The sequence below is a fragment of the Miniopterus natalensis genome, chromosome 11, assembly GCF_054644295.1.
Source record: "Miniopterus natalensis isolate mMinNat1 chromosome 11, mMinNat1.hap1, whole genome shotgun sequence".
NCBI lineage: Eukaryota > Metazoa > Chordata > Mammalia > Chiroptera > Miniopteridae > Miniopterus > Miniopterus natalensis.
The window spans coordinates 58053848-58342205 of record NC_142091.1 but is presented as its reverse complement, the minus strand read 5'-3'; the positions used below and the strand labels follow the sequence as shown (position 1 = coordinate 58342205).

General features: G+C 42.0%; 1 protein-coding gene and 2 long non-coding RNA genes across 4 annotated transcripts; 1 reads left to right on the top strand and 2 right to left on the bottom strand.

The window, feature by feature from the left end:
• Positions 1 to 629: 629 nt before the first annotated feature.
• Positions 630 to 2353, bottom strand: LOC107531950 (uncharacterized). The gene is made up of 3 exons (XR_001602670.2): positions 2297 to 2353; positions 1244 to 1280; positions 630 to 757 (listed from the first exon to the last, which is right to left on the bottom strand). It is a non-coding gene; the product is annotated as an uncharacterized LOC107531950 (long non-coding RNA).
• Positions 2354 to 82861: 80508 nt separating this feature from the next.
• LOC107531947 (uncharacterized) lies at positions 82862 to 93717 on the bottom strand. Its single transcript, XR_001602666.2, has 5 exons — positions 92988 to 93717; positions 92754 to 92879; positions 85148 to 85413; positions 84104 to 84205; positions 82862 to 83744 (listed from the first exon to the last, which is right to left on the bottom strand). It is a non-coding gene; the product is annotated as an uncharacterized LOC107531947 (long non-coding RNA).
• Positions 93718 to 95112: 1395 nt separating this feature from the next.
• On the top strand, positions 95113 to 258998 carry MPPED2 (metallophosphoesterase domain containing 2). Of its 2 annotated transcripts, none has more exons than XM_087821796.1 (7): positions 95113 to 95199; positions 100665 to 100913; positions 147732 to 147913; positions 183584 to 183809; positions 251419 to 251534; positions 254879 to 254992; positions 257593 to 258998. In XM_087821796.1, exons 2-7 carry the CDS (start codon positions 100786 to 100788, stop codon positions 257709 to 257711), a joined length of 885 nt encoding a protein of 294 aa, XP_087677922.1. In that variant the 5' UTR covers positions 95113 to 95199; positions 100665 to 100785; the 3' UTR covers positions 257712 to 258998. The 2 variants fall into 2 exon arrangements, with proteins under 2 accessions (XP_087677922.1, XP_016061654.1); XM_016206168.2 differs by lacking the exon at positions 95113 to 95199 and adding an exon at positions 96976 to 97053.
• The last annotated feature ends 29360 nt before the right edge of the window (positions 258999 to 288358 follow it).

The following is a 288358-nucleotide window of genomic DNA, read 5'->3' as shown; positions in this document are numbered from 1 at the left end:
CAGTCTATATTCTCTGATAAAAATTTCATGGGATTCTGCCCACCAATTCATTACAGTCATGATTCCCAAACAGCCATCGTGTTTAATGGCTTGTAGTCACTGTCAGGGTGGCACTGAGTCAGAGCAGAGTTTGGGAGATGAAAGAGGTGTCTTTGCTTACCTAGGGTCCCCGGTGTGCCCCAGCTCTGCTTCCGCGATAGTTCAGTATTTCATTAACCCGTACCGAATATGCAGCATGATTACCTGTGCAAATTAAACTAATATTTGAAATCAGGAGAAAAGAATCATGGGAGGGAGAGCCACTTACCACAAGGACTCCACAGAGAAGTTACGAGGTAAAGGAGACTGTATTTTGTGCCTTTGCCGTCCAATGAAGCAGTCCGTCCTTGTGAAGTACTATAATTATAAAGCAATTTGCTACCTCTAATGGGAGGACTTTTCTTTCATAAAATATTAACTAAATATAATATCAGTGCAATAGGTTAGAAACAGTCTTAGTTTCTCCATAAAAAGTCAATTTGTAACCGCCGTAAATGCCTTCTTCCAGATGATGGGATCCAAAAACACGCCCGTAGCCACTTGGCCTTGAATTAAGCCCAACACATTGCCCCACCCTCGCTTGCCTGGCTGCTGAGTGCTTTCCCTGTAAACGCGCGTCTGCGGCGCTGTTCTGTCTCCTTGCTGAGCAGTTCTCAACGGAACGCGCTGCTGTTGCCCAGGCGGGTTTGTTGTCATGGTTGTGACCCAAAAACCTAAACTGCCACCAAATGAAAAACCTGAAGTTTAGGATGAGGACTTGGTTTGCAAAATCCCAACCTCTTCGTACAAATCGTGGAAAGGGCTGGTTCTTTCTGCGAGACATGCTCTGCGGGCAGGGTTGCTATCAGACTGCAAGCGCAGGCAGGCTGGAGCTGGCAGCTCAGTGCTGCAGGCAGGGCAGACAAAGGCTCTCGTTGCTAGCAGGGAAGTCAAAGAATAGTTTGGTGGGGGTTTTTTCTACTTATATTTTTCCTTCTACCTAATATCTTTACATAAAATTTAGCGCTTTGTTGTTTTGTTTTTGTGTTTTGTGTTTTATGCTCTGAAACTTGCATGATGAAGTCAGGGACTGTTTCCCCAGTGCTGCTCAGTTATTACCATTTCTCATCCATCCAGGGGCAGCGATTGCTCTCTGACTATCCTAGATGATTTGTTTTTTTCTAGGGAAAAGAGGCAATCTAAAGTGAAAAGTGAAGATGTTTACCTCCCAGTATGATTTCCAGCCACTGTGCCATTTTTCACTGAGAAGAGAAAACAAAAAAACAAAAATCACCCAAATAGCAAAAACCCAACAGATCCCCAATCACTTTTGTTTTAAAATCTTCTTTGTTAGAGGTAATGTAGAGAAAATCCATACTTGCTCATTTGGAAATTGCCTAAGGGCCGCATCCACTCACACGCATTCCTTTGTTGATTTACACTTCTTAAATGGATCGTCAAACTCTATTGATCTTAATCAGCAAAATCCTTTTTGTTTTTCAGTTCTTAGGAGTCTCCAAATTAGCCAGGAAGTTTTGCAAGGAGAATGTATGTTATATTAAGACCAGGAGCAGAGGCATTTTTTAGATGAATGCTGAATGCAAACTGGAAGTAGACCTCTGGCCTTATATAGGGTAACATTCTATATATTTTCTGAACGAATGAATTCATGAGTTTAATCAAATAGTCACATTTAAATATTAGAATGTTGTTAAAGCAAGTTGTGAATAAGAATTATAACATGAATTAATATTTAAATATATATTTTGTATGTATATTCAATTATATTGAATATATTACTTTACCTTATATATGTATATATATTCATATCTATGGCAAAGTTAAATGTACATATGTCTATACATACATAAATATGGTAAGGAAAAATAAACGAGGGATTTATGCAAACTGATAAAACTGATTCTCTCTGGGAGACAGGATTTGTGGGAAGGGGGCTTCATTTTAGTTGTGAAAATGGAAAAAATTTAGTTGTGACTCAAGCAAACAGGGATAGAATGCAGACAAACATAAGAAACACGCATGGGACTGCCTCTCAGCTTTATCAGATCCTAACATCATGCCATATATTGCTTGAGATCATTTTTTGAAAGAAAAAAATTCCAATAAAATAGAGCAGCTTTTCATTTTTCTACACTGTTTCCATGCTATTTGAATTTCATATAATAAACATTTTCATCAGTAAAAAAAAATCAGTTACAATTTAAAAGTAAATAGCAGACATAGCCGAACTGAAGGCAAGTGAATTTCAATGGCTTACCTAGAGTTCTGTTTCCAAAAAGGTTTTTTGCATCTGCCATTAACAAGAGGCCATCTCGCCTTACTGTCTGTCCGCTCACAGCTGTCTGGCAACTGGAAGTGGCAAGTTGGGACTGAAAAACACAATGTCAATTTAGGTGCCAGTGGGTTGGCGGGCCACATGTTCCTATTTATCCCTGTCAGCCACAGGCCCTATTAACTATTTTTAATGAATCACCACTCCTTTTACTTTTGCCATCAGCCATGACCTTCACCATTTAGAAACACATGGTCTCTCATAAACGATAGCCCACGACATATAAACTTGAGAAGGATTCTATCACAGCTCAAACTACAATATCTATCACTAAAACAAACAGCTCATTCTAGCCGAAGAGACACTCAGATATATCACAAAACCAACCTTCCATATTTTGAAATTTACTGCCCCGTGTTGGCTGCTTTTTTTTTAAGGAGGCCAGGCAACCTTGCTCACTTAATACTTTTGATAAACTTCTGCTGACAAGGAGTGTGATTAATGATGCTTAAAAGAATTGAATCAAGAGTAGGAAAGACAGAGCCAAAAAAGCAGACTGCTAGGCTGATGGAAACGAACGTCTCTACAGAAATATATGATGGACCCTCCTTTTTTACCATGCCAAGTAATTACTTGCACAGGCCTGTTGTAATAATTCCTATTACAGCCAAAACGGAAAAGTCAGTAACTCACCGCCCTGGGACAAGGTGAAGGCAAGGCCAGAGTAGCATGGATCAATATTTCATTTACTCACTGAGGTTAGCTCCTATCCCTGTATCAAATTCTTTTACAGAAAGCCATGAAAGAAATGAGGTTTGCTGCAAAACACCAATACAGGGGCCTTGTTTCCTTGGGGTGCTTATGAGGGAAGCCGAGCAACAAACCCTTTCAGGAAAACAATATGCACTCAAGGTCACTCATTACTTGCTACTGTTGGAAAATAAGTGCCATTAGCCTGATATGAGTAATGGACATCAATCAACTGCAGACGAGAAAAAGTATGTTTTCAACTTGGTGGTGCTGCTGGTAATGAATGAGCCATTTGAACACTGTCTACACAACTTGACAATTGTGAAGAAATTTTCTCTTGACAGTGCATCTATTTTTTTTTTTAGTTGTTTTTTTTTTTAAAAAAACACACCATTAACATTTATCTCTGATTACCTCCTGCCTTAAAAAAAGGAGGGGGGATGGGGAGGCTATAATGGTTTTCTCTGCCATCAAGAAGTTTCTAGTTTGGTGCTTTTTCTAAAGAGAAATCACAGTTAAACTAAGAAATGCCCTAGGAAACCAAAAATGAAGACGGTTGTTTCTCAACAGGTTTCCTTTTAAAGAGTTTAAAATGTAAGATTCCCAGTCTAAGTTTTCTGTGACACTTTCTGAAAAAAGGACTTGGCACTAATCAATTGTAGGTTCCATGTGGATGTTATGAAACTAGTTTATTATTGTTGATACTGTTTTCTTACAACTTCACGTAAAATCGGATTAAAATAGTCCCCACATATATGGACCTTACCTGAAATGCACAATCTGAATGTCATTGACTCATTCCATTTATTGTCTAGCATCTGGTGTTAGAACAAACTTTAATGCTACATTATTTTCTTTCTTAAGATTCTATAAGAACCTCTATTTATAAAGCATATTTCCCCTGCGCCTCACACTTCCATGTGGAATGGTCTTAGGAAAATTCTCCTGCACTTGCTTTTCTCCCCCACATCTATATTAATTCCCAGTTGCCTTTCTTAGGATTCCAGGAAGGAAGAAGGAATGAAAGGATTGATTTACTTGCTTAGTAACATAGGCTACTGGCAGTAACGACTGGTAACCTTGAATGTTTCTTACAGTTCATTTTTTTTCTCTGAAATAAATCTACTTCCCTTCCCTGGAACTTCAAAGCCACCCTCTACCAGATCTCCCTATCTCCGTGCCATGGAATGAAGTTTAAATCAAGGCAGGGAAGTCCCGGGCTGTCATATGGGCTGTCAGATGTGTGCTCATCCCCAGAAGCTAAGGTCAGCTGGCCTCAACATTCACTCAGGCCAGCAGGACTTGCAGCCTGGCCAGTCGACATCTTAGAAGTATTTTCAAGTGTTTGGGGTCTGCAGAAAAGTATGTTAGAATTTCCTAAGAATTCTCACCCCTCCTCCACTCCACCCCTTCAACTTGGACCCCAGGAGTATTTCGAGGGAAATTCAATCCATATGTGCCTGATTCGTGTTCACTTGACTCATTGACATGTTGTTTTCCAGGAGCTGATTGATGTACAAGGAGTCTTCTGACCTTTTTTCCTGAACCTTGCAGAACTGCCTTTCTTTGAGCTGGAAAATTGCCTTTCACTTGGGTAAGTAGCACTTTTGAGAGTTGAAAGTTTTGAGCTCAGCTTGAAACATAGTTCCCAAATCCGCGTGGGATTCTGGGTTTGACAAATGTGGCCTCAATACCTTTGTATAAAGCCCTTTCTTGCCTCATTTTTTTTCATGTGTGACACTCATAGCTAGAGGGGAAAAAATACAAAGATGATAATAACTTTCAGAGCATCCAAGCAGGTATCGTTGGAAGTCACAGCATCACTCTGATGGTGTAAGATGTCTAAGTCCATCTGTTCTCTTCAACCATCCTTCACTTGCCTTGATTTCTTTTATGTGGTCCCAACCCAAAGAACTTCCTCTGCCAAGTTTCGAGTGTGTGATAAAGGCAGCAGCTGACTTTAAACCATGCTTTGATTCTGTTAGGCAACATCTCAGCTTGGGTTAGGTTCCCTAGCAAAGTATTTCAGTCGACTTTCATATTGCTACCCCTTGGAACTCATCCTAAATTATGCCACTAAAGCATAAAAGTTATAAAGACAAACTACTCTCTCCATTGTTTTGACTAGATTCACAGGGAACTGTGACTGGGGCGTGCCTCTGCCCGGGGACAGCTGGTTAATTGATCTAGAATAGCTGGAATAACACCATGAAAGGATAGTCTCTTAGCTCTTCTAAAACTCCAGACAGAGAAGCTAAATTCGATCCTGTCATAGGAGTCTACAAACCCAAATGCCTACAGGGGACAAACAAGAAATGTAAACAAGTGGAGCAGAGGGAGGGTGACTGGTTCAACAGGGAGCTCACGTCTAAAGCTCATCCAAGCCAATGTCCAGAGACAGCAACTAGAAATGGTTGCAGGCTCGGTGTTGCCAGGTCTCTTGGGATTTCGAAAGAATCCAGAAATCTTCTAATTTTTAAATATTTGCATCTGATTCACATACGGCGAAGTCCTGTTTAGGAGCCAATTTTAGCCAACCAACCGGGGATATTTGCTATACAAAGTGACAGAGGGAAAGGGGAATGACAGCAGTTGGCAATTTACTGGGTCATTGTCATGTGCCAGAGACTATGCTAAGTGCTTTCCAGACATTATTTCATTTGTTCTTCACCATTATCCTACCATATGGATGTTGTTGTTTTTCTCTGTTGTAACAAGAGAAAACGAAGGTTTGGAGTCCTTGTTAAAATGCAGATTCTTGGGCCCCTCCCAGGCCTACTGAATTGGAATGGTCCCATTTACGGAGGACCTGCCACGCACCAGGCCCTAGACACCTAATGGGGTCGCCCCCAATTTAAGCCTCATAGGCACCCTAAAGCAGATATGCCCTGTTTTATAGACGGGCTCGGAGGAATAAAGTGGCTTTCAAACGTCATTCAGAGAAAAATTAAGGGCAGAGTCCGTTTTTAAATCCAACTATGCCTGTTTCCAAATCCAGAGCTCTTGTCATCATATAACAAGGTCCAAAGTGCCAGGTCCTTGCCGCGGAGTGCTGGTGGAATGGTATCTGTGAAGCTGAAGGTACAAGAGCACATTCAGAGGCACCCATGGCCATGAGGGTGGTGACAGTTATGAGGAGGACAGGGACAAGAAGGAGGAGGGGTCAGGAACTGTCACATCGCCCAAAGGGAAATGAGCCGATGGAAACCCCAAGCTGCTGCATGAACAGCCTCAGAGGCCACTGATCCACTTAGGGGCTTGCTGCCCTCGTCCTGCAAGTGAAATAGATTTTCATAGATATTCTTTATGCTCCTGGATGGTTTGAAAATTCAGTAACTCCAAGTGGAGTCCTAAGTATTTATGCACTTGCAAAAATGCATAAATTACTTAGGAATGAGTATGCGGCCCTGGACCCCGCCGAGGCGGTCAGGAGGGCTCCCCGGCCACAGGACCCCGCCCCAACGGGTCTCACAACGCCACTGCGGGAAGACTTGCCTGCAGCCTTAGAATCTTCTACAGCACATCTTGAAAAACACAGAATACTGCAGCTGGGGCAGGCTAGCATGCTCCTTCTTAGGAGGCAGCCTCGCTGGGTCCTTGGATGTGGCCTTTGACCTTCTGGCCTAGGGATGGGCTTCTATTGCTCTTCTCCAGCCTGCTCTCCCTCCCGGCCTCCACGTCACCATTTCTTCATATACAGAAAGCCAGCTCCTTCTGTGATGGAGTTAACATGCTATTGGAGGTCAAGGTACTTGGACCTCTGCTGTACTTAGTTCAAGATCCAGCCAAAGGCCACAATCAATACCGCAAATCACAGCCAAGCGACAACAAGGAGGCTCTTGTCTGTTCTCTCCCCTTTCAGAGATGCCGTTTCTAACGCTTAGCAATTTCATTAGCTCAGTTTCATTAGTCCGTGTCTCCGGCACTAAAAGCTGTCTTTGGCACCAGAAAGAACTGGCCTCTGTACCATTACCTGAGCAATACAGAGCTCCTTGGGGGCGCCTCTGTGTTTACACGTGGCTGTGCCTTGGACCAGCAGCCCTCAATATTCAGAAGTACTCTGTACAGAAAGGCGTTATGGGCAAAGAAACATCCATTCTGCTGAATGCATCAAGCTCTATGAATCTGTAAGAGCATAATTCAAAGCAGTGCAATAGAAATGCGACTTGTCACAAAGTTATCTTTTGTAGAAAAGAAATGCTGCCATTCAAAAACACATAAAACCCCAGCTTGCTTCCAACAGTGCATCCATATCACATCCTCAGAGCCCCACAACTAAATCAAATCAAGGGCGAGGCAACAGGACGGACTGGGAAAAGCTTAATTTCTGTGCCCACTGCGGGGTGAAATAAAAGGAGGCGGCTTTCATCTTTCAATGTTTCTGTAAACGCGTAAAGAGTAAAAGAGGGTTGTTTGCCCCTCTCGATTTCTCAGAAAGCTTATTTTGTTTTTAATATGTCTGCTGTTCAGTGTACTCACAACACACAAGAATTCAGAAAGGAATTTCTGATGCCAGGTCTAGGATTTGAAATAGGATAAATGATCTCATTAGACTCATCTGGACACTCCAGCAATTATGGGTTGTATAAAAATAGCCATTAAGGCATTGTTGGTAATGCTGATAAACTGGAAACAACCTGTGAGTCCATCAGTAGAAGAACAACTAAATGAGCTATGGCACAGTCGTGTTATGCAAGCAGCGCAGAGAGCACAGCTTTCCTTGATTTTGTGTCCATTTTCTTCCTTTGTCCCTTCTTTCCTCCTTTTCTTTTTAATACATTTCTCTACATTTATATTTTAAATTCAAAAACAGTCTAGTAGGTTTTCTTTTGGATTATATTCTTTCACTGTAAAATGGATTGCTAAAAATACCTGTTCCTTAACACATCTGTCTTACAACATTCCTGCAAAGTTCTACTTAATTATATTAATAATTTCTCACAACAGTATTGCCCTTTGCATTTTACCAAATGTTTTCTGTATACTTTCTATATATTTTTACATGATCCTAAATATACTTTTCATTTGCTTCTAATAGAAATACCGTGAAGTAGGCTCGGCAGTATTTATTTAATGGACACGTGGATCAAGGCTCAGAGGAGTTCAGCAACTTGCCCAAGGTTTACACAGCTAAGAACTGGTAGCACCAGGACAGGGACCAGATCTTTTGAGTACAAAGCCAAGGTCTAGCCTATTCACTATGCCTACACACAAGAGCTCTGGGACAAAAAATACTTAGAAAGTATGTTTATTTAAAAGCTGAGACAAATACAACTCAAGAGAAAGCAAATGAAGCTGTAAATTTGCATGCTCTCTCCAAGCCAAGGTGTGTTACACATCTAAGCTGGAGTTGTGCACGCTTGGTTAATATCTACGGCTTCTTTATGCTTACCATTGAGATTTCAATTCATGAAGGCAGTAATGACAACAGTGAAGACAGTTTCTTAAGGCTTTTCCTGCACTCCTGTGCCCTCTATTTTGATCTTCTGCCAAGGTTTGTGAGTAGTGCCAAATCAAACAGCTCAGCATCTCTGTGAGGCTCCTCCTGGGAGTTGAGGAATTCTGCAGTTGGAGCACGGGGTAAGATATAAAAGGCACAATTACGGTCTTCTTTGAAGAGTTTAGAGGCAGACAATGTTAATCTATTCCTTAAGAATTTCTAGTCTAAGCTGCCTTCATGCAGCAGCCTCCCCACATCCCTGTGCTTCTCTGGCCGGCTTATCCTATATTAGTATAAACATCCGAAAATGAGAAGGGATATAGCGATCTGATGCTTTTGAGCTTTCTCAGTGAGAAGGCCATACATAAGCATCAAAGAAACAAGCACACGATTTCCACTGGCAATTTCATTTATCTAAGAAGAAAAAAATGTAAAGGTTTCTCATTCTGATCTTGTACGTAAATCTCTCGTGATCTCCTCTTCCGTGCTTTTATTTTCCCAACTTCATTGTTAGGAAGATTGTATTAGCATGTCAAGTGTGATGTTATTGTTTTTTATTTAATGGTGATTAATTGCAGAAATTGTTTTGACATACTGTATTCAAATTTTCTCTTCAAAGAACCTCCTCTTTTTGCTGTTTAACCATCTGATTTTCTGTTTGGCTGCACTCAGTGAGGTAAGCCAATGGTTAAATCTTCTTTGTCTTGAGAAAAATTTGTGCAAATTTTGCATACTGTTATAATAGCATGGGACCAGTTAAAAATGCAAAGATACGCTTTAATATTTTTAGTGTAAGAAATGAAAAACCAAAGTATTTATAGTTTTATCACTGGTTCTCTGTTGTTTTTTCTTATAGAAATATACATTTTATATTTCTGTTCATTAGCCAACAGATTCTGTAAGAGTACTAGTCTTCCCCGTAAACATTAAAAGGACTAAAAATGTCCTGAAATCTGAAGTTTCGATTTTAATTATGTGTTGAGATTGGCTAGATGCTCCCCAAACCCATTTCCTCCTCCCGGGTGTAGGGCCAACCTGCATTTCTGCTTCCCTCCTGGGTGAGGCCATGTGATGTTATTACCGGTGGGACATGAGCAGAGGTACTATGTCACTTTCAGGCTCAAACAGTTAAGAGAAGGTCCATCTTCTTCACACTGTGGCTTCCCAACTGCAAGTGGAATTTTAATGTGCAGGGAAACGAGCAGTCACCAAAGACTTGCACCGGATTGTGTCACGAATGAGAAACTAACTTTTATTGTATTAAACTACTGAATCAAAGCTTGATTGTTACAATAGTAACTTATCCAGATTAATATTACTCATTTATGTTCAACTTTTGGATGTGTCTCCCTTAAATTTGGTGTTATAGTGAATTTTTATTTATTTTTTTAGTTTTTGTTCCCTGGCTAGAAATTAAACCAGCAGCCTGTGGGTGCATGGGAAAATGCTCAACCAACTGAGCCACACCAGCCAGGGCAATAGTGAATTTTTAACATTCAATTTTAAGAAAAAAACTACATGGCATGCAATAAAAGCCTCTTACATGGCTCAAAACATTTTGAGCACAAAAACATAGATATAAATATCCAATAACTACTTAGGTACATTTTGAAGATAGTAATTAAAATAATAAATCAAAAAAGTGAGATCACTAAGTTTGTATCCATCAAATTTTTTTAATGATTATAGTCTATGTTGGTGAATGCAAAGAGAAGTTGGGACTTTTATTCTCACTTAACTGAAGTATAATTTTTGCAGTGTTTTGGGAGGGAAATTAAATAATATATATCAAGATCAGTTAAAATGTTCATCCCTTTTTACCCACAATTATGTTTATAAGAATTATTCTATAGAAATAATTATTGATGTCATATGCAAGGATGATTAATCTCAGCATCATCTATTTCAAAGTTGGACAAATTAGTGCCCACAGGCCAAATCTCACCTGCCACCTGTTTTTGTAAATAAAGTTTTATTGAAACACGCCACTATTCTTCATTGCATATTGTCTATGGCTGTCTTTGCCATAGCAGCTCTGAGTAGTTGTCACAGAGAACTCAGGGTCCTAAAAGCTCAAAGTATTTTCCATTTGGCCTCTCTAAAAAACTTTTGCCAACCCCAGATCTATAAAAATTAGAAATATGAAATTTACTGAACATATAATAATAGAGGGATTGTTATATAAATTATGGTACATTTTTATGATGAAATTATCATATAAACATTAAAAATGTTTTTAAATGGTTAAAGGGGGTCAAAAGGTAAAAAGAAATAAAAGAAAGAAAAAAATAAAATATTTTTTCAAGAACTATTTAGTGATGTTGAAACATGTTCTTTATATAACATTAAGTGCAAAAAAGCAGCATTCAAAATGATTTATACACTATGATCCCAATATAATTAAGAACCATGCACACAGATACACCAAATGAAAAAAAGATGAGGGAAACTGAACACCAAATGTTAGGGTGGTTATTTATGAGGGCTAGAATTTCCAGTTGTTCTTTATCTGTATTTTTTAAACGTTGCACACTGAAGAAGTCCTAATTTTTTCATGGAATAAATATTAAATTTATTTTATTACTATAAAGAAAGAATTAAGTGGTTGAATTGTTTTAACATCTGAAGCTAGAACATGGTAGAAGTCTTTCTCATAATCCCACCTAAAAGACAAATGTGAGGGATGAGACACACTTGAGTAGGCCCCACATATGACTGGGAATCAAACTATCAGACAAAAGAGTAATCAACAATTCAGTATGTTTAGACCTAAAGCCGAGTCCCTAGAGAAATGAAAGTTAGACTGGTAACCTATTCATTTCCTACCCCCTTTAAGAAGCAGATGTCTGAAGAATTTCAAAAATTTGATGGAAAAGACGGTAGATTTATAACTGTTCTGTCTTTGAAAGGGAGTTGCAGGTAGAAGGTTATCTACTTAAGTAGCTCATCAGAATGATTTGAATTTGCATAATCACATCTAGACAGAAGCTTCCATATCAGCCACTAGCTCTGGTCGGCAAGCCCACTGCCCGGACATGCTTTGGAGAGCCAGGCTTGCTCTAGAGTAACTTTGTTTTCTCCTTGGATTCCTTTGTCTAGATCCATTCAAATCTTTCTACTTAGCTGTGTTGCATTTACAAATATGCCTTTCTGATTCATTTGCCCACATCTCCTATAAATTTTACCTGTCAATGGTAAGATTTTATTAGTCTAGATGTGTTACTCCAGGTCAACAAGTAGGTTATGTAACCTCCATGTAATTGCTGAGGAGGGAAAATGTATGTTCACTGTCGTAGATACAGATAGAGGAAGGAGACTGTTTTCATGTGAACTTCTTACAGCTGCCTAACAGAAGGGGAGCAATTGTGAATCTCAGGTGTGGAGCCAAAAATTCAAAATCCTAGAAATGGGGTTGATGGAGGAAAGACTGAGGATGATAATGAATGCATTAAAATGAGATCTATAGCCAAAAGAGAAAAGAAATAGTATATAATGCTGATCTTTAATGAGAAATATTTGGTGATGTTCAGCTCTCCTTACACATATATATTTAATTTCATTGCTTTCAAAGTGCCAGGCGCTGAGCTAAGTCTCTCACTTGCATAATTAAATTTAATTTTCACAATCCTGTGTTATAAGGGCTGCAATTATCGCCCACATTTTACACACGAAAACAGAGGCAGCGAAAGGTTAGCATTCTCCTGTGGTCACACAGTTGGCTGACAGTGGTGGAACCAGGAATCATCCGCAGGTCTTGCTCACACCATTGCCCACAATCTGTGCCACAGGCAACCTCAGACTGCAAGCCTGATGATGAAACCATTCCTCCTCTGCCTTGGACGGTCCAAATGACCCCCTATTCTCTCTCTGAAGCAGGCACACTTAAACCGAAGAGAAGCAGCTTCAGTGTTTTATTTCAGAAGGTCAGCTTTTAACTTGGAGTAGCCAGATCAGATAAGGTAATAAATGCCAAAGTGCTTTGCACACCATAAAGTGCTGAAGGAAATATGTAAAGGATTAAGAATCATGGTGCTGGATATTAATAATAGCCACGAGTGCATTTTCTAACAGTCCCATTATATTTTATATGATAGATTAAATGATAAGAATTAAGAGAAAAACTGAAGCACAAATCATTGCATAAACCCATTGCTGGCTTCAACTTTTCTGAGAATGACTTTCCTCTTCTGTGAACTGGGGACACTATTTACAGTATCACAGGAGTGCTGCATGAGTAAGTGAAATTGTAGATGTAAAGCTCAGTGCCCAGGTTCAGAGTTCATGTTCAATCAAGGACAGCTATTTGCTTAATAAACAAATAATTGTGAAAGGTGGTAACTGACTCATTAACCTCTTCAAAAGTACATTTTGCCTTGTTTTCTGCCTCCACGTTTTACATTGTTTTCTCTGTTTCTCTGTTTTTAGGAGGACAGGACACCCTTAGAATAAATTCTCTGTGCTCTCCTTTTGCATCCTTGCTCAGGAAAGAGATGACATGCTACAAAAACACTCTAAAGTGGGTTCTCTACTGAGCAGTGGAATTGAATGACCCCTGGGAAAAGCTTCATGTCAACTCCTCCTTGGAAATAGTTTAAAACTTTAAAGCCTAGATAGGCAAAGGGTGTTCTGCAGACCAGCCCATAATGACACTACCTGGAGCTTGTTAGAAATGCAAAATCGCAAGCCCTACCCCAGACTCACTGGACCAGAATCGGCATTTTAACAAGATCCCCAGGTGAGTCACGATTCACTGGCACTTTTGAGTTCAAAGCACCTTACAATGAGCCTGTTGAAAAGCTACTGGGATAACAGACCAAGCAGCAGCTTAGTTATGTTGTTGCTATAATGGCTATGGGATGGGAAGTGTATAGTGTGATTTCTGGCATGGATTCATTCGCTGGACAAGCACCTATGAGCACCTGTTCTGTGCCAGCCATTGTGCTGCTTACTGGGAATAGAAAGTTCAAGAAGAGTTGGTCATGCTCTCACATTTCACATCCTTGTTTAAGTTTTTGTCACCCAAATTCTCCCCTGGGGTTCTCTGCCTAAGGTCACCATCTATTTTCTTCTCCAGGGAACTGATGACATTAATAACAGCAAACATTCATGGATGCCTTGCTCAGTGCCACACTGTGCTGAATGCCTCAAACACTGTAGTGGACATCTGTAGTTTTTCCTTCTCCCCAAATTTTTCATGTAGTAATGCAAAGCCCCCTTTTTTTCTATGAGAAGAGGTATCCCTCACCCACTTCTCTGTCCATGTTGTTTTGGGGCTGGTATAACCAACAGGCTCCAGGGTTAGGCCAATTTGAAAATACTTTCCCCTGGCCTCAGTCTGGAACACGTGACTCAGAACCGAGAAATGAGATTCAGCCCTAGAAATTTTGCTAGAACCATGGAAAAAAAGGATATGCTTTGTTCACTGTAGTTGCTAAGCTGTAAGATGTAAGTTTGGAGTTTGCTGTTGGTGATCATCTTTGCCAACACATGAAGAGAGTACTTGAGAATAAGTCCAAACCAAAGAAAAGCAGAGCCAACAGTTGGAGAAGAGTCAGGTTTTGAATATGCTCATTGGATGTCTCCATCCAACCATGCCTAAAGCCAGCTTTGCACTTTCAATTTCTTACTGTGTGAACCAATAAATTTCCCTTTAAGTTTGAGTTGGTTTGAATTGGATTTCTGTGACTTACAACTGATGATATCCTAACAGAATACAAAAATATTTTCATTTAATCCTTACAAATGCCCTGGGATAGATACTATTAATGAATCCATTTTCCAAATGAAGAAACTGAGGTTTAGAAAGGTTAAGTATCTTGTTCAACTATACATAGCTGACAAATGGACAGACTAAAGATTTAATCTCAGATTATTTTATTACAAAGATTTAGAATTTATTAGTGTCATTGTAAATATTGTTTATGGTCTGGAATCATTAAACTCTGCATGTGAGAAAGATTGAAAATCTTAATTCCATCTGTGCAATAACAGGTTGCAGGTGTATAGCTACAGCAGTGGGTAATTTAATCTAAGGTCAAAGCCATCGCAAGGTAAACTTGCAAAATAAGAAAGTTTGTCTTCATGAAACTTTCAGCTTTATAGTTCTACTCCTCCCATGCTTTTCCTTGTCCCGTTTCCCAACAATGTCACCCCACTCTAGCACTTTATCCTCGAACCCAATTAAAACTTCTTCCAGGAAAAAATCAAAATAATTTTCATAGTAAGATAGTTATGACTGAAATCAACCTTTATATCTTAGGTCATCTAGTTCAATGCCACAGAAATAAACTATTAATAATGGAAATCTATGATCAGAGAAGGCAAAGTTTACCCAAGGTTTCTGCAATCATAGTACCAATTCCATCTATATATAAGTCTAAATCTGAGTGTATCTGTGAATACTTTGGGCCTACAAACAGTCATTGCTAAACAAACAACCTATATAGGGTCATGTCCATCGAAAGAAACTAGAACATAATTTAGCTCATTTTCCGGGGACCTAAGATGAAACAGGGGAATGAGATGAAACTTTCACAGATATTATGGAGAGGCAAGATGAACAGGGTACTTTGCAGAGAAGTACCATTTATTAAAATGAGCTACCAAAGGTGCTTTTACCAGTGGAAGAAATTAAAAAGTACTTGAAATATCGAAATACCAATGCACTGGTGCTGCTTGTTTCCTCTCCTCCAGCCCTTCAGATCTCCCATCCTGCCTCTGTTCACTTCCAAGACAAATTGCTAATTTGTCTGTTCTGCAGACCTGCACTGCATTTGCCAAACTAAGTCCTCAAACATTTTATTCATAAGTGAGGTCAGCCGGAACTACATGAGAAAAATTAAATCTCATCTACCTTATCTAAGCACACTTGGAGAAAAATTCAATGCATAAAAATGTCCTTAATAGGAAGATTCTTTTTGCTTAATTATAGTCATAACCATAAAAAAGTGTGTATATATATATATATTTTTTTATTCTAAATTTTATTATAAATATGCACCCATTTAATTATTTAAAAACATTTATCAGTGCCTACTATTAGTGAGACTTTGTATATGATAAATTATATAAAGGTATGGAAATGAAGGAACTCCAGGCTATGCCTTCCTTTTACCCAACAAATACTTATGAGTACATAACCGAAGGCCAGGAACTGTCAGACAGAGCTATGATCAATTTATACAAGTTTTCTGCTCCATAGAATTACATTCTAGTGGGACAGACCAATAATAACAACAAACCTTATCAAAGTAAGATAATTTCAGAAAGTAATAAGAAAATAATAGAACAGAATAAAATATTAAGTGACCAGGGGAAAGAGGTGAGTCCAGGTGCAGGGATTACAAGAAGTTTTCTTGAAGAGAGATTAAAGATGGTGGGAGACTGAGTGGAAGCTACACTGACACCCTCCCGGGACCAAACTGGAATTACAACTAAAATATAGAAAAACCACGAGGAATAATCAACTGCAACTGAAGACGACTTGGAGAGCACCCTCATAACCAAGGAGGAAAAGTGGAGACCACACAGAGACTGGTAGGAAGTACAGACATGAGAGGGCTGGCTGGGCTCCCACAGGCAGCAGCTGAAAATCCAGAGGGAGATCTCAGCTGTGGGGGTTCCACTGAGGACTCCGGGGCCTAAACCCCAGGCTGGGCTTCCCAACCAAGAACACCAGAACTGAGGATGGTGCCCACATAACATCTGGCTGTGAAAAGCAGCTGGGTTTCTGTCCTCCAGGGAGAGAGGGCTAGAAATGCAGGCACCCTCTTAAAGGGCCAACACAAAGTTTCGTATGCAGCCACTCACCTTGGGCTCCACCAGAGGGGAGGCAGAGTGGACTGGAGCTCTGTGAGGAGAATATAGAGTTGTGGGCTCTGGAGATAGAGCTCAGAGGACACCCGTCTGGATTCCTGTGCCGAGTCATTCCCCAATACTGCAGAGGACATCTTTCGCAGGCAGACATTTAACTTCCAAACAACTTTTGCCTGAGGGAGAAGCAATTGCTCCACCCTGCTGGAAAACTTCTTGGCCTACCCTTTGGAGTTTATACAACCTGAGGCTCATTAGAGAATCAGATTAATCAGTCTGCAGGCTGAGGCAGAACTCAGAGTGCTTTGAGTCTTTGCTTGAACTGCTTCTGGACCTGGGCCTTGGAAAAGCAGACTTTGGTGGGCATCTTGGTGCTGTCCAAATGTATCCAGCCCCAATGGATGGGACCTCAAGCTGTGGGTTGTTGATAGCTCCAAAGATAGTACTCAAGGCCAGTCACAAACAGCGTCTGATGTTGGCCTGCACCAGAGACTGTCCAAAAAGACTGAGAGTCCTGGTATATCTACCCAATACATAGAAATAAACTCAAATAGGCAGCTAAAATGGGGAGACAAAAAGCAAGCTCCAAATGAAAGAACAAGAGAAGTCTCCAGAAAAAGAGCTAAATGAAATGGAAATAAGCAATCTATCAGACATAGAGTTCAGAATACTGGTTGTAAGGATGCTCAACAGCATAAAAAAAGATATGGAAACTATGAAGGAAATGAAGTATAACATAGCAGAAATAAAGAATACATTGGAAGGAATAAACAGATTAGAGGAAGCTAAGAATCAGATCAGTGAATTAGAAACAGAGTAGAAAAAAATCACTCAGTCAGAGACCCAAATGAAAAAACAATTAAAAAACAGGAGGACAGTTTAAGGGAGCTGTGGAACAACATGAAATGGAACAATATTCGTGTCACTGGAGTGCCAGAGGAGGTCAAAAGTAAGCAAGGGTTAGAGAACCTGTTTGATGAAGTAATGGTAGAAAACATCCCTAACCTGGCCAAGGAAAAAGTCACACAAGTTCAGGAGGCACAGAGAGTCCCAAGCAAGAAGAATCCAAAGAGGTCCATGCCCAGACACATCATAATTAAAATGCCAAAGAATTCAAGACAAAGAAATAATCTTAAAGGAACCTAGAGAAAAGCAATCTGTTACCTACAAAGGAGCCTCCATAAGGCTGTCAGCTGACTTCTCATCAGAGACTCTACAGGCCAAAAGGGAATGGCATGAAGTATTCAAGGTAATGCAAAACAAGGATCTGAAACCAAGACTACTCTATCCAGCAAGGCTATCATTCCAAATAGATAAAATAAAGAGCTTCCCAGACAAAAAAAGGCTAAAGGAATTTATCACCACCAAACCAGTATTGCAAGAAATGTTAAAGGGACTGCTGTAATAAGAAGAAGAAATAGAGAGAGAAACATACGCATAAATAATTAAAATGGCAATAAATAAAAACCTATCAATGATAACCTTAAGGACTTTAAGGGAAAGATCAATAGTCATAGTTGTGGACTTTAACACCCCACTGACTTCACTGGATAGATCTTCCAGACAAAAAGTCAACACAGAAACAGTGACTAAATGGCACACTAGATGAGATGGATTTAATTGATATTTATAGAACATTTCACCCCAAAGCTGCAGAATATACATTCCTCTCAAGTGCACATGGGTCATGCTCAAAGATAGACCACATGTTAGGACACAAAACAAGTCTCTACAAGTTCCAGAAGACTGAAATCATATCAAGCATCTCAGATCACAATGGCATAAAATTAGAAATAAACTACAGTAAAAAACACTCAAAAACATTCAAACATCTGGAGGCTAAATAGCATGTTATTAAACAATGAATGGGTTACCAATAAGTTCAAGAAAGAAATAAAAAACTTCCTGGAAACAAATGAAAATGAACATATAACAACCCAAAAGCTACAGGAGATAGCGAAAGCAGTCCTAAGAGGGAAGTTCATAGCATACAGGCCTACCTCAAAAGCAAAAAACATTTTTCATAAACTGTCTCACCCTACAACTTAAAGAATTAGAAAGCTCCCCTGTGAAGCTGTCCTGACCAGGGGTTTTGTTTGCTGGGGGTTTTTTTTATTGCTGCTTCAATTTCATCAGCTGTTATTAGCCTATTCAGGTTTTCTGATTCTTCCTGATTCAGTTTTACATGATCTCACTCATATGTGGAATTTAATAAACAAAATAGACTGAGGAACAAAATAGATCCAGAGACATAGAAGCAAGGAACAGACTGATGAGTCTCAGTGGGGTGGGGGAGTGGGTGGGGAGACATTAATCAAAGAACTTTTATGCATATATGCATAACCCATGGACACAGACAATAGTGTGGTGAAGGCCTGGGGGGCGGGGTGGATGCAGGGTAGAGGGGGTCAGTGGGAAAAAAAGGGGAGATATCTGTAATACTTTCAACAATAAAGATAAATTTTTTTTAAAAAAAGGTTTTTTGGAGATGACTTCATGTGAACTGATTGTTGTGATAGATTGTATTATTGTTTACGAATGTCCTCCCTCTTCCTTGTAAGAAGATTATCTACCCCCATCATGTGACTTGCACTGTCTCCTGTAGGAGGAGTTTCCTTCCCTACCTTGTTAATCAAGTTCGGTCATCTGATATGCTTTGATTAATGAAATGTTAGCACAAGCAACAGTGTGCCAGCTCTGCGGAGGAGCTCTGAGAACTGGTGTTTGATTTCATCAGCTTGCTTGTTGTCTTCCCTCTGCCATGAGATTGGTGTATTTCAAACACGTTTGCTCTTTGCTTCTGGTCCTAGGATGAAGAAAATGTGGAGAGCAGATCCACAGCTAATTCACAGGTTATGGATCAGCCATGCAACATAAGCAAGATGTAGGACTTTGTTTTTGTGGTACAGTATAACCTGATGAAAGCTGATGAATACATAGAGCTAAACAATGAGAAGAAGCCACTTTTGAGAGGCTCAGAGAAATTGTGTGTGTGTGTGTGTGTGTGTGTGTGTAAATTTGGCGCGCTCAAAGAACAGAGAGAAAACCAGTGTGGGTGGCACAGAATTAGAGATGACATAAGAAGGTAAGAATGGACCAGATGGTGTAATCCTTTGCAGACCATGGTAAAAAGTCTAGATTAATAAGGTCTTCAAGAAAAAAGAGTAAAGGACACATCTAAAAGTTGTCTTTAAAACAATTTTCACTTATCACATTATGTTTTATTTTTTAATCATTTATTTTATTTTATACTTACCTAAGAATTGCATCAATAAGACAGAAAGTTTCCATGGAGTCCTCACTCAGTTTTTGTCAACCTCTGACATAACCATAGTACAATGCTCAAAAGAAAGAAATTAGCATTGGTATCACTGTTAACTGACTACAGACCTTATGTGAATTTCACCCATTTTTCCATTAATGTTGTTTTTAAGTTCCAGAGTTTCATCTAGGATCTTACTCGAGATACCCCATTGCATTTACTTCTTATTTCTCCTTAGTCACCTGCATTCTGTAACAGTTCAGTCTTTTCTTGTCTTCCAGGACCTGGAAATTTTGTAGAGTATTGAGCAGATATTTTTCTATAATATTTTGTTAAAAACTTGAATTTGTCTAATATTTTCTTGTAACTGGAGTGAGGTTATGTATTTTGGGGAAGAATACTACAGAAATGATGTTATGTATTTCTCAATGTTTCATATCAAAGAATTCATGATATTGATGTATCCTTAGTGCTATGATGTTGATTTTGATCACTGGGTTATGTTAGTGTCTGCTGCATTTCACCACTGTAAACTCACTATCTTTCCTGTTGTAGTTAGTAAATATCTCAGGGAACCAATTTTGGTGGCTTTTCTATAGCCTTCCTTCCTTGTACTTTTATTAATTTTAATTCTATAGTAAGAAAGGGTTCTTCTCCCCTCATTTATTTTTTTATTTTTATTTTTTATATTTATCTGTGCTGTTGAAAGTATTACAGGTGTCCCATTTTTCCCCCCAATTGGCCCCCTCCACCTCACTCCCACTCCCTCCCCAGGCCTTCACCCCATCATTGTCTGTGTCCATGGGTTATGCATATATGCATATAACTTCTTTGGTTAATCCCTTCCCACCCTCCACCCACCTTCCCTCTTCCCTATAAAATATGATCATCTGTTACATGCATCAATGTCTCTGGATCTATTTAGTTCATCAGATTCTTTTGTTCATTGCTTCTTCTTAAAGAAGACCCTTTAACATTTCCTATAGTGCTGGTTTGGTGGTGATGAACTCCTTTAGCTTTTCCTTGTCTGAGAAGCTCTTTATCTGACCTTCAGTTCTAAATGATATTTTGCTGGGTAGAGTAATCTTGATTGTAGTTCCATGTTTTCCATCACTTTGAATATTTCTTGCCACTCCCTTCTGGCCTGCAAAGTTTCTGTTGAGAAATCAGCTGACAGTCTCATGGGTGCTCCCTTGTATATAATTAACTGCTTTTCTCTTGCTGCTTTTAAGATTCTCTCTTTGTTTTTAACCTTTGGCATTTTAATTGTGATGTGTCTTGGTGTGAGCCTCTTTGGGTTCCTGTTGCTTGGGACCCTCTGTGCTTCCTGTACTTGTAAGTCTATTTCTTTCTCCAGGTAGGGGAAGTTTTCTGTAATTATTTTTTCAAATAGGTTTTCAATTTCTTGCTCACTTTCCTCTCCTTCTGTTACCCCAATAATACAAAAGTTGAGCCTCTTGAAGTTGTCCCAGAAGCTCCTTATGCTATCTTCATATTTCTGGATTCTTTTTTCTTTTTGCTTTTCTGGTTGGGTGTTTTTTGTTTCTTCATGTTCCAAATTGCTGATTTGATTCTCAGTGTCCTCTACTCTGCTGTTGATTCTGTATAAATTATTCTTCATTTCAGTTTATGTAGCCTTCATTTCAAATTGGTACTTTATTATGTCATCGATTTTGTCAATTATTTTCATCATACTCTTACTAATATCCTAATAACCATTATTCTGAACTCTGTATCTGTTAGCTTGCTTGGATCTATTTCATTTAGTTCCTCTTCTAGAGATTTCTTCTGTTCTTTCTTTTGTGACATGTTTCTTTGCCTCCACATTTTGGCTGCTTCCAGGTGTTTGTTTCTATGTATTAGGTAGAGCTGCTGTGTCTCCTGGAATTTGTAGAGTGGCTTTGTGGAGTAGGTGTCCTATAGGGTCCAGTGGCTCAGCTTCCCCAGTCACCTGAGCTGGGCCTTCTAGGTGCTCCCCTGTGTGGGCTGTGTGCACTGTCCTGTTGTAGTTGAGCCTTGGTTGCTGTTGGCATCACTGGGAGGAATTGACCCCCTGGCCAATCAGCTGTGAGGACCAGCTGCAGCTACAGGCAAGAGCTGCTGTGCTGGAGACACCCCTATGGAGCAGGATTTACTTCAGTGGGGCTTTGGTGTTCACCAAGTGTGCCCCTTGAGTGTCACTCGTGGCTGTGGTAGGGTTGTAATCCAGCGTGGTCGAGTCTGACCACCGGGTGCACTGTCTCTGGGGCCTCCCCGGAGGTGCAAAGTCAGCCTCTGCCAGTGCCTTGCCCAGGGCCACCCAGCATGAGCTACTCAGCAAACCGTAGTTGGCTGCTACTTGTGCTGGGCTTGGAGGTGTCCAGGAGAGGCCAAGCTATGAGCCAGTGCAGGCTGCCGCTAGTGCCAGGCCTGGGGCCACTTATCAAGCCGGATGGGGGATGCTGAGGCCAGCTGCTGCGTGTTTGAGAGATTTTAGGAAAGTCCTGAGCATGAGGCTTGAGAGGCCACTTGCACAGAAAAGCCCCTGGAAATGGCCTGGATGAGCTGCAGGTGGGGAGGGGCGGGGCCTCCGGGAATCACGGGGCGGGGCCAAAGGTGCGGGTCAGGTGCTGGCAACTCAAACATGGCGCCTGCCTGCCGGCTGTGTGCGGGGAGGACTCGCCACAGGAGCCATGGCCTCCGCCAGCCCTTCTGCCCGGGAGGAAGCCGCCCTCCGCCTCTCGCCCGGATCTCAGGCAGGTTAGTTCCTCCCCAAGTGTCCCAGGTCCTTTCAGGCTGCTCCCGGCGCTGGGCTCAGAGGGAGCGTCCGAGTGAGTCCGTGCCGGGCCCTTTAGAGGAGCTGCTGGGGCTCCCGTAGCCTCCGCGACCCTCAGGGACAGTCCCCACTGGTTTCACAGCCCAGAGTTGTGGGGACGTCTCTTCCCGGCCCTGGAGCCTGGGCTGGGGGCTGCTGTGGGGCTGGGACCCCTCCCTCCTCCGGGAAACCCCCGCCGCCGAGATTCCCTCCCGTGGGTTTCAACCGCAGCACCGGGTGTGGGCCCGAGTCCAAGTCTCCGGGATCCAGCCCCGACCCGCCCGCGTCTCCGCCCCTCCTCCCGGTCTCGGTGCTTCTTCAGCTCCCTGGTTGTGGGGCTTCTGTTCAGCCAGGTTTCAGGAGGCTCTGAGTGCTGGTGGGTCTGTGTTTTAGTTGTAATTTTGATGTGGTTGCGGGAGGCGGCGGGTGCAGCTGTTCCCTACGCCACCATCTTATTTCCTACAGCTCCCCTTATTTATTTACTTAACTAAACATTCCTTTATATCAGTGTATAGTCATGAATATTTATTTTATTCTATAGGATAAAATTCAGTACTGCCATTTATTTCATTGCTCCAATTTTTCAAGCTTTGACCATCAGGAGCTTCTTCAGGTTGGCTCTTGAACAAAAAACCATCTCAACAGGCCCCCTCTTTTATTGAGCATTTCCTTATATTCTGGTACCATACAAAGCCCAGGATCATCTTGTGTTTTTCTTAGCTCAGCCCTAGGATCAAATGCTTCTCTTAGGAGCCCTGGTTCCTTTCATTGCAGCGATGCTTAGAAACTAAGATCTGGACATTACATGTATATTACTGCTGTGATGTCATTGCTTCTAAAACCTCTTAGACAAAACTAGGAAAGATATTTATGTGTTTTAAGCTACACATTTACATACATCTATGATTTTGTGTCTATCTTTATATATTAAAAACCATGAGTTTATCCTGACACCTCAGAATCCAATCAACACTTCAGAGTTCACTTTAGCCTTTCCTTTCCCTTTCCTTATCTTTATATTCTTTCTCCAACGGTGAGAAACCCAATTCTTATTGTCTACAATATATTTACCTATTTGTTCAATTTGAGTATGCCCATAAAATTGTTTCTGAATTGCCCTGGTCACTGTGGTTCAGTGGTTAGAGTGTTGGCCTATGCACTGGAGGATCGAGGATTTGATTCCTGGTCAAGGGTACATACCTGGGTTGCAGGACGGATCCCCACCCCCTGCCGGGACACGTGTGGGAAGCAACTAATCCATGTGTCTCTGTCACATTGATGTTTGTTTCTCTCTCTCTCCTCTCTCTCCCTCTCTCCTCCATTCCACTCTCTGAAAAGTAATGGAAAAAAATATCCTCATGTGAGGATTAAAAAAAAATTGTTTCTGAGTCACCAAACCATATATCATCTTTGACAAAAACACATACTGACACTATTACAAAATTCATGCCTACATACTTCTGTGGGTCTTGAGCCTTACACTACCAATCAAATGCTGTTTTCCAAAGTTACTTAGGTTAGTTCTCTCCCCCGTCCCACCGGTGTGATTATGATATCCATTTGCACTGCAGTTCAATCATGTGTCAGTATCTGTTCCATTTCTAGCTTCCCCACACCGCCTGGTTGGTTTCAATTATTTCTTATTTTTAAATATTAATAAAAATAATGTTTAAAAGTAATGTTTTGTATATCCTCCACATTATTTGGGTATGTAAAGGTTATGTGAAACATGGCTGTGGTTCTAAGAGTTAGAGCTCGTAAATAGATCCTCAGAGAATTTCCATGCCCTCTTCACCGCCGCTCACCTGTTCCAGTTTCCGCATTCTTTCCATCCTTTCCAACTTACCCCATTAGGTAACCAGTCTCTTTAGTTTCTGCTTTCTCTTTCCTGTATTTCTTTTGAGAAACTGAAGAGACACATGTATATATTCTCAAATGCCTTTTTTCTTATTATATTATAGATTCTCTTTGGTACTTTGGTGTTTTTTTAATGTAATAATATGCCCTGGAAATGAACAGTGTGTTTTAAAATATTGTGAAAATGCCATATCATCTCAATTGGCTTAATACTCTGCGCCTATGGCCTAAATACATGGTAGCTCCGAATTAAAGAAAAAATAAGTTGTAGTATAATGTGTCCTTTGAAGCGCACTGTTTAAATGTATACTTTTAAAATGTTCCTATTTTACATCCGTCTGTATTTCTGGCAGAGAAGCAAATGTTTTAGACCAGACCACAGACTTGCGTTCTCTGGCCAGTGTTCATTATTGTCAAGCTCAGATTTCCTTGAAGGTCAGCAGGCCTGACATCTGACATGAAGTCAAGCAAATTGTCTTTCTGTTTCCGTAGTTGGAAACCATCCTCACTGATGGAAAAAACTGGAAACCACTGGCTGTGTTTGGTTTGGACAACTCACCCAAATGAGAGGGAGCCCAGCACAAGTTCTGCCTGAATGATGTCTGAAAATCTGGCTCTTGGGTCTACCTTAACAGCCTACCTATTGGAATTTGACTGGAGTTCAGATACATGAACCAAACATCTTTGCTTTGGCTTCTCTTGAGTCATATCAATCTACACCTCATCAAGAATATGAAGTTGGAAGAACAAAGAAGCGATTGAGCATCCTAAAACCAGCTGTTAATTTTGGCCTTTGGGAATGTCAACGAAAGGACTAAAAGTTTTTTGTTTAATCACATTTCATTGGTACTTTCTGTGATTAGTAGGAATTTGAGTAAAATTTTAAGTATGAAGAATTCTTTAAAATGATGAATTTTATTTATATTTAATATTTTAAAATGCTAACTCTTAAATTTAGGATTTCAAAAATTACACTTTTTAAAAGAAAACACTTATCCAGAAAAGTAGATGCCAGTTAGCATTTAAGGAGATTAATTTGTTTGAATATTGAGAAAGCCAATGATATTTTCTCCAGTCAGTTAGATAATTTTTTCTGCATTTGTCAAATAATATTTCAAAACCCAGTTTAGTAGTGTTTCTGCAAATGGAAAGATTAACAGCCTGAAAATTACATTTTCATGAAGAAAGAAAAAAAATAGAGTTTATTCTTTTTGAGTTAAAGATTTTCAACCAACTCTGGAAATACTATATCCTTGTCTACCTCCATCAGGGATGAAGGAAATTCTTTGGAGAGAAATGTCTTGTGTAAAACATGTGTATCTCAAATGTAAGATTGTTAGAAAATAGAGAATCAAATTATATAAATGATCACCTCCACTCTCTACTTGCATGGAAATGCCCTGATGTGGTCAAAGCTCCTACTTGTAAACATGTTTAAGATACTCGTATGTCTCTAGAACAAATTTTCTGTACATAAGAATCATCTGTGAACAGGGCAAATGCCTAAGCTCCATCCCCAAAGACTTTAACTCAGTTGGGTCCTGAAATCTGTCTTTTTAACAAGGGCTAGTAGTTAAGAAACTGTCCTAAGAGGGAACAAGGAGACATCTAGTCCCCCACACTCATGGTACAAATGAAGATGCTGAGGCCAAGACAGAAGTCGTAGCCAAAAGCAAGTTTCAAAAAATATTTTTATTCATTCAAAACATATTTAAAGGACAGTTATACTCAATGCAAACCAGGCATTGGGAACACAATGGCAATTAGCCAGGTTTGGGCGTTGCCTAGCAGGAAGATGGAGCAATGGCAGAAGTAAGGTTACGAGAGCTGGGTTACGTCCCAACTCAGTGTTCTTGACATTATGATACACAGCTTTTGCTTTAATTTTGGTAATCATTTCAATCTCAATAACTTGAGAAAGACATAACATCACTGGAATAAAAGACATCTTTCAAATGTCTCCTGTGTTCTTGAAAGATCTGTTACACTTCTAATACTTATATCTCCTGCTCTCATCCCCAGAAAGTTTCAGAGTTGCATTGAAAGGGTAGGCTCTAGGGAGCATCTGCCTCTCACCCGCCTCTAGTGTCTCAGACCTACATTGGGGCTCACCTAACGTGAACCCTAAGCCCTGATATCAAGCTCAACCTTCTGCTTATGCTGAGGAAGGCAAGCCCATGTGTGGTCAAACTTTTACTTATAAAGAAGTTATTGTTTTTGTTTTATTTTGCATTCAATGGGGCAAGTAATGCAGGCACCTAATTAACAGTTTCTTCTTATTTTCCCTTGAAAGGGGGCTTGGTTGATGTATTCTTCATGGACTTGAAAGGTCTGAGAAGAAAACAAACCTCAAAGTGAAAACTGTGGCGTATTAAACCTCTGTAAGAAATCAAAAGAACTCATAACTAAAAGCTGATAGTTGGAAGATTAGTTTAAATTCCAGGGCTAATATATGAACTCACTATTGCTAACTCTAAAGTTGGGACTAAACAAACACCACTTTCAGGATCTTTACTAAAACTCTATTATTCTTAACACATATCCCCGTATTAGAGGCACTAGGTACCCAATCAGATTCTCTTGAATGAATGAAGAGTGAATTACAGTGACAGTTTTCAGGAAATTCTAAACAAAAATTTAAAGAATTTTGTTAAATGATTAGTTTACATCCACTGTTTCAATTGTAGATTTCATTGCAGGCTTATAGTGGAGATTCCTCAAACATACTAATAATGGTATTAACTTTTAATTCCAGATTAACTTAATAGACGATTCAATATATTAAAATAAATTTTAAACTTCACATTGTTTTACTCTTGCCAATTAAATGGTCACTTATATTTGGATAAAATTTGGATGGAATTTCATACAAAATTTTTAAAAAGTCAAAGGCATGAGAAATTATTCCATTCAATATCATGAAGTTGCACATATTGATTCAGAGGTTCTTAACCTTGCAAGTCTGTTAAAAGTGGTATGGAAATTGTCCATGAGCAGGCTTTCTCATTAGATTTTTGGCATCTCTGCATCGGTCTCAGCCAAAACCCTGAAGAGCAAAGGCAAAACTGGAACACATTTATCTAAATATTTCAGAACCTCTGATGAGGTTACTTCCAAAATCTAAGGAAGGGTTGTGGTAATTCTTTTTCCCTGGTTCTGCTTCTATGCAAATCTTTCATCATCCAGATACATTAAAAGAGAAAATTGCTCTCTCCTAATGTGCTTTATTTGTAGAATGTGTATATGCAAAAACTTTGGGGTTGAGTTTCAATTCCAGAAAACAATCTTACTAAACACAGTGGCCATTCAAGTGCAATTTAAAGATCCCATGGCAATTTTCAAAAAGAGCAAGGATTAATCCCAAATCCTGGCCAATGTCACTAAAACCGCTTATAATTTCCATAGTCCCATTTGAGCTACTGTCAAGAGAATAATGGCTTTCTCCATTAGCTTACATAGTTTCTCACCACCCGTGTTTTCCTCATTACTTTGTAAAGCACTTTAAAGTACCCCAAGTATGAAAACCACTATTTAAAAACAATCCTGTGCTGTTTTGCACCATATCAGAATAACCTAGCTAACCCACCTGCAATAACACTAATGATTCCTAACCTTGGGGTTTTACAAAAGCCTTTGTAAATCCACCAATTCCAAATAAAGTAGATGGCACCATGTAGATTACTTTCAACCCGTATTTAATTAACACACTGTAGCTTATACTTGAAAATGACCATTAGCGGTAGATGTTCATATTGAGAACAGGATCCACTTTTAATTTGTCTCTCCCAGAGCCAGTCACAGTACCTTAAAAAGTAGATAATAAATATTTGGTATGAACTTTGTCATTCATTCATTAATCATTTCAAACAGCCGCCCATCCATCTTTCATAGTCACGAATCAGTTACTTACTATGACCAGAGCAATATTCTAAATAGGGACAAGACTGCCCCATAGGGAATGCTTTAAATAAAGTAAGGGGGATATTTTATTTGACCCCAATGATTGGTGGGCACTACTGACCTATAAATGATAAAGGGCTAGAGATGCTAGATATTCTATAATGGGAAAGACAATCCTACATAATAGAAAATTGTCCCAAGAGCTATACATGTTGGGAATGTCCCTTCAGACATTCATGTCAATGATAAGCTTAGTTATAACTCTACTGGCATAGAGTTTAGCCTTACATTTCACATAACACAAAATATTTTTGCATAAGTTTTAATGTACTTGAATTTTTCAAGAATGCAATTATCAGGTAAATCAAAGTAAAAATGTTCTTTGCTTTGCTTGAACTTTATCAAGAGTCATGCATCATTTCAAAAAAATAACCAATGATGCAATACAGTTTTTGGTATCTGAGTTGCCAATTCAGCCACCTATATCAATCTGTATTTGCAGTTATCACAGTCAAAGTGATTCTATTTATGAACACAAGCATCTGACAACTTCATGAAATCCTCTGGTGTCATTGTGTCAAAGCATTTTACATTTTTTATTATATATTGCTTTCTATTTTTCTTTATATTATAATTAGGGTACTTAAACTCTATGCATAGGTAAGTTATTTTATCCACGAGTTTTGTTTCAAGGTATTAAAAGTGTGATACAAAATGCTTGTTGTAACAAAGGGGGCTTTAGTTCCAGAGGAGAGAATGGGCTGGTGGTTGATAGCATCTCTTTCCCCAAAGATCTCAGCCGTTACATGTAAACCTCTGATTGCCATGAGATGTTCCCAGTTCTAAGGGTTTGATTATGGTTTAATGCTTGCTGAAAAAATAAATGAGCAAAATCAAATTAGGGGACCACTTATTTTTCCGGCATGAAACATTTTAATGTGATTTTATACTTGTATTTCCCTGGCCATTTTGACGATGTGAAAAGCCCATCCCATCTCAGGGCCCAAATGAATCAGTTGAAGAGCTGTTTTTATCTTAATAGATGTGATTGAACCTGACTGACATTCCCCAACATTGGCTGAAATATGGAATGTGATTATGACATATTGAAGGAAGAATTAGTGCCTGAGCATATTGTCCCTGGAAAGAAATGACTTCTCTTCTGATTTACAAGGAAGACATGACATTGAAATCTTCACTATGTGAAGTGAGGGATTCCTTTGCACCAGGGGTAGGTTACCAATCCCATTGTTTCCACTTTGATAAATAGGTATACCTCTTCTTGTTAAAAAATGCTTAGAAGAAAGATTTCAACTGAGCTAAGAAAGAGATCCAAGCAGAATTTGCCTTAAATTTGCTCTACTATGCAGAATTTAAATGCCTGCTGAACTTTTCTTTAATGTCATTTTCTTTCCCCTTTTTCCCATTCTCCTGATTCATCTTTCTCATGATCTCCACCACCATCCACATGTGGAGACAGTGTAACTGAGTAGAAAGATGACTGGCTTTATAATCAGAGAAACTTAGATTGGAATTTTGAGTCTGGCTGGAAGGGCTGGAGCAAGTTGCTTTTCTTTCGTGTGATTCATTTGTCTTATCTAGAAAGTGAGGATGATACCACATATATAACAGACCATGCCTGACACATAGCTGATGCTCAACAAATGGTAGCTATCACTGAACAGGGTAAGTGCCAAGGAGAAGAAGAGGCATAAAGCATGGTCCCTGCACTTTGAGCAACCTAAAATCTAGTTAAAATAAAAGGATTCATACATAAAAGATTAATGATAAAGAATATGAAACACAATAATTGCAAAATGAGTAAGGTAGACAATAACTACTAAAGGAGTTCCTACAAGTAGAAGCAGTCAAGGAGGGCTTCATGAAAAAGGAAGGCCTGTGATGGGACTTAGAGCATGGTTGGGAAAAGCAAGGAGCTGTTTGTAACAATAGGGCTGGCATCCAGTGGGCACAGTAGGCACAGTGCCTAGGGCCCATGATACTTTTAGGGGTTCACGAAATCTTTTAATTTCTTTTAAAATAAGAAGAAAAAATGAATATAATAGTAATAAATGTATATAATAACCAACCCAAACTTGGTTGGATTATATTTCTATTTCTATGAATACAGCCTTAAAATATAATTTTTGACTTTTTTGTGTGGAAGAAGGAGCCCATGAAGACAGATATTCTAGGGACCTCATAAGTCATAATGCATCCCTGCCAGAGTGGAAACTGAGAACCTTTTCCCAGAAATTTCTGCTACTGTGGTGTTAATTTACTTTTTGCTATAAACATATAGAATATGTCCCCCCCCCCCCCAAAATTCATATGCTAAAACCTAACACCCAATGTGGTTGTACTAGGAGGTGGGGCTTTTGAGAGGAGCTTAGGTCATAAGGGTAGAGCCCTCTTGAATGGAATTGGTGTCCTTATTTAAAAACAAAACAGAGAGCCTCCAACTCCTTTCAACATGGGAGGTTACAGCTTTCCAGGAAACAGGCCCCCACCACACACTGAATCTGCCAGGGCCATGGTATTGGACTTCCCAGCCTCCCGAACTGAAAAATAAACATGTGTTGCTCATAAGTCACCAAGTTTATGGTATTTTTGTTATAGCAGCCAGAATGGACTAAGACTGCCTTCAAGGAGTTTGTGAATCAAACCCCAAATTAATGGTATGTTATATAACAAAACCAATAATTATTTTAAAGAAAGGTTTTATGCCTTTCTTTCTTTTAATTCATCCAAACTTGCCTGTGTTTTACCTCATAAAAGTCTTCCAAGTTTATTCTGCATTCCCAAGGGCTCCAGAGGCGGAGTCTTCAATCCGTGGTGATCCAGAAAGATGCAGCCTTTCCCTTTGCCTGTGTTCTCAGGCTTTCACCAGGTGCTCACTAAGACAGATGTCACTAATTCCCTTCCTACAGAAACATAAAAAGGATAATCAGAGCTGCTGACTGTAGTGCCTGATCCCTATCTAGATTATTTACTGCTAAAAAAGAGAAAGCCATAGAAAAACTAAATTTGAGATTTGCTTTGTTTTCAGTAAAAACCTCCAAGTTACCTACCTTGTTTCATACTTGGCTTCAGAAAGAAGTATTATGTTTCTACACTTGCTGTCCCTCAATGCAAATGATATAAAAAAATTGATAAGTGGATTGCACGAATTTGGATCTTTTGTCTGAATTCTTTCTAGGTTAAGAGTCGTAGAATTTCAGGACCAGATGAGATCATGGACACTATGAGATCCAACCATTGTATTCTGTTGCCGTCTCTAAGCTCACAACTAACTAAATATCATCACCAGATTGTCACCTCTTACTCTTCCACTCAAACTTTCTTCTTAGGCTGTGACTGATCTTTCTTAGGATATTTTGTAGTTTCCCTTCTTTTGTCTACCCTGTAACTGTGGAGTTCACCATGTGTTTTTTTTTCTGTTTTTTAATCCTTTCCACTTTGGAGGAGTACCTTCCAAGTTATCCTTGCCTCAGCAGGGTCAGGGGATGTCTGCAGATGACCAGTGTTCAGAACTTGTGTTAGAATAAAATTAATTTTTTAAAATTTTGAAACTAAAAAATGTTATTTTTTATGTCATGAAACTACAGGTCAACCTTAAGCAAATGTTTTTAAGGATAAATTATATTTTCTACTAAAATGTTTCTTTCCTCAATATAATCAATGAAGGCTGAAATTAGGAAACACTTGATTTTAAGAATGGATGCTGGTAGTCTCAGTCTCACCAGCAGATTCTGCATTTTCTTTTTATGATAGATATGGAATTTGCTCTGATAAAAGATAATCCACACTTCTACACAATGGAAGACTTTACATCAGGAGACTTTGAAAATGTCCTTTCACAGAATGAAAAATAGCATCTGTTATTGATTAAATGTGAAAAGAACTACTCTGGAATAAAACTAATTCTAATACTCCAATCTCTATAAAGACTGCTACCTAACACATAATGGCTACTGAATGAACTGCATAGCTTTAACAGCTTATAAAATAAAATATAAAATGCAATATGTAATAAAATTTGCATTTATTTAGTAATCGGTTATATGGTACAGTAAGAGGGTATGGTAAAATAATGATGGGATTTGGAGTTAACTGACCTGGGTTTGGTCCTCAGCTTCAAATGACTTGGGTTCAAACACTTAACTTCTTTGGGATTTTTGCAAAACTGAAAGGTTGATAATAATACATCATCTGTTTGGTAAAAGAGAGCATTTTAGATATAAAATATAACATGTTATGCAAATATTTCCCTTATAGCTCATACTGCATAAATACCTTATCATTTCCTTTATTTTTAACTGTTAAATTGTATATTTATTAATCCGCTTAAAAATAATATTACATGTTAACATAACATATTCATGAAAAATAACTATAGTTTCTAAAACAAAAATATTTAGTGAGAAGAACAGCAGTTTTACATTTTTACAAATCTTTTTTTCTTATTTTTCCCTTTTAAAATTTTTTCTGTCACCTTTAGTTCTCATTTCTCTCTTTCCTCCTGCCTCTTACCTTCTTTTGCCTGCCTTCCTCTTATCCATCCTTTCTCTCTTTCCTTCATTGTCTATGACTGTGTGTGTGGTGTATCTCTGTACACTGTATAGGGACAAACACATAGACACTCACACTCACACACATAACACACTCCTACTCAAACTGTATTGAAAATGAAAATCTGAATTCAACCAAAACTTCATTTTAAAGAAGAGCCAACTTATATTTTAATAAGATAATTTTTTTATCTATTAACAGGTGTTCCTTTGTTTTGCTTTGTTTTGATTTTAAATTTCCGGATACTTCTTCCATTCAAGCAGCTGCTAAGGTATTCTAGACTCCCTGCCTTGGTGGAGGGAAAATACAGCCAACTAATTAGATTCTTGCAGGGGTTTTGGCATAGCTAGTAGATTTGGAAGAATAAGTGGACAGTTGGGTTTTTCCCCCAGTACAGAGCTGAAAAAGGGTTAGGGAGAAAAAGAAGGAAAATACAAAGCATAAGTTTTGGCAGGGTCTCAACATGATACCCTCAAGGGGACAAAACAACAGACTCCCCTGGTAAGTGTTGTGATCTGAGAGCAGGGGAGACCTGTGCACCCCTTTTCAGCACAGAGGTCAGCATGGAAATATGGATAGAAAAGCTCCCCATCAGTATCGGCAGGGGCAATAGAGTGGAAATGGCTGGGAACACTAGTTTCCTATTGCTGCCTTAATATAAACTACCACAAACTTAGTGACTTAAAGCATTTATTTATTCTCTTACAGTTATGGAGGCCAGAAGTCCAAAATGGGTTTCAACAGGCTAAAATCAAGGTGTTTGCAGGGCTGCACTCCTTTCTGAAGGCTCTCGTGGGCTTTCCAGCTTCTCAAGGCCGCCCACATTCCTTTGTTTGTGGCCCCTTTCCTTCATCTACAAAGCCAGCAATGGCTGGTCAAGTCTTTCTCAGGGCTCATGTGAAAGAACTTCTTTAGAGGGCCTTATTTTACCATCCACATGGATGTTGCCTTAAGAAATGTCAATGGAGAGGGTGATAATGGCTATCAAAGGTTTCTTCCAGGCACTTTATACATTCTCTCTAATTCCCACAACCCTTAGAAATAGATATTATTATCCTATGAGAAAACTGAGATTCATAAAGACACCTCACTTTCCTAAGGTACCTTACCTACTACCTACATCCTTCCCATCTCCAATCCCTGCCAAAGCAGAGCTTGACACAAAGGCAGGTAGTTTATCTGGGAAGAGGGACAAGAAGCAGGACTTAGGGATGTAGGGAACAAATAAAAATACATTATAGCTCGGCTGGGCGTGGCTCAGTGGTTGAGCATCCGCCTAGGATCTAGGAGATCGCTGTCGGATTCCTAGTCAGGGCACAGCCCGGGTTGCTGGCTCCATCCCCAGTGGGAGGCTTGCAGGAGGCAGCTAATCAATGACTCTCTCAGCATTGATGTTTCAACTTTCCCTCTCTCCTCCTGCTTTCCTCTCTCAGAAATCAATAAAGATATATTTTTTAAAAAAAGAAAAAAGGAAAATTCCTTATAAAGGATGCATTATTATGTTGGCCCCTTCTGAAGGTGACAGCTTGACACTGCCATGTCCTTCCAAGGAGCCTTGTGACGTGTGTCATAGAATATGCATCCGGGTTAGAAAAGGGAGAATAATTTATCTTTGGGCCCCACAGGTGCTAACTCTGTGGCCCTTCCTGTTTTGCATGCAGCAGGCCAACAGTGTTTCCACAGGTGCCCCACAGCTAAGCACTGGGACAGGGAGCTAGAGATCTGGGCAGAGTGTGGCAAGGCACTGTCCTATTTCACCTGTGCAAAGCTGGTTGAAGCCTGTGCAGAAGTGGCTGAGACAGCAGGGACTGCACATGACACGGGGCTGGAAGGAAGTGAAATGATACCAGAGGTGGCTAATACCCAAGGTCATGTGGTTATTCAATATTTAAAATCAGGCTGGCATGACTGCAAGGCCTGGGTGCCTTCCATAATTCAGACGTGTTCCCTGGAAGACATTTGGCTTTGTGGAACTTAAGCACGAGTTTATTACCCTTGGCAATTAGATGAGGATCTCGTATTGATTTTACACTATATCAGAAGTGGACCATTATACACTCCCTCTTTGTGTATCTGAGGGCATGAATTCTTCCCCCATTAACCTCCAAAATGGGTCTGGAAATAAATATGTTAAATACAGGACTCTAGAACAGTGCTATCAAGCAGAAAATAATGAGTTACATGTGCAATTTTAAATTTCTTAGTAGCCACATACAAAAATGAAATAAAAAAGTGAAATTAATTTTCATCATTTATTTTATTTAACCCACTATTTTCCAAGTATTATTTCAAAATGTAATCAACAAAAAATGACAGTTGAGACATGTGGCTCTTTTTCTTTGGTCATACTGTGTATGTTTCACACTTACAAGCACGTGTCCATTCAAACTCGCCGCGCTGCAAGTGTTCAGTAGCCACAAGCACCAGTGTTACCACTTTGACAGTGCAGCTCTAGAGTTAATTGAAAGAGTTCATCTGTGAAAGGCAATTCCATTGTACTTTTCCTTGGGATGGGATGGAGTAGGGAGGATTTCTATTCACTCTTCTGACATTTTGACTTTGACCTCCATTATTTCTCTTTGAAATAAACAAAATGTCAAATTGACAAGGTTCATGGCCGGAAGTGATTAGAAGAGTAATTTGAAGACAAAACCAAGCCATACATGAATCTAATATTTCAGGGTTTATTTTCCTTGTTCACTTGTCTTCAAACCTCAGGACAGGTCATTTTTAACTTAAAAAAAGAATAAGTTTTACATATTCAAGCACACAGCGCATGATGAACAATATAAGATAGTGATTCTAAATGATAATACATACATTTGTTTGTCTTTAGTTAAACAAATGTACAAATATGTACAAATATATACAAATATAAAAATATGTACAAATGTACAAATATAAAAACTGTATTTTTGTCTTCATGGGGTTTTTTTCCTCATAAAGCAATATGTCATTTATATAAAGTCCAATACAAAATTTGGCAGGCATCGGTATTAGTTAAAAGCTCAAGATTTAAAGATGCATCTGGGTTCAAATTCCGCTTCGCCATTTACTGTGTAACTTTGAGCCAGTCACTTGGCCTCTTTCTGCCTCATTTTATCTTCTCTGAACTGGAGATAGCAATAACTAACTTAAAAGGGTGTAGTAAGAATTAAGTAAGATAGGGGATGTTAGCAACAGTGCCTGGCACATGGTTAATACTCAATAAATGGCAGCTTTTACTATTAGTGAATAAGTCGGGCTGCCTAATGTTCACCTTCCCTCTAACACTTCTCACCGTCTTTCAGTTAAGAAACATTCGTAACCCCCATATGGAACCATGGATTACTGTGCATGCTGCTAAACTTTACGGTGTTCAGAAATTCACCAATAAAAGGTGCATTTTCCACTCAATGCCTGGCAAATTGTTCATAAAAATCCATAGGCTTAGAGCAACCTGACTGGGAAGGGTTTTTTTCTTTGTTTTTTTTCTGTTCTTTTGTCTCTTAATCCCCTCACTGTGGCCTGATTCCCATAACAGCTGAAATTAGCACTTTAATTTCCACATTATTTCCTTTATATTACAGATGAATAATGTGCTAGAATAAAAAGGGGGCATTACCAAAGATGAAAAAAAACTATTATGCTTCTTCCCGAACAGTCTTTTATATCCTGTACTGAATTATCAGTGGCCAAGGAGAATACACCTCCAGCCATTCTGTCTAGAGCCAGCTCAGAGGCAAGTCCTCTGGGAGACACAAGTCTCCTGAGATAAACTTCTTGCATTATTTGCCTCACATCTTTTTTTCCGCTACCCACTTCAAGTCAAGTAGCTTTAGTACACTTGCCTTTGAATAAAATATTTTAGGTTGCATGTTCTACCAATAACAATAATAGCCAAAATTTATTGAAGTGTTTACTGCCTGTGAGTCAAGTATCGTGCTAAGCATATCACATACATTAGCTCATTTATTCAGTCCTATGAGGTATCTGATAGATGCAGGAATCTAACTACAGAAGGTCAGTAACTTTCCTAAAATCATACAGTTGGTAAGTGGTGGAACCAGAATTCTAAGAGAGACATTTTAACACCAGTGCCCAAGCCCAGAACACTGCACAAAGTGCAAAGGAGACCCAACACATGTACAATCTCCTAACAAGCTCTGCTGGCTCTACCTCTGAAACATGTTCCTGGTCCACTCACTTTTCCCCATCTTCACCAACACCACCATCGTCTTAGCCACCACCACTCCTTGTCTAGAGAACTCCAAGTTCCCAACTAGTCTCTCTGCTCCCATTCTTGCTCTCCTACAAGCACTATTCCATACAGCAGCCACATGAATGTTTTAGAATATAAATCAGACTTTGCTCTGGTTTTGCTCCAATGCATGAAGTCCTCTACTGCTTTTTTCATCCCTCTCAGAATCAATCCAATGTCCTTACCATAGTCTTTAAAACTGTACATAGTCTGAGCTCTGTTGCCCTCCTCACCTCATCTCTTCCTACTCTCCTTCCCACTCATCACATCATCCTTCTTTCCCTCAAAGTATGTCAAGCTCACTCTTTCCTTAGGGCCTTTGCACCCGGTTCCCTCTGCTTGGCACACCCATACCTCACATCTTTACATAGCTGAATACTTCTTGTCATCCCAGCCATCAGCTCAAATGTCACCTCCTGAGAGAGCCCTTCTTCATTACCTAAGCTACCGCCATCCACTCCTTTCTCCACTTCCCCACTGCCTCTCTACATGACCCTATTTTACTTTCTTCATAACACCTCTCTATACCATCATGTCTCCATTTATTTGTTAACTTCTTTGCTTTCTGCCTAACATCTTCAATGAAGGAAAGAGGGAAGGGAGGTAAGAATAGCAGAGCTGTCTCTTTATCAGCAAAGTAAATGTTTCCCCAGAACCACTCCTGCCCACTTTCACTTGTATCCTATTGACCAGAAATGAGTCACATGATCACTTCCAGATACAATGAGAACTGAGAAAGCAGGGACCAGCATTGTGATCTTTCCTGGGGTTGAGCATATTACTGTGTTAAAGTCTGGGTTATGTTAGCAAAGAGGAGTTAGGGACAAGTTATCAGCTATGTGTTTACTACAGAAGCCAAAAAAGGGTACAATGCATGCTGACAAGTGAAGTAGGTGGGTGTTTTAGCTAGATCTGGAAAGAGTGAGATTTTGCCCCATAGAATAGATGAGTGGTATTTCATAGAAGAGGTGCAACAGGAGCCCCAGCAGGAAGGTACTTTGGAAACGCCACCTAGTTAGTCTGATATACTAGAGTATACAGTGTCAGGAAAGAGTAGAAGCTGGGGGAAAAGGATAGAGCCAGATGGTGGGTGATAATAGTTTACATTTACTGGAGGCTTACTAGAGATCAGGTACTTTTACTCCCATCATTTCATTTAATTTTTACACTCCATGAGTACTACTATTTCTTCCTATTAGACATATGAAGTTAAGTAAGCTGCTCAAGGTCACAGAGCTAATAAGGGGCAGAGCTAGGATTGAACCTGGTCTACCCTGTAGTGCTTCAAAGCATGTGCTCTGGAGTCAGACTACCTGGAGCCTGCATCCCCACTGTCACCTCATGTACACCCTTATCCCTACCCCACTCCCTCCTACAGTGATTCCCCAAGGAAATGATTTGTAACCACAAACACACAAATTACACATCTGCGTAATTGGAGCACAAATTAAAAGCCAGAGTGGTAGAGAACTCCTGGGTGTAGAGAAGGAAATAAAGTAGGAAAGGACTGGCAATGGGAAGATTAATACAGAGATGGAGTCATCCAAGAAGATGCTTCTCCTTGTCTGCACCTCTCAAATCAGAGCAAGGGGAGACTATACGTTCAAAACTCTCACTCCTCCCCTCAGCCAATTTACATTATCTGACATTAACAAGAAAGACTATGAGCCCATGGCTGGGCTATAACTCATCCACTATCAGAGAGGAGATGAGCTTAACAATAAGGCTTCCCAGAAACATCTTTCAAGCACCAGTTCAGCTGCTTAAAAAATACTGCCTGAATCGCTAATAAATACTGGCAACCCATACGCTATATCTTTACCAGCTTTAACCGTGATGTATATGAGGCTTCCAGAAGTCAGCAGACCTTGCAATCACTTGCTTTTCTACTTGTTTTAGTGTATGACAGTTCCTTTCGTTTCCACTTCTCATTCAGATCTGTAAGATTCCTTTATAAAGATCTACCTTCTTCCTCCATCACATTTTTTTAAAGCAAAGACATAGTCACAAATTTATAAAATAATAAATGTGTGAACATTCTAATCGTCACTTCTAGAACATAAACAGTTTCAGTGTTCTACCTTATTTTAGGGTGGTATAGGTCAGTGTTTCCTTAATTGGGCACTATTGTGTTGACACCTTTGGCCACCAATAGCACTCCCCAACCATTGTGACAATCAAAATAAACAAATTCCCACATTCATTTCAAAACATGCCCTGGGGGAATATTTCTCCTCTCTCTAGTCTCTTGAGAAACACTGGTTGAAATGTGACAAAATTAGGATAGAATTTTAGTTATATCTATCTATACATAGGAAATAAATTGATTTCCGTATCTGTAAAATGGGCATAATATTAGCACCTACTTTATAGTATGGACCAAATAAAACATATAAAACATATGGTTGATATATAGTCAAGCACATAGATCCATCCAGGTGAATATGCTAAGTTGAACCAAGCATAGCGTCTAAACTGTTTTTTTACTCTTCCTAGCAAATGTGTAGCTAGGTAAATAGAGTTTTAATTCACTCTTCCATTCTGCATTGCCATTCTGGCTTCTGTTCATTTAAGAAATTAGATAACTTGGAGCAATATTTTTAAAAATTGAATATAGCTATATGACTGAATAAAGTAGAATACTATAGAAATAATAATGAAAGAAAGGAAAATGTCCCTTTTGGAAAAGGTGAGAATTACAGATCAGGAATGGCATAAGATCCTAGAAAGTTCTTGTTTTCTTGATTTATGGGTTTATAAATTGGAAAATTGTCTTTTAGGATTTCTTATAGAGAGCATTCCTTCAAAGAGGGGGAAGTTAAACTAAATAATCCCAAAAGTTCATTTAATTTCTAAAGGTCTGCTAAAACTTCCATGATTGGATCAACCTGATCTCTGGCATTAAAGATGTGAATGGCTTTAAATTATGCTGGCCTGTCACATTCCTTTATGAACTGTGATGACTGTACGAAGTAGCCTAAGGGTGAATCATTATTCCTGAGTTGATAACTCTTTGGGAAGAAAATATGGCTTCTCTCTACTGACTTATATCTATATACTCAAAGACAAATAAACATTTTTGTTACAAAGATTTAACTAAGCAAATCATATGTGAAAGCAATTACCAAATCTCAGCTCCTTTCCAAAAGCAACAGAATTTTTAAAAAAGGAAAAAAGGATCTTAACATGTTGAATATTCTAACTTTTCTTTAAATTTCAGTTTTGTATAAAATTACTCTAGCAGCAAAATGTTTCCTTAATAGAGATATTCACTCTGTTGGGTATTTCCTCTAATCCCTCAAGAAGCAGCATTCAACCACCATTCACAAGGTAACTATTACATGAGAGAGAAATCAACTCTGTCTCATTAGTTTATGATTTTAAAAATGCATTTGCAGCAAACTAGAAATAGAAGAAAACTTTCTTAACATGATAAAGGAATATCTAACAAAGCCTATAGCACATTTCCAACTTAATAGTAAAAGTTTAAAAGCATTCTCATTAATGTCAAAATTGAGATAAGGACACCCGCTAGCTTCACTATGATTTAACATTGTACTAGAGACTCTGACACTACAATAAGGCAAGAAAAAGAAATATGATATATGGCTTAAAAAGAAATACAGAAAATAGTCATTATTTGCAATATTATCAATTGTTTATATAGAAAATTGAATAAAAGCTTTGATCATTAAAATGTATGAGAATGCAGCAAGTTTTCTGGAGACAAAAATCTATAGCATTCCAGTAACCAATCATTAAGTAGTTGCAAACAATTAGATTTCAATATAGAAGAAAATTAAATCTTTAAATTACCCATGTCAAAAAAATTAATTCCAGATTGATTAGAGACCTACAAGAAAAAATATAACATGTATTACAAGAAAATATATGAAAACAATAAAGTTTATTAAAGCAGGACACCAAAAAAACTTCAGGCACAAGGGAAAAGCTTGATTAGTCAACTTCAGTCTACTGTTTCTGTCACTTATAGTCTGTCAAAAGATGTCAAAAACAAAAGGCAATGATAAACCGCAAACAGGAAGAAGACACAATGCACATAACTAACCAAGGATTGATATCAGAATATACAAATCACTTCCAAGAAATGTGGAAAAGATAAACAACTCAATGTAAAAAACAGGAGGCAATTATGAATAAACCATTCATAGAAGAAAAAATAAAATGGCAAATAGACTTATGAAAGATGGTCAATGTAGAAAATAGGGAGAGTAATGTAACCCACCATCAGAATTTTTTAAATGTTAACCTTTTGTCAAAGTAGCTTCATTTTTTAAAAAAAAATATAAAAACCCTAAGCTATTACTGATAAACCTAAAATTCCCTTTGTTCCCTCACTCTAGTACTACCTGGTCCCCAGATTCACCTTGGAGGAATAACAATCCTGAATTGTGTAAGTGTACTCCAGTCCATGTTTTCACACATGTATTGTAGGTACAAACATTGTTGTGTTGTGTTTAAAATGTACTTGATAGAATTTTTTTAAGTAAAAATAAAAGTGGTCAGAGCCCAACATTTAATCCCTGGTGGGCTTGACTTCAAAACCCACATTTCTCCCATTATGAATGATCATGCGCAACTTCCTAAACTGTGAATATCTCCTGGATTTCAGAACCAGACTGTTGTCCTGGGTGCCAGAGCTCTAAGACCTTCCTGACTGGGATGGGTGGAGCGTGAGCAGAGCAGACCCGTGATGAATTGAAGCCTCTGAGAACCAGATGTGCAAAAAAATCCTTCAGAAAAATCCTAGTTTTAAGACCTGGAAAGACTAATGATAAACCTGCAACTAATCAGAGGCAGAACATAAATCTGGGTAGCAGAACCAAGACTCCAACATGAGTGGAGTAGGTGGTGGAAGGAGGAGAAGCTTTCAGCAAAGGAGAGTTTTGGCCTCGTTAAGCAATCTCAGGGCCTCTGGCCTTTATGATTTTTATATATATATACATACATATACATATATATGTATATATACATATATACACATACATATACATATGTATATATACATATATATGTATATGTATATGTATATGTATATGTATATGTATATGTATATATATCGTATCACTAAGTCCAGCTGGCTTAAAGGGCCAGGGAAGGGAACCCACATTTTCACTCCTGAAATTAATGATTTATGACTATGGAAGACTTTTGTTTCTTCCTTCATGTCAAGATTGAAAGAAAATATATCTGTCCATTCCTACCCATTGCCCATTTTCCCTCCTTTTCCCTACCAAGTTAGCGACAGCCCACATGCTATCCCCAGCCCTTAGCTTAGAAGAAGCATTTAATAGCCTCACCTCCGAAAGCAGAGTGCTGGACAGGAAGTAATCCCACCCAATTTTCCCCTCTCCAAGAAAAAGTCACTATCCATCGGCAGGAGAACAAGACATTAACTTTTTCATGGAAAAAAAAAAGGATCCTAGAAAGCCGAACTCACTGTGGACCTGATAGATGGAAGCTTGACTGAGGAAGAGAGACGAGCAGGTGAAAATGGCTTGCAAAGAGGTCAAAAAAGTCGATATAAAAAATGAGACAAAAGTCCTAGGAGCACAGTAAAACTCCACAGCTTTCATAAGCCACCAGAACAGTGTTCGCTTCGCTGGGTCAATTAGCTACCTACTCTATCTTCCTCTGTTGTTAATAATGGCCAATGTCCTCTCCCTTTAAAGAATGAAAATGAGGTATCTGTGGTTATAGTAAGCTATCATTAAAAGCACATGAATTCCTAAAAGCCTCTGAAAATAAATTAGTCTTCACATTACCATCTGCAACCATTTCACCCCAGCTAGTGATTCCATTAGGCCTTGTGCACTCTAAATAGGAGAGAGCTTGGATATTACTTAAGGAAAAACCTCCAAGGGAAATCAAGTGACTGCAGAGATCAAGGAGAGAAATGCCAAAGGTGGCATCTGTACACTCACATCGCTCCAGAGCCAGGACCTCTGTGCCACACGAGGGACCAACTGGGCCATCTCCGAAAGATAAAGATGAACTCTCCAGTACAAGCCATTAATAAACCTCCAGGATGACTGGTAAGAAGGGGATCGGATTGGCACATTCAGATTTAAGTCTAATCTACTTAAATTCTATCTTTGGGTCTGTTGATGTAAGAAACACCCAAACCTGTAGAGAATTTTTATGAGTTTATTTGAGCCATACTGACAACAATTGCCTGGGAAGCAAAATCTCAACGATTGAGAAAATGCTCCAGAGAATGGCAGTTTTACACTTTATTTGATACATTAGAGTCCAAGGAGGAGGCATAAGGGGGTTACTTGAAATCCACTGGTGATAGATTAGGGAGGCGGGAGAAAGGAAAGTGGGGGAAGTCTCTGGGATTGTATAAAAAGTAAAAGGATTAGGCACTTACTCCTTTTACATTGGTGGGTATAGGATAGTTAACAGTTAACAATTAACGTGATAACGATAACAATGAGGGGTTCTGTGGTCTCCTGCTGTGGGGGGAGGTTTTTCCCTGAGGGGTCTGGAAAAAAGGGGTCTTACTCTCACATTCCAAGGGTTTGTTATCCTAGATGCAAAAAGACAATAGACAGGCTCAGTTAAGGTAAAGACTGACTGTTAGGGAAGATAACTGGCCTAAGACATGACTACCGGCCATGACTCGCCTTTAGTTGGGAAGTTTTAATTTCAGACCATCCTATATGGTAACTTTCAGAGTCTGAGTTTGTATGGCCCACCATGCAGGCCTCCCCTGAGCTTGTCAGGTTTAGTATGTGGCCCTTGTTTCGTCCACAGGTCTCTACTTTCCAATAAACAAGGACACATTTGAAACTATTCTCTGGACCTCCCTGCAGCACCAGCTGCTTTGACACTGTCTCCTCTTGGAACTTACCTTTCCCCTGGTATGCTAGGTGGGGTAGAGTGCCCTAAAATTCATGTGTACCCCAGACCTCAAAATATGACCTTATTTGGAAATAGGGTCATTGCAGATGTAATCAGTTAAGATTAAGTTGCGCTGGAGTAGGGTGGGCCCTTAATCCAGTATGACTGGTGTCCTTATAAGAAGAAGAAAAGAGACACACAAATAAAGACAGAGGGAGAACTCCATGGCACAATAGAAGTAGAGAAAGCAATGATGCGTCTATAAGCCAAAGGACACTAAGGATTGCTGGCAACACTCAGGCTAAGAAATAGGTAAGAACAGATTTTCTCATGGAACCTCTAAGAAGGAACCAATCAATGCTGCTGACACCTTGATTGCAGACTTCTGGCCTCCTAAACTGAGAGAAAAAAATTCTGTTTTTTTAACCCACCCACTTGTATTTTGTTGCAGCAGCCCTGGGAAACCAATAGACCCAACTTCTGCAATGCCACAGTCTTTAGCGTCACAGTCTCTAACCACTCTTCTACCTGGCCCTCAGGTGATGCAGCTTCTCAGGCTCTATCCAAGGCGTCTTCTTTTTCTCACTCTGACCTTCCCCGGGCTTACCTCACTCCTACCCATGGCTTCCATTAGAGCTTCATACGGTGGCTCATACACTCGTACCATCTCTGAAGCCCCGGATGTAACTTCCTGCTTAACTTCATATCTTGACTTTCTCAAAGCACTTCAAATACACATGACTCAAGTCAGATTCATTCTCTTTCTCCCAAACTCACATTTCTCCTCCCCAGTATCCCTTCTAATGCCAGGATCAGCAAACGTTTTCTGCTAAGGCTTAGAGAATAAATGTTTTAGACTTTGTGAGCCAGTCTCTGTCACAATTACCCAAGTCTGCATTTATAGCACAAAAGCAGCCGTGCACGACACATAAACAAGTCAGTGTGACTGTGTTCCCGTAAAACTTTACTTTCAGAAATAGGCAGCCGGCAAGGTTTGGCACACGGGCCATAGTTGCCGACCTCTACTCTAAAGGAATGAATCCCACCCCCATCAGTTGTATTACCTATTACACCAGCCAGAAACCTGCTCTTATATCTAACTCCCCCTCACAACTCTCAGTCTTGTGAACTTTACTTCCTCAGTGACTCTAATCCAGCCACTCCTCCGCATTTCCTCCACTCTTCCTCTTGTCTCTTCTGCTGGGATCACAGCACAAGGCTACTAACTTGTCTGCTCACGTTCACTTCCAGTCTGCTCCCCAACATGCTCTATAAACCACAACACGGTGATCTTCTCACAGTGCAAATGGAGTCGGGCCGTGTATACTCGATGGCATCCCATCGTTCTTATGACAGTGACAAAATTCCTTAACACAGTCAGCCATCCCTTACATGATTTGGCCTTCACATCCTGTTCTAGCTTCATCTCATTCTATATCTCTTCCTCTTGTCCCTGGTCTACCACTTGATCTTTCAGTTCCTTTTTCCCCTAGGCACAGGCCTTTGTACATACTTTTCCCTCTTCCTAGAAGACTCTTAATTTCCCTCTTTTTCTATTCATCTTTCAGATCCAAGCTCAAGCATCACTTCCTTAGAGAAGACTTCCCTGACTTCTTCAACCCAACCATTTCCCCCATTAACATTTCCCAGTCAACATTGTAGCTTTACACCTGATACCATGGTTATCTGATTAATATCTGTCTCCTCTACTAGACTGTATATTGAGCAAAATAAACCAAATCCAAAGGATTACATACTGTAAAATTCCATTTGAATAAGTTCAAGCCAGGCAAAACTAGACGTTAGTTATATTAGGGTTAGTGTTGGGAATTATGTGAGGGTAGGGAATCGACTGAAAGGTGGATTGTGGTGTTGGTTACACTGTTATACACATTTGTAAAATTCATAAAATTTTATAGTGTATTTCACTGTAAGATTTACCTCAATATAAATTACTGGGGGAAAATATGTATTTATATTGAAGCATTTTCATAGAATGTTGTTAAAGGTGACAATAAACACTTCATGATGCCAGAGAAAAAAGGAAAAGCAAGAGGGGGGGGGGGAGAAGGAAGGACTAAAAGACATAAAAGTATGATAAGCATGTCAGCTTTGGGGTGGAAGAAATCTGAGTCATTTTTCCCTTTGTGTTTTCTGAATTTACCAAGGCTTCCACATTGAGCCTTGATTATACTTGTGAAGACAACAAAACATATTTTTAAAAGTGTAAAATGACCCAAAAAAGTATGAGCTTAGGAAGACAGGCTTTTCATATAATTCATCCATATATTCAATATATATTCAATATTGCCTTTTCTCAAGGTTGTTTGGTAGGATCAAATTTGAAATAAGACAGCCTACATTTCTGCAACCTTCGGTGTCATAGACAGAGGATAAGATTATTCAAGATGTTAATAAGCTTGTACGAAAAACTGAGTGTCACTCCTGCTCTACAATTTTCCAACATGCGTAATTTGGGAAGTGCCACTTTCCCTCAGAACAAAGAGGACAAATGCAGATGCTATTTGAGAGAAGGGTTGGTTTTGTATTTAGAGGAGACTTTTGTTCTGTTTTCAAGGCTAGACTTGGGTTCTGCTTTAAGAAAAATCCAATGAAACAACAACAGCATAAAAACTTGTATCTTCAAAATGAATTTACAATATGATATATATGAGAAAGGAAAAAAGCTCACAAAATTGAATGTTGGGTCCTTGAAATCTATATATCTGATAATATGGTGGTTAGGCATGTCAAAAATCAATTTTCCCCTTCATCTTGATAAAATTAAATTTAAATGTCTCTTTTGGTTTCTATGTTTAGAATTTTGAAAAATAGATTGAAGAGAACAAATATCTATACCGACTTTTTTTCTGGAAACCCAAGTAATTTGATGTGAGTGGCCAGGTTACAATAGCCCACAGTTTGTAGCATCTCCTAAAGGAGAAATAAAAGGAAGCCTTGAGATTTTTCTATAGGAAAATAATTTTATGCTACAAAAGTTGTTTGAGATCATCTAGCCTAGGATGAAGGAATAGGTTTTCATCTGGCCTGTCGCCTCTAATGTATTAATTGATTTACCTGGATTGCTGGACTGAAAGAGATTCAGGAGCCACATCCATGCCTAACAAGACAGTGGGATGTAATTGATTATAAAAGTCTGGCTGGTCAAGGAAAGGGGAAGTGGCGGTAAGCATGTCAACAATGTGCTGTCCCAATGTTAGTCCACCGATTTTACAATGGAGAAAGGGGAGACCAGAGAGTTGAAGTTGCTATTCCATGAGATCAACCAAGTACCCAGCAGTGCCCATTCCCCTTCAGCATCTTCCTCCTCTGTTCATGTCTATTCTTCATTGATCACTAGCTTGCAAAATTTACCTCCATGTTTCCATCATCATCATCACATTTCCTACTTTTTATATCTATTGCTGTGCAAGGATCATCACTCCCATCTAATCCCTGGAAGTCATTGAAATATATCTGTTGGCACTTTATCTCTTCAGACCTCAAGGTGTCTATTAAATGAAAAGGAAAAAGTCATTGTTATCACTCAATTGTTAGATTATTTGGGACCCCATAATTATGGACTCTCTTTAATTACAGCCTATTTGCACCAAACCTTAACCACAAGTATCCAATCTTTCTGCTCAGTTTTTATTTGGGGAAGTATGGGCCATGCAGATTTGGGAGAAGATATTTTTTAGACAGAAAGGTTGATTAAATTGTCTAGACTTGTCTTTCCTTTAACAGAAGGTTTCCCACTTGCCTGTCATTAGCTCGGCTATCAATCCAGAAAGGATTTCTCCTCTGTAGATCACAGCCTAGAGACTTGGTCCTACTCCCCTTTACCTTTTTCTGCCCTTTTCTCCTGAACTTATTTAAAGATGAAGAAGCCATATCATATAAGGGAAAGATGTCAGTAAAATTTCTATGTGGCAGATGGAATTTCTCAAGGATGGTAGAATGCACGCATACGATGGAAAAGGTGAGCTGGATGCCAAAGTGTTCATCTAAATTTTCCTGCTTAATCACCCCATAACTTAGAGGCAGAAACTACAAATACTTATTATTTAGCTCATGTCCTATGAGTTGGCTGGGATGACTGAGACAGTTAAAAAGTCTGGGACAGCTCTTCTGGTCTAAGTGGGAACAGTTGATCCTTATAGTCTGTTTGCAGTTCTTCTGGGGCTGGATGGTCTAAAATGGCCTCATTCATTTGCCTGGCAGTTGGATTTTAGTGAGTCCGCTTGTCTCTGCTCCACGTGGTTTCTATTTTCCATCAGCTATACTCAGCCTATTTATAAGGTGGAAGTGTTCTGATGAAGAGCGAGACAGAGACAGAGAGACAGACAGAGACAAGGGGAGAAAGAGAGGGAGAAAGAGAGAGAGGGAGAAAGAGAGAGAGAGAGAGGAGGCTGAAGGCTGTAAGGCTTCTTAAAATCCTGGTTCAGAAATAACTCAGTGTTCTTTCTGCCACATTCAATTGGACAGAAAAGCCACAAGGCCTAGAACAGATTTAAAGGATGGGGAAGAGACTCTACCTCTTGATGTAAGCAAAGGGGTATCAGTAGACTTTGAATGTGGATGTTGAAATTCTCATGGATAATGATGGAAGTTCCATATATATAATATGGAAGGAGGTGAGACGGTTGGCAATTTATGACCTGACCGTTTATCACCCATGGAGAATGACCAGATGAGGCTGCCAGCAAAGAGGGGAAGGGGGTGGTATAGACACATGGAACGGACTCTCAAATGACAAGGGGTTTTTGCATGGAATTTGGAACTAACAATGAGAGCGCCCCCCTCCCCTCGCTTCCTTGCTCCATGGTTTTTGGGTATCTCCTAAACGGTGGCCTCCACTCAGGTTACAAAGGAAGTAATATCCTCAAGGAAGAACAGGGTTTCTGTTAAGAGAGAAAGACTCGATCTTCTTTAGATAAAGAGGACATTTTCAGCAATGGTTTGTGGCCTCCAGGGGAGAAGGAAATGAAGGGACTGATGAACTGGGCCAGCAGATGGACAAAGGAGTTTAGGTATTAGAACATGAGAGAGAAAATATTTGCAATGTTATATAAAGATGACAAAGGTAAGAAGCAAAAAATTAGCTTCTAAGTTCTTAGTAGAATTTTTATCAAGGGACAATTTTCATATCGACACTGATATTGGCTGCCATGGGTCATCCACTTACACTAGGCTCCAGGTGTCACTGCAGGCCAGGTGGTAGAGCTGTCAGGTTTAGCAAAGAAAATACCGATACAATTTGAATGTCACATAAAAATGGAGTAATTGTTTGGTCAACCTCACACTCGCTCTAAAGTGACCATTTCTACCATCCACATTTTCAGACTTTTGTCTCCAGAAGAAGGGGGTAAAATTGGCATCTACTATAAATAGAAAGGGGGACCCTCCTCAATCACACCCTCAGTCCACAACCCTGATGTGGCCCCTGAAAGACTATGTCCCTAATTTTGCAAATCAGGAATGAAGGCGGCAGCCCTTAAGAAACATCAAATAAAATATTTAAATGTATTTAGATTTCACATCCTCAGGTTGAGGAAAGCCATAATAAAACTGATTGTGGAAACCCTCGGGGTTTGTAGGAAAGGCTGCTTCTTTCAGTAAGCAGCGAATAAATACCGAAATGAAGTACTTAAAATTGGTTTACAATACACCTTAGCACAGAGCCAATAAATTAATAAAATCTGATAAGTTTTCAGATCCCTGGAGGGGTGAATGTGCAGCTTGCAACACAGCAAATTCACAGCAGCATCACAGAACAGTGAAAGTTAATTTTTTCATCCTTTATGTGGTAAGGCCCAGCTAATTTTTCACTGCCAACACCTTTTTTAAAAATATATATATAGTTCTAGTACATATTGCTTAATAGTGATTTTCATGTCATGTCTTTTTTTTTTTTTTAATTGCTTTTGAGGAATTTCAATTTATAAATAAGGAACTGCAGATGGCTTTTATCTTATTTACTCAAGTATTTTCAGTGCACTCAGTAATCAGTGGGGTACACTTATCCGGTGTTGGGAGGGGAATTGCATACCCAGCTCTTATTACTGTTTGTAAATTATCGTTCCCTTATTTACCATCCTAAAAATGTACCCCAATGGGCTTTGTATGGGCTGGTGGTACTAGGAACCTCACCAGAAGTCTGGAAAAGACCAGTTAAAAGGCGAATCCCCTTCCCATTCCAATAACACTGAACAAGGCAACCAAACATAAGGAGATAAATGTGACTTATTTTCTATGTTTTGCATAAACATCATCAATTTTAAATAAATTTTAATATTGAATACAACATACTGTTTCCTGGAGAGTTCTGCTTGCAAACCTTTTAAAGACACATCATGCAGACAGCCCACCTTTATAATTCTAAAGACCTCATATTTTGTATGAAGGCAATTCTAATGGCCGGTGCTTAATTGGTCACAGAATTAAGCAGCAGCATAAAGAAGCTGCCATCTTTATTTACCTGTGCACCAATTAAACACAGGTAACAGCCATCATATCAGGGTCCACTCCACAACAGGACATTTTAGTTAGCCCCCTTCTCTGATTAAATAATTTTAATTATTAACTAAATATATAGTTACTGATCATTGCCAGGATTTCAACTGGGGAGCCCATCTCACGGAGGCCCATCTGTTTGTCCTAGAAAGGCCTATGGATTGCCAAAGTCTTCTACTTATTGACCTTCTGGGTATATCAGATGGAGTGGGACACCATCCCTGCCCTCAAGTAGCTCCCACTCTGGTGAGGGAGCTTGTAAGATGTGTGTGGGGCAAAGGAGATAATGAAGCCTTGAGTAGCGAGGACTCTTCAGTAAGATAAGCACATGTGATCCAGTCTTTTTCTTTTCTTTTCTCATTTCTAAGCACTGATCTTAATTAAGGGAAAATATTTGAAGATTTTTAAAATTTTACTTACAAAAGCTGTTTCTTTTCTTCACAGATAAAGATTTCTTTCAGAAAAGGTGTCTTCATTAAAACAGCTACCCCTTCCATACAAAACCAAACTAGACCAAATGGTCTAACCCCACAATAACATACAATGGTTGGTCAAAGAAAAATAACACCCCAGCTCAAAAATGAAACAGAGAGTTGTCACTCCGATGGAGGAAAAGAAAAATGGTTCTCAAGCAGTGGTGAACCTTGGTTCCAACATGGTCTAAAATGTGCCGCCAGTCCAGTGAGCTGTGTGCTTGTATCTGCTTATCTATTTTATCTTTATCAGGGGAGTCAGTGAAGCCTTCGCGCTCCCAAAGCACAATATGGGATGAATTACACATCATTTTCACAGTCATGTGTGCAGATTTGGACTTGAATTTTTTTTTTTTTAAATCCAGCCAACAAGTGTCCAAAGCAGTTTTTTTATTATTAACATCTTCTCTCCCCAATTTCTTTCCCAGCCTGATACTTCATCCTGATTAATGGACTAGTAGCAGGGACTACTTTTTTAAAATGATGTTTTGCTTAAAGCATGTGTTTCTGTTTCAACAAAACAAATAAAGTCAGACATATTAAGGAATATGGTATTTTAGAGACAAAGAAAGCAACCAAGATTAGAGGAAAGTTAACTGTTCCCTCGGGAGAAACCGTAGTGGTTAAACTGTTTCATCAGCAACAATGCAGAAATTGTTTTAATGGTGTTTTGAACAACTTAGTTCTTGAAAAAATAATAATAATACCCATGCTTACAAAACACAAAGGGTGGAATCAAGGCTCTTCATTTGGAAAGTGGACATTTATTGAGTGCAATATTTCAGAAAGTCTCTTAAAGCCAAGAGAGTGAGATTATAGCAACTTTAGAGATGCACCGTCATACATGCTAAACTGATTGATACAATTTAGAACAATTAATAACCTCTGGAGAGAGGTTTACATTCTAGTGCTGGGTTCTTGGACAAAAACCACGTCGCAAAGCATGCTTTATGCCTGTTTAAGAGAAATCGCACAGGAAACGAAACTGAAGTCTTCTGTCTGTATTTGAGCAAAAGCGCACCTACGGCACTTCTCTTTGCTTTCCCTTTCCAATTAAAAACACTGCACTTCTTCCCTTCTGTTTTCATTTTCCAGGTGTCCCGTTTAAAATTTTAACTCTCCTAAGTATTTGGGGAGTGGGAGGAGGGGAAGGCATTATTTTCACATACTGAAATCTTCTGCGGCCTTCTCCTGTCCTTTAAAAACTGTGGCCACAAAACTCACGCTGCCACCACCAGACTACCTTGGAGAAATTTCTAGGTTTGTCACAGGGGCAAACCCCAGCATGCCTTATGGTAAGGTGCCAACAAACGGGGGGGGGGGGTCCACCGCAGGCAGGACATCCATGGTAGAGGCTTTAAATGTGTCCTCCCCTTGCTCTAAGCTACAGATTGGCGTCCTTCCGCCAGATGCTTTGGTTTGCCTTGGTAAAGGCTGCTTGTTCCAGCCCTTGGGGGGGGGGGGGAGGAGCAGAAGTTCTTTGGTAAAACTTGTCATTATTTATGCACAAGAAAGGAAAACCTTGTCTATTAAATTAATGAGAATGTGACCTGAAAAGGCCTATTTTTTGATCATGGAAACAGCAGTCCTCGGGTAAAGGGGAGAGCGGCGCAAGGGTCGGAAACACAGAGGGCATTGTTCGCAGGCAGCCTGCGCCGCCTCCGCGCCGGGCCGCGCGGGGCCGGCCCCGGAGTTTCTCCGAGAACAGCTTCAGATCATCTGCATTCAGGGCCAGAGTCACGGCCCCGCAGCCCATAATTGCCTCTGACAGGATTTAATTACCTTCTCCAGGACCTTTTCTCTGTTTGATTGGAGACCACCCCCTGCCTCCGATCAAATCAGACAGTAATAACACGCTGAGGCGCAGCAGCCAATCACGAGTCAGGTCTGAGCGGTGACCTTGCTGAGTGGCAGCTGATTGGCGGTGTCAGGCCTGTCAGCGATGCTCGGGGACCCGCGCACCCGCGACAGCCGGGGGGCGCGGAGCGGAGCGAGGGGCCCGCGGGGCAGCGTTCATGCTAATGGGGCCTGGCGGCGTCGCGGGCTCCGGCGGCCTCGCGCGGGCACAAAACTGTCGGGCGCTCGCGCGGGGCTGGAAGAGGCAGGGCGGGGGCACTGTCGCTTCCCCACCTTGGGGACTCTGTTCAAGGCAGGATGCCCGTGCAGTTCAGATCCAGCGACAGATCCACGCGCATATGGGACAGACGAATTTCCATGAAAAGAAAGAGCCCCCTAAAACTTAGCCGGATGAATTGGGGGGCTGGCGGGCTGGAGGGTGAGCTAAACTGCTGCTCCATCACTTGTTGTGTTTTAACTGGGGGACTAAGAGCCTGGTGTTGAAGACGCGCCACGACACTCTGCTTTTCATGTGAGCCTCACTTAGCAGTCATCATGTTGTGTGTGGTCGCTGTAGCGCGGATGTGAGCCCACCTATGATCTTAACAAAGAAGCAGCATTCATTAAACGGCCAGTACTTATGTGCACGTAATTTCACGAAAGTTTATAGGAATGGCATAATTCTGGATCGGCAAAAAAGTATTTAACTAAGCTATAAAATTTGGTTAACCTCTATTCCATTAAAAAAAAAAAAAAAAAAGGTACCTTTCCCTTGAAAAACAACATCAGCGAGTTATAATATGCGGAGAGTCTGTTGCAAAATAGTAGTAAATTGAGATTTGGAAGAGAAGTAGAATGCATTCTTAGGACTGCACTAATGTGGAGTTCAATTTATACATTACATTTGTCCATAAATAACCTTTCCCATAGCATTTATTTTATTTATGACTCTCCAACCTCTCTTACAAATGCAGGAACTAATAAGAAAAAATATATTTGCAGAGGTGTATTGTAATTGTCTTAATTTAGACACCAAAAGCCTGTTATATTTAGTAGAAATAGAATGTTTAGTGTGATTCACAGTATTTTTCATAAATCTTTCAATTTTTAAAGAAAACTATGGTCTAATTTGACTCCTATCCCAAAGAAAGGGACACTTTGTTGCATGATTCCTAAACTTTACTGAAAGTAATATTGCTTTAAAAAATAATATCAGCTGACTTAAATTTAAGGCAAACTTCTGGCACGTATCTACAAATACACATTTCTTTCAGTGGTTTCCAGCTCCACCACGGACTCTACCTAAACAGCCATTGCACAAGCAGATTTACTCTTTTTGCCTTCTAGTTTGTTCTTACGTACCTCTCTCCCAATATGATTTTAAATAAAGAATGGAATTTTATCCTATATGTCTACAGTTTTTTTCCTTTATAGTCATAGAATTTAAAAGATAGTACCATTAACATGCAAATAAATCACATTTTTCTATGCTGGATTAAAATTTATAATGCACTTGTTAAGATGATATAGTTATTTCTACTTCTAAAGGGCTCTTTGAAACAACATATAGTATGGGGTGCTACTTTGAAAAGGTTGCTTATTTTCATAGTCCCATGATTAAAACAACTTGTTTAGGGAAAAATGTATCTGACACAGGAAATCAGAGACATAGAGCCTAGAACCTAGTTCCAGCTTTGCTATTGGCAACCTGTCCAATGTGGGCCAAGTCACTTTGTCTTCATGGGTATTGGTTGGCTCAGCTATAGAAGGCAGTTAACATTCAGTTACCAAAAGAATTAAAAATGTGCAGGGTATGAGTATAGTTAGAATGTAGACATGATAATAGTCATTTCCTTCTTAGAAACACTATTCAGGTTTGGTGACTTTCTTTCTGCCTTTACTCCCCTCAGCCCCATCCTGGCACACACTTCACTATCACCCAACATACACATACACACTGACAAATAATTTGACCAGTATTGAGAGTGACTACTGGCTACCTATCGCTGTCTAGACTAGGAACCAAATTTGCTAAATCTCATACCGAGATTCTTTCAAACTCCACTTTTTGCCACTTGAAACTAACACCACTTTGGTACTCAGATAAATGCTGATAATTTACTGTACTGGTTTTAAGTATATTTCATTTGTAGGGTCTAGATGCAAATTTTACCTGGGTAAGGGAGCAGATGCTTAACAAATGCTTTTTTTTTTTTAATTTATCTTTATTGTTGAAAGTATTACAGGTATCCTATTTTTTCCCCCCGGTTGCCCCTTCCACTTATCTCCCACCCCCTCCCCAGGCCTTCACCCCATTGACTGTGTCCATGGGCTATGCATATATGCATATAACTTCTTTGGTTAATCTCTTCCCACCCTCCACCCTCCTTCCCCCTTTCCCCTGAAATATGATCGTCTGTTGCCTGCGTCAATATCTCTGAATCTATTTAGTTCATCAGATTCTTTTGTTCATTAGCTGCTTCTTAAAGAAGACCCTTCAACGTTTCCTGTAGTGCTGGTCTGGTGGTGATGAACTCCTTTAGCTTTTTCTTATCTGTGAAGCTCTTTATCTGACCCTCAATTCTAAATGATAGCTTTGCTGGGAAGAGCAATCTTGGTTGTAGTTCCATGTTTTTCATCACTTTGAATATTTCTTGTCACTCCCTTCTGGCCTGCAAGGTTTCTGTTGAGAAATCAGCTGACAGTCATATGGGTACTCCCTTATAGGTAACTAATTGCTTTTCTCTTGCTGCTTTTAAGATTCTCTGTCTTTAACCTTTGGCATTTTAATTATGATGTGTCTTGCTGTGAGCCTCTTTGTGTTCCTCTTGTTTGGAACTCTCTGTGCTTCCTGGACTTGTAAGTCTATTTCTTTCCCCAGGTAGGGGAAGTTTTCTGTAATTATTTTTTCAAATAGGTTTTCAACTTCTTGCTCTCTTTCTTCCCCTTCTGTTACCCTAATAATACGAATGTTGAGCCTCTTGAAGTTGTCCCAGAAGCTCCTTATACTATCTTCATATTTCTGGATTCTTTTTTCTTTTTGCTTTTCTGGTTGGGTGTTTTTTGTTTCCTCATGTTCCAAATTGCTGATTTGATTCTCAGCGTCTTCTACTCTACTGTTGATTCCCTGTAAATTATTCTTCATTTCAGTTCCTGTAGCCTTCATTTCAAATTGGTACTTTATTATGTTATCGACTTTCTCAGTTATTTCTCTAATAGTCTGCTTAAACATCCTTATAAACAAAATTCTGAACTCTGTATCTGTTAGCTTGCTTGGATCTATTTCATTTAGTTCCTCTTCTAGAGATTTCTTCTGTTCTTTCTTTTGTGACATGTTTCTTTGCCTCCCCATTTTGGCTGCTTCCTGGTGTTTGTTTCTGTGTATTAGGTAGAGCTGCTATGTCTCCTGGAATTTGTAGAGTGGCTTTGTGTAGCAGGTGTCCTGTAGGGTCCAGTGGCTCAGCCTCCTCAGTCACCTGAGCTGGACCTTCTAGGTCCTCCCCTGTGTGGGCTGTGTGCACTGTCCTGTTGTAGTTGAGCCTTGGTTGCTGTTGGCATCACTGGGAGAAATTGACCCCCTGGCCAATCGGCTGTGAGGACCAGCTGCAACTACAGCCAGAGAGCTGCTGTGCTGGAGACCCCCCTATGGAGCAGGATTTACTTCAGTGGGGCTTTGGTGTTCACCATGTACACCCCTTGAGTGTGTCACTTGTGGCTGTGGTAGGGTTGTAATCCAGCGTGGTAGAGTCCGACCACTGGGTGCAGTGTCTCTGGGGCCTCCTGGGAGGTGCAAAGTCAGCCTGTGCCAGTGCCTAACCCAGGGCCACCCAGTATGAGCTGCCAAGCAAACCGTCGTTGGCTGCTCCTTGTGCTGGGCTTGGAGGTGTCCAGGAGAGGCCAAGCTATGAGCCAGTGCAGCTGCCGCTAGTGCCAGGCCTGGGGCCACTTATCAAGCCGTATGGGGCCCGCAGCTGCTTGTTTGAGAGATTTTAGGAAAGTCCTAAGCATGAGGCTGGAGAGGCCACTTGCACAGAAAAGCCCCTGGAAATGGCCTGGATGAGCTGCAGGTGGGAGGGGCGGGGCCTCCGGGAATCACGGGGCGGGGCCAAAGGTGGGAGTCAGGTGCTGGAGATTCAAACATGGTGCCTGCCTGCGGGCTGTGTGCGGGAGGACTCGCCACAGGAGCCATGGCCTCCGCCAGCCCTTCTGCCTGGGAGGAAGCCGCCCCTCCGCCTCTCGCCCGGATCTCAGGCAGGTTAGTTCCCCCCCGAGTGTCCCAGGTCCTTTCCTGCTGCTGCCCGGCTCTGGGCTCAGAGGGAGCGTCCGGGTGAGTCCGCGCCGGGCCCTTTAGAGGAGCTGCTGGGGCTCCTGCAGCCTCGGTGTCCCTCAGGGACAGTGCCCGCTGGTTTCACAGCCCGAAGCTGTGGGGTCGTCTCTTCTTGGCCCTGGAGCCCTGGGCTGGGGCTTGCTGTGGAGCTGGGACCCCTCCCTCCTCCGGGACCCCACTCTGCTGCAATGTCCTCCCGGCTTTACCCGCGGCACCGGGTGTGGGCCCAGGTGGAGTCTCTGGGATTCAGCCCCGACCCGCTCGCGTCTCCGCCCCTCCTCCCGGCCTCGGTGCCTCTTCAGCCCCCTGGCTGTGGGGCTTCTGTGCAGCCAGGCTTCGGAGGCCCTGAGTGCTGGTGGGTCTGTATTTTAGCTGTGATTGTGATGTGGTTGCGGAGGCGTCGGGCGCAGCTGTTCCCTACGCGCCACCTTGTTTCTCCTCTCGACAAACGCTTTTAAAGAGACTGCTCATAGTAAACAGGCTTAATCCTTGTGTGATTATCATCAATTTGAATTATTGGCCTCTTTGGCTAGTATCTCCCAATCTAGAATATATGGAAATGAGCACAAGTTTTATTTAGCTATTTTTGACATATTAAAGAGAATGTAACAGATGAGTTGTGGATACTCCAAACATAAGGTTTATTATGTCTCAAAGCAGAGAGTCAGTAACATTTTATTTAAATGGAGGATACTACGTTTTCCAAAAGCAATCCACCACAGTCATGAAGGGAAAGGCAGGCTTTCTTTCTGCCCCCTGCTATCACATCTTCCACCAGTTCAGAGCAGAGCAGCAGCAACAGAAAGGAAGGGAAAGAAGCCAACAGCATGCCTTATTTCATTTCTTTGGCAACAATGCCATTCTCGCCCTGGAAAGGTGAATAATTAATAGCCATCTGACTCCACCTAATTAAGTCCACATTTGCTTGTACTGTTCATTTGAAAATGATTTCCTTTAGAGAAAATCGCCTTTGCTTATCTTCGCAGTTTATATTTCTTAAATGGATACTTTTGGAATTAAAGAGATTCTATCTTGGTTTTGAAAAGCCTTCCCCTTTTTGTGCTAATCATTAGGAATCAATGACAAAGCTTATTCTTTTTCTAAATGAAAGACAGAATATTAACCAATTGCTAGGTTTAGATTCTTATAAAATAGGTAGGCAAGCCTCCTGTAATGCTATGTTATGCCTTTTTTTTTTTTCTTTTTTCTAGAGAGATAGAAAAGAAAGTCTCTTGGGGCTTTAAACACTAAATATACACACTCACACAAAAAAAGAGAAACTATGCACCAACTCCTGGGTTGTATAGCTCAGTTGCTGTTGCAGAATGATCTTTGCATAATCTGAGTTACACAGCAGAGTGACTCTATTAGTAAATTCAATCACTCCTTGACTGAGGCTCAGAAATCAATTCGCAGTAAAATATGACACTTGGTCATTCAAAACAATAGAATAGTCGATATTTCATTATCAACAGTCTAGTTAGGACCTATTTCAATACAATATAAATTTGGTTCTTTTACTATGCCAGGCAAGTCTCTTCTATTCCTTGTAACCTTGCCTAACACTTCCAATAATCAAAACCACGATGGAAGTTAAATAAAATCATGAGATTTCCAAGACTGGTAGAGAATTTCCCTGAAAGATTTCTGATCTCAGACTTTTGATCTTGTCCTGCCTTCCTATTGATCGTCAACTTTGCTTATGTCCTGGTGGCTTGGCAATTTAAATTTAGACAGGGATCATAGAGTGAGGGGGAGAGTAATGTGGACTGGGGCCCACAAGGAGGGTAGAGAAGATGCAGGTTCAACTAAATGGTCCAGAATCTGATCTGAGATTGTAGAGTCCTAGTGTTTACGTATTCAAAGCAACTGAGTGGAAATTGCGATACAATTTTCCAATAGACCTCACTTTGGCATCATTTTCTCTAGCTCTAAAAGACTGGGGTGAAAACATGGAATTCAGATATATAACAAGAAACCAAATCTACATAGAAAGCAGGTAAATAGACAATTTTGAGTCTGCAAGTGTTTCCAAGACTGAAATTCCCAAGTTTTGACTTCTAGCACTGATTTTACTTTTTATTTGGTGACTTTATCAAGTTACCTGATGCCAAAATATTAGTTTCTATTTCTCAACCCTGGATCCTCAGATATTAAGGCATAATTCTCATTTTTAACTTAAACTTTTACTATCCCTAAATAAAATACCCAAGGTTTATACTGTTTTGTCACATTATTGTTGCTACTATTATAACAATATTGGAGTTTGCTGGTATGTTTGTAAAAGGGGTGTTTTTAAAAAGAATACATGTGAGTAAGTGCATTGTTTATTTACCTTAGAATCCACATTTTAAAAGACAGGCACACAAAAGACTTAGAAATGCACCCAAAATGAAAAACTCCTGTCAACGGATTACTCAGCTGGCAAAATGGAAATTTCAAGTTGCATAGACAGCTAATTGTGGCCTGCCTCTGGAATGACAGGTCTATAATTTTTAGTTTTGTGTGCATTGAAAGCCAGTCACCTTGACACTCAGAGCTCCATTATCCACCGGCCACCAACCATATGATGATGTTTAAGGAGTGACGGGTGCTTTCCATTATGGGCGATGAAACACACCGTGTTTTATTTGGATAAAGCTGGCCTGAGGAAAAAAGAGAAATCCAGGTGCCTACTCCTCCCCACGAGTAACAATGACACCACACCACCTTTAATTGCAGAGACTCAACTTATTTGTCCTTATATATAATAACAACCTTCAGTTACTCTTGGTGTTCTCTGCCAACATCCTTAGAGTGCTTTAATATGTCACGATCTTAGCTTTTAAATATAAATTTTGCCTCTTAATGTCAAGAGCTCTCCCCATTAAATTATATTATGTTAGAAGAACTTGAAACCTGGTTAAAACCTGCATCCCAGGGAGAGCATAACATGTTTGTTCTTTGCCTTCCCCCACCTCAAATCTATAGGTTCAATTGTCCCAAGGATTCATGGGAAATATTATTGAACCAGGAGCCAGGAGATAAAATTGCAATCCAGTTGTGAACTAATTTTGGCTATTGACTTTGCAGAAATCTATCACTTCTCAGAGCCTCAAATTAGTAATCTCTAAAATAAAGAGGCTGATCTCAGTGAACTCTTATTCTCTTCAATCCCTGCAAGTCTTTGTTTCTATATTAGTATTAAGATCTTGATCATAACATTTTCCTGGCTGCAAACAGCACCAGATTTCATTTGTCAAGTGGAGTGGTAAGGATGTATTCAGATGCGAGTAACAATATATACTAACTGTCGCATAAACAGAAAAGACAATCATCACAACTAACAGGAAATTTGGAGGCATATTGAGCAAGGTTCTTGACAGCAGCTCAACACTGCTATCAGGAACACAGGTTCTTTTTGTCCTCCATGTGTGGGGATTTCACTCTTTGATGTCACTTTCTGCTTCTAAAATGGCTACAGAGCCTCCAGGCATCAAAGTGTCAGCAAGGATGAACCTGGAGGACATTATGCTAAGTGAAAGAAGCCAGGCAGAGAAAGAAAAGTACTGTATGATCTCACGTATATGTGGAATTTTAAAAAGTCCCACTCAAAAGAACCATAGAGAAGAATGGTGTTTGCTGGCTGCTGGTGGCTGGAGGAAATGAGGAGATGCTGGTCAAAGGCTACACATGTTCAGTTATAAGATAATTAAGTTCTGGTGATTATAGTCAATAATACTGTATTGTATACTTAAAATTTGCTAAGAGAGTAGATCTTAAGTGTCCTCACCACACACACAAACACACTCACAAAAAAGTAACTGTGAGGTGATGGATGTGTTAACTTGATTGTGGTAATCATTTCACAATGTCTATTTATATTAAGTCATCACATTGTACATCTTAGAAAAACAACATCATATTGCACAACCTAAATATATACAATTTTGATTTGTCAATCATACCTCAATAATGCTGTAGAAAAATATTTTTGAAGTTTTTTAATGAAAAGCCATGCCTATAAAAAAAAAATAAGTTTCTCCAAACAATTTCTAGCAAGGAAGGGGAGACTGAACAGAGGGCCCTCCTATTGCCAGGAAGTAAACTTACCCAGAGGCCTACTGGTGGGCTGAATACTGGCCACCATGACCACACCTTAGTCCCCTGGGACCTGTGAATGTTACCTTATATGGCAAAAGGACTTTGCAGATGTGATGAAGAATTTTAAGAAGGGAGATTATTCTGGATTACCTGGGCAGGCCCTAAATGTAATCACAAGAGGAAGGCAGAGGGAGATTTGACACAGAAGGAAAGTAGATGATACAATGACTGGCAGGAGGTGGTGGTGAAGTGAGGAAGGAATCACAAGCCAAGAATGCAGGTGGCCTCCAGAAGCTAGAAAAGGCAAGGAAACGGATTCTGTCCTAGAGTTGCCTGAAGGAGCAGCCCTGCTGACACCTCAGCTTCAGCCCAATGAGACTGATTTGGACTTCTGGCCTCCAGACTTTTAAAGAAACTCATTTGTGCACAAAGGCACTAAGTTTGTGGTAATTTGCTGCAGCAGTACAGTAATTGGAAACGAATACAAGCCCTCACCATACTTCCTTTACATCCGATTGGCCAGATAGAGGCTATATATAGGCTATCCCTCAACACAAGGGAGGCTGAGATAAATAAGTAACTGGCAAACAGGAAGAAAATAGACATGATTGTATGAGACCTATTAAGGTTCATCCCCTGGGGGTGGGTATGTTGCTAGCCTCAAACCAACTGCAATCCTGTTACCATGGAAATAGGGTCTGCCATACCAAAGGTCAAGGAAATTTATGAACTTTGCGATTTTTTCTCAACTTTGAGATTATTGTGATGTTCAGTCACAATATTTGTTAAGTGCCTGGTCACTCAACATAAAACTTCAGTGACTTGTAAAGTTCTCCTTGGTCTAACCTCAGCTTATCTTCCCAGCCTATCTCCCATCACTCTCTAGGGATCCAGCCTTACTGGTTTTTCAGCTTTTGTTACAAATTAGGCTTTCTTCCTCAAAGTCACCCCACCGTGGTGGAATCAGTTTGCCTTCCATAAAAGTTTCCCCCACACATCCCCACTCTTATACTCTTTGCTTAGCTAAATTCTACTGACTTTTCAATTTTCACCTTAAATGGCAATTCCTCAACATTTCCACTGACCACCTCAGACTAAGTTAGTGAGCCTGCTACATGTTCACATACCATCTTTTATATAATATGTTCATCAGATTGAAAACTACCTGTTTGATGTTTTATTCTTCGTTAGGCCGAGGTAGCCCTGATTCTAACAATAAAAGTACATCCTTGGGGAGGGTCTAGGTCAGAAAATAAGGTCAGCCCTGTTGGCTTGTGGGGAAGCAAAATATAAAGAAGGAAACAAAACTGTCTCACTGCTATGGTCTGAATGTTTCCCTTCAAAATTCATAGGTTGAAATCCTAATGTCTAATATGATGGTATTTGGAGGTGATAGGAAGGTGCTTAGGTCATGAGGGTGCAGCCCTTGTGAATGGGATCAGTGTCCTTATAAAAGAGGCCCCAGAAAGCTTGCTATAGCCCCCTATGAAATAAAAGCTAATATATGTGTTGTTCTCTGTCCCTGGTAACTGGCACAAAGCTCCAAAAACCCTTATAATTTCCTAAGTATAAGAGCTCTAGGAGCACCTTCTGATTAGTCTTACGCAATGTCTGCCACAGAGCTCCTAAATCCCTGGGAATCTCCTGGGTAATAGGAGTGTCTTTTGTTCCAATAATGGGACTCATGGTGGATTCTTGAATAGCTTCAGGATGGGAGCTGATCACCAGAAAGCCTAACCCATGACTGGAAGCTTGGAACTTTCAGCTCCATCCTCTATCCTCCAAGAAGGGGAGAAGGCCTGGAAATTGAGTTAAAGATCAGTCATATCTGGGAAATGGAGCCTCCATTAAAATCTCAAAACTAAAGGGTTTGAGGAGCCTTCAGGTTGATGAACACATCCATGTACTGGGGTGGTAGAGCTCTCCAACTCCATAGAGACAGAAGCTCCTATATTTGGGACCATTCCAGACCTCACCCTGGTTGTTTATCTGCATCCTTTTTCATATCCTTTATTATATAATAAACTGGTAAAACTAAGTGTTTCCCTAAATTCAGTGAGCTCTTCTAGCAAATAATCCAATCCAACGAGAGGGGTAATGAGGACCTCTGATTTGTAACCAAGTAAAACAATTTGTGAATAACCTGGGGACTTACTACTTGTGATTGCCATCTGAAGTAGAAGCAGTCTCGTGGGACTGAGTCCTTAGCCTATGGAATCTGTGTTAACTCCATTAGTGTCAGAATTGAATTGAATTGTAGGACACCCAGGTGGTATCACAGAGAATTGCTTGGCGTGGGGAAAAAACCCATACATCTGGCATCAGAAGTGTTGTGAATGTGGTAGTAATGTGAAGGTAAAAGAGAAACACAAGAGAAGTGAGTTTTCTTTTATATTGCCTGCCCACCACACAAGGACACATCGAGAAGTCACCCACTATAAACCAGAAAGTAGGCCCTCACCAGAATGAGACCTTACTGGTACCTTGATCTTGGACTTCCCTATCTCTAGAACTATGAAAAAGGAATTTCTGTTGTTGAAACAACCCAGTCTGTGGTACTTTGTTATAGCAGAATAAGGCCCTCACCACATGAGCTCTATTTCCTTGTGTATTGAACAGTCTAATTCTTGGTTTGGACTGCTTTCTTGGACAGCAAAAACATTAAGCCTCTTTTCTTTTAAAGCTGAAGAATGTATTTTATGGGGCCTGCCCAGGACAGTTCGTTATTGCAAAGCTGGTTGTGGCACCTAAATAATTAACCTATAACCAATACACATGTGAAATTACTGCCTTAAGCTCACCTTGGTAACTGTTTGCCATTAAAGTAGTAGGATAAATAATTTACACCAAAATATAGGCCTGAGATAACACAATTAAAGCCATAAAACGTAGAAAAAGTAGAGGAAGTCAATAGAAACAAAGAACAATAGCAACAAACAGAAAAGAGTAGCAAATATGGCAGATATTAGTCCAACTGTATCAATAATCACCTTAAATGGCCATTGTCTAAATTCACCACTTAAAAGACAGAGATTGTCAGAGTAGATCAAAAAACAATACCCAACTATATATATTGTTTACAAAAACTCACTTTAAATATGAAGACACAAATAGATGAAAAGTCAATGGTCAGAGAAGGATATACCATACTAACACTAATTAAAGGGAAGAAGGTGTAGCTATATTAATTTCAGACAGAACCGACTTTAGAACAAGGGATTTTATCAAGGAAAAAGAGGGGCATTACATACTGATGAAGAGATCAATACTCCAAGAAGACATAACAATCCTTAATGGGTATGTGCCTAACAACAGAATGTCAAAATACAGGAGTCAAAAATTGATAGAACTGAAAACAAAAAAGATGAATTTACTATTGTAGTTGGAGACTTCAACGCCCCTGTATCAGAAATGGACAGATCCAATAGAAAGAAAATCAGTAAGGGCGCAGTTAAACTCACCAGCACCATCAATCAACAGGATATAATTGACATCTCTAGACTCCTTCATCTAACGACAGAATACAGATTCTTTCCAAGCTCTCATGAACCACTCACCAAGAAAGACCACATTGTGGGACATAAACCACATCTTAGCAAATTTAAAGGGAGATAAATTATGCAATACCTGCTCCAAAATATTTGGAGTTTAAACAATACACTTCTAATTATACATGGGTCAAAGAACAAACATCAAGAGAAATTTTAAAATAGTTTTAACTAAATGAAATGTAAAATACAATTTATTACATTTATGTGTGATGCAGTGCTCCAAGAGAAATTTATCACATTAAATCTCTATATTAGAAAGGAAGAAAGATCTAAAATCAATAATCTAAGTTTATAGTATAGGAAAATTAAAAAAAGAAAAATGAATTAAATCCAAAGTAAGCAGAAAAAAGAAATAAAATTAGGACATAAATCAATTACAAAATGGAAATCAATAGAGAAAATCATTGAAACCAAAAGTTGGCTCTTTGAAAAAAACCAGTAACATTAGTAAGCCTCTAGGCGGGCTAACTAAAAAAAATAGACACAAATTACTAAAATCAGGAATGAAAGAGGGAATGTTAATTCAGAATCCATGGATACTAAAAGGATAATAAAAGGAATATTATGAAAAACTCTATGCCTACAAGTTTGAAAATCTAGATGAAATGGAAAAATTCCTTGAAAGGCACTATTTCTGAACACTCACACAAGAATAAACAGACAATCTGAATAATCCTATATCTATTAAAGAAATTGAAAAATTATTAGTAACCATTTGATTCAGTAATCACTCTCCTTGATATTTACCTAAAGGAGTTGAAAACCTATGTCCACACGAAAACCTGCACATGGATGTTTATAGCAGTTTTTTCCAAATAGCCAAAGCATGGAATGGAAACAACCTTCAGTAGGTGGATGGATAAATGACATTCTAGACAATGGAACATTATTCAGCACTAAATAATAATAATAATAAATAATAATAATAATAGTAATAATAATAATAGAAGAACTATCAAGCCATAGAAAGACACGGGGGAAACTTAAATATATTACTAAGTAAAAGAAGCCAACCTGAAAAGGCTACATACTGTATGATTCCACCTGTATGACTTTTTGGAAAAGGCGAAACCATGAAGACAATGAAAGATTAGGGGTCGCCAGGAGTTAGGGGGGAAGGAGAGATGGGCAGGCAGAGCACAGGAATTTTAGGGCCGTGAAACTATTCTGTACTATCCTACTACACCACGATGCCACCACCACTTCAGTCCAAACCCACAGAATGTGCAGCGTTAAGAGGGGACCCCTCTGTAAACCAGGGGTGCTGGGAGTAAGGACGTGTGCAGGCTCACTGACAGCAGCAGGGGCGCCACTCCAGTGCGGGGTGTTGATTGTCGGGAGGCTGCACAGCTGTGGGAACAGTGGGTGTGCGGGAACTCTCTGTGCATTCTGCTCAACTTTGTCATGAACATAAAATTGTTCTAAAAATAAACTGTATTAATTTGGAAGGAAAAAAGTAATCGACTCATCCAAGGTCACAGAGCCAGAGCAAATATTTGAAACTAGAGCTCCTGTTTCTCAGCCCAGCATTTTCCCATTCTACCAGGCTCCCATTTTTCTGCCGGTTTTTATTTTTGTTTCCTATCCTGAAAATATAGATAAAATATTTGTCACGTGTTCTCTCCTTTGTAGAACGTGACTTGCTTTTTCATAAGTGAATCATAATTTCCCATATGTTCCTCAGTTACATCCTGATTAGTGCTGTATATATTATTCATATTGAGGACATGCGAATTAGACTCATTTGTACTTCAGGATTTCCCTACGGCTGCATCTTAATATTTCAGGAGTGTACAGTTCAAGTACCCTTTTTCTCTTTTCAGCGTATCTGATACTTCTTCTCAGGTATGTATCATCTTCAGAAGCTTCAAGTAGATCATTTCCATGCCAAGAGTTGTTCAATGCCATAAATTTTAATTTCTTGATTATCTGTTTAAGCGTAATCTGTATTTCATTAGTATTACTTATTTCTCCCTAGAGACAACTACAGACATCTTACATCTGTTTCTCATAGTCTGGAATAAATAACGATGATAAACTGTACTTACGAAAAGACAGGATACTGTTTCAAAATATATTCTAGGACAAGTCTTGTTCATTCAAACTCTCTTTTTATGGAAGTTAACACTCTATCTTTTATAATCTCAGTTGCAACAGGAATAGTGGAAAAACATTGTGAATGAGTATTATTTCCTACCTTCCATCTTCAGCACCTGCAGACTGTTTACCCTCCCTCAGGAAGTTAGTTAATGTAAATGTCTGGTTATTATAATAGAGTGCTCCAGAATTCTTTCAACTGAGATTTAAAGAATTAAACTAACCTGCACCTCAAGGCAGACGCATCATTGTGCTGAAACTTGAGGAAATGGGCTAAATAGAAATTCTGTCACTTAACAGTCTTCCAGATCTAAACACAAAAGAAAGAAATTTGAAGTTGAATTAATATTTTTCATTAAAAAACATGAAGTAAAAACACTTTGGATATAATTACCTTTGAGAAATATGATCTGTATAATTTCAGTGTGTGCTTTAAAATGGCAGTTTGTAGGAATATGAAAAAGGGTACAGGAAATACAAAAAATAAGACATAGGGAACTTGGTTTGTTTTTAATCCCCTCAGAAGACATTAGTTTGGCCAGAAAACATAGAATCATCTAACAATCTGAGGAAGAGTATTGGGGGGGAAATGAGCAGAAAAAGTCCTGAGGGCTGACCACTGTGTTTTCTGGACTTCTTTTTCCTGAGACTCAGCAAGTCAGAAGGGTATCGTAAGTTACCCTGGTAAAGGGGGTAAGAGTTCTTGGTAGGTTTTATGTTTTGTTTGTTTTGGCTTGTCTTGCTTGTTAAGAGGGTCTTGAATAAGGTGTTTCATCTGAGATAGTATCCAACCCAGAATTAAAATAGCTGCAATTATTTATTCATTCATTCATGCAACAAACTGCCTATTTGAGGAAATGGCAATTAAGATGAATTCTACAGAATGAGAGGCTAGAGTAAAGCACTCCAGGGAAAGGAAATATTGTATGCAAAGGCCCTATAGGTGAAAAAATTTTGAGGAACAAAAAGATCAATGTGGCTACAATACAAAGTCTGAATAGAAAATTGACATGAGAGATCGCTAGGAATATAAGCAGAAACCCTTGCATGTAAGGCCTTGAAAGCCTTTACAAGAAGTTTCTATAATTTTAAGAGCCATTAAAGGGCTTTCAATGATGGGAGAGCTAATAACTTAAATATATTTTAAATTTACTTTTGTTGCTATGTAATTAATGGATTAAAACAGTGGTTCCTGCCCGGCGGGGCGTGGCTCAGTGATTGAGCATAGATCTAGGATCCAGGAGATGGAGATTCAATGCCCAGTCAGGGCACATGCCCGGGTTGCAGGCTCGATCCCCAGCAGGGGGCGTGCAGGAGGCAGCCGATCAATGACTCTCTCATCATTGATGTTTCTCTCTCTCTCTCTCTCTGAAATCAGTAAAGATATATTTAAAAAATAAATAAAATAAAATGAAATGTCCATAGTGCTGAGTTGAGAAACCTTAGATTCAAGGAGGCAACTAAGGACTCAGGAAAATTAGTGACTATTTCAGGGATCTAGGTAACTGATAATGGTGTTTGGGATGGTGGTAGTGAAATAAACGTAATTGGAAGGATTCCAGATATAATTTAGACAGAAACTGGTGGAACTAGACTTCTACGTTTGGCAATAGCAGATTAGATCATTCAAATCATTACTGAAAGCTACTAATACAGGTGAGATACATGTTTTGTTTTAACCTTTTAGAGATAACCAAACTGCTAACAAATAAATGAGAAATTAATAGACTAAGATAAAAAGAGGACAGAAATTCAGAGATATGAGCCCAATATTTGAGGTTATTTTTGCCCTGTATTTGTCCATCCAGGAGAGAAGGTCCAGAAATTAAAGGTTTTATTTGTTTGTTTTGTTTTGTTTCTAATACCCTCAAAAGGCTTAGGAAATAAAAGAGTCTAAAGTTTGGCAAGAGCGGGAAGTCTGCTGAGCCATTTCTGCCTTGGCCTGGGACCCTGAAGGGCTGCATTATTAGAGTTAGGTGAATTGGAAGCAAATCAGCCCTCGCACAGATGGCACCAGCTCCCAGTCATCTGGGAGACCTAGAAAAATTTCAGGCATGGAAATTGGATTAGAATGATCTTTAATTGCTAACGCACAGGTGCCTGAGACAAAAGAATATCCTCTCTAAAGAAAGAAAAGTTCCTCCAGAAATTTTTGTGTGTGCAAATACTGCTTTAATTCCAACATAAAATTAGATCAGAGTTGATGCATAAGGATATAAAACTAGCAGATGTAAAAAGCTGATAGAAATAGATCAACCAACATTCTCAGCCCTGACATTTTCAATCGCAAACCATAAATCAACTATAAAATTCAGTCTTAACTATTTCAAATAAGAATCAGAAACTCTTAAAAAGTGACAAAACAAACTGAAGAAGAAACTAAATAGAAATTCAATAATTAAAAACTACAACATCAAAATTAAGAATTCAATGAACAGTTGACACAGCTGAAGGGATAATTACAGAACTAGGAGAAAATAACAGTAATGAAGTAGGGAAAGACAAAAGGATAGAAACTGCAGAAGAGAGCATTAAGTGACATAGAGTAGACAGGGAGAGGTTTAATATATACTTAACTGCTGTCAGGAGAACAGGAAAAAGATAATCACCAGAGGCAACATTTGAAGAGAAAATAACTACAAATTTTTCAGCTCTGATGAAAGATGTCAATCCACAGATTCAAAAAGCCCAACTAGTCCCAAGAGGATAAATGAAAATACTTCACAGCTAGACACATCACCAAAGACAAAATGGAAGTCCTAATTGGGGGAGGGATGGCATTCACTGGAATGGAGAAAACTGGGGAAGGATTGATGATATGTAAGGTTCTGATCCTCCAGTATTACACAGCTAGGTAATACTAAAATACTTTAGCTAAATCAGCATCATGACCAAATAATAAAAATTTTTTTTTATTGGACTAAAAGAATACCCCAAGTGAGATTGAGCGTCCCTCCTAAGTGATCTCCTAACATACTAGCACTCATCACATATTATTATAGTCATCTCTTTACTTGCTATAGACTAACTTCTTTGAAAGTAAGAATAATGTCTTCCATTTATTATCCTTAGAACATGTCTGGCAAAGAGAAGAGTCTCAATAAATTTTCTTTATGTCCTTTGTATCACTTATAAATAATATTAGTTACTAGGAACAAAAACCTAAAATATGAGCAACTTGAAAAGATCCATGTTTTTTTTTATCTCATGTAAATGAAGTTTAAAGGCAGGCAGACTCAGGCTAGTCAAACAGGTCCCACTTTCACAAATTTACAGGCTCACTCTATCTTTCTTCTACCTCATCTTTAGTGTGTGACTTCTATGCTTAAAGTCGGCTCCTGACTACAAAATGGCAACTGCTGCTCCAGCCATCACATCTGCACTCTGGGCAGGAAAAACAAAAAAGAGCAAATAGAGTGTTCCTGTCCACTGAGTTAGTCCCCTCTAAAGAGCTTTTCTGGAAATACCACTCAAGAAATTCTATTCACGTCCATGTTTGGAACTTTTACTGCCCTTAACAGAGTCCTATCTTGTGCAAGTTCCTGTCTCTGTTTCCCTCTGTTCCCCTAGTTTGAGACCTGTTCTGCATCTCTCCCTAACGCAGAAGACTGCTAAAGCCACTTCCTCAATTAAGGAAAATATATTTCTAGATTTTTAAGGAAAAAAATAGAATGTGTTTTCTCAAAAAGAATGTTATCAGTAGTGATTCCATTGGATAGTATGTTTTTGTTTTCAAGTTGGTAACTATTAACTGCTTTTCTCTGACCTAAAGGTAGAACTCAAACACCATTTAAAACTTGCTTAAATTAGGAAAGTTATTTCTGATTGCACATAATTACACAAATTTCTGAAATACAAACATGTGTTAGGAAGCATTAGTATGGTTAGGTATGTATGCTAGGACGCTGGCAGTGCATGACATAGTGGAATACACTTGAATATTTGTTCATGTTTTACTTTTCCCCTCTATGCTTTATTATCTTTCATGCTATTGTCTGATTGAAATGTGTTTGTTTTGTTTTGTTTTTGTTTTGTTTTTAGCCAAGAACATAATTGTGTCCCTCTTTTCATCTAAAACATTATTTTTTCTCTTGAGACACAACAGGAAATGATTTGTTGGTGTTTTGAGTGTGGCACCGATCCACACTTAGTTTTCATTTCACAGAATTCAGCTAGTAGCTTAAAGACACTTGTAGCTAAGAAGACATCTGTAACATTTTGCATATGACATGTTAGCCTTTCACATCAACCTACATGCTCCAAATAGTTCTATCCTGAAGTAACAATGAATGAGTATTGGTTTATTTGTGATAATTTCCCAGAACTTGAGATGTGTTTTGGGAGTTATCTGAGATATTGCTAATCCTATATTTTATCAGGTTATCTGACATAGAACCTGACGTCTTCATTATGTTATTTTTAACTTCATAATTATGACACACTATCAACTAGTGAAATCTTTGGTTGCATGTTTGATAGTGCAGTGAGCATAGACATTTAATACCTAAGGGATTGCTTTTAGAGCTTGTCAACTTCTTCCTCACCCCAGTCAGAGGTGGATTTACAATAGAGCTAATGATTCTTACCCAGCAGGACCCGGCCCTTGCCCCAGCCTCTTCTAATGCCCTGGGGGAAAATCCTAACTATTTTTTTTTTAATTTGTAATTGTTTATATATTTTTGAAAATAGAGGTTAAACATCTTGTCCCGTAAAATCTGTGTGTTTCCTACCTGCTCCCCTCCCCTTCCCATTATATCTAAGTTAACTTCCTTTCTCAAGTGTCCTTTAACTCCCAGTTCTCATATGAAACCAGGACCCTGAATCAGATGAGCTGGGAAAATTCTAATTACATCTAGCAAGAAGTAAAAAAAGTAAATTATTCCCTTTATGAAAACTTTCTTTACCATAGGAATCACAAACTCAAATGATTCCAGGGATCCAGGCAGGTGACACGTGAATGTAAAAGGATGGGTGGGGACCAGAACAACCCGCAGGGTTCATGCCCAGGTTGAAGTCAGCAGCTGCGACTCATCTCCAGCCAAGAGTGGCATGAAACTCAGTTCAGTGTAGCCAGATCTTCTTCTTCTTTTCTTTTTTTAATGAGAAACTGAAAAATATTTTTTTCCAAGTGAAGTGCAAACTCTTTTTATTTTTAATGAACATTGAAAAAACAAATCATATACAAGTGCTATATTGAACCCCGGGCTACCAGTTCACAACATTTGTTTTATAGAAAATATACATAACTTGAGAAATTTATAACCAGGTTTTTTTCAAGAAATCTGGTCTTTTTCCCCCCAAGTCAAAATCGAGAGAAAGAGAAGGATACCGTGACCCCAAGAAGTCTCTGTCCGAACTCTATAAGAGGTTGATAATTATCGATTATAATAAAAAAATAGATTCAACAAAAACAGTTTAGTGCCAAGCACATTACTGGTGCTAATATATAAAAGTGAGAGAGATGAGGCCAAAAAGCAAGGGAGGCCAAAGAATACATAACCAAATAGAAAACTGCGACGATAAAATAGCTAACAGACACTGAGTGCTTACTATGTGCCAGCACTGTGCTGTGGTCAGACAGTCAACAAACGTGCGTCAGGCCAGGCACCGCTCTGTGGACTGGAATACAGCAATAAGACAGAACCCTGCCTTCTAGAAACCTAGAGTCCAGTAGAGGGACAGAGAAAATAAAATTATAAGATAAAGAGATATAAGATGATTTCGCGTGCTCTGTGATACAATGGAGTAAATGAGGTAATGAAGTAGAGAGTGACGAGAGTAGGGGAAACAAGAGTTTTCAAATGCGCTCCGGGAGGACCTCTGTGCGGAAGTGACTTTGAATAAAGATGTGACTTAAGAGAAGAAGGCAGTGCGGCCATGGAGCAGAATTTATGCCGTTTGTTCCGAGTGGAAAGAACCGACACTAACAGTTCTGAGCTGGCTACCAGTTTGGCATATTTGAGGGATGGAGATTAGGCCAGGGCGGCTAGAGCCAGGGAAGGCTGGAAGGCATGAGGTCAGAGGGTAGGCGGGACCCCGACGGCGTCGTAGACTGTTGAAGATTCATCTGCCATGTGCAAGGAAACCACCGGGAGTTTGAAGCAGTGCCCTGGTTTGTTTGAAGCGTTAAGATCACTCCTGCTGGTCAATGGAAGGTGATGTACTGATATGAAGGCTGAGCTGATGGAGGGCTGGACCAGACTGTGAGGTGCTAATGGTGAGACTTGGGCAGATTTTTTAATCTGTTTATTTATTTTTAATAGACTGGATGTGTGGTCTGAAGGCAAGACCTAAAACAAGGATGGTATCTTGGTTTGGAGCTGGCAGGAGCTGGCACCACCTCCATTACCTCTACCCCTTAGCCATGACCATCAACCACCCCCTTGGCGCCAGCACCATTCCCAAGCCCCACTGCTCTCTGCCATCGCTGCTGCTGGGCTAGATCAGTAAGCAATTTACAGCCGGTGGAGCATTTCTCTTTACCAACCAGTAAGGAAGTATTTTAATATTTTAACAACTGATACAGAAATACCAGGTCATACCAGCCAAATACCGGTCTTAGACTAAGAAGTTTAAAATCTAATCTGCTAGACATAGCACATCAGTGACAATTTCTGGCCAGGGGAATGACATGATCAAAGTGGAGTTTCGAGAAGGTGGACCTGGCAGCTGTGTGCAGGATGAGGTAGAGAGTGGAGGGAGAAACCGGATGCAGGAGATCAGTTGGCAGGTTATTCCAGGAGAGGCACAAGGTGGGGCGAGAAGAACACATACATTCCCCAAAGGAATTGGCTGTGGGAGTTAGACCTTGCCTGATGGGTGGAAGATAACAAAACCCCTCCCCCTTTACTTTTTTAATATATCTTTATTGATTTCAGAGGGAGGAAGGGAGAGGGGGAGAGAGATATAGAAACATCAATGATGAGAGAACCATTGATCGGCTGCAGCCCGCAACCCGGGCATGTGCCCTGACCAGGAATCGAACCCTGATCGCCTGGATCCCAGGTCGATGCTCAACCGCTGAGCCACGCCCGGCTGGGCAAACCCCTCCCCCTTTAAACTGATTTGTCTGAGCTTTGTTTTGTTGCTGAGGGTACCAAGTGAGCATTTCGTCATCACCGACATGCCCTGTGGATTGCATGATAAAATTGCCACCCCTGCTCCCTCTTCCCTGAAGGAATGAGCTCTGGAAATGGGGTATGGAGCGGGCTGGGTTAGGAGTGGATTCCTGAGGAAACTCGGTACTTCCCAAAGACAAGATCTCTCTACGAATCTTTGACACCTTGTTTAAACTGGGAGAGGGAGAGAGTCACACCTGACATGAAGAGCAAGCAAAGACCCTTGAAAATCACCTTAAAACATATCTGTGCTTCCTTCTGACTGTCAGAGTAGGACAAATGGTAACAATTAAGCACTTGGTGCGTCTGGGTAAGTATACGCATAACCATTACACTGAGCCGCTCCGGCCAGGGCACGTGCCCAAGTTGTGGGCTCCATCCCGCGCCGGGTGCGGGCGGGAGGCAGCCGATTAAGGTTTCTCACGTCGGTGTTTCTCTCTCTCTCTCTTTCTCTCCCCCTTCCTCCCTCTCTGAAATCAATAAAAACATATTTTAAAAACTAGGCTTAAAGTATTTCAAAGTAAAATATTTGCTAGTTTGTTAGTTGTTCTTTCAGGGAACCAGTTGACGTTTGGTTTTTTAGTAGCAGTGATTTTAATGGTCACTTTAGTCTCAGTCTTGAAGAGATCTCTCTGCAGTTTAAATGATAAAGTAAATCCCATATATCTAAGTCAAGGGACCAAGGTCTTAAGTATTTCCCTTAGTCTTATTGTTTTAATTTCTTTAATTATTATTATAGAAACAAGTGACCTGTGATGTAGTAGAGTTTCCTAGGAGGCAAAGTTACCTATGCTTTTCTTTGCCACTTAATTGCTATTCAGGTTGACACGGAAATTATTCAACCTAATCAATAGATGTTTTGCATTATCCATTTATGATTTATTTGTTTGGGTCCACAATAATTCTGAAAGTGTCTGCTGTGCCAAACGAATCTGATATAATATTTAAGTGTCAGAGGACATTTTAAACTCTATTTATTTTCCAGTCCATCACTTCAAAATACAATCCAGAAGTAAAAATGTTCAAATCACCATAGCTTCTGTAAACTGAAACAAATTCCAGGGCAACTCCAGTTATTGCTAGAATCCAAAAATAATATCGTCGCTCTGTGATTTATTCACATCTTAAAATATTAGGTTGAACCATATAAAATGATATTCTGTAGACAAAAAACTGTTAAATATTGACAATTTCATGCGGTTCCCCCTATTAAAATAAACATATTTCTTATAATGTTGACATCAGCTAAAATATGATTCATATTATCTATTATAATCATTTTCTTCCTGATGAAATCTCATAGCTTACAGAGACATGGAGACGTACAGTTTATAGAATCTCAGAGCACGTGCCCAAATCAGTTGCTAGAATAAATATTAATTCTCATATAAACATATAAATGGTAGAGTTCAGTGTGGAGCATCCAACTTATTTTGTTTCATCTCCAGTCAAGAAGCAATGGAAGAAAAGACACTATTGACTAAGGTTAGCTGGGGGACGTTGCATATCCTGTACATTTTGAATATTCTGTGCAGACTCTACCTACTATTTAAACACCTTTTCAGTGGATTCCTATATTTGTCATCGTCAAAGTGTGTTGCTTCTTGGCTGGTCAAATGGAAACCCCACTGAGGCTCTTGGAAGTTCACTAAGTAGTATCAGCCTATTGGGCAACTTACATCTTTTCCTTTCATTGTTTCCCTGAATTACAGCTTCCGATAACCTCTGACAGGTGAAAAATAGCTCATCGAATTCTCCTGCTCTTTCTATTTAACAAGTGGGTATTTTCAATTTAACATGTATCATACTTAAACGCCAAATCCTGAACGTATCGCATGATGCAATAGAGCATAGATTATCCTAACGGCTCTGCTAAGTGCTATTAAAAAAAGTCTGTGAATAATTCTCATAATTTGGCCCACTTACAACACAGGAATATTTTTTCCTTGACACAGAAAATGTATTTTCCCCCTCAAATGATTAGTGTTTCCCTTGGATATTTCTCATTAATATCCTTAAATATTGGAGTTCTGAGAACTACAGTGTTTCTAGAAGCAGAAAGTTACATGGATTATTTTTTTTTTAACCAAACTCTATTAACAGAAATTACAATATTGGAGTTTCAGTACAACATCGCTGCTTTTTCTGTTCCCATTTCAAAACTGTACTGGCCAAAATGAAGGAGAAACTGAGATTTGGGATTCTTTGCTTATTGAATTCACATAACAGTTTTCTTTTCCAGGTGCTTTGAAAGTTCACTATTTGGCCAATAAAGATTTTTTTTTTTCTTTTTTGGCATAAAACCCACATACTTCCTAATGTTATGTAAGGATCCCAATGGTAAAAATCAGCTGAGGAGAAAAGGAACTGGAATTTAGCAACACAAAATGTCAACTGGAGGAGAGGCATGAAGAAGAAAAGTATTATCAGGGAGAAAACAAAAAGACTCAGGTTGTGATAAAGAACCTTCTAGAGAAATCTTTGTGCCCCCCAATATTCAGACTTCACACCAGCACGACCAGCAGGGAGCATGGTATAGTAGCTGAAAGCCTGGATACTGGTGTCGCCTCAGATGTGTTGTTTGCCCTCTCTGCTCCAGTTTACTTGTCAATAAAATGGGTGTAAGAATGGCATGTAAGGGTTAGGTTGAAAGGATTAAATGTAATAGTCCAGGTAAAGCACTTAGATACTCATTCTAATTAGTTGCCAAGAAATGTTAACTATAGAAGCTGTAGCTGTATCTTACCAATTTCTTTTCCAGCCTCAAGAGCAGAATCCTCCGAAACATACAACCAACAGCATAACCCTTGGCAATAACTTTGAGAGAGGACTCTACAGACTCATATGGATTCAGATGAAATCAAACAACAGGCTAATTGAGTTATAGGACTGAGCAGCTATTACGACTTCATTAGCAGTGCCTGGTGGAAGGACAGCAAGCTTGTAACCAGGGAGGGCCAGATTCTGCCTTTAGGTATGTGACCTGGGGCAACTCATTCAATCCTCCCCAAGGCTCAGTTTTCTGACCTTTGCAATAAGGATAAGGGCACCTCCATTGCAAGATTGCTGTGGAATAAGCAATAATAAACAGGCAGTTGCTAGGCAGGCCTTAGGCTCTTCACAAATGCCTTAAGGGAGGGAGCCTCGTTGATACAGGAAGGCCAAAATATCAGAAACGTTAACACGTGACAGACTCAACTCAACAAGCCTTCACACTTGCTTTAAAATCCAACTTAGCGTGCTTTGGACAGAAAGTAATATTTTTAACTTATTCAAAGGGTTTTTTTGGTCACCCTGCATTTTCTTGTATTGTCTTAAACATTTAAACTTATACAAATGTAAGAAATCTGAAACTGTTAAATAAGATTTAAAAGATCCACCCCACCCAAAGCTCCCCTTTACTCTTTACTCCAGTCGTTGAGCCTTTACTCTGCATCCTATGCTCGGCTCTGTGGCTGACCTGAGCCTGAACCTGAACCTGAACTGGGGACATCAGTACTTCGGTGATCTTAGACACCATGCAATTAACATACAAAAGCAACAACTACATTTCAGAGATGTGAAACACATGACCTATAAAGCTAGTTAAATAGGGTGCTAATATTATTAACCTCTTTTTCTGTGCCAAGTTCTAAGTTCTTTACGTGTATTGTGTCATTTTATTCAAAAACGATCCCCTCAGGCAAATAGTATCATACTCTTTATTTTATAGATGAGAAGACTGAGTCTTGGGGCTGCAACTGGCCAATAAGCAGCCACTAGCCATATGTTGCTATTTAAATTAATTTAAATAAAATTTAATGTTCAGTCCCGCAGTTGCACAGACCACATTTCAAGTGCTCAGTGGTGGCCGCTGCATTGCTCACCTCAAATTATACAACATAAAGCATCATGACAGAAAGTTCTGCCTTAAAGTCTATGTAATCATCTGAGCTAACACACGGTAGAACCAGGATTCAGATATAGAAGACATGGCTCCTAGATGTGTTCTCTTCAGCCTTCATGGCCAAAGCCAGAGCCAAGATTTCCCAATATTCACGTCAATGTTTTTCCACTGTCCACTATTTCTTCTTAAGAATATTACCTTGGTGAATTATATGCTTCATGGTGACACAGCACTGATATTTCATGAAAACAGAATTTTCCAAACCTCTGGCATTTATGTGCCCTTTTAGTATACCTACACACAGACTCTATTAGTATTTACTTAATTTTTATTTATTTTTTTAAATTTTTAAAAAAATATATCTTTATTGATTACAGAGAGATGAAAGGAGAGGGAGAGAGAGAGATAGAAACATCAAGGATGAGAAAGTCATTGATCGTCTGCCTCCTGCCCACCCCCAACTGGGGATCGAGCTCGCAACCCGGGCATGTGCCCTGACCGGGAATCAAACCCCGATCCCAGGTTGACGCTCAACTGCTGAGCCACGCCCGGCTGGGCAGTATTTACTTAATTTTTAAAATTTACTGACATTTTCATTTAAATCTATTTATCAAAATGATATTACTATAGTGAATGGCTTATCTCTCTTACTTGCTTTATATTTATAAAAATAGAGTGAAAGCAAAATAGTTTGTTATATTCTATTTAGATACTGAGAGATTTTCATTTCTATATAGGGAGACTTTTGTGTTATATAGGGGTTAAGTATTGACTAGTACAAAACAAATACTTTTACTTGTCCTAATCCCAATTATTGGGAAAGAATCACAGGGGGAATACATTTCTCACCATGTGACCTGCAGCTATTCATTGCCACACCTGTGGACCACCTAAATCTCCTCTGTGCCTAGATGTTTCCCAATTATCAACAACAAGTTATTATACATCTAAGTCACTCATACACACAAGCAAGCAACCGCAAACACAAACACACATACACACACACATATATTACCCAGGAAGCTCACATCCCAATGGGGTAACTGGTTTGGCATGTTTCCCAGTGTTGGCCAGATCATTTACCCAAACATACATCACCCACAGCCACCCTCTGATAGTTGAGCCTTGGTGCCAGTTTGCTGAGGCAGACGTTCACCTAACTGTCCTCACTCCCAGACACACTCCCTGCGTAGACCCTCCTTTGCCTTCAGTATGCCCGGCGCCGTCCTACCTCAGGATCTCTGTCGCTCTTAAACCTTCTTTCTGCGACGGTACTCTCCCGCTCTGCCCAATTTTTATTCAACCTTCAGGCCATTGGGAAGCTTTCCCTAAGCTTCCACCTAAATGAGCCACTTATTTATCCATATATATGGAAGTATGTATATCCTTTCTTTCTGAAGCCCAACTTAAATTCTTAGACCTTGCTATGAACAAAGCTTTGCCCTGGGACAAAGCCAAGTCAATTTTGCTCACCAACGACTGAAGGCAGGAGTGGTCATGGTTGTCATTTTAATCTTAGCCAGCTTGTTTTCATTTCCTTAGTTCTCCAGTGCTTGCTGTGTTTGCGCTTCATTCTGAGGTGTTTTATGAGCATTATCAATCTCATTATGCCCAGTGAATGTACAGGCAGTGAGAGTGATGAAAACGACTAATTAGTGGCGTAGGATTCTGACGGAAACCAAGTGAAACCCAACATTAATTGATGCGCATACGCTCATCACTTGTATGGCTTCATTTTGGACTTAGGAACAAATAGACTTGTAAACAGACTTTGGAAATTTAACTCACCTGTACCCAGAGGAGTTTCTGTGTTTGGTTTTCTGATGATATTTTAATTTCCATCTCTCTCTCCTGTGAGCTCCACGAGGCTAGGAAACAATGTTTTGTTCAATGTGGTGTCGCAGAGTGCCTCAGAGTGATTGTAATGCCTTCTGACACCAGCTACCTAGAGTCAAGCCAAACTTCTCAGATTAAGGGCACAGTCCTCCGCGAGACTTCCCTCACTCCAGACACCAGCCACAAATTTGTAAGTCCCCAGACCACACTCATTTCTGACCTGCTGGCTATAATTCAAAATTTCCCATTACCCCCTTAGGTTTGGTAATTTGTTTGAACAACTCACAGAACTCAGGAAGGCACTATACTTAACAATTATAGTTTTATTACAGCAAAAGGATAGAAATCAGAACCAGCCAAAGGAGAGGCACAGAGAATGTCCCAAATATATAGTTTCTTTGTCCCCAGGATGCACATTACTTTCTTAGCACACTGATGTGTGCCCATTCGTAGAGTATTTGCCAACCAAGGGAGTTGACCTGAACTTCAATGCCCACACTTTTTAGTCAGGATTTTATTATGCAGGCAGGATTGGCTGAATCATTGCCCATGTGACTCATTCTCCAGTCTCATCCTACTTCCCAGAGGGCAGGCATCTATTACAGACTCCAAATCTATATTACAGTCCCAAAATCTAATCACATGGTTGGTCTTGCTGGCATGGCCAGCCACCATCCTGATTCATCTCATTAGCATAAACTATCCAGGGACCCACAATGAATCTCCTTGTTAGCATGAGCTTTCAGGTGTGGTCTGAGGGGTGCATCATGAAAAATATACCTATCATTTGGGAAATTCCAAGGGTTTAGAGGTTACATCCCAGGAACCAGAGACAAAAGTCAATAAAATCTTTACTACACAGTGATGTATAGTAGGTGCAATAAATACTTGCTGAATAAATAACTTACTGGAGAGTTGGGTCAGATTAAATGATATTGCTATGATTATGTCAAGAAGAAAGATAAAAGAAGCTATTGAATCTAACAATTAGGTGATTGTATTAGAAGCAGCCTCAGATGTCAATTGATTAAAGAATAAAAGGGAGTTGAAATTGTATAGATTATTAAGATGTTTGCTGGTAACTAGAAGGTATGAGATATAGGCTGCAGAGACGTGGGCATGTTTGTAGCATGATGGGAAGGAGCCAGTAGACTAAAAAAGATTAAGGAGAGAAGAACTGATAGGGAAAGTTTGAGGTGGCCTTAGAGGTGACCAAGTTCCCAAGCACTGCTAGTAGCCAAATACAAGTCTCAGGGATGAGGTAGAGATGAATCACTCAGTAAGATGGCTTCTAATGCCCCTTCTAAACCTAAAAGCCCATGATTCAGCTCTGTGGAAATATCATTGTTCAAAGAAGGTTGTTTCTTTAGGCAAGTGGTTCTTAATCGGGGCGACTTTGCCCCCGAGGGACGTTTGGCACTGTCTAGAGACATTCGACCTAGCAATTCCACTTCTGTCTATATAATCAAAAGAAGTAAAAGCAGAAACTCAGACAGATATTTGTACACCTGTGTTCACAGCAGCACTATTCACAACAGCCAAAAGGGGAAAGCAACCCAAGTGTCCACTGACAGATGCGTGGATAAACAAAATGTGGTATATCCACACAATGGAATATTATAGAGCCTTAAAAAGGAAGGAAATTCTGACATGATACAACATGGATAAACTTTGAAGACATTACACTAAGTGAAATAAACTAGACACAAAAGAACACATATTGTGTGATTCCACTTATATGAGTAGTGAAATTCACAGGGATAGATAGAAGAACACAGTTTAACCAGCGGCTAAGGGGAGGTGGGATAGGCAAGTTATTGTTTAATAGGTATGAAATTTCAGTTTGGGAGAATGAAGAATTTCTGGAGAATGATGCTGGCAGTGTTTGCTCAACAATGTGAATGTACTTAATGCCACTGAACTGCACACTTAAAATGATTAAAACGGTAAATTTATGTAATGTATATTTTTACCACGATTTAAAAAAACAGACTGAACTGCTTCTAATATCTACTGGCTAGAAGCCAGAGATGCTGCTAAATATCCTACAATGTACAGGCCAGCTCCTGCAACAAAGAAATGTCCAGCTTGAATGTCAATAGTGCTGAGGTTGGAAATCCTGCTTCCACAAAATAGTGAAAGGACAACAGTGAGGGACTCTGCAGTGACATGCGTCTTTCATCTTACCACTGCTTTCCACACTCAGGTCCCTTTCCTGATTTTACCAGATTTCTCTGGACAAGTCAAGCTGGAAAGAAGCAGAAGCAGTAAGAAAGAAAAACAGTCACTTAAACTGCAAAACAAAATTTTGGAATTCTCAATTTCTGAGATATCTACATCTATATCTTTATCTATACCTATCTATCAATCTATCATCTATCTCTGTACTATCTATAAAATAATTTCACCAATAAAATATGAAACTATGTTAGACGCCCAAGGTTGGCTGGAATTCTTCATATTTTGCTGTATTTCCAAGTCTACTTTATGCATGTTCAAGGAAATGACAATAAGCTATCTTAGCAGTGATGTGTTATTGTGGTATATTTTGGTCTAAGATTATGTAATCTGATTTAAATCCTTGGGCAAATCATGAGTCTTCTACAGATGTCTTTTCTACTGAAAAGAAGGCATCCTGGTTTATAAATGTCTTTATTTCTCCTGTTTAAAATTACAGAGAAATCTCAATGACGAAGAATCACTTCTTTTCCACTGCGTGCACCATAGCTTAAAAGATAACTGTGTCTCCTGTTAAATAACTAAAACAAATTAAAACCTGAAGGAACAATGACAGTAAGGAAAAATAACGCTTTACATTGTCTATGCATGGGCCTACTGCATCAATGGCCTTCAGTTCAGTCAAATAAACCTCCAATCCAGTCAAACAATCAGTGAGTCTTATTATTTTCAGGAATTTGAACAGCATATTTGATTGAAAATGATTGAGGCTTGTGTGTGAGTGTGTGTGTGTGTGTTGGGCCACCACACTTGATACAGATTAAATACAAGTGAAAAAGAACTGTGGTATGAGAAACAATGGCCCTGAAATTTATTTTTAATATTTTACTAATTTATTATTTGTTTGTTCGTTCTTCTTTTTTCCAAAAAAGGTTTAAGGCAGCTCTGAGTATTTTTATAACCTGCAGGCTCTTCTCTTCTGTTTGTGAATATTTTGTAGATTGAGTGCTAAATGCTAAATTATTAAAGATCATTTTAACAAAGGAAGGAAGGAAGGAGCCTAATGTCTTCTAATACCCAGTAAATTATTTTAAAGACTGTTTCAGCAACTTTATTCCAAAACACAATTAGCAAACAAGACATACATTTTACTTGCAATTAATTTGTATTCAAGGATACTATAACTAAAGAAAACTATTAATCAAAGTAGAATGAAATGTGGTCTGAATGGACTCATTGTTTGACGTCTGTCACCCATTTGCTGTTCCAAAACACAATCCAGTTTCTTTCCCCCGCGTTATAGTCTTGGTGGGGATGACAAATCCAGGTGCCTGCTTCCTTACTGGGGAGCCTCAGTAGCCACTGGGGGCTCTTTCTACCAAATCATTCCAGCATCTCTAAGATTCAGCAGAAGGTATATTTCCAGTCTCATTTGGGTCCTTGGATGTACTCTCCAGGACTTTGACTCTTAAGCAAGCAATACAGTATTGGAGAGACACTTGGAGTTGAGTCATCTTAGTGGCAGTACCAGTGCTACAAGATATTTCTCTAGCTCTTAGTTCCCAGCCCTTTGCTCCTCAATTCCTGCTCTCTCCCAAATGTTTCAGTTACCATGGCTGTTGCAATCTGCCCAAATTTAGTAGTTTAAAACAACAGCAATACCATCTATTTTGCTGAAGACTGCAGTCTGGACAGGCCTCAGCGGGGTCAGCTTGTTTCATCTCTACTCATTTTTGCCTGGGTGGCTTAGAGGTGGGGCTTAAGGCTTGCTCACATGTCTGGCGCCTGGTCCGGGAAGACTGGAACAGCTGGGGACTAGAACAGATGGCGCTCCTTGGGCATCTCTCAAAATCTTTAGATGGTCTATCCAGCATGGTAGCATTGGGGTCGTGGCCGGACTTCTTACGTGGCAGCTCAGGGATCTAAAGGTCCACCGATCCAGAAAGATCCACTCAGAAGCCCTTGTAATGATCTAGCCTCCCAAGTCACGTGAGCTTATTTCTGCTGCACTCCTGGATGAAACACTGTAAAAGTCCACCTACGTTCAAGGGGAAAGAACACAGACCTTCGAGCCTCTCAACAGAGCACAGTCAAGATCAAATTGTAAAAAGAACATTTGGGACAGAATACATATTGGTGCAATCATTTTTGGAAAATTTAATCCCCAACTCTGAGCCTTCCAATTGATGTAATCCTGTTACTTTTCAATAAACTCCCTGTTGCTGATCTTAGCCAGGGTCCGATTTTATTACTTATAACTAAAGAATCCCAATCTAATAGAGTAAGAATCTGCTTTATTAATCCCTTGGCAATTAAATGCTACTTTAATGTTGGATATTTAATTAATATCCCCATCAAGAGGTTGGTCCTTGTTCATTACTTAATTACTAGACACACCTGCATGGCTCAGAAGAAGACTGTTTCGCTGGTGAACACCTCCAACTATGTTTTCGAGCTTCACTCCATTGCTGCAAAACAGGCTCAGCTGTAAGAAAATAGCTGAGGCGCAGAAAGGTTATTTGGTTTATCGCAGATGGCAACGGGGAGTGCAACGCTTCCAGAAACAGACCCAGAAGTTTTCATTCCCTCGGCCAGCCTGGAACTATTAAATCGCATAGAAATACCAGGAAAAGATAAGCTACATGAACCAGTGATTGCTGGAGCTAAACACTCTAGTGAGTTCAAAGAGCCCTTAGGGCCTGCTGTTTATTTGGAAAACCAGGGGAGGGGGAAGCGGAGAGAATGGCAGGAGAGAAGCCTGGCTACATATTAGCTTTAGGATTTTATCTTAACCAGGCTCGCTTAAAGAATTTACATATTAGATGTGCAGAAGTTTATGTGCATATGTGTGTAGAGTACTTTAATCTTTTTGCTTTGTTTTGTGTGTTGTTTTTTTTTTAAAAAAAAGCTTCAGGGAATGTGTACACATTTAAAATAAAAGTGTATGTTCCAATAAATATTATTGGTCTATTATCAGTCAGTTATCAAAATATCACCCTAAAAGAATTTTAACCTAAGAGCACATGAATATCAAAAAAGCACATTAGAGACATAGCAAATGATATAATTAGTATGTAGAATATGAGGTTGCTTTATTAAAGATGAAAATATTAAAGTAAATAATGAAGTAAGGGAATAAGTTTGTTGTTTCTAGGAGTATTCCATTCCTCCTTCTGGAACTTATTAGCCAATTTCCCTAAGATGCCAGAAGGTTCTAGAAGATTTTTCGCATGTAATTACCATCTATACTTTTAAACTCTTATTAATAGAGTTGTTGGAGATAAAAGAGAAGAGGAAAATATATGCCTGAGTCCACCCACTGATATTATTCAGGATTTAACTTTTACCTTCAGTGTTCAAATCACATATTTCCATCTTCTCTCTCTCTCCCTCTCTCTCACACACACACACACACTCTCACACTCACACTCATATACGTACTCCATTTCCACATCTTTTCCCCTTTTGGTTCTCTTCCAGAGGCCATTCTTTTCAGCGACAGACCCTCCATAGGCTGTTTTCTGTGACCACCGGCTGTGTGGTAAGAATTGCTTTGGTTCTGCTTGTCTTAGTGTCTGTCGAAGGCCATGGAATATCGGAGTCTGAAAGCATAGCCTGGACCCCAGACTCTTTCAACACATCTCAGTAAAACTTTCAATGATCTTCGTTTTCCACACAGCATTTCCGATGTGGATGCCACCCTTCATCTGCCCAAAATTAGATAGAAGAACACCTTGAATGAAAAGCTTCCTTCACATAGAGATGATATAATTACATCAAATACCTGGCTTTTTAATCTCCATTATGAATAAAATCACTACTGAAACCCAAGAAAAATCATATACATTCCTTTAGAAGCACAAATGTCCTAAAATCTCTCATTTGGAAACCTCTTGTGTCCCAAGCATTTTAAGCCATCTTGCAGAAAATTCTATGCATGTAAAAACACTGGTTGGAACTGTTTTTCCCCCAAAGAAATGATTATTAAGGGCCAGGAGTGAAGCATCTCACCTCTTTATTGACTAAGTTTGGAGTTATTGCTTCCTTCTCTTTTCTTTGTAAGTGTTCATCTTATTAGCAACTTGTTGCTGGACTCTGATGTATTAATTTTCTGCCACAGCAAGAGATTTTTGTGTTTCCTTATAGCACAATATTACTTTAAAATTGTTATGCCGTTACCTCTGTGTATGTACAGTATCGTGGAACTGAACAACATACATACACAGCTCTCCATCTATCCTCTGCATTCCCTCTGCATTAGGTGTCCCACTGGCACGAAAATCAGAGCCCCAGCTCCAATTTTTCCAGCTGTCTCTGTCGCCCTGTGATCTTTTGGTACAAATTTTCTAGCCTGTTTGAAAAGGCAGACTTCTACCCCTCCCGCCCCCTTTGATTGTGCTTAGGCATTTTGCCAGCCCGAGACATGGATTAATATGAACAGAATCACAGGCTTCTCTGAATATAAGTCATTTACGTGTGTTTAGTTGCCCAGACCCAGAAAGGAAAAGGCGGCCTGCAGCTGCTTTTGTATAGAGTCTGGGTAGGTTTTGATTTCACTTAGAGTCAAGAACAAAGCAACCTCTGACTTTTCTTCAAACTCAGCCCGGATGGAATGACTTCTAATGACTCCACGAACTGCTAGCCTTCAGATGACTGGAGCGTTCTCACTTTTTAAGTTTTCTCCTTCTGTGACGTTTTATAATTATACCTATTTTTGTCCTTCAGATTTTCTGAGTGCTTAACGTCTAGAGGGGAAAAAGTTTAAATCCTTTGGCCACCATCAAACGTTCTTTTCAGTTTCAGGATAATGTGGAGAGAGGCTTTCAGGGCCGTGCCAACACCCTACATGGCATTGCCGATGGAACGAGCCAGCTCCATCCCCTGAGTCTGAATGACTTGGAGGAGACGTGATGTCATTGTCTACTCAGAGATAAATGGAAAGGAGTCTGGGCGGAGACTTTTAGAGTGGTCTTTGTAATAATAGTAATTAAAAAGAGCATTACCTCATATATCTCGACTTTTTGTACATACCATGTGCTTTTCTCATTTTGCCCCAGTATTACTCATAAAGAGCTGATGGTTCGGTTTCATTATTTTTGAAGCACTGTTGGATGACACTGGTTTAACAGTTTCTCACAGTTCGTTGCTTCAGTTTTCATCAAATTATATTTCTAGTTACTCCAGGCACTTTTGTCATCCATTTCCATATGCCTCGAAGACATGCAAGGACCAGTTTGCCAACAGAAAATTCAGATACCAGATACTAGCTGCTGTCTTTTCTAAAATAAAATTCTTAGAATCCACTAGGCCAGCCCCTTGGCACCCAAACACGCTCACGTTTGTATAACTAGATTAGCCTGTGTGCGTGATGAAGGGTGAGGATTACCACAGATTATTTAATTTGGATGTGCATATTTTATAAAATAAACAGTGGCCATCTACACTTCATATACTTCGTACTGGGGTGGTGGGAAAGCAGCAGCCACACCATTTGCCAAAGGACTGCCAAGTTCCCCCCAAATTCTTACATCTTCCCTTCCTTAAATTCTACCACTTTCCCATGTTACTGCCCTCACTTCTTGAACCTCCTGTTGCCAAATGAATGTTAGAGATTAGAGCCCATTATATATTCTTGACAGCTCTGAAATAAGCAAATAAATGTTATATCAACAATTGGAGCATCATATAAATTAGTCACCAATTCTCAACAAACTATCCGCTTACTTGTTTGCTTACGAATTTAAGCAGTACAAATAACCAAAAGCTGACTGCAGCTGGCAAAATGGAAAGTCCTTAATTTGCTTTTTAGAATATTGCTCAGGCCTCAAAGGATGGGAATTAATAAACTGACAATAAACTAAATGCAAATCTTTTGGTCTTGCAAAGAACAGCTCAATCATTCCCATTAATATGAATATCTGAAGGATTTTCCTAATATGTTTAGAACTACTGAATCTTAAGGGAATTTCTTTTAAAGTAGTCTCCATGATTGTACTGTGTGCAGTATCTGAAGCGGAATATGGACTATTGGGTATTCTGAGCTTATAATATCCATAGCATTTCTTTTCATGAGAGTTGTCATCTATAGAACCATAGAAAGATGTTTAATGACATGGAAAGATGTTCAGAGTCTTCTGTTCATTTGAAAGAATAGGTTATATAGGTGGGGGGGTATGAGGGAAGCTTTTACTTATTAATGTGCTTCTGTATTTATTTACAATGAGTGTGTATTAATTTATTATTAAAATATTTAGAAGTGGGCCTGGCCAGAGTAACTCAGTTGGTTGAGCACCATATTGTGCATCGAAAGGTTGTCTGTTCGATTCCCTGTCAAGGCACATATGCAGGTTTCAGGTTCTATCCCCCTTTGGGGCATGTATGGGAGGCAACTGTTGATGTTTCTCTCCCTTCCTCTCTCTCTCTTCCTCTCTCCCTTCCTCTCTCCAAGCATGTCCTTGTGTGAGGATATATATATATATATATTTAGAAGTAGACGACAATACTGTATAATAATTGCTTGATATATATCTGGCATTATTTTAAGCTTTTTAAAAAAATATATTAACTCATTTATACCTTGTAACAACTCTGTGAAGTAGGCACACTTACGATTTAAGCAATCTACCCAAAGTCATACAGGTAGCAAAAGGGAGAGATGGGATTCCAGCCCTGCTTTTCTCTTAGTTACTACACTATACCCTTCACTGTATTCCAAACTTTATTCCATTTTTTGTAAAGTACATTTGACTGGAAAAAGTACATAACAAAATGTTACCAGTGGGTATTTCTGAATGATGAAATTACAGCTAATTTTTAAAAATGTTTGCTTATCTGTATTTTCCAATTTTCACAAAACAATGAGTAGATAAAAAAATTGAAACAATCATCTTTTAAAATTTCCTTCTGTGCTAAGTGTGAAATAAGAATTTTGATATAGTGCCATGATTTTTTTTAACTACCCTCCAGTAAACTTTCTTTTTATTTTAGCATCTAGTAAAAGCATGTGCCCTAAATCTTGGCGATTCAACTGTTCTCTTGTGTGCAGATTTTACTTTGTTTATAGATGGTCACTATGAGGAATTATGAGAACAGAAGAAGAAACCGATGGAGCCTTCCAAATGTAGAAATGCTAGGAATGGGGTAAAGTTAGAAAACATAATTGCCATTAGAGAAGCCATAAAATGTTTGTGTATATTTCCATTGCATCTTTTCTCAGCAGCCTGAGTTGCTCAGCAGGGCCACAGTGACTTAGCTCGTACCAGAAAGGAGCCCAGCAACCAGAATATCTTCCTTACAATGGGTTTCCGAGGACTGACTGGGTCCACATGGAATTACCCTGAAGCAAAGGAACAATGTTCTTACTTTTAGTGAGTGTCTGTGTATTTTCTCTGAGAGCATATTCATTTCTTTGAGGATTTCACTGAAAAACCAACCACTTGTTAAGAACCCCTTCGAATATTGTTTGGACTATTAAATACAGGTGAACTAGTTCTGATGAGGACAGACATGAAATTGATGTAGTATCTAAAAATTTAAAGGAAAACAGAAGCACATTTACTTACTGGATTTCTATGTCATATGAAATAAGAACAAGACCATTGTGGGCTAAAAAAATGGGGGATAACGTTTTGGGATCTGCATATTTGAAGAAAGTTAGATTAGTGACATGTTGTGCCAGTGTCGCATTTAATACTGCAGTTCTTCATGACAATGTAGGATTCTGAAAAGTGTGTGGGATAGAATGAAGATGGCTTGGAGACACAGGAAGGCTTGAGTGGAATGGGGAGTTTAAGAAAGACAATCATCACCTAAATATGACTCCCAGCCTCTCTGTCTGGGCATTTCAATGCTTTCAGCCAGTATTTCAAGATTCTGATTTTTAAAAATCTTTGTTTTTAATTATATAAAATTTATTCAAATTTCAAATCCATTCATGTCTCTCCATGTCTCATCTCCTCCAAACTGCCCTGTTGAAGGCTACCATCCCCTCCAACCCAATGACTGTATCAACTCTCCAAGGGCCTCCCAATGTTCACTCTAGCCCCCTAAAATCCATTCTCCACACTGGGAGAGGAGTGACCTTTTGAAATTACAAATGTAATCATGTTAGCCTTTCTACTTAAGAACCTTAAACAGCTTCCAATTGCCCTCAGGATAAAGTCAAACATCTTGAACGGGGCCTTAGCCGTGACCTTCAAACGTCTCTAACTTGGCTGTTCGGTCCTGCCCTCTGCCTGCAGATCCAGATCTAGACCCTTTCCCAGGCTTCACACAATTCCTCACTCAGCACCCCACCACACTGCTTCTCTTTCTCCTGTGATATCCTTGCCTTCCTTTCCTCCATCAGGGAGATCTTCACTCAGTCTCAGAGGAGAAAGTCTCCAAAAGTGTGTGGAATTTTTTTTTTTTTTGGTACCAGGTGCCTCTCCTTTGCATAGATATACTTCTTATTTACTTGTGTGATTATTTGAAGTCAGTCTCCAGGCTCATGACATTACCGACTTCATCATCATGTGAGGGAAAATTCTGCTTTTTGCATCATTAGACCATCAACATGGTTTAAGTACCCTGCCTGGCACAGAGCAGGGCTTAAAAAATGTTTGTTGAAGAACCATTGCAGTAATAACACAGAGAGCAACGGCTTTTAAATTTTACTGGTCTCGCAAACCCAATCTTTTCTAAAAAAATGTATTCATTCATTTATTTACTTTTGCTGACAAGAAAAATTACATTATATATTGCTTACTCAAAATATTGATATATCTTGTCAAACTGAATTATTAAACTTGAAAACTCCCACATACATTTTCTTTAATCAGGTGATTATGGGTTTTCCACACTGCCCATCTTTCAAAAGAGATTACTTCAGCTTTTACTGCAATGAACACACTCTTCCTAGGATGAAAAACACACTCACACATGCTTCACACCTTGTTTAGATTTTTAAAATTAATTATTAAAATTGTTTCATAAATAACTTGTCTGATTTGTTGATATATACTAGATATTGGTTAGTAAGAATGGTAAGAATTAGTGAGTGTTTTGTAAAATTCTCAGATTTTCAGTCCCTCCATGTTTATTATTTAAGCTGCTGGCAAAGCTAGATTAAAGTCAGTCTTTCTAAGGTAGTGCCTATATCATTTATTTTATGAAATGAAATTTCACCAGTTCTAGTGCGGCCTGAGTCTGCCTTAGCCAGAAACATTATTGATTAACCAACAGGAAATTTCAAATACAAAGAACAAAAGACATTTACATATTTATTTTGAGGACTTCAAAATAGGATCTATCAAAAAATCAGATTAATCACGTAAGTTTCTTTGGAAACTATATCTTGGTACATTTTTCCTATAAAACTTAAAATACAAATTTTACTTAAGATTTTTTTTTTTAATCCTACTTTATTTAAAAAGAAGGCTGCTTTTGCCCTGGCTGGGGGGCTCAGTTGGTTGGAGCATTGTCCCGAACACCAAAAGGCTGCAGGTTCGATTCTGGGTCAGGGACCATTCCCCAGGTTGCAGGTCCGATCTCTGGCTGTGGTGCATGCGGGAGACAACAGAACGGCGTTTCTCTCTCATATCAATGTTCCTCTCTTTCTCCCTTCCTCTCTCTCTAAAAATCAATAAAAACCATATCCTTGGGAAAGGGTTAAAAAAAAAAAAGGCTGCCTTTAAACAGATGTGATAAGTAACAACCTTCAGTTTCTCAATGAGAAAATCAACTTCTGGAACAGTCTTATATGTTATCTCATGTCTCTAAAGATATTAGCAAACTCCTTTAATGTGCTGTTTGAACCCCATGGAAAGTTCTTAGCTCTTACCGCCCAGCACGGGTCTCAGGACATCACTTCCGCCCCTGCCTATCTGGGCTGGGTTTTCCTTCATTGTGTCACTGTCTCATTTACTCACCCCATCTCTCACTCACTTTCTCATTTATTCACCCACACAATTGTTTAACAAATATTTTCAAATTTCTACTATTTGTGGAACACATAAGAATGAAGGACTTAAAGGGATATAGGATATAGGTCTTAAAGTGAAGGGGGTTACAATAAAAACATTAGAAACAAAAATGCAAAAACTGTAGGAATTTAAAATAAAGGTGTCTGTTGGCTCAACTTTTTTTCTAATTGCATCGTAATAATAGTTCTACTAACAGGCTCTGAGTCCTCATACTATATATCTTAGCCTTTGCTGGAAAATGATCCAAATGCAGACAATTTAAAGAAAAAAGAGACAAAATAGTTGCTGTTTGTTCCTAGAGTTAGATTAGCGTATACAATTTCAACAAAATTACTCAATGGCAATAGTTTCAACAATTTTTTTTTTTTCCTGAGGAAGAACCACACTATGGAACCAAGTTTTAAATTATACACAAGTATATATCCCTAAATTACTGAAAAAAACTGTTAGAGGGAAAAAGAAAGCCAACTCCAGATTAAGCACTGAGCTTTCAAGGGAAGCAGCTTTCACTTTCCAAGCTTCCACCTAAAGTTCTCCCACGTTCCTCTCTCTCATTTTCTTCCCGAAATACATTCGGAAAAGATATTTTAAAAGATATTGCAGCAGGCTATCAGGAAGCACAGTTGCCTGTTCCTTGGATGAAATCACTGGAGAAAGGGTCCAGATTTACATTCCATTAAAGACAAAAATGCGTAGTATTTGCATAGAGGCAACCAGAAACTTGGCATTGGATTTTCATCCTTTCTTTCTTTTCCATTATAAACAATAAAAATTGAATTTACCAACAATAACCAAAAAAATGGGGCTTATAGGCTCACTTATCTTAAACAAACAAACAAACAAACAAACAAAGTGCCAGCCGTTAGCATTTAAAATCTGGTATAATGAAGCTCGATATTTCAAAGCCCATGTCAGGGGACAGACATGGTTCACATCCAATCATTTTAAAAGAAGCTTTTAGTGCAGGCAGCTATATCGGTGGAGAATGTAGTTTAACCAAATGCAGCATGTTCAAATCTGTGTAATGAGAATTATTTGAAAAGTGAATTCCTTTTGTTCCTGGTTTACTATTTAAATTCACTTACATTTCTCCAGCTTCTTTCTTTTGGTAGCTTAATGGAAATGAAATTTCAGAACTCTAACACAGCTTGGCCACTACTGCTCTCAGTGGATAACTGATCAGCAGGGACACAGGAGAGGCTGACTTCTTCCTATAGTGCAAGTTACAATTTTAAGCTTTTTTTTTTTTTTTCCTCCAATTTTCCCCAGTCAGCAAAACGATGTACAAATTTTCATCAACTTAGTAAAGGATCACTCACCTGATTTTTTTTTATACCATTGAATGTCTTGTAAAACGTGCCACTGAAGGAAAAGGCATTATTATTTCTTGTCTGTGTGCACATAGCTCTAGAATCATGTACAAACTATTTCGGCTGTTTTGATTGACTACCAGTTACTTTTTTTAAAAAAAGAAAGACAAAGTTAGAAAACCACAGAAGTTTTTTGGCTTGGTGGGTGCTAATTTTTTCCCCCCGACTGATTAAATCATCCCAAATCAGTCTAAAAATGCAAAACATTTAGATAAAGGGAATATACCGCTAACTCATAGAGCAAGGGAAACAAAACGAAGCATTTCTTCAAAAACATGATTCTAGTCCATGTTTGCTGCTGGGCTGGAAAATAAAAATAAAATATAAGGTACCCTCACCCCGTCTTTGGCATTCTTTCATGCCAGTGCCACTTGCTGTGATTTGTGCTGGGCAAGGGTAGTCACTGTGCATTGATCCCAGCACATATGACAAGTGCCGACACCCTGGGCTTACTGTACAACAAAATAAATACATTAGCAGGACTATGTCCCCCTTCATTTCGGCCCAGGCACAAGAGATAGGTTACTTAAAATTCAAGTGCCAGGAATGCCTCTTATAAAAGGGAAATATTTTCAAGTGAATTCCGTTTGATCTTTTTTTTATAGGGGCTCCTACCAGCCTCTCTCTCTTCCTCCCCAGACCCTGCAAACCAATTAGTCTCAGCACGGAGGCCACAGACCACGTTGAAATGGCTCCTTTTTATTTCTAGGGGATATGATTTCAGCCGGTGTGTCTAGTCAGTTGTCACACAGTCTACTTAGCACCCCCGTTGGATTTCCCTTTGGAGAAGGGCTGGGTCTTTGAGTCTGACTCCTGGAGAGGAATTAGATCTGGTTGCCGTCCAAACCCTTCAGCTCTGACAATGGCATAACATCACAGGGCTACCTCATCTTTGGGACGCAGCCTTGCCAACCAAGTTTTCTAAAAGCCTTCACTTCCTTGCCTCCTGCCTTCTAGCATCTCAGTGGCTTTCCCTTATGTTGCTTGCATACAATTCTGAAAACCTTTTTCCCCCCATTCTCCAAAGTAGCAGAGTAAAGGGGATGAACTTTGCTTTTTAAAACGTTTTTGAAGGGTTTATCTTTCGGGAAAATGTGCCCCAAAGACAAAAATGAAAACAACTAGAGTCTCCCTCTCCTCAGCTCCCTATCCTGAATCAGCCTTAATTCATGGAGGTGGAAAAAAAAAAAAAATCAGCTGGGTTGGCCTTTTCTTTCTCAGGAACAGCGTTGCAGAGAGAAAGGGGTGTGTGCCTGTATGTGTGCGTATCTGGCGAGTCCAGGGGCTTGGGAAAAAGGAGCATAGCTCTCCCCCAGGAAAGCCTGAGCTCAGCAGACAGGAGACCCGGGGTCGCCTTCCGTGGTCCGAGCGCAGTGCCCGAGCCTCTCCTCGCCCCAGCGGCGAGTTCTGCGCCCTGTAGCTGCGCCAGGGCTCCACACGGCGCCCGGCAGGTCGGTGGGTGGGAGGCCTGGGTGTTCTCTTTGCAGAAGACGCCCATTTGGAGGGAAAACTCCCTTTATTTGCCCTGGGGTTCCGCAGCACCCCTCCCCGATCCCCTGTCATTTTTACCCCGATCACACTCATGATGATGAACTTGCAGCTCAGCTTCCTGCCGCTTGCTTGACCCCGGAGCACCAGCAGGCTGCCGGCCTCGCCCTCAGTTCCCTCCTCCTCCTGCTGCAACCCCGGGGCCCCGGGGCGCCGAAGGGGGTTCGAGCGGGCTGGGGCTGAAGGAGGGGCGCGCGGGGGCGCGGGGTCCCGCCAGGGAGCGCGCACGGAGCGGCGCCTCGGCCGCCCTGCTTCCTGGAGCTGTGCTCCTTTGACCCCAGTGGCAGTCCCTGTCACTGCACCGCTCCCTCCGGCTCGCCGCGCCCTCGCTCGCTCTCCTCGCCCCCTCGTTCGCTCCCTCCCCAGATCGAGGCTGCTCCCGTCCTCTCTCCCCCCCCCCCCGCCCCCGCCTCCCTCTCGCGCTGCGCCCCCGGGCCCCGGACCCCAGCCCGCGGCGGGACCTCGGAGGTCGAAGGTTCTGGCCCGCCCGCGCCCCTCGCCGCCCCCGCGCGCCCCCCGCGCGCCTCGCGCCGGCTCCGGCCGCCCTGCGATGGATCGCCTGCTGGCCGGGCGCTGAAGGCATCCCCCGGACCCGGAGCGCAGCCCGGGAAAGGTAATCCGCCGGGGAAGGGAGGCGGAGGGCGGGGGAGGGGGAGGAGGCAGCCGGGCGCCCGGTGCCGAGCGCGAGAGGAAGGGAAAAAAATGCACACACAAAGCGGAGCCCGGGTGAGAGGTGGCTTGTCAGAGGCGCGTGCGGGGCTCGGAGCGGGGTCCGCGGCTGCCCCGGCGCCCCTGACATTCGCTTGAGCGGGCGCTCTCCGGGCAGTTCGGAGCCCGAGGAGGGCTTATTTTGTACCCCCGAACGAAAGCGAATTCTCTTTTAGGAGCTGTCTACCTCCCACCCCCCATCTTGCCCCTCTGCTCCTCTCCCCTCCCCCCAGTCCTCGGCCCCGACCTCTCGGGGTCCCCCACACCCGCCCCCTCCTCCGCCGGGATTTCTTCCGAGGGGAAGAGAGGGTGTCGGCGAGGGGCAGCGGCCGGAGCCCGGCGGCCGGGGTGGGGGCGGGGCGGGGGCACGACGAGCTGTTTACTAGAAAGTCCCGGGGTTGCGCGTTCGAGCCGCCCCGGCCTAGGCCCGGGCGCATTGTGTTGGCCCGAGCCCCGGGCGCCCGCGGCCGCCCGAGCGAGGCGCTGTGGCCGGGCAGGCGCCGCGCAGCTTTGTGCTCGGCTGCGCTCCGCCGCCGCCCCCGGCCGCCCGCGCGCCGCTCCCGCGCGGGGCCGCTTCTCACCCCGTCCCCGCGCCCGACCTCGCTCCCCCGCCGCCTCGGGTCCGCAGGACCGCAGCCCGCGGGGCGAGTCGGCGCCTCGGGCTGGGCGGCCGGGGGCGGGGGGCGGAAAAAAGTAACCGCTGCCGCCCGATTTCTTCTGGAGAGAGGCAGGAGTTTCTTTGCTATCGACGCGAAACGGGGTTATCTTTGTAAAGCCTTTGAATTCCGGGGGTTTGCGGCCTAGGAGGTGAAGGGCACGTTTCACTGGAGATTGGGGAGGGGGTTAGTATCCACCAGCAAGAAAAGAAATTAAAGATGCCCCAGTGGAGTAGATTTACAGGGTATTTACCTCCGCCCGCAACACCCCAATTAAGTGCACATTCGGGTCATGAAAAATATGTAATTGATTTGAGATGCTGCAAACACACACACACAGGTCAGGATGGAAAAAACAAATAAACTTTAAATGAAAGAAAAGATTCCCGGTGTGTGTGGGGGGGTCCGTGGCCCCCGCACCCCCTCCAGCGCCCGCTGGCTTCATCCCGTCCTTTCTCCGCCGCCCCGGGGAAGCACCGGCGGAGAGCGGGCGGCGGCGGGCGCGGGCTCCGCGCTGAGGGCTCGGGGATGCCAGCGCGCCCCGGAGGCTGACGTCGGGGGCGTGGGGCTGTGATGCCTCCGCGAGGATGGCGCGGTGTCAGAGCCATTGGCCGCCGGTGGTCATCAATCAATCAGGGGCTGGGGGGAGAGGGAGAGAAAGAAAGACAGGCGCGCAGCGGAGCCCGGCGCCGCGAGCGCCAGCGCCGGCAGTGCCAGCAGCGGCGACGGCGGCGGCAGCGGAGGCGACGGCAGCGGCAACCGGGGACTCAGCGAGTAAGGCGAGCTGGTGCTCTAGGAAGGAAGGGGGAGCTGTAGCCCGGACGCGCCGGCCGTGAGCCGCGAGGGCAGGGCGAGCCTGTGTGTGAGTGTGTGTGCGCGCGCGTGTGTGTGCGCGCGCGCGCGTGTGAGTGTGTAGTTGGCGAAGCCCCCCCATCCCCCCGATTTAAAACAAACACACCAATCCAAAGTAGAGAATCCCGCGCCCCCCGCCCCACCATATATAGGCTCTACGCGTAGCAAGAGGCGCGGGAGAAAAGTCCTGCCCTTGCTCTGCTCAAGAATGTGCCAGCCGGGTGTCCGCAGTGCTGGAGACAAGTTCAGGTGTAAGTGCGGCGGCGGGGAGGGCGCCCTGCGGAGCGGCACGTGGAGCTCCGTGCGTCCCTCCCCGAACCCGGCGCTGCAGCCCCGGGAAGGCTAGGGAGCGTCGCCCCGGGCCGCGGGGAGGAGCCGCGGGAGGTGGGCATGAGCGCAGAGGCGGGAGGGCGCGGGCGCTCGGCGCGTGCGGCACAGGGCGAGAGCGGCGTTCGGCGGAGTTGGAGCGGGCGAGCCCCGAAGTCTGGCCGGGCTGTCGGGCGATCTTCGTAGGGCAAGTGACTAAAATGACCATCCTGGTTTAAACGACGAAATCACGGGCTCCTTTCTCATAGGCTCTGCCGCGCGGTGCTCAGGGGGAGAGAGGTCATGAGTTGTTGCTTTGAAACTTTTGGTAAATTGGACTTCTGGTGTCTAGGAGGTGGAGACACTTCTTTAATTCCTCAGCATTTAATCCTTTCATTGCCAGCAGACTTTAAAAATGTTTTCCAACTAGAATCCTAAGGGGGAAAAAAAACAGCAATACTGCAAGTTGCACAGCTTCGGGGACAGGAGAAGTGATTGCTGTCTAGGAAATGCAAAGCGTGCTCACATGGTATTTTTTCTTTTTAAAGAGAAAATCAAACTAACACTGGTATTAATGCTTGACAGTGTCAGTCCCCTTTTTATTTTCCTTTAGAGTTCCTGGCATTTAGTACCGGGTTCCTTTGTTTTGTGGAGCAAATGTGTTGAAGTATAAAATGAAATTTTTTTTTTAAAAGATTACTGGTCTCTTTAAATAATATATGTGAAAAGTAATGTAAGTATGATGAGAATGAGATGCTCCAAAATCTGATCATTTGCAAGGTTTTACTGCCTAAATATGTGAAGTAAGGTGAGGTAGCTTCTTGATAGTTTTAGGCAGTGTATCATTCTGTCTTGTTTTGAGCTTTTAACAGATTTCCCAGGTAGAGGAGGGAGACCATTGTCCCGTCTCTGAGAGCTTATCCCAAAAAAGGTCTCTCACATGTGTTGGTGTTTAATATTCTCAGGATATGTTCATTTTGTGATGTGAGTGGGGGTAAACATAGCATTTTAAAAAAAATAAGCCTTTTATTGACTTGTCTGTAAAGGTTCCTGTGAAAGTTTTGAAGCTCTCTGCCTTAGTCTGACATTTTCTTCAAAGGACTCCAGATTAAAGAAGATAGACACGGCAGGTGCACTGTTTTGATAAAACATTTGAAAGAGAACATGGTTAAAGTGAATTCAAATGAAGTGCCAGTCACCCATTTAGCCCTTCAGAGTTGCAGGGGCCTGTGCTTGCTGATGAAAAGATGTTCTATTTGCCTTGCTGGGGCAAAGGTGCAGAGAGGCACAGATGTTCACTTGGTAGAGAAGGCAATCCTACGTTCACTAGGATAGAGTGGATCATTTACGTGCGACTTGATCACCTTCTAGGTTCCATCTCTTCTAGGCTTCCAGTGGCAGGGTCTAATGCTAACTCCTGTAAGTCACTGCGTAGATATTTACACAATGGGTATGTATATTTTATTTCCAGGCTATTTAGTGGTTTTGCTCCAGAAACATTTGAACTGTTTCTGGCACCGGGTGCAGAGATTGTTACTGAGAGGTCACAATGGTCTAGACATGCATTTTGTTTCCTTCGCCTCTAATGTTCTGTGTTTCACACAATAGACATTGATGGCAGGAACATAAGAATTGCCATCATTCTAATTTGTGCAAACACTTTTAAGTTCTCCCAGTCTGAAACTGTGTGTGTGTTTTTTTCCCTCTGTGCTTTGATGGCTAACATTCTTTTTAATGACAGTGATTTCTATAACAGGAAGATGTTTTCATTTGTATTTACTTTTCAGCATGGCGCAATTATGCAGTTTTGCGTTTCAGTCATGTCTCGGTACTTTGTGTCTCAAAAGAGAATTACAGTACTTAGAACAGGACTGCAATTTGAAGCAGGTGTTGTGTTTTACTGTTATGCAAAATAACAGTAAAATATAATTGTGGGGGAAATTAAGGAAACAGCTGCAAACTTGGTATGGAAACTGCTACATTATGATTTGTAAGCAGTTCTTATAGGTATCTTACATCAGAGGGGCAGGGAAAGATTTTAATTTCGTTAATCCTGCTGGCCTGGTTTTCTATCAACTGGTGCTTAAAGGCCTCATACCTCCCATGAAGTCAGGAGGAAGAAAGTGAACCCAAAGGGGCACTGTTTCAAATGCCAGCGCACCAGGGATTCCTCTCTTGGCAGTGCCGTTGTACATTAGCTACGCAGGCAAGGTGGGTGCTGTTTAGCTCGCTTTGCTAAGATGAACAAGGCAATGATTTGAGCAGAACGCTGTGGACTTCCTTAGCCCAGCCAGCATATGGAGGACTACACAAGCCCCGGGTTGTAAAATAATAAAATAAATGGCCTATAGCAGGCCATCTGCCTTTTGCTTGATATTTAAGGTGTTTCATGCCAAATTTAAATCTCATCTTATTATTCTACATATTTTTATCTGAGATAGCAGCTAAGACTCCGGAGCTTAATGGTGCACTCGGCAAACGTATTCCGATGTGGAGCACTTAAAGCAAGAGCGCGGCTTACCCAAGGGTTACCGCCGCGGCTTCCCGGTGCACTGATCGATGGCAGCCGCCTCCGTGCAGGGATGCGCTTTCCTCAGTCTTTGCACACCTGCCATAAAAGTAAACACCCTCATTTCTGAACCCAGTGCAGCAAATCATATATTCACATTTGAAAGAGGCTTCGAAACTAGTGGAAACTTACCAAAAAAAAAAAGTATGAAACCAACTACCGAGAATTATGCAGCAACGAGCAAGAACGAAGCCCGAGGTAGATGTAATGGCCCCCCTCCTTTCCTGCTCCCTCCCGGCTGGAAGGGGGCGATCGTGAATGCATCCGAGGTGGTGGTCCAGGCCTGGGTGTGCTTGCCTTTCCCCCAAGTGACTGCAGTGTTGAGAGAAATTATATGACATTGAGAATGAAGAATTTGCCTTTCCCTGAAGTTCTTTGCAGGAGTGGAATGCATACGTGTACCGGGCCTTGAGGACCTGTGTATTATAGGGGCTGCCTGTGAAAGAAAAAATTATGTGTAATGTGTGCATACAGGATGTGTGTAGTACAGGTACACACAGGTGTTGTTAACGAGCACAGCGTTTTAAACTTACATTTGCCATTGCATTTTATGGCTGTGCTAAGCATTGAGATTTCAGATTGTTATATGACACCAACTTTGTACAGACCAGATATTCCAATTAGCAGGGAAGGTTTGGAAGAGTCTCCCACTTCCAGCACAAGCCATTTATAGTCAGACGCCATGGCAACTGTGGATATGGCCCTTCTGTAACTCACATTAAGTGCCATAATTATAATTAAAGAGGAAATCTTCGTTTGAACGCCATTGAAATGATTTGCTAGCAGCCAGCGGTGTCACATGGAGTGTAATGTCCACTCTGAAGTGCTCGCGGGGTAGAGAGCCGGGAAAGGTGGTATCCACGAGGCAGCAACACATACTGAGATTTTTTTCTCCCCCCTGAACCAGTTTCACATCCAGGTGCCACATTTGATGTCTCTTAGAATACCCTTTTCCTTTGTTCTCATTTTATAATTTTTTTTTTCCAGAGACACACACCAGTATTGATGAGCAGACCCTTGGGCTCAGAGGTTGGCTGAGACGCACCATGCCTGCTTCCATCCTTCGCTCCGGAAAGCTGTGAGTTGCTCATGCCTATAGGGAGGAAGGATGGCACATGGGATTCCTTCTCAAGGCAAAGTTACCATAACGGTGGATGAATACAGCTCTAACCCCACCCAGGCATTCACGCACTACAACATCAACCAGAGCAGATTCCAGCCGCCACATGTACATATGTAAGTATCGCTCATGAACTTTAAAAAGCTAACCATCAAGGAAATAGACATAAAATAAGAGGGTCGCTAATGACTTCTGCCGGGGACAATAAAAGGCATATGATTGTCAGAACAGATGCGTACCTGTGGTTCCACTACAGCTTGGAGGAATGCCCTGCATCTGTGTGACCCTCCCAATTTTCAGAGTACTTTCAACCACAGTTTGATTTCCAGAGCCTGTCATGGGTGGTGGTAGGTTGCCCACATTTTATGGATAACAACAGAGAGGGTAAGGTATCCGCCTAATGTCACACAGTGAATTTTGGCAGAGCCTCCACCTGACCCCTAGCTCAGTTTGCTTTACATTATATTGCTTGTCTCCATGAGGAAATATTTCTTGAACATTTCTAGTTTTTTCCCCCTCACCTCACTTCGCCACCCCTTTACATCCAGCTGGGAAATAGCCTAATCGGGACTAATTGTTCAGCCCCTGCTAAATCCGTTGTCTTGCCTGTTGCTCGTGGAAAGTGTGCTGCATGTGCACGACTCAAACACTACGGGGGACGAAAGACTAAGGGACAGTGGAGCATTGGTTCCAGGAATTGTACTTTTCTCTCACTCCCTAATGCTATTTAAATTAAGCGCGGTTTAAACTGTTTCAGTAACAAAGTGTGGGAGAAATCAAGAGGCAGGGATTTCGCAGCACCTGGATGCACCAGCTTTTTTCTATTCCCCTGCCACAGGATGTGCTGGGCTTTCAGCAGATGGGGCAAAAGGTCACCATCTCCCTTGTTTATTCAAGGCCTGGTGCTCATTCTCTGTGAGACCCTTCCAATGTCTAACATGAGTCTTTCATAGTGGGACTAAACCTCTTTGAAAACTATTGTATAGTCAAGAGAGAAAGGAGGTTAGGGCTCTGTTGACTGTTTTTGCCATTCCTGGCAAAATTGAATTCGGGGCATGTCCAAGTCACAAGCCCTTTTTTTTAGTAATTGTTTTATTTGGGCATTTAAAAAAATGGTAGGACCGCCCTCCCCAAACACACACACACACACACACACACACACACACACACACACACACACACACACACTCAAAAATTAGAAACACTAACCAAGCAAAAAGAGCTTTCTCTTGACTGCCTGGGTATTAGTGTAAAATAGGATGTTACTTTGCAAGTGTATCCAGTAGAGCCAACTCAGTTACCTGTGATGGAATTTCTAAAGAAGAGAAAGAAATCCTTGTAAATGGTTTGTGATAAACTATTTCTAAGAATTTTATACTTCCTTTAAATCAGAATATATTCATGATTATAAAGGATTGCTAACATGAATTTAAGGAAAAGTTTTAAAGTGAATATTTTTTTTGTTAAAATGTTTTTTCCTGAATAATTACTGTGTCTTCATTTCAATATTCCTTTTTTTCTTCTGCTTTTAATAATTTTTTTCTTCAACTGTGTGATAGAATTTGTGCAAGTGGAGGTAGGATACCGTTAGCTCTGTTTTGCTGGGGTGATGTTTGGTATTAAAGAATTGCAAAGAGCTTTGGGGATTCTGTTTCCTTTCAGGCAAAAGAAAGTATGTTTTGTCCCAGATTTCTTGGAAAATGACTGACAGAGAATCTCAGCTTAGTCTTTACTTGTTTGTAGCCGTAAGATTCCACTCCTGAACTATGAATGCACAGAGATTTAAAAATCATGTAACTTTAGAACTGATCTGCTTAGATCTAGGCATAAGATATTTGAAGGACCAGATTATACCTTTTTGGAAAAAAAAAAGACTTGAATGGAGTTTTCATTGGCAGCCTAGAGAGCTGTGTGGGCCTTTGACCAGACTGCCTTCCTGCCTTGGAGTAGAGGGTTCTTCCATGGTCTGGGTCCAGCTTGCCTTTCACCATCACCCACTCAGGGCTTCCTACCTGAACCCTTTGCTCCAGCCACACAAGTTGGCTCCCTGTCACCTGGGCACACCTTGAGCCTGTCCATCTTGGCAGCGCTGCTTTCACTATTTCTCACAGCAGAGACACTCACAGTTATGCTCCGCTCATCAGATGCCCCAGAGCCAGTTCAGGCCCTTCTACGTCTGTGAAGCCTCTTCAGTCTCCCAGTCCACACTGACTGTGCACCGCCCCCCCCATCGATGCCCCTGGTCATCACTAATTTCAATCCACACCACCTGCATTACTATTATTTGTTTTCTCTCTCTCTCCTGCTTCATTCGTTTCTTAAAGGAATGGATTGAGTAGGTAACAGGTGTTCAGAAACACTGATAGATTGATTGATCCATTCATTGCTTGGGCATTGAGATGAGAAATTCTGTTGGAGATTTGGAGATTTTCACTGGAATTTCTCAGAGCTGTTTTAACATTATGAGTGTTTGGATGAAGGTGTATGCGTATCATCGATGTTGACCCACCTTTTCCTTCCCTTTACGCAGGGATTGCTCCATACTAGGCATCCAAGTATCTTGGTGAAATGTGAGAATGTTACATTTCTATTACATTTTTTTTTTTGAAACAAGATTGCCCTTAGTCCAAATAGAAATTTAAATTGGCTGGAAAATATCCACAAAATATTTAGTCTAAAGTTTCTTCCGTTTTCCTGAAATTTTCAGCATGCCATACAGAGCTTTGCTCCTCTCTCTGGAGGTAGTTTGTCTTTTCCACTTGAATAGTTGCTCATTTATTTTGCAGGGGATTCTTAAAACATTTGTTTTCCTTTTGCACTTACAACTGAGGTCTATGAGAGCCAAGACAGATCACCTGGATTGGGGTTACAGTCTTGCTCCCTTAAATGATCTGTTGTTTTCTTTCATGCAGCCTAGTTGGGTTTTTTTCACCCTAATTAAGGAATAGCTCACCTCCCATTTAAGTCACTCAGTCTCACCTCAGCTTTGGAACCCACCTTGGGCAATTTACTTCCCTTCTCCAGGCCTCAGTCTACTCATCTGTAAACATTTGCACCAAATGATAATTCTGGATCTTTTAGCTCTAACATCCTAAGATGAAGATTGCAACTAAGACAGTATTTATTTGCAGGGTGTTGCTATGGGGGGAACACAGACACATAAGACCTGGTCTCCATCTTCCTGAAGCCCAGCACAGATTTCAGAGCTGGCTTTAAGACGTTGACTGCTTTGTCTTGGTTTGCTGTTACCTGTGAGTTTCAATGAGGCTGCCACCACGCTTTCGAAAAACCACTGGCCTGCATCTCTGCCTGTGACATAGGGAAGGTTTTGTGTTGTTTTTTTTTTTTAAAGAAAGCAATCCTATATGACCTTGGGAAAGAAATTTAAAACACAGCTGGAGTTGGCAGGGCAGAATTTAACCTAGAATTTGTGTGCCCCTCTTACCCAGACTTTTGAACGCACTAATAGATGTGATGATTGAAAACCAACAATTAACAGGGCTTCATTTTTCTGCAACCCTTTCATCTTTCCTAAGAAGACTGTTGAGAAAATTATTTAGTATTTAATGATGGTGGGAGGAGGTGCTAAAGGAGCCAATGTAGGTTTGCAAACACCATAATGATTTTGTATGTTTTTAATTACCTGAGGCCTTATAAAATACTTCAGACCTTTTTGGTAGAGTGTCCAACCATCTCGGTTTTTGCAGTAAAAGCCCTATGTTCTGGGAGACCCCTTAGTCCCACGCTAACCAGGAGGGTTGGTCACTTGTTTAATCCCTCATTTTTTTCTTTAAGGGTTGTTAAGAAGCTGAAATCAAATTTTATTTTCAGTTTTAGTTACTTATTTTATTTGCCTATACCTTTGGTTGGCAACACCCCTGGGGTCTTCTTTTATTATTATTATTATTATTAATGTTTATCTTTATTGTTGAAAGTATTACAGATGTCCCCTTTTTTCCCACATTGATCCCCTCCACCCCGCATCCACCCCATCCCAGGCCTTCCCCATACCAATGTCTATGTCCATGGGTTATGTTTATAAACACATAAGTTCTTTGATTAATCTCTCCCCACCCACTCCCCCACCTTTCCTCTGAGATCCCTCAGTCTGTTCCATGCTTCTGTGTCTCTGGATCTATTTTGTTCATCAGTTTATTTTGTTTATTAGATTCCACATATGAGTGAGATCATGTGGTACTTGTCTTTCTCTGCCTGGCTTATTTCACCTAGCATAATACCCTCCAGTTCCTTCCATGCTGTCCCAAAGAGTAAGATATCCTTTTTTACAGCTGCATACTATTCCATGGTGTAAATGTGCCATAGCTTTTTGAAGCTTCTTTTTAAAAAAATAATATTTTTCAATTATGGTTTACATTCAATATTATTTTATATTTGTTTCAGATGTCTAGCATGGTGGTTAGACTAGTACTTTACAAAGTGATCCTGGGATCTTATTAGCTCTGGTTCTTTTGCACTTGTTTTGGGAGATGCCGCAGCATGGTGGTACAGGGTGGTGAACATCTCAGTGGAATCGGGTTGCTGGATTTAAAACCTGGTTGCACCACTTACTAGCTGTGTAACCAAACATGGACAAATGTATTCACTTTTCTGTGTTTGCTTTTTTCCCCCATTTGTAAAATGTGGACAATAAAAATAGTGCCTAACTCAAAAGGTTTCTTTGAAGGTTAAAAACAGTATTATTTGTAAATTTCTTAGAGGAGTGCTTAGTATGTGGCCTATACTCAATAAATGTTAGATGTTATCATTAAGGTTGTTCTATTGATTCTGTGTTTTTTTTTCTAAGCTGTGTCTCAGTTCATTTTGAAAATCAGTAGTGTATAAATATATGAATTAATAAGAAAATAACTCACTGGTAAGTTTTGTCCAGCAAACTTTTCTGGGTGGGTTGGCAGGTATCCTGACTTTTTAGTGTCTGTCAAGGTCATAGCTTAGAAGTGTCTCACCTCCCTCTAGTTACTCTAGAGGAGTGACAGTCCCTGGGGGAAGGAATCCAGTGCGCTGAGTGTTGCCTGATTGTTCTCTGGGGAATCTCAGTGGCCTTCCTCCCCTTGGGCTGATCCCAGGTCCCTGTACCCCCATCAATGTCTGAGGCTCCGCACCTGACTGAGGTTAAAACAGAAGCATCAAGAGTTAACCATAATTAACCAGGGTTGAGTGCAAAGGGCACAGCTTGGGCTGGGGAATGGGGGTAATGCTCTCATGGTAGCTGAGAGTGGGGTCTGAAATCAGGGATCTCTACAAACGCTGATCCCACCAGTTACAGGCTTGGCGGGTGATGGTGGACAAATTACTGAACCTCAGTCTTCTCATCTGTAAAATGGATTTAGTGACCCTTTAAAATAGTTGTGAGCATTAAATGAGATAATGCATATGACATATAATGCCTGGAAGATAGCACTTGATAAACAGATGCTGGGATAATATTTACAGTCTTTTCCAGTACTTGGTGAGCATGAGATAAGTGCTAGTTAACATCTTTATTTCTGAACTGCTCGGTGGTATTAAACCTGATGAGTCCAACTTACGTTCTTGTTGCTTTGTTGAACTGTATAGGAGCATGTCAGTGTTTGCCGGGCCTTGCTAATCAGAAATGATCTGAAGTGTTTAAGGTGTCTGGGTGATCATTCCATGCCAAAATCCTTACAAGATTTTGAACGTTTGTTTGATCTGAAGTTTCATTCTTATGTGGTAGGAAGTAACTGTTTATTTCAGGGCTGTATTAGGTATCCTTAGGTGCAAAAACAAAATTACAGAAGAGTTATAGAATGGTGTCATTTGGTTTGAAATATATAAAAGTGTGTGGAAAGATAAATACCAACATTACTGGTGGCTCCTTAGGGAGTACATTTGGGAATGAATTTGTGGAGGGAGTATTGGGTAAAGACCTTTCCTTTTTATTTTATATTCTTAACATTTATGTAATACTTTTATGATGAAAAAATATATTTAAAGAATGATAAAAATACAGTGTGTCTACAAGTCCTTCTGCTTTGTCTGCAAGATATGCAGTAAAGGCTCACTCTGCTGCAAATCTACTTACTCTGGGATTAGCTTCCTTAGCTGGCGCCTTCTGTTTCATGTTATGTTATAACCAAGGAATGGACCAAGGGCTGTTCTTTGGTTCAGCAGAATTCAACTTGCTCGTGTGTGGGAAGATGAGAGCAGTGCCAAGGATGCTGCCTACTTCTTATACCTGAAGTGGAATTTTTTAAAAAGCATCTTCAAATTCATTTTTAGAAGCCAGCAGAGTCTACACAGTAGCAGGAAGTAAATGGCTTGCTTAAGAGACTGCTTGACAGTTTTTCAGGGAACTTGGATTCTAGTCCTGCTTGGTCACTCACTAGGTCCATGACCCTTAGCAAGTTGGGCTTCTCTGAATCTCAGGTTCCTCCCCAGCTCCTGGACTTGATGTCTTTAGCATCACACCTTCTCATGCTGGCAGTTTAGGATTTCTCCTATGTCTTATGTTTTCTTTAGTGTATTTGAAATTAAGAACACAAACCCCTCATCATTAGTGATATTCTGCAGGGAAAGAATATAATAGGGAGGCATCGTGGGGATACGGTGGAGGGGAAGAAAAATAACCCCTAACTCTCAGACGACGGAGGAGTAATGCGGATGAATGAACGAATGTCTGGGGCTCTGTAAAACTGCACTTGCTAAACAAGGTGGAATTTCCTCCTTTCCTACAGAGCTGGGCTGCATTAGCTGTTTGCAAAAAGAAAACAATTCTGAACATCTTTCTCTTGGTAAGCCACTTTCTCATTCTCATTACAAATTTATCACTGGCCTGCACATTTGCGTGGCCATAATTTTTGTTAATGTTTTCAATCTGAAATTCATCGTGGAGATGCTGAACGGCCCTTTTAGTTTGCACTCATATATAAACACAGGGTATTTTTCTTTTCCTCTCTCGTTTCTTTTTAAAAATAATTTCTTTTTCTTCTACACCCCCTGAGGGTACTGGTCTTGTGGTCCGTGACAGTTCGACTTTGTTGTAGAGCTGACTTTTTTTCCTATTCTGTAGATTTCTTTGTTTGCAATCGAGCATTTAAAAAGCCAGTCTAAATTTAGGTATTTTTTTCTTTTGTCCATATGGATTTGTTCTTAGAACCCTAGCTGTATGTTGCACAACTGGGTAGTATTTTTTTGTTTGTTTTTTTGGTCACTTAACTCTCTGGGAGGATAAAGAATTTTGATAAATAAAGCAGATCCTCTGTAGTATGGCATTCCTGGATTTCAAATTCTGAAATACTTACCTACATTTGTAGAGGTAAAGAAAGATTCACAGGGGAAACAGGACCACAGTCAAGGGATAAGCACATAAAACCGGAAAACCGTCCTATCACCTCTCCTTAAGGATTGAATCTCTCTCTTGTTCTAAATACAGGATTTTTGGTTTTTTAAAAAAGTCTTTCACGGAAATGTCTGGATAAAAATATGCAAAATGGCAAGGCAAGTTAAACAGGAAGTAATGCAGCAGTCTGTATTTGAGACATTTCATTTTAATTCGGAGACTTTAGAGCTTATGAAGATGGAGCTTTTAAGATCTAAAAACAAAGCTAGTGCCATTGACTCCACCACGTCTTGTATAACAAACCCAAGGTAGTTCTGAACTGATTTCAGAAAGGAGAAAAAGCTCACTGAACTGAATCTTGGAAAATGTATCCATCAGCTTGTTTTGATTCCTCTGCAGTATTTCCTTTGCTCTTTCCTTCCCATGTCTTTTTCCCTTTTAGATTTTCATAGTATACTGAAAACGAGATGTTTCGGAGCTGCCCTGGCATGATTAGGCTATTATTTCAATATCAGTACTGATAAAAGTACTGCCCTTTTGCAGACCACCGTGTTAGTCCTCCGTTTTTTTTTTTTTTTGTGGTGTCTTAATGTAAAATGTACAGTTGGAGACTTCGTCTGTGTTGAAACACTAACTCTGCAAAGAGGAAACTCTGTTGGATTTATTGGCCCTTGCAGTATTTGGGTCTGCATATTTCTGTTCTATTTTGCTTTGAAGATTCCTTTTTTCAATTCCTGCCCCTGTAGAAGGGTAAAATGTATGCAAATAAGAAAATGCATTTTTGCAGGCTTTTTATTTTTTTCCTCCTTTACCACATATCCAGAATATAATCTCCTCTAGTTGGTTTAAATTTCTGCGCAGTTTTATATTAAGTAGTAAAGCTCTCGACACTAATTGGAGAAAAAGAAAAAGAAAAACTTGCACCATTTATAAAGCAATCGGAAGTAAATTTTTAGTTCTCGGTAGCATTGAGCTTTAAAATTCCAAGCCTGAATTAAACCATTCTTGATTTTCCTCTGTTGGTAGTGGCTTCCTTGAAAGATTGCAGGGCCCTCTGCTATGACATGGACTGTACTCAGACCCATTTATTTCTTTGTGCAGACAGTCTCTGAAACCTTCTAGCTCAAAGATTTGATAATTCTCGGGTTAGAAAAATATCTTTTCCCATCTTGCAGTGGCTATTTTGGCATGTATGCTGATTGGCTAAGGAAAGTGGCTCACTTGTGGTATTCAGGCCACAGACCAAGTCTCGAAGCGCTTATATATTGTACACTTAGTTAAAAATGTGTTTTGCACCAAGACTTAAAACTGAAATCAAGAGAAAAATTAAGTCTCCCACCAGCTAAGCAACCTCAGCATGTTTCTCTAATTTCCTGAAGGATTTAGCCTTTTGCTATAACACAGACATTTTACCAGCTCTATTTGGGTCCTGAGTTTTGGAAAAATTGTCTCCCTTTTGTTTCATTTTGCTTTGCCTTAAGACTTCAAAGATTACCACAGACTCTATTAGATTCTATTAGATATTTTTAAAAAAAATCACAAATATCATACCCATTGCTCTTGGCTCTGCCTTATATTTAATGTGTTCCTTTTTTTAAAATTACCAACTTTTTCATACTGGTCCTTCTTGGGTAAGCAGGCATATAATGAGGAGATGCATGTTTTATGGAGAAGAGAAAACTGAGGGTATGTGTGAAGGAGAGAGGGAGAGGGAAGGAGGGCCTACCAGGCATATTCAGTAGCTCATAACTCTTTCTTGCAGTTATGATGTCCCTGGTCTGGGGCTTGACTTTAACACCAGGAGAGTGTCAGTGTCTCTAAACATGAGTTAACAGGGAGAGAAGATAAATTGCATCTCGACTTTCTGGGGTGTGCATGCGAATTCTACATACCAATGAATCCAGCATTTGAGAGCATTAAAATAACACTTTTTGATACATTGACCTGTTTTGCTCTCTGAGAAGGAACAATTTGCTAGGTAATTCAAAACTTTAGGGTTGTGTTTCAATTTGTATTTTTTCAAATCCATTTGACAAATAGTGAACTTGCTCTTGAGAAATGTAAGAATATCTGAAATGGTGATTTCCCAAGGTTCGCCATCTGTTAGTATCAAGGAGCCTTACCATATGTTGTGCTCAGATTCTGACTTTTTACAGGTTAACTTGTTTTTACTTTGCTCTTAACCCTCACATTTTGGGCACAGCTGGGAGCGCTGAAACCTATTTTGTCTCAAACTTAGAGAAAAGGGGGATGGGGAGGGGCAAATTTTGGGGAAGAACCAAAAGAGTAGGAAGGTGGTGTTAGCTCCTAATGCATATGAATTCCCAGTTCCTCTGTAATGCAGTTCAAAGAAGAATCTAATGTCTTCTCCATGTGAAATATGAGGGCTGTGTCCTGCTCAGTACAGTGGAGCGGCCTGGGCCCACCCCCTCGCCCACTGACACTCTGGAGAATTCAGAAGGGAAACAGTAACCCGGTGGGAGGTTGTTGGCCCCACGCTGTGCCCCTCGGAGGCGGGTGGCCAGTCTGTTTTGCATCTGTCCATCTCGACCCCTCCACCACGGTAATGGCAGCCGGCACGCTCCACTGTTTATCTTGGAATTTGATACCATCATCTTGGCAACCAAACTGGGACCTTTACTGCTCAGATTGTTTGTCATTTGTTGTTAATTATCTGTTACCATAAATTCTGCACTTTGAGAAAAAAGGGAATGTTTTATAATATTTCCTCGAATATGTAAGTGGAGCTTCATTTGCTATGGGCAAAAGAGGGGGGGCGGGATATCAGCCTTTTTAGGGAATTGATTTCAGGGAAATCAAATGTCCTGGTTTTAAAGACACGCTCGGTTAGATCCCGCTACTGTAGCCAGAATTCGCACTGAAAGAACCCTTTGCAATTCAGCACCGGTCTGTGTTTGGGAGAGGTACCCCCTTCCAAGGAACAAAACATAATTTAACTCTACTAAGGGGTTTTGCCAGCTCCTTGTGCCATAATTGTGTTTTGTGTGTGCTAGAGCCTGGAAGTTAGTTCCCTGCAGTCGGTTCCTCCCTTTCAAAGGCTATTAAGACAAAGCAAGTCCAGAGTGAAAAGTAGCTTCTGCTTACCTGCCTTTACGAGGTGTTTATTTTGTCAAGTGTAGGATGAAAATGAGCTTTCTGGCCATTAGTAGATTTTAACCATGCCCCCTCGCTCTGCAGGGAAGGTTGTGGCACCTTATAAACAGGCAGCGCTGGTTTGCGAGGTGCTGCTCCACGGCCGCAGGAGCCGCGCTGGCCTTGGGGCCTTAATCAAGCCGTAAACAGCAGAGCGGCAGAGGGGAAGAGGGGATGCGTGTATTTTGGAGGGGGGCGTTTCGGGAGTGGAGCGGCTGTTGCTAAGCAGAAATGTAGGCACATTTAAAAATATAAAAAAAGAGGTCACTTGAAGAGCTCCCCCCACAAAAAAAAGTATATTCAGAAGCCAGCCTGTCTCTCCATCCCCCTGCTCCTTGCATGTGTTCATTTATATTCGCCACCATGGGGGTCTCATCTCTACCTCGGGAGCGTAACAGTCTATAGGCTTTAATAGGCAGTGGCGAAGGCCATGGTAGGTGACGCTTAGTGCTCAGGAGAGAACTGAGCACAGTATCTCAATGCTCGGTGCATGCTAGCTATTGTTATTAAGTACAATTAATACTAATTGCCATTAAGTATGGTGTGTGTGTCTTATTCTTGAGAAGTTGTTTTTGTTTTCGTTTTCCTCCGGCTTTTAAAGTTGCTAGGGTTCTCCCAAGTGATTCCCACACTGGAAGGGAAGAACTGAGTGTGTGTTAACCTGCTGGTAGCCAGGGCACAGACTTAATGGACACTTGTCCCAGCTCCCTGCCTTCTGCCTGGGACAGCGGAACTCTCCGAGATGTGCCTTTTACTGGAGTTGTGGATTTTGCTTGGGTTTGCTGCCTTTGGTTTCCACAGAACCGGAAAATGTTCTTCCCAGCCTCATAAGGACTCATAACAGTATTGGCCCTGAAATAAACCACCGTTTCTACATATTCCACTTCCATTATTCTCTTACTTTCTCTCTCAGTGTTTTATTAAATGGAGTGCGTTGGGGGCGTGTGCACCATTTTAGAACACTTTTTTTTTTATTGTTGACAATATTACAGAGGTCCCCGATTTTCCCCTTTCCCACCTCTACTCCGCCCCACCCCACCCTAGGCCTTCATTCACCACACTATTGTCTGTGTCCATCGGTTATTCATATATGCATATATTCTTTGGTTAAACTTTTCCCACCCTCCACCCCCCGCCCCCCAAGATCTGTCATTCTGTTCATTCATCCATGCCTCTGGATCTATTTTTTTATAAGTTTATTCTGTTCATTAGATGCCTTATGTAAGCGGGATCATATGATATGTGTCTTTCTTTGACTGGCTTATTTTGCTTACCATAATAATGTCCAAGTCCATCCATGCTTTCCCAAGGGTAAGAGATCCTTCTTTTTCACAGCTGCATAGTATGCCATTGTGTAAATGTCCCACAGCTTTTTTATCCACTCATCTACTGATGGGCACTTGGGATGTTTCCAGATGTTAGCTATTATAAATAATGCTGCTATGAACATAGGGTGCATATGTTCTTTCTGATTGATGTTTCTGGATTCTTAGGACATATTCCCAGAAGTGGGATCTCTGGGTCCAAAGGGCAGCTCCATTTTTAATTTTTTTGAGGAACTTCCGTACTGTTTTCCACAGTGGCTGCCCCAGTCTGCATTCCCACCAGCAGTGCATGAGGGCTCCCTTTTCTCCACACCCTCGCCAGCACTTGTTGTTTGTTGATTTGTTGATGGAGCCGTTCTGGCAGGTATAAGGTGATACCTCACTGTGGTTTTAATTTGCATCTCTCTGATGACTAGTGTTGTGGAGCATTTTTTCGTATGTCTACTGGTTATCTGTATGTCCTCTTTGGAGAATTGTCTATTCAGGTCCTTTGCCCATTTTTCAATTGGATTGTCTTCCTGGTGTTGAGTTGTATGAGTTCTTTGTACATTTGGAAATTAACCCCTTATCAGATTATTATTGGGGAATATGTTCTCTCATACAGTGGATTCTCTTCGTTTTGTTGGTGGTTCCTTTTGCTATTGCAGAAACTTTTTAGTTTGATATAGCCCCCAGGAATCCCACGTGCCCCACCATGCATCTCAACACCTGCTGAGGAGGCAGCAGAGACCAAGCCTATCACGGACAGTCTCAGGGGGCATCAGTGACTGGCGTTGGGGTTGGGACATTCCCCCCAATGTCCTGGAAACCTGACTGGTACTTCTCCATCATGGGAGAACTGATGGACTCTCCCGGCTTCCAGCAGACCCCACCAGACTGCATAGGAGGGGTTCCGCCTAGCCAAGGTCAGGGTAATATTCCAGGACAGACCCAGATATGTGGCTCTGGGACGGGACCACACCCACCATCTTCCCTGAAATTTGAATGGCACCTCCCCTTCATGGGAGACCCTGAAGTCTCATCCTCCTGATTCCCCCAAAAGCCCTTTCAGAAATAGCCTTTTCAGTGACTAAGTCTGGTAGCTGGCTGGTGAACAGAGGTGGGTGGACATGGATCCCCAGAGGCCTTGGGACATTTACTGACCCACCCCTGGGCCCCATGCTTGCTAACAAGCTGGCCCTGGAGCGCAGCTACGTGCAGCCAAGCCCTGTGGAGCAAACTGTGGGTCACTAGAAGCTTCAAACAGATTGCCGAGAACCAAACGTGGACAGCTTCTGAACAGTGGCTGACACCAAAATACCTCTCAGGAGTCCCATGAAATGACATACAAAACAGCCTCAGTCAACATAAGAGCAAGATTCAGTAGGAGCTCCCAGGAGGCACTAAACTCTGCCGAAAAGAACTCTGCTTTGCTTTTTTTTGGCGTTTTTTTGCATTCTTTTTTTTTATTGCTTTGTCATTATTTTTCTCTCTCTTTTGTCCTTCATAGCTCCTATTTTTATTTTTATTTTTATTTTTCTTAACTCTCTTTTTCTGCCCTTTCTCCTTTCCCTTCTTTTTCCCTTTTCTTATTTTTTCTCTTTCTTCTTTCTCTGTTTTCCTGTTCATAATTTTTCCTTTCACTTTTCTTTTATTCCATTTTCCTGCTCTTTTTTTTATCCTTATTTTTTTCTCTCCCCTTTTTCCATTCGTATTCTTTTTTCTTCCCCTTTTTTTCTTCTCATTTTTTCCCTTTTATTATTCTCGTTCTCTTTTCTCTTTCCTAACTCTCTTTTCTTTTGTGGTTGGTTTTGTGGACGTTGTAGGGGACTTTTATCTGTTTCAGTTTTGTATTGTTGTGTTTTGTTTTGTTCCATCAGCACCTGCACAAGAGCTCAAATGATGTGATTGGGGTTGAGCCTCGCAGTCAGCCAAGCTGAGGGGAGAACTCACCCACTAACTGGACAAAAATCAAGACCCGATTACAATAGAACACCCCAAATAACCCACACAAGGGGCATTCCTAGTGCATCCAGCTCAGGAGATCAAAGAAACTGCACCACTGGGTCCCCCAGTACACTTAACTACATAAGGCTGCCCCATGAAGACTGGGAGACATAGCAGATTTATTTAATACATAGAAACAAACACAAAGAGACAGCAAAAATGGATAGACAAAGAAACAACTCCCAAATGAAAGAAAAGAAAGACGCTCCAGAAAAAGAGCTAAATGAAATGCAGGCAAGCAACATATCACATATAGTGTTCAAAGTAATGGTTATAAAGATGCTCAAGGGACTTAGTGAGAATTACAAGAAACTTAGTGGAAACTACAACAGCATGAAATGGAGTTAGAAACCATGGACAAGAACCAGTCGGAAATGAAGAATACCATATCTGACATCAAGAATACACAAGAAGGAATTAAAAGTACATTGCATGAGGCAATGATTTGGGGGTCAAATAGTGATTTGGAGGACAAGGTAGGAAAAAACACCCAATTAGAGCAGCAAAAATAAAAACAAATTTAAAAGCAGGAGAATAGTTTAAGGTAGCATAGACTGAAAGTAAAGGGATGGGGAAGAAATATTCCAGTGCAAATGGAAACAAAAAGAAAAGCTGGGGCAGCAATACTCATATCGAACAAAAAAGAATTTAAGCCAAAGGCCATAAGAAGAGACAAAGAAGGTCACTACATAATACTAAAGGGATCCATCCACCAAGAAAATATATTTTCACCCGACATCTGAGCACCTAAATATATTAAAAAAACTCTTGGTGGGCTTTAAGGGAGAGAGATCGATAGCAATACAATCATAGTAGGGGGACTTTAACACCCCATTGACATCATTGGATAGATCTTCCAGACCAAAAATCAACAAGGAAACAGAGACTTTAAAAAACACATTAGATCAGATGGAGTTAATTGATATTTACGGAACATTTCATTCCAAAGTGGCTGAATATACATTCTTCTCAAGTGTACGAGGATCATTCTCAAAGACAGACCACATGTTAGGACATAAAATAAATCTCAACAAATTCAGGAATACTGAAATCATATCAAGCATCTTCTTGTATCACAATGACATGAAACTAAAATTCAATTATAGTAAAAAAACTCAAAAACATTCAAACACATGGAAACTAAATAGCATGTTATTAAACAATGAATGGATAACCAATGAGATTAAGGAAGAAATAAAAAACTTTCTGGAAACCAACGAAAATGAACACACAACCACCCAAATTCTATGGGACACAGTAAAGTAGTCGGAGTTCACAGAATTACAGGCCTGCATCAAGAAACAAGAAAAAGCTCAAATAAACAATCATTCCCTACAACTAAAAAAATTAGAAAGAGAACAACAAGAAAAGCCCAAAGTAAGTAGAAGGAAGGAAATAATGATGATCAGAGCAGAAATAAATGACCTAGAGACTAAAAAACCAATACAAAAGATCGATGAAACCAAGAGGTGGTTCTTTGAAAAGATAAACTAGATTGATGAACCTTTAGCCAGACTTATCAAGAAACAAAAAGAGAGGGCCCAAGTAAACAAAATCAGAAACGAAAGAGATGAAGTAAAAACTGACATCACAGAAATGCAAAGGATTGTAAGAAAATACTATGAACAACTATATGCCAACAAACTGGGCAACCTGGGTGAAATGGACAAATTCCTAGAAACATACAATCTTCCAAAACTCAATCAGGAAGAATCGGAGAACCTGAATAGGCTGATAACAACTAATGAAATGGAGCAGTAATGAAAAAACTTTCAGCAAACAAAATTCCTGGACCAAATGGCTTCACAGGTGAGTTTTACCAAACATTCAAACAAGAACTAACATCTATCTTCCCAAACTATTCCAAAAAATTCAAGAGGAGGGAAGACTTCCAAAGGCTTTTACAAGCCCAGAATAAAGACACTACAGAGAAAGAAAATGACAGGCCAATATCTCTGATGAACATAGATGCTAAATTCCTCAACAAAATATTAGAAAATTGGATCCAGCAATACATTAAAAAGATCATACACCATTGCAAAGTGGGATTTATTCCAAGGATGCAAGACTGGTACAACATCCACAAATCAATAAATGTGATATATCACAAAAACCAAATCAAGGACAAAAATCACATGATCATATCAATAAATGCAGAAAAAGCATTTGACAAAATCCAGCAGTCATTTATGATATGAACTCTTAGCAAAGTGGGAATAGAGGGATCGTACCTCAACATAATACAGGTCATATATGAGAAACCTACAGCCTACATCATATTCAATGGGCAAAAACTAAAAGCATTAACCTTAACATCAGGAACAAGACAGGGATGTCCTCTTTCACCGCTCTTATTCAACATACTACTGGAAGTCTGGCCACAGCGATCAGACAAGAAGAAGAGATATAAGGCATCCAAATTGGAAAGGAGGAAATAAAACTGTCATTATTTGCAGATGACATGATATTGTACACAGAAAATCCTAAAGACTCCACCTAAAAGCTGCTAGATTTAATAAATAAATTCGGCAAAGTAGCAGGATACAAAATTAACATCCAGAAATTGATGGGATTGTTATACGCCAATAATGAACTCTGAGAAAGAGAAACAGTCTACCATTGCAACAAAAAAAATAAGATACCTGGGAATAAATTTAACCAAGGAGGTAAAAGATCTGTACTCAGAAAACTATAGGACATTGAAAAAGGAAAAAGAAGAAGATACAAACAAGTGGAAGCATATACTATGTTCATGGATTGGAAGAATTAACATCATTAAAATGCCCATACTACCAAAAGTGATCTACAGAGTCAACACAATCCCTATTAAAACACCAATGGCATGTTTCTGGATGTTAATTTTGTATCCTGCTACTTTGCCGAATTTATTTATTAAATCTAGCAGCTTTTAGGTGGAGTCTTTAGGATTTTCTGTGTACAATATCATGTCATCTGCAAATATTTGATCTAGAACAAATATTCCAAAAATTCATATGGAACCAAAAAAGACTCCAAATAGCCTCCAAATTCTTGAGAAAGAAAAGCAAAGTTGGAAGGATTAGAATGCCAGATATCAAACTATACCACAAAGCCACTGTAGTCAAAACAGCCTGGTACTGGCACAAGAACAGGCATATGGACTAATGGAACAGAACAGAGACCCCAGAAATCAACCCATGCCAATATGGTCAATTAATATTTGACAACGGAGACAAGAGCATACAATGGAGTAAAGACAGTCACTTCATTTAATGCTGTTGGGAAAATTGGACAGGTCCATGCAAACAATGCAACTATACCACCAACTTACACCATACACAGGAATAAACTCAAAATGGATAAAAGACTTAAATGTAAGTCGTGAAACCATAAAAATCCTAGAAGAAAACATAGGCAGTAAAATCTCAGACATCTCATGTAGCAGTATTTTCACTGATACATCTCCTAGGGCAAGAGAAACAAAGGAAAAAATAAACAAATGGGACTAGAACACAGATTTTGATCAGATTTTTGGATTAAGAAATAAGTATTAAATTAGTGTCTCAGACTTACAGTTTGAGTATGAGAATACGAGACTCGGGGGAGGAGAATGAAGCTGGCAAAAAGCACCCTTAGACTGCTCTGGGAGAGGCTGGGAAATGGATTTAACACTTTGGATTTCTTAGGAGCCATTAAAAGTCGGATGGGATCAGATTACCTGACTGCCCATCTGAAACCTGAAACTCTTGCCCTAAACCGTGCAATTGAGTTAAGCTCCAAATTCAAGGCCTCCCCCTAAGACTGGCCTCTGGGTAAGCCTCATTGTGGATTGCAAAATGATTTCCTTTCAGAGGAGCAAGACTACAGTGAGGTTTTTTATGGCCAATTGAGCCTGTACATTGGTGCCAGCCAGACATTTGGCAGCAGTTAGCGCCAACTTTGGTGCTCTGTCCGCCGATTTTTCCCAAGGTCTTCTATCCCGTCTGGATTCGGTGCTGACATTGAAGGGAAAATACGTTGTAAATCCAACTTTCTAGGCATGCCCCCTGCATTTTGTACTTTTTAATTTTTCTAAGTGGAGAGGTACTGAGAGGTTCAGGGAGAGAGCCAGCTGATCCTAAACTTTGAAACTCAGAATGATGTCCACAGGCCTCCTCCCTAAATACTGTTTCCTTTGTCACATCTTTAGGGGACTCCTGACCCCGCTCTCTAGATTAGGTGAACCCAGAGTACCTGCAAAGAGTGCTTTACCATGGTCACTTATCATAAATATATTTTCTAACTGTTTGTGAAAAGACTGTCTTCCTTCCACCAGGCTCTAAACTCTTTGAAGGCAACAACTCTCTCTTTTTCTTTTTCTTTAATTTTTTCCCTGCCTCCAACTACAGCACCTGTCACTGCATTGGGCACACTACACACACTCCAAGTACCTGTTGAATGAATGATTGAAAGTTGAGTGTGCAAGGATTCAGTATTCTCTTACTGTGTGCTCCCTTATAATCGTTCATTCACTTTGAGAGCATGTATTTAGACTCGACTTTAAAGAAGGTGACTTATAAGTCTCCCGTTTTTTTCAGGATGGAGCTGGATGAAGCTCAGAGTGAGTATTTCTGACACCCCTATACTAACTACAGCCGATTCTGCCTTCAGCTCACTTTTATGTTGACAGTAGTAAACTCTCATTTCTAACATAGGAAAAACACCAAAGTTTCACTTTCAACTGGACCCTCAATATTTGGGCTTCCTTAACTTTAACTTAAAAACTGAGGCTTTCGAAAGTATATTGTAAAATGCTCATTTATTGGTCCTACTTAAAGTCAACAATTACTGGTTAGAAGTGTGAAATCAATTAGAATATAATTCAGCGCAATTACCAGGAATCTGACTGACAACTACCCTTAATGTGGAGTTTCCCAGAAATGAAGACCATGAAAACGGGTCATCTGTTATCATGGGAATCGCGCAATTTTATTCTGTACTCAGATTTTTTAAACAACTTGGCTTGCTTTTTCTTTTGAAATAGTAAACTCTTCAGGCTCTTATAGAGTGACTATTTTGACAGAAATCTGTGATTTGTGTTAAGTACGTATAGTACCACCATAACAACATTGGTGTGATACAGTGATTGAAAACCTTTTAAAAGTTTTGATTTAAAGGTAAAACAAATAAAATTTAAAGTAAGAATGTAATGGAGTTCTAATTATGGGTGACTCTACTACAAAGCTCTTGAAAGCCAACTGATTTTTTAAAAAGCCTGTGTAAAGTGCCAAGCTTAAGAAAGAATTTTACATGAAGCGGAACTTAAAAGAGGGGAGATAATAGGAAAGAGAGGTTTGCAACGTGAGCACTTTGGGGCAGGATGTGCTCAATTTAGGTAGCTGACTTCCAGTTCTCTCCCTAACTGTCCTTGTTACTATGTCTATTAAGGAAGGTGTTGCATAATTATGCTTTCTGGAGATGCCCTTTGGCTGAGGAACTAATTGAGTTTCTGGCCTTGAGTGTGGACTAGAATTGGGGGAGCTTTTTGCCCTGTAGGTAGAAGCCCTTTGATGAACCTGCCTCTTTGATAAGTACCTGTAGCGACTGGCTGTGACACGGTTTAGGTAAAGTGTGGTTTAGTAATTGAGGAGTCAGCGCTCCTTAGTATACCAAAATCTTTCTGTAAAATAGGGAAGACACCAAAATCCACATGTGCAATTTAAATGAGCTTGTATTCTGCATTATAAATATGCACCGGATGCCAAGTAGAAAACCGGAACACTCTCTCAGGATGCTGTTAGGGCCAAGCGGAATCTCATTAGGGACAGCTTCAAAGATCAGTTCCTCGTGTCCATAAAAACAAGTGTAAATTATCTGGTGCGCGCCTGCTGTTAGCAGTCGCCGTGTTGCATTATGCATGACTCCAGACTGCACAGAGGAGACACAAGCTGCGCGGAGCTCTGCAATAGATGTGGGGATTTCTCCATTATCTGTATCTATATTTATACATATATATATGTTTTGGTGTTGAGTCCTACATTTTGGAAATTTATTGGTGTGTTTCAGTTAATGGAGGATGTCATATATAATCTGCTCCTACATTTTTGATGAATTAGAGTCAGTTCACAGAGACATGATAAGGCTCTGAATTGTTTATATGAACAACCAATCTACTCAGATTTATATATCTTGTTTGCTCACATGTGGAGTCAGATTAGGGGGCCATGAGTGCATTCGATGCACATAGAATTGGGTGCATGTGTTTCAACCATTTTCTCCCTCTTTTTGGTCTCTTGGTTAGATTTTGGGAAATAAGTGTGAATGCAGAGTAAATTAAGAAAACGTAGTCGAGTCTGTCATACAAGGCTTTAATAAATAGTTTTGGAATGAATGTCTACGGATCTGGAATATGTTCCTGAGCTTGACTGTGAGGAGGTAGAAAAGCAGTAGAGTGTAGTGTTTAAGAACATGGACTCTAGGACCAGGTTGCCTAGGTTTGAGTCTTGGTCAGGCTCTTACTAGTTGTGTGACTTTGGGCAAGTTACTTAACCCCTCTGGGTTCTCATCTGTAAATGAGGGGGAAAATTAGTAGCTACCTCATATAGCTGTTGTGAGTGTTAAATCTGTTGATACATGTATAGTACTTAGAACATCTCCTGGGATGCAGTAAGTTCTGTCAGAGTGTTTGCTCATATTGGTGTTATCACTATTATCAGAGGTAGAACACCTTCCAGCACAGCTGGGGATGACAAGGTATGGCACGCCCGGAGACTGAGTTCATAGGTCTATGTGTGCTTGTGTGCACAAGTACACGAGGCTGAGGGCAGGCAAAGTCAATAGCGATTACTTGAGGTGAATTGGGAAAAGCCATTAAAGTTATAAAATACTTAGTAGATGTGTATCTTTCTGGTCCACATAACCCAGGGAAATAACCATGACATTGTTACCGGGAAACCTGGGTGGGGTTCAGGCTGCCTGTTGCTGTGTCCAATTCAACGGAGGCAGGGTTGAATCATGTAAGGTCTTTGTTGAGAAGGTATGCCAACCAAGAAGACAGGGAGCATACGAGTATCCAAAACCTGTCTTAAGGAGTGGCCTGAGGGATAGGGTTATGTAGGGAAATGGGGCAGACTGAGGCTGGGAATGGAATGTAGCTACGTGCAGTCCTGGAAGTCTGAAGACGTCATTCTTTTGTTCTTGGTCATCTGGCACTGTCGTGATGAGGTGATATCTTGACTGATTGCTGACCATGCATATTGGTTGTCTTGATAAGACGGTATTGTGACTCATTGTTCACAGCTGTGTCACCTCCTTAATTGCTTTGTCCGGGATCAAGGGGAGTGGACAGGCTCAAAGGCCTAGGAGAAAGAAGCTTAAGGGGAAAGAAAAGAAACTTGAATCCCTGCTCACATAAGTATATGTGTTCTACAGTTTTACAAATAATGTAATTATATTTCAGATTAATTCCGGTGCTCAGTCTTTGGATATTATAAGATCTTGGGACAAGGGTAAAAAATATGAAGACAGAGGCAGCGTTCCTTTGGCCAGAGTAGAAGAAAGTGTGTGTAACGTCTCCTTTTCACACGTGTTTCTCGGAGCCTAGAACAATGCTTCATGTGGGACGATCAGAAGAGCAGCCTTTAGCAGTATCACGTGACTTACATTCACATGCGTTCCAGGATGTGAATGGAGCTGCCTCCTTTTTGAAATCCACACTTGCCAATATAAGGGGATAGCCAGGATGTCACCGTTTCCCTCCCTAGACTGGAAGCTCTGCCAGGGCAAGGCTGCTGTTGGTTGATCTCGAATCCTCTACAATGTCCATGGGCCCAGGAATCAGATACATCTTCTACAAATCAATAAACAGTCTCTTGTATGTGTTTCCTCTGTCGTTTGTCCTCACCATAAATTATCTCTGAGCTTAAAATCTCCCCATCCTCTTTGAAAAGTCATCTCTGCTGTTTTTATGCTCACCCAGGCACTAGTCATTGCCAACATCATCTGCCTCATGTCCGTCCTTGCAGTTTGCTGAGAATGCCCTGCCCACTCCTCTCATTCACCCACATCAGAAGGATGGCTGCTCTCATAGTTTGGCATTAAGTGATTAAGGCCTCCTTTGTGATTCTACAGCCCTCTAACACCTTTACGGGGAAATGAGAACCTCTAAAATATTTGAATAAGGGGGAAAGAGTTGTTCGACTTGATGGGAGTCTAGGAAACCATCTACAGGATCGAAGGAAATGAGCAAGATGTCTGGGAAGTCTGGGGGAAGTTGGGTGTCACTGAAAATGTTTCAGTCAAATAAGTATTTGCTGGAAGTAGTATGGGAGGCAGGGATCGTGGCTGTTTTGCTTATTGTTTTATCCCCAGGACATAGCATAGTATCTGCTACAATAAATAAATAGTTACTGATGAAGAAATGAAGAAATGAATGTCTTTTTGGATCTGATGGTCAGAATCATGTAGAACTGTAAACCATCTAGTCTTTACCTGCTAGGGGTGTTTTGCCTATTTAGGGAGACAATCAATTGAGCCTGAATTAAGTAATATTTGATAAAATAATTGTGTGCATTATTATTAATAGGATATCAAGGTGTATTTTTGTATACTTGTGTGCTGGTGTTCACTGTGAGGGAAATGCATGTAGAGAATTTTGCAACCCAGAGAGGTTGAGTCACCTTGTTACCGAGAAGATGATGGGGAGACCTCAGTTCTTGTCTTCTTGAAGGAAAGATTTCAATCAAGAGACAAAGTGTAGAAAAGAAAGCAAGAATTTATTGGCTGCAGTCTAAGTTCCTTATACTTGGGACAGTGAAACAAGGAAGAGCATAGAAGCAGCAACAGGAGAGCCTCGGCTGGGCTGCTTTGGCTCACTGAGAAGTCAGAGAGGGAAGGCGGCCTTGGAGACAGGTTCGGGGGTTAAGCCCTGGACGAGCTGCTGCTGCCCATTGCTCCCCTGGTTGCAAGTCTCATGGGGCCCCCTTGGAGGGGAGAAGGAAATGCCACTGGTGTGCTCCCCTGGGGGGATGGGGGGAGAGCGCCCTGGAACGTGCATTTTCAGGGGTTTTAAAGGCTGGGCGTTTAGGGGTGGATCAATAGAATATTCGTCAGCTTTATGCTGATGTACCAAAATGAGGTTTATTCTCTTAACTTCATTTGTCCTTGGGTGTGGTTGGCAAATGACACTATTTGGATTTCTGTTATCTGTCTCCCTGAGTAGGGTGATTTAAGCTATTTCCCCTCTGGCTGGGGAGGAGGAATGCAAACCATTTACCCTTAAGTGCCCTTGGTTTGGGGAAGATAGGATTTACTAGGTGGCTGCAATCTGTCTCAGTTTCCCTATTCTGCTTGTCCTGGAATTTTCCTAGCTTCATACGATACTATAACAACCTGATGAAGGTCATAAAAGACAACTGGTTTGCAGTACAATGTGTGTCGCTTTTTGACCCTTACTGAGCGTAAAGTGCTTAAGGAACTTATACTTTGGGACAGATAATAAGGCCTAACTGGAGAAACGAGGGAGAATTTCTTCCAGCACATGTCTGAAATAAGACTTTTTTCGGGTATCTGACTTAATTCTGTTAAATTACTTTCCAATTTTATTTCCTGACTTTTCTCTGTAGACATACCCCAAGGTAGTCAGAGAGTCTTCAGGGCTGATTCTTGTCCCAAACATGAAAGGAGGTAGGCTGCGTGTAGAAGGCACCCTGCGATGGAAAGCGGTACAAATGAAACAGGAGCAGCTATTTTCTGCCCTGGAGGATCACACCTTGCTTTCATTTCATAATATTTCCTCCTGTTCTGACCACTCTTGCATCCCTTGCTTCCTCTCAGGTCTGGCAGTTGCTTCTGGACCCCAGGGCTCTAGAAACCACTGCCATTTTCTACTCAGAGACTACGCACACTTGGACAGCAGTTGCATTTTTGCTGGGATGTGGGTGTTGAGAAGTGTGCAACCATATGCCGTGGGCTTGGGTAATGGCTCACATTCCAAACAAGTGAAATGGTTCCTGGCCCAGTGCTTGCGCTGTGTGGAAACGAGCAAACCTATACTATGCTTCTAGACCTTTTTTATTCGGAGACATAAAGATAGTAGGTTGGATACTTCAACATAAATTTTACAGAATTCAATTTGAGTAGTTTTGAGACCTGATTATAGCTGAATATCAAAGACAGGGTAACTTCAAAGGCATCTCTATTTGTGAGAAGTTCTAAGAGGTTACTATTTGAAAACCGTGTCTCTGACTAAAAAGAAGTGATGTTATTGTCCAGAAAATTGCTTTTGTTATCCATCATTCGTGTTGGCATCACTTGGTTGCAGTGTGTCATCTTCATTAAGATTTAGAGACCCTCGGGCCACAAGTCACTCCACAAGGAGCATTTCCGGCCACATGCGATTTTCCTCGTGGAAAATGCTTGATGAAAGGTGTGAGTTATCACATTAAACTTCTTTATTGTTAAAACTGCATCTGGACCCAAGTTGGCTTTGGCCATGATCCTTTGCCTGGAGTGCGGCGGTTCTAGCTATCAGTAAGCCTCTAGCCAAATGCCTAGGATGTTGGTGCAATGGCTGCCAGCTGGGCATTGCTTCAGTTGCTGATTATGAGCCAGAAGTAACTGTTAGATCTTTAAAAACTGAGCATCACAGAAAGTAGGAGAATTTTTCCAACTCTGCTTTTCTGGGAAGTTTAGAGATGGCATTGGGCAGCAACTTTCACTGTTGAACTGCGTAATAGAAAAATTATCTCATGAAAGCCCTACTTTTGGTAATGATTGAAATTAGTAGTTCTGGAATGCTCAAGATGCCAACTTATTAGGCAGAGTTCATAAAATATGCATTGTGAGGAGCCGAGCTAATGAATAGATTGGTTGTAGCAATTTCACTGTGGAAATTCTACATTTCTGTTGTCTCTATACAGAAACGTGTGTGTACACAGGCACACTTACCCACAGATAAATGAAGATTTGAAATTAAACATAGATGCAAGTGCTTACTGAGCACTTTCTTATGACCAGTGAAAAAACAAATAAAACATTGCACATTGTTTACATGTGAGTTGAGCACCTCAGCTAACATTACACACAGTTGACCTTGTTTTCTATTAAGGGCACCAAGAAGCCACATTATTAAGCATTTTGGGTCAACCTGGCCTCCAACGTTAACATCATTTTTTCTTTCTGTAGTGATGAAAATGTCTTCAGCCAGATTGTTTTCTTTTTGTTCCACACTGGGTAGGGGGGAGCATGCTGTTTGCATGACTATGGATCTGCTCTATAAATAAGCAGATTCAGTCTTTTTGTTTTTAAATGTAATCAGCAAGATTGCATTTGCATGGCTTGTAAGTGAATCACATAAGTGAAATTACATTGCCTGCATCTCATTTGCTATCATAAAATGTTATGGGATGCAGGCTGTTTTTCTCCAACTAAAGTGTTTTGAGTTAGTGTTAGGGGGCTTGCTTTCATTTTCCTTTGTGACCAAATGTGTTGCATTCTACAGAGCTAGGGCGCATATTTTCACTTACGTTAGTTGCTGGAGAAATCGTCGTTCGCATTCTCTAGAATGAGCTAAGCTATTGGTTCAGTAGGGGGTAAATGGGAGTTTTAAGACTATCTCATGTCGTGTAGCAAGTGATTGCTAATCACTTTCTGCAGTTTGTGACAACTGCTTACGGAGAGTAAATGCCAGTCACTGTAGGTTGGAAGTATAAAGCAATCTGACAATTTTCAGGCAGTTGGCTACAGAAAATGGTTCACATAAAACAAAACCAAAAACTTCAGTTAGTCACTATTTTTTTTTTTAGTGAGCAATATAAAAATACCTATCTTAATTGGCTCTTTAAAAGATATCCTGGAGGTAGATGCCTTAAAAGTCATTTTGAGATTCCCCTGCTTCTTTCTTTGAAAATAAATAATTTAACACAATAGTAATCGCAGACTTCAGAAGTCAGTAATTTCAGTGACAAATGAGGATGCCCTGTTTCACAGATCACCTCCCCCCTCCACTGAGGTTTTCTTAATTCATGAATTTTTAAGATGGAAGTCGAGGGAAAGGTATGAGCTCTTAGATAACCTATAACGTGCGGTTATCCGCAAAGCCTCTGTTTATTAACTACATTATTGATAAAATCCCACAAGGCAGCAGGCAGCTAGAGTGCTGATTATGCCCTTTGGTAAATGTGAAGACTGTTTTCAGAGAGAAAAAGCTTGTCAGAGTGATACACCAAAGCCAAGGAGCTTCATAACCAATGGTGAGCTTTGGTTATTTTGAAAGGCATTCGTAGACATAAGTGGGAAGAATTATATGGGATGAATGCGAAATTAAAATATGAGAGGGTAGTTTTTTTCTATCAAAAGGGAAGACTTAAGGATACAAAACCCAAGAGAAAAACTAACATTCCTGAACAGCTTTAGTTGTCTTTTCAATAAGACTTTGAAGGAGATTTGCAGTTTTGTTATATTACTTGAAAAGTGTATCCAGGAAAAATATTTCATATATAAGGAGAGGACTGAGTATAATTTCTTTTAAATTAGTAAACTTTTAATTGAAGCATGGCATACATACAGAGACGTGTACAAATTAACTGCATTTGACTAACTGAGCATTCACAAAAGGAACATATGTGTGTAGTTTTAAAGATCATCTGTTTTAGTCTGCAAAAGTCATAGGATTTTAATATTATTGCAATCTGCAATAAACTTTTATTAATAAAAATCATGGAGACCTTTGTTACTATTGCTGTGTGGTTTACGGAGAAGATAATTGTCTGTGTTGGGATCCCAGTGGCCTCCCTAGGAGTCCTCTGCAGCTGCATGTTGCAGCGTTTAGAGTTGCATATGTGACTACTGTGACTTTTATTTAAACTGGTCTCCAAGGCATACTTTTCATTTGTAGTCACTCAAGATTTTCTGAAAGCTCCTCTCTGTGATTTGATAATTCTCTGGATAATATTTCCAAATTGATGACCTTCTTGAGTTAAGATATATTTTTTTTTAGTCTAGCTTTAGAGATATCTTTATTTTCTATTCCATTCATCACCATTTTCTCATTGGAAAAATTAACCATGCCTATCCCACTTCAAATGAGCAGCTGCACTTTGAAACCAGATCCTTCTCTCGGCTGTAATTGTCCAAATGAGAAGGACCAGGTTTGCTCACTGTTTGAAAAGAATTGGTTATGACTGTAAAGCATTTTTATGCTTTCCATTTTTTTTCCCTCTTCCCATTTTGGTGTGTTCCCAGCTAGGAAAAATGAAGAAGAAAGAAAGAAAACAGGAAGGAGGGAGGGAGGAAAGAGGGAAGGGAATGAGAAAGAAAGAAGGGAGAAGCAGCTGACAATGTGCCTGTAAGAAAGGCAGCTCTTACCTGGGAAGAGCTTAACTCTGGCTTTGGAGGAAAGAGAAAGGTCAAGTTCAGCGTGAGAAAGACTGTCGGGCTTGAAGTGTGTAAACTACTGACCCAGATTTTTTGTTTCTTTTCAATAAATTTACCAGAGTAAAGAAATAATGTGTGCGTGTGTGGGTGCGCGCACTGCTTGGTGTTCCTGCAGTGCCTGCGATGCTGAGAATAGTTCTGAAACCATTTCTTTAGGAGTTGTCTTTGGAGCCAGTTTATGGGAGCAATGCTCCATTTTCCAGCTGCAGGATTCATTCTCGCTCACATTCTTGCCCGAGGAATACAGTCCATTAGTGAGTTCTCACCTGTGACTTTCTTACTCTGGCTACAGGGCTCTTTAGACTCACAGGCTGTAACTCATTTGGTTGGACCCCCCCCATAGTCGGTGCCATTCAGAATTCTTATATACTTAGTAGTACATCAGCTTTTTACTTGACTACAAAGGTATTGGACTAGCTACTAGAAAGCTGATCCAAACGGTCCTACATAAATGGGAAATAAGGTCTGTCAGCTTAGAGGCTGAAATAATTGCACATTCCGTTTTTTAGATGACCAAGATGACTGATAGAGATGTTTACTGATTGGTTACCTAACAAGTAGCCTTTATTGAATTCCTGCCAGGTAAGCAAACTGCTTGAGTCTGGGACTGTTTAACAAATTGAAATGATAATCTCTTAAATTTATTATGAAAGAGAAGTTTCAATGTAATGACCGTTAATGACCTCCTTCAGCTTTGACACAAAATTTGTCGTAGCCGAGAGTATAAAACTAACCTTTATTATTTTGATTATTTTCGACTCTGATTTTTCCCCCTTATTTTATTGTCTTAGCCTTGGTTAAACATTTCTTTTGGGGAACCCCTTTTCTATCTACCTTAGGGCATCTTCAGCCCTCTGGACTGCAGGGCATACAGCCAAAGTTAGAGCTAGGAAACCAGGTAAAAAGAGCCAGGTCAGTCAGAACAAGGAAAAATCCACAGAGATAATAATAATAATAATAATAATAATAATACAATAATAATGATGTGGCTACAATCTATTGAGTGCCTACTACGGATACAGCTAAGTGCTAACTGCCTTAGTACGTTATCTTATTTAATTCTCACCATAACTTAATTCTCACCATAACTTAATTCTCACCATATCTTATTTAATTCTCACCTAATTCTCAGAAGTAATTAGTCCCATTTTGCAGATAAGAAAACAAAGGCTAGAAGAGGCCTCCCAGTGTGACTCGGGTTTCACAGTTAGTTAGTGAAGCACGAGTTTGTCATGCTAGTCTGTCAAGGAGACAGTGACAAACTCATGGATTAAAGATTTGGACTTTGTTTTCTTTTCCCTTCCAAAACTATGCTCACGATAAAACCATGTGGATCTGAAGTCATGAAGAAGCATGAAGTAAATACAATCCAGATACACAAACATGCTTTTGGAATCATCCCACTGATTGAGGGAGGCCCTGTAGAAGAGCATGACCAAGGAGGACTTTCTTACTTTAGAATATGGAGAAATGCATTATTAGGAGGCTGGGGGATCCATGGAGAAAAGCACATTGAATTGAGAATCAAGTGGTATAGGCCTCAGTTCCCTAGTCTGTAAAATGGAACTAATAGTGGTTAGAGCAGATGGTCTCCAAGGATCCTTGCATTTCAAGCATTCTAAGATTTTAAGGCAAAGTTACTCACAGTTCCTTGTATTAGTTCTAGGACTTTCCAAGGCCACTGGGATTGGTGATAATTCAGTGGAGTTACACCTGGAAACATCACACTCATAGGTCATGGAATTCCACAGGGAGCACTCAAGACTCTTAACCCATTCAGCTAAATACTCAAAACTGAGTGTAAAAATTTAAGAAAGAAGAGATTTTCTCTACCTTGAAGTGCATTTGGAGGCCTGTGGAAGAAAGAGATTTCCTCAAAGAACACAATATGGAAGTGTGAAATCAAGATGTGGAGACAGGAATGAAGAAATTGAGAGTCCAGAGAAGCGTGAAAGGATTTCTTTCTTCTCTAGTTCATAGACATATTCATCTAAGAATATGCCAGTGGCCTGAGAGACTAGGGCCCGGGAGCCTCTAGTTTCAGAATTGCCACCGACTCGCGTTTTGATGTTGAACAAGTCTGTCAATATCTGAGACTTGTTTTCTTATCTGGAAGATGTAAAGTAGGTCCCCCAAACTGCTTTCTGGTACTAAAAACCTGCGAATCAGTATATCGGTTGATGTCACTAAAGCAAGAGAGTGACAATAATGAGGTGGTGTTTGGAGTGACAGGGTTCCCAAGTCGTGGATGAATGACCAATTCAGAGGACCCGGACTGAGGCGGTTCCTATGGGGAGGAAGCAGGAAAATCTAATCTCAAAAAAAATAACGTGCAGTTGAGTGAGACCAGTTTGTCCTCTGAGATGAGTTAAATAGGTGACGCTAATTCTCCTGTCATACACAGTGGCACCTAGGAAATGGTGGAAGAGACCAGCCTCCCAGCCCATCATTCCTGTGGAGTCCCAGAGACTGTCTGCACTTGCGGCTAACGTGAGCTGCGGGCCTCAAAGGGACGGTAGGAGCTGTGTGCCAGGGAGCCAGCGTCAGGGAGGCCAGCGTGTGGTGCAGGCCTAAGCACAGGCGAGTGTGGGGGCTCTTCTAACCCAAAGGAGGGGTGGCAACAGGTGGCAGACCTCTAGTGAATATTCTTGAGTTCGGGGCAGAAATTTAAAAATCGGAGCCTTGCCTTAAAGGAACAGGGCAAAAGCCAGTTGATTGCAGGGCCTGGAACGGTAGGAGGTTATAAAGGCTTAGCGCAGGAAGAGAGCGGAGCCCATTTACAAGAACTGACGGGAGAAGGCAAAGCGGAGGGAGATGTCAGAATGGCTTGTCCCTGAGCCGCTTGAAACAAGGGTTAGGGTATTTGAATGCCGTCTATGGTCAGAGTACGGTCAGTTCAGACGCCTGACCTGGGACTGAGCTGAGTGGTGGCCATGAAGCTGCTGTGGCTCCGGGTTGGGGATGGACATGGGGACAGAAAACCCTGCTCTGCAGTTGTTGGGAAATTCACAAAGTGCCCAGAGGACCCACTGTTGGGCCAATTGCCCCAAGACAAGACAAAAAGACTAGGAAGGGTGTGCTTTCCTCCCTAGTTCTTAGTTTGCTTAATACGGTTAAAAAAATAAAACAGGAGAAGCAGTAGTCCTCAATTTCTTAATCTCGAGGTCCTTGACTTTATGATTATTTGCACTCACGAATCATCGGTGCAATCTGACTCCTGACAGCTTCCCTCTTGCAGTATAAACTTTTGTTGTTAACAATCCTGAAATCCTTACAATGGAAGACATACCTGCTCTGTGCCAGAGATGGTGCTTGGAGGTGTGGGTGTCATATTTAATACTCAAAGAAACCTCTGACTTGGCTGTTTGTCCTTCCTTTCTGGGGCTTGAATGAGAATTCAAGCCCAGCTTTTCTTGCGACACGGCCCATTCTGTCCCACTGGGCCCCCCTAACTTTAAGCTTGAAGTAGGAACCACTGTCCTATTTCTCAGTACTGTTTTTAACAGGAGCAGTGAAGGTGGTTAAAATTCCAGCTACTGTGCCTAGAGTTTCACAAATGCCTTCTCTGTGCGGAAACTTCCACTGCTTAAAACAAAAATCCTTGTTTGTTTGTTTTAACTGTGGGAAATGCAAGTGTAATTCACAAGTTGTTTCTTGAGACCACACCACTGTCCCCAACTTGAAAGTCCTGGCACTGCATTTTGGATTTTGAGACGATGGTCATGCTCAAGCATGAAGGTAGTGAGTGAGCGTGATGATCGTATGCTCTGAATTCAGTGTTACGTCCTGTGACTATAAGCAAGGTCCGCATGGTTTTTTTCCTGCAGAGCCTTTGCCCTCTGCCTCCCCCCAGCCCCTGCCCTTTTTTTTCCCTCTTGGAAAATATTTTACTCATTTTTATAGTTATTAAATTGAGATATAAGTGACATGTAATATTGTATTCATTTTGGGTGATAACCTAATGATTTGATATATGTATGTATTGCAAAATGATCACCACAATCAGTTTAGTTAATATCCATCAACACACAGTTGCAAATTTTTTTTCTTGTGATGAGAACTTTAAACATCTTTTTTTTCCCTGAAAGAAAATATAACAAACATGATACGTGATTTTTAAAGTAGGTTTTATAGTGCAGTCTGCAGCGGCAAATGGTGTTGAGTGGTGATGGAACAGTGATTTTTGGAAATGGACCGTGGAGGGGAAGAGAAAAGCAGATTCATCTGTGGCCCGTGTTTGCACTGGAGGGCAGGCTCCCAGGGGGAGGTGTTTGTGCTCTTCCCTCTTCTCGCTGTGGGTGGCCAGGACGGTGGAGAACACTATTTTATTTATCTTAGAGGAGTGGCTGTAATTGTGCCCAGAACTACTGGCATTTGGGGTTCACACATCACTGAACTCCTGGTCTGTTGGCATTTGGAGAGTAGGACCCACGGTGTTTCTCACTTAATGGTGAGAAGTTATGTAGCTAGTTCCCAGAATGGCCCAGTTCATGACCACAGGCAGGCCCCGCTGTTACAGCGGTGTGTCTAGAAATCTTGTCTGGGCTTGACAGCTTAAAAGCCTTTTGGGGGAGTTCGGCAAAGGGAAATGGTTAAGAAAATTATGACAACACTAACTCATGAAATATCCTGCACCCAGTGAAAACCTTTATAAAGAGTCTGCAGTAACATTGAAAATGCTGACGTTATAATGGTATAAGTGGAGCAAAAAAAAAAAAAAATCCCAGAATGTAACATTTTGAGTGCAGAATGATCCCAATTATGTCTTAAAAATGCGTAACGGAAAGACAGAATGGAAAGATACCAAAATGTTAGTGTGTCTGTTTCTGGGGTTCAGCTTTCTTTGCTTTTTATGCACATGTTCTTAATTTTGTTAACTTTAGTAAGCATATGTTTTATAATTAGAAGGGGGAAAAGCTCTTTTTTTCACAGTAAAATAATAATTTCTCATATTTTGGGCAAACTCACCTTTGTAGGCCAGGGAAATTGGCTTGTCCTTTGTGACTCTGGTCTCTCAGGTGACTCTTATTTGACTGAATTAACACATTACTTTGTGTAAAATAACAGCTCTTTGACACGAGTACTTAGGTGACCTAGAAGACTTGACAGTTTTAATAGCACCCGGTGAATAATAATTTTGAGAGACGGAGCTGAATTATAAATTACGAAATGGTATGTTCTCTCCCCGTTAGAGCACAGAGTGCTTTATTATCGGTATATGAGAGAGTGTTGGAACACTTCATTACGGAGAGGAGTCAGGTTTTGCTACGTAGTGAAACTAGGGCAATCCTGAGACATTCTGCAGAGATAGAAATAACTACAAAACTATCATAATGATGATAATGATTGGTCCTTTACACTATGGCCTGTGCATTCTCATTACTTTGTCCCAATATCTCTGGGAGGTAAGTACTGAGAAAACTGAAGCCTGCGGTTCAGTAAATTGCTCTCATTCCAGAAGTTTTCAGTTTATAATATTAGGGATTTGAGTCCATGCTGTTTGTGTTGAGACCTTACTATGTCCATAAAGTTTTCTGGGGATTCTAGTAAACTTCATGCAGGAATTTATATGCAGCATCTGTTTTTCTGTGAAATGAACTAAGAGGTGGAAGCAAATGATATTTGGACCAGGAAGAACACCTGTCAAAAATAGCACTTTATAGTTTTCAGAGCGTTTTCTGTTGGACCGTATCGACCTGGGCAAAACTGGAATTTCAAAAGTTTATTAGGTTATTTAAAAGTAGTACCTAATATTTGAAATCTTCAGATCTGGAGAAAACTTACATTTCTTCAATTGAACCTTGGATTTGTGTAGGAGAAAAGTATTGGACTGGGAGTCAATATAATAGTGACTCAGCCGGGACTCAGACAGACCCCCTTTTGTAACTGAGGCTTCATCATTTGTAGTATTGCTGACCTTGGGGAAATTATTTAACCTCATAAACCTGGTATGTCTCATCTGTAAAATGGGATTAATAATATCCCCTTACAGAGTTCGAGCAAGCAATAGATGAGGTCACGTTCATAAAGTGGTTGGGGCAGTGCCAGATGCATGGTAAATAGTGTTCACTGGGCACCATTATTTTTATTGCTCGAGTTGCGAAGTGTAGAGCCGGGACCCAGTTCTGTTCGTAACATTGGCCATGAGCAAGTCACTCCACCCATCTGGATCATAGATTCCAATGGGAATAATAACACTGTCCTTGTTACATAGAGGTGAGAATGAAATCCGACTATTTATGAAGCGGCTTTTTGGAAAAGTATGAAGGGTTGTACCAGTGTACAAGTGAAAAATGAAGAGAACAGTAGGCAGATCAGAAAGGGCGAAGTAGTTGACCTGAGTTAAGTTGTTACTGGAACTTTCCCACAGGAATCCAGTTTGCCGAGAACAAGTTGAGTGAGTTATACTCAATCTCTTGTGAAAAAAATGCTCTAACCCAGAAACCCAGCAGCGCTATGGACAGATTCACCGGATTTGTGCTGTCTCATCGAGAAAGGACCGGCCGGACCCGAACCCTGGGGGAGGTCTTACTGCATCTTTTCCCGGGGGAGGGCTGTGTCTTTCCTATTAGGGAACCCCCCTGACAGGCCTGGCTGAGGTTCCCCTGTCCACAGAGGAGTGAGGAGGAACAAAAGAGCCCATTTCTTCAGCCCGGCAAGGTGGGGAAGCACCAAGCACAGATGTGTGTGAACTTGTCCATACCTCCTAGGCCACGAGCTTATAGAAATTATCTGTGTCCTCAGTTGCAGCAAGCGCTCAGCAAAGTTATACTTTGGCAAACTCACATCAAAATTCCTGGCTATTCTCACATCCTCTCTGCCGGATGTGGTGGGACACTGCCCTGCCATGGATCCTGTAGCAAACATTTTTAAAAAATTGTTGACAATATTACAGATGTCCCCCATATCTCCCCCCCCCCCCCAAGAGTCAGGACAAAGAAGGAGAATTTTACTCTAGTTCTGCTGCACTTACTGAAATGGGTTCATATTCTCACCAATTTTTTTCTGGTACTGTGCATGCTACAACATGGGTGGGAAAGACAATAATTTCTTTGGAATCAGAAGCTGATTTGTAGTTGGGGGTTATAAATTTTCTCAGGCCACCACTCACCCTAGATTCTGAGGAATCCCATTGTCTGAACAGAACAGCGCCAGCCCCGATGTAATCTGTCAGCCAGTACTGCTTTCCTACAGTGGGCACTGGGAGGCTTTGCCTATTAAAACATCCTGTCTTTAGCACTGCCTTGAAAGCAAACCTGAAGGCTTGAGCGGGGCTACAATCTTTTTATTATTATTATTATTATTATTATCATCATCATCATCATCATCATCATCATCATCATTGCATTGTTTTTAAAAGCAATTAATACAGGAATGCAAGGGGTTTATTTCTAACTTAATATGCCTCATTGGCCACCCCTCCCTAAGAGATGATTTAAAAACAGGCAGTGAGCCAGAGAATTTTCAAGGCTAACTTTCTCACGTGGAAGAGAAAAATTATTGCCATGCCCTTTAGCTAAGTACACTCACTTCAGCCTTTATGGGCGGCGGTCACGTGCGCGCCTCTTCACGGGGAAGGAGCTGAAACAATCACACCGAGGGCCTCCTGAGACGGGGGCGGTGGGATCTGCCAGTAGGGCACAGGGAGTGCCTGTAAGGGTTTTTTTGTGTTTTTTTAAGGAGAGGCTTTTTGAGGAAGCTTTCTCCCTGCCAAAAAACTAAAGTGGTCTAACCTCCCTTTCATCTTATCCATCATTGCCCCAGCAGAAAGAGCTAGGTGACCTGCCTGGGTCTCAGCAGACCTGCCGGGTGCCACAATAAGCAGTTTTGCAGGATGCACACTCCAGACGACGGGCCTCTACAGTTCAGTGTTCAAATGGGTGTATGCAGGGGTGAAAAGGAGCAGACAGAACTATGCAAACATGGTGCTTTCTAGTAAGTTTTTAGCAACTGTTGACAGAGAACTGAGAATTACCTGAAGTTTATTCCCTTTATCCCAAAGTATCCAGGGAAGCCACTGATTTGCAATAGGATAGGGTAATTTGATATGTGAACCATTATGAGACCAATAAAAGAATGTAGAAATGACATATAACCAGGCAATGAAAGAAATTGGATCTGGCCAGAATAAGAACCAGGGTATAATTGCATTTGTTGGATTTATGTGTTATTTTCTTGGGTGCATAGGAGGGAGGGAGGGAGGGGGCGGAGAGAGAGAGAGAGGGAGAGAAATATTACGTAAGCTGTTAAAGTATGTTGAATAAAAGTTTGGTCTCAGTAAATCGTGGTCTGTACCTTAGGCTCAACCATTCCTGGCTAGTACTTTTTATAAAGTTTGGAATAAAATAACCACTTGTTCCTGATGGCTACCTGGACTGGGTGAGTAGTAATAACTATAGTCGTGATGATTTCGTGTCTGGATTTCATGAAAACTTGATACCTGGATGACATATTCCTACTTGGCTCTAGCAATCCTTATGCAACTGTGAAGTAGAGAGGTACAAACTTCAACAACTGTAGGAAAGTCCAGGCCACCTTATAAATGCAGGAAATTACCTCCTTGTCAATTTGGCACTCTGACTCACCTTCCTCACCTCATACCTCTCTTTATTTTAAAAAAAATACTGTTCCTTTTATGTCAAATGACGTCACCTTAGCTGTTTGCTTGGTGAACTCCTACTACCTCTTTAAGGCCCAGATAAAATATACCTACTTTGTGAAAACCTCCCATCCCCAACTAGAACTAATTCCTTTTATCAATATTCTCATAAAAGCATCTCAATAGCTATGGCTAACCTTTATTTAGCACTTAATGTGCACCAGTTATTTAAATAACTCTAAGCCATAGTTATTCAATCTTTGCATCAACTTTCTGAGGCAACCTCTGTTATCACCCCCAGTCTACAGGTGAGATGACTAAGACTTAGAGAAGTTTAGTAACTTGTCCAGGGTCTCCAAGCTAGGCAGAGGCAGAGCCATGGTCCAAACCCAGGTGGTGGTGATGCTGCAGGTGACATAGATGAACCCCTCTCATCTTGTAAAAGAATAATTTTTTAAAATCTCGACTCTCATACGATATAAAATGTACTCTTTTCAAAAATTTTATTTAACCCATTACTAAATGAGGAAGACATTTGTTGTAACAGGTTGGTAGGAAAAACTTCGAATTGATGTGGAAGAAAAGAATGTTGAAATGAGCTTACCAATGAATGAAAACTGGAGAGGGAGTCAACTGAAACTCCACTCGACAGAATTCATTTGCATCTATAGATAAGAATTATTCACTTTGCTTTTACTTATCTATAAGTTACAAAGTTGTAAGCTAAGCCCAAAGGATAAAATCTACGTCCCTGTGGGACCAGAGAACACCCAGAGGTTTCAAAAAGGATGCTCATTCCAAAGCCTTAATTTTCCCCCCAAACCTCTGAGAAACACAATTGCATAGCAAAAGCAAAAAAATCATGGTTTAGACAGGCTCCAAATCCAAAGTCCCAAGCTTATTAGGTAACTCTAAGCAAAATTTGAAGAATACAAAAAAAAAAGCACACACACATGCAACATACAAAGATATTGAGAAGATTAAATGTAATAATGCAGGAAAAGCCCCTGACACATAGTAGGTGCTGCTAATTGTCAGGTATTGTTATTAGTAATAAAATGTCCAACATACACTGTTGCTTAATAAAAGTTTGTTGAATGACAGAATCAGGAGTGGACAGACTTTCTCCTATAAAGGTCCAGACAGCAAACATTTTAGGCTTTGCAGGCTGTATGGATGGAGTCCCTCACAGCTTTGAACTTCTGCTGCTCTAGCTCAAAAGCAGACAGAGACAATATTTAGATGAATGTGGCTGTGGTTTCTTTCTAAGCTTTCTTTCTGAAAGCATGCATTGAACCCATTTTGCCTATGGGCTAGTGTGCTGACCGCTGCACTAAATGGTTAAGGTGGCTAATGCAAAAGCATGAGGTGAAGAACTAATTTACAGTCATACTTACTGGTAGACCTGTTCAGTGTCATTCAACAGGGAAGCCTGGGCAGAGTTTGGCCGGTGCTGATCAGACGTCGTAGCTGGGTAAAAGGTATTTCCCATTGTTATCGTTCAAAGTAAATCGACCACTGGAGTTGCGTTCAGACTTAGCAGTGATTCTCTTTTCAATCACATACCTGCTGGTGATCACCCGCAACTCACCAGCCACGCCTGTACCTTGGATAGACCAACCCTGCGGTAATCACGGATGAATGCAAATCGTGAAATACTCGACCAAGGTAACAGGTGTTCATTCCCAGAGGGGAAAGGAAGTAGTTCGCCACGGGTCCTTCTGTTGTGTGGGAACCGTGTAACTTCTGTGGTTGAATAGGGGGCTAGCTATTTCAGCAAGGGGTAAAGATGCTGGGTAAAATGGTTCTCTTTATTACCATGGAACACTCTCCAGAGTAGCATATATTGAGTCTGAAAACTATTGCACTGGGTTAATTCTGCAAGGTCATTAGATGTTGGCATCACAGTAAGTGCCCTTACACATAAGCATGTGTCTTGAAATGCATTTACGTGATATCCCATAGGTGGCTAAAAATGGTCTTTTTGCTTTAGGCATGACTGATTTTTTGAAAGTAAGTCAATCAACTCAACCCGAAGTTGGAAAAAAACTACAGACCATAAAAATCTAACTGAACGGCCATACGCTTTAAAGAAAGCCCATTAGCTATGCAAATATGACGTTACCTGCACTTCTGATAAAGCACAATTAGCGAAACAGTGAATTCCATTAACAGCTATTTGTGAGACATTAAGCCTTGGAAAACTTGGCTTTGATGAGTTGGAAAGGTGGAGAAAGAAAGTAGAATTCACTCTCCTTTGACCTAGTTTTAATACAAAAACAAACAAACAAACAACTTGTTTAATTAGACAGAACACGTCCTCATGAATGCTTCCTTTCAACACTTAAAATACTAAAGCTTGTGTTTTTGATGCCCTTTAAGGTTCTTTCTACCGGACTGAGCCAGATGAAGACATGTTTTCAGGTGGACCAGTTTAAAAACCCCACATTTGTTCTTGAATATGTAATTGTAATTATTGACTAAAAAACTGTGTGCCTGGTTTTAGGACAGAATCACAGAATCTGCTCTTGCATCTGGGTGTGTTGTGTAAGAGGAGATGGTATAGCTGGTAGAAGACAAAGCCTACTATCCCTCCGCCTTTGCCAAATTGCTTAATCTTCCCGAGTCTCAGTATCCTCATCTGTAAAATGGGCCAAGGACAGGGCCCACCTACAGTTAAGATTAAATGAAAACAACCCTCGAAGACGCATCACACAGTCCTGTTGAAAACGGCTGCTATTATCAGCCAAAAAATTCTATATCAGTATCTGATGTCTTAGTCAATTTGGACTGCTATAACAAGTACTGTAGACTGGCTGGCTTAAACAACAAACATTTATTTTTCACAGTTCTGGAGGCTGGGAGGTTTATGATCAAGGTGCCAGGCAATTTGGTTCCTGGTGAGATCCCCCTTCTTTGCTTGTTAGATGGCCACCTTCCTGCTCTGACCTCATATGGCCCAGACAGAGATCATCTTTCTTGTGCCTCTTTTATAAGGCCACTAATCCCATTTATAAGGGCTTGACCCTCATGATCTAATTACCCCCCAAAGGCTCCCCCTCCAAATGCTATCACTTTGGGCATTTGGGCTTCAACATAGGAATTTTAGGGGAAGACACAAACATTCAGTCCATAGCACCAGATCATTGATAAAAGTGGGGACAGGATGGATCTCCAGAACACGTAATGGTGCAGGGTCTTGTTTGTTTTAGACTGCTTCTCCAGTCCTCATCTATAGTACACTCTTGATAGTTTCTGTTTATAATACCATCACTGGGTTTCTACTGCCTTTCTTTATGTCTTCTCATTTCTGTGTTCGTTTTGGTGGGGTTTGGCTTTATCATCAGAAGCCTAGATTTTTGTAGTTAATTTCGATCCAGCGTCCTTCCCTTTAGTGCCCTCTCACCACCCCCCCCCCTCGCGTCCTGCATGGAGCCACAGTGGTTTTCCTAAAAGCCAGCTTTTAGGGGGCTTCAGGGGAGGATGCTTTTCACGGCCTCCAAGGCTGCTTCAGGCCTCACAGCCTGGCTTTCTGTGGCCTGGCTCCAGTCCCACCAGCTTTTCAAACCTTCCACTGCTCGCTGGCACGGTGACTCTGCTCCAGCCACGCTGCTTTACTCACCATCCCTAAAAGCGCTGAGTGCTTCCCTACCCCTGCTGCTGTTGCCAGAACAGCTCCTCTTTTCTGCCTGATTTTCCAAGCCCAGTGCTTGTTTAAATCCCAATTCAAGTTCTAGCTTCAGGCCACTCTCATGCCTCTTCTTTCTGAGCTTAAGATCCTTGGTGCCAGGCATTTGAAATGGACACACTACCTTGTGTTCTGCGCCCACAGTAATGTCCCCTGTTCTTTCCAGCCCTCAAATTAATGCCAGGCATTTCTCCTCTACCCCACAGCACCTTGCACCTCCTTTATTATAACACATTGCATGTTGTTTCAAAGTCACCTGCTTACACATCCCAAGGACCATCTCAGACTTGGCTATAGCTGTCTTCCTAGCACCTAGCACTATCTGTGGGCCATAGAAGGTGCTTAATAAGTGCTTGTGAAATGACTGAATGACTGAGCAGAAACCAGGTGTACCAGTGAGCATTTGTTGAGTAATGAATTGATGAATGGACTGCAGAATCCTTGAAGGAACCAGCCTTGTTGCTCCTTTGTCCTTCCAGAGCCTACAGTGGCACCTGGCACACAAGTAGGTGCGTAAGAAATGGTTGTTGACTGACTGACTGACAGACTGTATGGAATAGCGCAGTACAGTGTCACATGGCTTCTTTTCTCAAATGCAAGGCCAGCACTCAGATATGTAAGCCGATTAACTGGATTGCTAGGCTAAAAGAGTGGAAACATTTAGCCCTGGACAGAACATCTCCAGTGGGATTTTCATGAGCCAACAGTGTGCCATCTGAGAGGCTTCTGTGGCTCACAGTAGCCAGCGTGATAGACACCAAAATACCTCGAATGGAACTAGTAGTACAAGGACCATGAATTCCTATCCTCTGCAGCGCTCAAAGAATTAAATTGTTACCACTTAATATTCATCCAGTGTCAGCACTGTACTTTTGTACTGGGAAAAAATAGACGAGAGACACTCGGCGCAGTGGGTTTTGTTAGCTGTAATTAGTTGGTGATAGAACAGTGTTGATACAGCAGTTCAGCAGTTAAAGGAGAGCGGTGCCCTTGGTACACATGTGACTGTGTTTATGCATCTGGTTCTGTTACGCTTGCTGACTGTGTCCCAGCACCGTTTCTGTTCCGGGGCAGGAGGACTAAGCTAGGAGAGTTTCACCAGCTCTTGGTTCCAGAAGAAAGACAACAGCCCCATTTCTGAAGCAACTAGTTAAATCACATATTTTTTCCTTTTTGTTTTATTGTGGTAACTGGAATTCTGGCTTCTTTGTTCTTACACTAGATATACCTGGAGGCTTTATCCATAGTCCGAAATTGCAGCCCCACATCTTTTTATACAGATCCTCGCTAATTCTGATTGTAATTGGATGGATCTGGTCTGCATTTATATTTGCATTGTCTGGAACACAAAATTGTAAGAGAAAGAACATGTTTTAAGCTATGTAGGAGACGGAATTGTTTCTAAAGTCTTGTACAAATTAATAGTGTCATAGAAACCCTGCAGCTAATCACTTGGGGATCATATGGTTCTGCTCCACTTTTCATACTTGAGGAATAGGCTAGAAGAGGGGAAGTGACTTGCCCAGGGTCACATAGCTAATCAATAACCAGTGTAGTAAGAGCGCAGGAAGCCCCTGGACTCTGCAAGCAGGGCTCTTTTAATGAGGCTTTTCTGTTAACCAAAGTAGTTTCTCTGAAGACACCTGCGTTTGGAAACACGATCAGGCTGCACATGTGACATCCTTGAGCATGAGGAACACTTTTTGTTTTGATCAGTATTCAAAAAATCAAATTGTATGCTGCTCACTCCCTCAGCAGAGGCTTGAAGAGACTCCATTTGACTTTGAGGGATCAATTCACTGAGCACTGACACTTAGATTTTTTTGACAGTGAATTCCAATCATTTTGAGCAGTTTCTCTAGATATGAACGGCTGCAGGAGTTTAGGCGATTGATTTGCTGGCATTTTATAACTTTTATCATTTTCATTCTCCGAGTGCAGGCATATTTTTAGCTTCCAAAATTAAGTGGGAGGGAAAGGAAGGGAAATGGAAGTTAAAAAACCTGAGTTCTAGCTCTTTAGAGTGGACAAAAATTAAACAGAGTTTTAACAGTTACGTATTTACTTTAATGTGTAGTTGAAAAATGCAACCAGCATATGTCCATTCATGACTTCATGATGCTATTATTTAGGGCAAAACTTAAAAAAATGTGCAAAAACTCTTGACGCAACAAAAATTAAATAATCATATACGCGAGTAAAGCAAAAACCATGAAGAGGATATTCAAAGACATGAAACGCAGGATTAGATAATCCCTAAACTCCCTTCCAGTCTAAAAATTCTGTGATTTTACTAATTTAAGCCTGGTATTTATCTATTCATTGTTTTGCTGGTGAGTTTTGCATATCTTTGTCAAACAGTACATCTAGGGTGGATGGTGTAACATCACAAACAATTTTAGCTTTCATGCCATCTAAAGTTTCTGGGTAAAAATGAATGCTTTAATGTCACACCGGGAAACTTTTTAGAGATAAAGCCAGTGGAATGCAGAAGCGCAACATCAAGATTTTCAAGTGGAAGGGGGATGGTGAATACCTTCAGGTCCCTTTAAAATGCTTTGTAAGGGTTATAGTCTGTTCTGACACTGAATTATTAGGCTAATTGTGCACACAAGGCTTTTACTGCTCACATGGCCTAAGAAAAGAAACCCATGTTGTAACAAACCACATGATAATAGCTTTTCTGAAGATCTAGCAATGGAACTTGCAACGCTGTATGAATTTGTTATTGGAAAAAATAACACATATGGCCAGGAGAAGATTCCATAGTGGAAGCAATAATATTATCTTACTGTTTTTTTATGGGTAAAAAACTCTAATGTGCCAAGACTGAATAAATGAGAATGGTTTATTTGTTTGAATATGCAGTGAGGTATGTAAACATTTGACAATCGAGTTTCAAGAGCAAGATTTGCGGCTTGGCACAAAACCTGGAGATTTAATGAGAAAATGGCTTGAGATAACAGCTCAGGCCTCTAGGAAAGTCCACCCATGTGTCCAGCACTGTTGGCTCTCTGTCGCCGGTACTAGATTTGTCTTTGATAAACAGCTCACTGGTCCACGAATTCATGTGGCCTGTGAATTCTGACCAATTGGCCACATTGGGGCTCCGACCAATTGGCTTGTACCTGGGAGATCACCAGGATTCTGAGGCCACGTAAGATCCAGTGACACCAAGGACAAGCTGAGGAAACTGAGGCTTCTCAACTTGAGTAGAGAAGCTTCCAGGGGATTATTGTACGTGTCCTCAAATATTTGAAGGACTATCAAATGGAAAAGGAACTGAATTCTTATTCTGTTATTTCAGAACTAGGGTTAAGAGGGAAGTGACAGAAGGAAATAAATGTGTTTACTGACTGTGTTTTATGTACCCAGTACTGTGCTAGGTGGTGTGTATGTGATCTTTAATCCTCACAAAGACCCTGTGTGTGTGGTGGTTGTTATCTCCTTGTAATAGGAGAGATGGAGCTCGGAGAAACTAAAGGATACTACCAGTAATAGTAGCAAAAAATACTAATTAGTGAAAAAATCCTTAACATTTACTATCTGCTGTGTGTCAGACACTGTTCTGCACGCTTTGAATACTTTATTCCCTTTCATCCTCAGAGCAGTCTTATGAGATAGGTACTATTTTTGTACCCATTTTGTTGATGAGGAAACCAAGGCAGGGGCGTTAAGCACCGTGCTTGGTGTCACACTGTCAGTAACCGTGGAGGGGGAGTCGGAGCCAGACAGCCTGGCCGTGTAGCTGAACGTGCTTTACCCTCACGTCACTCTGCCCCTCTGCTTTCTGAGCACGTGCTGCGTGCCAGACCCAGGGCTCGGCAATTTATATCCTCACAGCAACTTAGCGGATTAGGCATTATTATTCCCATCCTACAAATGAGAAAAAAATGAAGACCGAAAGAATGAAATAACTTGTCCAAAGCGAATAACTCAGCCAAAGTTGTTACTCAGCCTTCAGGCTCTGGGCCAGGTCCCTTTGGACCGTGTTCAGCTTTCTCAGAGGTGCAGACTCTGGATCCAAAAGTTTCTAGCAAGGAGAGCTATCGAAAACCAGAATGGGCTGCCCTGGGGGAGGGGAAGGGGTGCAGGAGCTCCCCTTCTCTGGAAACCTAGGAGAGAAAATTGATGTCAGTTAGGCAGGGCGGGGGAGGGGATTCAGCTTTGTATAGAGCACTGAACCCAGTGCCCCCTCAGGTTTTGTCCAGCTCCGGGGTTTTACGATGCCGTGTTTCCTTCTCATCTTCCCATGTCATCTTGTTTTCCCCTGGGTGTGCTCAGATGTACGTGCAAATCTCATTCTGATATTTGAATCTGGCTCTAGGGGTTAGATGGCCTTGGTAAGAGACTCACTTGCTGGGATGTTTGACATGATGCCTTGGGGGAAACGGCAGGTCATCCGAGAAGTCTGCAGCATAAACAGTAAGCAGGAAGGTTGTTAACTAAGGGGGACGTGGAGCGGGGGGGTCTTCACCCGGCGTGAACAGGTAGATGTTGCCATGGCAGTCAGGCTACCCTTCCACATGCTTTTAGAGTGAAAACGTTAGTCTGTCTTGACTTTTCAAAGTGTTTACCAAATGCCCAATTTGGAAATAGTAGCTTCCCTAGGGTTGTCTCAACTTTAATTATATTCACTGTGACTTGCCTACTCTACTAGATGTCTTATTTTTGGCTCTGACTGTCTTTGGGTGGAAATGTCTTCCTATGACCCCCAGGTGACATTTGTCATGTCATCCTGCAGCGGGGCTCTGACATGCTGCGCTGTCTTGTCTTCTCGTACTTAGTACTGTGGGTAACAAAGGGTGTTGGTGTTTCTGGGTCAGGGGATGTGTATAAATTCTGCATTTGGGTTTTTATGCCTCCCCCTTCCCAGATCCTCTACCTTAAACTAATCCTCAGTATCTCTCCCAAATGCCTGCACATCAAGTTGGCGGTGGTGATGGGTGGACCGTCTGTCTCTGCCATTGTTTTGTGTATTTCTGACTCCTTATTTTATTTCCGCTCATCGATAAGAAGACACATTTTCTCCCTATTTTCTGTCTCTTGTTTTTCCATTCCTTGGCCTTTATATCATGTTCATTCTGTTCGACATTTAATAGTTTCTTTGGAAGAGGTGGTAGGGTGGGGAAGGAAGTTACAGCCATTTAAAAATTGACTGGTGTTCCAATAGTCTTGGAAAGTTATTGCCCTATATAGAGCTAAGATGGGAAACAAATTACATACTGTATGACGATTGGCTTCTTTAAATTGAGTAGATTCATAGAACCGGGCCTATTCACAGTGAAGGGTTTATATCTGTGCTATTTTCTGTTTAATAAATTCAAAGTGATGACTATGATGTCCCTTTGATGAATCTGGTTGGGCTAGTAAAGGATTTCAATGCAGTGCTTGTGCCTGTAGCTTAGCTGAGTTACTGAAAGGAAGAAATGGGGCTTATTATTATTAGGATGAAAAGTGGAAAATAAAGGCATATGTAATATTGAATTTATTCATATATTTAAAGTCCAGTGGTTAGTTTATTTAATATCCATTCAGATGTGGGTGGATGAAGTATAAATGTGCATAATCCCATTCTAGTGAGCATCTTAACTTTAGGCCTAGGAATAGAATACTATCGCTTTCTTTCAGAGGGTGACGTAGTCTGCCCCAGCAGGGAACAATCCAATCATTCCTTCTCTGAGTAAACCACTTTTAGAAGACGGGAGATAGTGATAAGATTAGAACCACTGAGACTGATTGGAATAGAGTCACCGTAATAGAAAAGAAGATACCAAACTTTTTCACATGTTTAAAAAAAATCAACACTGGATATAATCAGGAGGGTTTCCAGGTTACTCATGAGATCTCAGTGGATTAGTGAGTTTTCTCCATGGTAACAGCATTAGTAATTTCCAACCTTTACAGGGAAAATTATTAGTTGTTTGCAGAAGGCAAACTCTCCTTTTTGGGTTTCCAGTTAGATCCACTGTGTTAACCAGTTCACAGTCCCTCCCTCTCTCCTTCCTCCTTTCCGTCTTCTTCAAGCTCTTTTCTTTCCTATTTTCCTTCTTCTTTGTCAAAGATAAAATTAAATTAAAAGGTTAGCTATGAAGGACATGCAAGACCAACCAGGTTGCATATGGATGTCTTTATTCCCCTCACTACAATTGCACTGTTAAAACTAATTGTTTCTTTTTAAAAAGTGGGAAAAGGAAAGAAAAATTAAACCAAGCCTGTAGAGGCAAGATGCATAGGGAATCTTAACGTTGTGCTTTGTGTGTGTTCTCTGCTGCATGTTAACTGTCGGGCGGGGCTGTGATATGAAATATTGCTTCTTACTTAACGTTTCACACGGTAATCTCTGCACTGCATGTTTGCTTCTCTCCTGACCTTCTCTTTGCAGTTGTAACTGCTTCTCTTCACCCGTGATCCAAAACAAGTGCCCGTTCGTACAGAGAAATTAAAGGAAGCTGTCAGCATAGAGTTAATATAGTTAAAGCATCCTTGACTCTGCTACCAACCCCTTAAATAATTAAAACTGTACGCTTGAAGAGTCAGATTTGCATTTCTTTACCAAGTTTATTTGGCACACTTTGTTACACTCAATTAAATGAGAATGTTCTGTTTCATTTTCTTTGCTTCGGGTTGATCCCTTTGCCTTTTGATTCTTATGCCCTAGTGTAATTTCACAGTGCTTAGGTCTCTAAAACTATACATATATTAATGCATATGTGCATCTATAGACACTCATTAAAAGGCTTACTGTTTGTATTGAATAGGATTTTGCCCAGGGCATTCCAAGTAACCTCAGGTGTGACTGGGACTGCAGATAATTCATTGTGGTAAAGAAGGAGCTTGACAAAGTATTTTAACGTCCAATGTTTTTTTTTAAAGCTCTGTTATTTTGACGTCACCTTCCCTCCCCACAATTTGGTTTGAGAATCTCTTAGCAGAGACAGGAAGATACAGGTGTTAAATGGCTCTGGGAAGAATACTAAGTATTGGTACAATCTAATATGTCTCTCCACATCTCAGCTGGCAGAGCACGTGCCGTGCTCTTTGTAAATTAGCTCATTGCTTGACTTGTGCATGTTTAAGAGGGAATAAATTAGTTATTCATTTCCTAATGAGTAGTGGGATCAATTGGAGCATGATGAGAGACAAAATAACATAATTTTGCTTCCCCAGTTGGGGTTCAATATCCCTAAACTTCAGCCTTAATCACTCTCTGTTTCCTGCATTATTTCCGTCTCTGCGTGTAAGCTATCCTTTTTAATTTTCGTACCAGGTAAGTAAGACTTTTTGAGTTTGCCCAGGTGGGTGACGCTGTCACTTGGTGCCCCAAAGCGTCCCTCGTTACAAGGGTCCCTTCTGCTTTTGCATCGGTTTGTCTGGGCGCGTTCAAGCATAGCGATCGATATGTATGTGCGATGACAATTACGAGGGTTCTAATATATTTAACTGTTATGGGATCTGTTATGTCTACTTTAGGGTCGACCCCATCCCATATGACACTCCAAAACCAGCGGGCCACACGCGGTTTGTCTGCATCTCAGACACACACTCCAGAACAGATGGTATCCAGATGCCTTATGGGGACATCCTTCTCCACACAGGCGATTTCACCGAGCTGGGACTGCCCTCAGAGGTTAAGAAGTTTAATGACTGGTTAGGTAAGGAATGATTGCGTTCTGGCGCCCCCAATTAACCTTTCCCGTCCGAGTGTCACTCACCGCGTCCTAATTGAATTAGAGCACTTGGAAGCCAGCTCAGCCATTTCTCGTATGATATGCCGTGGTGTCTAGCTTTAATCCAATTCTGTTAATTAAAGATGAATTTTTAGATATTTAATTTTACTGTGCATCCTTTCAGAGCCTGGCCTCGGCGGCTCTGGGGCAAAGGGATGGAAAGCTTTGAAACCGATCTCATCTGCTCATTCTGTTTTAATGAGGGCATTCATTGGCACACAGGAGACCTAGAATCATATTTTTAATTCATTGGCTCTGCAATCTTTCCCAGATATTATGAGCAAAGATGTTCAAATGACCTACTAGCAGGAGAACATTTCTAAGGAGTGAAGGAGCGTGGAGAAGTCCCATGAAGGGAAGGTCCTAGCACAGTGGCGCTTGAGAGCAGCTTTCCTTCCAGAGAGAACCAGAAGGTTCTCTAAAGTCCCTGAAGATATAAAATGTCCTGCTGTAAAACTCTAAAACCTTGGAATGTGAAACCACTCTATGCACTGTGAAAAGTGTGATGGTTCCTGTAGAGGCCCCCACAGGTCAGGGTTATTGGAAGCTTCTTGACTCCTGGGTCAGGCATTGCCAAACATTAACATTACAAGGCAATCATGGGGTTATTCATAGCTAGCTTAGATGACAGATTTTTAAAAGAATTCTTTTAGGTGACAGAAAGAATTGCAAGGGTTCTGAGATTTTTAGACTCTCCAAAGACACTAAAGAATTATATAGGAGAGAGCAAAAATCACTCTGGAAAATCAGTCACAAACAATATGTCAACCAGCAAAAATTAGGCAGAAACTTTAAAGCAGGGTTTGAGAAATTGTTTAAGAATTGATCAAATGTATGTGTTAATGAAAAACAATATTGATTAAAACAGTTAAAGGATTAAAAAAATTAATAAGCATACTTAATAACCTAACTATTTTGAGTTTTCCTGTGCTCTTGCACATCAATCCGCATTTTTATATAGCTGACATCAGAGTACATATCTGTTCTTTTACTTTTTGTTATTTTAATTTAACAGTATCTGTAAGGTTTTAAATGATCTTGCCTAATTTTCATATTTATACTTTTTAATAGCAACATGGTGTGTGTATTGTTCTATGCTTTTATTTAATAAAACATCCTTTAAAATGAACATTTAAATCGATAACAGTTTTTCTTCTGATAGCTAGCACTGAAATGTACACTTTTGTTTGTATATGTCTTTTTGCTTCCATTGACTTGTTTCTTAGGGTAAAACACGGTATAGGTTAAATTACTAAGTTAAGGATATGAAATCCTTTGTGGTTCTTGCTGTGTGTTGGCATCTAGCTGTGTACTTCATTAACAGTGAATGAGTAGACCAGTTTTACCACGGTCTTGGCCGAGTTGGATATTGGAGCTTTCTATTTTGTGCTGATTTTGTAGGTATTCAGGCATCTCATTTAAAAAGCAAGATACCTTGAATATCATTCAGCATAATCTCATTTTTACAGATGATTCAGAGGTGCAGAGAAGTTCAGTGACTTTCTCAGTCTCCTTGTGGCAGAAACTGGGTCCGTAATCCACATCTTTTTATTTCTCTTTTGCCTCTGTAAAATTTGCTTTCAAGTACTATTATCTCTTCATTTGAGCCATTTTTATTTATGAGCTATTCACAGGCAAAAGTATTTTGGGTTGAATTTTGACAGTTTTAAGCTGTTCTGTGACAACTGAATCTCAACATGGAAATGATCTAGCTGCATTGACAACGCTGATTTGTAAAGAAGGAATAACACTATGGGAAGTGTTCACAGAAATACAAGATTAGATAGATCCTGGTTGTAATCTTGTTTAGCCACTGACCTTGGGCAACTGAGTTAACCTCTCTTTTCCCCTTGGTTTCCCCGTGCAGAACTAAGGATTAATACTACCTGTCTTTCTGGATTGTTGTGCAGATTAATCAGTAAATGATTGCTGCTAGTAAGTTTTTGTGGGCCATTAATAACTGAATGGGGAATGTGGTGAATGGACCATCAACAGATATTTAAAGGGTAAAAACAAGAAGAGGTCAGAGGAATTATTTAGTAGGTTACAAGTAAACATTGAGAGATTTTATAAGGGAAAGTACTTCATAAATGGAAATGTGCCGTAACTAAGAAAATAAAATGATAGGGAAATAAGATGCCGAGGTCCAGGTGCCTGGCCAGTTCCTTCCCTTCCCATTTCCTCTCTGATCTGAGGCAGGAGGAAGAGGTCTTGCTGGGGGTGCAGAATGTAAGGCCAAAGGAAGGGAGCCCGCTGGGACATGGATAGAGGAGTTCAGATCCCTTGGGGAAGGCCCAGAATAGTTCAGTTACCCCAGCAACCTCATGGTGCTCTGAGGTGAAAGATGGTATGTGACTACACTCTACCCATTGGCTCAGTTGGGAATCTCTTACCTGAAAAATGTACTTCCAGCAACAGCTGCCAAGAGGCCTAGTAGCGTGGAATCAAGGATAGGATCAATCTAGGGCTTATGCCATACTAGGGTATCCAACTCTCAACCATCATGAGTCCTCAGATTCTGCAGGTACTGAGTCCAATGAACCTCCAGCTGATTTCTGTCTTTCTACTCTAGTCTAGACTACTCTAATTATTAGAAGCAACCTTACCATCCATCCCCTAAGCTCCTTCACTCTCCCAACATGTCAGGCACTCCTCTATCCCTGCAACATCCCTCTAAGGTTGCTAATGTTATCCCAATTTTATAATGAGGAACCTGAAGCTCAGTTGGGTTACCTTACCCAAGATCATTTAGCAGGTAGATAGCTCAGAGAGGCTAAAAAATCCACCAAAGTCCACTGGACCAGTAAACCTAGGGTTGTCTTGTCCTACAGTGTGAGCCCTTTTCCTTGACCTGTCTGTGATATTATGAGTGGGCTTATAGCAGCTGGGAAGCTTGTAGGTTTTAGGCTTGAACTAAAATGTGGTAGCTTCCGGCAGCTTCATATGGAAGTTGAGTAGCTGTTTGACCGTGTGCTGTTATTTGAAAGATGTATTAAAGCCCCGCCTGTCTGGAATCTCACCCTGACCTACCAGCTGCAGGGCCTGAGATTCCCATCACGAGTTCCCTGTTGGTTCAGAGATGATGGGTCCTGGTTAATACGGACATATGTCACCTGGCAGGTGTAGCACATAAAGTTATTAATACAAAGTAATTTATGAGATAAGCTAGCACACACAGAGCCCTAAGAAGACAGAACTCAAACTAGATGCAGTCAGAGGAGAAAAAGGTAGTGTAGCCTGTAATGATCAGGAACAGCTGGGAAGAGCCAGCTTTAAGTTCCACACCTTTGATAAATTGCTTAATATGCTGAACCTTGATTTCCTCATTTGTGTATGCTTTGTGATAAGGCTTGTATCATTTTTAACATAGCCCTTGGCCTATGGACGACTTTAAACAAATCCTGTGGAGGGAGACAACAGAGCCAGTGCATTAGAATCCGAAAGGTAGAAACTAGAAGATTCAAGGCACTGTGAATTTAAAGAGAGATTTAGAGTATAATAGAGGAACCAAAAATTATAGAATAGAGACGGAAAAGAAGCCTCCCTCTGAACAATTACACTACTGGACAGAATGTTAGGACTGTAAGGCTTGGAGGTCCCACTTCCAAATTCAGTAGAAGGGGAAATTGAGGCAAGGGAGATTAAATAAATTCCCTCTGAAATCTTGGCTTTGGGCAGGGGAGTGAATTCGACATCTGTCTCTCCCATCCTGTGGGAGCCACCAGAATCCCTGTTTTTCACCCCTCCCCAGTGTGGCTGATCATACCTTGCAGTCCTCCGTCTCACAGTTGGAGCTGTGAGGAGCTGTTTGCAAGGAAGGGAACCAGTCCAGGGCCAGAGGGATACACAGCTTCGTATGGCTAGGGACTGCAGAGCTGTGGGAAAGAGGCACAGATAAATCTTCCCCAAAGAAATACTTTTTAAAGTGATGGTTAAACCCTATAGCCCATTAATGTGTGAGCTCAGATATGTTAGAGGCATGTCATGAACAGTCTTTGGTGAGCTGAACTGGGATTCTGGCCACTCAGCCATTATAGTATTTTCTTTTTTATCTTGGCAAAAATACATCCGAGTTACAGACTGGGCTTATAAATAAGTTTGTCAACTATAGATTACCTGACAGTTAATGCATGATTGTTTTTATTGCTTTTTAGTAAATTCTGAACGTCAGTGCTTTCTGACACCATTGATGTGCCTGAAGGTGCATTTCGTGAGGTGTTGGGCCTCATGTGTTCTTCCTTCCCTTTGCCTCTGTGGTCTCCCTGAGCCTCTTTGATATTCTTTCCTACTCCCCCGTCTTTGTCCTGTCTTTATCCCTGCTGTCCTCTCCAGAATACTTTAGGTAGTCGTCTTCAATATTGCTTACCTGCCTGTGGGTGCTGCACAAATGAGCCTTAGGAAATCTTATCATTTCATTGCACACCCACCTTCTTAATTTCACTTTCGTTTGCCCGTAAATTCTTTCCATTCCCCGTAAATTTTTTCCATTCCCCAAATGCACCGGTCCTTTCACGCTCTCTCCCTTTGCAGACCCTGTTCCCACTTCCTGGAATGACCCTCCCTTTAGGAGAACTCGTTCATCCTTTATGCCTGAAGGTCGCTCAGAGCTGGTGGCTTCCCTCAGCCCACTGGTCAGGCGAGTGCACAGCGAGCGCCTCTTGTGGTCCTTATGTGATTATTTACTTGTCTGTCTCCCGCCAGGCAACAGCGTGGGCCTGACGAGTGTTCTTTGTCCCCCCAGTTCTGAGTAAAGGGCCTGGAACATAGGAGTGCGCACAAATGGTTGTCAAATCTCTGAGTGAATGAATGAACATAAAGGTACAAAAATTTTTTCCTGCCTTGCCTTTTGGCTCAAACATTAAAATTATGCAGCTCTTACTGTAGGTAGAATTTTGTCCTCCTTTCCCTTCTCTACCTTTCCTTTCTCTTCCCTTTGTTTCCTTTTCTTTTCCCCCTCAAAGTATTTATAAGAACCAGTTGGCTATTGTTAGTGATTTCTATATACTGTGCAGGAATACTTACAAAGGATTTGTTGTTGTTGTTTTGGCTCCAATATCATAATTAGAAAGGGTTCTTGGGTAGCCTCTTCTTTCATCCGGAAATTTATGTATAACAATCCAGTCAGTCAAACTCCCTTTTAACGTAGCAGCGCCAATGCCGTGAACTTTTAATTATGGCTTTCTTTGGACTCGGTTGTCATTAAATAGCTCTGAGCTTCCGTTTCTCCAGGCCTAAAAGAAAGAAAGAAAATACTCCCAAGGCAAATCTCAAGAAAGGGATTATTCATATTTGTAGGAGCATTGTGTTAGGCACGGTGATAATGGAGTGTGACTGTAACAGACGTCCCTGATCCTAGAATACAGAGCAACGTTGTCCCTTCCACAATAACCATATTTGGAGACCGTGTTCCTTTCCAGTGATCGTACTGCTGGCCCAAAGTTTTGGAGCTGGTCTTTAGGAGAAGCTTTCGCAGCCTGAGCTATTTATTCTACTCTTATAATACATGTTCATTCCTGATGACTTAGCAAATAGAGACAAGTGAAAGAAGAGAACAGAATTACCCATGGCGAGAGATAACCACTGTTAACATTTAGTGTGGCTCTTTATAGAATGTTTTGTATTGATACACATATGCATGCACACGACATACATTTTACCAAAGAGACCTTACCGTAGTACCATCTCATAGTCTGTTCTTCATCTTAATAATATATCAATAATATGGCTACATCAATAAGTTGTTAGACTTTTCCCCCCAGAGAATATTTTCAGTATAAATAAAATACATATACATTATAAAAATTTTAGTATTTGACATGTGCAAAGTAGAAAATATGCATTCATCTATAATCCTCTTTTCAGAGTAATTTACTATTTGCTGTACAGCATTTGAGAAATTTTTCTATTTTCTATTTCTATCTCGAATATCCTTAATAGCAGCAATCTTAACGCTTTAAAGGCTTTTTGCTTAATTACTATTTTTTAATTTATTTTTATTAAAAAAAAAAATTTACTAAAATTATTTTTCCAAACAACTTTCTTTTTTTTTTAAAAAAAAGAACTTTAAATTTTATTTTTCCATTGCAGTTTACACTGAGTATTATTTTGTATTAGTTTCAGGTGTACAGCAGAATGGTTAAGCAGTCATATGCTTTACAAAGTGTTCCCTCTGATATTTCCAATGCCCACCTGGCACCATACATAGTTATTAAATATCATTGGCTATATTCCCTATGCTATACTTTCATCCTTTGACTGTTTTGTAACTGCCAATTTTAGTTTTTAATCCTTTCACCTCTTTCACCCAGTCCCCTAACCCTTCCCCTCTGGCAATGACTGTTTTTTAAATGAATAGAGCTATGCATATTATCTTGTAACTTTAGAAAATTTCACACATCATGCTCTGTGTCACTGCAGCATTCTGATGTATGGATGCACTCAGATTTATTTAGCTGTCCCTATTACTGGAGACCTGAGGTGTTTTCATTCCTTTGTTATGATCTGCACTGGTGTGATGAACATCCTTCTTGCTCTCACATCTTTAATTATAGTTGTAGGATATCCTCTTAGAATTAGAATTATTGCCCCAAATGATACATACATCTTAAAAAGTTTTATTGTGTATTGTCACATTTTCCTCTATAAAGATTTTCTATAATAGCCTCAGCAGTATTTAAGAGTTTGTGGCATATATTTTTGAATTTTCTCAGTGGCAGAAAACCTTCACCCTGTGAGGGTTTTTTAAAAATGACTCCAGACTCTTTTTCTAATTGTGAAAGCTTACATATTCTTTGTGAAAATGTAGATAATTGTACAGAAAAGGAATTTAGGATCACCAGTATATCCCCCAAGTCACAGATACTATTAATGATGAGTGTGCTTCCTATTGTCATGTGTGAATGCACACGTGTCTCCGGCGTTTACAGGTAGGGAATGGTCAGTAAAGGGTACCTGCTGCTCAATTACATTATCCAAGCATGCCGGTGCCATGACTCCTCCTTCCTGCCCTGTAGGCAGGTTTTTCTTACCCCCTGGGAGGGCCGAACTTCACGGAGAGTGGCTTTGGAGTAGTTTGTGCCCCAGTGACCCAGTCTGCCTGTGGCACAGAGAAAAGGGCGAGCCTCATGGCCCAGCCTGACCACCAGAAAAGTGGCACCATCTCCTTTCCAAGCATCCCAAACCCAACACACATAGATGTGTTTTTAGATTCTAATTAACTTTTAAACCACACCAGAGGGGCCAGGCCTCCACTCTCCCTATTCCTGTTTTAATCCCCTGCGGTCTCCCTTTTGCCCCGATCTTTAGCCTGACTCCCTTCTCGCTCCGTGTCACCGTCCCTCCTCTGGAAGTCATCTCTGCACACCAGCTCCTGCCTCACAAACTCGAGCATGCCAGGCTTTGGTCAGATTGCAGCTGACTTTTTAAGCTCTCACACCTCATGCTTTCCAGGCGTGGTTTGCACATTTAAAGCTACTGGGTTTTGCAGTGGTACAAAAGTATTAGGGACTGGAGCTTGTGACGTGGGCAAAAGGAGGTAGATGATCTTGAATAAAACACATGAGGTAACCTAAGGGCAGCTGCCTGTAGGTGCCCAGCAGTTCCCAGAAAAATGTTGCAGAAGTGATTTGAGCAGGGGAGCCTTGCTGGAATGTTTATAGTGATCCATCTTTATGACTACTTAATAGTCATTCTAATAAAGAGGCAAAGGTGTGAGGCTTTAAGAAGGGTGAACAAGATGACTTCCTGTGACTTACAGAGAACGTGCCAGAGAGGTCCTTACAGCCTGTGATTCCCTGACTCTCCTTGTCTGGAGTCTGATGTCAAAGGAGTTTCTTAATCATTAGCTTGCTCACAAGAACCATATCTGACATGCTATACTTTCCAGTTTGTGATTCATAATTTTATTTTCCCGATTACTACCCTCAAGTATAATTTATTTAAAAACTTCTCTCTCTATTTCAAGCAATTACTTAGAGTGGGTTTTTTCTCTTAGTTTGAGATTCTAGAATTTCAAAAAGTATCTATGAGTTGCCTATATATCCTATCATGTAGATACAAATGTCCTGTTTCATTGTCTGTCATTATATCAGTATTTGCTTAATCCAAATAACAGATTCATCAACAATAAAGATAAATAAAACAACAACAACAAATATCAGATTCATGCATATTATCCACTTGTCTTTCTTTACACTGAAGACTCTTTCATCCTAAAGTGAATTACTTCATGGTCTAATTCATAGATAAGTGCTTCTTTCCAATAAGGACAGAATTAACTTTAAAGTGTAGTTCAGTTTTGATATAGAATTAAATACAGTACTTGAAAACAGAAGAATCTAAATACAGAATAGTTGAATATGCTCAAATAAGTAAGACTAGATTTTGTTTCATTAGAAAGGACCTTTGGTGACCTGGGGACATGATGACTAGGTCATTTGTGATCTGTGGGAACCTAATCCTCTTTGTTATGGCCAGCCATTTTCTTAAATTACATTAATTATAATGCCTCTAATTTATATGACATCTTTCCTCCAAAGGACTCAAAGTACTTCTGAGTATATTAGATCATTAATGCTCATAATGGTGCAGGGAAGTCGATATGGGCAGACAGTATTGTCCCTGTCTTGCTGATGGATGGATGGGGATCTGGAAAGGTGGAAGGGCAGACTGGGGTCACACTGTGGACACGAGCTTAAGTCTCTGGATGTTGTCTCTACTCTTCCAAATCCCAGTTCTAAAGCTTCCTGCTTTCTCTTTTGCCGAAATATCCCCATCTCCTAAAGAGAAACAGGCATGGGCAAGGCACATAGAACCTTACTTCATCAGCTTAGCAGAGGAAGCCAGGTAAACACTTTCCTGGAAAGGGTGAATCTTTTTGAATTTTACTATATGACAATTTTGTCACTATAAAAAATAAATAAATGAAAGAAAAGGAGCACCTTGGAAATAAAAAAGTCTCCAAGTTTTCTAAACCCACTGGCCCAAGAGGGAAAATCGAAGCCCCCAAAATACATAATCCTACCTCCTGGAGCAGGGTCTTCATCCTGAAAAGGTTATTGCATATGATCTCAGCCTTCATCAGTCTTCTTCCGCAGACAGTGTGGGGGGACCAAGAGAGCGGCATCGCTGCACATAGCAAGCAGCCTTGGTTGTCAATATTATTGCCCCTGTTTTCTAAATTAGACAACTTGAATTAGAGAGTTTCAATGTCTTAGCCAATTCTGCACAGATTTGTTAGTGGAGGGCCCAGCAGCAGGAGCTTTGTCTTCTGCCTGGGTGTGTTCGTTCTATGTTCATTCAGCATGTCAAAACCTGGGAGATCACTCTCATTCTTTGAGGTTTGACTTATGGAATGGAGTACTGGCTTAATCTTAGTCTCACTCTCTGTCTACACACACACACATACACACATACACACGCACACACGCACACATGCATCTGACTGGAGTCTGTTATTTCTCCATAGATAGTAGAAGGTACACAGATACCTCAAAACCCGTATGTCTCAAACCGAATTGACATCTTCTCTAAATACTGCTCCTTCTCCTCAGTCCCATTCTAATTCACACGATCGTTAACCCAAACATTTCTTCCTTTGGCCTCTGCTCAGAGGCCACCTCCTTGGTGAGATCTTACGTTTTCCACTTCGGTGTCTTCTTCCGTATCCTTGGTCCTCCTCCGCCGAAGCCAGCCCGGGAGGGGGACGCGTGCCGTTTGGCCCTGTATCCTTTATCCTTTACCCAGACAACAGTGCCCGGCTCGCAGGAGCTGCTCGGAACGTGCCTCGAGGGATGGATAGATGCGTGAAAGCAAGCTCCGTGGGGTGAGGGGCGGGTCTCTCCGTGGGGTGAGGGGCGGGTCTCTCCGTGGGGTGAGGGGCGGGTCTCTCCGTGGGGTGAGGGGCGGGTCTCTCCGTGGGGTGAGGGATGGGTCTCTCCGTGAGAACAGGGGATGGGTCTCTCCGTGGGGTGAGGGGCGGGTCTCTCCGTGGGGTGAGGGGCGGGTCTCTCTCCGTGGGGTGAGGGGCGGGTCTCTCCGTGGGGTGAGGGGCGGGTCTCTCCGTGGGGTGAGGGGCGGGTCTCTCCGTGGGGTGAGGGGCGGGTCTCCGTGGGGTGAGGGGCGGGTCTCTCCGTGGGGTGAGGGGCGGGTCTCTCCGTGGGGTGAGGGGCGGGTCTCTCCGTGGGGTGAGGGCCGGGTCTCTCCGTGAGAACAGGGGATGGGTCTCTCCGTGGGATGAGGGGCGGGTCTCTCCGTGGGATGAGGGGCGGGTCTCTCCGTGGGATGAGGGGTCGGTCTCTCCGTGGGGTGAGGGGCGGGTCTCTCCGTGGGATGAGGGGCGGGTCTCTCCGTGAGAACGGGATGGGTCTCTCCGTGGGGTGAGGGGCGGGTCTCTCCGTGGGATGAGGGGTCGGTCTCTCCGTGAGAACAGGGGATGGGTCTCTCCGTGGGATGAGGGGCGGGTCTCTCCGTGGGATGAGGGGTCGGTCTCTCCGTGAGAACGGGATGGGTCTCTCCGTGGGGTGAGGGGCGGGTCTCTCCGTGGGATGAGGGGTCGGTCTCTCCGTGAGAACAGGGGATGGGTCTCTCCGTGGGGTGAGGCGCGGGTCTCTCTCCGTGGATGAGGCGCGGGTCTCTCCGTGGGATGAGGGGCGGGTCTCTCCGTGGGATGAGGGGCGGGTCTCTCCGTGGGATGAGGGCCGGGTCTTTCCGTGGGATGAGGGGCGGGTCTCTCCGTGGGGTGAGGGGCGGGTCTCGCCGTGGGATGAGGGGCGGGTCTCTCCGTGAGAACGGGATGGGTCTCTCCGTGGGATGAGGGGCGGGTCTCTCCGTGGGATGAGGGGCGGGTCTCGCCGTGGGATGAGGGGCGGGTCTCTCCGTGGGATGAGGGGCGGGTCTCTCTCCATGGGATGAGGAGCGGGTCTCTCCGTGGGATGAGGGGCGGGTCTCTCCGTGGGATGAGGGGCGGGTCTCTCCGTGGGATGAGGGGTGGGTCTCTCTCCGTGGGATGAGGGGCGGGTCTCTCCGTGGGGTGAGGGGCGGGTCTCTCCGTGGGAACAGGGGATGGGTCTCTCCCTGAGATGAGGGGCGGGTCTCTCTCCGTGGGGTGAGGGGCGGGTCTCTCCGTGGGATGAGGGGCGGGTCTCTCCGTGGGATGAGGGGCGGGTCTCTCCGTGGGAACAGGGGATGGGCCTCTCTGTGTCTTTGATGAGGTGCCACGCGCAGTGCTGTGTGTGTAGAAAGCCCTCAGTACATTTTTGCTGAATAGGGACTCTGCTCCTGTTGGTCCCACCACCTGCCTGCCAGTCTTTTCTTTCTTCTGTGACTCTCGCTCTTTCTTTAAGGCTTAATTCAAAGGTCACCTGTTAGGGAACTGGCCCTGCCTCCCTTACGGGCCTTCATCTCCATATGAGTCCATATGACTAGCACTCATTAGCTTTAGGGCTTCTGGTCCTCTCCTTCGAGTGTGAGTCTCCCGAGGTGACACTCCCAGTGGAGTCTTCAGCCGATAGGGACTGTTCAATAAATGTTTGGTTTTCTTCACTTCCTGCGTGTACTTCCATCAACAAAATGTGTTTACTTCCCTGACCTTCAGCCACTTCTCTCCAACAAGGAGAAACAGTCACACACAGAGCTGTGAGGGTGAAGTTTGAGGAGCAGCCTCAGGAGACGTCAAGTGCCGTGTAAATGTTAGAGGCGATCGTTTCATTGCTAACATCACCCCCTTCATTGTCTTATGTCGTAGACCTCCGAATGCACGTCCAGACCCCGCCACAGGTTTCTGGCCGAGGACGGTCATTCTTACCGGCAAGCAGCCCTTGGTCTGGCTCTTAGCTTGCCGATGCTGCGCAGATCTCTGCCATGCACCCTCTCCCACTCCTCCCAGCCTGCCTGCCTGGTGTTTCCTGGAGTTCTTTCCCCAGCGGTCCCCTGGGGTTTTGAATGTCATTTTCCTGGCCCTTCAAGCTGCATGGAGGGTCAGTTCTACTCCAGTCTGTGGCTCGACTCACTAATTCTTGATGCTCCCCCTTTCCCCCCACCTTTTGACTGATAAATTTTCATTATTGGTTTTGCGTGATAGTCTTCAGGGTTCCACTCTGCCTGACCCCTGTGGTCACTTAGTGATTACATGCGCCAGCCGAGGTAATTTATTCACTTTGTTTTGATGTGAACACGTCCCATGGGTCTTGTAACTGCTGTAATCACTTGACCCTAGTGACTGTTAAATGCTTTAAACACAGTTATTTTTAATTTATAATTGTTTTCATTAAAAATCCCTTATAGTAACTTAACTGACCTTGCTGTCAACGTGGCATTATGTGCAGGGGGAAGAAATGAAAATATTATGATGCAAATAATATAGTGCTCATCGGAGATACCCAGCAAATCATTAGCTCACCCTCACGCGCTCCCTCAGAGTAGTGCAAGGAGATGAAAGACAAGGGGACACAATTGCAGCACTGTCTGCAGAGTGCGGCAGGGCCGCTGCTGTGCGGGGCAGGCGCGGCCCCGGCAGCGGGGAGCCAAGTGGAGCCCCAGGTGAAGAACCGGGAGGGCCGTTTGTGCTCAGCAGCACTTCGCACTTCAGTGGGCAGTCCACTTGGTTAACCCTTTTTCAGTTAACATTTTATATTTATTTTAAATCTAGTTTCAAGTTTAAGAGAAGTTGCAAGAATAATACAATGAACTATCATATACCCTGCACCCAGATTCCCCAGTTGTTAAAGTTTTGTTGTATTTACTTTACGCTTCACTCTCTCTCTCTCTAGGTCTATCTATTTATTTTTTATTTTTTCTGAAGCATTCAAGAGTAAGCTATGGCGTCTTGCCCCTTTACCCTCAGTATTTCAATGTGTCTTTTCTAAGAACATGGATATTCATTTATATTAACCCATTAAAATTTTCAAAATCAAATACAAATGGATACAATTCTATTATTTAATCTACAGACATTTTTTTCAGTTGTCCTAATAATGTCCTTTATAGCATTTTTTTTTCCTATTCAGGATCCACCATGCATTGCAATCAGTTTTAAAAATCAAACCAAGTCAAATTAAAATAAAATACAGTTTCTCATTTTCTTACCCTTAAGTAAGAGCGAGGGGTTACAATGGAAACTTGATCCTGTAAAATTAGTATACCTGTGTATTGAGCGACAAGACGTCCTGGGTCTTTTGCAAACGTATTAATCTCTTTCAATCCTCAAACAAACACACAAAGAAGATATTCTTGAGCTGCAGCTATGGATGCTGCACCTACCATAGCCCAGGTCACAGAGCTCGAATCTTGGGACCCAGGATGCTAGAGACTGGGGGCAGTGGGTAATCAAAGGATGTCCCGTTTCTTTCATTTCTAATTTTTACATTGTCCTGGTAAGGACCAGAAAATTATTTACCTTAGAAAGTTCCCTAATTGATTTTTTTTTTTTTTTCCTCCAAGAGATACTGCCGGATATCTTAACTAATTTTAAAAATGAGTAAAATCATCAATGAATGTCAAATAAACTAGGTTTCTCTGATGGACGGCTGCTCCACTGCAGGCCAGAAAGTGCTGAGTCATGAGCTGAAAAGAGCCTCGGTAACCTGCTTGGTGGTACTGGAAACTTGTGCACTCAGACCCTCTGTGTGTTTCTGGCCCAGATGAGTTAGGCCTTGTGGCAACTTGAAGGCACATTCCAGAGCTGTGGACTGAAGGGCTTCTGGCTTCTACATATAGTTGGTTAGTAGGCATTCATAATTTAGCCTAAAAGGGGGGTTCATTGCAAAACTCACAGATAGATCCCTATGTTTGGTTTTGGTTTTGTTTATTTTTGGCTTTTTTTTTCCTTCTTGGGGAAGGAAATTGGAGTAAGTTTTGCATTTTTATTTTAAAAATATGCAAATATGGAAAAATAGTTTTTCCAATATGTTATTTCTGATCAGGGCAGCTGCTCACCCATGAGGTGCTTTTGTACAGAGTCTAAAGAGGTGTCCCCTGGACCTGGCAGTACATACTTCGTTGAATGGCATGTAGCTCCCACTCATCCTTTGCACCCTATACAGCAACCTTTAATTAGTCTTCTATTTTGATTTGTCCCCAAATTAACACTCCTTTTGTATTGCTTTTTGTTTTACTTCTTATTGCATGTCCTTGGTTACTGATCTTATTCTAGCATTTGCTTCTATTTGTCACCTTGTGACCTTTTGATATTGTGATACATGCTATTTTTATGTATAGTATTTAGAAGTGGGTTATTTAGAGCATTTGATTGTAGCATTTGTAACAGTCCATAGAACACAACTGAGTGTGTGTGTGTGTGTGTGTGTAAAGTTTTAATCAAAGTGTCTCTTTCTGATTTTGAGAAGTAGAGCTTTTTACCATGTTCCAGAAAAAAATAACATTGGGGAAAAAATGACTTTTAGTTTTGATTACACTGCCTGTATTTCCCAGCTCTTTTCACATCTGGAATTTGTTTTAAACCCTACTTGGTACATCCAAAATGAATAATTAAGCAGCTGACTATAACATGCATTATTGATCTGCTAGATTTAGATATTACTGCAGCAAGTTTTGTGCACATTATGAAACTGAAATAAACTTTTCCCCCAGTGTTTCTTAACTTGTGTTCAAATTTCAGGAGCAGGAAAGAAACAGCACATTTTCCCCCCATCTAATTTCAGGGTAAAGTGGTACAACTCAGCTGTGTTGTCTCCCTTCTCCCTATCATTTGGGTAAATCTCACTTATCCCCTAGTTTGTATTCTTCTCCTTTGTCTGAAAATAAGGTTGAGACATAAACTTTATTTTCATTTCGAGGAGACTAAACTGGCTTGTGAGGATAGATATCTGACTATAAAATAAACAGATTTGTGTATTTGATTTGTGCTTTGATTTCTCTGTAAAATACTGAGGACAAGGTTGTGTAGTTCTTTACTCATTGACTCAATTATTTCATATTACACAATCGTTGGTGAGTCAGTACCCATGGTGTATCAAAGCTTTATGCATTTATCACTTGAATTTGGAGTTGATAACCGCACAAGAACATACAGAAATAGTCTTAGTGGTGGTGATGGTGGTGATAGTGGTCATGCTAGGACTGGTGCTCCTAGTAGGAATGCTAGTTTAGTTAGCTGCAATTTGAGTTTCCTGGGGATTTGGGAAACCACATTGATATTTCCATATTCTTCATTTCATGAATTCTTTTTCATAAAAAGCCTGGATTCAGAAAGCAAGGTAACCACAAAGCCTAAAAATGACATGTATGAGTTGACAAATTGTATATTTTCACACTTGTATATTTAGCACTGTGAAAGGGAGGAAATTTAGGATTCTCCTGTGAAAACAGGAAGAAACCAAAACTACACTTACATCTTTTGTAGCGCAGGTAGAGCTTTTGCCTCTGGGTGTCTGTTCTTGATAAGGTCTCAGGGTTATAGGTGGCGATGGGCATGACTTCCACCTTCACAGCTACAGCACATGCACATGCAGCTGCTCCCCCAGCCGAAGCCCTCTTACCCTGTGCCAGGGACTGGAAAGGGAGCAGCTAATCAAAAAGCCAGCCAGAGTAGGAAACCATAGTGTGATAACCATGTAGCTGGATATTTTTATAACCCAAAGCATATAGATGCACACTTCTTGGCCAATCTTCTGAAGTCGTGCCTAAGCCTTTTCCTCATTCATAGTGATTAGAGATCAGCAGTGTCTTTCTTGGGTAAATCACACACATAATTTATGATCTTCATCTAAAATTCACCATATTTATCACACTTCTGTTTTCGTTTATGTATTGGCGAGTCAGAACCTAAAGATGTTTGAGAAACAATGGGAGTGCAGAATGTTTTTTATTTTTATGATTCTTTCCCCCTTCCTTTTTAATGTGGTGTCATTTACTCCCTAGGCAACAGAAAATTTATACACTCTTTTAATGTTCATATGTAGTAATTTTAAGTAATATACAATGACATTAGGTGATTATGGTAAAAAGTGCAGCTGGCATAAACTAGTTTGGAGATACATGCAAGTGGCTTGGGGCCGCAGTACATGGGAGCAGACGTGCATAGGTGTCACCAGGGACAGTTGTGACTGTCATTAGTCAGTACACTGTGGGCAGCAGTCAGCATGTGTCTCAGAGGAACCAGAGAGTGTCAGTTAATAGAGAGTCTAGAATTCCCAGAAACTGTGTGGTTTCTGGTAGCTGTTCTGTAGCTCATAATTTGCAGTACACTCCGATAATAAGATCCAAGTTTTTCTTCGTGTATATGGTCTCTTTGCCTGCCTTGCACGTCTTGAAAAGTCCTAGATAGAGCTCTGTGATAGGGAACATGGCTTTGTTCACTAGACAGTGTGTACGGCTGTGTCTTTTATTTTTATTATAAATAAGCCAAATGCATCACACAGTAAGATCCCAGGGTCTAAGGTATCGGGAAGGAGCTTACGTTTTAAGAAGGGCCATGTCTCCTGGACGTTAGCGAGGTAAATTTGGACACTCCCTTCCCCGTGGCAGGAGGAAGAAGGATCTGGAAACGCATCAAGGCAGTTCTTGCCGACGTCCTCCCCAAGGCTAGAGGGTTAGATATCTGAGCGCATCAGAACAAGCTCTCTCCCCTCGCCCTTGCCCCTGCCCATCGCCTAAAGTGTGCGAAAAATGCAGCAGCCGAGCAGGAGCGTGGCCCGGGCGGCCAGGCTCCCGCGTCGGTGCGGTTCCTCCCGCCCTGACCCTGCGGGGCTGAGCTTCTGAGGCCTGGCAGCTGCATCGGATGCGCAGCGTGCCCTGCTCTGCACACCCGTTTTGGAAATTTCACAAGCTCCTCGATGTTGTCGGTTTTGCAGAATCCCTTTTATCATCTGTGTGTGTCTGACTCTCCCCTTTTGGAGACATGTGTTAGGAAAACTGCCCGGTGTTCGCAGCACTGTCTGTATACCCTGGTGTGAAATATAGATGCGCTCCAATCACAATAGCTATAAAAATGAAATCTTGCACATGCCGTGCCCTGCCTTCCCAGGCAGCGGGAACAATGCTTTTGGGGTGGAAGAAAAGCTCTGTCACTGGGGAGGTGTGTCTGTTGGGGGACTCTCAGCTCAAGAAGTAGGAAGGGGGAAGGGCTGCAAATTTTAGTATAATGCATCATGTGGAAAGAAATTTTAAACCATCATAAAGATTAGCAGGCTGTGTAATTCAATTTAAAATTGGTCGGCGTGTCCTGACTATTATAAAGCATTTCTTTTCTTTTTTGTTTTATCACCATTCCGTTATTTTAGGTCATCCACCAATATAGAATGGAGCATACAGCCAACCATACAAAGTCTCTTTCTGTGGTTCTGCCAATTGGAGAAATTGTTGGTGAATGCAAGAGATTATCTTAAAATGAGTTAAGAAAATGCTTGCTCAATTGAATGCCTCCTTGTTTGCTTTCTTTTTTTTTTTTTTTAACATAAAATGAATTTCTTCTGGGCAAGCAACCATTGAGAGTGAAATTCTTTTAAAAGCATTTGCTAGACACAGGGCTTGGTTTCCAAAACTCCAGCGTTAGCACTTATTTGCAGTATCATGGGCATTACTGTGCCATTGAAAACCGAGATCCAGTAGCTTATGTTAATGCAAGACTAGCAGACCCGCGTCTGATGGCAGTTACCCATACTGGGGGGTTAATAAACGTCCTCAGAATTACTGTCTTTATTTTCTTTATTACAAGAAAAATGGGCAGCTTCCTAAGCAGTGTCTCCTGCTTCTAGCTAAGTCTTGGTGACTTGCTAATTAACTGTTTTGGTTCCAGTATTTCATGGGCTCTGTTGAGTTTAATATTCATGTTAGGGAAAATGCTGAATCCTTTGGCCAAGGTAGTAGGAAAAAAACAAACAAATTAAATTCAGCAAACATTTATCCAAGCACCATTTATGAACATGAGGAGCTATAGAAATAGTAATCAGAAGACTTGGATACATCAGAAGAATGTCTGGGAAATTAACACACAATATTTTTCTTTTGCTTTCTTTTCTTCTATTTGTGAGAGGTTTTAATTTTTATTCGTGTTCTGAGAGAGTTTCAGGCCAGAAGCATTTTGTTAAGAGGGATCTCCCTGGCGCATCCAGGCTCAGTGGGAAAGATGCTATGATTGATTGGCAGTGCTGCCACGTGGTGGCATGGGGAGGCAGTTGCTCACCTACCATGCATTTGCAGGTCAGTTTAGTGTCATTCGTCTTTGGTCACATTCATGCTCTCCGACTCTGGTAGACAGAAAATTGCCATCGTGACCACATCTGCCTGCTTTATTTGAATTATTTCTGTCCAATCCAGACTTTCAAGTGTCTGTATTATAAAGTTACTGAAATGACTGTGACCTAGACTTGGTGGGATTTTTAAGTTTCCTTCCTGTTGTGGGCTGTTCCCTCTCTGTTGCAGGACGTTCTTGGCATATGTTTGAGGCAAGTTGGGGCCAGTATGTGAATCAGACAGTCAAGAAGACAAGGAAACGCACACAGCTCTTTGTGTCCTGTAGAATTTGGGAAACAAGTTAACTAAATCCTAAGGTATAAAGAATTAAAGTTATTGAACCACTGTGATGGGAGTTAACTTTGGAAGCATTTTGCATTGTTAGTTAAAAAGGAGTTAATAAATCAGCTCAGTTTACCCTATTATGTCTCCGAATCTTAGGCAGCTTAGTTTTCTCTCTCTTTTTTTAAAAAATATATCTTTCTTGATTTCAGAGAGAGGAAGAGGGAGAGATAGAAACATCAATGATGAGAGAGTCATTGATCGGCTGCCTCCTGCATGCCCCTGACTGGGGATGGAGCCCGCAACCCGGGCATGTGCCCTGACCGGGAATCGAACCTCAATCTCCTGGATCTTAGGTCAATGCTCAACCCCTAAGCCATACAAGGGGGGGCTCAGTTTTCCCTTATTTCAAGTTCCTCTCTCCTAAATCTGACTGCTTAACACCAGGCAGGTGGTTAAAGATTCAGATTCCTAGAATCCAGCTCAGACTTATTGAATCAGGTACTCTACTGTTGGGTGCAAATCATTGGAGCTTTAATGAACTTTTCTGTGGTCCTTCTTCCACTTCACTGCCCTGTTCTTGCTTATGATGCTATCAGTTGTGAAGTTCAGGGATATATCCTGCATGCCCTCATCACCCTTAGCAAGCCTATTCTTTTTCATTGTGACCTCTGTGTACATCAGTTACCTCATCAGTAAAAGGGGATAATAGTTCTTAGTTCATAGGGTTGTTGTAAAGAGTAAGTAGGTTAATGTATAAAGTTTTTTAGGACAGTGCCCAACGAAGTGGTGTGTTGGTTCTAAGCCTCATAATTGTCATCATTGTTTAATTTTGTTTACAGGGACTCTGAGGGTCCTTGCCAGAGGCAGCAATTCACAATTCAGGATCTGTTACTAAGCTGTTGTTAGGAGAAGTAGAAGGTATACAAATAGCATTGTTTGGGAGAGACGTTATGTTGTTAATTAAGCATGTGGAAGTGTAAACAAAGTGTATTAAATCAGTAAGGAAGCTTTTGGCTGGAAGAAACAAAATCGCTTAAATACAAGGGATTTATTATCTCACATAACAAGAAGGCTGGGAGGAGTAAAGCATTTTTTAGGACCTGGAAATTCAGGGACCCAGTGATGATTTTCAGGAACCCAGTGTATTTCGAATTTCTTTTTCCTATTCTCACATGTTAACCTTGCCCCTAAGGTTGGAGTCACTGTTGAAGTTTTAGGCTTAGTATGAAGACAGGACACTGTTCAGCGGAAGGAGACCATTCCCTCCTTGTATGGTCTGTTTGCATAGGTGGTGACCATTTCCCTGAAGCCCTTCAGCAGACTGTCCCTCATGTCTCATTGGCTAGGATTGGGTGACATGCACCTCTTTAAACCAGTCACTGGCAAGGGAAATAGGATTCATCAAGATCTACTCACCTGGGTCTAGGAATAGGCACACTTTTCTTGGGCACATGGCTTCCCAAAGATGAACAAAATTAGGGGCTCTGCTGTCACAGAAAGCTGGGGAGAGATTAGAGTAGACCACCAGCAAAGTCTGCTTTATGAGCCTGGTAATGAAATATCTTTGCCTTGAACTTCGGAGTAGCCTACTATTTTCCTAGAATGGAGTCCATCCATGTGGTATGACTTATTGCAATTCAGGGGACAAGCATGGTCGCATGGCTTGTCTGGGGACTGAGACAACTTTGGGTAATGCTTTAGGATACCATACTTATTACCTGTTTACTATTTTCATTTTGAAAAATTTTGTTTTTCTCTACAGCAGTGATCTGTAACCTTTTTCATCTCAAGTCATACCTAAACTAATTACTAAAATCTTGTCGCACACCAAATTATATAATTTTGCCTATTTGACAAAAAAAGGGTATAACTTTGAGTCATTTATATCAGAGGGCTATTGTTGTGTTGACTGTTGTCATTTTTTAATTTGACAATCTAAAGGAAAAGAGGCCAGTGCCCCTGACTAAATAGCCAGGTATGGCATGTTTTAAAAATTTTTGCAGCATACCGGTTGAAAATCGCTGCTCTACAGTATTCTTTTTTTTTCTTGAATACTGTTCTAAACATCATTGGGGTGTGTGCATGCTTCCTGCCTCCTTACACTATGTTACACATGATCAGGAAAGTCTGTTTCTTGCATATCTTAACTGATTATTGCTAAAGGGCTGGACAGACTGCAAATGTTGACTGATCCCCCTCGAAGACACCTTCCTGATCGCTGTATCTCAATAGATTTTTTTCTGTTACTCTCTTTCATTGCACCTGCTAATTCCCTTCCTAGCAATGATCATAATCTGAGCTTTGTTAGTAGGTATTTACTTCTTTGTCTGTTGCTCCCAGCTGAGTATAAGCTCCGTAAGGGCAGACCCTTTTCTATTTTGTGCATTCATTATATTCCCAGCCAGCACCCAGCACACTGCTTATCTTACCCTAGGACCACAGGGAATAGTTGTTCAATGTTGTAGAAAGACTGTGATCATTCCAGCATACCGGTTGAAAATCACTGCTCTATAGTATTGTGGGCATTGTGGGACCCCATTTCATTATCAAATCTCGTCCTGAACTTTTGAGACAGTCAGAAATCTAATGAGATTTCATGGGATCTAATAAGATTTCTTTTCCCCAAGGCTGCTGGGTTAGACAATTAAGTTATGGCCTGACTTTGCCAGAACTTTGAAATGAGCCAAAAGGGAAAGGAAACCACAAACTGGGTGAATCTGAGAATGTGGAGTTGAAAGTGAACTGCCACATGACAGAGTTAAAAGGTAAGAACAGTTTAACCCACAGCATTGAAATCTGGCCAGACCTTCCTAGTAAAGCATCAACTTCACAGGCTTTGAATGAGTTTGAATGGAAGTGGTTGGAGTTCTCAGTTGTGAATTATTATGTTAGACCCTGCAAAAATACAGACTGTGCCCCCTTTTTTCTACTAATGTATCTAATCTCCAGTTTCTAGCCAAAACACCCCAAAAGAATTCATTTGGAAAAAAATAAAAGTAGTCCTTTTCAAAAAGTTTGACCTGCATTTTCAGCACTTAAAAATCAGTGATACTGACCCAACCTCACACTTGGAGGAGAGTAACCTCAGCAAAAAATGCTGGCAGTATTTCAGGGACAGGGAGAAATGAAATACTGTGGTTGAGACGAATCTATGTATTATAAGAAGATATCATTCTAGAAAACCCTTTTTTCAGAACCTTGAGAAACCACCTACGTATTTTGATATGAAAAGGGGGCCACATTGGCTGAAAGTAAGCAAGCATAGTCCCTTAGTTATTGATGGACAAAAATAAGTAAAAATTGGGATGTTGGATTCATGGAAGATCTTTACCATTGAGTTTCATTAAAGGCACCTCAATAACAGTGTCAGAGACAGAAGGAGAGTTTGGAAGGACAGTGGTTTATCCTAAGTTATTTTGTGACTTAAGCTTGCAGTTAAGGTTACTCAAAAGATGCTGTACCTGAGTCAAATGAAAGAAAATGGTCTTAAACTATAATAGTAGAAGCTTAAGAAAAGAACAGAATGAGTACCCCAACCATGAACTTGAGCAGTCCTGAGTGTTGTGAGATAAGAAATGAGTGGCCATCTGTCCTGGGGGGCATTAGATGGGACTTGCAGGTAATGGCAGATCGATTTTAGGAGTCAGGATTCATGATTGTAGGCATAGTCTTTAGAAAAGGCTCTCTCCCTTTCTTTGAATCTTAATTTCCTGACCTATAAAGAAAACCATTTCAACAGTCTTCAACTCAAAAACTCTGACCGCATGCTTGTATGACACGGTGAAGTAGAGGACAGGGAGTTCCGCGTTGCAGCTAACTCACTGGGCGAGTTCGAGTCACATAGCCTCGCAGGATCTAGCTTTCTGTTTCACAGGAGAAATGATTTTCATCTCCAGACTTTCCTAGGTTGGAATGCCAGCGAGCCTGGAATGAGAGGATAAGATCTCGAGGGCATCCCACTGCCTCTTGATTTTTCTGTTGGAAGCAAAAGGGAAGAGCTGGCCCTGCAAGGATGTTCGCGTGGATTCTTTCATCTGGCCCATGACTGGGGGTCTGAGAAGATGCCCACACGTGAAGCTGCTTGGCCTGGCCGGGGCACTAGGCTGATTTGTAAAGAGTGGCCTCTGCAGAGCCAGCTGTCAAAACAGCAGCAATCTGCCTGAGAGGCCTAGGGGTGAACTTTCAGATGAAGGGATACAGCGAAGAAGAAATACAGGCAACTTCCTCAAATAAAGAATGGCTGTTCCATCAACTCCACTATTGATGATCTCCTCTAAACTACCCAATCCTGGGAACAAGGCCGCAGAAATCCTTAAATTAGTAGTGTTAACCGTACAATAGCAGTAATTCCCTTCTTTTTTGAAATTGGAACACGTTATTTGTGTGAAGTGTATAGTTCATTCATTCACTTATTTATTCATTTGTTCAGTCCTTCAACAAAATTGAGTTTTTACTATTGCAAGCCAATATCTTTGCCTCCATCTGCCTTCCCCTCCCCCAAAGTCCTTTTATAACAGATTTTTTAAATCAGATTTAGTTCCGCAATTGCAAATGAATAGTAGACCTTATGATGGATATAATTGGTGCCATCCTGGGATAAATAAAAATAGGATTTGTAACACTTTAAGGCCATCTGGAATCCAAAATTGAGGTACTAGCTTCATATCCACATGATTCTTAACCAGGATACAATTATTTTTTAATTATTCATTCATTTGATAAATGATTATTAAAGCCTGCCGGGGATTGAAAGATAAACGGAATATAGTCTGACCCCCCTGAAGCCTATAGGCAAGTGGGAGAAAGAGGCCTGTAGACAAATTCTCATTCTATGAACTGCAAGCACTTGGGAAGCTCAGAGCCACCCAAGGTATGAGTGGAGTGGCTGAGGTGAGCCAGATCCCACAAGTTGGACACACCACACAAGGAGTTTGGCCTTTTGTCTGTAGGCAATAATAGGGAATCTAGGAAGATTTTTAAATGGCTAAGTGTGTAGAGGGAATGCATAGGGTGTCCCCCCAAAATGTATACACACTTAACAGCTGATAGCTCAATTGGTGTTTCTTTTCAGATTAAACCCATTGGAACTAACAATTATTCAAAGTGTGTATTCATTTTTGGGGACACCCTGTGTATGATCAGATCTGTATTATAAAATCACCTCAGCTTTAGTGTGTAGGATAGATTAAGCAAAGTCTGCCTATAAGAAGGTATACTAGTTTGCTTGAGCTGCCACAATAAAATACCACACATTGGGTGGATTAAACAACAAGTTCTTGAGGCTGGGAAGTCCAAAATCAGGGTGCCAGCATGGTCGTGTTCTGATGAGGGCCCTCTTCTTGGTTGATAGATGGCATCTTCTCACTGTGCTTCTATGTATGGAAGAGGCTAGGGAGCTCTTTTATAAGGGCATTAATTTCATTTATGGGGGCCCCACCCTCATCACCTAATGAGCTCCCAAAGGCCCCACCTCCAAATATCATCATATTTGGGGATTAGGATTTCAACATATGAATTTTAGAGAAACACATTCAGACCATAACATGGGTAAGGAATGAAAATGTGGAAAGTGAAATAGATGTTGGGCCCCAAGGGCCATGATGGACTTTGCAGAAATCCTTTCTTCCTGAGGTACTACACTGCGTAGTTTATCTCAGAGGGGAGGCTGGTGGCATTTAGGCTGCAAAGCTGTTCCAAAGGAAAGAAATCAGAGACTGTTGGAGCTGGTATTTCAATGAAACTGAAACCTCATCGGTAGGAGACTTCATGATTTCACACCCCCCAGGATGTCTTCTTTGTAGCTTCTTATTATCTGGAATTTTTATTAGAAAATTTTGCCAGTTGATGGGTGGGGGAGAAGCAGAAATGGAAGAGGAAATGAATGTGGCCTCCATCCCGTCCATCTCATTGCTGTCACTATCGATCAAAATAACCTTCCCTGAGAGATTTCTTTTAAAATTTTATTCTTGAAATGCTTCATTAAAATTTCGAGTTATAAAATAGGAAAAGTCAATTTTATTGGATCCTAACTTTTGCTCTATGCGGCTTCCTGTCCAGAGTGCAAATTATTAAAATTGACATAGGATGTGTGTGCAAGGTAATATCCCCTTTCGTAGGCTCTTCTCTAAATTTCAAGATATTCTGTAGAGTGGATTAGATTATACAGTGAGTAGGGACTCAGAAGAGAAAATAGAATTGTGTATTGATGCCTTCAGAAATATTATTTGATGGCAATAAAATATTCTCTGAAATTCCCTTCAGAGGAGAGAAAATGGAGTTTGTTTGCAGTAATTGCATTTTCTAGCATTTGCTCTCACACTTTCCAATATAAGCCAATTGGACCCTGGGATTTGGTTTTGCTTATTGCCAAAAGTACCATGTAAATTGATCTGTGATGCATTTAAAGAATATGCTTTTGAAAGTTTGGAAATTGAGATGGCTTTTTCTTATTAGATTTCAAGAGTATTAGGGTTCATTGCTATATTTTAGTCTAATGTAATATTAGCCAAATGTGTTCTTTTTCAATTTAGTTTTAATCAAGTTCTGGAAGACCATTTTCATCTAGCCCCAGCGGCACTGTTAAGGCAGAGATTTTATTTCCATTGTCAACCCTCTGCTTTGGCTTCTGCGGACCAACCCCTTGGAATCACGGCACACCCGTGTCCCGCATGCATTGTCCTGCATTCATCTGCCCAGACGTCGTTTCAGCATGCGAAAATAATAGCACTTAGTACGGAAAGATGTTTTTATTGCCATTTGCAAGGTTAAGGTGTGGAGGGAATCTGAAAAGCCTCGAAATCATTACTTTCCTTTCAAGAATATGGCCTTGATACCCATGTTATTTTTATTTAATTTGATTTTCAACATATTAATGGTTTAAAGTGCAAACACATAGGATTTGCATTTGTTCCTCTAATTAGTCAGTAGAATAATTGCCACTTGTTTTTATAATTATTGCTGGAAGGGATACCTTTTCTTAGTTGCTTTTTAAAGGCTTTGTGGGGAACAAACAGCAACATAATTCTTCCGTTCACCATAGAGTTTGTCACTTACTCATTGAATACTCTTTTAAGGTGGTAGGAAGTAGGAGATGGCCCCTTATCCCGAATGAAGTTCCAGTGCAAAACAGGGGACAGATAAAAATACTAGTAACCATCACCCTTCCTGTGAGGCCCTTTACTGATCTCTCTCCATCTGCATATCCACTCTGTAATGTAGGTTGTACAATTATTGTCATTTTTTTTCTGGTAAAAGGAAAGTTAAAGAACATGTTTTGAGTTTGAGTGTTATAGGTATTAAGTGACAGAACCAGAAATTTGGTCCTACACCTGACTCCAAAGCCCCGATCTTCATTGGTGCCATCTATCCGTGCACTCCAGTGCGTCTGAGCGACAGAAACATGCACGCAGCTGGTCGGGGTGCGACTTAAGAATGCCTTTCCCGAATTCTTCTTTTGCTATCCAGTGGAACCCCGAGTGGGATTCAGTTTAGAAGATAGTCTGTTCAGGTCGAATTTGTTGTATGGGATCTAAATCTTGCTCAACAAGGTCTCATTTGTAAGGAGGAGATTGGACAAAAAACCAGCAGCGAGGAGACCCCCCGTGGTTCCAGCCGTGCAGCCGGCTCCTGAGGCTCAGGTGTCATTGGAGCCTCACCACAGTGAGCGGTGTCCTCCACAGCTTCCCCTGGAGAGCCCCGTGCTGGCCTGGGTGGCAGTTTAGAGATACTCATTTGGTTAATGAAGAAGATATTGTCATTTATTTTTACTACCTTATGGTCGTCTTAAAATGTATGAGTGTGAATCAGTAGTGTGTGTGCGTGTGTTTGTTGTGTGTTTAAGTCACAAAGAGTTATGTTGGAATAAGGTGATGTTTGAAACAGGAATGCATGTAAACAAGTTGCTACTGAGCTGTTTTCAGGTCCCTGATACGTAGTTATGGGTCCTAGTGGCCTGTCCCCTGGTGGTCTACACTTTGCTATGGTACCTGTCATCAGTGCCACGTACTGGTGAGTTCTCAGGTCCAGAGGGGGTCTGCTGTCTTCAGCGGGGGATGGATGTTTGCCTCCTCAGTGTAGATTAAGGCTTATAGCATCTCCTGGTGCCTTGGGATTCTTCTCATGAAGGAGGCTGAAGGAGAGGAGGGCATGTTTCAGCTGTGGCGTCTTACTGAGCCCCGATTCCTGCAGCAGGCCACTGGGTTTTCACTCGCATTCCTTACTTCCTCCTGGGTTTCTGGCTCAGCCCTGACATCATTGTAATATAGTTTTCTGTGTTTAATATTTCTTAGACTTGGTTTCCCATTGCAAGCATGGAAGAAACCCTAATGCATGAGTTTCAGAGGAGAAGGTAGCAGTCTGAACCTGCTGTGTGGCTCCATCAGCAAGTGTGAGTATTAACGTTAGAGCTGTCAGGGCTTGTGAAAATTAATGGAGCCTGACGGGGGAGAGACTGAGGTCAGAGACAGAGCTTCGCCTGATTGAATGTTTCTGGTGGCTTCGCAGCTCAGGCGAGTGAGTGCAAAGCTAGGAGCCGAGAGGGATTGCTGGAGGTTCATTCATTCACTTAGCCAGGTAGGCAGTGCGCACCAACTCAGTGCCAAACATTCTTTCAGGTGCTAGAAGGACAGCAGGGAAAGGTGGGCTCTGCCCAGTTATCGCTGAGAGAGCCCGCTCCCTTCTCTGTTAGCCCACAGTAATGAGGGCTTTAGGTCACGTATCTCTTCGTTCATCCCACAGCCTCCGAGTTCTTCCATCCTCACAGCCATTGGTGTTTTTTTTGTGTGTTTTTTTCGTTCGTACTTCTGCAAAATTTTCTGCTTGGCCAGTTTTCAAGCTCAGGTTAGTCTTAGTCCTCAGTGGAATGTAGAGACTTGAAGAGTTCGAACATTGTCCTTCCCTGCTAGAGTCGCGATATTAAAAACATATTCATTTTAAACAGAAAGAAGTGCCGTCTTTCCTCCACCTGGGGGATATAGCAAGGTCCCTTTATAAACTGGCATAGGGGCACAGTGTTCTGAAACAGGCCCCTGGCGCTGCCCTGCGCAGGCTGAAGGTTTCAGAGACCTGATTGATCGTAGCATATCTCTTTCCCTTAGGATCAGTCCCACAATAATAGACCCGACTTCATGTCTATTCTTTTTAATCTCAGAAAGTTAGTTTCTTTCTGGCACCTTGCCAAGGGAAAGTGAGCCCGAAGGCTGTGCCTTGTGAGTTTGATCTTCCCGGGCATCTGAGAGCCACAGCAGGTTCTCTTTCTCTTTCTCTGTCGTCTCTGTGTTGTTTTCTTCTTGCTACCTAGTGAGCTTCATTTTAACATCAGCGTTAGGCCACCAGCATTTTTGGTTTTCTCATTTATTTTCAAAGTCTGTAACTTAGGAGTATGGAGGGGAGTGGGCATGAGGATTGGAGATCTTGAAATTTGTCACCTTCCTACAGCTGGGTTTTCTTTCACCCAGGAACCCTGGCAGGTGATGTTTGCTTTGGGATGCTCTCCTTCACGCAGAACCACTGTTGTACCCTGGGTTCCTTCTCTTCCTTGGTTTCAGCAGAACAAATAGAAGATAGCAATCAATTAGCCTTGCTTTTCAGGTCCCTGATAAAAGTGGGGCATGGGAAAGGTGGTATCTGTCGTTAGCCACCAACTGATGGCCATTTGGTTGTCCCTACTATTTCCCGTATCCCCTACTCATGAGGAATGAAGAGTATTGTGCAGGAGCCGTCTTCTAGCAGGTGGCAGGATGATTCCCAAGAAAAGTGACTATTCTGGAATTGACTTTGGATTTTGATTTGACCTGAACTTGGGTTTCCTAGAGGAATGCATTCTTTAATGACTTGTAGCAGAAAAATAGGTTGCAGTTGTATGCTACTTAATTTTGAGGGACATTAATTTTTACTGGTGGTATATCAGGGGTGGGGGCAAGTTAGCAAGGAATCTTGTTTGGCCAAAGCAGTACTTATGTGTGTTTATTTTTAAATGGCGATGCGCATGTCCGCTAGTCCTTACTGCTCCCTGTTCCTTCTACCTGGCCCAGTTCACACTTTCGTTTTACCTCTGTGGCTCCCTGAGGCGTTTGGGTTTATTACCTTGAACGTTGGTCCTCGTGCCATAGTCTCCTCTTGGTTCTCATAATAGAGCCAAGGCGCTTGTTTAATTCTGGGACCCTGTGTAAAGTTGAGCAGAGGAGCATTTCTTTCCCTTCTCCTCAAGTCCGTGACCTTCCCTTCTTGGGTAGGCTCCCAAATTCTTCGGGGAGCACGTGGGTAAGACATTGCACCCATAGCTGCAGCAGCATTTGGGGAATGCCTTAAATGAGCCAGGATGCGGGTTGTCATGGTGCGAAGCTGACACGGCTTGAGGTCCCCTGGAGGAGAAATCCATGACATCGCCAGGCAAACATCTAGAAGGGGGGGTTCTATTTCACGGCATGAACAAAAAGGGCCCTAGCTGCCTGGAACTGGAGAAAAGATCACCGTAGCTGGAGGAGTGGTATGAGGAGGCCTTGGGATAGATCTGGAGCCAGGCTTCATAAGGCTGTTAAAAATTTGGAATCATCTGGAAGAAAAACAAGCACAGGAGGCAAAAGAGCTCTACTTGTCCCACTGGTGCCACCAACTTGGCCGGTGACTCTCCTTAGCGAGTGGGAGCACCTCCCTCGCGCTCAGTTTCTTCATCACTAAAATAGAATTGGATACATCAGTGGATTTTCCTTTTAATATTTTTAAGCCAGCAATATCTTTCTTCAAATGAAATCTGCCCCCAAATTGTAACATAAAGGAAGGCAGCGCTGCTGTAGTGAACATGAGGGTGGGTCCCTCCCTTCTGCCTCCGTCTCTTTCCTCGGGTCCCCTGCTCCACCCCGGGAGGCTCAGGGGGCACAGCTTTCAAATCACCACATCAGGCTGTCTCTGAGGCTCTTCTGGGTTCATGTGCTGTGATTTACGGGAGCCACTTTAAGTGACAGACTAAATGCCCCGAATTTGATAAGGAAGGGAGGCTGACCTTGACACAGTTCTCTGTATGTGTGCTTCAGAGTTGTCATGGATTTATCAGACTTACACGTACCTGAAGATCTGCAACTTTACTGAATATTCCGTTCCTCCCTACACACGCATCCGATGCTGTAAGATATTGGAGACATTCTGAATGAGCAGTCACTGGAGAGAAACAGAATCTGGGTGTCATCTATCCCAGGTTATGCTAGTCACTGTGAATGAGAAGCCGATCCAGGCACATTTTGTGGTATTCCGTAAATATTAGAAAGGATGGCTGATGGAACAACAGAGGGAGGAAAGAAGTGATGTGTTCAGGGTACACATTTTGCAAGATTACAATCATCTTGATAGAGGTGGCTGCGTTTGTACTGTGTACAGCTTGGAGACCTTGTAGGCCACCCACCATCCCCTCTAGATCCAGAGGCCTTGATGACCTTAGTAAATCTTTTGTCAACTTGAAGGACACCGTGGACCATGCCAGCTTCTGCCTTTGGAAAATCAAAGCTTTCATTTCCATCTTCAGATGCTTTCCTTTGAGAATAGTGCTGTTGTGACCAGGGAGTGATCCAATCTGTGGATAAACTGGTGTTTTCTTGGATAGCACCTGGGAAGGTTAATCATTATAATGATTATTATAATGCAGCTCTTGAGTGATTATGAAGTGTTAGAAATTGTAAGTTCTTTAAATGCAGTATCTTATATAACGCGCAGAAGACCTTGGGGGTAGTAGTAGTATTTTGCCCCGTTTATATTTCATGAAACTGTATTTCAAACGGTTGTTGGAGATTATTTGGCTGGACTGGATGACACTTCAGTGGGACAACATGACACTGGTGTAACTCTGGTCATAGCCCAGGATGACGAGCTCAATTTCTGGAATTCTAAGGAAGCTCCTGACAGATCTTGAGAGATTCATTCCTTCCTTCACTAATTCATCAAATACTGGTTGTGCTCCTGTCATTTGGACCGTGTTGAATGGGGTACCTTGTGTGAAACAAAGAACCACAAGCCACGCTCCATGCCTTCAAAGACCTCGCAGTCTAAGGGGAGAGACGAGTTGTATGCAAAAAGCAAAACTTATAAAATCAAGTGAAAAATACTGAACATGCACTGATTGTTTCTACTTCATATCACGCATGCGCTTTAAAAGCTTTTCTTCATTTTATCTTGAAAACGATGAGGGGGGTGCAGTTATTACCCGCGTTTGCTAGTGCGCTTTAAGAGAGCTTAAGGACTCCGTCCAAGGTTATGCAGCTAACACATGCCGCAGCCTGGAGCCCCCACCCTTCACCTTAGGCCGCCCCCATGGTTTAAATTGTCATGGTTTAAAAATTGAATCACAAGGAATAGAAATGGGAGACATACAGTCAGAAAATATTAAGTAATACCCACAGAAGTAAAGGTGAAGAGGGAGAGTGTAATGAGTCAGTGAAGAGGCAGAGGGAGCTGAGGAAGACGAAGGAGGAAGAGGAGCAGCAGATGGGGAGGAGGGAACGAGAGTGTGACGTCAGTAATCAAGGGGATTGATCCTCTGAGGCACAGGGGTGCCACAGTGGCAGTGGGATCAGTGGAGATGGGAATGGAGAATAAGTCTTGGCTTTGGCTGTTAGGTCATCACTTATATTCCAGGGTAAACTCTTGGAAGACTTTGTTGGGTCAGTTCTGAGTAACCATTTGTCTCTAAGTTGCTAATTCTGATAATGGCCCATCAGGCAACACAAACATGGATCAAGGGGCCAGATGTGACCAGTAATAGAAAGTGGGAAGGTCTGCGGCAGATGGAGGTCAGCTTCGCCCGATCTTGCAATTTTCCAAAATAAGCTAGAAACCCAGAACTCCCGATTTCCAAATATTAGTTCAATTGAAAAAAAATAAAACACAATTGAGGGCCAACTATAATACATCTGTGGGCTGAATTTGGCCCACCAGTTGCTAGCTCCTGGAATTCTCTTTCCAGAACTATAGAAGTGAAATGAGGAGGCATCTCAAGGAAGCCACAAAGTTAGGGATGGTATAGAATTGTATGTGAGGCGCGTGCACGCGTGCGTGTGTGTGTGTGTGTGTGTGAAGGGCTGCTTGTGTTTTGTTTTCATGGGATGGGAAAACATAAACTCGCTAAGGAAGCGATTACAAAGAGAGAGACAAAGATTCAACATAATCTAAGAGAGCTGTTTGGAAAGTGCCAGTGGGAGTGGGAGGAATGGAGTTAAGAGGCCTGTTATTAAATGAGGTACAAATAGAGTAATAGGGCAGGTAAGAGGAGTGAAGAAAGCCTTCCTTGAGGTTAGAGGACATGTCGTATGCCCAGTAGGGGGTCAAAAGGAGCCTGGCAGCTGGAGAGGAACCTGGAAGGGTTTGTGGCGACTGCTTAGGGACCAGGCGGCAGCCAGAACGTGGGGCAGTTAGAACTCTAGGGCCCAGTGAGGACCCATCTGACTTTCAATATCCTGTAATTTTTAACTGAGCATCTATTTATGTGAAACTGTGAGGCACTAACAGATACAGTAAGAAGACGCAGGTTAGAATGAGACTTAATTGCTGCCTCTAAGAGTTTATGGTCTCACCACGGTCCATAGCTCCAACCAGACCCAAGGGACTCGTTTTCCACATTTTATTCATCATTTACTGCCATCATCATACCTGTGAATTATCTGTGCTATTATTGGCCATATTTGTGAATTATCTGTACAATTATTTGTTCAGTTGTTTTCTTTAAATAATCTCATATTTTATATACAGGCTGGGGCAAAAATAGGTTTACAGCTGTGAGTATGTGAAACACAGTTTATTTTTGTATTTTTATTGTTATTATTATTAATGTATTACTTTCCATATGAACAACTTTGTAAACCTACTTTTGCCCCACCCTGTATAAAAATAGAAAAATAAAAACTAGAAAAATGAACTAGTGTATTATTTGCACTGTTACATTGTATCTTTTCAAATATGTATTTTTATTTTTTATTATTTTTTTAATATATCTTTATTGATTTCAGAGAGAGGAAGGGAGAGGGAGAGAGAGAGAGAGAAACATCAATGATGAGAGAGTCATTGATCGGCTGCCTTCTGCACGCCCCCGACTGGGGATTGAGCCCACAGCCCGGGCATGTGCCCTGACTGGAAATCGAACCCCGATCGCCTGGATCCTAGGTCGGTGCTCAACCACTGAGCCATGCCTGGCCGGGCAATGTGTATTTTTAAAACATACAGAAAACTACTTGACATTTTGCCAAATGTGCATCTCCATTCCATCTAAAATAATTTTATGTATCACACGTAAGACATAGGTCATGTCTTAGGAAAGATGGAACTGGTTAGTTGGTCAAGTTCTTCAGGCCATTTGAAGCAAGAGTTTTTCCGTGTCGGAATGACACTATGAGGCCTTGATTTTTTTGTTCAGGCAGGTCAGCTGCTATCGGTTAGTCTGAATAAAGTGGATAAAAGCAGGCACCTTTTTGTTTGATGATATTTGAATACCAAGAAGTTTGGAGCTTGACTGCAGAACCTTCCAAATTAATCTAGCCTGAAAAAAAAACTAAAATGCTGTCAAGTAGCAGGAGGTTTGTCAGCTGCCCTGCTTACACTTTTCATATAAAACATAAAGGTTGGCAGATTATAGAGGAAAGGTCAGTTCAGCAAAAAAAGAAAATATGTCAGACAATCTCATAACATAGGTGACAGAGACTGGAAGTTGGGAGCTGCTATTGGATTCTCAGAAAGAGATGAGTTTGTTGGCAGTGTGTAAATTTCATCACCGTTTCTGCGGCTGTTCATTTTGGTGGCTACTTCTTTATGTCGAGTCTCCCAATTTGATTTAAAACACTCTGAGGAGTCCTATCTTCCTGAGGAAGATTTACTTTGCAGCAGTTTTACCTTTTTAAAAAAAAACACAACAAAAAACAAACTGGTCTGAAGGGGAAACGTGTGCTTTCTTTTGCCCTGCCTCCCAACCTCACCCATGCCATCTCTGCACCAAAGCTCTAAAATGGAAAAAGCGAGAAACCAAGCCCTGTTGCAAGAGCAGTGGTGCATAAAAAAAGGGTTTACAGTGAGTCCATCATCATGAATGATTAAAGGGGAACTGGGCAGCTACAGCCTGACTTGTACAAATACAGTCGCTCATAGATTCACGCTGGTAGGACCTGCCATGGAACAGATTACTGTCCGGGAAAATGCTCCAGCCTTGGGAACACAGGTAAACTTGGGGGGCGGGGTGGTATTAGGCCAATGGAGTCACAGAGCCATGATATTAGAGCCGTGGGGCATCTTACAAATTTCCGTCGTGGGCAGTGCTGGGAATTTGCAGCCCGTTAATGCATCTTTTATCCATATTTTGAGTGCAAGGAATTGTGCAGAATATCATCATTCTATCCAAGCAGCTTGCACTATGAATATGCATTGCACTCCTTATTGCCTTATGCTGGTACAGATTATAAACCCCTATAAACATGCATTTGAGAGAGGCTTCCTATTTTCCATGAGTTGTCCACCTTGCAAATAACTGAGACCAAAGGCACGCCACCCCATCGTGGACTAGCAGCCGAGGATACCCATTGACACTTGGCCACAGTGTTTCCAGTTTCATCTTTCTGCAGTGTTATTTTCCCACTCCTTTCATCTCTCTCTTTAGCCTCCCCATTAACCCACATGCTATATAGGCAATTTTATTACTGTTAGAAACCTAAAAAGTGAAAGCTAAAGAATAACCCGTAGCATATTGTAGCAATCTTAAAAATCACTTCGGTGTTGGCAGACACATTTGATCCCAGTGTGCTGCTGGGATTGCGGACTTCACCTTGTAATCTCTACAGTGTGCGTTGCTGAGATCCAAGTCGACCCATGACAAAATCTCCCCGCACCTCCCACCCCCAAAATATATAATTCTCTTCCTCACTAAGCTTCATTAATTAAATCATTGCCTCTGGCTTGCTGGTAAAGACCAATTCTTTCCAAGTGTATCGAGTGTCCTGCTAGTGGTAACTTTCATTCTTCATGCAGTCGCAGGGAACATTCATTTTGCGTTGGACCCAGGAGCCTGGGGAAGCTGGAATTATAGGCACCATTGTCCCACCCCTTTTTCCTTTCAAAATAAAATGAAATGAAATGAAATGAAATGAGCAGCAGCCCAGTGGTGAGGCTTGAGGGATGGGTAATGAAAACGCATAGAAAGGGCATTAATTTCAGGATGGGGACAGCTGCCCGACACTATCTCCCTTTGGATTTTGGTTCTTATAGCATCACGGTGAGTTATTAATATGTATGATCTGTACTTTATTCAAACATTATAAATCTATGCAGAAGTCTGGTGTTTGGGTTTTCCTTTATAGCTTTCATTCTTCTTCCCAGAATTATCTCATTTCGATCGGGAAACTTTTGCATAAAAAGCACACACCGAGAACTCACATTTCCATACCATAAATATTAAAAGGGGGTTAAGCTTTACAGTTTCTTCCCCCATCCCCAACCGGTAGAAAGTTAGCCTTCTAATTGGGGGGGCAGGGGGAGGCATTATTAATGTTCTTTTTATTCCCGAGCCAAAAGGTAAACTTTAATTTACAGTATGGAATTGTATTACGTAGCTCCTTTCATTTGTGTAAATTGTGAAATGCTTGACTGTGCCACGTTTTGTTTAAATGGAGGAATGTTAAAAATCTAGCAGTTATCTGAGTTGTTAAGAATAGCTGGTTGGCTTATTTATTTTATTGAATAATACAGTATTAGTTTCCGGCGTACAACATAGTGATTCTATGTTGAAATACCTTACGATGTGGTCTGCTTATTTTTTGAGGAGTGAACCAAGTCCAGACCTTTCTTTAAGGATCGCAATTAAAGTGCTTTTTGCCAGATTCGTCGCAGTGAATTTGTAGCATACAGAAGAGGAAAATGGAACCAGAAAACTTAATGTCTTCTTAGTAGCTTTTTAGCTTCTTAGCAGCTTCCCATTTCCCGTTTATTATCATTTTTGTTAGCATAAAGGAGTAGTCATAAATTTCGGTTCCCATGGAAATATAAAGGAATGCATGAGCTATTTCATTTGGGTGCACCGTCTGCTAATCACACAGCCTCGGCTGTTGTACTTCGTGATGGGAAATGAACGTGCTAATTGGTGCTCTTTTTTTCTTATTTCAGGAAACCTGCCATATGAATATAAAATAGTGATTGCTGGGAACCATGAACTGACATTTGATAAGGAATTCATGGCAGACCTCGTTAAACAGGACTACTACCGTTTCCCCTCTGTGTCCAAATTGAAACCAGAGGACTTTGACAACGTTCAGTCCCTCCTGACAAACAGTATTTACTTACAAGACTCGGAGGTGACAGTGAAGGGATTCAGAATATACGGTGCGCCTTGGTAAGTGTTCATTCGAACAGTCCTGCCTGCCCTCCGTGTTTTCGCTCAGCGCTCAGCGTGATGCAGACTTAGGTGCTTTCAAGGAAACAGATAAAGCTGGAAAGGAAGCTTGGTGCTGTCTTTCGGACAGAACCCGTAGCCTGGCACTGCTGCAGAGGCCGTGTTTACGGCTTTCATTGGGGTGCAGAGGTCTTTCAGCCAAGACCAGTGGGAGCAGGGCTTTGGTGGATGCGGGTGGGGCTTCATGTGCGTCCCTGGGACACAGAGGATTTGGGGGAAGGTCACCACTGTTCGTCTTCACGCAGACTCAGCTACCCTGAATGTTCTGTCAGCCTCGGCCACTTATTTCCCTCTCATTTTATACTGGAAGCACTCATACAATATCTTGCTTAGATTAGGGTTGCTTGACTCTTGCTACACATCAGAATCACTCATTCTGAAGAAATACAGATTTTGAAACCCTGCCCATCGAAAGTCTGATTCTCCCTCCCGATGTGGAGCCCAGAAATCCGTATTTTTCAGAGCTCCCCAGACGAGGCTGATGCATGGACAGTTGGGAAGTCACAGGGGGAGAGCTCAGGACTAGAGTTCTCTGCTCTGAGGTCCAGAAAACTTGGAGCAGGTGCATATTCTTTGGGGCCAGACAAGACCTATTTTGGCCTTGGCTCTATTGTCTGTTGTCTGGTTTTGAAGAAGCTAATTCACAGAGGTGGAGCTCCAATTTCTGCATCTCCAAGGGGGTGAAAATAATACCCACGTTAGATGGTTATGATGAAGATTAAAGTAGGTGACGTTTGCAGTGGATTTAGAAGAGTCCCTGGCGGTTTGCTTAGGGTAATAATTACTACTTTTCCTAGCCTTGGCTCTGCCACTAAGTATTTATGTGAACTTGAGCCCTCAGAGCCAGTTTTTAATCTTTAAAATGGGACTGTTAGATCAAGAGATCCATATCAAAGAAGTCTTGGATTTTTATTATTTATGTACTTATTGAGAGTTCTATCTGTACATAGAGCTGAAGAATTAACTTCTACCCACCCAGCAGAAGTATTGCAGTCCCGCCGCAGGAGTTGCAAGTTAAGACTAGAAGAAGACAAACAGTAAAATCAGATTGGCCACCCCACTCTACAGTTTGGTTTGTAAAACCCTCCGTAGAACAGAAACTTGAGATAGTTCCTATTTTATTTGGCACCCAAAAGGACTGATGAGCGGGTACAGGAAGTATATCATGTTAAAATCAACCTCCGAATGATTGTGAACTCTTAATTGAGTCCATACTATAAATGCCAGGCACTGTTCTAAATCCTTTATATCCATTATCTCATTTATTGAGAAGACCTTTAAGAGATGGGTACTATTATGATTCTTATTTGGCAGATGAGAGAACTGGGGCACAGAAAGGTTAAGTAACTGCTCAAGAGTCACACGGGTACTAAATGGTCGCATCCTGATTTGAGTCTGACGGCAGGGTGCATGGTGTGGCTGGGGTGGCAGTGGTCATGGTGTGATAATTGGTGGTTATTATCTGAGTGGGTGTATCCAGCTTTATTGGTGTATGTCAGTGAATTATTTTATATGTGAGGTGGTAAAGGGAAAACAGAATAAAGAGCAGAGATCAGTCTTTTCAAATAGGAATCTGAAAACAGATCTCAGGGTAGTGTGGGATGTTGATATGAGCATTTCTGGGTAAAGAACAGGAGAGAGAGGGAACTTTTCCAGCTGCTTCTTAATGACCATCTGGTAGTTGAGGCATGACCTCTGACTGACAGAGAAGCACTGCATGGAGTCATGATCATTTTTTTCAGTAACTTCAAATGATTTTTGAAAAATCTTCAGAGGGTACAGAAGATTGAAGGCTGCTCCTGAGCAAGCAGGTCTTTCCCAGATCCCTGGATTGATAGTTGTGGAAGGGATGACAGCAAACAAACCTCCTCCATATCTGAGCAGATCCAAACCTGTTTAGATCTGGTTTAGCTAAATCAGATACGGCTGTGATAAATAAGAGAGCGATTCTGGATCCTGGGGCAGATCTGGCAGCATCTCACATTTTTTTCAAAAACATTATAGTTCAAAAAATGTGATGTGATGAGGGATAATTCATTTTTGGTGGTGGTGCAAACAAACTTCGGAGAAAGTTTATGTCTGAACTGGATTCATATCATCCAAAAATTTTATTTTAACATTGGAAAGGTGGTAAAGTCAATAAAATAGGCACCATTAGCCATCTGAAATGTTATCCTGAGGTTGTTTTTATCTATAATTTGTTGGGGTTTCCAGAAAGCTTGACTACTTCCTGCCTAGCACCTCATTACAACAAGGGAGATCTTTACTTGGAATTTGTCTCACCCATAGGAGTTGTTGCTGCTTTGTGTTTGAACAAAAAATGCAGAGGTTGATGAAACAGAAATTTCAGTCTCATCCTGTATTTTGGAGGCATCAGTAATTTGGGTCTTGCTGTGAAGCTGTTTTGTTAAAATGAATATTCCCAGGACTGTTGATAACCTGCACAGTGACTTAGGAACTCCTCCATGAGCATTTCTGTGCAGGGAGGGCAGATTTTCCCAGCCCTCCCACTCACTCAGCCCTGGAACCTGGGGCAAGTTTCTGAACATCTCCATGCGTGTGTTTGCTCATCTCTAAAGTGGGAGATAGCAACGTGACGTCCCTCACATGGTTGTTAGGAGGATTCATGTGTTAATGCATCTGCAGTACGCAGAAGACTTCCTGACATCGAGTGAGCATCTGATAAGTGGTAGCTGTTACTGATATAGTGGGGTTGGTGTTTCCAGGGTACTTTGTACCTTTTTCCGCTTCATATGAAGACTATTGCACGAGGTAGGTAGGAGTCAGAGAGGGTGGGTTCTAGCCCTAATTCGGCCTCTACTGATTGTGTGACAAGAGGAATCACTGAACTTCTCTATTGGTAAAAACGGGCAATGAGATCTGCACTAGTCTCGTCCTACGTCACTCACTTTAATGTCACCAAAGTCAGAGTCTTCAAAGTCAGGATCTTGCGGGCATGCTTGATTATCTTAATATCTTATACAATTTTTAACCGCTTTTTGACTAGAAGCCAAGTTACCCCTTTTCTCGCTTCAGAAGCTGGGTTTTTCCATCCCTGAGATTCTCCCATAGGTGAATGCCCGCTGAGTAGTCCATTAGATAGTGCAACCGCAACACAGTGGAAACTCGTTTAAGTTTGATTTACGTGCTTTCCCAGTGACTTTTTTGGAGGAAATACTTAAGTTCTGATTTGCTGATAATGCTGGTGGTGTTAATCTAAAAACAGAAATCAGAAATCAGAACGTTGGTACTAAGGATTTCCATCCTGTCATGGGTTTCTCAAAAGTAATTGCCATCTGACCAGGAAGACAGGTATGACTCATGTGTCTAAAACATGTGGACTTTGACAACTTGGTTTCCTGCAGCAAAGGAGTCCTAGTCCATATCTGTTACATGTTCAGAACTTGTAGCATAGCTGAACGTTTCCTAGAGATCAGGGAGGAGGAAAGCAGTATCTCCTGATGTACAATTTAGCAGAAATGTGTATGTGGAAAATAACGTAAGACCCTCCAAAGCATTCCTGTGTGTTTACGATTGGAGTGTGCTGTGGGACTTCTTAGATCCACAGGGAAGGGGATCTCGGTGGTGTTTGATGGGCCTGGGAAAATTCAGCAGCCAGTACCAATAGTGTTGTAAGTGGGGTGCCTTTTCCTGGGAGAAAAGTGCTCCCCTGCAAGGAGGATGAGAGTTGGCACATTCCTGGAGACACCTGTGCCACAGGAGGCCTTATGGCAGCTTGTGTGGCTTCTGCTGTCCTTCACTGTCTCTTTATTACAGGAATCTTAAAGAAAGGAATCAGGCGTGATGTGCTGTCATCTTTGGGAGCAGCAGTCCAGTCACACCTTTTCTTAACATGGCCTATTATGTTCTCTCCCTCTTTGAGGGACAGAAGAAGACGGTCTGTGTTACCAGGCAGCAAGGCCCTCCTAGGACTTTGCTGTACGACAGGAAAGCTGTAGGTTTCTTGCATCCCTTGTGTTGATTCTCTGCCTCCAAGATGCTTCCTGATTTCCTCTTTACGACCACCCTCGGTTCTGTAATCTTTTCCAGAGGCTGAGGATGGTTAGAAAGAGGAGACAACACTCTAATCTGTCCTACATTAGCCACTGTGGTAACACACTGCTTGTCTGGCCAGGGTAGGGGGGCAGTGGCATTTTAGAATCATTTTTGTGTTTCTGGTTACTGATCTGCGTAGCCGTCATTTTAATGCAAGCAAGTTTCTGTAAACTCAACTCGTGGGACTTGGCATTTAAACATCGACTAACCCTTTTTTTCCCCTTTTCTTTCTGATTTCAAGTGTTCTTTTGTTACTAAGATGCCATATAGAAGAAGAAAAAAAATCCAGGTACTCATTGATCAGTAGCCAAGTTGCAAAACGTCAAAAGTCCAATGGCCCTGCCTGAGCAGAGCGGCCCTGTGGTGTAGCAGCAGCCTGCGCCTTGCTCCCTCTCCCCGGCAATGCGAGCCGGTCCCCCGCGGCTTTAATGAATATGAGTGGGGCTTTCCGATGGGCAGGAATTTGATCTCTATGCTGACCAAGGGGTCAGGAACAAAGAGCACATTTTTTCGTGTTAGAGCAGACCCAGGTGTAATTTGTCAGATTTAGTAACTGTGGAGGAAGTGCCTTAACTTCTGCAGCAGGCAAATTAGATCTGGGGCCTAGGCGGTGTAATTCTAAAACGGCTGAAATAGCAAGAGAAAGCCCATTGAGTTGCATTTTCAAAGGCAGAGGGAGCAGGGTTTTCTTCCCGCCTCCTCTCTTCCCCCCATTTAGGATCATAAGCATGTTGAGTTCATTCATTCATTTGGATGTAATTTGCTCAGCATTTTTCAAAGTGGGAGTTAAGTGTTGATTCGGCTCTGCAGCATTTGTAATTGTGCCTGCCTACCAAGAGCTACAAGGTTGCTCACCTCTCCTTGTTCTGTTCAGTGCAAGAGTACTATGTTCACCCTGTCAGAAGAGCGTCAGATGTTTTAATTTCCAGCTATAAGTTTTGTAATGCATCATGGACTCTGATGACAGTCTTCAAGTTCTTGAAATAGCGAGCAAATTAACAGCAGATATTGAGTGAGATGACTAGAAAACCAATTGGCAACTCATACGATAGAATTCAGATATGGGGATGGGTGGAATGGGCTCATTTATTTTATTTTCACAGTCATACTTCGTAATTAACTTGGGCCAAAAAAAGAAAAAGAAAGAAAGAAACTCTCCACCGTTCAGCAGGAAAACCTTTTCATGCTAAGAAACCAGATCTATACAAACAATATTGGTTCTGTACCACGTACTCCGGATTCCGGCTTTTCTTCAGGAGGGTTCAGAAAAGTATTGGCACAGAAAAAGGTCTGTGTGTGTAACTGTGTGTGTGTAACTGTGTGTGTGTGTGTGTGTGTGTGTGTGTGTGTGTTAAACAAATATGCACTCCGCTTTTACATGATTCTGTTTAAAGGCCCAGGCTAGCATTTCATTTTCCTTGGCTCAGGGCCCACAGACTCTCCCATTATGAAACCTATGGCCAGTCTGCCCTGCTCTAGAGTTTCAGGCTCTGTTTACATTTTTGCCTGTTGCAGAATGCAGCTGACTGCTCTTAAAGCCACACAGGATCAGATTCACTTCTGGTTTAACAACTGTCCTGTTTATTTGAAAAAGGAGAATGCAAAGCCAATCCCTTTGCTTCCTACCTCCCATTGATTGGGAGTCAGTAAATAGTGTTTTGAAAGCCAGTTTATGCGGACCTTGTGATGTTGGAGCCACCTCGTACCTTTCTGCCCACCCTGTCCAAGCCTGGGAAGCCTGTCTCGGCCTTTCTCTGATGTGTTGGTGGCAGTTGTATAGACGAATGTGGCATAGAAGTGTCCGTGTGCATATCAGCCATTGACATACCTTACATTTTCTCCTGCACATTCCGAGAGGCAAACTCAGTCAGCAGACAACGATAATAAACTTACATTTGAATGGTATTTTCACTCAGAGGGTTTTCACATGTGTTATCTCACTTGGGCTTCACAGTCATTCTAAATAATTAAAGTTTAAATTGAAAAGCAATTCTAGACAGTTAAAATAAGCAGGGTATGCATTAATAGCAATAATAGCCAGCATGTACAAGTGTTTATAGGTCTGCTCAGTATTGCCCCCTTTTGACAGAGGAGACCAAGATAGAGTGTTTGACCGAGAAGGTGATTGGCCCAAAGTCAGGGAGTTAGTTTGGGGGAAAATGGCACTAGAATCCTTAGCTCCATTGCTGAGTTCTTTAGACTAAACCAGGGTATCCTAGTAACCACAGATGTCCCTCTGCTCCTTGACCTGAGGCAACTCAGGAAGTGGCCACTTAGAACACTTGGCTGTGTCCATCTAGTGACAAAAAGGGCACACAGAAATCTAGGCCAGTACCCTTCAGCAGCTCTCAGGACTCGGTGATATGGTGCTTGCGGGGGCAAAATAAAAATGTGGAGGGGACAGAACAAAGGAATGATCCAGTATCTTTTACATAGTGTGCTCCAGAACCTACGGTTTTAAAAATGAAAAATCTACATCTCCTAAGACATGGATCGGGTCCTTCTGGTCTTTCTGCTCCATTGAGACAGCTTGTTTCCTTTGCACACCCATCAGGGGCACAGGTATGAAGTGCATGTGGCTTTTCCCCTCCAAAGCACCCAGTAGCAGGTGAGAGAGACAGCAGCCTGGGCGTGTGCACCGAGAAAGCAGCGCTGGCCGCGTGCCCCCGCTGAAGTTAGGCCTGGCGAGAGTCCAGGCACCAGGCTGCAGAGAAGACCTGAGCCTTCACGTTGTTACCCAGCTGGCTGGCTGCTGGGTGTTCTTTCATTCTCATGTTATACTGACAGGTTTCTTTTTAACCCAGAGTTGCTGCTGGTGGATGGAAGGGGATTATACAGTGGCTGTAAGCTCCATGAGGGTAGGAATCCTGTTGGCTTTGCTCTCTATGCATAACCTAGGCTGGCTCAGTGCTGGCACGGAGTGGATGCTTCGTCCACAGCTGCTGAAGGAGTGAATGAGTAGGGGTGGTGGTCGTAGAGATCTGCCTGTGGCTGATGGACTGAAGGTCTTCACAGATGAGACCACCCAGTTACAAAAGGAAAGAAAATATTTCCAATACAAGATCTAGCATAGCATGAATCTGCAAAGCAGACCGGAGATAGTAGAGTGTAATGGAGCCAAACAAAGCACTAAATTATGTCCATGAGCTTCTTGAACATACCTTGATCCTTCCTGAACGTTCACTAATGGAGAAAGCACAGCAGCATCTCTCCAGGTGCATAGGTTTGGTAAAGGTGACCAATGGGAGTAGTTGGACAAACTTAACTTGAAGGCAGTGAGAGTTTTCATAGAAAGGCTCCAACAGTATTTTTAAGCTCTTTATTGTCATTTCTTTACTCAGATGCCTTATCTCCAGGCTGTGAGCAGCTGTGGGAGTCTCTGCTAGAGTTGGAGACTGCCTCTAACTGCGGTAAAAGAAGTCAGCATAAGGTGTGTTTGGTAGGAAGCTAGACCAGGTGGGCCCTCAGCAAGTCCTTTGGACATTAGAAACCAGTTATCAAATATTTGCTATTCTCTTTTCGCAATGGTGGAATTCTCAGTGGTTGAATTCTTAGAGTTGAATTAAAGTCATATAGATTCCGTGCCATTTATTTTCAGGCTACCTGGCAAACATGAATTCCTCACTTTATACTCTGAACACTAAGTGTGATGTGAATTTCTCCAGGTATTACCAGATAGTGAGTCCTTTGGGGTCCCATTGACGGTCTTGACCCATCTTTGCCTGGTTGCCGGCCCTGCTGCTGCTCTGCCTTCCTGGGGCGCACTTCTCCCCTTTAGCTCAGATGTGCTCACAAGTAAGTTCAGGTAACTACATAGGTTCCTTTAATCCTCTTAATAATCTGCAATGCAGGTGAGCTAGACTTTGGAGCACACAGGTAAGCAGGTGCCATTTCTGCCGGGGTGCTCCCCTTCTGCGGGGCACCACATCTGCATAGCCTCAGGACGTGCCTCCTACCCCTTACAACAATCATGATAATCAAAGTCATGCTGGACAGGGCAGAAGCCCTCCTCCCTTCTAGGCTGCTCTGTGAGAGGGTCAAGGCATGACATCACTCAGCCTCCTAAGGATTCACCTGTAAGCCCCCAGGAGGCTTGTTGGGGGACAGGCCATACCTTGTGCTCAGGGACATCCCTCTGACAGTGAAGTCTTTGTTGAAACTGGGCGGAGCTCTTCCTGCTGATTTCCTGGTCCTTTAACCACCAGTTCCTCAGGTTAATAAACTTCTGGCAGGACCTCCCCAGCAGAAAGACACACCCCGAATGGCCTGATCCCCGGCTGGACATAGTTTGAACAGCTGCAGCTCTGCTCTGCCTACTGAAGGGGGGGAGGCAGTGTGTAGTGCAGGGCGGTAGGCTTTGACCTTTAGAAACAGCTATCCCCAGTGAGCTTGAGTCTCAGTTTTGTCATTTAGAACTCATTTACCTTGTTAAGCAAGTTATTTCATCTCCCTGAACTGCAGTTTCATCTGGCAAATGGGTGTGCAAATAATTACTATATATTGAGCATCACCCACATATACATACCTTATATAACTTTGTTTTTGTCTATTTTTCTTTCTCTGCATCTTTTAGAATGTATCTTTATTGTTGAAAGTATTACTGATGTTCCCCCCCCTTGATCCCCTCCACCCCGCATCTGCCCCCTGTAGAGAAGGTAATTTTACAAACCCCCCTTGGGAGATGATAAAATTGAAGGTCACAGAAGTTAAATAACTCACCCAAGGATGCCCATTTCCCAAGCAGGAAAACTGGAAGTCCAACCCCGAAGTCCTTATTTGTTTTATTCTTTAATATATTTTTTATGGAATTAAAATGTAATGATGGTGTTAAGTTCCTGGCACTCAGTAAATGCTCAGTAAGTATTATTTTCTTCCCTGAGAAGCAGCGGTTATGCAGTTTTGTAATGGCCAGGATTTCTTTTTTCATTTTTGCTTTGCTTGGGGGTTTTTTTGTTGTTGTTTTTAATTCTCACCTGAGGATGTTTATTGATTTTAGAGAGAGAGGGAGAGAGAAACATCAATCAGTTGCCTCCCATACACACCCCGACTGGGCATCAAACCCGCAACCTAGGTATTGCCTGACCAGGAATTGAACCCGCAGCCTTTTTGGTGTAAGGGACTACGCTCCAACCAGCTGAGCCACCCGGCCAGGGCTGTTTGTCTGCTTTATGTTTTTCTTTTTTACGATGGTATATCAGGGAAGAAGGGGAGAATGCCCCTGATATACCATCATAAAAATGTGGGGCAGAAATGAGGAGAACAGGGCACTTAGTCTAAGAAAATGGCTATCCCTGTGTGTGTGTGTGTGTGTGTGTGTGTGTGTGTGTGTGTGTAAGAAAGAGAAAGAGAAAGAGAATTTTTTAAAGCAATTGTACATTTTCTTCACACAGCAAGTTGCTTATGATCTGGAAAAGTGGAAACCATTTAAGGAAGGAACTCCATATAGCGTCTGCATTTGGTCAAAATATATAAAATAGTGAATGGGTGTCTGTTAAATTAAGATATATGGGTATTTTTAAGGTCATGTACATGAGTATCATTTTGAACATATGAGTAACACTTAGTACTGCATTTTCCACCCAAGAAAAATAAAGGTAATCTTAGATGGGGACTATAAATTGAGTGTGGAATGTTCCATGAGGGCTGCTTACACAGGAAATTAGTGACAAATTTGAAAGCCTCTGGGTTAGCAGAATGTGTCTACGTTCTGTAAAATGCTGAAAAGATGAATTACAGATCTGCATGAATTCAGGAGAAGATATAGGAAGACAGTTTTGCTCAAATATTAGAGATCAGTTTGGTTAAAGTGTAAATAGAGTTACCATGACTAGTAATGTCCAAGTATGAAACTTACAGTGAGAAATGAAAAGTCAGCGAAGAGAAACACTTCGTATATAAGAGGCAAATTAAAGAAAATAGTTAAAAAACAGCTATCGCCCGGTTGGCGTGGCTCAGAGGTTGAATACCAACATTTGATCCAGAAGATCGCGGTTCGATTCCCGGTCAGGGCACATGCCCGGGTTGCGGGCTCGATCCCCAGTAAGGAGCATGTAGGAGGCAGCCGATCAGTGACTCTCTCTTATCACTGATGTTTCTATCTCTCTCTCTCTCCCTCTCCCTTCCTCTCTCTGAATTCAATAAAGACATATTTTAAAAAAGAAAGAAAGAAAGAAAGAAAAAGAAATAGCTATCAAAATACAATTCTTCCCAGAATGAAATTTCCCAAGACAGCATCTGAAGGTGCTGGTGATATTTGTTGGGTAATTTAGATGCTTTCAGGCCTAACGTCTGGCATGGTGGGTTTAGGATAGCTCACATTTTTAAAAAAGTGGTGCTAAAATGTCATATGAACTTCTAGTAAATCAACACTGAAGACTCCGTAAAACCACTACTATGTTTGTAAAGCGAAAAAACAGGTCGGAGTAGACACACTGATTTTCCATTTTTTTCTAAAATTGGTTATGCTTTTTTTTTTCATATTGTGTACAAAATGATGGCACTTAAAACTAAGTGGCTCTGATGTCTGCCTCGCTTAATAACTGGAGAGCACTGTTTTTCTCACTACATTTCAAGCGATTGTATGTATTGAAATAATAGAACATGTTCAGTCTGAACACTGAGTCCAATGAGATGTACTGAGTTTTCATGCCACACAAGGCTTCATCAGCAATGGGAAGTGGATTGGAGTACCCTGGTTCTAAAAAGAGGATTATCGAAGACAGAAACTAGAAAAATAAAAGTTTTTACTGTCTTCATGATTTAAAAGTCCAATCCCCAAGTCACTAGTAATCATCTGGCCTCTGTTTTTATTTTGAATGAAGAATCAGCGGAAGACACCTTCTTCTTATGTTGATCCTTTCAGAACAAATAAAAGACGCTAGACTAAAACCTCCTCAGAAATCGTTGGTAGCGGAACTAGTTAGAAATATGCCACTGGGCAGTGGTTAGCCACCTCGCCCAACTCTTTTTACTTTTTTCCAGTGGTGTTTTGACTTAAGGGAAAAAGATACCGTGGAAAGGGAATTTCAGAAACTCCATTTGTGAGGTTTGCTTGTACATTATTTACATAAATTAATATGGAGACAGATTTGACAATGAGGATTTTAGGCTCTGCTTACGATGCCTCTGTTACTATACATTCCTCATGTTTCTCGTGTTGTTTTCTTCACATGAAACAGCAAAGATTAGTTTTTTTCTAATCCAAATTCAGCCTCTCCCTTAGAAAGATGTACTTGTGTAAGGAGAAGAATTTACCTTCTGGTCCAGCGGAATGAGCAGGAAAAATGGGAAACCTAAGTGAGTGTGCATAGCGCTGGCCTTGACCTGTGTGCTTTCGAATAGCTCTTGTTGGAGACCGAGTCCGTGTGGCTGTGGCCTGCAGAGCAGCTTCAGAGACAGGTCATGAAAGGCAAGGGAGTTTTCAGGGCCTTCCTACATTCAGAAACCCTGTTTATGTGCTGTTCAGTATTTCTGTTAAAGGGAAAATCTGATACCAAGGAGGGTATTGGTTTTTAAGGTTATTTGCTATGGAAATGACCTTCTGTGGAGTTTGAACTGTGTTCTGAAGGCCTGAGAGAAACAGGATCACTCCTTTGGAAATTCTGCAGCTTGGCTGGTCTGGAGGCCACAGGCTTAACCGTGCTTGGAGGTCACTCTTGAGATTTTGTAACTGTTGATATTTATGATTTTCATTACAAATGTTTTTCCGTGCTTGATTATTGCAATCAACAGAATAATTGGATGATTGATAAAGCAGAAGACAAGTATGCCAGGGAAAAAAATGCATTCTTTTTGTCCATTGAACCTAATACTCTTATTTTGAATGAAACCAAAAAAAAAAATTATTTTAAACACTCTCTTTCTGGGTTTCTACAAGTAAGAATGGGGGAAGGGGGAGTTAAAAGGAAATAGTTACTGCAGAAAATCACCAAGGATAGAAATCACGCAAAAAGTAGACATCTAAATTCCTAAGAATTGTTTCACAAGCTGTGTAAACTCTCTTCAGTGAACCAGACACTCACATGGATGGAGATTTTACGATTCCAGTAAAAATGTGTACATTCACCTGGTGTTAGTCATTCAAGAATTAGCATCAGTCATCAGAGAGCTGTGGTATGTTTTTCTTCTTATATTTAGCAGTAAGCATTTCAAAAGCCATATCGCCACTAAAAATATACAGAGGGATCATAGCATTACAAAAAACATATAAACATACAGAGAAAATGAAAACTGAGAGGCAATATACCACAAGTATAACAGTGATGTTCTCTTATGAATGCTCTTTTTTTTCTCTTTCATTCTACTTCCCTGGGATTTTGTATATTCTTACAGTGGGTAAGTACTTTCACAGTCAGGGAAAAAAGGCCACATTCCCCTGTAAAAATGTGCGTCTAGGGGCGATTTGGCAATTGACTCTTCTAACATTCTGCTGGTGCTGTGGATGTGGTCCTCGTATGTTTGTGAGCCTGGACACACACACTCTGCAGACTACCGTGTGGCAGGCCATTGCAGAAGGTGGGGAGGTGGAAGTGTCCGTCCCAGCCAACAAGTGCTGTGGCTTCCTGGCTGGCATGGAGGGTTCCCCGAGAGCACCCAGAGCCAGCCTCCTTCTGCCAAAAAAATGTTTCCTCTTTTACATCAGAACCTCCAAAGATGGTGGCACCTAGATGGCTCATTTGGTGCTGGGGTGACGGGTGGACCCCAGACCTCTTTGGTGGTGCATTATGACTTATCCCTGAATGTGGCAGCCTGGGACTTGGGGCCTGTGGGTCTGGCTTTACAGGATGTGACTTCAGTGGAGGAAAGCCTGGTGCCTACCTTTGCTTATTTGTATTCCAGTGCTGTAACCTCCCCTCCTCTCGTGTGCCTTTGTTCTATTAATCTGCAAAACAGGGCTCGCTCGACTTGTGATTAGTCCTTGGAGCTTGTTTCTATTAATCAGTCTGCAAAACAGGTCGACTTGGATGCCTTTGTCCCAGAGCTTAATGCGTTCCCCTTGTCGGGCTGTGCTTTAGGGTGTTGGGTTTGCCTTAAACGGGACCAGGCAGTGAAATTTGGTTTTTATATGCTGATTGCAGTGTCAAGGAAGAAAATACCTTTTGAAAAGACAGCAAGAAAATGCTAATGTAGGATTGCAGAGCTGCGGTTCAGGAGGAGGGAAAGTTTATAGAAAATATAACTTGCGTAGCCCGGCTGTTGTGCAATAAGCTGCATAGGGCCGTTGACTGGGACAGAAAATGAGGCATTATTCATATTATACAGTCTAGAAATATGGTGTTGAGCAAGGGTTGCCTATTAGTAATAATTTTATGTGTATTTGGAATGTAATTCTCGTTTGATACTTAAAATGAAAATATTGTCCTTTTAGCTGCAATAGTGAGTACTTATAAGACCCAACACAATTTTGTGAATTTCCTTACTTTTTTTTCTCTCCACCCTCCCTTGTGCCAAACGACCCTGCCCCAGATCGAAATTATTCTACCTGTTAGGTAGGGAGAAACTCTGTATCTCAATTTTCTGATCTTCATTATCAAGGGACTTGCAGCGACCTACCCGTGGAGATAGAGTGGGGTTAACTGAGTGATGATTATAAATTGCTTCGTAAAATGCTCATTATCACCATGTTAAAAATTCTGCTAACTCTAACCTGTGAATGATAGAATTGGCTGGAAAAGAATTTTAATGCATAACTTTTCCCAGGGACTGTGCCTCTGTGGGAAAAACAGTTCTCTATTGGAAGTCTTTTACATCTCTAAAAATTTCTAGTACATTTTGGCATTCGTCACTTGTGATGAAATAACCGTCCCCTCCCCCTAAAAAAAATAATCTGTTGGAGTACTATATATGCAAGGAGCAAACTGTCACAGTCCCAAATTAAATTTGTCATCAGTGATAAATTTAGTGCTGTGAGATACTTTAATAAGTGCTTCAGCTTGATTTATTGGTTTTGTTAGTTAACAAGAGTGTATTATGTCTTGTACAGAACTTAGCAGAAGCAATTTCTGACTAGACCTTCCTTGATTTAAAAATAAATGAAGTCTCATTTTAGCCGTGGTGGTAATTATTTCAGTACCAAATTGGAAGGTAACTGCAATCTTGTCATTAATTTATTTTTCTTTTTAAAGGAAGAAAAGAAAAAGAAAAATGTCAAAGTGTGAAAGGGAAGACATTGAAAAGGTTCTTGTTCTTTATTTTTGTACCTACTTTATTTCCTTTGTGTGTATGCGGAGCCGCTAGGCTGTTTTACTGGTTGGGGCTTAAGTTGCAGCCCTCGCATATATAATCACTAATGAGTGTCAGGATTCAGCTGCTAATTTGAAAGGCTTTGTGGCTCCTTCACCCCAGACACTAGCAGCTTCATTAGGCTCTGCTTTGTCCAACCTAACCTTTGCTGGCCTCTAGATCACAGCTAAATACCAACATTACACCAACACCCTCCCAGTTGAAACAGTCCAGACACGATTCCTTTGGAGCATATCTTATCAGCATCTGCTCCTGACATAAACTTGGGTGCCTCTCTGGCCTGCCACATAATTAGGATTACCTTTCCCCAAAGCGGTCCTATTTCCTCACACCCACAAGGGGTATTCAGTGGATTGGAGATTTGAATTTTAGAGCAATTAGCAAATTTCTCTGTCCCCCTTTTTTTAAAAAAACAAAAGTGTACTTTTATAAAGCTTAGCTTTTAAAATGTGTTTTTATGGATGTTTCAGTGAAAGCAATGAAATTTTTTTTTTCCCCCTTGGGAAAATACAATTTACTAGTAATGACATCAAGTAAGAAAAAATAAAAGAAAACCTAACGGTACTTTTTTTGCTTTAGAGGTTTGTCATTGGGAGTCCTTAAAACCAAACCAGATAGGAAGCAGGTGAAAAAGAGCGTAAATATCCTGAGAAGTAAAACATTGGGCGCGATTTGTCAAGCTTTTGGTTGTCGGGAAACAAAGCCTTTATTTTTGAGTGGTATTGTTGTAGATTGTCCCTCTGCGGTTCCCCCTTCCCAGAGAAATGTTCTGCGTCTGCTCAAAAGTGTACCCGATTCTTGCTCCGAAGCAGTGATCAGGTGGAGGTGTATTTTAGCATGGTATGTGGCTATCACCCAGGAAAAGAAATCTGCATCCATTCCTTTCTCATCAGATGCAGCCCTCAAAGCCAGGTCTCCGGTGATCTTATTTGGAAGTGGTTTGAATTCTTTCTTTTTTACAGAGAGTCATAAAATTAGAGATGGGAAAGAGCTCCCGGATTGCATCACTTTTTCCACCCCGTGGGCCAGTGCGATTTCCCTCCCTCCAGCATATTCCCTGGTGTTCCACTCAGCCCTAGTGTAAAATGCGAAGACCAGAGGCTCCTCATCCAGTCCCCCGTGGGAAAATGTCCCACGGCCCCTGACATGTGGACATGCTTCTGCGCATGCAAGCTGAAGGCCTCCCCTTAGCCCGAGTAAAGCCCGCAGGAGCTTTTCCTGTCTCAGCCAAGCAGCCTGTGTGTCTTGTGAACAAAGAAACAATACACACATGCCTGGTTGTGTCTCTTTATCTTTTTCATTCAAACGACAACATTATTTAGGGGATTTCTCATTATTAACCATGTGTCTAAGATGTGCCTAAATTTGAATGGCCCATAAATTTTACCTATAAATGAATCTCATAAATCCTCAGCTATTTCATAGGCCCTGTGACTAGAGCTTCTCAGAATCATGTTGGTATGGAGACTTTTCAGAAGTCTAAGAACAAGACGAGGACTCCGTGAACATTATTTTTGAGGTGGACAGAATTAAATTAATCAAAGTTGTTGGTTCGTGACACACTGCCAGCGAGGGTCTATGCATAGCCCTTATTATTATCACGTTATTTACCCTTTTCTGAATAATGTAATGAACAGTCATTCGCCCACACACAGCCAGAGCACTAGAACTCAGACAATAATTTGTATTTATCTATGTGTTTTCCCATTTCTTATCCCTCTGCCTTCTCCAGGTGTACATTAATTTGAATTTTATCTTTATCATTTTTTTGCTTATTTAAATTTATCCTAACAAACACAGAACTAAATAATATATGGCTATTGATGTAGAACTTTATAAAAATGATAATACGGGTTTCTGCCTTGGTTATAGAAGAATAAACTCTTAACAGATTGAACCTTTCACAAATAACTATAAATTCTGGAGAGAAGTACTCCATAAGGACTTTGGAGAATAAACACAAGGAAGGAGGTTTTTGAAGGGTAGTTAAAACTTAGAGGAAGCAACTGGCATAAAGTGAGTTTTCCATTTCTATGGTTTTGCCCCGAGGGCAGCTACAGTTAGATAGAGTTATGGCATAGGGTGGCTAAAATTCCAATGGAGAGCCTGTACTCTTTGCTTGGCAGGAGGAACCATTTGAAAGAGATCAAAGTGACCAGAGTTACCAGCGAGTGAGGGGGAGTTCCAGAAAAAAAAGAGAGAGCCAAGAGAAGCCCCAAATTCTGTTTATAAACTCTGCCCAAGTCTCTGGGTGACTCCTGAGCCACACACGCATGGGCAATTGAAAGCAGTCTGAACTAAGAATTGAACTGCCATCCACCTAAGAGTTTAGAGTTTGCTCTTAGCCAAATGAACTGCCTGCTGAAACAAATCATGAACATTCTTTGGAGAAATATAGCATAATCCAGAGTCTCCACAACATAACCTTCAAAATAGACAGTATTACTTCACATGTGAAGGGCCATTGTCGAGGGAAAAGACTATCGGCAGAGACCAACCTTAAGATGAATCAGGTATTAAAACTATCAGAAAAGGATTTTAAAGCAGCTATTATAATTACGCTAAGTGAGGATTGAAAATATATTTGTAATGAATAGAAAGCTAGGAAATACCAGAAGTGATATAAAAAAAATAATAAACCAAGTAGAAATTTTGGAACTGAAAAAGTATAATGCCTGAATACATCATTCATTCACTACATGGACCTTAATAGCAGATGGACCAAAAGAAAAAAAGGAGTGGATGAACTCCATGGTAGATTAATAGAAATTACACAAGCCAAAGAAGAGAATAAAACAATATTGAAAAAAATTAACAGCCCTATCAGGTATCTATGGGACAATATCAAAGGTCTAATAATATACAGGTAATTTGAGACCCATATGAGAAGACAGAGTAGAACCAAAAAATTATTTGAAGAAACAATGCTCCAAAGTCCCCAAATTTGGTGAAAGACATAAATTAACATATTGAGAAGCTCAGCGGACTCCAAATAGAGAAAACTATCAAGTAAACTATGCACAGGAATATCACAGTCAAATTGCTGAAAACCAAAGAAAATGAGAGACTGGTTTAGACAGCCGGATGAAAAGCAGCACGTGTTACCTATAGGGGAGCAGTGATTTAAATCCATCAAACTTCTCATCAGTAACCGTGGAGGGCAGGAAACAGTGGAACATTTTTTTAAGGGCTAAAGGAAAAGAAAACCAGTGAACCCAGAATTCTACAGCCGATGAAAATATCCGTGAAGAATAAAAACAAAATAACATTTTCAGATAAAAGAAATAAAAGTTATTGCTACCAAACCCACACCACAAGCAGTGGGGAAAGGACATTTTTCAGTGGGAAGGGAAATGAAACTAGAGGAGAACTCAGATCTTTAGGAATGAATAAAGAGCGTCAGAAATTGTTACTCTCTGGGTGGATAGAAAAACCTATATGACTGTTTAAAGCAAATAGTATAGTTCTTGTGTTTATAACATTGGTAGATGGGATATGACAGCCATGTCACATAGTAATGCGAGGGGACATACATGGTTGCAAGACTCTTACATTTTATGTGAAATGGTACAATATTATCTCTAACTTGACTGTAAAATGTTTAAGGCTGTATAATGTAATCCTAGAAGAGCCTCTGAAAATATAAAGCTTAGAAGCCAGTGGGTAAGACAGAATTCCAAACATTTTAACTAATACAAAAGAAGCCAGGAAGGAGGGAAAGAAGAACAAAAAACAGGGCAAATGAAAATAAATAAGAGATAACCTATATCTGCTCACATGAATAATTAAATGAAATGAACTTAAAAGGCAGAGATGATTTGAATGGATTAGAAAACAACTATATTTTATCTAAAAAAGATACACTTTAAGTATAAAGACGCACTTTAAATATAAAGATGCACTTCAAATAAAAGCTACAGATAGGTCGATATAAATAGATGGGAAAAGATGTACCGGGCAAATGGTAAGCAGAAGAAGGCTGGAACAGCCAAATATCAGGTAAGATATACTTTAAGAAGAGGATTATCATAGATAAAGAGGAACATTCATGATGATAAAAGGATTAATTCATCAGAAAGACGTAACAGTCAAAACTATATATGTGCTTAACATTGGACCTTCAAAATACACGAAGCAAATACTGACATTGTTAAAGGGAGAAAGGAACAATTCCATAATCATAATAGATTTTAAGACATCTCTCTCATTAACTGGTTGTAAGACTAGACCAAAAAAATCAGTAAGACATAAGAGGATCTGAACAACATTACTAACCACCTTGACCTAATTGATATTTGTGGAATGAACACTACCCAAGAACTGCATTCTTTTCAAGTTCACATGGTCCTTTCACTAAGGTAGACCATGTGCTTGACCATAAAACAGGTTTCAGTAATCTAAAAGCATTAAAATCTGAAATCATAAGATCATTCCCTCAAAACAATGAGATTTAGTTAGAAATCAATAACAACAAGATATATTTGAAAACTCCAAAAATATATTTGGAAATTAAGCAACATGCTTCTACATGAGTTGGAGATGCCCAAATTTAGTAATGATTTCAAAGTGAATGAATAGCAATGAAAATATAACAGTACAATTTGCAGAATACAGATAAAGCACTGCTTCGAGGGGAATTTTTAGCTGTAATGTTTATATTAGAAAAGTATAATGACCTCCAGCCAATTACTGCAGGTTTCCGTTGCAGGAGCCTGGAAAAAGAAAAGCAAAAACAATTCCAAGGTAAGTAAGATGAAGGAACTCCAGAAGGTAAGAGCAGAAATCAGCGAAATAGAAAACAGAAAATAACAAAGCTAAGACTTGATCTTTGAAAAGATCAGCAAAACTGGTAAACCTCTAATGATCAAGGGAAAAGAGAGAATATAAATTGCCAGTATCAAGAACGAAAGAGTTATCACTACAGTTCTTAGAAGCATTAAAATATAATAAGCGACTGTGATGAACAACTTTATGCCAATAAACTCAGGTGAAATGGACAATTTTTTAAAAATACAATTTACTAAGAAAAAAGACACAAGATAAAACATAAAATTTGAAGTCATATATAACAATGAAATAGAATTCATTTTCAGAAACCTTCTCAACAAGACAACTCCAGGCCCAGGTGGCTTTACTTGTGAATTTCATTAAGCATTCAAAGAAGAAATAGCAAAATCTTGCACAGACTCTTTCAGAAATTACAAGAGGGAATACTTCTCAACATTTTATGGCCAGCATAACATTAATACCAAAATCTAACAAAGACATTACCCCCAAAAATTACATAATAATATGCCTCATGAACAGACACAAAAATATTTGACAAAATTTAGAAAATCAAATCCAACAACTTACTGAAAGGTTAATATACTGTCACCAATTTTACATATATATAGAGAGAATATTCCTCCTAATCAGTGGAGGGTATGGAAAAAGGAAAGATGATGGTGGTGGTGGTGGTGCAGTGTGTTTGAGGACTTACCCCGCGGCAGGCACCCTGAAGGACTTTACATACCTCTCGTTTGGGGCTCACAGCCGCCTGTATCTTAGATGCTCTCCCTACGGAGGAGCGGGGGTGAAGAGATGAAGGAGCTCCCGTGCTAATATGCTTATTTGGAGAAGCAGGACTGGGCTTGGATCTCTCCCTTATACTATTGCTATCTCTGATTCTGAGTTTTCCTTGTCTACGAAAAAGAAATAACAGTATCCAGGTCTCCCTATTGGGTTGTTTGTTGTGGGGATGGGGCAAGTTAGCACATGTAAACTTCCCGGGCCATGCCTGTCATCTAGTAAGTGCCCAATGAATACTAGCCATTATTTTATATTGTCAATATTATTCTACGTGACTTCTAATATTTAAAAGAAGAGGGACATCTTTTAAGAAAAAAGCACATGGTAAAGCAATAGAAATGTACACATTTACAGTCAGGGAGAACTGCACTCCTTTTTCTGCTTCCATCAAAGGCTATTAAAATGTCGGGCCTGCTATTGTATATTTACTCAGACATCAATCTTAATCAGCCCCTTTGCTCCTTTGGCGGTAAGGGCATTGTCATTCTATTTTTATCAGTTCCTTCCTGTGCACCAGACATTCAAAATAGCATGAGTAAGGTTCAAAAATATCTTAATGGGTTTGGTTCCCAGATATCAGTGACCAGAGGAAGAGTTTTGCAGAAATTTCTTCCTGAGCCGATAAGGACGGTAAGTGGGGAAGATGTGGAGGGAGGGCTGGCTGCGTGGCTATCGCTGTAAGTCTCCGCAGAGAGAAAAGGCCAAGATCAGGTGACAGGGTGAACTCCAGGGGCCTCTGGAAGAATCCGGACAATGGGTACATAAGTGTTTCCTATTTTCAGGTTCATGTGTGGGACGAGCTTTGTACCATTGTTTAGGGATAATACTCCCTCTTCATGAGGTAACGGTGTTTTTGATAAACAGACTTCCTGGCACGCTGACGTTGCTCCTACACACATGCACAAGTACAGAACTCCCTGTGCTGGTCATAGTTTTGCTAGGACCTGTTGCCCGGGCAGCTTGCTTTCTCTTTCTTTTCTCTCCTTATTATTGCATCTCTTCCTCCCCGGTCTGTCCCTCCTTTCTTTCCTCCTACCTTGCTCCTCTCTTAGCATCACTTGATATTCAGACCAATCATCTGTAGAAGGCCATCAAAGTCTAGAAATCGCGATCCAAGGGAAAAGAAAATGCCATTAGAACACCCAGACCACCCGGAGGCCCCACAGAAATGCGTGCGATGCAGCTCCCGCACTGGGCTAAGCTATGGCACTTAACGAAGCGTGACAGGACCCCAGGCGGCGCGCAGGCGAGCATTTGTTCTTCGGTAGTTTTGTGTTTATTGCATGCGGACCGAGAAGCGTGTGTGTGATACGTGTATACGTACGTAGCACACCAACCTTGCGATTTCACGAATATTGTTGTTTAGGATAAGAATACATTTATTTAAGTAATAAAAGCGAGTCCATATGTAGAGAAATATTCGGTAAATATTAGCACAGGTGGTGCGCAGATGTGGCAAATGAATCATGACTCTAGTGCATGAGGACTGAGGCTTGGGAAACAGTGTTGTAATCTGTGGCATCTTTGACTTGAATTCGGGGCCTCTGGGGAGCTCCGTGGCCTTCTCTGTAGAATGTGGGAGTGGTCCCCCCATGTGGTCTCTAAGAGACATTCGTGCCATCTTACCGAGGTCCGCAAGCCCATCTCCGAGGTGAGGAATCCCAGGGCCACGGGCCCCTCGCACGCCCAGCAGTTGCACAGCTGCATCTGCTGATGAAAGCCCGAGGCGTGAGCTATAACTCTGCTCCAGCAACTTGAGTTTTTAAACATTTAAACGTGTGGCAGGTGTGAATATTATCCCACTACGATACACAGACGTAAGACATTTCACATCAGCTTGTTTGTTTGTTTGCTTTCACAGCTGAAACAGATCTACATCTGAGCCCCTACCCCTTAGCGTGGGAAGAAATTAGATTTTACCCATGATCGAGGTTCTTTCTGCCCTGGCTGCCAACCCAGGGCCTTGGAAAGATCCAGGACATTTGGAGGGCGCCCTCTGGACTTTGGTCCACTGCTGATGGGCCCTTTTTTGGTGTCATGTGGTTCCTTGAAAGCAAATGATGGCTCTCTTTTCCCTGACTTGGGCTGGGGGATCTCTGCCCACGCAGAGTGAGGGCTCACATTGTCCTCCTGAGGGACACCACACAGCTGTTCCTGCTGAGGGCTTGTCACTCCCCCTGTCCCACTCCCCCCCTCATCCCCCTGCCCTGAATTCCAGCGGAGGCCTCACTAGTCCAGACAGTCCTCCTGTTTGGACTGTAGGAGTCCCCCCTCCAGTTTATCTTGACTGTTTCTTGTAATCCCTCACCTCCACCCCTGTCCCCAGGCCCTCCTCCCCCAAGTGTTGACCTAGCTTCATGCCCTCAATGAAAACAAAAGTCAGGAAGGGTGGGGGCAGGTGGTATTTCTGGCAACTTCAACTTAAACCCTGATATAAACACCCCTGAGGCAAAGGAACACAAAGGCCGCCTTGGAATAAGGGAGAGAAAAACAGAGGAAACCAAACAGAGATTAATATTTCTGTTAACTAGTCTGTCATGTGTGAAGGAAAAATGTGAACTATGTGTATGCTCTTAAAGCATTTGTTATAACATCTCTCTCTCTCTCTCTCTCACTCTCTCTCACACACACACACACACACACACACACCAATTCAGGGGCTCAGACCCGTGTTCCAATAGGTATAGCGTTAGACATAGTCTCCCGTTTCTACCAAATAGAGTTGGCTCAGAAGTAAAGAATCTGAATGGCATGGTGGTACAGGCCTCAATAATTCTCTTTTTCAAATGTATTTAACCAAATATTCCATAGGTATTTGGGGCCAAAAAGTTCTGTTTTAGTTGAATTCTCAAAAGCATTTAAAGTAGGGGGAGATCATAGAGAGCCAGCTGGGGCCCTGGGCTTTGATTGGGCCCCTGCGTGTCATTGCCCCTTCAGTGCTAATGTTTTACAACTCAGAGGCTGCGCTGATCCTTCACTCTTTGCATTCATCTCTCTTCCAGTCCTCAGCCTGCTCCTCTGATTCCCAGGGCGGACGACTGCTGCCAACTAGGATTCCCAGGCTCCTTTGCTGACTGACCTCTAGTGGGGCTCTGGAGTCTGGCTTCCCCTGGAGAACCCTTTCCTCAGTGGACCCAGCTTTTCAGCTGGGTGAGTCATTATGGTCCCAGCTGTCTGGGTGGTCTTAGCCTCCAGCAACAGCACCCCCACCCTTTGTCACTCCGGCCCCAGGGGGGACGATGGCATCCTACAATTAATTACTCAGTCCAAGTTCCTCTTCTAACAGCTTTGAAACGAACTCTCCATGTATTTAACGAATTCGCCATGTATTAATCCCACGTATTAATGGCTGCCAGACATTGCTCACCTACCTGGGTTATCATTCAAAGGGGGAAGAAAACCTGTTAAATTTCAGAAACTAACATTCTGAATTTGAAAGTAGTGATTGTGTGTAGAAATCCACAGGAACAAATAATAACTTTCATTTAGTCATTCAACAAATGTTTCCAGGCTTAAGAGCAAAGTCTGTTCTCATGGAGTTTCCATTCTAACAAGAAATAGGTGGACCCAAAATAAAAATAATGTAAAATAAGACTATCAGATACCCATAGGTGCTGTGCACAGGATAAAGTATGTCTTAGTGAGTGGCTGCTTCAGGGAAGCGTTATAATCACTATAAGCTTGGATGTAGCTTTCAAAGACACTCCATCCACTGGAACCCTCAACTCCTCACTCTCTCTTTGGATTCTACCTGCCAAAGGCCCCAACCTAGGAAGTAGGGCTACATTTGGACTCCACATGTGTTGTTTGCCATGTACAGTGTTTTGTTTAAGCAAATAAATGAGTGTAAAAGTTTCCTGTGGTGCGTGGATGCTTCAGTGTGCCACAGACCCCATCACTTTTCCAACTGCTCTAATATTCCAGCTTCACCTATTTAATTAACGTATCCTCATGGACTCTAAATGCAATTTCAGCCTGAACCACTTGAGATACTGTTAACTCACAGAGTGTACCCTGTGCCAGAAACTGTGCTGAACATCCTATTTCATCTTCACAACCTTGTGAGAAAGGTACACTAACCCTGGCTGTGTAGAAACAGCAGCCAAGGCCTACAGGGGACTTGTCTAAAATCATGTAGCTAGTGAGCAGTAGAAATAGGAACCTGATTCAGTTTGCTTAATACCAAACTGAGCTCTTATCTGAGTCGGATTGAACCAGAAAGCCTGCGAGTTGTCCAGGTGTCTCACAGGTATTAGTATTGGCTTCCCAACCCAATAAGTTCCTTGAGAACTTTCCCATCTAAATCTTTACACCCTCACAAAGGAATCTAAAACATAAAATAAATTATAAAAATTATATAATTTTATAAAATTATAAACCATAAAAGTGAATTGATTGAAGATGAGCAGCAAGTCACAGCTTTGACTGTTTCTGGATATTTCTCTGAATTTGATCAGAGACTCTTCTCAGGCAAAATAGCCTCAAATTTACAGGTTCCTGCCCTGTACCGAACAGACACTCGAAAGGCTTACTGATTATCCAGATGATTGAGAAATAGCTCTTCTGAATTAGTGAAAAGCCTAAGTTTCCAGATGATTTATTAAGTCAAGTGTATCAAAGAACAAAAGGTAAACTCATGGTATTATCAGGGTGAAGTGAGGAAAAAAGACGATGTGTGCATGTGTGTTGTGTTTTCATTGTATGTCATCAGCTTCTTTTCTTGGGAAGAATTATTCTTTATTCTGAAATTATGGTCACCCTACATTTTGAGCTTTAATTTATAACCCCGATAAACACAGATGCACCCAATATAGGAGCACCTAAATTTATAGAAAAACTGAAGGACTTTAAGGGAGAGATTGATAGCAAGACCGTTATACTAGGGGACTGTAACACCCCACTGACTTCACCCGATAGGTCTTGCAGACAAAATATCAACAAGGAAACAGTGACCCTAAATGTCACACTAGATCAGATGGATTTATTGACATTTACAGAACATTCCATCCCAAAGCTGCAGAATATATATTCTTCTCAGTGCCCATCAGCAGATGAGTGGATAAAAAAACTGTGGGACATTTACACCGTGGAATACTATGCAGCTGTGAAAAAGAAAGATCTCTTACTCTGTCAGAGAAAGACAAGTGTCACATGATTTTACTCATATGTGGAATATAATGAACAAAAGAAACTGATGAACAAAATAGATCCAGAGACACTGAAGCATGGAACAGACTGAGGGATCTCAGAGGGAGGCGGGGGTGGGGGAGTGGGTGGGAGAGATTAATCAAAGAATTTATATGTCTATAAGCATAACCCATGGACACAGACATCGTTATGGGGAAGGCCTAGGGGTGGGGCAGATGTGAGGTGGAGGAGATCAATGGGGGGAAAAAGCGGACATCTGTAATACTTTCAACAATAAAGATAATTTTTTAAAAAAGAAAGAAAAATGAGATGTAGTAGATGACGGTCTAGTGTGGTGTGTGTGTGTGTGTGTGTCGGTGAACGTGTATGTGCATGTCTGTGTTTTATTCTTTAATGTCAGGATAAAAACAGCTTCTGAGTACCTAAAACATTCCCTGAGATTTTACTAGCCCACTAAGTCTGCAAGTCTGGTAACCTCTGGCTTTGATAAAAGATCAAATCAAGTAGGCTGATATGTATTTATCATTTCACAAATTTGTAATGAGTGCTTGTATGGGTAAGGTATTATATAAAGGCATATATATATATCGATGTAATTGTTTAGATTTTTATTGAATGCTTACTATATACAGCCTATAGCCTAATAGTTTAAATGTTCTCTTTGAAGCTTGTTCTTTTAGACACTGTATGGATAGGTTTCAACCTAGCCCTACGTTTTCTAAAATTCACTAATCTGAGGTCCAAATGAATGATATTTTACTATATTAAAAAATATAGCAGTTAAGGTATAACCCTATATCAGTGAGAATTTTTATGTTGCAAGTAACTGAAGACTCAACCCAAACTGGCTTGAACAAATGGAATGTATTGGCTCACCTATTTAAAAAATTCAAAGGTAGACATGGCTTTAGAGGTTTGAAGATGACCTTAGCCAGTGAGTGGGACAGTTTCCCCCTTTCCATTTCTTAGATGTCGGCTCCATCCTCAGGCGTACTGTTTTCTCATGCTCTCCAAGCGGCTGTCAGTGGCTTTGGGGAACTAAGGGGGAAAGAAACTGTACGTAGAGAGAGGCAGACTCAGCAAAATCCTGAAGCTGGACCTGGGGGCTGACTTGGGCCATATCTCCAGCCTTGTACCAATAACCAGGGGCAAAGGAATGGAATGCACTAACGGCCACAGCCTAGGTTGCAAGCTCTGCCTTGCTGGGCGTGAAGTGCAGGCGTGTGGGGAAATGGAGGCATGACCGTGGGAAAGCAGCTAACACGGGCCTACTCTGAGCTGTTTACTGGGCCAGGAAGTGGACACCCCCCCTTTGAAGCTCATTTCCTCTACATGGTTACAATTATTTGGTGTTTATTTTCTTCGGTGGTTCTCAGTATTGTGTTGTAACTGACATTTCACTGTTGGCCTGAATAGATGGCAGAGAAACCTTTCTGAATGATATAAATCTTTACGGAGAAAACGTGTTAGGGATTAAAAAAATTTTTTTTAATTAATTTATTTTTTTACCTAGTCTCTCTCTTTTATAAGTTTGAGTATTTGTAAACTTAAAGTCCCAGGCCAGGATTTCCCAAGTTGGAAGGCACAGAAGACTTATGTGGAGAATATGTAAGAACTGCAGATTCCCACCCCGTGCCTTGCAGGGCCTGGGTGGGGACCTACAGTATGCATTAACAGATTCGATTCTAAAGCCACTCAACTATTCATAACTATTGTATTTGTCTTTTTCTAAACCACAGGTTCTTTAAGGAAGCCCATCTTTCTTTCCTCCAACAGTTAATACTTTTCCCCCAACCAGCTCCCTACTGTATGACTCTTTTCTTTCCAGATTTAAAATCTCTTCATATGTGCCTTTTTAGAGTCTTATTAAACTTTCCACCCATCAAATAAATACCAGATGATAGAGAAACTGTGCCCTTTTCCATACTTTTTGCCATGTGGGTAATAAATGCATCTATTTATTTCAGTTTCCGTCAATTAAACCTACTACAGTGGCTTTTTATTTAATCAGTTACGTGGATGTGAGAGTGGATGGGAACGGGAGATTATTGGACTCCTTGCTTGCAAGTACTTGGACGTAAGTAAACTTTTGGAGATCCACTCCAGGAAAATAGACTGAGGGCCAGAAATAGAAACGGAATTTTTTTCCCCCTAAATGAAGGAAGTCATTGTTTAAAATAATCCTTAACAGTGACTTATTTCCCCTTTCCATTTTAGGAATATTTCTGAATATACTTTCAAAAGATTGTTGGTATTTTTACATTATTTTAAATTATTTGTATTACTTATGCTATGGTTTTTATGCAGAACACATACTGAAGTCTTCATATTCCTTTATGCCCAAGTTGGATCCGGAGGTTGCGGGTGATTTTTTTGTCTTTCCAGATGGGCCATAGAATAACATAAATGAGCTCATGCTGGGGGGTGGTGCTTGTAGAGTTGGTTTTGCTTGCATTCTGCTTTTGGCTGCTTTCAGATGATTGTTAGGTTAAAGGAATGTTTACATCTTTGATTACTCCCTGGTAACGGGGATGTCTTTACCCTGGAAAGCAGAGGGTAATGAAAAACAGGTGTTGAATGTGACTTTCAGTTTTATGTTCTTAAAATGTGCCCAGAACCACAGCAAGCTTTTCCAAGTTCTTTAGTGGAGATCGTTGTATGTGTAACTGCAATATTTTTCCTGATCTCCCCAAGTACCCCACTTTCCAGACCTTTGAGTCTGGCAACACCAGAAGGATTACAAACTTGTTGAATTCAAAATGATAAGTTGATCAGACGAATATATGGGAGAAGGTGAGTGCCCAGCATCTCTGCCTGAATGTTTACACAGGATCCTCTCCTGAGACGTAGCTTAAGTTTCCATTTGTGATAGGAAATGTGTGGTGCTTACTTTTACCTTCAGAATCTGAAATAAGACTTGGAAAAAATTCTAAAGATTAAATTGTCAAGATGTTCTCGTTTAAATATGGGAAGGCTAAAAGAATATTTACTCTTTATAAAGCAGATTTAGCTATTGTAGTCATCTTCCAGGGGACATTTGCTCTTTAAGGTCCTTGCCACCACATCCCTGCCTACGGGTGCTGCACTTTGCACTGTTGGGCCATTCGCATCCATCTCTGTCCCGTGGCAACCCTGACAGTCTTCAGGGCCTCTACTCACGACCCTGATGCTGGGGTGCAAGGAAGGGAGCATCCTTTCCTCTCCTGCAGGGAGAGGCCTCCTGCCTCTCAATTCTGCTGTGGCACAAATGCAATGCTAACCGAGTCCCATTCGTGGGATCTCCTGTTCGGCATCACCGTTTTCTTACCAGGGTGTGTGTGTTTTTTTATTGTAATAAAAATACATAACATAAAATTTGCCATTTTAACCATTTTTAAGTGTATAGTTCAGTGGCATTAAGTACATTCATATCATTGTGCAACTATCACCGCCACCATGTCCGGAACTTTCTTGTCATCCTAAACTGAAACTCTGTACCTACTGAAAAATAAGTGCCATTTCCCTTAACCCCCACACCCGAGCAATTGCCATTCTGTTTTCTTTAAGTTTGACTAGTCTAAGTACCTCATCTAAGTGGAATCATATAATACGTGTCCTTTTAAGTCTGCCTTATTTCACTCAACATAATGTCTTCAAGGTTTGTCCATGTCCTAGAATGTGCCAGAATTCCCTTCCTTTTATGTGTTTGCTATATTTTGTTTATCAGTTCATCTGTTGATGGACACTTGGATTGCCTCCACCTATTGGCTATTGTGACTAATGCTGCTGTGAACATGAGTGTGCAGATATGTTTGAGCCCCTGTTTCTACTTCTTTGGGGTATAGAGCCAGAAGTGAAATTTCTGGACTACGTGGTGATTCTATGTTTAATTTTTTTGAGAAATTACCATGCCATTTCCACAGCAGCTGCACCATTTCACCTGCAATCTCTCAGGTTCTTCTTTAGCAGATAGAATTCCTGCCCCTCCCTACCCTCAGAAATCTGGGACTGTAGATTCCTGATATTTGTCAGTAAGGGTTTTCTTCCATTTTAAGGGGGTGGGAGATTGGAACCCACATTTTTACTGTGGCCAAGGAAAGCAGAAATGCATAAAAAAGATAAGAAGAACAAATAAGTATGGTATAACCAATACAGAAAAGTCAGCTTTCACAAAAAACACAGGATCCTCTGGATATAAACAGAAAATGCTGGACACAGGGTGTGGACCTCTCATCTGTCCATCACTGTTTCCTGTCGGGGCACCCCTGGTCTCAGTTGTGCCAAGTACAAATGCCCAGTGTGCCTCTGTAACAGCTAAGCCCCCAGAGTGTTTTTTTTCCCCTTAGACAAGGTCCATGTCGGCTACGAAATGGAACAGACCCCAGACTGACTCTCAGATAAGGACTCCTTGCCGCTGTCGGTCTCCAGATAGTTCAAACTATCTCTCTTCATTTCTGGAAAAAGAGTGTCAGTTTGGCTGCCTGAAAACGGTTGCCACCCTTGACCAAAACTGATTGTCACAATATGCACATTGTCAGGATTTCCAAAGAGAGAAATGTTTGATGCTGGTGTATGTGACCAACCTGACCACACGTGTGGCGAGCTTGGCATGAAGAGGAGGGGGCAGGAGAATTACTATTTCCAATTTCACGTAACTCTGGTCACTCGAGGTACATGTTAGAATAATATGACCCAGAGAAGGAGCGTCTGTGTGAAACTTTGTGGATTTGAAAGCTGCTGCACTGAATATTTTATGATCTTGTCAAGGCCTCTCCTTATAGCATGACCTAAAGGGGCTGCAGAGGCTCCTTTCTTATGAAGGCTGACCATTTCCAATTGCAGAGAAACCTCACGAGACCCGGTGTTTTAAAACCGTAGAGCTGAGCTTTTCTTTTCTCTGCTGGGATGTTTATGGGTTTTCTTTTTGTAAAATTAGCGTTGTCATAGTGACTTTGTCTGTGTTAAACCAGATAGTCCCGTGAAAGTCCCGCTTTGGGAAATTGGTTTGTGAACGTGTTAACATTGTCCACAGAAAGTCACCCGACACTGATAAACAGGCATCTTTGGTAGATGGAGTGTTTGGATAGGTTTAAGTTTCTGAAGGTTAAACAAAAAACTCTTTTATTTTAATAACTGTTCAGAATTGCCCTAGGAATTTTAAATCAGGGTCATCTCTTATCTCCAGGTGACCACGATTAACAACATTTTATTGACCCCACTTATGTAGCTTTAGAACTTGAGGTTCCTGAATACAGGTCTCAGCCGTGCCCCCCACTCTGTTCTTGCTCCCCTAGTGCCTGGGTCCTGCCTCAACATGAATTGGAACCTTTGGGGGCGGGGCAAGAAATCCACACTTGAGCACCCAGGGTGATTTCTATGCTTATGAAAATGTGAGAACAGCTGGCTTTGAAGCCATAGGTGCTTGAGTTGGCTGTGTTTTTATTCTCAGGCTTGTTTCTTAATCAATTGACTCCTGATGGGGACATCTTTCCTGTAAAAGTGGAGAACTAAATAAAATCCAGTTAATTCATGATCTGTGTTGGGGCCGATAAAATGACTGTGATTTTTTTACTGATTTTTAAAAAATATTTTCCCCTTAATTATGTTCCATTTTAAGTTCATTCTGCTCTGTGTTGTAGAAGGAGGGTTGATGGAAAACTCAGGGAATCTCAGTTATATACATGATTCACTTCCTAGTAGTGTCATTTTGGGTGTCACCTTGTCCCTTTGGCTTTCCCTTTCTTTATGCATAAAATGAAAATATTGTACTCATTGATCTCTGAGTTTCTTTCCATCCTTATTTCATGTTTTAACTTTTTCTCTCCCAACCTCAAAGTATTTTCTCTTGCATAGAACTGGAAAGGACCTGTGAGGTCATCTAATCTTCATCTCTCATTTAGCACAAGAAAAAGCAGACTGAGAAGTGATGGCAGGTGCTGATTTGGAAGAGCCAGAATGAGAGTCCAGGCAGGGCTTTGGCACTCAAGTGAGGACTCCTTCCACTGTGACACAAATCTCACACCACGGGAAGGGCTCCATTTCTTATGTCCCAGGAATACCTTATGTACATTAGGTGCTGCAGCATCAGAGGTTGCACTGGACATTGGGAAATGGGGAACTTAATACGTATTGGTTCATTGCTGTCATCAAACTGCATCCTCTCTCTGGGAACATAGATTCTGAATTAAGCCAAATAAGAATGTAGTGACCCACAAGTAAACCCAAGATGATGCTTGTTACTAACTCGAGAATACCAAGACAGCATATACTGCAAACCTTATTATGATCCTTTGGTATACTGGGAAGAGTGTTGCTTTGGACATAGAAATGTGTTTAAAGCCTGCTTTAGTTATTTACTAACTAACTAACTATTTAGTTACTTTACCTTGCTTAGGTTACTGAGCCTCATCAACATAAAGGTTGTGAAATAGCTCATTTGCAGATTAAACTGATTTAATAAGTTTATGTATGTAACAGTTCCTGGAATTGACTGAACACTGAGTAAATGCTAGCTTTCTTCCATGGAACTTTATTAACTTTTTTTTTATATGATTAGGATCTGAAACTGTACAAACCTGAGGCACATATCAACAATTTAGAAATGCCAAGGGGTCACGTGACTTAAGGAGGATATCTGTTTTCAGCAATTTAAAAAGAAAGGACTCTTTTGAAAAAATTAGAAAGTCAAAATGTCAGATTAATATATGAATGAGAAAGTCCTTGTGAGCCTTCTTCTCATGGGTACACATTATCATTAAGAATACAGTCCCTGAGAGAACCCTGTCACAGACCAGGGCGAAATCCTCTCCTCATGGTGGGACCGCATTTCCTTGTTTCCTATAGAACATGTCCAGGGAGCAGTGCTGGGTGTGCATCCTCAGAGCATGTTGTTTTATTCCATAAACGCTGATGAGTCTTTTTCACAGACAGACTGAAACTGTGGGAGTGAACTCCCCGCCTCCTTTAAAGGACAAAAAATAAAATTTATCAATGAAGCCTAAAAAGAAGATTTATCCCTGCCAGGCACTGAATTTTCTTTCTATAATTTATTTCTGCATATGAGGTAATAATTTTTAACAGGGGTATAGATCACTTTTTTCCAGGTGTGAATTAGTGCCTGTTGGTGTGCGTTTGTCAGTCTAACCAGTTTTTGTTCACTTTGCTGCTGTGTGATTGCGTGACTAATTGGTGTTCACATAGGGCTTGAAAAGCCTCATCTTCCTGGAAAGACAGGACTGATGGAAAGGGTCTTATATAGAAAATCATTATGGCACTGTTTAAAAAAATCAGAAAGGCCTAAAATATATACTGTGCCTACAAAAAAATGTGGGCTGAAAAAATGGGAAGTTGAGACTAGGCCATCTCTTTTCATTCTTAGGATTATGGAATCTCAGGATTGCAACATTTCTTAAGGTTTATCTAGTCATCAGTGCCTCTGCGGCATACTTTCACTACATATGTGCACACAAAAGAGAGACAGAGAGAAAGAGAGAGCGTGAGAATGAATGAATTCATCCACTCTCTGCTTAACTGCCCAAGTGGTATATGGAATGTGGCCGGGACATTTGTTACCTGCTGTGTGATCAGGATTGGTTTTTCTGCTGGGTGCTCATCCCCCTTCCTCTAGCACTGCTCTGCCTTTGTTCCTCTCAACTGAGGACCATTCATCAGGCAAGGCATTATGTTCTACTCGAACCTTCTTGGTTGAACCCATATCCCTCTAAGCCTTAGTCCACATGGCAGGTAACTCCTCCAACATTCAAAGGGAATTTGATGTTTCTCTTCTCCAGGTGAATGTTTCCCAGATTCTTTATTTGCTCTTTCTCGTGGGGAATGACAAGCAAAAGTAAAGGAATCTGTACACGGTTTCCTCCCTTATTTATACTAGCGCAAAATTTCTATAAAGAAATTATATTTATAAAGCATGGCTAAAGTCATGTCTGGAGAGAGTTTTAAATTCTTAGAACTTATGCTCTACCTCAAAAGTAGGACCTAGAGGCTTTGAATTCAGGATGTGATGAAACATTACTCAGGCCAGTGTCCTGTTTGTGTCAGAGAAGGGAAACTGAGTCACAGAGCTTCTTGGTCAGAGCATCAGTATGTCAGTCTCGAAGAGCTGGATAGAATGCCTGGCTGGTTAACAAGTCCTGGATGTGCCCAGAGGTTGCTCCAATCTTGGCAGGACTGTCCAGGTGAAGAATCCTTACCCTTGTGAGTGGGGAGCTCCCATATCTCATCATGTTAAGCCAGGCTGATCTGCAAGGGGATGGCTGCCTGGGGGGAATAGCGATGCTTAATTGATTTATACCGTTGATGAAGCCCCTAGATGAAGCCCGCAGACAAGCCTTCTGATTGCCTCCCTCCCATATGGGAAAGGAGGTGGAGGTTGTAGAAAGCTGCCTTTTGGTATTAAAAAGAAGACAAAAACCAAGACACTGTGAGTAACCTAAGGATTTGTACTCAGCTTTTTAATATTTTTAAACGATGAAAATTAGTTTTATGGAACACTAACTTTTGTTTTAAATGTATATTCTAATAATAAAAATAGTGCTATTGCCAAAACTTGTTCCAAAAGGCAGCCTTTTATTCTTAAATCACAGTCAGGGAAAGAGACACACAGAGATGGAGTTTTTTTTCCTTTCAGTGACAATGGTCCACCATCCCTCCTAGGCAGCCTGTGAGAGGGTCACTGCGGAGCTTTGGGTCCCCTTTGGCAGTGCCACCTGCTGGCACTGAGCATGGGTCAGCGCCTGAGGGAAGTGGGGAGAGGACACTAGCTTGTTCCCAGGCCTGTTTGCTCTGTGCGCCAGCCAAGCCAGCTTTGGCTCTTGCTCACCTGTCATTGAAACAATACATAGTGACATTTCAAACTGCTAGCATGGAATCCAGGTAAAAACTGCTTGGGACAACTGGGAAATTTCATTTAGACGGAATGTCAGACCTCAGTCTCCAGTGTAAATACTAGAGGTTTTGCTCTGGCCAGTTATGCAACAGCATTTGGTATGAAATTCTGTCTGAGGCCAGTGAAAATCTGGATAGGAAGTAAATGTACTAGCACATTCTAAGTTTCTTCCCTAATTTAGGAAACCTTATGCTTTGCCCTTTGGCACCCACATACCCAGAAGAGGCCCCAACAGTGTTTAATATAAAGATGGTAGTTAGGTTCTCTGTCACAGAGAAGAAAATGCAGTTTATAGACCTTCTAGTAAAAAAAATAAAAATAAATCCTTTGCTCTTCAGAATCTGGCCTAGCACCAGTTGTTTTGATTTGTCCAGCAACCTGTCCCTTTTCTTGAATAAGCAAGCTGGACTTCAGCTTCTAGAAGGTGAGCTACGTATACTCACAAGTCATTCTATTCAATGTTTAGGTATAAGATTTTTTAAGAAGGAGAGAGAGCACAATCATTTTCATTCTTTTCCAGCCCGTTTTGTCTTTCAGGAATCAAATTATCAAATTCTAGGAAAACTTTTTTTAAAAAATTAGGTCATGAGTTGAAAAGGTCATCTTTACTTCCTCAGCAGAAATATTAAACTTGTTAAAAAAATTTATAAATTATCCTTCCAGAACCCCTCCTCTTCCCCCCCCCCACCCCCACACAAATACAAAAATGCTCAGGGAAAATGCTTGCCTCCCTTCCTGCTATTCAGCCCTGTGCATTGTTCAACTGATGCTGTGTTTATACTTGTCCTGGTTGTGGCTGTAGCCCGGCTATTGTGGAAGGATGTTAGACAGCCATTTATCACGGTGCGCCGGTAAACCCATTGTAAAAATGTCCTACTAGTTAAATGAGGCTTAGCTTTAATGAGGCTGTAAGAATGGAGCGGGTTTTTATCATACTGTAAATAAGGTTCCTCGAGCAATGTCACAGGGATTAAGATGCAGATGCCTTTTGTTTTCAAGCGACAACAGTCTCCTTGCCAAGGTAAAAAGAAACTCCCTTCCCTTTGGAATCTTGTGAAGGAGTTAGTTGCTGGCTCATGAAACAAATGCATGAAACAAAGGTGTGTGGCAGGAAGACAGGACAAGATGGGGATGACCTCTTTGGGAAAGAAATGACACTCCCCTGGCCTCCTTTGTGTACTACGGCGACCCAGGGGAGCACCGGAAGTTTCCTCTTTGACTCCTGCTGCATGCAAATGTCATGAAAATGCTGTCCCAGTGACCTCAGAGAGAACACATCTGGGACGCCTGGCCGGCCAGCCTGGATCAAGTTTGCCTTAGCAGAAGGGCATCTGTCCTTTTGAGCCAACTTGGGAAGTGCACTTTTCTCTGCTTGGTCTTATCAGTGTCCGGTGAAATCTGCCATTTCAAAATCACCGAGCAAACTGTAGAAAATGAGCAGAAATTTTGGTGCACTCAATTTTCCCCGTAGGAAGGGAAAATCAGTTATTTTCCTAATGTCTAAGGAAACAAATTCAGTGAGAATGTCACCGTAGGTGGCCAAAGGCAAGTGTTGGGGCTCCAGCACACCTTTTACAAAATGGGCCAGTTTGGAAATCACCCTATTGGAGAGAGAGAAATTTTATTGTCCCCAAGATAAAATAAAGTGCTCTCCATCTTCATTTTGTTAGGGCCCCTGCAAAGCCTCAATTCAAAGAGTTTGTTTCGAAGAAGCCTAAATTAAAGGATGCCTGAGGGCCAGCAAACAACAGAGGCAGCTCACCCACGTCCAGCAGCTTCCCTGTATCTCTCTGGACCTGCCTTCGGTGTGTGGAGGTCCCCTAGACAGAGCCTCAGCTTGATGGGACAGGGTACCTCTTTAGGCCTGGCCCCCAAATTCTCTTTTCAATGGAAGGGTCCCAGGGAACCCATTGCTTCTATGTGGCTGTCACCAGAGGCTTGATTTTAGCTGCAGGTAATTTAACCTTTTATATTTATTTCACGTTCTGCATAGTGACAAGGCTGTTTTCCTTCAGAGCCCAAGCACATGCCGGGGTTGTACATCCTTGCAAGGAACGCCTGCTGACTTCACCAGGAGTCACATTGGACGAGGGCCTTGGCCGCTGTAGACCCTCAGCCAGGAAGGCCTCCTCTGCCTCGCCTGCACTGGCTGCCACTGCCCAAGGCCCTTCTTTCTCAGATCCCACTGTTGTAATTTCCCACCGTCCTTTTGGCAGAGCCACATGGAGTAATGTTGGCAGAGAAACGGGAGCCACGCTCTCTGAGATCTTTGTATAGCCCACACTGCCAGACAAAATGACATCCTGGGGCAACTCATCTTCAAGTCAAACCCTCAAACAAGAATTTGATGCCTGTGTCCTGAGGATGCACTTCGTTCATTCTTTTCCAAATGTTCATCGAGTGCCTCCTGTGTGCCAGGTACGGTGCTCAGCTCTGGGACACACAGCAAATCGGGCACGATTCCTGCCACCCGAGATTCTCATCTTCCATGTGCACAAGTCGAGCCCCACCTCTAGGGGTTGTGATCCGGTGAGTTTGAGTGAGACCCAGGAGTCTTCATTTCTAACGAGCACCTCAGGTAATCCTGATGCGTGGACCCCAAGAGAAATACTGATATAGTGAGGGGAGAGGGAGGGCATAGTGCAGAGACTGCCTGAATAAAGGTCCCCTTGGAGTGTGTACAGAGAAGGTGTTCATACTGTGAGATGGACCAGCACTGGTCCATACACCCCTGGATGTTCAAGCCAGATCTTGAAGGATGACTCAGTTCTGGCCGCTTGGCCATGCTGGAGAGAAGAGGCTCTTGGAACAGGAAATAGCAAGGTCAGGGAGACTGGGGTGAAAGGGTAAAGCCACCCAGGGGTCAGTGTGGCCAGAGCACTACATGTAGGCCAGGACTCTGTGGGCAGAGCTCAGGAATTTGGGGTTTATTCTTAGGCGGTGAAAAGCCCTTGAAGGTTTTTAAACAGAGACGTGAAACGATCTGATTTCTGCTTTTATCCTGTCGTGCCAGTTGAGGTGGTTTGAGGCAGCATTAAATGAGCAGAAAGGGCAAAATGAGAAGAGGCGGAAATGGGAACTCGTGGCTCCCTTCTAGCCCCGAGTTCCACGAGGCAGGCTTAATTGGTGTGATTCCATTCTCAGTTTAAGAAATCAAGGTTAAACGGCCTGCCCTCAATGGCATCCAGTTACATGGAGAGTGGGAACTGGGGCGCAGGTCCCCTTCCTCCAAAGCTCCAACTGAACCCCCCTCCACCAGAAGCCGGTTAGTCAGGGAAATTTAAAAAACATCCCACGCCCACCCCTTTAAATTCTGTGATAATGAGGCCCACTGCATAAAGCATTGTATTCCTTTGAAAGTTCCTCTAACATTGTTGGAACACACAGGGAACCGGTAAAAGTCAAGCGGACATTTGTGGAAAAAGGCTTCTTTTAACATTAAAATAGCATCTCCCATGGAGTGATGTCATGAGTAGGAGTGGGGGTTCCTGATAAGATTCTAAAGAGACTAAATTCCTGGTCCTAAGATAGAGATTCCTCAGTGGCAGAGTTTCTGAATCAGCCTGGTTAAGTGATGATAGAAGACACTGGGCATATGGACTCTCCATGATGCATCATAACAGATGCCACCCGCGGGCAAAGACCGCCTCCCTCCCTTACTCTGAGACCCCTCTTCCTGCTGCACGTGGGTCAGGTCAGCAGGGCTGGGGGCAAGCTTTGTCACATCTAATTCCCGGATATCGTAAAAGCAGCTAAAAGATGAAGAAAGGAAGCCAAACAGGAGGAAGAAGCAAGGAGTGTGATGGAGCTTCCCGTCGAGTGTCAGAGTCGGAAAGATCATGTCGTCAAGGTCTCCATCCTCATTGTTACAGGGGCAGAAGCGAGGCCCAGAGAAGGGCGGCGGTTTGCCCAGATCCCCACAGCTAGTTGGTGGTGAGGCCGGGCCACAGACCCCGGGTGACTCCTGCTACATGTAAACCTGCTGCTCTCCCATCTCATGGTACCATGCTGCTCACAGATTACTTTTCAAGGATCCACTGGGATAGTGTGTGATTCCTTTAAGTGCAAAAATTAAAATGGTCTTGGGAAGGCAGAGAGCCAGGGGACCAAGTTCAGGATTCTGCTGCTCACCAGCTGTGTGGCGCTGAGCCAGCCCTTCTCTGAGTCCGTTACCTCTTCTGGAGAAAGGAGCTAGTATTTTCTCTCTTCCCTTTTAGAGTTTCTCTGAGGGTGAAATGTGTCATTTTTGTGGAAATTCTTTGCAAACTGAAAAACTCTATTAGGACGTATGCCATTAAAGTGTTGGCTGCCAAACCTGGGTGCAGAGTAGGGTCCAAGGTCGTTCATATATGTAGCTATTATTTTTCTGTGTCTGTTATTTGGGTGTTTTCAAAACGCCTGGGTGCAGCCCTATTGCTGATCCTACAAATCCAGGCTTTGGAGTCAAATCCCAGTGCCCCATTTGCCCACGACTGGTCACTGGCAGGTTACTTCACCTCTCCAGAGCTCAGATTTTCATCTGTAAAATGGGACCCATGCATTTAATTTATAAGACAGTTGTGAGCATCAGTGAAATAATATGTACAAATTACTTTATGCAGCCTGGAATATAGAACCAGTTTAACACACCTGTTGTTACTGATAGTGTTTCAGTCATTATATTTATTATTTATTCTGACCCAGACAAGGAGTGAGACTATAGAACCCCATGAGTACAGGCTCAAGGCTGTTTGGCTAACTGAAGCCCCAGGTATGACAAGGCCTGGCAGTAATAGATGCTTAATGAATGTTTTGGAAGAAGCAACGAAATCATATTCAAGAACTTCAGAACTTGAAGATCCATGATATTCTGATTGATTTTATTTTCAGCTGTACTTAGATGCAGAATTTGTGGAGTACCTGCCATGTGCCAGGCTCTATTCTTGACAGTGGATATATATTAGGCATAATCTATATATGGCTTAAAATAGACACAGTTCCTACTGTGGTGACCTTAAAATGCGGTAGGGGAGACTGAAGCATAAGAAAGTAAACAGATGAGTAAAACAAAGTTATGAACAAGTGCTATGAAGAAAACATAGAAAGGGGATTAAAAATATAACAGGGGAATGTTCCTCTGGGCCATCAGGGAATGGCTTCTACAGACATATAAGTCCTTTGCATTTGGTCCTTGTGGAAGAAAGTTGTCTAAAATGGCTTGCCTGTTTCCTTATAGATCACATTAGATGTATAGCAACAGCCTAAAGGTTGTTTTAAGAATCAGTGTATAAAGCCATAAAATTTTAGCCCTAGCCAGTTTGGCTCAGTGGTTAGAGTGTCAGCCTGCTGACTGAGGGGACCTGGGTTCGATTCCGGCCAAGGACATGTACCTCAATTGCAGGCTCATGCAGGGAGGCAACCAATCGATGTGTCTCTCTCACATCGATGTTTCTCTCTTTCTCTCTCTCTCTCTCTCTCCCCCTTCCACTCTCCCTGGAAAGCAATGGAAAAAATATCCTCCAGTGAAGATTAAAAAAAAAATTTCAGTGTGCATCATGATCATCTGTGGAACCCACAAGACAATCAGAAACCTGGGCCTCTGCCCAGAGGTAGAGAATGCGGCTGCCCAGCGGGCACCTGGCATCGGTGCCAGGTTGTGGAAGGAACTCCATGCTGAGAGCCCACCCATCCCAGGAGCGCCTGAGGCCTGTGCTGGCTGATTCCTCTGAGCGTCATGGCTCCCTCCTTAGCACCTGGGATGTGGCCGCAGAAGCATAGATGGGTCTCAGTGTGAATGACACGAGGACCTCTCCAGGCCTCCACTGGAGATCCCTGTTTTTAAAATGTGCCCTTGTGATTTGGCTCACCCCCCCCCCCCCCCAGTGATGCTCATTCACCTCTGAAAACATACTCCTCAGTAGTAGATGGTGGCAGCAGACAAGGGTTCCCTCTGACGACGTTTCTGAGTGGGCATCGATTCTGTAACCCCCTGACATGTTCATTTTGTATCTTGGCTGCAGATGGGAGTTTCCCCTTTTGAAGATGGATAGTTTTCTTCATATTTGAAGGCGGTCCGCTCCGCAGCATAAGCAGAGCATGGGCGGGTAGGGGCGGCGTCTTACACATCTTTGCATCCCAGCACTTGGCACCGGGACTGGTGCAAGGAGCCTTTGAAGAAATACTGGTGGAGTGAAGTAATGACTCATTAGGAAGCAGACCCTTTCAGCTATCGGCAGAGGACAGAATCTGAACTCTGCCTTTTCTCCCTGCCCCCACCGAATGCACAGACCCCTCTTGGCTGCGGGCCTCTCCCTCCGGAGTACCCCTCGGCACCTGGCTCCCTATTTATCAGCTATCAATATCCCCCGAGTGCTGGCTCTTGTCAGTCTAATTTCGAGTTGCTGCTGCTTCTTGACACCCCGCAGTTTATCAACCACACACTGCTTGGCTCCCCTTACCACGGATCTCAGCATTGCTAATAAACAGCAACACCCAGGCCATATTTTCTGGTCGCTGTCAGGCCGCCGCTTTCCTGGGTGAAATAAAAGTCCTATTAACATGCTCCTCCTCATTGCCTCTGACAGTTTGATTAATTAGGCCTCCTCTTTAGATGACCTCTGCACCAACACGACAAGGAGGTGAATATAAAATGAATAGTTTGCCCACACAACGGGCTACTGTGGGTTCGGGATTTTTATCAAATCACAGTGTCAGGAGTTCTGAACTCGGGTGAAATTTCATGGCACGTGGCAGCGCAGGAGGCCAGCTCTTGGTCCACTGGACTCTGTCACATACTGATAGGACTTGATGCCACATGCTCTGGGGCAGGGCGAGCCCACCTGACAAACACTGGCCTGTCTGCCAAGAGCGACCCTGTACTTATGCAGCCCAATTCATAGAGCACACATCTAGTGTTCTGTTAACATTATCAAATCAAATGACCTTTTGTTTTCAACAGCTTTTCTTTCCTTCCTTCCCTCCATCCCCTCTAGAAAACACACTGTGTTAACTTTGTGGCTGCCCGCTTCTCAAAATGCTAATGCAGAACCATTACAAAAAGCGCTTGTGTTAAATGTCCACATTTCCATTGTAAGTCACTGTATTCAGGGAAATCAGTACATTGGGCATAAAAAGTCATTTTAGACTGGAAGTCTGCATGGGAGTGGGGACTCAACGGTCTTGTTCTTCATATGGGAGTGTGGAATCAGAGGGGTGCTCCGCCTTTGCTGTTGGGCACTTCTGTAGGGAGGGGTTGGTTAGGGAAGCCATTAGCCAGATTGAAATACAGGGGGCTCTCTCTTTGCCTTGCCAAGCAGGCTCTATAGATATTTTAAATCCTGCCTGAAAGGAAGAGTGGAAGAGTGTGGGGGCTTCAGCAGGCAAGCAAATTTGAACAAACATGCCGGGAGATGTTTCTTCTGTTTCCATATACTTTTTCTTTTTCCTTCACAGTGAGTTAATTTATTCTTCCTAAGTCACGCTGTGTAACAGCTAGCTCTTTTTAAAAGGTGCCATTCCATCATAGTATCTTCCAAAGAAAAATAGTTTTAGGGATGCCAAGACCAAGCCAGTGAATACCTAGCATAGATCCTGGTGCTAGCTGGATAAGTGGTCATTAGGTTGAGCTGAATTAAGAGTCTGCTCAGAATGAATTCCCAATGGAGGAAACACTAAGAGAAGACAGTAGGAGAGGGAACTTGCTGGTATCCTCTAGCATGTCCCATTTTCTGTAGGCAGTTGGATTTCTCAGGGCCAGGAAGGAACACGAAACTTTTGACCTTTATTGCAAAGCTGTTCATTGTGGATCATCCTAAATTTGGGCAGGGTTAACATTGGCTCTCTGCAACCAGCTTAGTGAAATACTGGGTGGTCCATGGAGAAGAGATTGTACTAGTAGAAAATGGGGTACTCAAGAAGGTCCATGTCCCTCTGCCATCGTTGTAGAGATGATAGCAGTGACCCTAGGGAAGGGAGAAATTGCTGGATTGAAGGTTATGCTAGCTCAGGCACATGTTTATACACCTATGTTCCCAGCAGCATGATTCACAATAACCAAAGGGTGGAAGCAACCCAATGTCCATCAGCAGATGAACTGATAAACCAAATGTATATACATACAATGGCATATTATTCAGCCATAAAAGGAAGGAAATTCTGACAGATACCACAACAAAGGTGACCTTGAAAACATTCTAAGTGAAATAAACCAGACACAAAAGGACATGATTGTCTGAGTCTGTTTATGTGAAGTACCTAGAGTAGGCAGATTCATAGAGGCAGAAGATAGAATGGTGATTGCCAGGGGCTGAGGTGGGGGAGGAATGGGGCGGTGTTTAATGGGTACAGATTTTCAGTTGGGGAAGATAAAAAAGTTAAGGAGATAGGAGGTGGCGATAGTTGCACAATAATGTGAATGTGCTTAATGCCACTGAACTGTACACTTAAAAATGGTTAAAATAGTCAATTGTATGTTATGTATATTTTACCACAGTGAAAAAAAAGGTTACATTAATTAATAAGGAATTAAACTAGAACTCAGGAATGGAAAGATCTTCTTTGCTTAGGAGTCATAAAGTGTGGAATCTAGGCCCATGAGGGACTGCCAACAAATCAAGTCGAGCCTTTGAGCCTTGTTTCCTATCTGGGATGCGAGGGGGTTGACCAGTGATCCCATTGTGCCAGCCTCACCCACCCAGCCCTCCTTCATCTTCCGAGTCCTCCCACTGGACATTTTAATGAGGCCAGCCTGGTTTTTGCTTTCTGCATTTTCTCTTGTCTCGGGTCATTCAGGCAATGACTGAACACCTAGAATAGGTGCTGTCAGGGGAGAAGAGTGAAAGAGAAGGTGGGAGCTTCTTCACCCCCAAACTTAATTTCACAATTCCCAAAGAGGAAGATAAATTAATGTGGTTGCTGTTAAGAAATTGCTGTGTGTCCTATTCTTTCATCCCAACGGGAGTGATCACCGACTCCCCGAAGTCTTGACAAACCAAGGCAGAGGACATCCTGAAATTTATTTAATTAAGGTGGTGCAGGGGCTGGTTCCTTGTCACACACAGTTGTAGGGGTTTAAGAAATTAATACTGTCATGAGGGCATCAAAGCGTTTTTAATGTTTGAGTGCATTACTGAATCATTCAAAAATTTTAACTAGAATAAACTAAACAAGTGGGAAAAATTCCAACAAACCAGCACCGCCCCAGAAGTACAGATATAAAACCAAAGGGAAAAGTGGAATGGAATAAGATTACAGTAAAAGTCCTTTTTTTTTTTTAAAGTGAGTTAATTAATTTACTCTTTTTAAGCTTTAACGTGTAACATTATTTGGGATCGCAGTAAATGTGTATTTTTATTTCTTGTGTCAGCCCTAAGATGTGCTTATTTTGAATGTTTGTTTTAAATGGATTTAGCTATCCTGGAGTTAGGTCATCTTGGAAAAGTGTCCTATCTGGAAAAAACTCAGGGATGACGTTTTGCTTGTGTGTTTGTAATTCCGAAACCACTATTAATTTCCAGTCTTGTTATAAGCAACGTCTTCAGAAAGGCAAGTGTGTTTGCTATGTTGGAAGCACTTTGTGAGACAAGCAAAACAATTTGGAGCTATCAGAAGTGACAGCTCTGCTCTGAGCACATGGCTTTATTTTCATTACTTTACGGTGCAGGTGGAATGCAGATCATGCCTCCTGTCAGTTGCCTCTTTCAGTTTCATATCTTCTCCCCTTCTGTGCTTTCAGGGCAAACTTTTCACCTGACATTATGATTCCATCCAGTTTAGTTTCTTTTTGACTTTTCAGTGAATAGCCATTTGTTTCTTTACTTGTTTTTGAACTCATTACAAAAAGCTTTAATCAGTTTTCTTTCAAAATAATTGCTTTTGCTGTAACTCTCAGGAGATGACAAGAATACAGAAAGACATTTATTCTGCTTTGAAAGTGGTGCTTTTTCCAGAACATCGTAGCAATGTGCATTCATCCACATATCAAATGTGAATTGAGAGCAACACACAGTTCCAAGCACCTGGGTGTGCGGGAGAAGCCTAAGGTGAGCTCATCCCTGCTTTCAGTGAGTTTACTGGTATTTAATGATTCAGTCTTCCTTGTTGTGACAAACGGCGCTGATTCAGACTGTTTTCCAATAGATAGAATTCCATTAAACTAGTTACTGGTAATTCTCTTGAGACAGAAGGTGCCAGAGGAGGGATCTACTGTTCATTACTCCCAGCTGCATACAAAGCATTGCCTATTCCCTAAGTTCATTCTGCAGAGTGAAGATTTGGACTCAGCTCTGTCTGGTTGCAAAGTCTGGGTACCTCCCATCTATTGTGCCATCTTTTGGGACTCGTTAGTCTCCCCCTCCCCTCTCTCTCTCTCTCTCTGTCCCTCCTCTGTCTTCTCTCTTTCCTTTCCCACCTCTTGCCCCTCCCCCCCTCTTCCTTCAAACAGTGTGAAGGGAACTCAGTGAGACAGACAGGACACTGACCCTGAAGTCAGGCCGACCAGAGCTGGACTCTCACCTGTGCTGGGTGACCTTGGACGAGTTATTTAACTTTGCTAAGTCTTGGATGCCTCAGCTGGAAACAGAGAGGATACTGATACTTAGATCATAAGCTTCGGCCTGTAAAGCACTCTGCCTAATGCCTGACACAGAGGAAACCCTCATTAATGATTACCGCTGTTATTTTTACTGTCTTCATATCGTAACTGCTGTTTCTGTTTTATGACTTTTTAAAATATATCAGTTCCTACCAGGTCCCCAGCAGAGTAGACGGGGAAACAAGGGTGGAGAATTGATTTCAGGAATCTGTGAGCAAAGGGATATATTAATATTGCATCTGAGGAGTTTCTCAAATGATTGATCCAAGACAAGTTAGAATCAAAGCTTAATAGTAATAACTTTTTTTTAAAAAACACGCGAGAAAGTCCCAATGGACAGTCAGCTGAAGTGTCACCTGGCCTGTGATGGCCCCGCACTCTCCCAGGCGGAGGTGGTCCCTCAGCCTGCACACAGTGAGCGCCCAGCAACTGCTGCTGTGTGGCTGAATGGACAAAGTGAGGAATGAATGCCAACACTTGCCACAGAATTTTAAAGCATGTTTATACCCGGTTCCCTTATCAACCCGTGAAATTGGTTGGAGCTGGGGCAGTGTCTCGTCTCCTCCCCTTAGCCCCGCTGCTCCGACTTGACTTTTTCACATGGAGCAGGCGACCTGCAAATGTGTCTGTTGTTTCTGTAGACCCTTCCTGTCGGACACAGTTCTCCAACACCGGGATCTCATTTGACTACGTGCCCACATCACAGATCTTGGTTAGCTGGGCTCCATTTCTTCTTTCCCTAAAACATTGCCTATGTATTTCTGTCTGGAGATCAGTCCTTTTTTTCCCTCCCCTTCCAAGGTCTCAAGATTTTCTTCTTTTTTCCCCTCCACTGAGGATATTTTTTCTATTGCTTTTCAGAGAGAGTGGAAGGGAGAGAGAGTGGAAGGGAGGGAGAGAGAGAGAGAGAGAAACATCGATGCGAGAGAGACGCATGGCCTGGTTGCCTCCCACACGCGCCCAGCCAGGGCCGGGGGTCAAGCCTGCAGCGTGCCCCTTGGCGGAATCCAGCCCAGGCCCCTTCAGTTCAGTTCAGGGCCGACGCTCTAACCACGGAGCCAAACCACTGGCCAGGGCATCAGGGTTTTCTCCTTAAGCCACCATGCTGGAGGGGGCTTTTCTCTTCCTCGGAGTCTTCCCACCTCCTTCCACAGCTCTCCAGCAAGCCTGCCCGTCTCCTTATTTCAGGTGTCCTGAGTGCGCGTGAAACGCTCCCTTCTCTCCATCTTTGAGCCAGCTATTCCCATGAGCAGAGATCAACAAACAGAAATGTCTCTCTTGCATCGGCTAGGTCCAGGCACTGACCCGGCTGTAAGGATGCAGCGGAAAACAACACCTGCCCCCTGGGACTGGCGCCCCAGTGCAGGAGCAATTCCAGGGAGATGGGGGTTTCAGCCTCACCTAGCCCGGGGCGGGGCTCTGGAGGCTGATAGGCCCCGCACTTGGTCCCATCATGTCTCAGGAATGGGGAGACGTATGTCAAAAAGAAGGGGGTCCAAGAAAACACAGGCCATGACGCGGGAACAGCATTTGGGGACCAAAGCTTCCCACTTTTATAATTGGGATTGATTTAGAAGACAGAGAGAGAAATATGAGACCGAACCACAGAATCGCAGATCTGTTGCCAGGCTCCTGGAACGAGGGGGCATCTTTTGGAGGCATAATTAAGTTAGTACCACAAGATTGTACCAACCGAAAGTAGTTCATACGTTACAGATGTTTCTCAAAGCAATCGGTTTGAAGAAGGGAATCGTGGCAACTGCTGTATAAAAACATGATCTCTCTCTTGTTCCATTCCTGATTTTCCACGTGGAGCAGATGATCTTGATTGTCTCATGGTCAGCCCAGAATTAGGAAGGTCTGCGAAGATTAAAAGGAACATAAACTGCTACTTAAGTCTTTTCTCAGCAGCATCGGAAAGCATGTGTTTCTAGTAACAACTCCTGGGAACTATTTGGTCAGTAAATGCTTCAGTTGTAATTAAAAGGGCATTTCCTTGGTTTTAATTTCTTTTAATTAATTAAAAAATATGTCATCCGGGTGTGGGGAGGTATAGTCCCTTCCTGCAAATGGGGAAATATTATTTCTGAGGCCAAAAAGGAGTGTTCTGCAGACCACCGGTCCTGCTGGGTAACTCATGGGATGTGGAAGGAGGAACAGATCGATGTGGGAGGTGCCGCCGTGTCCTCTTAGAGATTCACTGTGTGTGCTAATACACTAAAGGCTCTGAAATGTCCTGGAGCAAAGAAACTTCTTTACTCTAACTCTTCACAAATGTGTTTGACTACGGCACTCTTTTTTAAGACCTAGTATCATTTCACAGAACACACTGTGGAAAGCGTGACTGTTGTGGGATTTCTTAGCGTCCTTTGGATGCTTTTTCATGGTGATACCATGCGAACAGGACTTACAAGCAGGCACACCTTGTACAGAGGCCAAAGGCAAGGCCACCGATCTGCTGGCAGTGCCAACTCAGCCCTGGTTGCTTATTGAGTGAAATGAACATGTCAGTAAAGTGTAGTGGGGAAAAAACATTGGGCTTGGAGTCAGCCTGTGGGGCCTAGCCTGGACCAGGCACTTACAAGCTTTGCTACCTTAAGTAAGGAATGCCCCCCTATTGGGCCTTCTTCTTTTATTTGTAAAATGCCATAACCGTACTTACCCCCTCTATTACTGCCCTAATAACCCTCATTCACTCAGTGCTAGTGTCTAGAAGAGCAGAGGGAACCTTCTTCTGCAAAGGGCCACACAGTAAATATCTTAAACTTTGCAAACCATATTGTCTCTCCCGTGACTCCTCAACTCTGCCATTGCAGTGTGGGAGCAGCCACAGACGATACACAAAGGAATGGGTATGGCTGTGTCCCAGTAAAACTTTATTTACAAAAATAGTCACCAAGCCAGATTGGGCCCACAGGCCACAGTTTGCTGACCCCAGGTCTAGGGTATGTTGAGTGCTTTACATATATTGCCTCTGATTAACCCTTTGGGTAATACAATTAACACCTTGATTTATACCCGAGACAACTGAGCCATAGAGATGTTAATGACATCACAAAATCAAGCCATATATTACAAAGGTATATTCAAACAGGATACAGTGTTATCTCGGGAAATTCACTTTACTTGGCTATAGGAAGCAATTCATGAGGAGACGTATATATTATATAAAAAGTTATCTTTATTCTTTCTACTTCCACTTCTAAACTATGTCCCAGCCCTTTCTCCCACCTCGAGCACAGAGTGTTATTAATCTTCTCTTCCTTTGGCAAGGGCTGGGCTTTCTAAAGCTTTTTTTTCTGGAAATTACCAAAATCCACTAGCAGTTTATTAAACATAATAAGGACACCGCAAAGGTGGCTGAAACTTCAAATCTTAAAGCGTTGGTGTGCTATAGACTCGAGTTTACGATAGGCGCTTAGAGTTCCAGCAAATTCAGACTGTTTTTTAATAAAAAATAACCCCGTGCACATTCATTTATATTTTTCTTCCTAAGTGGAGTAAAACTAGCCCTAGAGTCAAGTTTGAAATTATTTTCATAATTTTGGGTAATTAAGACACTTCCCAGATCTCATTAGCAAAAGCCCAAAATAGAATAATTGCCACATAATTAGTGATTGGCAAACCTTTAGAGGTTTGGAGGGCTTGTTCTTTTCTGAATCTGTAAGTGCAATGGCCTAACCTGAGTTTGTCTGAACCCGGGCTCTTTCAGAACCAGACAGCATTCCTCTCCCAATTCATTTATGTTAGTCCCTCTTGACTTGTTCTGCCAAACTCCGCATCTTTCTGAGTTCTCGGACACATTTTGTCATTTTCTACTTAAGTCTTTCTCCCTTGCTGAAGCCCTGCTCCTTAACACCTGTTAAGTGTGTTCTTTCTGCGTGTCTAACGCCGGGAAAAATGCTGCAGGATTATAAGAAGAGGGGAAATGCTGTCCTAGAGCTTCTGTTTGGGTAAGGAGATAAGACTGCATGTAACAAGCGCAAGATAGGGAGGCGGATCAGGCGGTTAAGGCTGTCGTATGCTGAGGTTTAGAGTTGGAGCATCTTGCTTTTCTCTGGCACTCTAAACGCTTCTAGGGCTGCCCTGCTATCACCATTCATCTCACAATAACCCTACAAGGCAGGATCAGGGAGAACACAGATTAGCACCGGCTTACACCCAAAGGAGCTGGAGCACAAGGGAGATCGGTAATTCCTCCAAGGTCACACAGTTATCTACAGATTGAAAAAAAGGAAAGAAAAGCCAGTCTTTTGCCCTCTATCTCCACCCATTTCTATTGGGATGAAAGGCACATGGCACATTTTCTAAGCATCTCACCCCTTTATCTTGTCAAGAGAAAGAACATGAACTTTGAAGGGAGGCAACTCTGTGTCTAAGTCCCAGCTCAGCCACTTGGCTGTGACCTCTTAGTTCATTGACAGAAGCTTTCTTAGTCTTATCTTTCATAACTTACTTGAGACTCTAACACTTGAAGAACTCTTATGGGGATTAGAGGACATATGTGGAAAGCACCTAGTAGGTGTTTAATAAATGGAAGCTGCTGTAGTTTTCCCCCAACTAGAGTGCATTACTGCCCCCCACTTTCTCCTCAAGCATCCCCTTGATCAGACCATCAACTCCTAGAGAGTGAAAGCCTTGTCTTTGTCATCTCGGACACATAGTAGGGCCCGACACATTTTACTCAGTTAACAAGCACCTAGCACTTCATATGTGTCGGGGGCATTCTGGTTGTTTTATGTATTTTAACTAAGCTTCATGATAATCCCTCGAGGTAGAAAAGCTATTACTATTCCAGTTATACAGATGAGAAAACTGAGGCACAGTGAGGTTTGCCAGAGTTCGCCCAGCTGGTAAGTGTCAGAACAAGAATTCAAAGCCAGTTGTCTGGCTCTAGAATCCATGCTCTTACCCAGCATGAGCCGCTGGCAGATGGACTGGGTGGCCAGGCCCATCAGCTCTGCTTCCCCCAAAGTTCTGCTCCTTGGCCCTGGAGGCTCATTTTGTTAACAAGTCAGATTCCCCCATGAGGCCCCATTCCCTCTATCTGCCTCCCTTGCATTGCTCTTGATCTCTTGATCTTGATTTGTTGATTTCGAGGTAGCTAGTAAAGATGACAGCTGAACCCCCAGTCTAAATTTCAATACAGAATCTAGAGGTGTTGTGAATGAGGGGGGAAGGCTACTCATAGGCCAGGTGGGTAGAGGAAGGCTGGTGACAAGACAAGGTCTAGAATTGAACAAAGTGTTCCAGAGGAGCCCCAGATCGAGTAGCGGTGCCCAGGACTTCATGTAGGAACAGAAAGCAGTCCCTTCAAGCACCCTCACCATTCAAGGGTTGGACTGTGATGGAGAAAAGGGAAGCTTTCAGATCTCATTTAAGAGAAAGTGAGAAAGCAAGAAATCCGTCTCCCAGTCCTCATTTGAGCTTTCAGCTCAGGTAAAGTGTGCAGTCATTTGCAGAGGTGTGCAATCAGTTTAATAGAATCATAGAAAAGCTTGAATGAACAGGGAAAGGAACATATTAAAGCAAACATAAGGTAGTAAAAAGAAAATTCATTCTGAGCTGTGGGTGGGTAACTCAGCATTTAGGCTCTGGTTTTTATTGCATCCCAACGCTGTGAGCAGAGCGACTCGGAGGTAGGCCTGGTGATGACAATATCCATTAAAGTTAATTTCCTGGTAGAGGCCACTTAAATCTGATTGTTGTTTTAATTTGTTCCACTGCTAATTTCCTTCAGCTTAAATAGAAGAAGCTCTCTGCACCTCCCATGGCCAGCCCAGGCAGGCTCAGAGAAGTGGTGTCTGTCATGGCCTTGACCATCCAGAGATGACCACCTTGGCCATACTCTCCAGTCAGGAGATGATGTCTTTATTTATTGCTGGAACCTAGATGTTGTCTGATTTGGAAGATAAAGGTGCTCATTTTCAAAATTGACTTATTGAGAAATCTCTTTCTGTTACTCAGCAAAGGCCCCAATCCACATAGATCTTGATGAGAAAATGTGAGTCCCAGCCGTGTCTGGAGTAGCTATTGGGGTGAAGTCTAGGATTTTCAAATTACACATACCCATTTTTTTGTGGAAAGAACTAATATAAACAAAGACTAAAACATCAAAGCAGGAAAGAAAAATCTCCCAATAATAATAACCGATATAATGCTTATGAAATAGCAGGTCCTGTTGGAAGTGTCTTACATACAGAAGTGTGTGAGGGAGGTTTTGCTGTTAGCTGCATTTACAGAGGAGGTCGCTAACGCACAGAGAAGTAAATTAAGCTAACTGCCAGGATTTGAACTAAGGTCATCTGCCACAGAGGCCGACTCTTTACCACGATGCCAGTGCTTCTCAGACTCTGGTCCCAGGGCCAACACTACAGGCAGCTCCTGACCGTGTTAAAATGCACATCCCCAGGCCTGCCCTGACCGACTTAACTCTGGAGTGGACCTCTCAGGTGATTGTGTCAGCACTCTGTCCCCTGATGGGCAGATGAGGGAGCAGCTGCATAAAGGTAATTTACCACAGGAGACACAGCTCTTTATAAGGCAGAGGCAGGTTTAGAACCCGGGTCTCTCGGTACCTGACTGTGGTGTCTCTCTGCTGTACTGCACTGACCACGCTCTCCTGAGCTCATGACTTCGCCTTGTGTCTTGTCGAGGGGGAAAAAACAAACAAACATGGAATTTATAGACAGGCTGACCTGAGCCCAAATCCCTTCTCTGCCCTTAGAGATTGACCCCATGCGGATTAACATGGGCAGTTTGACAGTTGTTGGTAGAGGCAGAGCTGGAAATTCAGACGCCAGTTACTTCCTCATGAAACCAAGAACGACTCCAGTCCAGAGAGAGGTAGGATATGAATGATGGGCCACCAGGCTTTGCCCACCAGCCAAGTGTCCCTACTCGTGGACTCCCAAAGCTCCCCACTCTCCCCTTTGTCAGGGTTCGGAGAAAGGGGTGTTTCTGTCCGGCTCCCTGGATGTGCTCAGCCAGTGTCCTCAGAAGCAGAGTGGAGCTCATGAATGTCAGGTATTCTTCCCAATGTCGGGCCACTGTGATCGGCTGTCAAGGCCACTAGTTCAGAGTTTTCTGTTTTAGGGAGAACCAGCAAAACCCGGACTCCTAGAATTTTCCAGTTGTTGAAAAGTCAGACAATGCCACTTTTATATAAAAAAATGTTTTTATTGATTTGAGAGAGAGAGAGGAAGGGAGAGGGAGAGAGAGAGAAACATCGATGAGAGAGAAACATGGACTGGCTGCCTCCTGTGTGCCCCCAACCAGCCGAGCCACACCCGCTTGAGAAGCGCATCCCTGCCTTGTTCCTCTCACCTCTGTGGCTCAGGGGCCGTCATAGCTGACTGAGCTGGTGATGGGAAAGGGGGCAGGTGAGGAAGGGAGAAGCCCCATGACCTTGTCTCTTTCCCCTCCCCGTGTAGGGGAAGCTGGGGGCCCCAGAGGAATCTCTCTTTCCTCCCGCCCCGTGCCAACTTCAGGTCCCCATCTTCCTCTGCAGCTCCCCAGCAGTGCAATGCCAATGTGGTAGGCAGAATAATGCTCCCCGTCCCCCAAAAGATGCCCACATCCTAATCCCCCAAATCTGTAAGCCTTACATAGCAAAATTGCTTTTGCAAATACATTTATATTAAGGGCCTTGAGATGGGGAGATTATCCTGGATTATCTCAGTGGGCCCAGTATAAGCACAGGGCCCTTATAAGAGAGAGGCAGGAAGGTGAGAGTGAGAGAACAGGGACCACAGAAGCCGAGGTCACAGTCACACGGGGCCCAGAGCCAGAGCCACAGCCGAGGGGAATGCAGGCGGCCCCTGGAAAACTCAATGAAACGGATTCTCCGCTAGAGCTGCCACCTGCCAATACCTCAATTTTAGTCAAATGAGACTGATTGTGGACTTCCGAATTCCAAAACTGTAACAGAATAAATGTATGTTGTTTTAAGCCACCGAATTTGCGGTAATTTGTTATAGCGAAAACAGGAAATGAATACTCCAGGATAAAGTAGCCTGGTTTCTCCTGAGCTGTGGGTGAATCTTCCTTCAGTCTTTTACGAATGAAGACCCACTGTTAGACTTTGTCTTTGTTGCAAAAGAGGGAACCCTGTCACCCTTAGAAAATTGCGACATCCAGCTTCCAAAGACTCCTGGGCTAGGACATGAAGGTGAAGTAAAAGGAAGGGATAGCAGGGCCACCTGCAGCAGGCCTGGGCCTACCTGCTGGGCGCTCTTCCCTAAAGTGACCATCAAGACAATTGCTCTCCAAGGGTTATTTTTGCACGGTGACTGAACAGGGGTCTCCGTGTGGCTTTGGAAATCTCACCTCTCTGTGCCTCAGTGTTCAAAACATAAATAAGGTTAATCTTACCCTTTACTTCAAAGGGACGCTATGGGCATTGAATGACTTCATGTATGTAAAGTGCTCAGAACAGCACCCGGTGCAGCTTTTATAAATGTTAGCTATTGTTCATAGGCATCATAGAAGAAATTGGGACAGGATTTGTAGGGGCCTAATATGTTGGGATCACGTCGAGTTATATCAAGTCAAACAAATTTCTCTCCAGGGCTTCTCAGAGTCTTTACTGTGGTAATGTTCACTTTATACCCCAAAGTGGAGGGAGTTGCAATAGTGTTTCTCAAACTTATTTAACCATAAAACCCCGTGTGATCCAGAACAATCTCAGCAGATCAGATCTGTTGGACCTAGTAGGGGAGATACTGCCCGGGAAAGTTACACCAGGAAGCCTTGCTTCACTTTTGCCCAACTTGTAGCCTCTGCCCCTGGCCCCAGAGCCACCACTGAACTGCAGACTGGGGACTTGTTTCACCAGGGCAAGGAGAGACGTGTCCCTGGCATTCAGAGCTGACAACCAGCCCTGCCTCACAGTCTGGGCAGCGAGAGTTCTCAGCACTATTGTGGTCATTGTAGTTAGCCTGGCCTCTGGGGACTTGCCGAGGAACCTGGCATTGTCTCCACAACATGACACTAAGTTTCAAGCAGGCAACCTAGGAACAGCATGGGTCACAGTTCACAATTCAGGGACCAGCATCATCTTCAGTAATGCTGTTAATTTGTGAGCAGATAACCTAGAACTTATGCATCGAAATGGTTATCATACTCCTCAAAGTAAGCAACTTTCAGAAGAATTCTGTGAGTGCTTGATAGCATGGAAGCATAATATTCAGTTGTATTCACTCTGGGGCATGTGTTTTAAAAAAATAAAATAAACACTATGGTGTCAAAAAATAAAACCCACTATGGTGCCGTTGCTTTACGTAGGCACACCTTGTATAAACACAGGAAACCTAATTTCTGGGGAATTTCATTTCAAGGAACCAGGCCTGGCTCACATAAAGATACCTTTCAAAATAGAAATATAACATGTTTGGTTAAGCTCCGGCTTTTGGGTTTTGTTTTGAAAGCTATAAAGAGGTAAACCGTAACCCTCTTTATTTTTAGCAGACACCTCTAGAAAACCTTGAACAACGTTCTATTTATAAAACAAAGAGTCTGTTTTCGTGTAAATGTGTTTAGTCTTTTATTGGAGAAAGAGCAGGACTGAGAATGAGAAAAAAGTGAAATGTTTCTTTTTCCAGATTTCTTGAACTCATCAACCACTCTTTAAAAAACCAACAAAACGATTGACCTGGTTTTGTTTTCGACTAACGGGGAGATCACCTGGAGGTTGAACAGTGGTGCTCGGTACTCTGAGTGGATTGGAACCGAATGAGTAACAGGCTGGTGGGGGAGGGAGTGGAATTTGAAATGAGAGTACAGCCTGGCTTTTGTAAGAGTTACGCTGCTGAGTGAGAGACAGCAGACCTAAATAATTCTCCGGTTAAATTATTTCACTGTCGCATTATATAGAACATTTATAATTTCATCATCCTTCGAGGCATAAAGAAATGAAGAAGAAATTTTGGTTGAGTAAATCCAAAGGCTATAAAAGATTCTAGAGTGAAAATAAGTGAATAAGTGACTCAGAATAACTAGAAAGTAGTGTTAGGAGCAGGCAGGTTCCACCCTGAAGTCCATGAAATAGATACTAGAATTGTCTCCATTCTACAGATGGGCAAACTGAGACTCAGAATGGTGCAACAGGAGGTGTTAGAACCAGTTCAGAAACGAGTCTGACTCCAGGGCCTCACTCTTACGGACAGATCAGTTCCCCTGGGAGCCAGCAATGCACACCTACCTGCTCAGTGCCAGACACTTGCTGCGGAGCAGACCCTGATTTCCACTCTAGCTTTTTTTTTTTGATAAAAATTCAAGAAACCTTGGGAATCTGCCAAAAACTCCATACCACTCCTGACCAAAAGACTAGCTACCGTGTTCTTTCTCACAGTTTTTCCAGTCATTGCTCATCCCAGGAAAGGCTAGGTATGACCTCCTCCAGATGGCGGGCTCACCTGGTATGTGTTTCCATCTGTACACCTGGCTGTCCCCACATCCCCTTTCTTTTCCGATCTTTCCTTATACACAACCTGGTGTGTAGTAATCATTCGGCAAATGTACAGTGCGCGATGGAAAGAACATGCCTGCATCTAGATTATACGTAAAGTTGAACACTGCTGGGGCCTAACTTTTCCAAGCAATGTTGTGTCTTAAGAATTTGTGTGGCTGCCTACTCTTCATAATCAGTGCTTGCATAGTATACATATTATTGGATATTCTGATCATAGTAATTTTCTTAACCATTCTGATTTTTATACAGAGTTTAGGATATACTTGTTTCTAATATCTTGCTCTTAAAGATGACACTGTGGCGAATAACTTTGCACATAACCTTTTCCCTTGCTTATGGATTACTTTATTAAGATATAATCCCTAAACAGGGATCACTGAATCATAATACAAACATTTGTGCAATCTGTGATAGCATTGTCCAATAATATAACAGGAACCACGTATTTAATTTAAAATTTCCTGGTAGCCTCATTAAAAAATGAAAAAAAGTAAAACTCATTTTAATGATATATTTTATTTAACCCACTGTCTCCAGAATATTATCATTTAAACATGTAGTGAAGCCCTGGCTGGTGTGGCTCGATTGGTTGGAGCATCTTCCCATACGCCGAAAGGTCTCTGGTTCCATTCCCAGTTAGGGGCACACATCCAGGTGGCAGGTTCCAGCCCCAGTTGGGGCGGGTATGGGAGACAACCGATCGATATTTCTCTCTCACATTGATGTTTCTCTCTCTCCTTCTCCTTTCCTCCCTCTCTAAAATCAATTTAAAAATTAAAAATAAATAAATAAAAATAAACATGTAATGATTATATAAATTAAGGCATCTTTGCATTCCTTTTTGTATGAAGTATCCAAAATCACATGTGTGCTTCACGTTTACAGTACATTTCAATTCACACTAGCCACATTTTGAGTGCTCAGCAGTCACACAGTGGCTATCATTTTTTGCAGCGAAGGCCTGCGTGAGAATGAGCATTTTAAAATGGTTTTTGTTGTTTAAAAACCCAACCTGAATCTGTCTTACCCCCATTCTAACCTCAAATCCCAGACACTACCTGGATCACTCCCTTGGGCGCTTGCTCTAGACTCTTTCGCTCTTTTCATTATTATCAATATTTTCTTGGCATTTCTTATGTACTAGGCACTGCGCTAGATCTTGGAGGCCCCAATATAATCAGCAGGACGTGGCTCACAATCTGTTGGGGAAGATAGACATATTCGTAGCACAACTTTTGTATCCAGTGCTTGCAGGAATGATGTGGGAAATAAGTTAAAACACACCTGTGCACATGCACAGGCCAGTAATAATGCACAGTACAATCAGTTTCACAAATGACAATTAAACAAAGTGCTGAGGGCATCGGGCAGGCTTCTTGGGGAAAATACCAGTTGAGCCTTGAGGGCTCAGTAGAATTTTAATGGGCAGAGAGAGAGGAGACTAATTTTGACCATCTCGTTACCCCAACCAGATGGCAGGTTGGGACGGTCTCGCATTGTATTCAGATCTCCCTGGAGGCCTTGCCAGGGCCTTGCAGGGGAAGGTGTTCCGCCGTGTATGCTGAGCCCAATTAATAATATATGGTTGGCTGGCACACAGCGAGGGAGACACCAGGATCTGTCTGCTTGCTGTAACCTCTGAATTGAAGGGGCAGCTTCAGCTTTTCACTCTTTCTTCTGATGGTGTGTGCTGCCAGTTTGCCGTCACAGTTTTCTCACTTTACTAAATCGGTCTGGACTGAAACTAGTCGTTTAGAGCCAAAATGGTAGATAAATGGGTCCAACAGTTTAACTTACATCTGACCTACTTGTCAGTGATTCCAGTTCTTCTGAGCTTTTCAAATGACACAAACAGGCAACATGGGCAGCCAGTGATGTGGGAATTAGAAGACACTTCATCAGAAGGCACTTTCCCTGTGGTGGCTACTTGCTTATGCGCACGTGTTTGTTTGATGACCTTTCCAGTTTCATAGGACTTGTTACCCCAGTGCAGTTAAGGAAACAGAATCTAGAGGTTGGGTGCTCCAGGATATGTAGCAGGTTAAGTTGGAAGCCAGGCCTGGAGCCCATGACTTCTAACAGCAAGTTGTGCTGTGCCCTTATTGGAAGCTGGTCCACAGTATCTGAATGCTGTCACTTGTTGCTTGGAGACAGATTCACCCAGTTCTTTGGCATCTACATTCTGAATCTGAGAAGTGGAAAGAAGGTACATTTTTGTAGAGACACAAAGAAGATAAATTAGGAAAAAAACCAAAGAGTTGGTGATACTAATATTTATAACATTAACATTCATAATCATGATGACAATGAGAGCTAATACCTAACTCTTAATATAGGGCAAACACTCTGCCTTAAATTCACTAAATATATTATCACTTTCAGTTCTCACACATCTATGTGACTGGTATTATCTCCACTTTATAGGCAAGAAATCCGAGATCAGGTGGAAAAACTTGCCTGAGGTCATATTGCTAAGCCAAAAACCATCAGAATTTGAACCCAGACCTAACTTTTAACCTTGGGTAAGGAATCACTGGACTACGAAATGCTGTCTCAGCTATAAGTGACCTTGGGCAAGTTACTAACATTCCTATTTCTGTACACCACTTTCTCTAAAATGAATACCTTGCCCGCCACTCAGGGTTATTGTAAACAAATAAATGTGAGAATGATTTGTTGTAAGTACTATGCAGTTACGTAATATTACCTACATTTAAACTGAAATTCCCCAGTACAGTGAGAGGTGAGCCACCAGGAAGGGTGCCTGGTGCACAGCAGGTGCTCAGTAAATGTGCATGGAATTACTTGAATCAATACAAGACTTTTGCTACTGAAGAAGCCCTTCTGTTCCCACAAGTGGTAATGAGGAGGGGAGAGAAAACGCAGGCCCCCCATCGTCTTCCTGAGCAGAAGTGCCCCAAACCCACTGATTCCTTCACCCCCTGGAGGAACCTGCTCTGCAGTCAGAGAGTAGAGTCTAAGTAGAGAATGAATTCTCCAGTTATCTCCCTCCACACTCAGCTTGCATTTAGCTGAATGGAGACTTTTTACACTGAATACTTTTTTTCCCCCTAAATGATATAAATTCAGCATAGAAAAAGTAGAACATAGACAAACAGAAAGAAGGGAGAAAAATCATCGCTAACCCTCCTCCCAGCCCCGGGATAACCATGCATTCGGCATGTCGGTCTGTTTCTTCCTAAGCGTTTTTGGCAGACTTGGATTCATACTGAAAAGCGCATTAATACTTTGTTTTTCCATTGACCATCAAGGAATATAACACGTTTCCTTGTGAAGTTATAAACTCTTCATGAACTCTCATTCTTAACTCCGTTCAGCTGACAGATCCTTAGGTGTCTGCCCTGTGCCAGGTGCTGGGGACACAGTGGTAAACCAGACTTGAAGTCACGGAGTTTCCAAGCTTCCTTGCTGTGTTTAATGAGTGACTACATAGTATTTTATTGTCCTCTTATCATTTACTCCCTTTGGAGCAATTTTTCAGGAGACAGGCTTTCTTAACAGCATAATCCTCCCAGGCTATATCTGTCTGGGGCCCCAGAATATAAAATAGTATAAAGAGAAACCAGCAGGAGCGATGAAAATGGGTGTGACACACACACACTCACACATTCTAACCTAAATTAAACATGGTAAAATGTATTATCCTTCACTGAGGGGCAGAGACTTCATCAGTCCATCAAAGTTTAAGAGTTCGGTATATAACAGACAACATCTCGCTAATCCCGAACCCACCTTTTCTCTTTTTACTCTTCTGGGAAACCTGAGTTAGAGAAACACTCTCGGCCTGCTGCGTTTCTGTGGCATGTCTCCGGGTAGGAAGGGGGAGGGAGCTGCAGGTGCTGTCTGCCTTGTTGCCTGACTACCTGGCAGTCGCCCCGCCTCCTCCGCTGACCTGTTTGTCGTGTGCTCTGGAGCCGGCCAGGTGTGTGACACAGGCTGCCCTCACAGGCTCAGTCTCTTACTGGGATGTGGTTTTGTGCTCTGTGGTCCTGGTTTCAGCTGAAGAGCCTTATTGACGGGCGTGTGTGAGGAAATGAGACCTCCCCCGAGACGTCCTGCCCAAAATGCCATTGGTCGCCTCCTGGCCTAGGGGACGATCTGTACTTGGAGTTGCAGGATGAATTCTCAGCTCATTCTGGTGTTCCCCAAGTGCCTCTAAAATGAGGTTGCTTAGACATAAAGGCCAACGTTTAAAGACTTCTATCCAGGACAGCTTTACCTATGAAAACCCAAGCTGTGGGTTTATCCCGGAAACTGAGCTCAATTTTGTGTCCCCAGCACCTACCTTGACAGAATCTAGTAGGCATCCAGGTTATGTCTGTTGAGTGAGTCAATATCCCCAAAGTACCACACGGAGACTGTCCTCACTGGGCTTTCAACCCAGGAACTGCACACTTCACGAAGAAAGGGACTCGGACTTGTCATCTATGTCTCTCTCTGGCCAAGCTTGGTGCCTGGCACATCCTAGACTTTCAGAAACCTTAGATGAGAAGATGAATGCTATATACCCATGCGGTGGAATATTACTCATTCATAAAAACGAATGGATTTCTAACATATCCATGCTACAGCCTGGATGAACCTTAAACCCATTATGCTAGGAAAAATGAGCTCCACGCAAGATTACAGATATTGTCCGATTCCACTTATGTGCGGTACCCAGCGTAGACATATTTATAGAGACAGAACGTAGACTGGTGGTTGCCAGGGGCTGTGGGCAGAGGGTGATGTGGAGCTATTGTTTAATGGGCACAGAGCTTCTGTTAGCGGTGATGAATATAAACCGTGCTGGAGATGGGTGGTGGTGATGCTTGCACAACACTGTGAATGTACTTACTTCCACTGAACTGTACATTTAAAAATGGTTAGAATATTAAATTTTATGTTATATATATTATGCCACAGTAAAAAAACATGATTGCAAAAGCAAAGGGAAAAAAGTGAATGCTGCTTTTCTCTTTCTGTTTGTCATCTACTGAGCCTTCCTTTTTCTGTGAAACCTGGGTGGTGGCTGCTGTGATGTCCCTGTTGGACGAATTCTCCCTTCCGGGGGCTTGGATATCAATGCACGTCCCACTGGGAGCTGCTGAGTTGGGGCCCACCCTCTGATCAGGCGCCCTAGGACTGCCCCTCTGGTTTCCTCAGCCACAGAACAAAGAGACCCATCTGGAAGCGCCGAGGCATGTGCCACACCTGCTCCACCTGCCCCCCCTGACAGAAGCCCCGCGTGGTCTGCCCTCTGCCCTGTCGGGCTCTGTGCGCGATGGGCGGGCACAGTCTTCCTCACATCCCTGTGGGAAGGAAATGGCCTGGAAATCTTCCTCTTCCTGCTATGAACTTGTGTATAAGATTAAAGGCAGGTATGCTTGGGAGGGCCAGGCAGACACTGTGATTTTTTTAATAATTCAGGGCACACCAAGTTCAAAAACAGGTCATAGTGACTCCCCCCCTTGGTTCCTAGAGCAAACTCTGCTTCATCTCCTTTCCAGCAGAGGGAAGGAAAATGGGCAACAGAGGGGTAATCCTGACACTCATCCCTGATTAGTTACACAAAAGGGGACACCGTGGACATGTTTGTCAAGACTGGAGTGTGTGCCGCCTTGGTTTGCAAAGCCCCAGGTCACAGCTCATGGGCCTCGGGTGACTATCTCAGGAGTGATTTGCTCCTGTCCTGTCCACGGCATGCAGACCACGTTACTCACCCAGGCCTGCCCTTTATCAAAACAGTATCTCTTCCCATCCCAAGGCCCTCGTAAGGAGAGACCAAGTTACAAAGTCAGAGTGAAGAGACGAGACTAGACAGCTGGAGTGAGAGAAGCCCACGCTGCCCTTCGGTGGCTGCTGAGCCTCCCGTGATTTGCGCCAGGCAGCTGCACTGGGATGTAAATCTTGTCCTGAAGTTAAGTTGTCCCTCCCTCTCCTAGTCAGTGGGTGTGTATGTCGCTTTGCTGCACAAGGTATGACATCCCTCCTTCGGCTAGCCCAAGATGTCTTTTCAACTGCATGGAAAAGTAACTTCCAGGCTGCCTAGTGGAGGGACTCGGGGGGAGAAGGCTGGCTCTCCAGAGTAGGAGGCGAGGCAGGGAGCGGGCCTGGTGTCTGCCTTTCATCGGATATTCAGGACGACACATCTGGTGCCGGGGAAGCTGCTCTTTCTAACTGATGGGAAGCTGTGCAGTCAGGGGAGGGCCCGGCTGTCAGGTGAGCGGGAGATCAAGAATTATCATGACAGCTTCGTGGCATGAGAGGGCCGCTGTAAAGTGCGGTGTGATTTTAACCAGCGGTGGTTAAATTAGCTCCTCTTGGACCTGGTGTGTTGTGCAGTCAGAGATGGGCCTATGGCGGCTGGGAGTGCCAGGCCTGGAGAAGGTGGCAGTTCTGAAATGCCACTATTTAGAAAAGAAAGCGTATGTGGGAACCCACCTGCTCCCAGATTCTGGGTTTCGCTTAATGGAGCTGCCAGGTGGTGGTGATGTCATAGTAAGTAGCTCCTCAGTTCCTCCAGGGAACCTCTCCAATCCCTCTCTTATAAATATTCCGAGGACCCAAAGTAACCTTCTTCCTTGAACTTCCCCAATTTAAGATCCTGTCAAAATCTAACCACCTGTCCCAGCCGGCTAAGCAGCCTTGACTAACAGGTTTGCCCTGTGCTCTCACTTTCCCCGGGACCGTCTATGCAAGACTGGGCCAGGCAGCCAGGAGTGAGCGCTGTTCTGAAAAACTTCCACTCGGGAGTGAACTGAGGAAGTGCCTTTTAATAAGTAATCAGCCGGAGGAAATCGGGCTCTATCTAGCCATCGAGTAATGCTTGCTTATTCACTGGGGACTTTTCAAAAGTCTGGAGCTGGAATGTCACTGATTTGATGAGCCGTGGCTTGGGAAATTCTAGAGAGAAAGGGTAACCTGAGCAACTCGTGTGTGTGTGTGTGTGTGTGTGTGTGTGTGTGTGTGTGTGTGCGCCTACACTCATACTGCTAATATATATCATATGTAAATGAAAGCTGCACATTAACACTTTGTGGCAGTGCTCTGCCAAAAGTTTTACATAGTGTCTCACCCTATCCACTTAGGCAGATATTGTCTCTATGGGAAAGATGAGGTGACTGAGGCTCAAAGAAGCCACCAGTCAGTAGCAGACGTGGGACTTGAACATGGGTCTTTGGACTCCGTGATCCATGCTCTTACCCACTGTCTCCAAAACAAGAATGGCTAACTTTTACAGAACCCCCAGGTTCTCATATCCGTAAGTGGCATGCCCCAAACACCAGCTCTTGGGTCTGGCATGTGAGCCCTTCGTTTTCTCCTTCACAGTTCCAGGCAGAATTCCAGTGGAGCCCACCTGAGGCTTCCAGGTCCTCATCTCTGCAGGAGGCACCTAGGAGACTATAGGAACAAGACTCCCCCGTCTGCGATATAGCCTGCCCAGGAGCCCTCCGTCCGTGGAGCAATTGTTGGCACTGATCAGCAGCCGGGCTGGGAACCTGAGCAGCCCACCTGAGCTGAGCAGCCAGCTTCTCGCTTTCCTGGGGCATGCCCAGCCGCACTGAAGTCGGTGGGAGAGTAAACAGCCATTCACCTGTCCGGGCCTAGGATTTATGGTCCGGCACCTCCCTGCTGCCCGCAGCACGGTGTACTGCAAACACAGATGACCTTTGCTGTGATTTCATCTCCACCTGCTTCCACACAGAAAACCTGTTTTGTATTGACATTGTTTGAAACGAGTTCTGCCTAGGTGAACTCCCTTAGCGCCTGCTCCTGGACTTCCAGCCCGGAGAGGCCAAGTGCCTCTAATTCCGAGAGCAACAGGGAGGGCACCTTGAGAGCACCCCTGGCTTCCATCCATCCGACTCTTCTGTCCAATAGCCTCAGGCGGCTGCAGTGTTTCCCTTCCTTCCAGGGCTTTCTAATCCCTCTCTATGAGGGGCTGGGTTATGAGCTCCGATTCGTCCACTGGCAGTAGGGTGCTTTGTGGGACGTTTTCTTACGGGTTGGTTCCCATGTGGTATTTGTTAGTCACAGCTAGTTATTAAGTCCTTGGCTGAGGCGATAAGCATTGTTCCCTTGGGTTCCTCTCTCCTTCCCCCTGACCCCCATTGCTACAGAGCAAAGCCCACTGTGGGGCTCTGGGGGTGGACTGGGCACGACTGTGGCACGTATTTGCCAGTGAACCCCGATGGGCTCGCTGCCGGGGTTTCATGTTTCAGGCTGAAACTCAGCTGGATAAAGCATCATTCGTTGATGCTGACACATTCTGTCTCTACTCTATGTAGTTATTTCTCCCACACTGGACTCAGGCCCTTACAGGCAATTCAGGGAATTCATTGAAAGCAATTCACAGCATTTACTCAGAACATTAATAGTCTGCCCAGAATTCTAGAATGTTAGGATTTCTGGATCCTAGGAAGATCATCAAGAGCCAGGTTGTGCCAGTGGCGCTCAGAGGTGTGGGTGAGAAAGGAGGAGGGGACTCAGTTCCTTCTTCCCTCTCCCCCAGCAAGAGCGCCCCTGCTGGTACCTGGTCTGGGTCCAGGCTTCTGCAAAGGATTTCTGCAACCTAAAAACAATCCTGAAAACCAGTCATCGAATCCACCCACTCATTTATGTCTCAGGAGAGGAAACTGGCCCACCTAGGGTCTTTCTCTTATTTAAGGTCCACGTGGGTTAGTGAATTCACGCCAGCACATGGGTCTCCCGATTCCTGTTAACACCAGGCTGGGATAATTCTGAAACCCATCACCAGGCTGCTTTTCCCGCCACCTGGCCACTGTCTTGTGGAAAAGGCTTTAAGGATCTAGAGGAACAGAAAACATCCCAGAAAAGCCATAGCCACGTTGCTGGTCACACTTTGTTTCACGGGGTTGTGCAGTGCGCGGCCTGACAGATCGCATGGAGCAGCCCGGTGTTTACTTTATGCGAGTGAGAGCCTAACTGGAATTGGCCTACAAGGTTTTAGCTCAGCTTTGGAGCAAGCAGACCTGAGTTCAAATGTGAGCTTGCAAGTTACTTGACATTACTGATCTTCAGCTTTTTTATCTAAAAAATAAAGCTGATAATACCTAGCTCGAGGATTGTCATGAGAAATCAAATTTAATAGTCTATGTAAATCCCCTATGGAAAGCATATTAGGGCCTTGATAAATGTGCTCTTTCCTACAACTTAACCTCTGTGGTGTTCTCATACACATACAGGATTGAGTCAAAAGAAAAGCCAGGAATTTCTGAAGTTTACCCTTACCTTGGAAACTTCTGGATTTTGTCACAAGCTTAACATTGACCAAATGAAATTTAGGGTATCTATAGACCATGGGCCTGTCTGGGTTTTTTACAGTGCAGTTGTAAAGCTGAGCATTTCCCGGGGGGATAGGGTTGTGGGTTTCTAAGAAAAAATTCTGTGAGAGAAAACTGGGAAGACTGAAAAAATTAAGTCCTGTTTCTTTGACTCCGGAAGCCCCTGGGATGTCGTGGGGGTTCGGAGGCTGACTGCCCGCAGACAGACCCTGGCAGCGAAATCAGAGCCCCTCATTGTACTGACGACTTGGGTGTGCTTGGGACTCTTTCAAACCCTTCTTTATTTGCCATTCAGGCAGGAACCATAGACCCAGAAGCTTGTTTTCAAAATCTAGGAAAACAGATGTTTTTGCTTATTTTTCTCTCTCTCGTGCCAAAATGTTCACTGATTTTTTCGCTGGGTTCCGAACTTGCCATATTTTTTCCTTTTAAGACAAACCCCGGGAAAGGGTTCCTCCTAACAACAAAAAAGCATTTGTAAAAAATGCAGGGGAAGGATGGCATCTCAAACTGGGAAAGCTCTATTTTAGACTCAAATGAACAAGTTTCAGAATCAGGAGGCAGGGAGGCCTGGAAGACAGAGTGGGACGGATTCATTGAGCTCTGGAAGGGTCTCCCTGGCCTTATCCCCACGCCTGTGTTGCCCAGTGCCCCCCTTTTCCTCCGAGGAAACCACCAGCATTGCATCTAACTGAGCAAGGATTAGACATACGTTGCCTGCCACGCGAGGCCAGGGCCACTCACAGTCCCTGACCTGTAAATATGGACAGCTCAGACCCTTTAGGCACTGCATTCATTTTCTATTGTTGCTGTGACAAATAACCACAAACTTAGTGGCTTAAGACAACAGGTATTTATTACTTAACAGTCTGTAGGTCAGGAGTCTGACCCAGGTCTCACTAGGCTGAAATTTAGGTATCAGCAGGGTTGTGCTCCTTTCTGGAGGCTCCTTGGAGAATTCCTTTCCTTTCCTTATCTTTTCCAGCTTCTAGAGGCTGCCCACATTCCTTGGCTTGTGCCTCATTTAAATCCCCCTCATTTAAGGTCAGCTGATTAGCTCCTGAACTCCATGGCAACCTTCATTCCCCTTTGCTATGTAAAGTAGCATGTTTACAGTTTCCAAGAATTGGAACATAACCATCTTGGGGGTTGGGAGAGATTATTGCCTACCCTGGGTATGTAGGTCATCTCTACACTAAATGCAATAATTGTATATAATAGGACTTCTTCAGTTGCAAGAATCAGGATCTAACTAACTCAAGCTAATAAAAAGAAAAGGGTTTTGCTCGCTTGTATACTTAGAAGGAAAATGTGATTGGCTTCAGGCGCAGCAGGATCCCGATGTCCAGCAGTGTCATCAAGGTGCTCTGTTTCTTGGCTTTCTTTGTGGTGGTTTGATTTCCAAGCTCAGGCTACCAGCATGGTGGCTAAAATAGCTCCCAGACAATTCAGACGCTGTTACCAAAAGAAAAGAGGAAAGATCTGAGCAGGCAGAAACCATTGGTGTCCACTCCACCATCTTACTCCTGTCTGTTTCAGCGTCTTATTGCTGGATTTCAGAACCATGCCATATATATATTATTCCCATTACGAGCTCATTTGGCTTCAAGCAACAAAACACTCAAACTTGAAAGAAAGGACTCACCCAGGGCCAGAAAATTGTAAGTTCATTCAGGTTATATATAAGAAGAGGAATTGCATGGTGGTGAAGAGTATGGGTTTTGGAACCAGCCTGGTTGGGTTTAGATCCAATCTATTGGTTGTGTTTAGTGGGCCTCTCTGTGACTCAGTTTTCTCATATGTAAAATGGGGTTAATAATAGTACCCACATCATGAGCTTGTTGTGAGGTTTAAATATGTTATAAAAATAAAGTGCTTAGAATAGTACCTTGACATAAACATTCTATAAATAATAGCTTTATAATAATTATTCTTATTATTGTTTCATATTACTATTGTTATCACAAGTAAGCTTCCTGAGGATGACTTAGGGACATGGAAAGCGGTTAGGAACCAAGTCAGATACTTACATGGTTTCTCTGTTTCTAGTTGGGGCTACACAGACTCTTATCTCTGGAACTTTCTCTCTCAAACCTCATCGGGAACTGAGGTTCTCACCTGTAACTTGGGTGTTCACATGGCTTTTTGTTCTCATTCTTTCACCTCTGGCCTTGACTGCACGTGTCCATCACCAAGTGAATGCTGGGTCAGGGTTTCCGAGTTCAGAGCCTTGGGAGAATCTGACTGGCCTGGGCCATGAAAGGCTTTAAGTAAGAGTGCACCTTGTTTAACCAGCTGTGACTGCCCAGGTGACCTTGGACACCGGGGCTCCTCTTTCAGGAGGCATGGAAGAGGCGGCTGCAGTTGAAGGCGAAAAGGCTAAACCAGAAAGTTGGCCAACTTGTCTTTTCTGCATGTACGCCTTAGCAAGTTGGAATTTTCCCAGGGAGCAAAAGAGTTGGTTTCAAAAACTAATGGTTATAGCCAGATGTTTGGGACTAGGACAGCATTGGGCACTGCTTTGTTCTGCTGTGATTTAGCCTATGGTAGTCTTCTGTTGTTATAAATGGAGGGACATTTTCAGGTCCAAGTAGACATGCTTACTGGTTGGATGGAGACCCCACAGCAGTGATCGCAGAACCTCACTCCTAGAGCAGAAGTTCCTGGGAGAGTGGGCTGTTCACACTCACTGTCAGGACAGTAGATTCCAGAGTGACCAGGGATGTCCCCAGAAATCTCCTCTTTGGTGACGGAGGAAAACTCCACCTTGGCCTTGTGTTCACTGTGCCCCATCTCACCTCTCAGAGTCCCCATATATTTTTTCCCGTATCCTCGGCCCAGGATATTCCCCACATACCGAGGTGTCTGCCTTCCAACCCTCCTACTTCTCTCCCAGGACTTCAGCGAGAACCCCCGGGGGAAGTCGTTCCAGTGATGGGGAGGAAGGGGCGCGGATGGCACTTCTTAGCCCCGAGGCCCTGCAGGAGGGGCAGGGTGCTTCGGGCTGGGCTGGGCATCTGAGCAGGCACTGAGATTTCGGGAAGGACTCAGCATGGTTCAGGTTTTGACACAAGTCTGCTGGGAAAGTCTCCACGCAAAGGCCGCGTGCCCCGTTCTAGCTGAGCAGCCGCAGGCCCCGCACTTGCTTTCAGATGGGTTGGTTTTGAAGCGGCCAACAGAAGGGCGGCCCGCGGCCGGGGCCAGCGGCAAAAAGCAAAGAGCCGCCGCCGGGGGCATGTGCGCGAGCGGTGGCAGGGCAGAAACGGGCCTGCCCGCCTGACACCGCGCCTTGTCTCCCCAAGGACCCCGTGGTTTAACGGATGGGGCTTTAACCTACCCAGAGGCCAGTCTCTGCTGGACAAATGGAACCTCATCCCCGAGGGCATCGACATTCTCATGACGCACGGACCTCCTCTAGGTAAGTGAAGCGAAGGTTTTCCTTTTGTGTCGTAGAAGACGCCTTTTTTCCCCAAGCGTGATGAATAAGTGCTTTGGGGACATAATAATTTTTCTTTTTTTAAAAAAAAAGGGGGGGTACTAAAAGAAAAGTATCGATGTCTTTAAAGAACCCCGGTATGATAATTAAACTCAGCAGTTCTGCTGGGCTTACAGGTGTTCTTGAAATTAAATTTTTTGATTTAGTCAAGTCAGGGAAAATCAAATGAGTATGGAGCGCCACAGTCTTTTGAGCTTGGTAATTTATTTTAAGAACTGTATTCACTTTGGAGTAAAGGAATGGGGACTGGAAGGAAGACGGGGGCCTCCCAATCACAGGGCTTTTGCGTGGCAGTGAGATGATGGAAACTTTTGTTCAAAGGAGCTCATTTTTTCTTTTCCATATCATCATATAACCTGGGAGATCTTTAAAGTTTAACCATTGTGCTGGTTATATGAGAAAAGGACCCTTTTATTATTTTTTTTTTTTAGTAAGGTGTTAAATAAGGACTTACATTGAATGTCACTTAAAGCTACTCATCCTGTAAATATATTGAGCCCACAACCAGGTGTAGATTGCCAGTGTGCTTCCAGGCGACCTGTGGTTACCCAATTTATGGGTTACAAGATGATTATTTGAATTTTTTTTTTTCTTTAGTACTCACCCAAGGACATGTTCATTGATTTGGAGAGAGAGAGAAAGAGAGAGACATCACTGTGAGAGAGAAACATCGATGGGTTGCCTCCTGTAAGCATCCCAACTGGGGATCCAATCCACAACCTAGGTATGTTTCCTGACTGGGAATCGAACCTGTGACCTTTCTGTGTACAGGATGATGCTCCAACCAACTGAGCCACACCTGCCAGGGCAATTATTTGATTTCTATAATTACCTTCTAGTTATTTGTGCGCTCGTTAGGGTTTGGCTTAGCCACAGAACATTTTCCAAACATGACTACTGCCGGGATCCCCCATCTACTCAGTGTCTGTTATACCAGGACCCTCCCTTATCAAACTAAGCTGTGCTCAGGAAATTCAGATGTTTCACTTTTAGTAGGAGAGTTTTCTTTCTCTTTAAGTTGTGGTAAGAAACACGTAGCCTCTCAGCAAATCTGTAAGGGTACTAGAAAACTTTTCTCGATCATCTTGATTTAGAGAGAGGGGGAAAACACTACGAAAATACATGATTTTCACTTTTTTTTTTTCCTGTGGTCTAGGACTGTTACTCATGTCACTTTTCTCCTCCGTGAGCCTGAAAAATAAAAGACCTAACACACATCCCCTAATGCGAATTTAATCTTTTGGATATTTTTGCCTCCGAGACACTAAGTGCTGCTCTCCTGCCCTTAGAAGGGAAGTGCTCAGTGTGTCACAAAGACCCAGAGGCAGGGAGGACCAGGGCCTGAACTGGTGGCACATTTTAATTCTGGCGAAACAAGAGAAGGGGCGCCAGGTCTGTTGCAGGCGGGAGACTGTAGATTTGCACACAACTTGCACTTCCTAATGTTTTCAACGCTTCGGAACCACCGTCCCCATGCTTTTTCCCTACCCCATACCACTCCATCCCATGTTTTAAAAGATTATACTTATCCACAAACTTATCAAGTCATAATTAATTCACTTGCCTATTTTGCAATCATTAGAAACTTACTAAAGCATTAAATTACTAGTGGAATATTCTCATCAGCAGAGTTACCCAGTGAGATCCTCCAGAGATGGCATCCCAGCCAGCTGGGAGCTTTCCCCAGGCAGCCTGGTTGGGCTCGGGCATGATTCCCCATAGGCCTCTTACTGTGAGGGACTTGGGCATTTACGTGCCTGAAGTATTATTTGAAATATAACTTTGGACAGATCAATTCATACACAGACTTCATCAAGTTGTTAATTTTGGTACAAAAGCAAGTGGTAATAACAGTAAGTCTGAATTCTAGCCACCAAAGGATTCAGATGTCCTCACGAGGGAAGCTACCCTCTCTTTGTAGCAAAGCTGAAATGTCCAGGGAGCTGTGCATAGAGCAGAGTAAGATCTGGAGTTCCAAAATGAAAACTCAGGTGGAGTTTCATAAGGTAAAGCTGAACCTCAGTCAGTACAGCTATTGGGACTCTTGTGAAAATGCCGCCTTGGGAGGTGGGAGTGGGGGCTGGGGATTGGCCTTGAAGTTTCTCCTGGGAAGGGAAGCCACCACGCCATGGGACTTTATTATTATGATGTGAGCAAGATGCTTTCTCTGGTGATTGTATACGAAATGAGATATTTACCCCTTCAAGAAAAAGCACATCCAGAGGGAACAGAGAATATGCCAATTACTGTGAACTAAGGATTTTTTCCCTCTAACAAAGTTTTAAAAATGCTGGTTGGGTTTTTATAGGGCCCCCACTTTCTGATGTTCTTCCTCCCAGACTCTGGCCATTCCCCACACTCCAGCCAACATGTCTTTAAAGAGATGCTAAATCTCTCCAGTCTCGCCAAAGTGGAATAGACTCGTCCTGTCCCTTTCTGCCTGATCACTTCTCTATAACAGGAATCACCTCATGGAGCTATGGAATGGGTTCCCACTGACTATGACTTAGCCTTTTGTCCCACCTGCCTTCTTTACGCCCCGTCCTGCTGAGTCACTTGGACCATAATCATTCAGACAGCTAACTTTTGCTATAATTGATGTCAGTTTTTATGGATTTTCTGCATTAAGTGTAGAACTAAGTGACTTTTACATAGCCCCAGCTTTCTACATGTCACCGCGAGGTCACTGTTGCTGCCTGTCGCTAGAGAGGAGACTAGAGGAGGAAGTTGGCATCCCCAAGCTTTGGTCATCAGCAACCTCCAAGGGTTAAAAGTTGGTGATCTAAAGAGAGCAAGGTATCTTGTGGCCAGTTGGCAGGCAGCTCTTCCCAAACTGTCTTTGAATTATCTTGGAAGTAAACTGCTATTAGGAAAGTATAATAAAAAAAGAAAGGAACTGAATCAGGGGAGGAAGAGACATTATGGGACTGCCGGGAATAAATGTCACTGGGCCCATGAAGAAGATTTGAAACCCGTGGCTAAGTAAATCAAAGCCCTCACAGAAAGAAAGAAAAAAAAAAAAAAGGTTAATTAACAGGAAGAAAAAAAATGGAAACCAAAAAAAAAAAAAAAAATTCTTTTCAAGAACCTAAAGAAGACAAAGTGACGAGTGAGAAGTTCCTTAAAAGCCATTGTGAGCTTTAATGGAGAGGCTAGGATTACAGATAATGTAATAAACCTTCCGTGAGTTATGGCTTCCTGAAAGTCTAAATGAAACCTTACCTGAAGAAAGAAAATTAAGAGTATTGATTGCATTTTGCCCTTAGGTTTTCGAGACTGGGTTCCAAAGGAGCTTCAGAGAGTGGGCTGCGTGGAGCTTTTAAACACAGTCCAGAGGCGAGTCCGACCCAAGCTGCACGTGTTTGGTGGAATTCATGAAGGTAAGACCAGAAGAAAGGAGCTCAGGACATGTTGTGTCGTTAGCCATGATCCCGTGCCACAGTGGGGACCTTGGCTGCACTGGGAGTCACTGGAGCAATAATTTTCAAACTCTTCCTAGCAGCAGAACCCTCAGATAAAATATTAGGAGAAACACCTGCATATAAAGCTGATAAATATTTTATAGGAGCTGCTCTCTTTTAAACAGAGTAGAAGCCAGGCCTGACCCACCTTGTAGAAAACCCAGCACTCCCCCCGGGCAGCCTCTGGAATTTCAGGGCTCTGATGAGGAATGTTTGATAACCACTGTGGTAGGACAGCCGTGAAGTAATAAAGGACAAATTCCCTCTTTGAGTGTTGGAAGAAACGGCCTGGATTTTAGACTAAATAACTCCTGTGGCCTCTTCCTACCTCTAAATGTGCTTCATGTAGAATGCACACAGAGACCCAGGAAGACAAGACAGTCTTCAAAAAATAACTTTGGACGTGCAGCGAAAGCCATGTAACAGAAGTGGCAGGAACCAGTAACCTCAGAAAACCATTTCAGACTTCTCAGAAGTCATCAGCGCTATTAGCTCCGGCTGAGGTTAAACAGAATAATTAAATCCACCCTAAATGGGAACTGGTCCAGTTGCCGTTTTCTGCCTTTCCGAGTAAGCTGGAGTCAAGTTCACAGAACCTGGAAGTCTCCCAGGAACCTTCAGGGTTCTAGGTTGGTCTGCCCTCCCTTTTGCAAACCGGGGGAACCGGGCCTTCGGACAGAACCAGAGCCCTCTTTCAGCCGGCCTTTGATTTTCTGGCCCCGCCGGACTCTCCCAGTTACACACGTTTGTGTGCAGTGGGTGTGTGTATGTAGGCAGACACATATCCTCTCCGTGTCCTGCTTATAGCTGCTCCTTAAGGTTATTTATGAGTCTGCATTTGAGGTGTTTAGGTCTATGTGACCAATGAAAAAAACAACAAAAACAGAAAAACCAAGTTTGCTTTTCAAAGTCCACAAATCCAGTGGCTTCCTGGTTTAGGCAGGTAATAGAGAACATACTGGCAATCATCCTACTGAGGCCAGAAAAAGTAAGTGAGCTCCAAGTGCAGGCTCCAGTTAAGGGGATGGAAAGCAGGGGTGCAGCTCCCCGAGAGCGGATGTCACCCTACCCTGACTGAGCTGTGTTCCCTGAAAAGGAGGGCACTTCTCTAAGGCCTGATGCATGATTCAGGGGTAAGAGGAATGGGCGCTCATGTCTAAACAGCATTTCTAGGGGCAGTTATCAGGTTTAAATTCCTGCAGCATGCCTATGGGTTTGCATTTCATCTTTTTTTTTTTAATCATTAATTAGCTTTAAACTAGCCAGACAATTGGGGAATTCCACTGAAGTCCCAAAATAATAAACTTGCTTAAAAGGGAGGAGATCATATTCAAATAAACTGGTCTCGATTTTATTCGCCTGACAGCTGAAGAGGGCAGAGAGAGGGCAAATGCCAGCCTCCTGATGGAGAGCGATAACAAGGCTTTCTGACCCCAGAACTAAACAGGGCGAGTTTTAAATGCCTCTTTTCTTTTCTTAAGAGATTTTTCCATTGACCCTCATTAAGCTCTCCGCAGGCTTACTTGGAGAAATTTTAGCAGTTTGAAAGGGGGGGAAAAACCCTTATCAGTTATTTCTGTAAGTCCTGGTAATTTCATTTTTTTCACAGGCATATTTTTCTGTGCCCTAGAGCTTGATACCAGCATAGAATTACAAACTTAATTGCAGAGGCTATAAGGCAAACAAGGTATCCAGGGAAATGTGCAAATTTGCAAACATGCTGAAAATTTCAATGTATTAAAAATTATAAAAGGATCGTACAGACCAAAGACCCAGAGAAACTTTCTTAGCTTTCTTCCAGTAGGTCACAAGAGATTTATACTGCATGTGGGAAGTGTTTTTTGCTTGATTCAGTGTCCAGGTAGGCTTAGGAAGCAGTGTCCTATGGCGATCTTTCTCCAAGTCACTAGGACGTCTGATTACTTGACTTTTTTGAAAGAAATGGAACTCAGGATGAAAGCCACACAATTTAAGTAAGAGGAGAGCACTTACGGTGTCCTTTCACTGCGGCAGTTTAGATGGTATTTCACAGATAGGGAAGCTGAGCAGCCCCCTCTCCCAGCTCCCAATGCAACTCCTCTTCTTGCTCATGCGTCTGGAAGTCTTCTTGGGGCTTGGATGTGTGTCCCTGAGTTTATGTTACTCACTCTCTCCCCTAGAACTCAATAGTTAACACAGGTGCTTTGAAATGAAAATCACATTTTAAAAAAAGGGCATATTTTTTATATATATATTCTCCCTAGTAAAGACACTTTACGGCCTTTCTCTGACAGATCCAGTATTTAAATACGGACAAAAGAATCCCTTCTCTTTGAAGTAGAGGATTCTCCTTTTAAAGAAAGTAGAATAAAATCGAGAGCTGCTTCTCAAAGCTGTTATACCTGGGAGGCTCCGCTGAATTTCATCTCCCTGCCCACTGGCAAAGACTTGCTTGTTTGTTTTCCTTGCCTGATGGCCCCGCATCGAGTCGCTGTTATTTGTATGTTTTACAGTAAGCGTGACACTCTCTCCCCCCACAGGTTACGGCATCATGACCGACGGTTACACCACCTACATCAACGCCTCCACGTGTACAGTCAGCTTTCAACCGACCAACCCTCCAATTATATTTGACCTTCCGAACCCACAGGGTTCCTGAAGCTCGGAATGCCCAGTGTGAGGGAAGGTCTATAAACTGCCATTTTTTCTAATTATAAATTTACATTCTCTGACTTGTTGATTTCCAAATTCTGTGAGTTCTTTTTGTAAATTGCTGGAACAAGAAAAAAAAAAATGATGCTAGAGGTTGTGCTTCTTTATTATTATTATTATTATTATTTTTTAAATGGGGTATCCATTTGAAATCAGAGGAGCATTGTGAATTTGTAAAATGACTTCTGTTTTCTCGAAGGCCACGCCATTGTAAATTGTTAGTGTTCGCCAAATGACAGCCAAGCTTTCTTTCTAAAAGGTAATAAAAGTCTTATTTTAATATGCTTTAAGCTGGAAGAAAAAAGAAAGAAAAAAAAAGAAACAGGTAGGCAGTGTTTTAAAAACCAACCGGATTTGCACAACTGTTGAAGAGTATTGTTTGAACTGTTTTATTTTTTGATGTTTTGTTGTTGTTTTCTTGGTCATGCTTCTGTTCTGCAGGTGGGGCCCCGATTGATGGGAATCTTCTCAACAGGAGTCGGCAAGGAGCAAGACTTCCCTTCACACTCTCACTCTAAAGAAAGTTGTGTCAAGGGGAAGAAAGCGGCCCTCATTTAAAGGATGGCTTAGCTAGTGAGATCCACACTGTGGTTATTATACAAGGTCTCATTGTTTGTTTGTTTCTTTTAAATTATTTTAGCTTTAAAAATAAGGAAATGGAATCTGTCAAGAGCAGGTATTTCATGCAGTAAAAAAAAAAAAAAAATGAGTGTGCAAACTCCTTTTTGATATGGGTTTATATATATAAGTATTTTTTGTGTATTATGACTAAGTTAGGAGTTTAATATTGCCAAGGACAGTAGAGCTGCAAGGGGATGCTGTATAGCTGGGCATCCGAAGTCCGAGGGAGCTCACACATTTTCTCAGAACTCAAGATCTTAAAGAGCTTGAGTCAAATCTAGGTACAGTTACAGGTGTGTATAGACTTAAATGGATGCGATGGAAGCGAACTAAAATAAGGCTTAGTTGTCCTTTATATTTAAATACCCTGAATTGTCTTCTTTCTCCCTCTCCCTCCCCCCATTTTGCACTGTGTGTCGATGCAATCTTCGCTAGCACAAAATATTGTCGCTAATAGTCATTTCTGTTTTCCCATTGTAAATGCTGTTGAGCTTTATTCTATTTTATGTTACCTTGTTAATGAAATTTAGGAAAGCAGTTGTTTCTTTAAATTTATTGTGATATTCTATATCTAGCGGCCTTTATATGCAAATAAAATTGCAAGATTTTTAAATCCGTGCTGTTTGGAGGGTTGGCTGGTGGGGGGATGGTGAATGCGCCCTGTGGAAGGCTTTGGGGGGGGTGCTATTCATATGCAACATCAGTACTCCCTTTCAAAGGAATTAAAATCAGTGACATTTTTTCTAATTTTCAATAAATTTTTATTACCCACCATTCACAGGCTGGCAGGTGGATCGATAAGGCACTCAGTGTACTCTCTCCTTCCATCACGCTGTCATCTATCTTGCCATAGATTTCAGAGGGTGAAGATTTCGCTTTGGCCACTGTCATTTCTATAGGAGCAGAGTGACTGTGCAGTGGAGGCTGGAGGCTCCACTGTGCACCGAGTGGTCCTGAGAAAGAGAACCAGTGGGTGACAGAGTAACCACTGCACATTCCCGTTTGTCCCCAGGAGCAGTTATCACGCCCCCTCCCCATTTTTTTAATGATGTGTGCCATTAAAATGCTGTGGCAGGCGGGAGGCGCAGGCGGTGAGGAGGGGAAAACTATGCATGTCTCTTTTATTTTCTCTGGAAGAGCCATTGAAGAAGAGCAGCATGATCTTGAATCTGCAACATAGCCCGAGAGTTTATGTTCCGGTGCCTGTCGAGCTGCATTCACCCACACCTTCCTGCCTTCCTCCCCACTGGAGATTCTTTGGCAGTAATTCCAGAAAGAAATTCTTTTCTTTTTTTTAATACATCTTTATTGATTTCACAGAGAGGAAGGGAGAGGGAGAGAGAGAGAGAAACATCAATGATGAGAGAGTCATTGATCTGCTGCCTCCTGCACGCCCTCGACTGGGGTTCGAGCCCGCAACCCGGGCATGTGCCCTGACCGGGAATCAAACCATGATCTCCTGGATCCTAGGTTGGTGCCCGCTGAGCCATGCCCAGCTGGACTTCAATACCAGCAGAACAGAAAGAATGTCCTAGGCCAGAATTCCAGCTCGGACTCACATAGAATCATATCATAGTTGTCTCAGCTCCACCCAGAGCCTGTGCTGACCACTTTATCTGAGCTGAGCGAACGCTCCAGCTCCCCAATCAGAGGCGGTCCACTACCGTAGTAAATAGCTAAGATGCACTGGAAGCAGCCAGCCCTCCTCTGACCTGCTCCAGCTGCAGAAGAGGGTGCTGACTTCAGGCCCATTCCTAAGGAGCTGGAGTGAGAGGTGGACTGAGTGGATATTTCACCCAGTCACTGCACCGAGGAGCTCTGCACAGGCTTCTGGAAAAACAGGCTCTCCAGAAACAGGTGGCTGATCATGATGACAAGTGTGCATGCACAACCCTTGAAAGCACGCCTGGACACAAACTAATTAAGCTTAACACTTACTAAAATTGCTTTTCATTGTGTGGGGGCAGGAAGCGGCCCAGCCTGCAGAATCTCCAGGGTAGACTGGCTCAGGGACAGCGTTCCCTTCAGCCGCTCCAGGTTCTCCATCTACTTCCCAGGCGTGAACTGCCTCCAGCGGGCCACAGTGACTGTCCAGAGGCCCAACGCGCTCTCCACTGAGCCTTAGCACAAGGAAACATTTGAAACAGCTTTTACAGATTGGACACTTTCTCCCTTTCCATTACCAGGCACTCTGCTGAGCAGGCTTCACATTTTGTTTCTAATACAAAACCCTGGGAGAGGTTACGTAAGCCTCCCTTTATAGATGGAAACTAAGGCTCCAAGAGTTGAATACGTTTCCCTAGGAAGATAGAAGGTTCAAAACCAGGTCTGCCTGTCTCCATGACTCATGCCCTTTGCATCGCCCTGGCCCGGGAGCAGAAATCAGAGCTGATATAACACTGATGTGGGCCTGGGGACGTTTCCTATCCCTCACGGAGCTGCTGCAGCACCAGCAACACAACTTTGTGACAGCCTCACGCCAGCCACCCCTCTGCCTGCAGCACGGTGGGTGAGAGCCCAGAGCCCGGGGCCAGGTGCCTGGGAGTCCTGGCTCCACCTCCAGCTAGCACTGTGCTGCCTTTGACCAGGTACGCAGCGTCTCGGGGGTGACGCTGAGGTGGTTGTAACTTGTTATATGAGTTAATATTTGGAGATCACTGCCCAGCATCCAGGGAGTGGTGCATGTGTGTGTGTTAAACGAGGTCCCCCAAGCAGCCTGCAGATCCTCCAGCAGGACCTGTCTGTTGACTCCTCGCCCTCAAGAGCACTGTGGCCTTATTTCTGAGAAAATGTGTTTGTTTGCATTCTTTGGAAAGGGCACCGAACCTCTCTTCATGAGAATATGAAGAACCCCAAGGGCATTTGCAAGAGGCAGATAAGAGGGCCTGACTTTTCGGTTTGGGTATCATATTTTGCCAAATCCCTTCTAATCTCCTAATAGGAAGAGGCCTGCCCTCTTTCATGTTGCTTTAAATGGCACCCTTGGATCTCAGCATCTCTGTCGTCTTGGAGCCTTTACCTACCATCTCACCATCTCCTTCAAGCTCAATTAGTGAATTTTACTTCCTACATTTTTCTCCCAATCCCCTTTTGTCTTATAAAGACGTTGGGTGCTGGGGGGTTGCTGAAATCCCCTTAAGAGGCAGGTTACTGCTATTCTGACAGGTGGCCAGCGTTAAGCCTGCCGTCATCTCCATCACTTAAGTAAATAAATACCGTGACCCAGGTCTTAAGTAGGGAGAAACAGAAGCTTGGAGGATTTGAGATTTATCAGTTGCAGATAAAACACTTGCTGTGCCCAGAATAATGCTCCCCTCCCCCAACCCTTGTCCAGCAGGAAAATGCTGCTTCGAGGGAGTTAACATCCATATATTATTTTGATTTCCCAGTATCTTTTCATGCGCTATTCTCACTTTCCTAAAAGTTTTAGGTACCTCATGTTTAATTACTAAACCAAAGTGAATTAAGGTGTGCTTTGTTTTGAGAATTTGACCCTGAGCTGCGGCACTTGGGAAGCACTGCTCAGGGGGCCCATGTGTTGAGGGTTCCCGGACCCAACAGTCTTTCCTCCTCTGAGTCTTAATGGGTGGTGTCACAGGAGGCTTCAGGCTCATTTCTGCGTGTCAACTTCTTAATGCAAAACCTTTTTTCTCCTGCTTCTTAGTGAAGTAGCAGGATTACTGCATGCGTGCCCACTCTCTAGCATGGCTCTTCCAGAAGTTCAGAGCTACTCTCTTCCTTTTGAAGATGTTACCTCTACCTCTCTGCTCCTATCCTGCCTTTCCATGGATGAGCAAACCACAATGATTCAAAGGCCTCTCTGAGAAGCCTCCCTCTTTCCAGGTGCCATATAAAGTTGACCTCTGCAGCTCATAAGACGTTCAGAGAGGGTCAGTGGCACCACCGTGGTCACACAGCAAATCAGAGAGAGCCCTGCCTTGGCAGTTTTGAGTATGAACTGCTTTTCCAGCTTGTTATTCAGGATAATTGGATGGAAAGATCAGTTTGGCCAGACATAATGTGATTTTATAGGAGAGAATGAGTCACTTATCGGTGGCTTGTTATTATTAAGCCAAATTATTTGAAAGAAACCTTGGAATCTGCCTTCTGAGTGTTTCCAGGAGGGCTCCCTTTCTTTCTCTTCAACTAGTCCGTCTACAACAACTCATGGGCACCCAGCTCCTCCTCCTGAATGAGAGGTGGATGCATGTTTCCTGCCGTGCCTAGCTCTGAATGTGGACAGCTCTTCATCATGTGTTTAACATGCACATGTATGTCCGGTCTGAAAGACATTGGGTGTGGTAAGAGCCCCCAACGTTGGAAGCAGGTGTGCTTGTTTTCAAATCCCAGTTATGCCATCTGGATACCCTGGATGTGCTGCTTTGCTTCTCTCGGCCCCTGACTCCACACCTGTGTAGTGGGAATAATTCCTACCCCACAATAGATGTCCGAGTTGATGTGATAATACCGATAAGGTCCTGGGCCCACTGAGCTATAAAATGAATGGAAGATTTTATTATTTTGTCAATCATAATATCTTAAAGAAAAAATGGCAAAAATAAACCTTTAGCTTAATTTTTTATGTTAGAGTCCCTCACAAAAGAAAGTGAATTCCTCGAACTGGACTGAGTCAGGGTAATGGTGCTACAAACTCAAGCCAAACATAAATTGAGCTCTTTAAATTCCTGTCTCTCTTTCTCTCTCTCTCTGAACTACCTGACAAAACATTTGTGGTGGGTTCTTCTCGACTCCTTCTCGTTTCCTTCCTGAATTAGGGATGCCTTACAAGACAAAGATCTTGAGGTAAATGGCCTTTTATATCCGAGAGCATCTATATCTGGGTAATGGTGAGAGTGAGAAATGCATTTCCATTAGGAAGCACAGCCACAGCGGTGCTAAAAGCACGGGCAGACTAAACACACGAAGGCAGAGAGCCTGCTCCCATCAATCAGCTTTGATTTTTATGAAGCCACAGTTACCATGAGGTGCATCCGTATGCTCTCAGCGCCCGCTTACCAAGGGAAAGGGCCTGTGATTTCATAGCCCATTTCTGCCCTGACCTGAGTGGATGACCTTGGGAATAGGTTGAGCTTTGCAGTAGAAGTTCCTGAAATAGCAAATGACTTGGAACCCAATGCTCCATGCTTGGGCTCACTAACATGCCCCTTCACACACCAGCTATAATGCTTAGTTAACAGCACTTAATCTTAAAGGGACTCCTGGTTCCTAGGAGCCTTCCCTGAATTCCCCTACCCAGAACAGCAGCCTTTGGGGCTCCCCTAGCCCCTGTTCCCCATTACTTCCACCTGCACCAGGTTCTGATTGTTGCTTGTGTGCCTGAGCTCCCCGAGGTCAGGAGCCACGTCTCCTGTCTCTGCGCTCCCAGTATCTAGGTCTGAAGAAGTGCTTTCTGAATGAATTAATCAGCGTTTGCCAGATAATAACCAGGTATGTGAGAAAGAGAGAAGTTTATCACAGATGAAATCAACAAATATTTACTGAATATTATAAGCCCGGGGCTGTGCTAATAAGCTTTATTTGGAAGACCCAGATTTTGCCAAGAAAGGTTCATATAACTTGGTGAAGAAAATGAGATCTTGACACAGAAAGTTAAACAGCAGTAAGAGATATTTAAATAATAGTTCAAGAGAGCAAGAAAAGAAAGTTGGGGTCTGTGATACACCGGTTTCTCCAGCTATGGGAGTGGCCATCATCGTGTGGAAGTGCGGGCTGGGGGTGTAAGTCTCAGGCAAGGAGAGGCGGCTAACCCAGGAAAGGGAGCCTGAGTGAGCATGATAACGTCAATCCACGCAGCTTCATTCCTGCAGGAGGAAAACTGGTCTGGCCAGTGGCAATTTCAAGTGTGTCACGTAGCTGGTTTGTTTTCTTAATTTACTCTATGAAATGGTTTCCTCTAATGGCATGCCATTGACGAAATGCACCATAATGTCTCCATCCATCACCTCCAAATGCTTTTGCATGCATCAGTTGTTGACTTGTTTTCTCCCATTCAGCACATAAATGAGAGGAATGATTTATCCAAGGCCACCAGTTACTCTTATGTGGAATCTGAAATAGCTCCCTGGAGAAACACTGCCCGGAGCACATGTTTCTTTATGCTGTTCTGAACCTGTATGGAAGGGTGACTTTGGCCTGGGCTGCACTGATATCCTGTTGACCAGTGTTTCCTGGGGAGTTGGTCCAGTTGCCCACTGTGGTCTGTAGCTCTCAGATACAAGAGCTTGTACTCCTGTGGGTATGGCTGTCAAGGTTGGATTATGAGGTGTGGAAACCAGGGTTTTGGACTTTGGTGCTGTGCGTGGGCATTTGAACAAGCAGTGAGATTCCCTCATGAGCTTTCTTGAACTTACTATCACCAGGAACAGAAAGGGTGTTACATACAGGGTGCAATTTCCTCCTTTCTTTCAATTTGTCCCACTTTCTTGAGTTCCATCTCCCAGGCTAGAGATATCTGACCCCTCCACACTCAGCTTTGCAAAGATCAGTAGATCAGAAATGGAAGATAAATAGGAATATCAAAATAATTCTTATCTTCTAGAGGTTCCTTGAGAGAAGGCAGAGTCTGGCATTCTCTAAATAAGACCTCGTATTGATTCAATCACCAGAAGGGGCCCTCCACAAAGTTTTTATCTCATTAGATGATGATGATAATGAAGATAAAAGGTTTGAAGCATAAATAGTACAGAGATCCCAGAAACACAGTACTCCTATCTCTAGCACTAATTGTTGCAAGATTTGAAATACCATGTTTATCTTAGCTCTTATCTTTAAAAGTTGAAAAATTGGAGGGTTTTTTTACCTGAGAAAAGTTGTTAAAATCCATTTTATAGAAATAATAAAAATAATGATACTCATCACACTTTGTTTCTGCATTAAAGTATCTCTCATGAGAGAGAAAGAATGAATGGATGTGTTTGTGTCTATTTCAATGGTACTATGTCCAACATATAACAAATTAACCCTTTTCCTTCACTGGCTGTATTTCTAGGTACCAGTGGAATTGAAATAAGGCGTACAAAAGGATAAGAATTTTCCTTACATTCTTTTCTAAAGGGCCAAGTAACTAAGAAGTCTGGACCTAGTTATGACACCACTGGTTGCAGTGGAAGCAATATGTTGCTTTCATGTCTTAAGAATGGAATCCGTGTATTCTGAGAAGATTCAGAAACTATGGTAGATGGGCACTGCATTTCTCTCACATTTGTATTTAATAGATCATCTTCCCAAGAAGGGTGAGTTCTATGGGTACAATATTCAGGAACAGCCATAAAATAGATTTGAGTTCAGAGGTTGTGCAGAGAAATTTACTCAGTAAAAAGGTGAGGCTGGGGTCAGGGAATGAGACTAGGAAGGAGAGAAAGCAAAAGATCTAGGTCCAAAACTGAATGATTTCTCAGGTCAATAGGTGTGACTTCTGTATGTCTTTTGATCACTTACTTTCTCGAAACTATGAATTGATGAATTCACCTTCTCAGATAGCAGGACACCCTTGAGCAAAGAGGGCAAGTGGGTAGCCTGGTTGTTTCATTAATATGAAGTCTGCTGGCTTTTACAGAGGGCCAGGAAAGCTGGACTCTTCAGCACAATTTATATGTGATGGGTTTTTTCTAACAGAATCAACACAGTGGCACGTGGGAGACTGTTTTGTGACGATGTGACTCTTAAAGAAGGCTTTTCCCAAGAAATAAATTATGTATCTCCCGTGAAGTGACAATATGCAGGTTATTCCAGCTATTCTTGTGGATTCAGCAATATCCCATTTATCGATATGAGTATTTATATCCGTGCCAGCAGTTCTGTGGTTGCGGGTAGTATCTGCAGTGATCGCTGGGATGGCATGCTGAGGACATCACCTACTGCTTTTAAAGCTCGGCGTTCTCAAAGCTATTTAAAGAACCCCTTCATCACCACCCCTTTGGGCCAGTGTTAAAAGCAATTCAATAGAGGCATTCTCCGTTCACAACACGCCAAATAATTATTGCTGACTGCTGACCTAGAGGCCTTCTAGAGGGAGATGTATGTTGGGCACTTTTTTCTCTTACGTAGTTCTTTTCATATGAAAGTTTTATAAAATTATCATTGTCATTCTTCAGTTGACTCTATGTATAGTTCTTTTGTTTTGTTAGGAAATGTTTCTACTACTCACCTGAAGTCAAAAGATTCTGTTTTAGTCCGCATTTTGGGAATGAGGTTTGGCAGTGCGATGGCACACCCAGTAGAGTGTCTTTTCAGGTGTTTTTAGTGGCCAGTAACATGCACCTGGGGAACGTTAGATCGAAGTCAGGGATGCAAATCTGTACCTCTACAGTCATGCACCAGGTAACTAAATGTATCATGTGACCACTATGTGCCATGCATTCTACTTAGCATAAGACTCAGTCCAGAGCTGGGCCAAAGAGAGGCTCCAACCAAAGCCTTAACCGCAGTAGTCTAACCTGCAGCAGAGCAGATGAGCCTGTTTTCCTCCAAAGACAGTGCTACTCTGTTTGCTCCACCTGCTGTCCTGTAAAACACGGTCTCCGTCTTCTGTAGTGATTTTTGCAGACCATGGTTTATATTTCATAACTGTTACTTTTTGGCCATGCGGTGTATAAGCAGGAAAAGGTATCAGTAGATTCATTTTAAGAATGTTTGATGACAACTATCTTTTATTGGAAAAATAAATGAGTACAAGGCAAGTGACCCTTGGACCATGTAGTTAAGAGTGCACGCCTGTAAGCCAGAGAGGTCTGGCTAATGTTAAATCTCAGAAATTAATGTTTTAAGCCTTTTAAACTTTCATTGTTTGGATGATACATCTTAAAACAAGCTAATGAGTGCACAATCTATTCTTTAAGGATTTAGAACTTCTCTGACTAATGTTAACATTGACATCTGCAAAGCAATGTTGAAATGGACACCCAAATAATCAAGAATGAACTACATCTCCCATGGGCCAGGGCCTTGACTACTTTAAAGCTTTGGGGCAATTCCTGAAGTTTCCTATAGTTTTAAGATGTCTCTCTTTTCTTCCAAGTAGGTCAAAAAACTTCACAAATATGTCTCTTTAATCGCAGTAAAGAATTAACAACAAACTCAAGTCTTTAATAATTCTCTAGTACAGTGCTGTTTCAGGACTCCTTGTCAGGATGATATTATATGTTCATATATCTATATACATGTTTTATATATATATATATATATATATGTTTTTATAAATATAGAAAAGATATCAATATATCTGTTTAATAGATAGGTACCTGTTTTGTGTGTGATATATATATATATATATATATATATATATATATATATATATATTCACTTTTTAAATAAATTTTCTGTCCTATTTAAAAGCAATATCTTAAGGTTAGAGATTATGACCATAATTTGACATGCACAATTTAAAATCTTTAGCCAGCAGTTCAACTTTTTTTCTGAGACTATAGTGAGGTCCTCACTGCAAATGAAGCCTCCCTAATCTTCACCCATTGTCCATTTACACATGAGTAAATATGTTAAACTGTTCATAAAAATGATAAAAATAATTCTGAAGATAAATGCAAAATGAGTTTTACAAAGACACGAAACAGTGCATTACAGTCCACTCTGGGTAATGCCTGCCAACATTCCAGAGGCTGGAGATTTGATAAAATACCAATTTAAAGGATGGGAAGAAATGATTTCTTGAGTGAAGAATTCCATTTCCTAGGGAGGGGAGTCTAACTCTGGAGGAAAGGCGAAACATATAATTTTTTCTCACCTTTGTAATTCGGCAATTCCTAAGCTAATAAATTAGAGTAAATGGTTAGTCTGAGACATGGAGAAAATTGGATACGGCATGAAAAATTAACAACAGTGTTAATGAGAAAATGGTTGGCATCTAAGTCCTGTGCTTGAATTTAGTATGCAGGGTGATTAGGTCTTCATAAAGTTGTTTATTTAAAAAAAAGAGTATTTGATCTTTCTTTAATGTCTCCAGATCCTGCCAAGGTCAAAGAAGACAATCTCTGCTTTGTCACGTTACGTTCTGGTGTAAGGGTTGATGGTTTCCTGAAATTGTTATAGAAGAGCCGGCAGCCAGGGTGCATCAGACTCGTGTGTGTCACTGGGAGAGCATCTTTCACAAACAATTAGCTCTTTATAAGGCATGTGATAGTCCTCACATTTATCACGTATGTCCCATGCCTCCCAAATAAAAACACCATTTATAACCAACCAAAATTAATCTGGGCCCAACTGAAGCCAAGGAAGTCAACCCCTTGGTTCTTTGCAGGCAAGTTAACTCTTTCAAGTCTGATACATACCATTTTATGCTCTTTAGCGGGTGGACCTTTACCCATTTCTACTTCCAAAGAGTTCTTTCTGATATTAAAGAAAGTTTAAAATATCTCTCTTTCCCAGGGGATATTGGATTGCAAGGAACCAAAAGTTGCTCCAATTCACTCAAAAGAAAAGCTTTTTTATAGGATACAGACATAATAAATAGCAAGAAACAAGCAAGCCTGGGGAGGGAACAAACCAAGACTGTCCAGGTACCTCAGTAGCAATTGTTCATGGATCTTCTATCTGATGCTCAGTAAAAAAAAAAAAAAATCATTTGACCAACTTTTTCCTAGCCAATGAATTGGTACCCAGGTTATGTGTCCACCCCAATCTAATCAACAATAACCAGGTTCATGTAAGACCTAGAGTACCCACTTTTGGGAATGAGTGGAATAGGTTGTTGAGTTTAAGTCAGAGCAGTGTGCTGCTGAGGACAATTTCAGCCCTACCACCTTACTAATAAATAACTCATCCACGTGACCATGGAGATTGGCTGAAAAAATATAAGTAAATTGATGCATATCTCTCTCTTCTAGTGAAGGGGGAAAAAGCTGCAATAATTCATAGCGTTTGATGTACTGATAAAAATCAATAGTATCATGTTTCTTTGCAAGAATAATGACTTATTAAGAAATCCCCAGCCCAGTTTTCTTTGTTTCCTACAAATTGGAGCAATGAATTGGTCAAACTCAGGAATGAATTAGTCAAGCTAAGCTATGAAGTGCTTCTTAGAAGATGTTTGAACCTGCCCACATTAAACACCCATAATTGACTGATTTTTAACATGGGTAAGCTAGGTCACAGCTACATGGTTGAAAAGATGAATCTGAGACATAATGATGGTGAATAACTCAAGTTTTTAGTATCATGTTTGGAACATGGGATTTGGAGTCAAGCAGATTTAGTTCTGGACAGGATTCTACCACTCTCCAGCTGTGAGGTTTTGATCAAATTATTTAATCTCTTTGAACCTCAGTTCCCTCATCATTAAGAGAGATAACAGTATTGATCTCATAGGATTATTGAGAAAAGTCAGTGAGAAAATGAATGCAAAGAGCATAGTGCCTGGCACATGTGAGCTACCATTATCAAATAATTTATATATGCATGTCAATAGTTGCTTTATGACTTATCTCTCCTGTACTTTTCTACACTCTAAATTCTACTTTGCATGTGCATACATAATTATTTTAATTTTCAAAATAGACCAACATAAAAAGTACATTCAACAAATGATTGCTATGGAGATAATTCTATTCTGTGCACTCAAATTGAAATGTTAAGAAAAGAAAGAGTGGAAGCTGATCAGATGTAGGAAGCTGTGACTCTGAGCTTGCAAGTAAATCTGGGGTTTCCTTCAATAAATTTGGTTTCCTCCTTTGTCTCCTTGTTTTGAGCTTAAAAACAGAATTAAAAGGCACACATTCCAGACTAGCTCTGCAAAGCAAACCACCAGCTATTTGCAAGACTTAAATTTATGGGCACCCATAAAATGTATAGTTACGTACAAGCATAAGGAATAAGCAGTCTAGAGAATAAGAAATTTAATAAAAATTGCAGATTCACACAGCCAACTGCTAAAGGCTGGAATGGGGATATTCTCAGCAGTGGATGTGTGCTGCCAGTGAATGCTTAAATCGGTGCAGGTGGGGCATTCAAAAGACTTCTGAGGGGTCAAGTTGCTCCAGATACTTTGCAAGGTTATATTGTCCGCGAATGAATGATTTGCACAGGGGAGTCAGGACAGAGTGCTCTCTGAGTCCCAAGGATTCTCATGTGTTGTGACTAGCGAAACCCCCGAGGAGGAGGGTGGGTCAGCTCTGCAATCCAGAGCCCTGCTGGAACGCGCTGATCCTTAGAAGTAAGCGTCTCAGTATGATAAATACGAACTCCTCAAGCCCGTTAGGGAATGGAAATTTAAGAACCGGTTAGGTCAAAGATCAGGAAATTTATGACGATTATCTGCGGTTACAGTGTAGAGTGTTTGAGGATGGTTTAAGCCAAAGAGTCCAGTGCCTGTAAATCTTGAGTGATATTAATACCTCTGTGAGCGTGTGTGTATAACGTTTCTGAAAAGATTGATTGCAAAGGCCAGTTCCCAGGAAAGACAAGCAGGTAATTGGCATTTAATTAATGAGAATAAGTTATATTAAATTAAAGACTTATAATCCTTGATTATTTATCTTCCTATAGCCAGTATGACAATCTACTCTTAGATTATTAACTCGGCACAGTCTTTCAAGAGGCCCAACTAAACCTTCTGTTCAGACTGTATAAATAAGAATATGTTTGCATCTCAACCATGGGAACAAAATAACTTTGGGAAACCACAGAGGGTTTTGGTTTTTTTTAACATAAATTATTTCCTAAAAATTAAATCCAGCAGAGCAATCTCAGGCATATTCCATACCTCCAGAATCCAGAGTTGACACGAACTATTGTGCAGTAGAAAGGGCGTGAGCTTAAGGGTCACTCTGACCTGTGGTTAAGACCTGGCTTTGCCTTATATTAAATATACAGTCTTGGGCATGTTATTAAAATTCTCTGAGATTCAATTATCTTCAAAAATGGGAAAATAATACCTAACTGGAATGCATTGTTTTAAAAATTAAATACTGTAAGTTCCCATGGTCCACTGCCTATAACATACACAGTGCCCAATAAGTTTTTTTCCTTTATTTTCTCTTTTGTAGCCCAGGATGATAGAGGTCAGAAAACTATTCCATAACAAAGTTGGAAAACTCATTCTATCTGATTTTAACAATTACTATCGAGATGCATTAATAAAGGAAGTGTGGTTTTGGTGAAGGGATAGAAACATACTTCAGTGGAATAACAAAGGAAATCCAAAACAGACCCACACAAGTATGACCATTTTTTTTTAAAGGTGCAAAGACAATTCATCGAAGAGAGGCGAGTCTTTTCAACAAATGGTGTTAGAACCATTGGACTTCATATGCAAAAATAATTAACTATACTTAGACCTAAACCTTATATAAAAATTAACTCAGAACAGATCATTGATTTAATTGTAAAACATAAATGTATAAAACTTTCAGAAGAAAACATAGAAAAATATTTATGACCTGGAATTAGGCAACGAGTTCTTAGATATGACATCAAAAGCACAATCCATAAAAAAAAATTGGTAAGCTGAACTTTATTGAAATTAAAAACTTTTGCTTTGTCAAACACATTACTTTGAAAAGGAAAAGACAAACTACAGTTTGGAAAAAATATTTGTAAATTACATTATGTCTTGTAGCTAGAATATATTAAAAAGTCTTAAAATTCAGACAGTGAAAGAAGACAGTCTCAATAGATTTCATTCTGTATGATTCCATTTATATGATAGTCTTAAAAAGACAAAGCTATCGTGATCAAAGGTTGTCAGGGGTTTGGTGGGGAACATGGTATTTGACTCCGAAGGGGCAGCATGGGAAGTTTTGGGGGGGATGATGGAACTGTATTGTACCCTGACTGTGGTGGTGGTTACACAAATCTATACATGTGTTAAAACTCATAGAACCACATGCCAAAAAAAAAAAAAAAAAGTCAACTTGACTGTATGTTAATTTTTTAAATAGAATAAAATAAAAAGAAAGAAAGAAATTATTCCATCAATAAGTCATTCTGACTTAAGATAAACAAGACATAATGCCCTAGAATTTTAGGGCTCTCTCTGTAAGTATAATTTTTTCATTTATTGTACAAATGTTTATTAAATACTTCCTATGAGTCCACATTGTTTTAGGTGCAGGGAATGAAGTATGAAACATAACAAAAATTCATGGAAACTTGAATCACCGTAAATAATGACTGTATGGCATGGCAGATGGTATAAATACTATGGTCTGAAAAATAGGAAATTGGAGGAGCTTGTGTTTATGTTGCTATTTTATATAGGGCGGTTGTGCAAAACAGTTGAACTATTGACACAAAGGAAAAGAAGGCACAAGCTCTGCAAATATCTTGGGATGAATGTTGCAGACGAGAAGGGCGATCCTAGATGGAACTCCGCTATTGTAAACAAGCCTGGTCAGAGGAGAGGCGCTCTTGTTGAAACCATGCGGAGATCCCCAGAGCATCTTGTGCAGAACCCTAGGGTGTGGATGAGGGATACAACGTGAGAACCACTTGGCCAACCTAACCCTGTATAGAGCTTACTTGGTTTAAGATCAGAAAGAAATCTTTCTTGGCTAAGAAAAATCTCTAATCCAAGGCCAAGATGGAACTCTTGTCTAAAAATCCCATCAGTTGGAGGCATACTTTAGTGCCAGATGATAAAGCCAAAGTCACTTAGAGACCACAGAGGGGTTTGGTGAGAGCAGAAATCAGCTTGTCCATTGGCAAGTACACAGAGGAGAGGAGACTGGTCACTGGTATCTTCCAGTGATGCTGTGGGTGCCCAGCAGGTATGGAGGAGATATTAGACTCTAGCCCAGGTTTGAGAAAGAGAAGCAACTATAGATGGGAGATGATCTTCAGACTGGTTGCAAATTGAAGCTCCCTACACTCAAGGCATGGATGTTGAGAAGTGGAAGCTGGGAAAAACCCTAGAGTTGACACAGGTCAGCAGGAGGGACAGAGGGCAGATTAGGGCCAAGTCAACAAAATGCCTGGACCCAAGTGTAGATGGCAAGATACTGGACAATGTGACTGGCAATGAGCCAGTGGGCATAGTGAAGCCTGTTTCCCCTAAGCCCTGAGGACAGCTGAGGTGTGCACTTCCCCAGGCACTGCTTCTCTTCTAGGCTCAACGGCTGTTCCTTTGGCTTGTCTTAAAGACGAGCAAACCTTAAGTGAGGAGCATAAAAACTCCCTGCCATCAGTCAGTCCCTCACTACCCCACTCTCTTCCTGAGCTGTGCAACACAGAAAATCCAAGGGAATCTGTCCCCTTTAAGAACCCGTGGCTTATAGAAACTGGCTTCCTGCCAGCATGGAAAAGTAGAGCCGGAGACATTTAAAGTCCTGTTTGAAAACTGTCATTTTTCCAAGGGCCTCAGATGGGGTGATTAATCAAGAAGCAATTCCGGAGAGAAGCATCTTCTTTACCCACTTAAATCTCCCAGGTTAAGTTGTATTTTAAGCCCTGGCTTATATTTAGACAAGTTTGTTGCTGTTGCCTAACCCTATGTTAAAGCAATTATTGTCTGTGAGGGTCATGCAGAGTTCACCAGAACCGAAAAACTCACAGCCTTTAGCATTAATGAGGTGAGCAGCCTGTTCAGGGTCTTTTCCTTAAAGAGACAGAGCAGGGAGAACAGTCGATTAGGACAGAAACACACTTGACGTTTCAAGAGAGGGGAGGCTAATTTTTGTGGCTCCTGGCAAAGACCCAAAATCAAACCAAAAAAACCTGTGAAAGTCAAGTCAATCGCCATCTTCTATATTCCAGCGCTCAAAAAATATTGTTGAATTTCTTACTTGAACTCCAGTGGGAAATTAGAAATTCAATAAGTGGAGGTAAGAGATCTAGTATGTTTTGAATACCTACTGTGTGCCAGGTATTTCACATCCATTACCTTAATTTTCACATCTACTCCTTTGATATATAATTGTATGTGATATTATGTGTACTTTGCAGATGAGAAAACTGAGACTTAGGGAGGTAAGTGCTGTGCTCAAAATTACACAGTTCGTAACTGGCAGAGCCAGGATTAGAACCCAGGTTGGTTTGAGCACAAAATGCAAACCATTTTCACACTACTTCCCAGCCCACATTAAAGCACAACAGTAGGACTTTAAATATCAGGGTAACTGGGGAGGCTGAATTTTTTTTTTTTTTTTCTTTTTGAATGGGTATTTTATAAATATATGTTAAGATATTCACTTCAGACAACTGTTTGTGGTTTGACTTCTGTGTCTTTGGAAAATAATGAGAACTAATATTTAAGAATTAACAAATGGCTTACAAAAATATATTGAAGCAAAATGACATTATCTCATTGAATGCACAAATAAACACACACACATGATTAAAAATTTTAAAAGAAACAATAACCATCCCATTTTACACAGGAGGAAACTGGGGCTTAACGAGTTTATGTCTCTTATTTATATATTACACCAGCAGGTAATAGAGTCTGGATTCAAACCCAGGCATTTTGATTTTTTTTTTTTAATTTATCTTCATCGTTGAAAGTATTAAAGGTGTCCCATTCCCCCCCCCAATTGACCCCCACCACCTCGCTCCCACCCCCTCCCCCCAGGCCTTCACCCCATTATTGACTGTGTCCATGGGTTATGCATATATGCATATAACTTCTTTGGTTAATCTCTTCCCACCCTCCAAACCCCTTCACTCTTTCCTCTGAAATATAATCGTCTGTTGCCTGCGTCAATGTCTCTGGATCTATTTAGTTCATCAGATTCTTTTGTTCATTAGCTACTTCTTAAAGACAACCCTTCAACATTTCCTGTAGTGCTGGTCTGGTGGTGATGAACTCCTTTAGCTTTTTCTTATCTGTGAAGCTCTTTATCTGACCTTCAATTCTAAATGATAGCTTTGCTGGGAAGAGCAATCTTGGTTGTAGTTCCATGTTTTTCATCACTTTGAATATTTCTTGCCACTCCCTTCTGGTCTGCAAAGTTCCTGTTGAGAAATCAGCTGACAGTCAGATGGGTGCTCCCTTGTAGGTAACTAATTGCTTTTCTCTTGCTGCTTTTAAGATTCACTCTTTTGTCTTTAACCTTTGGCATTTTAATAACGATGTTTCTTGCTGTGGGCCTCTTTGGGTTCCTCTTGTTTGAAACTCTCTGTGCTTCCTCAACTTGTAAGTCTATTTCTTTCCCCAGGTAGGGGAAGTTTTCTGTAATTATTTTCAAATAGGTTTTCAATTTCTTGCTCTCTTTCTTCTCCTTATGGCACCCCAATAATACAAATGTTGGCCTCTTGAAGTTGTCCCAGAGGCTCCTTATACTATCTTTGTATTTCTGGATTCTTTTTTCTTTTTGCTCTTCTGGTTGGGTGTTTTTGTTTCCTCATGTTCCAAATTGCTGATTTGATTCTCAGCATCCTGTACTCTACTGTTGATTCCCAGTAAATTATTCTTCATTTCAGTTCCTGTAGCCTTCATTTCAAGGTGGTACTTTATTATGTCATCGATGGTGGTCTCATTGTTTTCACAATAGTCTTACTAATATCCTTGATCATCCTTATAAACAAAATTCTGAGCTCTGTATCTGTTAGCTTGCTTGGATCTATTTCATTTAGTTCCTTCTGGAGATTTCTTTTGTTCTTTGTGACATGTTTCTTTGCCTCTGCATTTTGGCTGCTTCCTCGTGTTTGTTTCTATGTATTAGGTAGAGCTGCTATGTCTCCTGGAATTGGTAGAGTGGCTTTGTGTAGTAGGTGTCCTGTAGGGTCCAGTGGCTCAGCTTTCCCAGTCACCTGAGCTGGGCCTTCTAGGTGCTCCCCTAAGTGGTCTGTGTGCACTGTCCTGTTGTAGTTGAGCCTTGGTTGCTGTTGGCGTCACTGGGAGGAATTGACCCCCAGGCCAATCAGCTGTGAGGACCAGCTGCAAATACAGTCAAAGAGCTGCTGTGCTGGAGACACCCCTATGGAGCAGGATTTATGTCAGTGGGGCTTTGGTGTTCACCAAGTGCGCCCCTTGAGTGTGTCACTCGTGGATGTGGTAGGGTTGTAATCCAGTGTGGTCGAGTCTGACCACTAAGTGCACTGTCTCTGGGGCCTCCCAGGAGGTGCAAAGTCAGCCTGTGTCAGTGCCTTGCCCATGGCCACCCAGCATGAGCTACACAGCAAACCATAGTTGGCTGCTACTTGTGCTGGGCTTGGCGTTGTCCAGGAGAGGCCACGCTCTGAGCCAATGCAGGCTGCCGCTAGTGCCAGGCCTGGGGCCGCTTATCAAGCTGTATGGGACAGGTGCTGCTTGTTTGAGAGATTTTAGGAAAGTCCTGAGCATGAGGCTCGGGAGGCCACTTGCACAGAAAAGCCCCTGGAAATGGCCTGGATGAGCTGCAGGTGGGGGGGCGGGGCCTCCGGGAATCACGGGGCGGGGCCAAAGGTGCGAGTCAGGTGGTGGCGACTCAAACATGGCGCCTGCCTGCCGGCTGTGTGCGGGGAGGACTCGGCACAGGAGCCATGGCCTCCGCCAGCCCTTCTGCCTGGGAGGAAGCCGCCCCTCCGCCTCTCACCCTGACTTCAGGCAGGTTAGTTCCCCCCCCGAGTGTCCCAGGTCCTTTCAGGCTGCTGCCCGGCGCTGGGCTCAGAGGGAGCGTCCGAGTGAGTCCGTGCCGGGCCCTTTAGAGGAGCTGCTGGGGCTCCCGTAGCCTCCGCGACCCTCAGGGACAGTCCCCACTGGGTTTCACAGTCCGAAGATGTGGGGACGTCTCTTCCCAGCCCTGGAGCCCTGGGCTGGGGGCCTGCTGTGGGGCTGGGACCCCTCACTCCTCTGGGAAACCTCCGCCGCTGAGATTCCCTCCTGGGTTTACCCTGCGGCACCGGGTGTGGGCCCGCGGCCCCATCTCCGGGATCCAGCCCCGACCCGCCCGCGTCTCCGCCCCTCCTCCCGGTCTCGGTGCTTCTTCAGTTCCCTGGTTGCGGGGCTTCTGTGCAGCCGGATTTCAGGAGGCTCTGAGTGCTGGTGGCTGTGTTTTAGTTGTAACTTCCATGTGGTTGCGGGAGGCGGCGGTGCAGCCGCTACCTCTGTGGCCACCTTCCAGGCATTTGATTTGAGAGCCTACGTTACCTCCTGTATCATTTAGGACCGTGGCTTTGTTTTCTTCCTCCGTGACTGCCGAGGCAGGCGCCTGTCCGAGGTTTCCTGGGTGAGGGACAGCCCCATTCCAGGCGGATGAGAAGGATGAGAGGGACAAAATGACCATATGGGAGACCAGGGCCCCTCAAGCTGCTCGGGCAAAATGCTGCTGAGCTGCCCTCAGCAGGCGAGCCGCTTTAGAAAGGAAGGGCTTGGAAGGGGGCAGAGCCACAGGGCCTGTGGTTCAGGCCAGCGCTCCAGCTTCTTTGAAGGCTCTGGACACTTCCTTTTCCCCTCTCCTTGGGCCCGCAGTCCCTTTGTTGCGAGGCCGTGGCACGTGTTTAATGGCTGCGAATTCCTTCCACTGCAGTGTCCAGGCCCCTTTGCACTGTGATTCCGCACCCTTCCCACCCAGGAGGATGTCTGTTTCTCCACCCTCTTGGAGCTGGGCTGTTGTCGTGGCTTGCTCTGAGCAATCTATTTCCACACTCTTTGAATGCTGCCCAGAGGCCACCATACAGTGAAGCTGGTCTAGTGTACCCTGGAAGATGAGGGACGAAACAGGAGAGAAGTGAGGCACCCCAGCCAACAGCCAGCACCCACTCCCACACATGCCACCATCTCAACCTTGAGCCCAGCTGGTCCTCCACCTGAATTCAGCTGTTGGAGCAAACCCAGGCACAATTGGAGCCAATTCACAAAATCTTGAAAAATAATAAATCATTGTTTTAAGCCACATTTTGGGATGGTCTGTTATACAGCAAAGACTAACTGAAACAGTGTTCCTTGGAAGTTCAGAGCAGTGTGAGGGTGCATCCTTGGCTGACACACCTCTCTGGAATACTCCAGAGGCTGCTCCAATGCAGCCAATGAAAATCATGTTCTCTGAATCCTGCTTGCAGTACCATCAACTCCTCCAGAGAGCAAAGGATGGTTTCAGGGCTCTTTCATCCTTTGGGCAGCATGATCAGGGCACCCAGACTATGACAGTGTTTAAGGACTGGAAAAAAATTTCAAAGAATGCTGAAAATCAAAATTAGTAAGTAGTTAGTTGAATGCCTGCAAATATAATAGCATGCCGACTAGTTGCTTGCAATTCAACACTTATATACAAAATATGCTTAATGTGGACCATTATGCTTGAATCACTGATCTAGGACGCTGTTTCCTAAAGGTAGGCGATCTGGGGCCCATGAAGGTTTTCAGCATCTTGGGCATTTTATGTGCTGATGGATCTGGGAACTGTGTGTATCTGGCCATTGAATTCTACTCCAATGTCCCAAACTCTTGCTGTGTTATAATGTCCTGTCTTGGGGAGATTGGCTGTGGAGGTCCTAAAAACTAAGGGTGCCCTCTCTACCCAAGTCAGTTACCAAAAAGGCAAACTCCTGCCTCATCCTCTCAGGCTCTTTGAGGCAGGTCAAGGCAACTAAATTCAGGAGATAGGCCTTAGAAAAACAATAGGGAATTTTCTGGAGAAACAGATGATTGTGGAGGCACAGTGCAGGATGGGATATGTAAGTGAAGCCATTAAGTGAATTCTTCATTAGCTAATTGAGAATTATTTTAAACCTAAATCCCACCTGAGAGAAAGAAGCAGGGAGTTCCTGAATTTCTGCCCATCAGAATCATGATCACAGCCACATGCCACATGTTTCATGAAAACATAGAAGCAAACATTCACACAGCAGCTTAGCGGGAGAGGGCCACAAAGAACGCATTGCCACGTTAACCCACAGCAGATGAGCAACCACCCGAATGCCATTTTCAGAGTTGAGCCACCTCTGCCTGAACAGAGCTCTCAATTTGGTTCTGTGGGTGACCTCACACACTGTGCATGTTCTTACCTTCTATCTCTTGAGTTGGGGAACACACCCAACCTTAATCAAAGGTCCCCAAACCCAGTCTCTATAACTAAAGGCTATGTTAAAAGAAATGGTCAGCCTTCCTAGAGTCCGTTAGGATCATAAATTAAACTCATGAATTGCTCCTGCAAGGCAACTGCTTGGTGGAGAGGTTCTGTTAAAAGCCAAGATTGCTCTTAATTTAATCTAGTGCAGTCAGTCCCCTGGAGAGGTGCCGAGGGGTTGTTTATGGGAATGGGGAAGTAATCAATACACCATCAGAGAGGGAGCCAAATAATTTAGGTCATATTCATCTGAGGGAGGGCAGACCTTCTAGCAAGGGTATTTATAACCATAGTTGAGGGAGAGAGAGGGAGGGAGAAGTGAGAAAGAATGTATTAAGGGAAATTTAAACATTTTTATCCTAATCAGAACAGTTAGGAAAAGATGATAGTTTTCTTTACAGATGTTTCTTGACAGATGTATTATTTCTCAAACTGAGGTTCATTAAATGCCCTTTGGTTTCTCCCTCTCGTAGTCCATTCAGGAGCAGGTAGCGACATCTCAGGCAGCTCTTGCATTGTGCCATTCAAGCTTCTCCTCCATTGCTTCTCAGATGGTTGATGGTAACTGACAAATTCCTGTTCCAGCCCAAAATGTCCATCCGCATTGACAGAACTAATATCATACATTTCCTTTACCTGTTGCCAATACCTTGGGGTTGATGCATCCCATTGTTCTAGATCATGTTTGGGCAATGCAATAAGAGGAGTAAGACCAACCAACCTGACCATAAACTGTGTTTATGCCTCCATTCAACAGATACCTTTCCACATGTGCAAGCGTATTTGCTTCCACCTCTTTAGAAAGTAATATTCACACACGCTAGAAGTCTCAGTTTTACAAAGGGGTTAATGTATAAAAGAAGTCTCCCACTCACCATAACCCCTTTCAAGTACCCTGCCCAGAGACAATTATTACTACCATACTATCATTATTAATTTGTTTTAACATAAAATAACATTCTTGTAGTGTTTAGCATTTTGCATTATTTTCACTTAATATGGTTTGGACCTCATTCCTTGTGACTCTGTGTAGATCTGCCTCATTATTTTCAATGGCCACATAGGATTCTCATTTTATGTGCATTTAGGTTGCTTCTAGTCTTCCTTTCTTTCTTTCTTTCTTTCTTTCTTTCTTTCTTTCTTTCTTTCTTTCTTTCTTTCTTTCTTTCTTTCTTTCTTTCTTTCTTTCTTTTTGTAAATCTTGAGCATCTTCAAGATACTGTGGACAAAAAGATGAAGCAGATACCGTCCTTGCTCTCGAAACTTCCTAATCTAGTGAAGGAGACAGGCAGAGAAGCATTTAATTGATTATCTGATTAATTAATGTCGTGTGGACTACAATCCTGACATGAATCAAGAACTAGAGAGGCACATAGAAGACACAGAAATCTGCTTGGGGGCACAGAGGCATCACAGACAAGGGGACAGGGAATCTCCGCAGGTAGACACGCAGGTAAGGGGGGCAGGGGAGGACCCTGCAGGAAGAGGAAGCAGCCTGTGCCGAGGTGGCCCTAAAGCAGCTGCAAGAAGGAGTTGGAGGAAGGGAGACACCCATCCATCCCTGTCCACGGAGGTCTGTCTGCAGACAGAACTGGCCTCTAAGCCTCAGCGTCCCCAACTGGCAAATGCTCCCTCCTGCTTCTTGTCTCCCAAGTTCTCAAAACAGCTTAATGCAGGAGTTGCAGAGAGAGCGTTTTCAGGCCCTAGTCAGGCCTCCGGGCCACAGAGAATTTGGAACCCTCCGTGGGAGCGTAGCGGGCCCCCTTAGCTGCCCTCTGTCCCTCCGGGAGCTGAAGCAGGCGAGGTGCACCTGCCCCTGAATTGTGCGTTGCTGTTGCTGGCCCAAAGCTGAGTGACACAGCAGGTGCCTCCAGCCTGCAGACAGTTCCATATTTCAATGGAGCGTTGCCACCAAAGCTTATTATCTAGGGCAATAAAGTTTGGGATTAGGGGGATTCGGAATGATTGTATGATTCTCCACAAAGCTTATCTTCTAATAGACCAGCTGCTTTATTAGACCGCTCCCACCCGCACCAGGCCCTTCCCAAAGCATCCCGAGTCCCAGGCAGCCGAGGGGGGCCTCGAAGGCGGAGTGGCAGACAGCTGGGGGTCTCGCATCACCCTCAGTCTCCATCTGCGAGTGTTAAATTACTGGCGGCTTCCAGCTGGGCACACCCAGGCTCCCACCTTCCTCCCACAAAGCCCTCCCCACATCAGGGTCAGACATCTGCCAAGGACAAGCCATGGCCGGCCCTCCCCCACTGGCCTACCTCTGAACTCTGCAAGGGCCGGGTCTGGGTATTTGCTGTCACGGGATGGAGCACAGTGGAGTGGAGGGGCGCTGTAAAGAGGAGGGGGCACCATGGACATTTCTGTTCCATACGGGCCTCTGCTGAAACAAGAAAGGGGACAGGATTGTGCACCATAGAATCCCAAAGAAGCTGGCATGCTTAGCAAGCTCCCCAAACAGGAAATTAGCTATGGTGGCAAAGGGGGTCATTCCCAGCCCCTCCCCCAGCCTTTTGCTCAGTTCCTGTTCTGGTTGGAGCAGAGCGTGGGGACAATATATCTCTAATTCCATGTGGCCAGGGCACCGAGGCCACTCTCATTCCCTCTCCCTTCAGTGAGAGCCTCTTTTGTCCTCCGTCCCTGGCAGAATAGCTGCTCAGAGTAGGAGTTTATTAATAAGCATTGATAAGCATGCTGAGAGGAACACAGGAGCCTGCAGATACATTTGAGACATAATGAATATGGGGCCACAAAACGTGGATTCTGTCACTTGCTTTGCAGGACTGTGGTAGTGGTTGGAAATAAATGTGAGACAGGTGTAATGTCCAACATTTAGCACGTGCTCAATAAGTGTTGATGATGATGATTGTTCTTACTGTTGTTATATGTGACCTGTAAGCACATTTATTAGTATGTCGTTTATAATGACCCTACCAGTATGAGTGTGAGCAAGAATTACAGACTATAAATTCAGCAAACTATATCAGAAGGGCTCGATTATTGTGAATGAGCTTGAGAGCAGGACAGAGTACTTGCAGGGATGAGAGTCACTGAAGTTCATGAAGTTGATCTAAATTATGTTCTGTGCATTTATTCAACAGCCAAATGTTGAGCCCCTACTATGTGCGAGGTGCTGTTCTGGGCTTTGGAAAAACAGCAGTACATGAGAATTTAAAAGTCCTTGCCCTTGTGGAACTCACACACACACAGGGTGTCCCAAAAAATGTATACACACTTTAACAGCTGATTGCTCAATTACACTGCCTTTATAAGTATTCAAAGTGTGTGTATCCATTTTTGGCGAATGTATATATATAAAATGAGAATATTTGGGGAATATTATATATGTGTGTGTACATGTATACACACACACACACATTATATATATATGTGTGTGTGTGTGTGTGTGTATATATATATATATATATATATATATATAAAATGAGAACATGCAAATTCTATTCTCTTAGCAAATTTCAATTAGAATTTCATTCTAATTCCCATAGGAAGACAGTGGCAGGTTTTAAGTAGCCCAATGACATGATTTGATTTATATATTGGGAAGGTCCTTCTGGCTACTGTGTTCAGCAGCAGAGCATTTGCCTGAAGAGCCATCACAACATCAGTCAACAGAAATGCCAATACTTATCATGAAAAGTCAGAAGGCCAGGACAAGAGGAGACCTAAGCCACGAGAGATCCAACTCTAGAAACAAATATGAACAAGAAGCCCAAGAAAGGCCTGTGTTGAGGACAAGGTCACATGAAGTGAAGCTATATTGACATTGCATGCTCTCTGGGCTTGGGGAGTTTGCTCCACCTAAACTAATACCTCGGGCAACTGTAAAAGATTAAGATTTGAGAATAGCAAGATATTATAGCCGAGTAGCTTTTGAATTGGTCACCGTGTCTGTTGCTGTTTTTCCTTAGTCCGTGTTCCTTCAACACACATTACAAAACTTTGCCTCCACTCTTTGTTCTTATATGACTTGATATTAACAAATTCACATAAGAAAGCTGCTTAATGAGGGAAAGGGTAAGTGACTCTCATCCCCTATTTTGGAAAGCTACTGGGACTTTTACACAGACGTGCATACAGGGCTCACTTGTGTGCCTTGTCATTTTGTCACAAATTCTTGTGATTCTGTGATCCAGTAGGAAACATACAGAATTAGCAATGCAAACTTAGACAAGATATTTATTCTTTCAGGTCTTAGTGTCATTTCTATCATATGGGTAGAGAGTAATACATTCTCTAAAAAGAACATAGTCTCCTAAACATGGTTGAGAATTTGATTCGATTAAACAAAGTCCTCCATGAACACCAGGTTAGGTATTATCATCGAATCCACACACAAAATCTCCTTAACAGGATAAATAGGAGCCTTATTTCTATACCTGCTCTCTCATACTTGACACACATGGTGAACATACTTGGTTATTGATTCCCAAACTCACTACACAACACTCATCACTGAGTAGAAGCAGATCCAAATGAGAAGAATTCCTGGGCACTGACATCAAGGATATACAATTACATGATCCCTGTGCATTGGGACTATGTCTTTGTTTTTGTTTTTTGTAATCATTATGACATCTAGCACATAACAGGAACTCAATATATGTTACTAAAATAAAATTGATGCTATCAACTGCCAATGATTTGTTAAAGTCAGAAAACTCAAGGATTCAAAAATTAAACAAAGGTCTAGGTCAGAGTAGAGGCAAAGATCCTGATATGTCTTGAGCCCTGAAATCATGGTGGTTAAATATATAACAGTGATGCCCAGCCAGGCATGGCTCAGTGGTTGAGCATCGACCTAGGATCCAGGCGATCAGGATTCGATCCCCGGTCAGGGCTCATGCCCGGGCTGCGGGCTGCAGCAGATCAATGACTCTCTCATCATTGATGTTTCTATCTCTCTCTCTCCCTCTCCCTTCCTCTCTCTGAAATCAATAAAGACATATTTTAAAAATAATAATAAATCAATATATAACAATGATAATGGTTCAATAGTGACTTGGACCCCAAGAAATAGCTAGATTATGAACAATATGCTATATTTTAAAAGGCAAGAAAGACTTTATACATCTCAGCAATAAATTCATTTAGATTTTTAAAACCCAAACTGTTAACTATCTAGAAAATAGAGCTACTTAGAATAAATGATTTATTGTTTATTTGTACACAAATATTTATTGACCACTTACTATATACCAGGGGAAGCAGTGACATACACAGGGCCCCTTGCCTTCACAAAGTTTGCATTCTACTGAGAGAACCAGAAAATAGGCAAGTAAACACAGAGAAACATATAAGGAACTTACCTCAGGAATCTTAATGTCTGAGGATCTCCTCTAATAAAATCTCATAGGTCCATCTGAGGAGCAATTAAAAATTAAATGTGAATGTGCTATAAAACTTAAACACATTCTAAAAATGTTAAGAGCTTAATGGTTACTAATGTCTGTCTTACCACTTTGTATTCAGATTTGAAAAAAAAAAAGTAAGTTAAAAAATCAAAGCACAGTAGTATAAATATAATATGATTCGATTCTCAGTTGTGCATTGAAAAGAAATTCTATTCAAGGGCTTTCATTTTTTAAAAAACACTTCTATAATGTTTGATTTCATGTTACAGGGTCTTGTATAGCTGTTGTAATTTAAGTGTTTTTAATGCAAAAATAGTCAGTGAGATGCTCATGGGCCTCTATAAACAGGCATGTGTGCATTCAAAAGAATCAGAATGTGTGTTAGATAGTCACCATTAAACATGACAAGTCTCTGCTGTAGCTGGCTTGGGTAATGAGGTAGAGAGAAAAATTCATCAAGATGAACTTGGAGATAATTCCTGTAGCACAGAAGGCAGAAACATTAATTGATGGATGTGATGCCCACGCAGGACAACACATTTAGCTCTCGAACATGACAGCTTCAGTTGGCCAATGTAAAAATAAAATGAAATGCAATGAAATGAAAGCCTCCTGAATCGGCGAGGTGGGTGAGGAGAGGAAGGATGACTTTATTGGACACCACTTAACTATTTTTCACTGGTACACGGACCTTAGTCCAATTAGGAGGTCTCATATCATGATCCTTAGGGTAAAAAATCAAGACAGGACCTTGCTTCCTTTTTTTTCCCTTACCTTTTTCCTTTCTTTGCATTTTTTTTTTCTTCTCATTAAATAACTCCACTCAACATGAAGTGCAGAAAGGAAGAAAAATGTTTTACTTTTCAAGAGAAACTGTTTCCATTGGAACACTACACAAACCTATGCCTGTGTTTTCTCAGGTGGGTGACTTGAGAAACATTGGTCATGATTTTAAAGATCATAGTCAAGGTGAACAAACGTTACACTGAACTCACTCAGAGCCTCACATGACTGCACAAAAAACACACAAGTCTTCCTGATCCTGACAAATCCAAATTGAAGACTGCCTGCCTACACAAATCTCAGCTTATCCATCAGGCTCCTCCAAGGAAGCTAATCCCCAGGGCCGGATCCCCTGCTGGACATTCCCCTCCTCTGTGTACACAGGTTATTTCAATGATGTGGCCGTTTTAGATCAACGGGTAACTCAAACAATGATAAAGAAAATAGGCCAAGTCGAGAAGGGTGCCTAGAGCGTTCTGGCAAGATTCAAGATCCTGCCACTCCCAAGAGTAACCATTTGCATTTCCCTGGAGCATCACCGTGATCCTAAAGCAGAAGAGGCAACAGAGGCTTGCAGTTAGACAGAGCTGGGCCCAGCTTTGGACTGGGCTATACAGAAGCTGTGCAGCCCTGCGCAAGGTACTTAATCTACCGAAGCCTCAGTTTCCCTTCTGTCTATTGGAGATGATACCTACTTCAGGGAAATATGTGAGAAAATGCAAGTCAAGTATTTGGCATAGCCTGTCACATAGTAAGTACCAAATGTGTAAAAGTATTATTACTGCTGACAAGAAAGCCATTAAATTTTGAGTTGAGGCTTTGAGGGAAATAGATATCATGGGCCAAGTAAAATAGTTGAATATGGGACTGTTTCAGAATAGTATGGGAAGTAACGTAAAAAGGGGTAGTTTCATCTGTGCTGCTAAATCACAGTTTCACAAATGTACTGAAAGCTTTGGGTGAATAGTGCTATTTCTTAGAGTTCTAATATCCTTATCTTTTAATGAATAATATTTATGCCCAAATCCTCATAAACTTGGAGGCCATGGGGCTCTATCTCAGAGTGATGTCACATATAATAAGCCCTGATTTCAACAGCCTAAAAGTAGTTGGAAAGATATTCCAGTGTTTGCTGGCGTCCTTCAAAGGACATTATAGATGATTTAAATACTTGGTTTATGGCAATATTTATTCAATTCTTATGCCCTCCCTCTCACTTGATTGGCTCCCTGAAGCTGCTCTAAGCCTTTCTCCTCAGACGCTCCTGAAAAATTAAACCTTACACACCCCAAAACCATCGACAAGCCATTCTGCCACCTTCTCCTCCTCTCTCTGTAAGCATCTTATTGATCAGATTAGTGTTTAGCCCATCTACTAGCAAGGAAGAATCCTTTCTCTTTGGGAGGGAGAAATAGGAAGAAAACTGAGGGAGAGATCATAGGTATCTTTCTGTTAGGCTAGAAGTCTGTGCACATTAAAATTTTGTATTCACTTATATCTACCTCATAAGGTTGCTGTGAAAATTAAATGAGATGATGTATATAAAATCTAAGCAAAGTGCCTGAAGGTAGTAAATGCTCAATAAATTACATTATTGTTATTACTGTTACTTTTGGGCTGAGGATGGTCCATGCTCAGCAAATAGTATAAATTAGTATAAGAAACATGTAGCAAAGTTAGAATGCACAGACCAGAGTTTAGACTTGTTCACAGCTATAGATTTTAGGACCTTTATATTCAACATCTTGCCTGCTTAGACCTATTGTACCTACCTGCCCTTTCTTAGCTAACCCTTTGCTTTCCTAGGAACTCTACCAGAACGAGGGAGTCTACCAGATTAGATGGTTCTTACCCTCCCTGCCAGACCTCTCTAATTGGGACTGACACCCTGGAGTTCCACAACATTTTATATTATATCATCATATGTTCAGCAAAAATCTCTAGCCATGAGAGTGTTCTCATTGCATGCTAGTCATTGGATTATCCCATCATAAGAATCAAGAATATTTCCTACCAAATCCTTTGGCTAGACTTCTGTTGACCCAGATTTCTATTTTCTACTTCTGGCAAAGTAAGTAAGGAGTGCAGAAAGGTCCAGGCAACTACAATCTTAAATAGCATCCCCACACAGTGAAGTGTCTACATGAAAACAAACTTCAGAATAAAACAGTAGAATGCTTACTTATTTAGCATATTTTCCTTTGAGCATTTTCTGGTAATATTTTGGGGGAACTGATCACATAGTAATAGATACAGTTGATCCGGGAGCCTTCCTCCCTTGCCTACACATGTGCTTTTAAAAGTCAAGCTTTAGTTTTTGCAGAGGTTTATTGGTCCAGTACTGACAGCCCCAGTTCCACCCCAACGCCTGTTAGGAGGTAAAATGGTCTTAGTAATGCCTTCGACTTTCATTACTCAGCCAGATTGTGGAGTCTATCAATTATCCTAGCATTGACAGTCAGGTGAATTAATTGGTGCATCTGACAAGGACAGCTATTACCCTGTGTTGTCCTGACAGCTGGTTTTGATATCGGGAATTTGTCAACCTCCCCTTCACGGGAGCAGTGGGAGGGACGGTTGAGTGAACCAGGAGAGGACGTTTCAGAATTGTCTCCCCACTCTCAGCTGCTGCAGACTGTTCTCCTCCTAAATAGAATCATGGACATTGTTAACCTGAGCATCCCGACACATGTCAGACTTTCACAGAACAACCATCTACACTGAATGGGACTGACAAAATGAGAAAAAGACCTGGAAAAGTTGACAAAGTTATTAGCACTGAACTGGGAGCCCTTTAGCAATGATTTCAAGTGCCCATCAGAGACGAGTTATGTTCACTGTACTCCACTCTCCTG

Excerpts from the sequence above, each read along its gene's own strand:
- MPPED2 (XM_087821796.1), top strand. The coding sequence starts at position 100,786 with ATGGCACATGGGATTCCTTCTCAAGGCAAAGTTACCATAACGGTGGAT. Across the intron at positions 147,914-183,583 it reads GAAGTTTAATGACTGGTTAG|GAAACCTGCCATATGAATAT; the intron begins GTAAGGAATGAT and ends TTCTTATTTCAG. Across the intron at positions 254,993-257,592 it reads GTTTGGTGGAATTCATGAAG|GTTACGGCATCATGACCGAC; the intron begins GTAAGACCAGAA and ends CTCCCCCCACAG.